General features: G+C 47.0%; 1 long non-coding RNA gene across 2 annotated transcripts; it reads left to right on the top strand.

Moving 5' to 3' along the window:
- The first annotated feature begins 137171 nt into the window (after window positions 1-137171).
- LOC140387171 (uncharacterized) lies at window positions 137172-279864 on the top strand. Of its 2 annotated transcripts, none has more exons than XR_011933760.1 (4): window positions 137172-137377; window positions 240263-240383; window positions 244071-244234; window positions 279764-279864. It is a non-coding gene; the product is annotated as an uncharacterized lncRNA (long non-coding RNA). The 2 variants fall into 2 exon arrangements; XR_011933761.1 differs by lacking the exon at window positions 137172-137377 and adding an exon at window positions 212029-212289 and having other exon boundaries at window positions 240267-240383.
- The last annotated feature ends 8494 nt before the right edge of the window (window positions 279865-288358 follow it).

The following is a 288358-nucleotide window of genomic DNA, read 5'->3' as shown; positions in this document are numbered from 1 at the left end:
TCCACTGTTTAGGTGTCACCCATTTGAGACAGAGATGAGGTGAAATTTTACCTCAGAAGGTTCTGAGTCTTTGGAACTCTCTTCCTCATAAGGCATTGGAAGCAAGAGTTTTTGAATATTTTTAAGGCAAAGGTGAATAGATTCTTGATTAACAAGGGGGTGGATGGTTGTCGGAGGTAGACAGGAATGTGGAGTGGAGTTAACAATCAGATCAACCATGATCTTATTGAATGGCAGAGCGGACTTGAGGGGCCGAGTGGCCTATTCCTGCTCTTGGTTCATATGTTCATATGTACATGCCTGACTTCCTTCACCCCCATTATGGGTGATAATCCTTTCCGCAGTCTCAGCTCTAATCTATGGAATTTCCTCCCACCTATCTATCTCTCTGTTATTTAAGATTGTTAAAACCTACCTCTTTGAACAACTTCTAATCGTGGGTGGGATTCTCCAATGTTCTCCCACCGGAGCTGAATTGCATCAGTTTTATGATCACCTTGCAGTCTTAAAGCGGGATGTAATTCAGTGTGCCACACCATGCAAAGTCATGCGTGACATGGAATATGAGGGATGGCCAGGAAATCCTGCTATTGGGCCACCACCTTGAGCAGGCAGACCGAGAGAGAGGTCTTATAGCCGCATTCCCCCCTCCCCTGCACTGCAAATTGGCCCCGAACCCCCACTGTAAATCAGACCTGACCCATCCCCCACCGCACAGCAGCCCCCCCCCCACCCGGATTGCCTGGGTGCCCCCCCAACCCCCAAGCATGTGGGTGACCCAACATGCCCTCCCCAAGAACCCTTATAATAGGGGAACCCCCCAGGACCCCCAATAATAGCAGGACCCTCCCAGGGACCCCTGTAATAGGGGATCCCTCCCTCCCCCAGATTGCATTCCAATCACTCAAGTGTGTGATTTTAGTACCTCTCTTTGATGTGGTCAATGTTTCCAAATGTTGGTGGCACAGTGGCTCAGTGGTTAGCACAGCTGCCGCACGGCGCTGAGGACCCGAGTTTGATCCTGGCCCTGGGTCACTGTCTATGTGGGGTTTGCATATTCTCCCTGTGTCTGCATGGGTCTCACCCTCACAACCTAAAAATGTGCAGGGTGGTGGATTGGCGTCGCTAAATTGCCCCTTAATTGGAAATTTTTAATAAACACTTCAAAAAAAACAAATGCTCACAAACATTGGGGTTTCACCACTTAGGCCACTGAAGCATGAAAGGATATGAATGGATCAAAGCTGCAGATGATTTTTACAAGCTGTCAATTACAGACCACTACTCGAAAGCTATGAATGGCTTACAGATAATGAACCTGTGGGAACTGGACACAGGCACAGCTGCTCTCCACTGAGGAATGGACATTTGGAGCTGCAAGGTAAGCATTACAGTTATAATGCTTCCCACTGCCCCTGTCTGGACTGCTCTCTAAGTTCCAGAGAGGGATCACGTTTCTGGGTGGGGGGTCTGTATTGGGGGGATCTGTGTGTGTGGGGAGGTCTGAGGAAGGGGGTTCCTTTAGACATTGGGCCCCTTGGGAGTCCCCCTATTATAGGGGTCCCTGTGGGGATCCCTTCCAATACAAGGGTCCCTGGGGGTCCCCCTATTACATGGGTCCCTTTGGGGGTCCCCCTATTCATAGACCCTGTGGGGTGGGGGGGGTGGGGGCATGGTGTGGGAGGCATGGACTGGCAGTGCATTTTTGTGGCCCTCGGACGGGCTCAATTGGCTTGGCTGGTCTCTACCAGCATGGCCCTGGCATGGTGGGCCAACCATGAGATCCACCACATCAGTTCACGATTGCTGAGACCACAAGTGATTTGTGTCCAAGTGATTCCCGACTGTGAAGGCCAGAGAATCATGGGAGGCCAGAGCATAGGGCACCGGGCCTGCTGAATAGATGCAAATGACTCATTTATTTACATCCCCCCGCTGGCGCGTTTCGTTGATCTCGTTTACGTTGCCAGCAGGAAGTCGGAGCATCGGGCACCGATCCCGATTTTCCCCCGATGCCGGATGCTCCGTCCCATCAAGGAACGCCTTCAGGGGCGTCCCGGAATGGAGAATCCCGCCCCACCTCTTCTCATTTCACCCCCTTTGGCTCTTTGCAAATTTTTAGTTTGAAAGCACTTCCATGAAACAGATTAGAATATTAAAGGCACGTTATGAATGCAAGTTGCTGTTTCTGAAAAGATCCAACATCAGCTGCCATCTGGAGTTACATCATTAGATTCTGTTTTTGTCCATAAATTATAAAGCACGATTCCAAACAAAGAATTTCGATCAATTTGTACAATTGTTCAAAAAAATTGTCTCATCTCTCTCCAGATACTGAATAACCTGCTTTTTACTTCCAGAATTTTCTATTTCTATTGCAAAAGTACGCTCTTCCCTTCCTGTCCACACTACAGCATGTTGCATGACTCTGTGGCTGATTAAACTTTTTTAGGCACTCTGTATTTTGTTAATTATACACTGGAGCAATGCTAACTGAAGCAAACCTCATATGAGAAAAGTGTTTATTTCTGAAAATATAAATGTTTGAGGTCAATCTCTATTGCAGTGCAACGACATCAGGGACCTAGAAAGCCCCTCTCATGCTAAACCACATAAGGAAATATTAAGACAGGTAACCAAAACCCTGGTCAAAGTGGCAGGTTTTAAGCAGCACCTTAAACAATATTTTGCATGTCGCAGTACAGTTCATGCATTCTGTTGAAAGCAAATGGTGGCCCCAGATATCCTCACGCACCAGTTTTGTTCTTGCACAAATTCAGATGCGTAGCCACATCCTGGTTTCTGTACAGTGAATAGAATTTTGATTATATGTACTATTACTGTAAATATGCACACCAATATCTTGACTATTTCTAATTTAAAGGGATAGTCACATGAAGCCCTTATGTTGTATATTTTCCAAATTCATATGATCTGTCACATCTGCCATTAGCACATTCTGCTGGACTGACAGACGTATTTTCCTGCAGCTGGATTGGGGAGATGTGCTTCTACCCTCTGAAGATTCAGTCACATTAGCTGGTGAGCTGAATGCATCGTTTGAACAATGGAAGCCTGTCAGCACAGACAGCAGGGCACAAATGTATGATCTCAACACTGACAGCGAGGGTCTCTCAGGGTAAACTGCTTTGCTGGAACTAATTAAACATATGAAATTATTACAAGAATATGCAGATGTTGTTTACATTTTACCATATGCTATTATGCCAGGTAATAACGTGTACACGGAAGACACCCCTATCAAGAAGAAATGGTCTGAAGCCTAGTCTCCAGGTGTCACCTTTGAGCCGCTTGGCTGACTGTGAATATGACAGAATCTGACTGTATAAAAACTTAGCAGCTTTCTGCCTTGCGTCGGTTATCTATTTTGACACGGCCTGTTGTTAGTCATCAGGAGTAGTGACTTTATATCACTATTCTTACCTTTTGCAGATTACTTGTTGTAATGAGGAGATATTTTGAACAAGGCAATTAGAAGTGTGCATACCTGCAAATTTTAACATTAAGTTTATGAATATTATAATTTTTCACCATTCCCTGATTCTGCTGACTGCATTTAATCAAATTTTAAAAAGACACTGCAGGGTGATTAAATATATTGAAATACAAGACACTGACTTTCCAAGGTATCACAATCTCAACAAACAAAGGGATTGTGAAACAATTACATGTATAGTTTAACATGGTGTTTTCAATTCAAAATGATTGTAAAGTATTTTACGTCAATAGATGTTTCTTTTATTTTGTCTCCCAAGTTGTTGCTTTCACTGAAATTAAATTTTATGCCAAGGGCAAAATAATGAGTACATTGCAAAACCAAAAACATCAAGGTAACAAAAATGCTTACATCAAGAGCTTGAATTAGGATTTCAGACTAAAGTATGCTTTCGTATTCAAATTAATTCTCCGTTTTACTGAAATTATGATTTTTTTTTCCAAGTGATGTTCGTCAGTAACTTCCATTAACTTTATTAACATATATACTTATATATTATGTTATTCATAGTCATCTTAATATATTAAAATAGATAGATAGATAGATAGACAGATAAATAATTATGATTGCACTGAAACCTTAACATCTCTTAGGATAACCTCTAATAGGAAAAAACATGAATTAATCATTTAGAATTCGTAGTCACTTTATCAGAACTATTGTAATGGAAAGTCTGTACCCAAAACGTTATTGAACCTTTTTATTTTTACATGTTCTAATGGAGATCTTCTGTATCTTCTCGCATCATCTGCTTTGTTGCAGTTTTCAACCTTTGCATTTCTATTCCTATTGACAAAACATTTCCAGAGTGAAAAACATACATAAAAACACACCTTTAAACCCAGAGATATAAAACAAATGGATTTATATTGAATCAGTAACTTGGAAAGCCATAACAGAAAAGCATTTTTTTATTTTATTGGTGAATTATTTCATCCATCTTTTATTTTGTTAAACATGTTTATTTTGTCATAGTGTTCTTTTTACTAACCTGTCAAATATGAAGTGCTTTTCAAGCATGCTTTAGGATATAACTGTCATCCATGTAATCTGCTGATTTTAATCAAAGCTCACCTTGTTTTAAGTTTTTGTTCACAATACATTAGCGACTTCACAAATTATGTGCATTAAAAACCATTTTCATGTCAATTTAATTTTATCTGGGTTTTGCTGAAACATATTTATTGGTGTATCAAACTCAATAGTATTTAAAAAGCTGCGATAGCAAATCGATGATGAGCAAACCGCTTTGAGTTTAAATTTTTAAATAAAGAAACTATGAAACAAATTTCTGGTGAGAAATATTGGCATACTCCAAACAGGACTCTCCAAATGAATAAGACTATAGAGATTGGTGCCTGTTATACATTTAGCATAATGCAATTCTAGTTGAAGAAATCTATTTGATTGATTATATGAACAAAAAACCATAACTTGGTGTTAAGTCAAGCACTGGCCAAAAATAGACATGACTAAGTAGAATGTACTTTTTATTTGTTTAGTCTTTCAAATAAAAGTAATTACAAGCTAAAAAGACAATGTTTTAAATAATCTTTCGGTTCACAAGTAAATTGGCCATTCACAACTTCTCAATTTGATATTACAGAATTTAAGTACTGCTGAAAAAAAATACATTTTTGTCAAAGCTTTTCAACTTGCACTCATCAGAACATTTGTAAGAATATAATCATTGCTGGTGTGCTAATAATCAATTATCAGTTACTCAGTATCTGTGTGAAAAATGCTTAAATGATGTTAACTATGATGTTATAATATAGTAATTTGATGTCATGATAATTCATATTCTGACCAACTCCTTAGCAATACTGGTTAGAATCATTCATAATTGGCTTCTACAGTATAACGTTCATGCAGATGAATGCACATTTAAGTTACTCTTTGTAGTATTAATATAATCAATCAAATAGGTTTCTTCAACTAGAATTGCATTATGGTAAGTTTATAACAGGCACCAATCTCTATAGTCTTATTAATTTGGAGAGTGCTTTTTGTAGTTTGCCAATGTTTATCACGAGGAATGTGTTTCAGAGTTTCTTTATTCAAACGTTGAAACTCAAAACCATTAGCACATCATCGATTTGCTATGGAGGCTTTTTAAATATTATTGAATTTGATACACCGAAAATATATTTCAGAAAATCTCTGATAAAATTAAATTGAACATGAAAATGTATTAAAATACACATTAAAATGCACATCATTTGTGAGGTCACTAATGTGCTGCAAACAAAAACTTTAAACAAGGTGAGCTTTGATTAAAATCAGTAGATTACATGATGACAGTTATTTCATAAAGGGTGCTTTTAAAGCACTTCACATTTTGAAATTAAAATGGATGCGTGTGCCTCGGCATTCTGAGCGATAATGCCAGCCTTAGTCTTAATTGGATTGTTCTTAATTTATCCAGTAATATGTGGAAATAATTTTCTTACTTGTTAAAGCTGAATTACTTAATAAGTTAGTTCATGTGTAATGCTTTTCATTTGCTTCCATTTTTGCAATACACAGAAAAGCAAATGTCATGTTCATCAGGTAGTGGAAGCAGGCTATCATGATCAAAATATAAAACTGGTGCAAAATGTATGTCGATTATTTTCACTGCATGTTAATTTGACAAGCTTATTCCACATTTACTGTATATTATACACATCCTGGAAACATGAGGAGCGCAAGAAAACATATTCACATAGCTTGAATTGAATCATTATTAGATGGTTACTCAAAAATACACACTTATGTTTAAAGTACATTATGTCGGCAAATCACCAAAATTATTGTTTGTAGAAAATAATGTTTACAAAATAAAAGCCGTCACCAAATCACAATATGAAAAAGCCATTAGCAGCTATAAATGTAATGTCGTTGTTAAGTGGTAAGTTTTAACATATCTGAAAATAAGAAAACACTAAAACAATAAACCCTTTACCATAATCTTTTCACCAACCCATTAAGCACTCCAGATTATTGTGCCTTTGATTTTAAAATTATGCAGAAAGTACCATCCAAGAGGTTACTGAACTGCTTGACTCCCATGCTGTTTGGGACCGGCTGTCTTTAATGAACCAGACAGCCTACTATTGAAAGTGATGCCCACCTCTAACCTTTTTAGTGCTACTGCTCCCCTCCTCTTGGGTTAGCATTCAGCTGAGGGGTACGACAATTTGGCTGAAGTTTTCAGACTAGTTGGCAGCCAGTACATCCCTGGGAGTTTTCAACTGACATCTCTCTCAACCAGTCTGAACAGAGGTCAGTGGCAACCCTGACTCCCAGGCCCCAATGCACCAAACTGTGTCACAAGTCATGACCAATATAAATTGAAATTTTAAAGCTTCACTGTGAAGGTTTTCCTTCCCTCAATACTTCCTGGGTGACAGCTTATATTTGACTCGGTTCCAATTTTAGGCTTATTATTGCGTTAAAAATTCAGTACACTTGCAATCAGCAAAGATTTTAAATTAGTGATTATCTAGGAGTGTTGAAACTATGTGCATTACAGCAAGAGCATTCGTTTGTAAGGGTTAGATACCAATGCAGTAGCTTTACATGTACAAAAAAAGCGACGTATTTAAGGATTTTAAAATAATACATTTTTCACAGAACTGAAATATTTTCAGCTTATACTGTTTGAACATTCTGGAACATAGTAGTATGGCATTGTATTGAACTTTTTATTTAACCAAACATTAGTTTAAAAAGTAATGTATTGTACGTGTTTTTTCCCATGTGCAAAGAAGTTCTCAAATGAACTAATAATATTAATAAAAACAATTAAGCTATTTATCTTAGCAGTGATGCCAACAATTTTAATTCAGGCAATTACATTTCTGAAAAGCATTTAACCAGAAAACAATATCATATTATTATTCTGACTGAACACAAGTTATGTGAGGAAAAGGGCTTCTTGTCACAGTGTTTTATCAAAGGAATTCTAGCAGGCCTGGAGTAGTGGATTTTCACAATGTACAGAGAATACATTCCTTGGGTTAATTTATAATGAGACCAACAAGGTCAAACTATACTGACAAAAGATGCAGTTACTAACAATTATGCAAAAATTGTTCATAGCTATGCAAATATATCCTGAAAAACCAAATCCCATTTTTAAAAATTTTTAAATGGAAGTGGTTAGCCTCATGCAATTTTCACTAAATATACTTGAACATTTGCAAATGTCAAGTGAGTCAGGGCTCGTTTACATTTTTGATTTAGAAGTACATTTTTTCCAATGTATATTAATATTAAGGAAGTTACAATAAATGGATTGAATGATATGCATTATGCATTGTATTCATATTTATTTGTGCCTCTGTTCCTGTAACACTGGAACTATTAACTCCCAGTTAGAACAGAATGTACTTCATGATACTTTAGCCAGTTACCTGTCCACCACTTTAAAAGAAACACTGATACCACTCCAGTATTGGCGGCAGCAAAGGTGTCAGCTCTTATATCACATAGGCTCATTACAAATGTTGATAATACTTGTTCATATTCAACAAATCATTGAATGCACTCTGTTTACTAAATGGAGTTCCTGTCACTTTTTCCATTTCGGGAATTTTTGCCTGATTACCTGCCGATTAATATGTTGTAATTTGAATAATAATGTAGTAGTGTCAAACACTGTAAATATGCTCATTGAAATAGTTGCAGTACTAGATTGTGAGGCAAACATTTATTTTCCAAATGGTTTGTCAGATTCGTTTTTTTAAAGTTGTTTTTTGAAAGAAACTAACATAATTTTAAGAAGTTATTATAATAAAATTGGGGGTATATGAGTTGCATGTTGGACATAATTTCAATAATATTAGATTATTTATTATTTATGGAGAGGAAAATTTCAAGCACTAAATTTCAATGCATCGTTATTGCAGATGAGTGCCAAATACCAATGCAATGTTTGTTCTGTTTTGAAAATATGTGAGCTAATTTGTTCTCAGGATTATTGCAAATGAATGGCATTGATGAGAAGCAAGTCTAGAATTTTGTAGGATGATAATTCGCTGCACATTTTCATGTTTCAAATTGATTTAAGCTTAGCTCAGTTTGACAAGGCTATGTGCTCCACAAGTCACTTAAACTTGATTTAATAGGCGACATGGGTTGGGAAATGTACAACTCTTTACATGTTGGACATCTGAAGTAAATGCAAGCGTCACTCTTGGATGTGATAAAGTAATCTTAAGCTAGCCCCAGCCTGCCACATCGAGCCTAAAGGGATTTGATGTGGTGTCAGAACCTTTGGCTCGAGGGTCACTTTCTGTTCTTGCTTCCTTTATGACAAAAGCAGGCTTTTGTCTTGTGTATTCATCACTGATGTTGCACACAGGCCTTTTTTTCTGCCTTCAGAAACATTTTCATTAAAGGTGAATCTCTGAAGTATCTAAGACAGGCTGTATAAGTTAAAATCCAGAGCCTCTTATGCAGCCTGATTGAAATCACTACAGCTCCATAGCTGTGTCAGGTCCGTCATATCTCAGAAAGACATAAAACACATGGAAACATCAATAAAAAACAAGCTACTGACAGCTCAGAGACATACCAGCTGATGATAGGAGAAAGGGGGAAGGTTATGGCTCAAGGGGGAATTTTAAAATGCCTAACAGCCAGTCGAAGTGTCTACAGACTTCAGGGAGGCTGACGAACACAAGATAAAGTCTATCAGGTTATCACCTGTTCGAGCAGGAACCCAGACAGCAAGGCCGCAGGGACCATGGATGACACATGAACGATTTTATTTGCAAAATATATCAGAGAAGAGGCCCCATACAGTAAGGTTGCCTTGACAGCTCTTATGCCAAGTCAGATAAAAGAAAATGTTAAAGAGGAAGATGAGCAGCATGTTATAGTGAAGGAATTCTGCTTCCAGCTATGGTTTACAGACATAAAAAAGATTAGCAAAGTGTCTTTAATTCTTTCAATATCATAAGTAGAACAATTCGTGTACTGAGATCAGAGATGTTTTCAATTAGTAATTTTTTTTTGATTGCCATAATAATGAAAGTAGTCTCTTAAAGATTCGACCTACTGACTTGCGGGAGACTGCATTGCTATTACTTTGTAATGAGTACAAACATGCTTGTTCTGCACTGGTACATTTTTAAAGCAAAAGTTGCTGGTCTATTTAGTTTATAAATTAAAGTTAATTGAAATATCAGCCTCCAGCACAGCAAAGATACATCTCTATAGTTATTATGAGCTATGGAAATACTTACTTGCAGAAAATTATTTACTGGAAACAAACTAATTTCATTTTTATTAATCTTGATGTGTCACATTGATCATATAATCCCCGATTACTGATACATCATATCATAACAGATTGTGTTAGCATATTAGCAATTGTGCTTTGTTTCATTCAATAAACTTAGCTTTAACTTTGGCACTCAATGCCATTATCTTTTTTTAGATTTAGTGATCAATGAAAATTGTTGTTACATTGGTTCCACGTAACAAAGGCAATTTACAACAAGGGAGTATATTTATCAAATAAGAACAAGAAATATTGATCTGAAATATTGCAGTGGAACAGACTTCAATATTGGGTTTTAGATCATTTGAGTGATGTGTCTTAATACTTAAACAGTGACCTTGGCCTCTTTTGAACTGGATAATTAAAACTTCATTTGTTAGATGTTGAGGAGATTCTTTTTCCCTTCAGACTGTCAAAAACTTTCAGCATTTCACAAAATGTTTGTACCCGATATATCTTTGCCCAGATCCTGACTAATTATCTTAACTACATCAAGTGATATTTGAGAGCCTATTATTTGTCAAAGTGATATATCCCTTTGATTTTTAATGACATGTATAATTTGACTAAAAATGCAAAACGATAGAATCGCATTTTTAAAAATCCAAGCAGAAGTCCTATCTTAAAAAGAGCAAACCTCTTCGTATTTAGAGGATGCAGCCTTTTTTTTCCCACACCCTAATCAACATCTATTGCCTTTTATTTTCCAAAATAAAACAAAGTAACATTACAATGAACTTAAAGCGGCTCTTTCATTGTGTTTATCCAGAACAGTGAAGCAATATTTCCAGGCATTCAAATGCTTTTAAATTGGAACAGCAAATCTCTGCAGGCCTTTGCAACATAACTTAAGTGAGAGAGTAAACTGGAAGGTACGATTTCATTGCTCAGTCTTGGTTCGGGTATATTGTACATTACAATTTCACTGTTTTACCTCTTGTGTTGGTAAGTTCACTGATATTGTCAGCTAAGATATATAATACTAGCACAGTGGAAGATATTATCGCAGGCCAAGGCAGCTGAAAAACTATAACACTTTCGTTGAATCCTATGAACCACAGCAGCTTGCTGTAACTGCCCTGATAACCCTTCCAATATCACCGTTCTCCAGATATTAAATATGTTAAGAAATAATGATAAAAATGAATGGGGCGGGGGGGGCGGGGTGGGGGGGGGGGGTGGTAGTTGTGTCTTTACCTGAATGGCAATCTTTTATATTGCTTCCTAGAGTGCAATTGGAGCAATGCTGGAAGACCTACAAAATATCTGTTTCTAATTACATATTATTTAAATTCTCTCTGTTGGGAGGAAAATATTTTGTCCTGATTTTGCTGTTGAAAATCATATTCTCAGCACTCGGTGGGGGGGGGGGAATTCAGTGCCTTTATTTAAAAGATAGCGAAGTCATGTGAAGATAAATTGTGTCGATTGTGGACACCATTAGATCTCATTGAGTAACCCTTCACAGTAAAAGGTCATGACTTCATGAAACCAATAGTTTTGCTAAATATCAGGAATATTATTTGACTTAGCTGTCCTTTATTTTTCATATGTAAATAAATTGTTTCACAGCAAAGTGAAGGGATTTGTAGGATAGATCACGCTTTGGGGAGTAAAGTGAGCGCTTATTTCTCTCTCTTCTCACCGATGTGGTCCTTTAGTAAAATAGACGTCTATCTCTTCAACAAAAGAATTCCGTGTTAGGGGAATGATGTTGACAATAGCACAGAGGACATGAAACAATTCCACTGAAATGTACTTATTACCTTACTCATTATCAGGAACTAACGGGTTGGATATGATTCCCTACCTATGATGTTGAGGTGAGCAATATTCATTTTTAGACCCTGTAATCTTGAGTAATCTGTGAAAGTTGGACAGAGGATACATATATATTACTGAACACTTTTTTGCCCAATAATCCTCTAGGTGTTGAGAATGAGTTATTCAAAAGTCATGCTTTTTTTTTACCCTCTAACTGAGGGTCAGATCTATGGTTGATACAGATTGATATGTCTCATTGTAGTTTTCAACTGCTTGGTGCAAGAAGTGATGTTCCACACTGGGGTTCTGTTCATTTTGACCACGTTAAATATGATCGGCACTCTGGACGAGATACTTTAGATTCTCAAAATTAAGCTTCAAATACCTAGGACAAACCAACACTCAATGAAATGTGATCTGACAAGCTATTCTTTCAGATCCAATGCATTTAGCTCATGGCCGGAACCTTACGCTGCCTGAGCGAGCGTGCACCCAACACGGACGCATGTGAAATCACGTGAGAAGGTGTCAGGCACGCGTCCCGATGTTATTGCGACCTCAAACAATATTTTGGTTGGCTGCCGCACATGAGTGTTGGAAGCGCTCCTGCCGACAAGCAAGCAGGTAATTCAGCCTGATAAAGGTTCAGTTGATCGCAATTTTACATGGGCCCATCTGTTTTTACAGTTGGTGGTTGAGCCAATTGGCCAGGCGACCTTTTACGTTTTAGCTTCAACCTTGATCCAGGGTAGGATGAAATGTCAGGGCTGAAATAAAATGTAAAAAGTTGACTTGGGACTGAGATTTCGGTTTGAACATGCTGCCCAGACAATCTTTGTATAGTTTTTTCCGTCACTATTTATTTTTTACAGGCCTGCAGCTCCATGGGCAGGATGGTAGCATAGTGGTTAGCACAGTTGCTTCACAGCTCCAGGGTCCCAGGTTCGATTCCCGGCGTGGGTCACTGTCTGTGAGGAGTCTGCACTTTCTCCCCGTGTCTGCGTGGGTTTCCTCCGGGTGCTCCGGTTTCCTCCCAGAGTCCAAAGATGTGCAAGTTAGGTGCATTGGCCATGCTAAATTGCCCTTAGAGTCCAAAAATATTAGGTGGGATTACTGGGTTATGGGGATAGGATGGAGGTCTAGGTTTGGTGGAGTGCTCTTTCCAGGGGCCGGTGCAGACTCGATTGGCCGAATGGCCTCCTTCTGCACTGTAGGTTCTATGATTGTCTGTGAGACAGCTATCCCATGGGTATCCTCCTGAGGGAACACATTAAAAGCGCCAGCCCGCACCCTCCCTTTTCTCAGTGCCTGCCATTTTCCAGGCTTCCTCAGCAGCACTCAATCTTTCACAGAGTGTGTTTCACACTGGGATGGTCGGTAAGGCATTTCATCGCTGGTCCCCTGCGCCCACTCAGTGCGCCTGCCCGATGGGTGAAAAACCTAGGCCCATATTTTACCATTGTCTAGTGCCTAATTCATTTGTGTAGCCGCACTTCACTTAACAGCTTAAAGCATTGTAAGTGTTTTATATATTATATTCACTTTTAAGTTTTGATGGATTGGCCATATATTTGGCAGTCCCTGTGCCTTTGAGCAAAAATTTCGCAAAAGCTCATTGTTTTTGGCAGGATGGTCCTTGGTAGATATACTTCGCCAAGCTCCGAATCACTTATTGTCAGCTTGTCCTTAACAAGTGGATATCACTGCATAATATCCATTCACACTTGAAGCAAGTGACCTTGTGGTAGATAAGCAAACAATCCTCAATTATCGGTAGATTTACTTAGTTGAAGCAGGTGTGAAATCTGAATAACGCCATATTCAATCCATCTAGAGAAGCCAATTGTAACTTAGTCAAAAACGTGTCCAGGATGTTTTCCTTGTCAGTTTGAATAACATTGTTTCGAAGCAAAAGAGACCATTTGTGGTCTAACTTGCCGACTGAGAGCCTTATCAATTGTCACATTCTTGCCATTCAACAAAGTGAAATCAAAACTTTAAGGTGCATAATCTCAGTAAGAGAGCATCCAATATCAAGTCAATCAGATGTCAAGATTCATCCACAAGCTCGAAATGACCTGAAAAGGGCTGCCCTTTGCACAGGGCACCACAGTAATTGGGTGAGTGAGTGATTTATGTAACTCAATATGTGGAATCAGAAGTTATTCCCCAAAGGAGTGATGGTGGGTTGTTGCCAATGTGGATTTTTGCAGCATTATCTGGAAGTTTTTTTTAAATGCCTAAGTTATTAACAGATAGTAATTAAAATTTCGTGAAAAGGTGCACTGTATTTTGTCTGCTGACACGTTTGACTAGATAATTCTAACAGGACTAGGCAGGGTAGATGCAAGAAAGATGTTCCCAATGATGGAAGGGTTCAGGCCAGGGGGTAGAGCATTTAGGATTGAGATGAGGAGAAATGTTATCACCCAGAGATTGGTTAGCCTGTGGAATTCGCTACCACAAAAAGCAGTTGAGGTTGAAACCATGTGGGCCTGATTCAGCGGACTCAAGTTAAAGTCCACCGAAAGGCATATTTAGCGGGGTGTTTCTTGGCACCTATAACGCCAAGAAAGACCCCGCAAGTCAACGGCACTTTGCCGTGTTTTTTTTAGTGACAGAGAGGAACTCTTCATCAAACCCACTCTTTAAGTCAGTTTAGTCAGGAAGACTACTTGTGGATTGGGACATATTTTCTAATGCAGCCCCATCTCTTGACCCGACTCGGCGCCTCCACCGTGGCCTAAGGATCCCCCCCATTTCACCCAAGTTACCTCTTCCAGGGTTCTCGAGCTCCCCCTAACCCCATCTCTCAGGGGTAAAGCCCCCCCCCCCCCCCCCGCCGGGCCAGACCACTGGCACCTGGGCACCTTGACACTGCCAGCCTGAAAGTGCCGTCTGCCATCTTGGCAGTGTCACCCAGTGCACCCTGTCAGTCCCACCCTGGTAGCAGTGCCAAGGTGCCAAGCTGGCAGTGCCAGGATGCCCAGGTGCCAGGGGCATACCATGGTACCACCCTGCCCTGTCCCCAACCACTCAGGGGCCTCAACACCGCAGAGAGACCCCCTGAGGTGCCATCACAACTGGTTCACATCCTTCTGAACCTGTACCAAACTGCACTCGCTTACAGCCTCGCTAGTGAGACCAGTGACTCCCAGCCCCTGATAAATTGGGTGAACACCCAGCGAGATCCAGATCGTGACGCATCACGAGATTCCATTAAATATCATGAGATGTTTCAAGTGTCATGAATCATGATGAAGGCCACTCGCAAGATTCAACAGCCTCATCCTGACCCCAAGTAGGGCATGATGAGGTACCTGAATCACGCCCTGTAAGTTTTCAAGAAGCAGTTAGATATGTCACTTGGGATGAAGAGGATCAAAGGATATGGGGGGAAAGCAGGATTAGGCTATTGAGTTGGATGATCAGCCATGATCATAATGAATGGTGCAGCAGGCCCGAAGCGCCGAATGGCCTCTTCCTAATCCTGCTTTCTATGTTTCTAGAACATAGTACACAAAAAACAATATTTAGCTCACTGTTATACTTAATAGGTTTGATACTTTGAGGGATTGCCTGATCTAATCTTTAACAGTGAGAATTAAGAGTAATTATACAAATTAAGGTGTCATACTGCTATAATACTTCATTGATCATCTTTACTCTTTGCAATTCCTTGAACAAGGCGCTTGCCCTCACTATGATGCTCACCATTGGTGAGCAAATGCTCTTTCCTTTGCTGATGACAAATCCCTTCACAAAGTGATGAGCGTCACACTATTTGAGGTGCAAGCAATCAGCAAATTACTGCAGGAAAATCTTGGTAAAGATGGACAGTGTGGTTATCCATTCATCTCGACTGGTAAAAACTATCTTTGGTTGCTAACATTCAGCTGTGTCGTTTGTGACTTACATTAAAGTTTAACTTCTCCGGTGTTGTCCGAGCTATACAAAGATAAGGGCACAATTGAACCAAATGGGAACTATGTCCCAAAACAAATACGTTTAGCCATGTGTTGCTCGGTGCTTGCAGCGCTGAGAAACACAATGATATCTAACATGACTCCTTTAGATACAGTGACTCAGTGGGAACATGCTACCGAGGCTGCACTTAGTCCCATTCCCTGCATTGAGGAGCCCCATTTGCTGAAAGTCCTCAGTGCGGGGAGAGATCAGAGTGGCATTTTTAAGTGGGGTGTCGATCTCTCGAACCTCCGAACACCCCAAAAGCCCTAACTCATGTATAAGAGGCCATTGCACCCCATGCAGCCCCCTACATCTGCTTGGGCACTCCATGGCCAATCCCGCAGTGCAAACAAAACCAGCTTGCCAACTTGGCACTGCCAACTTGGCACCCTTGCGGTGTCCCATCCACCATTACCTGGGCACCTTAGAGGTGCCAGGCTGGCACCCACTAGTAGGGTGCCAGGCTGGGGTGCCAGGCTGACACCAGCAGCCCCAGGGTGCCACCTTGCCCATAGAGCAAGCACCTGGAGGCCTCCAATCCTCTGGGAGACCCCCACGAGTGCCATTAGTGGGGACCAGTACTGAACGACACTCGCCCGAGGTCCCCAAGACGAAGGGGATAGATTCCAATGCCTTGGTTACCTCAGGGGACTGCATATTAGAGTGAGACTAGCTGTCTCGCTCTAAATGCAGGTTTGCCAAAATGTGAACCCGCCCACAATGGACGGGCTTGACATTGTGACATCTTACGAGATTGCGTTAGATCTTGCGAGGCGTGGCGAGCCGGGTAGATCCGGGAGCGGGATCTCCCGACATTTACCGGCCATGTTGCACCATGGCACACTGCTCTTTTGTGGAGCATGGCTGGTAGATCGCGCCCTAAGATCAATTTTTTCTGATCTGAATTGCACAGCCTGAAAAGGAGATGTAAACGTGTGAACGCATTCAATAGTAGATTTCAAAAAGGAATACTTGAAATGGGAAAAACTTACAGGACTGCGAGGCAACAGCAAAAGCATGGGACTAATTAAATAGGTCTTTCAAAAAGCCAACATAGGCACAATGAGCTCAGTGAGATGCATTACAGGAACTCACCAAGGCTCCTTAGATAGCACCTTCCAAGCCCACACCCTCTACCTTCTAGAAGGACAAGTGCAGCAGATACATGGGAACACTGCCATTTGGAAGTTCCCCTCCAGGCCACTCACCATACTGACGTGGAAATATATCACCGTTCCTCCACTGTCGCCGGGTCAAAATCCTGGAACTTCCTCCCTAACTGCACTGTGGGTGTACCTCACATGGATGGCTGCAGTTCAGGAAGGCCGCTCACCACCACCTTCTCAAGGGCAATTAGGGATGGGAAATGAATGCTGGCCAAGCCAGCGATGTCCACAAGCCATGAACAAATAAAAATAAAACTAGCCAGATTGTGCGCTATTTGTTTTTTATGAAGAGGTACAATTTAACAAGCTCTCCATGACCACAGGATTGTTGTGGCAGCACTTTGCTTTCCTTTCTCAGTGTATGGCATCTTCCCAGAGTACTCATGGTTAAACTTGATATTCAATTTCTTCCACTTGTAGAATTCTTGTTCCCTGGAGCATTGCCATTTGAGCGCGGAAGCTTAAATATGGAGTTATCCACAAGAAGGATTGCTTGGCAAATTGACAATATTCCATCCAGTTTGTCTTTTACTATCTTGAGCATTGTAGGCTAGAATCATAACCTAAATGTTGGCTAATCTGAGCAATCGATCACTATAAATTAGCATCCAATGGGCTCATTGGAAAACTGGAACCATTGGAATCAAAAGTAATCTTCCTCCCAGCGAAGTTACACTTATAGGTATTAACTTTCAAATTATTCAGATTTTACACAAAAATATTATTTCCTAAATTCTGTCTGTTTTGACTGGAATGAATCAAGATTCTCTGTTCCCTCTTTCTCTCTTGGGAGCCTGCTCCATAATGACCACTCGCTCATTGAAACATTGCTTTTGCAAACCATGCAGACTCAGCACTGACTGAGCATCTATGAGGACAGAAGTAACCTGTAGCCCATTGGTGATCCAATACAAATGTGCCCTGTTTCTCTCAGCAGCCAAGTAGAGACCTCCTTTGGGTGGGATTCTCCGACACCCCGCCGGGTCGGAGAAACGGCGTGGGGCGGCGTGAATCCCGCCCCCACCAAATTCACCGGCACCGGAGATTCAGCGGGTGCGGGAATCGCGCCGCACCGGTCGGCGGGCCCCCCCGGCGATTCTCCAGCCCGCGATGGGGACAACTGATGTCCCCGCTGCTTCTATGCCAGTCCCGCCGGCGTAAATTGAACCAAGTCCCTTACCAGCGGAACCTGGCAGTGCGGGCGGGCTCCATGGTCCTGGGGGGGGCGCGGGGCAATCTGGCTCCGGGGGGTGCCCCCACGGTGGCCTGGCCTGCAATCGGGGACAACTGATCCACGGGCGGGCCTGTGCCATGGGGGCACTGTTTTCCTACGCGCCGACCATCATCCTCCGCCATGGCCGACGCGTAGGTGACCCACCCCCCTGCGCATGTGCAGGGATGACATCAGCAGCCGCTGACGCTCCCGCGCATGCGCGGTCTCGCGCCGGCCGGCAGTGTCCCTTCGACCCCGGCTGGCGTGGTGCCAAAGGCCTTCCACGCCAGCCGATGGGGCGCCAACCACTCCAGGGCGGGCCTAGCCCCTAAAAGGTGCGGGCCTAGCCCCTAAAGGTGAGGAAACAGTGGCCCGACGCCGGAGCGGTTCACGCCACTCCGCCCCACTGGGTAGGGGAGAATCGTTACATTGTTGACAACCCATAACCTGTTGTAATTTTTTTCAACTCATTCAAGGGACATGGGCTTCACTGGCTTGGCCAAGCATCTCTGAATGCCCTTGAGACGGTGGTGGCGAGCTGCATTCTTAAACTACTGCAGCCCATGTGGTGTAGGTACACCCACAGTATTGTTAGGGAGGGAATTCCAGGACTTTGATCCAGCGACATTGAAAGAATGGTGAATACATTTCCAAGTCAGGATGGTGAGCGAATTGGAGAGCAACTTCCAACCTAATATGAAGAAAGACTATAAACCATATCAGTTTTGTACCCTGTGTATAAGTCTACCTATAGATGAATGAAGTATTTCATAAAATGCATCGCACACTGGACAATATTATATAGGGTAACATAATATATGTAGTATTGTATTTAATGGTCAAGGATTAAATACCTAAATACATATTCGGTCTTGGGGGGAGGTCAGGGATCGTTTCGGGGGTCTCGGAGATCGGGACACCATTTTTAAATGGCGTGCCGATCTCTTGCTACACTGTACAAAACGGGGCTGTGTGCGGCCTTTGCTGTGCATTCCCCATTCAGACCCCTTATTTAACGTGAGTCGCACTATTTCCTTTTGGGATAATTGCACCCAATTCTGCAAAGCCTTGCCGTCACTTTTCATTGGAAATAACTCCACTGTCTTTCCCTCCCAGTTGCTAAGCTTAAATTGATTCTTCACAGTCGGTCCAAAGAAAGTGATTTGGGAGCAATGATTCTGGTATTGTTTCACTTGCTCTGGTTTAATAGAGCTGATGCTGACTCTATAACAAGATTGAGGATTGCTTTGGCATTTCACACGAGGATTGGGTCTGGGGTTTTATCCTTAGGAACATCCTGAATGTTAGACCCAGAATGTTGCATCCATTTTGTCAATGTCACATTGCACTGAAATATTCGCTTATTCTCATCAGGAAACTTTAAATCAACCCAAACAATCAGGAAGCAAGAGAAACTGACCAAACATTCTTCCTTTATTAAGCACAAAGATTTAACGCTTCAACTAATTTCACCATCATTCATGCACATCAGACAGGCTTAAATTTGAAAAAGATCCGTTAGTTGGGGTGGAGATCGCAATGCACGATTACCCCATGCCGATGGAAGTGTGTATAAAATCTTCAAGGCTATAGCACTCAGCCCAGGAATAATATGCCGCTAAGTGACCAAAAGTTCAGTAGGGGCCCCAGGACTGTGTAAGGCCAGAATCAAACTAAAACTACCTTATACTTCCTAAAGCTGGCCTGCATCTCTGAAAGTGGAGGTGAATTCTTCAGCCAGCACTGGAAGTTAATGGGAGAGAATTTTTTAAAGAAGAATTGACCAGGACAATAGAGGACCGGGATGGAGAGACAGAGAGAGGAATCCTAGGCTCTCAGATGCCCGGTGGAGGAATGACTGCAGGAGGTGGAAAGGAGCAGAGATGCCATTTATCCACAGCAGTTCTAGGAGGCCCACCAGGCATAAACTGAGAAGAAAATGGGAGCAGAAAGCCACGGAGGGTAATGCAAGGAGTCTGGCCCAAAGACCTGGGGCGAAATTCTCCGTTATCGGCGGAAAGTCCGCCGATCGGCGCAAAAAACGGCGCAAATCCGACTTGCGTCACGTCGGAAAAATGGGTCGATAGTCTCCGGCCCGAAATGGGCTAGCAGCGACGTAACGGGATCCGCGCTTGCGCAGTGGTTCACGCCGTGCAGCGTCATACGCGCTGCACGGCGTGACGGCTCATAAGGCCGCGCTGCTCCCCCCCACCCGACCGGAACACCCGACCGCAACACCCGACTGGATGGCTGGCCGTCGCTCAGCCCCGAGGTTCGAGTCACGCGATGTGGAGGCGCTCCTGGACGCGGTGGAGCAGAGGAGGGACGCCCTGTATCCCGGGCATGGCCGCAGAGTTGCCCCACGCCACAGCCGGCGTCTGTGGAGGGAAGTGGCAGAGGCCGTCACCGCTGTGGCCCTGACACCACGGACAGGCACCCAGTGCCACAAGAAGGTGAACGACCTCGTCAGAGCAGGCAGGGTGAGCCTCCCCCATATCCCCCATATCCCCCCCTCCCCCATATCCCCCCCTCCCCCATATCCCCCATATCCCCCCCTCCCCCATATCCCCCCCTCCCCCATATCCCCCCTCCCCATATCCCCCATATCCCCCCTTCCCCATATCCCCCCTCCCCCATATCCCCCATATCCCCCATATCCCCCCGCCCCCATATCCCCCCTCCCCCATATCCCCCCCTCCCCCATATCCCCAAGTGAATCCAGCCCTAACCTTAACCTCTGCAATGCACGCGCAACCGATGGCGTGCATTCATATACCTACCTAACACTGTTGCCTTTAACCCCTGCACCCCCCCCCCCCACAGGAGAAGCGCGCACACAACAATAGGGAGTATGTGAGGACTGGAGGAGGGCCCGCTGATGAGAGGGCACTGACCGTACACGAGGAAAGGGCCCTGGAACTGGCTGGCGGACCTGAGGACCGGGAGGTTGCTGATGCAGAGGTCGGGGGCGTACTAGCGAGTGAGCCACCGACAGCCCGTCCCCATATCCCCCCTCCCCTATATCCCCCTCCCCCGTATCACCTGATCACTGCCTGATGTCTAACCATGCATGCTTCATTGTGTATCGCAGGACCAAACGTCCAGGCACCCATCACCGCAGATGCAGACCGCCCGCAGGATGCCCCTCGGAGACTATAGGAGACGGAGAGACCCGGACCCTCCAGCATGCGACGCCCGCAGGATGCCCCTCGGAGACCACGGGAGACGGAAAGACCCGGACCCTCCAGTATGCGACGCCCGCAGGATGCCCCTCGGAGACCACGGGAGACGGAGAGACCCGGACCCTCCAGCATGCGACGCCCGCAGGATGCCCCTCGGAGACCACGGGAGATGGAGAGACCCGGACCCTCCAGCATGCGACGCCCGCAGGATGCCCCTCGGAGACCACGGGAGACGGAGAGACCCGGACCCTCCAGCATGCGACGCCCGCAGGATGCCCCTCGCACACCACGGGAGACGGAGCGACCTGGAGCAACAGGGAGACAACACCCCCGTCACGTGCGGGAGCGACCACCCAGCGACGAGGGGGGCAGCCACAGGCCCCCGTCACATCCGAGCCAGGACACCACTACCCAGGACACCACTACCCAGGACACCACTACCCAGGACACCACTACCCAGGACACCGCTACCCGGGACACCACTACCCAGGACACCACTACCCAGGACACCCCTACCCGGGACAGCACTACCCAGGAAGACGAAATACCGGACAGTGACTCAGAGTGGATGGGTGGAGACGAACCCCCACCCCAAAGTGCCATGGACTCAGAGTGGGACGAAGAGCATGACACAATGCCACTGCTGTCACCAACACCCTCCACCATCGCAGAAACATTCACCACGTTTGGGCACTTTAGTGATGAGGCGTCTGGTACACTCACTGGTGCGCACAACACAGCCGTCCCGGTACAGCAGGTGGAGGTAGGAGCAGCAGAGGGACCGGGCGGTCGGAAGGCACCCCAGCCCAAGCGAACATCTGCCGCCCAGATGGATCCGGGTTCCTGCAGTTACCACACCCACACATAGATCCGATGCAACCACCGACCCGGAGACGAGCGAAGAGGGTGACGGGCGGCTTGCGGCGGCTGCGGTCGCAGGTGGAGGAGTCCACCAGCGTCCAGGAGCTGGGAGTGGTGCCGGTCATGCATGCCACCCAGGCTGACACCGCACGGGTGGCGTCCGGGGTGGAGGCAATGGGTGCGACGGTGTCAGACATGGGGAACGGTTTGCGAGGCCTGGGGCCTTCCGTGCAGGCGGCGTCTGTGGCCCAGGAAATGGCTGCCCTCTCACAGGAGGCCATGAGCCAGTGCCAGCGCCAGATGGCAGAGGCGCTCAACGCCATAGCCCAGTCTCTGCAGGCCATGGCCCAGTCTCAGCAGGCCATGGCCCAGTCTCTGCAGGCCATCGCTGAGGGCATCGGCGCCAGTGGCCATGTGCGAGCCGGTGTCGCACTGTCACAGACAGGGTTTGCCATCCCCCTGGGCTCCATGGCTGCAAACCTGCAGACCCCTGTCGATACCAGAACGGGCCTCCAGGACTGGCAGCGCCAGATGTCGGGGGGGCGTCGGATGGCCAGTCTGTTCGCATCCCCCACCCATGTAGAGGCCTGGGGGCCATCGGGCACCCCGAGGGAGGAGGAGGTGGTGTGGTCCGTCCCGGCTCCCTCTGTAGGGGAGGTCCCGGTACACCGCGACACCTCGGACTCCCCCCCTTCCGTCCCAGGTGCATCGGGTGGGCAACGGGCAGGACAGGCTGGCAGCTCGCCATCCCAGTCGCCCGGGCCGCAGCCTGGCCCATCTAGGCCAGGACGCCCCAGGAAACGGCCGCCAAATGGATCCAGTGTCAGAGGGCAGGAATCACAGGAGTCCACCTCCAGTTCTGCTGTACCGTCTGGGGAACCACGTAGACGTAGTCAAAGGGCCCGTAAGGCCAAACAATTAGACACTGAGTAAGTTGGCACGGGTGCAGGGCACAGATGAGTTTTAGGGGCTAGGGCACGTGCATGAACTCCTTTGGTTACTAAAGTCAATGTTACACCTACCGAAGCTGCCTTTGTGCTCTGTCCAAAGTGTGCGGGGGTGTCATGTACGTTGAGCGCAAGTGTGTGTGTGAGGGGTGGTCTTACCTCAGCCCCAGGTGAGTCTGCCCCCTTCCCCCTGGGCCGCCATCAACATCCCCCGGGCAGAGGACGGGACCGTGCGCTGCAGTGTCACAGCCGCATGCAGGGATGGTCCGGGTGGATGGTGGAACTGTGGCCATGGGTCAGACATAGTCCAACGATGTAGAGCCAGGAGCTCATCGCAGGGTGGGTTGTCATCATCCTCCATGGCCTGCGATAGACACGCGTCCACCCGCAACTGTGTGAGCCCGGCCCGTTGTGCTGCAGGTGGATCGGCAATGGGGGGGGGGGGGAGTGGTGTGCATGCGGGTGGGGTGGGTGGGGTTGGGGAGGGGGGTGAGGGTGCTTGGTGGGTGGATGGGTGGGGGGTGTGGGTGGTCGGCTGTTGCCATGGTGTGCGGTCTGTGGCCATACTACCCGATTCCCACGCCCATCTAGTCAGTGAAGCGGGCGTCTATCAGTCTGTCCCGTGCCCGCTGGGCCAGCCGGTAACGGTGGACAGCCACCCGCCTGTGTCTACCCCGTCTGCCCTGACCATTGCCCCCATCCCCCTCATCTGGGGAGGACTGTGCCTCTTCCTGCTGCTCCTCCACTCCGCCCTCCTCTGCCTGCGGCACATTGCCCCTCTGCTGGGCTATGTTGTGCAGGACGCATCACACCACAATGATGCGGCCGACCCTATCTGACCGATACTGGAGGGCGCCCCCAGAGAGGTCCAGGCACCTGAAACGCATCTTCAGCACGCCAAAGCACCTCTCGATCACTCCCCTTGTCGCTACATGGGCATCATTGTAGCGGTTCTCCGCCTCATTGCGTGGCCTCCGTATAGGCGTCATCAGCCACGATCGCAATGGGTAGCCCCTGTCGCCCAGCAACCAGCCCCTCAGCCGGGGATGGCGTCCCTCGTACATGCCGGGGATGGATGACCGCGACAACACGAATGAGTCGTGTACACTGCCTGGGTGACGGGCGCAGACGTGCAGGATCATCATGCGGTGGTCGCAGACCACCTGTACGTTCATCGAATAGGTCCCCTTCCTATTAGCGAACACGGCCCTGTTATCTGCAGGTGGCCGCACGGTGACGTGCATCCCATCGATCGCGCCCTGGACCATGGGGAACCCGGCAACGGCAGAGAAGCCCACGGCCCGGGCATCTTGGCTGGCCCGGTCCATGGGGAAGCGGATGTAGCGGTGCGCCATGGCATATAGGGCATCTGTCACTGCCCGGATGCACCGATGCACCGATGTCTGCGATATGCCGGACAGGTCCCCACTCGGTGCCTGGAATGACCCCCTTGCATAAAAGTTCAGGGCCACCGTAACCTTGACGGACACGGGGAGAGGGTGCCCTCCGCCAGTGCCACGCGGTGACAGGTGTGCCAGCAGGTGGCAGATGTGTGCCACGGTTTCCCGGCTCATCCCGAGTCTCCTCCTGCATTCCCGGTCCGTGAGGTCCTGGTATAACTGCCGGGGCCGGTACACACGGGGCGCCCTCGGGTGCCTCCGTTACCATGGGGCCGCGACGTCCTCCTCCCCCTCCTCGTCCTGTCGGTCAGGTGTCCCTCCAGCCTCGGCGGCTGCCACCTACCCCTCTGCGGCAGCCTGCGCCGCCTCTCTGGCACGCTCCTCCTCCTCCTCCTCCTCCTCCTCCTCATCCAGGGCAACATAGACATGAGCGGCTGCCACCACGGCGGCCAACATCGCTGGATGATCTGAAAACATGACGGCCTGGTGGGGGGGAGGGGAATGACGACATGTCATCATTGCCCATATCCCCTCCTCCCCCCAGCCAGGTGGCATGGACTGCATGGGTCCAACTGTTGGAGGCTGGCACCTGGCCAGGTGGACCAACTCACTTGCCCTCCCATCCCCCTCCTCGGCACGGACCCCCCCCCCCAACCTCCACCCCAGCACGGACCCCCCCCCCCAAGTCCCAACCTCCACCCCGGCACGGACCCCCCCCCCAACCTCCACCCCAGCACGGACCCCCCCCCCCAACCTCCACCCCAGCACGGACCCCCCCCAACCTCCACCCCAGCACGGACCCCCCCCCAACCTCCACCCCAGCACGGACCCCCCCCCAACCTCCACCCCAGCACGGACCCCCCCCAACCCCCAACCTCCACCCCGGCATGGCACGGACCCCTCCCCCAACCTCCACCCCAGTACGGACCCCCCCCCAACCTCCACCCAGCACGGACCCCCCCCCAACCCCCAACCTCCACCCCAGCATGGACCCCCCCCCAATCTCCACCCCAGCACGGACCCCCCCCCAACCTCCACCCCGGCACGGACCCCCCCCCAACCTCCACCCCGGCACGGACCCCCTCCCGGCACTCCCCCGGAGCCCAGCCTACTCTACCCGTGAACGGTCATCACGTTGACGGAACTTCGGCCCATCCGGAAGGGAGAATATCGGCAGGCCGAAAATTGGCTGCCTTGCGCAGACCCGTGACATTCTCCGCGGCAGCGGCGCCATTAACACCCAGCCGACTTTTCTCCCTTCGGAGACTTCGGCAACCGGCGGGGGCGGGATTCACGGCGGCCAACGGCCATTCTCCGACCCTCTGGGGGGTCGGAGAATGACGCCCCCCTGGATACAATACAAATTCAATGACCCGACGTGAGTGATCAAGGTTAATGGATGCCATCTCCTCCCAACCATACGACCAACTTTACATTCTACTCAGTGCACCACTCTCCCGTCACTCAGATATGAATAACCTTACACAATCACAGTGTATGCCGAACATTCAGATGCTCCAGCTCACCAGCACACATCTATCACTACTGCTAGCCTCAAGCCTGCACTTTTCAACTTTCATATACTTCCAGCTATTCGACATATCAGCTAAACAAATTACAACATACTCACTGATGCTGTTGTTCTCTCTTGTGAAAGACAATGTGACACATAACAGAAAACCATCAAATCACTAGAGACAGGCAAGGCATGGGGATTATTGACGTAGCCATCACTGAGGCTCTGGCCGACTGAAGCCATCTAGGATGATGGTTCTTTGCATATGTACCATTATAAATCCCACTCACTCTCCTCCCACTATCTGGTATGATGAACAAACTGCAGATTGTGTTACCATGCACATCTTGATTTCCACACACTCCCCTCTTCCCTTTAACCTCAGTATCTCCTTACAAATTAATAATTTCAAAGACTAAAGGCTTAATGCCTGCCTTGTCGGTGGTGTCTGAGACTGAAGGCCTGGAAGAAGAATGCGTCTCTAAGAAAGAAGCCCGAGGATGGATTTTGTCAGCCTGATGATGGTCTTGCTCACTGGTTGGAAAACTGGCGAGGACCCTCAGCTAGTTCCCTAGGAGAAACCTTGCAGTATTCAGTGACCTCGACAGGAGAAAGCCATCCAGTTCCCATTTAATCCGGGAACCGCTGTTGAATTGCTGGATAATGGCTGTCAGCTGGCTCAGTCATGAATCTAATTAACATCGCAACACCGTCAGTCGGCAATCTCATGTCAGTCTCTTCCATGCTCTGACTTAATCGCCAGAAGGTTTTGCCCACTGCTCGTTGCCTGCTGTGTGGCCTCTCCTGCCATTGGTTACTGCTGCAATGGGGGTTGTATTAAATCTAGCCCATCGTCTCTTGTTTTAACAGCAGTCACCAGCTCAGACACTCAAACTGCGAAGTTTAGAGGGCCGTACAGAGGGATGGTTTGCACATGGTAATTTACAGGGCACGAGTGAGCTGCTGTAAGGCCAGGAGGCAATGATAGTGCATTTGTCCCAGTTTCGAGGAGGGCAAGGTCACAGATGATTTCTGCAACTGAGGATTCTGGTGAAGGCTTCAGTGGGGAAGCGCAATGGAAAGGGCTGAGAGACATGGACACTGAAATGCTTGGTGTATTGGCAGACCTCAGAGAGCACGTTGTCACCATCAAGGAGAATAGGAGCGCCCGAAAGATCACAGGATTTTGCACATAACTTGGAGGTCATCTTGGCAGTGTAGAAGTGGTGGTCAGGTCCCTGAGGACACTTGCAGAGTCAGCTGTGATAGCTCAGTCACCAAAGGCAGGATCTACCCAATGTCTGAGTGCCGCAGTGGAAACTCAGGCTGATGTTATGTTTGCTTACTGCCCTGCCGTCTGCTGCCATCACGTCTGTCGACACCAGTGCTCAAAACGACTTGCACATTGTCAGAGCAGTACAGCAACCTGTATTCCAACAGATTCAGAGGATTGTTCAGACCTCAGGGGAGTGTGGTGCACAAACCAGCTGCCCACTCTCAGGTTGGTAGCATCCGTCCTCCTACCACCGCCACTTTATCAATGTCCTTGATGTTGTCCCTCAGCCAGCCAGCCCTGACTGATGCCCCCCCACTCCCCATGCCAAGGCGGTGCAGCCTGAAGCCTTGGGCCCTTGATGCCGAGGTTTGCTCGAGGGCATCCTGCAAGGTTATCTGCAATGTCACCCACTGGAAGCAAACAACCACCCGTCAGCATACTGCAGCCACTTGGGTAGCACTGCATCAGAACAGCAGGAAAGGCAAATTTACAGAGAAGGCAGACACTAAGAGAATTCACAAAGGTAAACAGTTGAGTATTGAATGAAGTATTGAAAGTGCTGCTGAATAAAGTTGTTAGAAATAGCCGTTTGGTTGTCCAGAACTTGAGTCTTGCTGAGAAAAGACATTTTGTCGAATCTTTTCATCTTGCACTCATCAGACAATTGCGAGAATGCCAATGTCAGGGAGAACAATGGGTGAGATTCTCCATTCCCTGATGCCGATTTCGTAGTTGCCCATTGGGCGGAGAATCCCTTTTAACGCCAAAATCGGGGGGGGCGCCGCCTGTTTGACGCAGGTTTCGTATGCTCGCCGCATACTCCGAAACTGTATCATCGTGGCGCATGCTGCACGCTATTGGGATATCCTCAGCGCATCATCTGAAGGCCCTCCCCTGATGCTCCCCCCCCGATGATGTCCAAAGTCCAAACATGTGCAGGTTAGGTGGATTGGACATGCTAAATTGCCCTTAGTGTCCAAAAACGTTAGGTGGGGTTACTGGGATATAGTTGAGGTGTGGGCTTAATTCGTGCTCTTTCCAAGGGCCGGTGCAGACTCGATGGGCCGAATGGCCTCCTTCTAGACTGTAAATTCTATGTCAATGTCTATGATCCCCAAGAAAGGGATGGGAAGCTGGTGAAATGCAGAGCAATAGTGACGTGGGGATTTATTTTCAGAGGAACCAGAGTCCGAAGAGTCACTCACGGGCAGCCAATCCAGGGTGACGGCATCTCAGATGCCTCCCCACTTTGTCCACTTCCTCCTCTTCCTCCTGCCCCTGAGATGGTTGTGCAGTCCACACGTGGTTGGATGGCAAACCAAAGTCATGAGCCACATGTGGAATAAATAGCTCTTGATGCCAAGCAGCCACCCTCACCTGAAGGTTCTGTGGTAATCCTTTGAAAGTGAGTTAGTGGGAGGGTTCCTTACACAACAGAGTGCACATTCAGCTTTGCGTGTTTAACAGAGGGTCTGTGAGGTTAAAAATGACAAAGATGTCAAGATCTGGCCAAATTGCATGCTTTCACCACACGCCTGGGGGCCTTCTCGATCACCCTCAAAAAATAGCAATTGGCACGGGCTGTGCCAGAAGCTTCCAGGAGCAGACCCCCCACTATATTTTATGTCTTCTGACTCTCATAACACCAGAACCAGTTGGGTAGCAGAGCCAAATTATACAACCAGTATGGGCAGCACGGCAGCACAGTGGTTAGCACAGTTGCTTCACAGCTCCAGGGTCCCAGGTTCGATTCCCGGCTTGGATCACTGTCTATGCGGAGTCTGCACGGTCTCACCGTGTCTGCGTGGGTTTCCTCCGGGTGCTCCGGTTTCCTCCCACAGTCCAAAGATGTGCAGGTTAGGTGGATTGGCCATGCTAAATTGCCTTAGTGTCCAAAAAGAAAAGGTTAAGTAGGGGTTACTGGGTTACGGGGATAGGCTAGATAGGTGGGTGGGCTTGTGTAGGGTGCTCTTTGTAGGGGCTGGTGCAGACTCAATGGGCCGAATGGCCTCCTTCGGCACTGTAAATTCTCTGATCAAAAACAATCAGGAATGTTTTTCTGCTTTTGTTTTGTGACTCAAACCATAAAAATCCATTCAAAGAAACAGAAAATGCAGAGCAAACCACAGTGATTATTTTTTTTAAAAGAACACTCAAAAGAATGCAGTTCAACACTAGAAAAGCGATTTAGTTTCCTAAACATCTGGTCACAATATTAGGGCAGCACGGTGGCACAGTAGTCAGCACTTGAGTGGCTGTCTGTGTGGAGTTTGCACGTTCTCCCCATGTCTGCATGGGTCTCCTCCGGGTGCTCCGGTTTCCTCCTGCAGGCCAAAGTTGTGCAGATTAGGAGGGGTTAGGGGGATAGGGTAGGGGGGTGGGTCTGCGTAAGGTGTTCTTTCAGAGAGTTGCTGCAGACTCAGTGGACAAAAGGGCCTCGTTCTGTACTGTAGGGATACTGTGGATTCTACGGGAATATTCAGAGACCCCAGATAAGCAAATAAAAGGATACCCACATTTGATCGTTAGTGGGTGCAAGGCCAAGATAGTGACCAAGATTTATTTAGGAGAGCCATTTCAAGGATGGACGTAGAAAAATGGACATGATTTGGGCTAATCACAGTTACATACTTAACTCACTTGCACTCCATGACGCTCCGATGTTTTTAAGCCACGTAATTTTGGTGCGCTCTGGTTTCTCCGTCAGCGCAAATGCAGAGGAAAATCCATGCTGTTTCAACTGAGCATTTGCTGCTAGTTTTTTTTAAAAACTCTCGCATGTATTGGATGTAGCTGAGATATTATTGGTCCAAAACATTAAACCATTAAAATGTCTCGATGCATAAATCAAATGTTTCACTGAATTACTTTATGTGTATCCTGTCTGGCATAATATTAAGCAATTAGGTAGATTCTGTAAAAGATCAAAAGAATACAAAAGGAATTTGCCACACTCACGGTTTATTATTCGTCCGTAGAAATACTTTGTACTATTTGAACTGGACCTTAGGCAGCCACATCTACCCTATTACAGAGCACACCTAGCATGGTTGTGAATTCCTCAGTCATTATCCTCTGTGAGTAGAGTCACACATGAGCAACACTGACCTTTGGGCTGCTGCTTAACTCCCTTCAAACCTGTCTCATAAAACTTATACAAGTCTCTTTTCAATCTTTACACTTACTGCATTACACTGTCTTGGTCTTCTCTCACAGTTGTTGGTTCATTTTTTAGCTTCTTTTCTACTTCTCTTTAGTTGATGTATAACATGGTCCGATATTAGAAGTTTTCTTTAACAGTTTTGAAGCAAGCCGTCCAGCTATAAGGAGCTAAACACAATAGTAAATACCTGAAAATGTATTAATTTAACTGATGTGTCCAAATTTGCTTTTCGCCTTATTAGAACTGGTTACTCAGCACACTGAATGGAAGCTTTCAACTTAGAAGGAGTTCCTTGAGTGCAAGGTTAAGGTGGCAAACAGTAAAAAGGTGGATTTTATTTTAACCGCAATGTTGAAAATCAGAGGTAAGACCATGACAGCTGAGCGGATTGGATTTTTCTGGCGGACAAGCAAAGAATAAGACAACCTGCAAATCAATGGAAAAGGGACTCAGGCGGTTTCTCTGATACGTGCCTGATTTGCGACACTAGTTGTACTCTCGAGTGTTAAGTTGGAACTAACCCCAACGATGCCTTGCATGTGCAACCTAATGAAATATCAAAGAATGAAATGCCTTTCACCATGTCACCTAATGTTTTTCCAGACTGTCAAATATTTTCGTTGTATAGTGATTGTTGTAATGTAGGAAGCGCAGCAACCAATTACTTGAGACCATGGTGCAGTGGTGATATCACTGGGCTAGGAATCCAGATACAAAAATAATTAATGCTGATTTTAAGAGCATAGAGACTCAAAATATTAGCTCCAGTCTCTCTCCACAGTTGCTGTCAGGCCTGCTGAGAATTTCCAGCATTTTCAGTTTTTGCTCCAGATTCCAGCATCCACAGTAATTTGCTTGTATCTCAGTAATCCTGAAACTCAGGGTAATGCTCTGGGGAACCAGGGTTCAAATCACACCATGGCAGGTGGTAGAATTTGAATTCAATAAAAATTCTCGTGATGTTGATTATCATAAAAACCCACCTGATTCATTGATGTCCCTGAGGAAGAAAATCTGCCTGGTCTGGCCTGTAATGATATATATATATATATGTGGACAAGTAAAGGGTTAATTATTAGATCTCATTGTAACACAACCACTAGAGGGCACTACTAGTTCCCACTATAAATATGAGAACTCAAAGGATCTTGGGTCTCTTCCAACTAAGAGTGACTAGACAGTAGAGTGCAAGAGAGATAGATCACAGCATAGTTTAGCACGTGTAGTTTAAATTAGTTATTACTTTAATATAGATTACTTGATTATTAGTTATAGTTCTGTGGAGTGTGCAAACTCAATATTAATCAATCGTATTCAATAAATCAGTTTTGTTTTAAGTTACAGATTGGTGGTTTCCTCAGAATCACACCATCAGACCATTCTGGATTATGAAGCAAAGAGTAACGATATATTACCAAGGAATAATATAACATGGCCTACATGTGACCCACAGCAATGTGGTTGGCTCTTAATTGTCCTCTGAAATGGCTTGGCAAGCCACTCAGGACTGCAGCCACTCAGGACAACATGGACTGCAGAATTTCCAAAATTGGTACACCATTATCTTCTCAAGGGCAATTGGGGATAGACAATAAATCCTGGCGTAGCCAGTGAAGCACATGCCTCCTGAATGAATAAGAAAGAAAACGGCATAACCAATTTTTGTCATATTGATTGAGGGGTAATATTGTCTTGCATACAACCGATATCCAACCTGCTTTTCTTCAAAACGATGCCATGGGATCTTCGACATCCCCCTGAGAGGCAGACAGGTTTGGCTTAATAATAAAAGCAGAAAATGCTGGAAAAACTCAGCAGGTCTGGTAGTATTTGTGGCGAAGGAAACAGAATTAACGTTTCAAGTCCAATATGACTCTTTGGAACTGGAGTGAGATAGAAATGTGGTGGGCTTTATTCCATTGGAAAAAGGAGGGTAGAGGGGCAGGTGGAGCAAAAACAGAAGGTCTGGGAAAGTTTGGAGGACAGAAGAGATTAAATGTCAAAGGTGTCGTGGAACTCATCTGAAAGATCAGGAGCTGGATTCATCATTTCTGAGACTAATTGTTGGCGCCAGCAGAGGAACTGTTGCATTTTACGACAAATAAATTTGGCCCAACCCTCACCGATCCTGCGGCCAGTGAGGTGCTAGCAGCCGAGCCGAGTAAAACTCCCAGCACCCACGATATAAACGCCTGGAGAATGGCCGGGTCCGTGGCCACGCATGAGCACGGCAACGACCTGCAGCGGTCGCGGCGTAAAACATGGCGTCGGCTGTGCATGGACCCGACCAGCCAGATTGTGCCATCCTGGCCATACACTGGCCATCCCCTGGCCACCCTCCACCAGTCCCCCCAGCCCTCGAGGAAGCACCCCCCGACTAGCAGCACGGCTCCCGCCTTACTGTGGTGGCACTAGACATAGTTCACAGCCAGTATGCCGTGTTCCCAACCACTGAGACCACACGTCAACCGTGTGGTCGGGCCCATTGGGGACGGAGCATCGGGGGAGGGCCTTCAGGTGACGCGCTAACGCCGTTCCAATGGCATGCGTCACGCGACGCAAAGACACCATTTCGGACGGGTCGGAGAATACAAAACCGGGGTCAAACAGGCGGCGCCCCCGATTTTGGCATACAAAGAGATTCACCGCCCGATCGCCGATTACGAAATCGGCGTTGGGGAACGGTGAATACCGCCCCGTATCTGAAAGACCTCCTTACAATGCAGTACTCCTTCATTGCTGCACTGGAGAATCAAACTCATTTTTGTTTTCACAAAGTAGTATTTCAACCCACAACATTCTGATTCAGAGGTAAGAGTGCGAACAACTGAACCACAGCAGACATGAATGTTGGACTGACCCCCATTTGTATTTCCTACATTTTCTTTTTTTTCCCCACTGGTAGGAGAATAGTTTTGGTAATTTTGACTCTTCCTTGTTGTTAGAAACCAGGGGAGTTTTAATCTGTCATCTAAAGTCAAGATTATTTCTCACTCTCGCTATGTGTCCCATGAAGTGAAGATTCAATTCCGAAACATAACTAAGGAAAAAGTAAATCAAATAATTACGAGATTGAATTTATCTATCCCCACTTGAAATTAAAACCAACACTTTTAGCGTCTCAGTTTTAAAATTACTGTGATTGACCAATGCGTGATGTGCTTGTGTGAGATTTTCAGTTCATAATTACAGTGCAGGTATTAAATTATTTACTTAATATCACCAATGGTGATTCATAGATTGAACTTTTGAAGATCTTCAAAACCTGCGGAAGTGTGCTAACAAGTAAATATGGATTGCTATGTATGCTATCTTTTATCATTTTAGATATAATTAGAAAGTTATAATTCCAGTTGTAAATGTCTGCTGAAAATTCCTCCGGCAATATTGAGAGGAAAAAAAAATATTTAATGTTTATAGATAGAATGATTTTTTTTCAGTCTTAGGAATGTTTCAACACAAAAATGGGTTACCATCTACGGTCGGAAAACTTAATCCTATTACTTTCAAGCTTTCTTTGTTTGAATGCTTTTTCCCCTCACTTTCTCCCATTGTTCTCTTCTTAGTACGCTTGTTTCAATGCACCCGCTTTTAAATGTGAGGGGGAGATAGTGTGGGCTGTGGAATCCTCCATGATTGCTTCAATGCTGCTTTGATCAGCTCGAAGCAGTTGGGATTTGAGCAGCTTGAGACAATGTCAAATTTCTTCCCTCCTCCTCCCAATTTAATACCTCCTTTCTGAAACTGCTTCCTTTTATATTTATGTAGGCCTACTCCACCTGAGACTAGCACATAAGTTGATATCCAACGCATATTCTAATGCCCGCTTCACATACTTTTTTGGTATTGACTGTAATCTCTTGATTGGTGTGAAATAAAATATAAGTTAATAATTTTGTGATTAAATTACTTGCCGCAGTTGGTAATTGTAGTTTACTGAATCTATCTTGAGATTTGGAGGTGCTGGAGGCGCCTTGACCCTTCTCGCAGTCCTACCTTTCCCTGTCTGTAAGAAGAGACATGTCTCACCTCAACTCTATTTAACAACTCTCCAGAGAGAATAACTTTCTTTCTCCTGCTCCCGACTGTCAGGACTGATTACCTTATTACACCACCTATTGGAGTAAGTGCCTCCCTCCTGAGTCCACCCGCCTGCACTGACCAGAAAGAGTACCCTAGCTAACTCCATGACACTACCTTAGTTGACTCTCTGGAGGAAATAAGCTTTCTTCCTCCTCATTAGCTTTGCTAAGTACTCTACCTAGTGGAAGTAATGTTTTCCCATCTTGTGCTGTGATTGACAGAAGCTGCTACTTTAGGTAACTCCCTTGAAGGAACAATTATTCTCCTCCATCATTAACCCTCTCCCACCTAGTGATTTTTTGCAATTGCTGTCCTGAATCTTAGAACAGACAGGGAGCTAAGAACTGTTCCAATTCACTGCCAGTATTGAGTAAATCAGTACTCCTAAAATGTCACATTTCATGCACCATAACAGATGCTTTTAAATGATCTAATGATGAAATTGTCACATAATTGATAATAAATATTACAAACAAAAAGCAACATGACTGCTACAAGATGTTCAGAGCTGCCCGGAAAAATTAAGTGATGGCCAATTGCACCCAGTCTAAGTGGGATGAGGTTAACTAGCTGACTACAATATCTGGAAGAAAATAATTAGCTTCCTTCAACTTTGTCACAAAGAAGTGGAATGACGTTTCTTGCTGTGATAGTGATGTTGTTCCGTAACCACATAACAAACCTCTGTAAGAATTTTAACTTTTGATGGATAATGTAGAGTTAGCTTTAATTAAAGTAGATAAACTAAGGGCTCGGAACGCTGAATTGAAGCTCTCTCACATGAATAAGAAGAGCTTAACCTTTTCATGGGAAAGACCTGCCAACATTTGAGTCATTTTGTTCAGCTCAAATCCCCGCCCCCCCTCCCCCCCCCCCCCCCCCCCCCCCCCACTCGCCCACCCCCCAGTTCCCCTCTCCAACTCGCCACAGGCCTTTGATTGTCAGAAGGGAACCAATTCAGGACACTGGTAAAGGGGGCAACTTGTGACTCAGTATCCTGTGAAGAAAAGGTTGGCATAATTATCCAGCTTGTTTTGGTAGTCTAAATCCCACTTAATTAAAGATTAAGTGCACAGTTTTGTTTCCCCGCCAATTTTCACCCCCCGCACCCCCTCGCCTCCCGGTTGGGGCACAATTTCAGCAGCCTTGCTTACTTTCCAATTCTTCATGAGTGTGCCCTGACATTGATTGGCAGGCTATTACGCTGAGGGGGCATCACGGCCGAGTCCAATTGTTTCCTCATTTTAATAGCTGCGTGCCACTAATTGGCTGAGGTTTATTTTGCGTAATGATGTGAAAGACAACAACACTGCCTCATTAAATTGTCTCCCAGCTGAAGTTCCATTTCCCCATTCCCTGCAAAGGTCGCCGGGTAGAAATCAGCTGCAGGACGCCTGGCCCATTGTACCCAGCAATTCATGTTATTGAGATTTAATTCAGTATCTGAGCCCTTAGTTTATCCACTTTAATTAAAGCTAAGTTTACATCAGTGCCCCATCTAAGGTCACTGAAGTCAAATGTAATCCACCTGCTGCTGCCCCATTTGAGATCAGCTAACTGCGACCACACCAGCCATTTACCCTAAGGCCTTTCTGATCTGTACAGCAAAGTGACTTACCAGATAAACCGTTTGCAAAGCCCACAGTTGCACACTTTGACACACGTAGCAAACTGATAGACCGTGCACAGATATTTTACCATAAATGTTGGCTTCTACAAATTCTTGCCAAATATGCAACATTTCTTGATAAATGCGTTTTATTTTCAGAAGGAACAGCCAAAGTAAATATTCAAATTAATATAGTGGTATTTATTGTCCCTTAAATTAGATGTCGGCATCACAAAATGATAGCCCTGAAATTATGCTGTGTCATTTTAACCTGTGAATTTGTAATGTGCCTGCATGAAATTCCTCCGTCTGCTGTTGTGCTTGAGAGATTAACGTATTTATTTTATTTTAAATGGGTTCACACTTACAGAAAGTAGCAGACAAAGAAATTCGATAAAAACGCATGAAGTGCTTTTCTACTAATATCACACAGGCTAATTTAAAGGCCTGGGTTTCTTTTATTCAAAACATATTGAAGTTCCAGCTGTTTTATGAGGAGACATTGCTTATGATCTTCACTTTCTCGTCTGGGCTTTCCTCCAATTCTAAAGAAAGTATATGAGAAAATGGATTTTATTTTTTAAGCAACTCTACAGTATGTAAACAATTCAAAACACGTTGTTCAAATTGCATGTCGCAAAATATTTTCAGAAAAAAAGCTTAACCATTCAATTGCCTAACTCGGGAACCCAAAGTACTCCAGATCTGTTACTGAAACAGATTATTAGAGTTTCTCAGGACAATCAATTAGACATTATTACAAGTGACAGGTATAATCATTGAAAATTTGTGTTACAAGCTGCATGGATGGCTGATGGGTGAGAGTTTATATTTTGGTGAACATTTTGGAAAAAGAAGACTAGTGGCTCTGCTTCAGGCCTTGACTGATTATGGGATGGATAAAATTCAATGTGCGTAGCTTGTAGTCAGTGACTGCTCCACCCTCGTGGCAGTGCGCAGCCAGCACTTTAGGTAAATAATCTGTGTATGTAGTTACTTCACAGTAAGCAGGAAAAGGAGGAAGCAGTTGAAAATACGTTTACAAATTCACCTTGGCAGTATTTCACACTATCAATAGGCTTGCTGTTGCAGTTTTAATTTGCTCTTTGTACTGAAGGGGCTTAGGTTAGTTAATTTCAATTTTTGATTTCAAAAGCTATCAAATATTGCTCATATGAGAAATCAATTTTCTCAGTTGCCCTGTTTTTGACAGCAGGGAGTTGCCATTGGTTAGGAGGTGGTCACATGGCACTGCTGAAGATTAGTTCAGTAGGTCTGTGTCACTGGCACCTCAATTACTGACTGCCTCTTGTAATTTAGCTTTATAACACCTAATTCAGAGACGAAACTCATATATAATTCATGAAAGCTTCCACAAGAGTAATTGTGAAATAAATTGCCGTAGAAAATATCCATTTGCGACTAAAATTTATATTTAGAATGTATGCAGCATTTGGCTGTTCTATTGTGGTGCATCCATGTATTGCAACAAACAAAAGAATTTGAACGAGGAATGTTTTTGTGAGCATCCTTAACCAATTCAAAATATACTTTCCCTAACACTCATTACGGATGACCATTTAATTTTTTTCTGAAGTTAAAAAAAACACTGTTTTTCTTCCCATTTGTCTGTTGATTCCATCCTCTGTGTTGTTATGGCAACAAGGTAGGTGAGGCCTACTGAACTGACAACCTCAGCTGTCATCCTCACCTAAAAGCTTTGTAATTGCTCTCATTTGCATATGACAATTAGCCAAGATAGCTCACAGCAAGAGATTGAACCCTTCTTGTTCAAAGTATATAAAACGCATGACTATTATTTTGAAAGATATGTTCCATGTGGTTATGCACTCAGACACAGCAATGGGCCTTTTCATCTTATTCTCATGATAAACAAAAGGAAAAGCCTCATTCTCAGTGTAAGGCATGTCTATCAGCTATGGAGTGAAAAACACAAAGTCTTCCCATTTTGTCCTCCCGATATAGACAAAAAATATATACCGGGTTCCACACACTGGATTTTGTTTTGCAGACAGAGGGGGCACTAATGAAAAGCTCTTGAACTAGTCAGATAGTGACAATCTTTTTTGGAGAAAAAAGTGTCACTGCCCCTCCAACTCTCATCTGAGAGCAGGAGAAATAGATCTGTCATTCATCCGCCCAAGACCCGTCTCCGTGTGCTGAAGCTTTTCATTTTGACGGCTCAGCTCAGAATCCTCATGAAAGCAGAATCTGTGCTACTGCACTTTCTCTTGCCCTCAGATTTTGGAAGTTTAATGAAACTCGGTAGCTTAATAAAGGCTGGGGCTCACACGAGTAATCCAGACAGTGTGTCTTCGGGAAAAAAAAATGTATTTTTCTGTGTATTATTCTAATTACTTAGGCGGAATGAAGGAGCTTTAGAGTAGTGGATAGACGCTGGAGAGATGAGGTATCCACACATTGACGCTACCTCAAGATTACACGGTGCCTCTCTCAATGAAAATGAATTGCTCATATTTCCTTGAGTAAATATCCATACACAATTTTCACCTATATATTGCATCTGCAATCTGTGAGTTTTGTCCATGAGGGAAATAAATATTTCTTGCAATGTAGGAAATGAGATTGCAAGCTGTCTGAATTCTATTAATGCTATTTGAAGAAGAAGTGTGATTATTTGATTTGCTGGGTGGGGAGCGGGGATTAACAACTACTGCAATAAAAATAATAAAGTGAAAGTTTACTGATTGTAAATGATACTTTGCAATCTAATATTTCCATACATTTTCTGTTTATTTGGCCGAATGCAGTAGGAACATGAGTGGGGCCTGCAGCGTGTTGTTTTTTTGAAGTTCTTCCTGTACTGTAAATGCCAATTTTTATTCACTACATAGAATTAAATTAAAGCAACTCAATGCAGGCAATATGCCTTCTAAGAATAATTTTCCACAAATTCGAAGTTTGATATCCATACAAATTTCAGTTTTGAACCCGTCAGGTTTTTGCAAAATTCGGCCTCAAATAAAGCCCGGGGATTCTTTAGAAATGGCTGAATTTGCAGTTGGTAGTTTGGAAAGAGAGCCAAGCCTGCTTTTCATTTGGCCATTGAAGAGCGATTCAGTTCTGGCTCTTGTGTTCAGTAGGTTTAACTGCTGATTCAACCAAGAAACACTTACATTGTTGAAGAAATATAAGTTCATTGTTTTTTTAAAATGTAACAATCCTTATCAGCAGCACCAGTAAACAAAAGCAAACAGTAAATAAATTGTATTTAAAACAACTTTTTTCCCCCCAAATAATACATGGCATTCATATGTTATGTTAACAGCATTTTAACTATTTCTTTCACTGAATCAACAATTGAGAATCGAGTTACTATTCTATTTATTCCAGGCTATTACCTGAATGTAACACAGATACTACGGCAGAGAAAAGAGACATATTTGGTTCTAAACATTATGTACCTACTGTTATTATACAACATTTACATTGAACCCGGTGTTATTATATGGAGTGAGGTTTCAATTGACCAAATGCTGAAAAAAGCAGCACATATTCCCATTTCAGTTATATCTATGAATAATTAAAAACTCTAATGTACTCGGGTCATTTGGGTTCATAATGGAATCTTAGCACAGTAGAAAACATCAGTCCTCATAGTGTATTTTATTTTTCCATGCAATTTAAAATTCAGTGCCAGGTTCTGGGAAGAGCTAGGACTTGGCACCAATTTTGCTGTAATTTGCAATCTGCAGCGTATGCTAGCTGAGACCCTTTCCTTCAGCTTGCCTGGTAGAGTCAATAGGGGGCATCCCTCATCTGTCATAGAGAAAAAATAGCTGAATTCTAATTAGCATTCTATTTGTCAGCGGTAAGGTTGCTGTCGTTAGATTCTGGATTTCATTGTTTCAGATAGATTGCCAGCTACTTTTTTCCCCCCTTCTCTTGGCACATGAGAACTGGTGCCTTATTTTGTTACCAAAAGACTTAGGCTCAGGGAATGCTGGTGGAATGTTAGTCCTGTGTTTAAAAATGCCAACCGTGCTTTTTAGAGGCTGCTTTCATCCTGGCACAGTTGCCAAGGGCTGGCAGAGCGTCTATGCTCCTTGTGACTCAATAGAGTGCAAGTGAAAAACTCATAGATGCTTCAAATACTTAAACCAGGCTTTGGATCCTGACCAGAAAGGATCATGCTATGTGTCAATGAGGAGACCACAAAAATATACCTAGTTGCTTGCTTTTGATGGGGTTTTTCCTCCTCATGTGTTAAGAAAAAAACTGAATATAATGGTCGGCTTGAAAATTACAAGTGTTTCACATACTCTCCTAGAGAGTTTGTGAATTGTACAGTGTACAACATGTTATTTTGAAAAGACTAGAAGTTATTGTACATTACATCAACATATAAAAGAAAGACAAAACTGAATATAATAGTCGTCTTGAAAATTACAAGTGTTTCACATACTCTCCTAGAGAGTTTGTGAATTGTACAGTGTACAACATGTTATTTTGAAAAGACTAGAAGTTATTGTACAGTACATCTACATATATACAGATGTACTGTACAATAAATTGACAAGATTAAGGGTGGCACGGTGGTGCAGTCGTTAGCACTGCTGCCTCACGGCGCCGAGGACCCGCTTCGATCCCAGCCCCGGCTCACTGCCGTGTAGAGTTTGCACATTCTCCCCGTGTCTGCGTGGGTCTCACCCCAACAACCCAAAGATGTGCAGGGTAGGTGGATTGGCCATGCTAAATTGCCCCTTAATTGGATTTTTTTTTTTAAATGACAAGATTAGCATTCATTAAGAATATTCAAAGGAACATTGCTGGCCTTAGACTGACAACAATACTTTTCCTATATGTCGTTAAAGCTCCATGCAAATTATGTTTCATATTTTATTAATAATTTTTAAGAATTCTCTGTTCTCTGCCAACATCTTAATTTATCAATGCTCAGGAATAAGATGCTGAGTTACTATATCACTTATAATGACTGGTATGCAGAAATAAAAACTGCAAATATGTCCATTATTAAAAATCAAACATACTTGGCATTACAACACTTGAATTATATATTTAAAAAGGCAAAGCTGAGTAGTACGGTGGCACAGTGGTTAGCACTGCTGCGTCTTGGCGCCAAGGTCCCAGGTTCGATCCCAGCTCTGAATCGCTGTCTGTGTGGAGTTTGCACATTCTCCCCGTGTTTGCATGGGTTTCACCCCCACAACCCAAAGATGTGCAAGGTTGGTGGATTGGCCACTCTAAATTGCCCCTTAATTGGAAAAGAAATAATTGGCTACTCTAACTTTATTTTTAAAACATGTTTTTTAAAAGGCAATGCTTAGGAATGCATAAGCTGCAATATGCGAGAAAATCTGATTCACATACCCTTTTAAGATAGTACAGTGTTAAATTAATATTTTTCTTTCAGAATCTGATTTCAAAATGTGTGCAATTTCTATGTTTAAAATTCCATAAAAGATGTTAATAAATGAGCAAATCCGTGACAAAATTGTTAAAAGTGGGACAAATCTCATGACTAGTTTGGGTAGGTTTGTTTAACTCTGAACATACGTGGTACACAGGAAGAGGACAAAAAGTATTGTGATTTATTAACTGCCCAAAACGACTATTGATGTGAAATTTATTGGTGATTGATCTTGTCTGAACAAGGTTTGCATTTCTGTTCCTATAATTATTGAAGAAATTCATAAATTAGTTTCTTGTCAGTGTCAACGTTTTACAGGCTAACATCAATTAAAATATTAAAATTTTACATTTTCTTGACCATCGAGAAAGGACAGCAGAATGGAAGAAATCTACAGTCCATTTCCTGATAATCTTTGAATTTACCATTTTATTAGAGGTTTCATTTCGCACAGAATTAAATCTATGTTCCTCAAAGAGTAAGAAAAAGCCCTTGTAAACTCAAACTCGATGTTATCCAAATGTGAGAATACCAAGAATGTTGAACGCATTTCTGAGACAAATATTTTCCATAACGAATGCATACTTTTCAAGATAGTTTAGTATTTTCATGCCATTGGAGAATTCTATTTCCTATTTGTGAAAACTGCCAGATGGCATTGAAATGGAATGATCTGTGTGATCACAACCGCCACCAGTGGAGGCCTCCACTAATCCACAGACTTTGTTTTGTTGAACTTTTCCCAGTTTCGCTGTCGCCTCCTCATTTTGTCCCTCGCTGGTGGCTCCCCAGAGCGGGCGAGCATCGCAGCAGCCCTCTCTTCACCTTCTGAAAAATTAAGTCAAAATGAAAAGCAGGCACGGTGAAAGAAAACAATTACCTTAAGAGAGTATCTGCCTTTATTAAACTGCTTTCCATGTTATTGATTTTATTTGGTGCCATGGAAGATAATTAGACCTTGATCTCGAAGAGAGTGCTGAATGCAATTTCACCTATTTTCCAAAAGTTATTATACAATGCTCTTTTTAATTACAGTTGCTGTTTTATCAATGATTAGTGTAATGCAGACAGATCAGCTTGTGGGAAATTTTTAATATTCCATATAATCTATGAACTGTTACATTGGTATTTGTTCTGGTCTCCGGCTATCGCATAAAAGTTGGCAGACATTTTTCATTCAGCACTCCAAGTTATAGTTTTATTTATTCAGTGCAAAGACAAGTTTCTGTATTCTGGGTGAATGTTCCATGCAAAATAATTAGCAGAACATTGAGAAGGTGATAAAAGTTTGGACTATTCTAATTTATCAGAGAATGATTTTTCTAAATAATTCAATTAATTATTAGTTGTTTGTATCACCATCCTTGTTAACTTTTTTAAAATATTTTGCTTTGAAAAGGTTTATCCCTTCATTAAACATGAAGACACAGGGCAGGATTTATCGACCACCCCGCTGTGTGTTTTTACTCGGTGGAGATGGCCCGCCAGCGGGATCTACGGGTCCCGTCATTGTCAATGGGATTTCCCGTTGACTGCACCCCTCATCGCCGGGCAACCCACGCGCTGGTGTGGGACCAGAATTTCCCACCAGCGTGAACAGCCGGTAAATCGCGTCCTGAATTTGTGATCAAATTCAGATTCTGTACAGATAATCATTTTTTTAAGGTGTACATTTTATTCAAAGGAATATCTGCTAAAAGTTCAGCAAGAAATAGTGTGAGAGTGATGTTTTTACCTTATCTTGTATATAACAATCGTGGCTTACCAAATGTGGAAATTAAAATTACCTTTCACATTGGTAATGTTGTCACCTGCATAACTGGCATTTCTTCTCCATGAGGCCAGCTCTGCACAATGCTTCATCAATAGTTTTTTTTCAATGTCTTTTTACCTGTTCACTACCACTGTCCAAGGTTGCTGCGACCGCCAATTCATTCCAAGTCGTGGTGAAAGTATTAGAAAATAAATATAAAGCACCCCATACTCGTGACTCAAATCCGCACATCACAATAAGAGCAGCCACAAATTGTTTTAATAATGTTTTGCATTTTTTGCATGTTTTAAAATCGTTTTGGGGCAGCGTGGTGTCGCAGTGGTTAGCACTGTGGCCTCACAGAGCTAAAGACTCAGGTTTGATCCAGGCCCCCAGTTACTGTCCATGTGGCGTTTGCGCATTCTCCGCATGTCTGCGTGGGTCACAGTGCCACAACTCAAAGTTGTGCAGGGTAGGTGGTTTGGCCACGCTAAATTGCCCCTTAATTGGAAACATTTTGAAATAAATAAATAAATAAAATCATTCTCCTTGCTCAACATAAACACCAGGTCCACACATGAACTATCATCAAGATCAAGTCTAGTTCTGAATAAATTACCCCTTCCTCTGGCAAATAATTCTGTTCCTTCCCACCCAAAACTAAAATTGGAATTGCATTATTTTTATAAAAAGTATTGCATGAGATCATGATCATAAACAGTTATGGATTTTTAATTTTTATTTCCTCCTGTGAGATTGACATTATCTCTGTCACATTTTTCTTATGAACTAACCAGACAACTACACCTCAGAACATAATTTCCCCACAAATACATTGCCAATAGACACCACTGGAAAATACGTCAACTGTTGTTTCCAAAAAGTTGTTCCACAAATTATTATTTTTTTAAATCCGCATTTATAAGCAGCTAACTTTGGGAAATGAATATGGTTGAATTTTGTTGTGTTTCAAGATACAAGCCTTCACTTTTAAATGGGAATAAAAGGATTTATTTTTAAATGACAATCTAGGCACTCTGTGTCTATTACCATTTTTTGACAAACAATGTTTGCCTCATATCATCAAATGTTTATCTTTTGTCCCTGCACGGGTTTAAAGCTGAGGGATTGACAATGGAGAAGCAACTAATTAGGATCTTTTCAAAGGTTTGTGGACCAATAACCTTCATCTCTGTGTCATTTTGTTAAAATGCAGGGAAAGGGAATTATTCAGGGATGAAAAAAACACAGGGTGTTAACCCCGCTCATGAAGTGGCCACCTGGTGAAGTATTTTTTTTATTTGTTTTTATTTGTTAAAGGCAAATTGCAGAGCCCATGCTCTTGCACAGTAATTCCAATTTCCCTAGTGCGAGGAGGAATGACACATATGGTGGCCCCATCATTGCTGCCTTATTTAAATATTAATGCACTGCCGACTTGCAGCTATTTCCAAATTGGTAAAATGGTTCTGAAAATAGCAAGTGTGTGAGGTGCAGGGAAGTGCAAATTATGCAAGTCCAGCGTCGCTTTTATGGTATTATTGGGGTGGTGGTAGTTGGGGAGGAAGGGAAAATGTCCAAAACTTTTTGATATTTGCAGGTATTTATGTTGAACAAGCTCATTTTGCCACAAACGTGTTTTGTCCCTATGTTGGCTCTGTGAATACTGTGAGAAACACTAAGGTTGAGAAGGAGATTCATTACCTCATTCCTCTTTGTCGTTTCCATTGGGGACCCAACACAGACGAACACTCCAAACTACCCTCCTTGTGTGTGGTGAGTTATGAGGGAGGCAGGACAAGGCACACACTCACACAAAGGTTTACCTGCCAGAATCACTGGCAGAGGCTCTCTAAATCGTTTGCTGGTAAACTTTTCAGGGTGATTTTATTTGTCATAGTAAGATAGTTACTAAAGCAGTATTGTCTTCAGAGCTATGGACAATATGCAGTGCTGCTTCCCCCCTTCTTCCTGTAGAAATGTGTATGAACAGTCACAGTAAAGCCACGTTCTGAGGGAGATGGCGTTGCAGAACATTTGTGATTGTGCTACACAGAACATGAGCGGTGTGTTTAAATTATGCCAGCCTTCAAAAGAATTTTATGAAAGCAAGTGCTCATTGCTGCAGCTTTCTGATTATGTGGACATCATTGCTTTAAATGGAGAAAAGCCAAATTTCAGACCAGTACTTAAGGAAAATATGATCAGGGTCAGAAACCTCCCGCATACTAAAAAAAAAAGCAACGAGCATGCTTATCCATGAGGGAAAAGTGGAAAAAGACCCCAACCTGCGTTTCAGGACAATAAACGTCAGATTAAACCACCTCCTAAATTAATGCCTCTCATGAAAATCCCGACGGGGGTCAACACTCTCTCCTGCGACATTGCCTACCTGTCTTGACTGCTTTTGCTGAGTCCAGAAATAATGCTGTCTTCATGCCAGAGCACCGTGACTCACAACAGATTATTCTGTGTGCAATAGAGATATGCTAAAAGCTGCTGATGGGGGTCTGAGGTTAATATTTGAATACGGCTGGGTATTGTGCTGTCCAGTCATTTCTTTTACTTTCAATTAAGCTGATAAACAGTTTTTTGGGGGACACCAATCTATTTAACTTCCAAAGCATCCCAAACTTTCTTTTTTTATTTTGCTTATTTGTTTCTTTGTAACACTTAATAACACACCTAAATGCTATGAATAAGACAGCTGATGTGCAAACCACACACTATCTATCCACAGAAAGAAACTAATTTTTCAATTATCCAGCAGCAGTATTTCTGTATCCTGCTGTGAGATAAGACAAGGTTAGCAATTTTCAGTTTAATGATGGGATACCATTATTAAAGCAATGTTCCTAGTGAAGTGTTGTTTATTTTTATGGCATTCATGATGATAATTATACCTATTATAATTTGCAAAGTTATTATGTGTGCAGGGCATTGCTATGCTGCAGCATTTCGTATTAATACTTAAAGCAGGTATGGTTAATTCAACAGAAAGAGACAAAAGAAAATCTGTATTTGAACTCTGAGAAAAGTAAAAATTGAAATTCTTTCTACCTGCAAACAATACTCGCTAGATTAGTGTGTACGTTATCTTGGACAAATATATATTTGCAACTTCTGTATACTTCATGAAGCAAATATTTTAGCATAAATGTATTACCTTCACATGTCTTTTATTATTGTTCAATATCTACAAACCGTCAGCTCCCCCTAAATTAGCTAGTTTTGTTCTTCTGTGTCTTGTATTAAAGACCTAATCAATGCAGCTGATTTGTCAATACATGTAACAGATCACTGGATCTTAAGCAATTAAACGATCATCAGAGAATAACAATTGTTTAAAATCTTGCACAAATTATACATGGTTTGATTTTCTTCTGATGCGTCGCGATAGTGATGGAGGGTTATGTGTCACCTTTACATTTTGAGAGGTCAGAGGTTGCTTTCATATTTGACATGGACATCACTGGCATTAGGTCAGAGGACAGTGCACTTGCGATTTAATTGGCGGCACTGCAGTATTATCTGGTTACTTAATTGTTGTGGTTTGTTGCTTCGGACAGTTAAAGAAAACAAAATAAAGCAATTGTCCTTAAGATATTGTCTGTCCCGTCAGATATAACAAACTTAACCTAATGCTTAGACAACTCAAAGTGAATTCCATGCATATCACTTATTTCTTTTGGAATTGGGAACTCACAGAGCCATTCTGTTGCTCAAATAATTTCGGGCTCGGCACACGCTGAACGCTTCTTCTGCCACCTTTGTTTCCGTCCTCACTTCTTCGGGCAGGAGCCCTCCAGCTGTTCAACAGATCCTTTTACCCACCTCCAGTATTCTCCCTCCACCTGGACCCCTCGCTCTGGCCACTTACCTGCTCTTCATCTTTTCATTCAGAAATATCGGCATGTCATCGACCGTCTCAATTTCTCTGCTCATCTCACCCACTCTAAGCTGTTGCCTTCGAACTTTCTGCACTCCGCTATCTCAGGTTCAACTCTGACTTTGTCATCAAACCCGCCGAAAAGGGTGGGCCTTTTGTTGTTTGGCATACTGACTTCTACTTCACAGAGGCTGAACGTCAACTCTCAGACACTTCCTCTTACAGCCCCCTAGACCATGACCACACCACCAGGCACCAAGTCATTGTTCCAGGACTGCCACTGACCTCATCTCCACAGCTTCCAACCTCATAATCTCACAAGTTCACTTCTTCCTCCTCCCCAAAATCCACAAACAGGACTGTCCTAGCCAGCCCATTGTGTCAGCCTGTTCCTACCCCATCGATCACTTCTCTTCCTACCTTGACTCTATACTCTCTCCTCGTGTCCAGTCCCTTCCAGCCTACATTCGTGACTCATCTGATGCCCTTCACCATATCAATAACTTCCAGTTCTCTGGCCCTAATCAGCTCCTCTTCAACATGGATGCCCAAACCTCTATACCTCCATTCCCCACCAGGATGGTCTGAGGGCTCTCCGCTTCGTCCTTGAACAGAGGCTTGAGCAATCCCCATCCACCACCACTCTCCTCCGTCTGGTTGAACCTGTCCTCCCACTGAACAATTTCTCCTTTAACGTGTCTCATTTCCTCCAAACCAAAGGTGTGGATATGGGTATCTGCTTGGGTCCCAGTTTTGCCTGTCTCTTTATGGAGGAAGTGGAATATTCCTTGTTCCAGGCCAATTAAGGCCCCATCCCAGAACTCTTTTACCGGTATAACGTCGACTGTTTTGGTGCCACTTCATGCTTCCGTCTAGATCTGTAAAAAATCATTAATTATGCTTCCAATTTCCACCCCTCTATCAGCTTCACATGGTACATCTCCGACACTTACCTTCAATAGAAACGGTAGCACAGTAGCACAGTGGTTAGCACAGTTGCTTCACACTCCAGAGCCCCAGGTTTGATTCCCGGCTTGGGTCACTGTCTGTGCTGAGTCTGCATGTTCTCCCCGTGTCTGCATGGGATTCCTCCGGAAGCTCCGGTTTCCTCCAACATCCAAAGATGTGCAGGATAGGTGGTTTGGCCATGCTAAAATTGCCCTCATTGTCCAAAACGATTGGATGGGGTTACTGGGTTACGGGGATAGGGTAGAGGTGTGGGCTTAGGTAGGGTGCTCTTTCTAAGAGCCGGTGCAGACTCAATGGGCCGAATGGCCTCTTTCTGCACTGTAAATTCTATGTAAATTCTATGATTCTATGAATTTCTGGAGATAGACTGTCCACTAATATCTATTACAAACCCATTGATTCTCACCGCTACCTTGACTACAGCTCTTCACACCCAACATCCTGTAAGGACTCCATTCCATTCTTTCAGTTCCTTCACCTCCTTTGCATCTGTTCCGATGTTGCCATTTTCCAAAACGTTGCTGCCAAGATGCCCACCCCTGTGGTCGACAGGGCTCTCAACCATGTCTGACCCATCTCCTGCAGCTCTGCTCTCACCCCTTCCCATCTGTCCCAGAAACAGGAAAGGATCCTCTTTGTCCTCACTTTTTGCCCCACCAGCCTCCGCATTCAAAGAATCACCCTCCGCCAGTTCTGCCAAATCCAGCATTAAGTCACCACCAAACACATTTTCCCCTCACTGTCCCTGTCAGCATTCTGCAGGGACCATTCCCGCCGAGATACCCTGGTCCACTCCTCCATCACTCCAATACCTCACCCACTTCCTACAGCACCTTCCCATGCAATCGTAGAAAGTGTAACACCTGCCGCTTTACCTCCTCCCTGCTCACCATCCCAGGGCCTAAACGCACTTTTCAAGTGAGGCAGTGCACCTCCTTCAATCTGGTCTATGGCATTTGCTGCTCCCAAAGGGGTCTACTCTACATTGGAGAGACTAAGCGCAAACTGGATGACCGCTTTGTAGAACAACGTCCATCCATCCGCAAGCAGGGCCCAGACTTTCCTGTCGCTTAGTATTTCAACTCCCCATCCTGCTCATAAATCCACATACCCAACTTTGGCCTGCAGTGTTCCAGTGAAGCCCAGTGCAATCTGGAGGAACAGCACCTCATCTTCCAATTAGGCACATTACTGCCTTCCAGAGTAACATTGAGTACAACAACTTCAGTCTGTGAACTCTCGCCACCACCTTCACCCCATTTTTATTTTTATCAATTTATCTTCACTTCTTCCATAGATCCTTTTTCCCTAACCATTGTGTCCCTCCCCCACCCCACTTTGACCATCTGTTCCCTGTTCCTAGTTGCCCTTTGACACACTGCTCACTTTTGTTCTGCCATTCACACATTCTAATCTTGTTATGTGCCACTATCAGCACCCTTCTTCGCTTAATCACTACCATTTACATTCCTTTTGTCTTTCTGTCCACAACGCCTTTGTCAATCTCCATCTATTGCTGGCCACCTATCCAGCCCCGCCGCTCCAGGCGCCTCCAAAACAGTATAAATCTGACCCTACTTCCAGTTCACTCCAGCTTTGACAAATAGGCATCCAGACTCAAAACATCAGCTCCCTTCTCGCCCTAAAGATGCTGTCAGACCTGCTGAGATTATCCAATATTTCCAGTTTTTGCTTCAGATTCCATCAGAACAAAGGTGAGCAGTCTATCTGAGGTCACCATTGCAGATGTCAGAGCTGCCTTCTCGAAGGTCAACCCACGTATTGCCACTGGCCTGGATGGGGTACCCAAAGGAGCACTCAGGTCTTGCGCGGATCAGCTGGCGGTGGCATTCGCAGACACCTTCAACCTCTCTTTACAACAATCTGAGGTCGCTGTCGGCTTCAAGAAGATGACTATCATCCCTGTACCAAAAGAAGCCAAGCAGCGTGCCTTAATGACTATCGTCCAGTGGCTCTGATATCCATCATTATGAAGTGCTTCGAAAGGTTAGTCTTGGCACGAATCACCTCCCGCCTCCCGGATTACCTTGATCCACGACAGTTCGCCTCCCGCTGCAACAGGTCCACAGCAGACGCCATCTCCCTGGCCCTGCACTCAAACTGGAACATCAAGATAACAAAGACACCTATGTCAGACTCCTATATATTGACTACAGCTCAGCCTTCAACACTATTATTCCTATGAAACTCATCTCCAAACTCCGTGGCCTGGGCCTCAGCTCCTCCCTCTGCGACTGGATCCTGAACTTCCGAACCCACATACCACAATCAGTAAGGATAGGCAACAGCACCTCCTCCACAATAATCCTCAACCCTGCTCTGCCCAAGACCGCAGGAAACTACAAAAGTCGTGAATGCAGCCCAGTCCATCACGCAAACCAGCCTCCCATCCATTGACTCTGTCTATATTTCCCGCTGCCTCGGAAAGGCAACCTTCATAATTAAGGACCCCACGCACCCCGGACATACTTTCCTCCACCTTCTTCCGTCAGGAAAAAGATACCAAAGTTTAAGGTCACGTACCAACCGACACAAGAACAGCTTCTTACCTGCTGCCATCAGACTTTTGAATTGACCTACCTCGTATCAAGTTGATCTTTCCTCTACACCCTCGCTATGACTGTAACATTACATTCTGTAGTCTCTCCTTCCTTCCCTATGTACGGTATGCATTGTCCGTATAGTATGCAAAAAACAATACCTTTCACTGTACAGGAGAACATGCCCCTGTCTACATCAATAATAATAATAAATCAAATCAAATCAAAACATCCGAAGTAATTTGATTTCATCAAATAATTGTACATAATCAAAGGGATGTTATAACTGCAGATATCAACAAACTCAAAATAATGAAAAACCTTGCAAGAATTTTTAAACTTCACAGTATAATGTCAGGTCATTTATTGTAAAGGGTGTGTATATCAATTTATCATAAAATCAATTTGCAAAAGTGTGCACAATAACAACCGCAGCATGCAATATCTAACAGAATGATGCCAGTAGTTTTATTGGTAAAAGTTGTTGAAATTGAGGCAGTAAAAGAATGGACTCCACAGTATATTACAAGGAAGTGACACTTCAAAAGGTCTTTATAACCAAGAGAATGGTTAATGAACGTCATTTCAACTTAAAGCTGTGCTACTGCTATGGAATGTACCCGAGGTCAGCTTTCATTAAATATATTTTGCTCTTTGCATTTTAAGTTTTCTTTAGTTTATAAATGTCAAATTTTGATTTTTCTGGCCACTGGGCTTGTCACATAAAACTGTGTTGACTGACAGGGACCTGCAATCAATTCATATGATTTGACAAACCATGGGTGGGATTCACCGTTGGCCGATTCCTAAATCGCGAAACACGGATGGGCGGAGAATAGCCTCCGACGTCAAAATTGCGGTAGGTGCCGGTTTGACGCCAAATCGAGATGCTCTGGCACCCCAAAAATGGCGTAAATGCGTCGCTCACTGCACGGCGTTTAAGTACCGTTGTCATTAGTGGGCCAGAATCTCGATACTCTGGGGCCTCCGCGATTCACTGCCACCAATGGGCCGAATTCCCAATGCTGCGGTTCACTTGTGGCCTTAGTGGTTGGGAACCCGGCATGGCGGCTGCGGACTGTGTCCAGCACCGCCACAGTCAGCCAGGAGCCATGCTACTGGCCAGGAGGGCTTTCGCAAGGGCTGGGGAGACCGGTGGGGGTGGCCAGGAGGGCAGTATTTGGCAGGTCGGGTCCGCACACGACCGTCGCTATGTTTTACGGCGCGACCGCTGCAGGTCGGAGCTGTGCACATGCGCGGCCACGGACACCACCATTCGCCAGTCGTTTTTGTTGTGGGAGCTGGGAATTTGACTCGGCGCGGCTACCAGCCCTTCACGAGTCGCAGGATGGGTGAGGGTATGCCGCTGATTTTCCCGTCATAAAATGCCACAGTTCCTCCGCTGGCGTCAACAGTTCGCCTCAGAAATGGTGAATCCAACCCCATGTTTCCAGGATATATTTATCTGAAATAAAATCACAGAATATTGTAGCTTGTTTTTAATTGGAACAGTAGAATGGATAAATTTCCAGGAACCAACAGTGGAATAATATTCAATAAATTGTTGCAATTGTTAACTTTCTGCTTTCAACACTACTGACTGAGCACATGGATCACAAGGACAATCACTCTTTATATTGAGAAACACTTGCCAAAACCCCAAAAAATACATATTGAGAACTGAACAGTACAACACTGTGAAAAACTCTTTTGCTTTAATTTTGTGTAATCCTATTCCTCACGTGTAAGATGATACATTGGCCCATCCAGGGAAGAATATTCCATTTTCAGTGCGTGTCTCGGTCGGTGCCTGCAAAATTAGTGAGACACCTATGCTACTCTTTGGAGGAAGACCGCCATATCTTCTGCCCATCAGGCAGTTAAAAGGACAGTGGTGGGCCTTCCCCCTGATGGTGGACCCTAAGGACATCATATCCAGCACCCGCTAGTGCTGTCGGTAAATCAGAGGCTGAATTGTCTTGCAGTGCCACGGAGAAAGACTTGACTGCTGACAGAGCAAAGACCACCCCTTGCCCCAGCTCCTTGGCCTCCGAAACCCCCTCCCCCAATGCCCAAATTAACTGATGAGGAGGGCCTAGAGCACCTCCTCATCCCACTTCATAAGGGCAGTGCACACCCAGGCCCGATCCCTGGCATGGGCAAACTGGCGCCGAGCACTTTGACACTGCCAACCTGGCACCATGGCAGTACCTCTGCCAGCCTGGAAGTGCCACCTGGGCAACTTGACAGTGCCTGGATGGCACTGTCAGTGTGACAATGTGGTAGTGCCAAGGTGTCTGGGTGGCATCGGTATCACCCTGCCCAGAGCCCGACCACTCGGGGTCCTCTGGTCACCTGGAGGATTCCCCCCCCGAAGTACTATCACACCTTGTCCAGGTTTTTGGAAATCAGTGCGAAACGGTGCCACGGTGGGATCTCCCAAGCATGGGCATTCGATCCTGCGCCTTGTGATACTCTAGCGCAGATATATTCAAGTGACCCGAACTGCTCACACACCCAGTGAGGGCGAGATCCAGATTGCGACGTCTCGCAAGATCTCATTACATCTCGCTGATTGTCCCAATCATCATAAATCTTGCGAGTGGCCTGGCGCGTCACTGAGTCAGGCAGGATGAGGCCTCACGGTCACGCCCATTGTCTGCACAGTTTAACCAGTCGTGCAGGTCACTGGTCGACGTACTTCCCTGGAGCTGAGAGAATTGCAGCAATGGCAGGAAGAGGCCCTTTAGTGGCTGTTAATTGATCACTTTAGGTTTTCAATGGAGGTGGGGTGGGAAGCTGGACCATGTGCCTTTCCGCACAGAGTTTACATCCGGTGCAGGTGGGAAGGCATCGGGTATAGGCCTGACGCTAACCCATCACATTCTCAGACCCACCTGCTTACTTCCTCACCTCATGCAAGAGCAGAAAATTCCGCCTCCAGTGTCAAAGCTCCAGTATACAGGAGGTTGAGAGTAGTGAGGTCATGAGTAATGTTTCAAAGTTGCAGGAGTGTACCGGAAGGCAGGAAGGTGGTTTAAACTGTGTCTACTTCAATGCCAGGAGCATCTGGAATAAGGTGGGTGAATTTGTGGCATGGGTTGGTACCTGGGACTTCGATGTTGTGGCCATTTCGGAGACATGGGGCGAAATTCTCCCCCAACGGTGCGATGTCCGCCGACTGGCGCCAAAAACGGCGCCAATCAGACGGGCATCGCGCCGGCCCAAAGGTGCGGAATGCTCCGCATCTTTGGGGGCCGAGCCCCAACATTGAGGGGCTAGGCCGGCGCCGGTGGGATTTCCGCCCCGCCAGCTGGCGGAAATGGCGTTTGGTGCTCCGCCAGCTGGCAGGGAAATGCGGCGCATGCGCGGGAGCGTCAGCGGCCGCCGACAGTTTCCCGCGCATGCGCAGTGGGGAGAGTCTCTTCCGCCTCCGCCATGGTGGAGGCCGTGGCGGAGGCGGAAGGGAAAGAGTGCCCCCACGGCACAGGCCCGCCCGCGGATCGGTGGGCCCCGATCGCGGGCCAGGCCACCGTGGGGGCAACCCCCGGGGTCAGATCGCCCCGCGCCCCCCCCCCCAGTACCCCGGAGCCCGCCCACGCCGCCTGGTCCCGCCGGTAAATACCAGCTTTGATTTACGCCGGCGGGACAGGCAATTTCTGGGCGGGACTTCGGCCCATCCGGGCCGGAGAATTGAGCGGGGGGTCCCGCCAACCGGCGCGGCCCGATTCCCCCCCCCACCCAATCTCCGGTACCGGAGACTTCGGCGGGGGCGGGATTCACGGCGGCCAACGGCCATTCTCCACCCGGCGGGGGGTCGGAGAATGACGCCCATGGATAGAGCAGGGACAGGAATGATTGTTGCAGGTGCCGGGGTTTAGATATTTCAGTGAGCTCAGGGAAGGTGGTAAAAGAGGGGGAGGGATGGCATTGTTAGTCAAGGTCAGTATTACGGTGGCAGAAAGGACGTTTGATGAGGACTCGTCTACTGAGGTAGTATGGGCTGAGGTTAGAAACCGGAAAGGTGTTAGGGGTTTTCTATAGGCCTCCGAAAAGTTCCAGAGATGTAGAGGGAAGGATTGCAAAGATGATGCTGGATAGGAGCGAAAGTAACAGGGTAGTTGTTATGGGGGACTTTAACTTTCCAAATATTGACTGGAAACGCTATAGTTCGAGTACTTTAGATGGGTCCGTTTTCGTCCAATGTGTGCAGGAGGGTTTCCTGACACAGTATGTAGATAGGCCAACGAGAGGCGAAGCCATATTGGATTTGGTACTGGGTAATGAACCAGGACAGGTGTTAGATTTGGAGGTAGGTGAGCACTTTGGTGATAGTGACCACAACTCGATTACGTTTACTTTAGCGATGGAAAGGGATAGGTATATACCACAGGGCAAGAGTTATATCTGGGGGAAAGGCAATTATGATGCGATGAGGCAAGACTTAGGATGCCTCATGGAGAGGAAAACTGCAGGGGATGGGCACAATGGAAATGTGGAGCTTGTTCAAGGAACAGCTACTCCGTGTCTTTGATAAGTATATGCCTGTCAGGCAGGGAGGAGGTGGTCGAGCGAGGGAGCCGTGGTTTACTAAAGCAATTGAAACACTTGTCAAAAGGAAGAAGGGAGCTTATGTAAAGATGAGACATGAAGGTTCAGTTAGGGCGCTCGAGAGTTACAAGTTAGCTAGGAAGGACCCAAAGAGAGAGCTAAGAAGAGCCAGGAGGGGACATGAGAAGTCTTTGGCAGGTAGGATCAAGGGTAACCCTAAAACTTTCTATAGATATGTCAGGAATAAAAGAATGACTCGGGTAAGAGTAGGGCTCGTCAAGGACAGTAGTGGGAACTTGTGCGTGGAGTCCGAGGGGATAGTAGAGGTGCTAAATGAATATTTTTTGTCAGTATTCACACAGGAAAAAGACAATGTTGTCGAGGAGAATACTGAGATAAAGGCTACTAGAGTAGAAGGGCTTTAGGTTCAGCACGGTAGCATTGTGGATAGCACAATTGCTTCACAGCTCCAGGGTCCCAGGTTCGATTCCGGCTTGGGTCACTGTCTGTGCAGAGTCTGCACATCCTCCCTGTGTGTGCGTGGGTTTCCTCTGGGTGCTCCGGTTTCCTCCCACAGTCCAAAGATGTGCAGGTTAGGTGGATTGGCCATGATAAATTGCCCTTAGTGTCCAAAATTGCCCTTAGTGCTGGGTGGGGTTACTGGGCTATGGGGATAGGGTGGAGGTGTTGACCTTGGGTAGGGTGCTCTTTCCAAGAGCCCGTGCAGACTCGATGGGCCGAATGGCCACCTTCTGTACTATAAATTCTATGATAATCTATGATAATCTATGATAAGGAGGAGGTGTTAGCAACTCTGGAAAGTGTGAAAATAGATAAGTCCCCTGGCCCGGATGGGATTTATCCTAGGAGTCTCTGGGAAGCTAGGGTAGAGATTGCTGAGCCTTTGGCTTTGATCTTTAAGTCATCTTTGTCAACAGGAATAGTGCCAGAAGACTGGAGGATAGCAAATGCTGTCCCCTTGTTCAAGAAGGGGAGTAGAGACAACCCCGGTAACTATAGACCAGTGAGCCTTACTTCTGTTGTGGGCAAAGTCTTGGTAAGGTTTATAAGAGATAGATGTATAATCATCTGGAAAGGAATAATTTGATTAGAGATAGTCAACACGGTTTTGTGAAGGGTAGGTCGTGCCTCACAAACCTTATTGAGTTCTTTGAGAAGGTGACCAAGCACGTGGATGAGGGTAAAGCAGTTGATGTGGTGTATATGGATTTCAGTAAAGCGTTTGATAGGGTTCCCCACGGTAGGCTATTGCAGAAAATACGGAGGCATGGGATTCAGGGTCATTTAGCAGTTTGGATCAGAAATTAGTTAGCTGGAAGAAGATAAAGAGTGGTGGTTGATGGGAAATGTTCAGCCTGGAGTCCAGTTACTAGTTGTGTACCACAATGATCTGTTTTGGGGCCACTGCTGTTTGTCATTTTTATAAATGACCTGGAGGAGGGCGTAGAAGGATGGGTGAGTAGATTTGCAGATGACACTAAAGTCGGTGGAGTTGTGGACAGTGCAGAAGGGTGTTACAAGTTACAGAGGGACATAGATAAGCTGCAGAGCTAGGCTGAGAGGTGGCAAATGGAGTTTAATGCAGAAAAGTGTGAGGTGATTCATTTTGGAAGGAATAACAGGAAGACAGAGTACTGGGCTAATGGTAAGATTCTTGGGAGTGTGGATGAGCAGAGAGATCTCGGTGTCCATGTACATAGATCCCTGAAATTTGCCACCCAGGTTGAGAAGGGTGTTAAGAAGGTGTACGGTGTGTTAGCTTTTATTGGTCGAGGTATTTTGTTTTGGAGCCATGAGGTCATGTTGCAGCTGTACAAACCTCTGGTGCAGCCGCATTTGGAGTATTGCGTGCAGTTCTGGTCACCGCATTATAGGAAGGATGTGGAAGCATTGGAAAGGGTCCAGAGGAGATTTACCAGAATGTTGCCTTGTATGGAGAGAAGATCTTATGAGGGAAGCCTGAGGGACTTGAGGCTGTTTTCGTTCGAGAGAAGAAGGTTAAGAGGTGACTTAATTGAGGCATACAAAATGATCAGAGGATTAGATAGGGTGGACAGTGAGAGCCTTTTTCCTCAGATGGTGATGTCTAGCATGAGGGGACATAGCTTTAAATTGAGGGGAGATAGATATAGGACAGATGTCAGAGGTAGGTTCTTTACTCAGAGAGTAGTAAGGGCATGGAATGCCCTGCCTGCAACAGTAGTGGACTCGCCAACACTAAGAGCATTCAAATGGTCATTGGATAGATATATAGACGATAAGGGAATAGTGTAGATGGGCTTTAGAGTGGTTTCACAGGTCGGCGCAACATCGAGGGCCGAAGGGCCTGTACTGCGCTGTAATGTTCTATGTTCTAAAGCCTGAGAGCTGCAAATATGCAGCATAATTAGGTGCCAGCCTTAGCTGAGTGGAGGAATTCTTGCTTCTAAGTCATAAGCCCAAGTTGTACTTGAGTGACTTCAGCACATGAAAGCTGCCACTTAAGTGTATAGCAGAGGGAACTCTATACCATTGGAGGTGCCATCTTTCAGATGAGATTTTAAACCAAGACCCCATCTGGCCTCTTAAGTCAATGAAAAAAAACTATATTTTGATTGATGAGGGAAGGGTGCTGGATGTTGTTCACATGGACTTCAGTAAAGCCTTTGACAAGGTGCTTCATGGCAGACTGGTACAACAGGTAAAGTCACATGGGATCAGAGGTGAGGTGGTATGATGGATACAGAACTTGCTTGGTCACAGAAGACAAAGAGTAGCAGTAGAAAGGTGTTTTTCTGAATGGAAGGTTGTGATTAGTGGTGTTCCACAGCGATTGGTGCTGGGGCCTCTGTTGTTTGTAGTATACATAAACAACTTGGAGGAAAATGTAGCCAGTCTAATTAGTAAGTTCGCGGATGACACCAAGGTTGGTGGAGTGGCAGATAGTGTTGAGGATTGTCAGAGGATACAGGAGGACATAGATAGGTTGGAGACTTGGGCAGAGAAATGGCAAATGGAGTTTAATCCAGACAAATGTGAGGTAATACATTTTGGTAGGTCTAACATAGAGGGCAAATATACTGCAAATGGCAAAATTCTTAGGAATATAGAAAGTCAGAGAGATCAGGGCATGCAGGTCCACAGATCTTTGAAAGTGACAACACAAACGGACAAGGTAGTCAAGAAAGCATATGGAATCCTTGCCTTCATTGGACGATGCATCGAGTATAGAAACTGGCAAGATAGGGCAGTACAGTGGCAGAGTGGTTAGCACTGCTGCCTCGTGGCGACGAGGTCCCAGGTTCAGTCCCGGGTCTGGGGTACCGTCCGTGTGGAGTTTGCACATTCTTCCCATGTTTGCGTGGGTTTCGCCACCACAACCCAAAGATGTACAGGCTAGTTGGATTGGCCACGTCAAATTGCCCTTAATTGGAAAAAATGAATTGGATATTCTAAATTTATAATAACTAAATAAATCTAAACTGGCAAGTCATGCTACGGTTGTATTGAATCTTGGTAAGGCCGCACTTGGAATACTGCGAACAATTCCGGTCGCCACACTAACAGAGGATGTGGAGGCTTTGGAGAGGGTACAGAGGAGGTCTACCAGGATGTTGCCTGGTCTGGAGGGTGTTAGTTATGTGGAGAGGCTGAATAGCCTTAGACTGTTTTCATTATAAAGACAGAGGTTGAGGGATGACCTGATAGAGGTCTGCAAGATAAGATGGGAATGGATAGAGTGGATGGGCAGGCACTCTTTCCCAGGGTGGAAGGGTCAGTCACCAGGTGGTATAGGTTTAAGGTCCGTGGGGCAAAGTTTAGAGAAGATGTGCAAGGCAGGTTTTTGAAGCAGAAGGTGGTGAATGCCTGGAATGTGTTGCCAGGAGAGGCTGTGGAAGCAGATACATTAACGATGTTCAAAAGGCATCTTGAGAGATACATGGGTAGGATGGGTATGGAGGGATGTGGCACAAGGGAGTGACAAAGGTTTTGGCCAAGGTTGGTATCATGACCGATACAGGCTTGCAGGGCCGAAGAGCCTGTTTCTGTGCTGTATTTTTCTTTGTTCTTTGTTATTTGTTCTATTGTGCTGTTTGAAGAAGAGCTGGCTGCTGTTTTTGAACTATTAATCCTTCAACCAAGATTGGAAAAGCATATTATTTCATACTTAATCTAATTGATGTTGTCGGGCTTTGCTGGGGTGAAATTTGTCTTCAGGTGGCCAAGTTATAACCCATCAATTTTCTTAGTCATTGAAGGGGATCTTTCCATGTTTCAAGATCATCAAAAATCTATTTCACTCCTGCCCTGTGTGCAAATTGGCTGAAGTGTTGAAAGAGAAACTAGGCTTCAAAAACAATTAATTGACAATGGAGCATTTTGGATTGTGCTGGTTTCATGGAATGCTATACCATCATCAAACTGCTTCTGAGTGTTTTAAGCAAGATTATTGGCCATTAGATCTGCGGTGGGATTCTCCAACCTCCCAACCATGTGTTTCTCTGCGGTGGAAGGTAACGCACCCTTTGCTGGTGGCGGGACTCTCTGTTCCTGCCACTGTCAATGGGAATTGCCAAATGGGGGGCGCTGCCGGCAGGTCTAGGGACTCCTGCTGCCAGCAAATGGCTGGAGAATTCCTGTCCTGGGGTTTTAGTTATTGTACAAATTATAATGCAGCTAACTTATTAACATGCTTTTTCCGAAGTATAAATGGGACATTTAATCAGTGATGCATTGGCAAACATGTAGCGTTCAGCATTAAAGGGAAATTTGATTATGTATTCTATTAAAGTTTGAAGGTTAAGTGATATGAATCTGGAAACTTGCTGTTAGTGTTAAGCTTAATGCCTCCTGCACTGAAGGGTTATTGATTTGCAATTTTATAAGTGCCATTTAGCATTGACTTGCACTTTCACAAATGCAGAGTTGGGAATGCTGCAGAATTGTTCTTGCTGCATGGCTGCAGTTACCGTTCATTGCCGTGTTTACTTCAGTTGAAATTTGACAGCACTCCTCCCTCAAAAGGCTGTAGGTTCAAGGCACATCTCAGAGACTTGGGCACAAGATCCTGGCTGACAGTTATTCCTCCTGCAGTCCTGTGAGGTGCAGGAGGTGGCACGTTGGTGCTGTGGTTAACACTGCTGCCTATGGCACTGAGGACCCGGGTTTGATCCCATCCCCGGGTTACCCTCTGTGTGGAGTTAGCACATTCTCCCCGTGTCTGCATTGGTCTCACCCCGACAACCCAAAAAGATGTGCAAGTTATGTGGATTGGTCACACTAAAGTACCCCTTAATTGGAGGAAAAATAATTGGGTACTCTAAAAAAAAAAATTGAAGTACAGTGAGGTGCCGTCTTTTGGATGAGGCACTAAACAGTAGTCTTGTCTGCCGTCACAGTCAAATGTTCAAGCCCCCATGGCACTATTTCATAGAAGAGCTGGGATTCTCTTGTTTCCCTCAATCGTCATAACTTTAAAAAAAATGATTATCTGGTCATTATCACATTGAGTTTGTAAGGTTTTTGCCATTTATTATTTAATTGCATGTGGGAGTCGCTGACAAGGCCCATCCCTAATTGCCCTTGCACTGAGTGGCTTGCTAGGCCATTTCAGGGGGCAGTTAAGAATCAACCACATTGCTGAGGGTCTGGATTCAGATGTAGGCCAGACCAGGTATGGATGGCAGATTTCCTTCCCTAAAAGACATTGGTGAACCAGATGAGGTTTGTTTTAACACAATCAACACTGATTTCATTATTGCCATTGCTGATTCTAGTTTTCAGATCCAGATTTATTAATTAATTGAATTCAAATGTTACTAGCTACCATGGTGGGATTTCAGCGCATGTCGCCAGCACATTACACTGGTCTTCTGGATTACTACCCAGTGACATCGGGCGAAATTCTCCGTTATCGGCGGAAACTCCGCCGATCGGCGCAAAAAACGGCGCAAATCCCACTTGCGTCACGTCATAAAAATGGGCCGATAGTCTGCGGCCCAAAATGGGCTAGCAGCGACGTAACGGGATCCGCGCTTGCGCAGTGGTTCACGCCGTGCAGCGTCATACGCGCTGCACGGCGTGACGGCTCATTAGGCCGCGCAGCTCCCCCCCACCCGACCGGAACACCCGACCGCAACACCCGACTTGATGGCTGGCCGTCGCTCAGCCCCGAGGTTCGAGTCACGCGATGTGGAGTCGCTCCTGGACGCGGTGGAGCAGAGGAGGGACGCCCTGTAACCCGGGCACGGCCGCAGAGTTGCCCCACGCCACAGCCGGCGTCTGTGGAGGGAGGTGGCAGAGGCCGTCACCGCTGTGGCCCTAACACCACGGACAGGCACCCAGTGCCACAAGAAGGTGAACGACCTCGTCAGAGCAGGCAGGGTGAGCCTCCCCCATATCCCCCATATCCCCCCTCCGCATATCCCCCATATCCCCCCTCCCCCATATCCCCCATATCCCCCCTCCCCCATATCCCCCATACCCCCCTCCCCATATCCCCCCTCCCCCATATCCCCCATATCCCCCCTCCCCCATATCCCCCATATCCCCCCTCCCCCATATCCCCCCTCCCCCATATCTCCCCCTCCCCCATATCCCCCCTCCCCATATCCCCCCTCCCCCATATCCCCCCTCCCCCATATCCCCCATATCCCCCCTCCCCCATATCCCCCCTCCCCCATATCCCCCATATCCCCCCTCCCCCATATCCCCCCTCCCCCATATCCCCCATATCCCCCTCCCCCATATCCCCCATATCCCCCCTCCCCCATATCCCCCCTCCCCCATATCCCCCATATCCCCCCTCCCCCATATCCCCCCTCCCCCATATCCCCCCTCCCCCATATCCCCCCTCCCCATATCCCCCCTCCCCCATATACCCCATATCCTCCCTCCCCCATATCCCCCCTCCCCCATATCCCCCCTCCCCCATATCCCCCCTCCCCCATATCCCCCCTCCCCCATATCCCCCCTCCCCCATATCCCCCCTCCCCATATCCCCCCCTCCCCATATCCCCCTCCCCCATATCCCCCATATCCCCCCTCCCCCATATCCCCCCTCCCCCATATCCCCCCCTCCCACATATCCCCCCTCCCCATATCCCCCCCTCCCCCATATCCCCCCTCCCCCAGATCCCCCATATCCCCAAGTGAATCCAGCCCTAACCTTATCTCTGCAATGCACGCGCAACCGATGGCGTGCATTCATATACCTGCCTAACACTGTTGCCTTTTACCCCTGCCACCAGCCCCCCCCCCCCACAGGAGAAGCGCGCACACAACAATAGGGAGCATGTGAGGACTGGAGGAGGGCCCGCTGATGAGAGGCCACTGACCGTACACGAGGAAAGGGCCCTGGAACTGGCTGGCGGACCTGAGGACCGGGAGGTTGCTGATGCAGAGGTCGGGGCCCCACGAGCAAGTGAGCCACCAACAGCCCGTCCCCATATCCCCCCTCCCCTATATCCCCCTCCCCCGTATCACCTGATCACTGCCTGATGTCTAACCATGCATGCTTCATTGTGTATCGCAGGACCAAACGTCCAGGCACCCATCCCCGCAGATGCAGACCGCCCGCAGGATGCCCCTCGGAGACCACAGGAGACGGAGAGACCCGCACCCTCCAGCATGCGACGCCCGCAGGATGCCCCTCGGAGACCACGGGAGACGGAGAGACCCGCACCCTCCAGCATGCGACGCCCGCAGGATGCCCCTCGCACACCACGGGAGACGGAGAGACCTGGAGCAACAGGGAGACGACACCCCCGTCACGTGCGGGAGCGACCACCCAGCGATGAGGGGGGCAGCCACAGGCCCCCGTCACATCCGAGCCAGGACACCACTACCCAGGACACCACTATCCAGGACACCCCTACCCGGGACACCACTACCCAGGACACCCCTACCCGGGACAGCACTACCCGGGACAGCACTACCCGGGACAGCACTACCCAGGACACCCCTACCCGGGAAGACGAAATACCGGACAGTGACTCAGAGTGGATGGGTGGAGACGAACCCCCACCCCAAAGTGCCATGGACTCAGAGTGGGACGAAGAGCACGACACAACGCCACTGCTGTCACCAACACCCTCCACCATCGCAGAAACACTCACCACGGTTGGGCACTTTAGTGATGAGGCGTCTGGTACACTCACTGGTGCGCACAACACAGCCGTCCCGGTACAGCAGGTGGAGGTAGGAGCAGCAGAGGGACCGGGCGGTCGGAGGGCAGCCCAGGCCAAGCGAACATCTGCCGCCCAGATGGATCCCGGGTTCCTGCAGTTACCACACCCACACATAGATCCGATGCAACCACCGACACGGAGACGAGCGAATAGGGTGACGGGTGGCTTGCGGCGGCTGCGGTCGCAGGTGGAGGAGTCCACCCGCGTCCAGGAGCTGGGAGTGGTCCCGGTCATGCGTGCCACCCAGGCTGACACCGCACGGGTGGCGTCCGCGGTGGAGGCAATGGGTGCGACGGTGTCAGACATGGGGAACGGTTTGCGAGGCCTGGGGCCTTCCGTGCAGGCGGCGTCTGTGGCCCAGGAAATGGCTGCCCTCTCACAGGAGGCCATGAGCCAGTGCCAGCGCCAGATGGTAGAGGCGCTCAACGCCATAGCCCAGTCTCAGCAGGCCATGGCCCAGTCTCAGCAGGCCATGGCCCAGTCTCAGCAGGCCATAGCCCAGTCTCTGCAGGCCATGGCCCAGTCTCTGCAGGCCATGGCCCAGTCTCTGCAGGCCATCGCTGAGGGCATCGGCGCCAGTGGCCATGTGCGAGCTGGCGTCGCACTGTCGCAGACAGGGTTCGACAACCCCCTGGGCTCCATGGCTGCAAACCTGCAGACCCCTGTCGATACCAGCACGGGCCTCCAGGACTGGCAGCGCCAGATGTCGGGGGCGCGTCGGATGGCCAGTCCGTTCGCATCCCCCACCCATGTAGAAGCCTGGGGGCCATCGGACACCCCGAGGGAGGAGGAGGTGGTGTGGTCCGTCCCGGCTCCCTCTGTAGGGGAGGTCCCGGTACACCGCGACACCTCGGACTCCCCCCCTTCCGTCCCAGGTGCATCGGGTGGGCAACGGGCAGGACAGGCTGGCAGCTCGCCATCCCAGTCGCCCCGGCCGCAGCCTGGCCCATCTAGGCCAGGACGCCTCAGGAAACGGCCGCCAAAGGGATCCGGTGTCAGAGGGCAGGAATCACAGGAGTCCACCTCCAGTTCTGCTGTACCGTCTGGGGAACCACGTAGACGTAGTCAAAGGGCCCGTAAGGCCAAACAATTAGACACTGAGTAAGTTGGCACGGGTGCAGGGCACAGATGAGTTTTAGGGGCTAGGGCACGTGCATGAACTCCTTTGGTTATTAAAGTCAATGTGACACCTACCGAAGCTGCCTTTGTGCTCTGTCCAAAGTGTGCGGGCGTGTCATGTACGTTGAGCGCAAGTGTGTGTGTGACGGGTGGTCTTACCTCAGCCCCAGGTGAGTCTGCCCCCTTCCCCCTGGGCCGCCATCAACATCCCCCGGGCAGAGGACTGGACCGTGCGCTGCAGTGTCACAGCCGCATGCAGGGATGGTCCGGGTGGATGGTGGTACTGTGGCCATGGGTCAGACATAGTCCAACGATGTAGAGCCAGGAGCTCATCGGAGGCGGGTTGTCATCATCCTCCATGGCCTGCGATAGACACGCGTCCACCCGCAACTGGGTGAGCCCGGCCCGTTGTGCCGCCGGTGGATCGGCAATTGGGGGTGGGGGGGTGGTGTGCATGCGGGTGGGGTGTGTGGGGTTGGGGAGGGGGGTGAGGGTGCTGGGTGGGTGGATGGGTGGGGGGTGTGGGTGGTCGGCTGTTGTCATGGTGTGCGGTCTGTGGCCATACTACCCGATTCCCACGCCCATCTAGTCAGTGAAGCGGGCGTCTATCAGTCTGTCCCGTGCCCGCTGGGCCAGCCGGTAACGGTGGACAGCCACCCGCCTGTGTCTACCCCGTCTGCCCTGACCATTGCCCCCATCCCCCTCATCTGGGGAGGACTGGGCCTCTTCCTGCTGCTCCTCCACTCCGCCCTCCTCTGCCTGCGGCACATCGCCCCTCTGCTGGGCTATGTTGTGCAGGACGCAGCACACCACAATGATGCGGCCGACCCTATCTGACCGATACTGGAGGGCGCCCCCAGAGAGGTCCAGGCACCTGAAACGCATCTTCAGCACGCCAAAGCACCTCTCGATCACTCCCCTTGTCGCTACATGGGCATCATTGTAGCGGTTCTCCGCCTCATTGCGTGGCCTCCGTATAGGCGTCATCAGCCACGATCGCAATGGGTAGCCCCTGTCGCCCAGCAACCAGCCCCTCAGCCGGGGATGGCGTCCCTCGTACATGCCGGGGATGGATGACCGCGACAACACGAATGAGTCGTGTACACTGCCTGGGTGACGGGCGCAGACGTGCAGGATCATCATGCGGTGGTCGCAGACCACCTGTACGTTCATTGACTAGGTCCCCTTCCTATTAGTGAACACGGCCCTGTTCTCTGCAGGTGGCCGCACGGCGACGTGCATCCCATCGATCGCGCCCTGGACCATGGGGAACCCGGCAACGGCAGAGAAGCCCACGGCCCGGGCATCTTGGCTGGCCCGGTCCACGGGGAAGCGGATGTAGCGGTGCGCCATGGCATAAAGGGCATCTGTCACTGCCCGGATGCACCGATGCACCGATGTCTGCGATATGCCGGACAGGTCCCCACTCGGTGCCTGGAATGACCCCATTGCATAAAAGTTCAGGGCCACCGTAACCTTGACGGACACGGGGAGAGGGTGTCCCCCGCCAGTGCCACGCGGTGACAGGTGTGCCAGCAGGTGGCAGATGTGTGCCACGGTTTCCCGGCTCATCCGGAGTCTCCTCCTGCATTCCCGGTCCGTGAGGTCCTGGTATGACTGCCGGGGCCGGTACACACGGGGCGCCCTCGGGTGCCTCCGTTGCCGTGGGGCCACGACGTCCTCCTCCCCCTCCTCGTCCTGTCGGTCAGGTGTCCCTCCAGCCTGGGCGGCTGCCGCCTGCCCCTCTGCGGCAGCCTGCGCCGCCTCTCTGGCACGCTCCTCCTCCTCCTCCTCCTCATCCAGGGCAACATAGACATGAGCGGCTGCCACCACGGCGGCCAACATCGCTGGATGGTCTGAAAACATGACGGCCTGGTGGGGGGGGAGGGGAACGACGACATGTCATCATTGCCCATATCCCCTCCTCCCCCCAGCCAGGTGGCATGGACCGCATGGGTCCAACTGTTGGAGGCTGGCACCTGGCCAGGTGGACCAACTCATTTGCCCTCCCATCACCCACCCCGGCACGGACCCCCTCCCCAACCCCCAACCTCCACCCCAGCACGGACCCCCCCCCCCCAACCTCCACCCCGGCACGGACCCCCTCCCCAACCTCCACCCCAGCACGGACCCCCCCCCAACCTCCACCCCGGCACGGACCCCCTCCCCAACCTCCACCCCGGCACGGACCCCCTCCCCAACCTCCACCCCAGCACGGACCCCCCCCCAACCTCCACCCCGGCACGGACCCCCTCCCCAACCTCCACCCCAGCACGGACCCCCCCCCAACCTCCACCCCGGCACGGACCCCCTCCCCAACCTCCACCCCGGCACGGACCCCCTCCCCAACCTCCACCCCAGCACGGACAACCTCCCCAACCTCCACCCCAGCACGGACCCCCCCCCAACCTCCACCCCGGCACGGACCCCCTCCCCAACCTCCACCCCGGCACGGACCCCCTCCCCAACCCCCAACCTCCACCCCAGCACGGACCCCCCCCCCCAACCTCCACCCCGGCACGGACCCCCTCCACAACCCCCAACCTCCACCACGGCACGGACCCCCTCCCGGCACTCCCCCGGAGCCCAGCCTACTCTAACCACCCCCCCCCCCCCCCGCCGCACACACACACAAGCCGAGACACACCTCTCCTCACGCAATCAGTCTGCGGCCACGCCATTTCCTGCCCAGAGCCAACCCCCCAGGCCGTCACTCACCTCCTCGCTGGTCGGCGTGAGCCTGGAGCACCGGGTCACGCCGATGAAAAGGAGGTTTGATTGACGTCGACATGAACGGTCATCACGTCGACGGGACTTCGGCCCATCCGGAAGGGAGAATATCGGCAGGCCGAAAATCGGCTGCCTTGCGCAGACCCGTGACATTCTCCGCGGCAGCGGCGCCATTAACGCCCCGCCGACTTTTCTCCCTTCGGAGACTTCGGCGGGGGCGGGATTCACGGTGGCCAACGGCCATTCTCCGACCCGGCGGGGGGTCGGAGAATGACGCCCATCGTCACTACACCACCATCTCCCTTCTTATTGTACACAAATTGGCTTTGTGCTTTCTCCATTACAACAGTGAAGACACATTGTAAGAATTCAAAGATGGGTAAAGATGGGTGATCACCAAGTTTAGCAACTAAAAAACTTTTTATTGCAAGGAATAAATTATGTACTGAGTATAAGAAATGTGCCACCAGCTGCTTCGATTACAGTCCCAGACTGGCTGGGAAACCCCATGCTCACCTCCAGGGTCTTCCAGCCCGAATGGCCCGGACACATGACCCCCCCAAAAAGGTCTTGCCCCCTTAAAGATACATCACACATCAAAGATACACCATTGTTTTTAAGAGATGTGCTGCAATTACTTGTCTTCCTCTATTTCTTTCGAATGCTGTCTATTGAATTTTGTGCTCTCCCATCATTACAACTGTCCACAGTAGACCAGCAAGGTCAAGAAAGAGTATCACCTGATGTTTGGCAACAAGCATGGTGTAACGTCAAATCGCATTGCTATGCAACACATTGAATTTACCTTATCAGACACAGCTACCAAGGAATTACAGAAGAGACGTAACCAATAAGGTGAAAATTTGTCAGCAGGAGACTACAGTAAATCTCTGCCATATACTTCAAAAACGTTTCTTCCAGCGAAGACAGAGGGTGCGATCTACCGGCGACACTGTGCCCGAAAAGCAGCGCACCGTGGCGCAGACGCGGCTCCCGAGATCTACCCGGCTCTATACACCTCACGAGATTTAACGCAATCTCGCCAGATGTCGCGATGTGAAGCCCGCTCATTGTGGGTGGGATCACTTTATGGCAATCTGAATGTTAGGGCGAGACAAGTAGTTTCACTCTAATATGCAGTTCCCTGAAGTAACCAAGGAGTTGGGATCAATCCACGTTGTCTTGGAGACCTCGGGCGAATGCCGTACAGTGCTGGTCTCCACAAACGGGGACGAGACAGAACGGCACTTGTGGGAATCTCCCAGGAGATTGGAGGCTCCCAAATGCTTGCCCTCAGAGCAAGGTGGCACCCTGTCACTGCTGGTGCCACCTGTGCATCTGACAATGTCAGCCTGGCACACTGGCAATGCCAACCTTGGTGCCAGCCTGGCACTGCCAAGGTACCCAGGTGACACAGCCAACTGGCAGGGGCACTGCCCGTGTGCTAGGCTGGCAGTGCCAAGTTGCCAAGCTGGCATTTTTCATGCATTGGTGATCAGTCCAGTGGTGCAATATGCGGGTGTGGGGGGTCCCTCTTATAGTGAGTTGGGGCTTGGGCAAGTGTTCAGGGGTTGCATCAGGAGCTCAAGAGATCGGGACACCATTTTGAAATAATGTCCAGAGCACGCCATTTTTAAATGGTGTCACGATCTTTCACTGCACTGAGGAGTTCCGGCGAGCGAAGCTCCTCAGTGCAGAAAACAGGCTGAGTCCGGCACGCGGTCTCTACTGAGGCCCCTAACCGGATGGGCTTTAGATAGCAGGGTGTTTCTCTGTGCTGCAAGTGCCGGGAAACCCGCAGCTAAACACGCTTGCTATGGGACTCTGTACCCATTTTGTTAGATTGGGCCCCCAATGTCTATATAGTGCCAGTAATGTCAAAGTCACCTTGCTCTGTTTTCAGTTGTCTAGCTCTTTCCACATTAGCACTGAGAAAATTTGCAGTCTCAGCAGTTTGCTGTCCACAGATGTATCAAGGAGGTCTGAGCTGCATTATTCAACAGGGTCAATGACTTCATCACTGACCAGCAGCAGCAATGTTATAGAAGAACATAATTGTACAGGTCTACTTGCTTTGTAAATGCCAGGGATCATTGAATGCACTGATGTTGCCATTCAGGTCCCTCTACATGAAGTGAAAGAGATTTATTCTCTCAGTATCTAATTGGTATGCGACCATCAACACAGAATAATGCATGTTCTTTGGAAACTCCGATGATATCTTCATTTAAAGGCAATTATATGTGTCACACTTACGAGCAGGAGGAGCGGAGACCAAAGCCATCATCTGCAGCTAAGGCTTGGGACAAAACTTCAGTAATCGCAAACAGAAGAAAAGCATTGGTATATTACAAAATTCTTGCAACAGCAAGAAACATGGTTAAAACTATTCATGAAATCCTGAAACAGTGCGCCAAATGTCTTGACCTTTTTGGGGGTGCCTCACAGTCCAATTCCCTCAGGCTTCACAAATAACTTTTGTCTGTTGCATGCTCCATAATTTTGGTCTGTAAAGGGGCTTAGCCGGGTTGCAAACGAGGCTGTCAAAGCAATGACAGGGCAAAATGCTGAAAATGATAATGAAGAATTAGCTGCCAACCCAGTCATGCATAACAGAAGATTGACATGCCAGGCACTGATTCAAGTTTCCTCCCCATGTGCGCTGGAGTTCCAATGTTTCTTCAAGGAGCAATTTAGATTTGCAAAGTGATAATCACAGTCCACCTTTTCCTACACAGTTCCTCAAGGACCATTTATTCTGATCCTTTCCTCCAGCATTATTCTGAACAATTACAACTAAATACCCAGTACAATATTCCAATCAATGTAGTTATTAAATTCATTATGATATGTGTGAATGTTGCCGGCATGATTTTCCACTTTTCTCCCCCTTTAGGCTTTGTTAATCGCAGGTGATACCCAGTCTACTATTTTGTCTCGGGATTCCCTTGCGGATGGTCACTGCGTGCTGGCTGGCTGCAGTGTATGCTGGGATTAGGTTGGCTCTAGTCCTCACTGTGAGAGCATTACTGCTGAGTCAGCCACACTCAGTGCAACTAGCTCGGATGTTCCCGGCCTACTTTCTGGAAAGTGTACTCTCACTTGCTCAGGGATATTAGTTTGACGAGATGTAGACCAGACTACAGGTGGCAGCTGTTTGATTCATAAGCAGCCCAAGCAGCCTGCAGCTGCTGGGCATTCCCTCAGTGTTCCTGCTGATGCAAGAGCAAGGTTATGGGATCTCTGAATCATTAGCTCAAGGTGGTGGTTCTGTGATCTCACAGCACGTTGAAGCTGGTCAAAAGAGCACTGCGTATCCCTCATGAACCCCAAACCTCTATGGTAACAGTCTGAGTCTTTGTGGCAGATGTTCCACTCTACCTATATCCGCTGCCACTATGGGCTGCTGTGCAGATGTAATAGAGGTTGCACGCACGCGGTCAGACCAAACTATGAGTTCGATTTTACAACTCCCCACCCGGCATCTTTTCAGCAGGTGAGCACAGACAATATGTGCTCACCAGACAATATGTCACGTGGAAAACCCACTTTCCATAATACACGGGTGTGGGTAAGACACCTACTGGTCCATCCTCCCTTAGGCCGATTGAGGCTGTTAAGTAGCCAGTCATTGTCTGCTTAAGGCCCTTGGTCTGCCTCAATTACCATAATAAGCCTGGTAGTGGAAGGCAGGAGAGAGTCGGTCTGGCTGCTCCTTCACCCTGGTTGGTGGAAAGAAAGGGGGATACATCCTGCGGGGATGGTGGGGTTGGGAGGGAGGAGCATGGGGGAAGCGAGTGGCCTTTTGCTTTTTGTAATATCCCACATGAAACCTGTGGGGTGGAAAATTGTCTTCCCTATGCTCCTTGCAGAGTACGAGCTCTCCCGCTAGGGGCGGGTATCTCAATTATCCAATGTATATAAGGTCAGTCAGTAAGGCACCGAGCAGAAAGGAACCTGATATGGATCTGCCCGGTAGTGTACATATCGTTCTACAAATAAAACTTTGTTCATACTAGTGTGAACTCCCCGTGTCCTTATCAAACTTTTGCTCATCAGAGGGTTCCCTCCTAAAAATGTAAGCTTTGTGTCTCCCTGCCTTGCGTCCAACACTGCCCCAGCCATACACTCCCATCCTTAGGGTGCCTGACCCCTCCATGTCCAAAGGTTCCACGATTCAGCTGAGTCCGGTGTCCACCTCTGATCTGCAGGGGCCTCCTTGCAGTCCCAGCAGTGCCCATGGCTAAGTTCTGGCACTGCTGGGATTGCAGGAGCATTTTCAGGCAGCCTTTGAAGATGGCACTTCCTTCTACAGAGGAGCGAAATCCCACTCTCTCCTTGTTGAGGCAGCTGGTGGTGTGTTATCACTGCAAGGGAGCCTTTTTTAACATTGGTTGGTTTCCAACCTCCTACTGCGGGCAGGGTGAATGGGATATGGGGGGCGGGTGTGGTTCTCGAGGTGTAGGGGGGTGCAATCAGAACATACTTCCTTCCCTCACGATGTAAAATCTAGCCCTTAGAGTATTGTGCACAGTGCATGTCTCTACATTGTAAAAAGTATAGAAGTGTGAGCAGCACGGTAGCACAAGTGGATAGCACTGTGGCATCACAGCGCCATGGTTCCAGGTTCAATTCCCCGCTGGGTCACTGTCTGTGCGGAGTCAGCACGTTCTCCCCGTGTCTGCGTGGGTTTCCTCCGGGTGCTCCGGTTTCCTCCCACAGTCCAAAGACGTGCAGGTTAGGTGGATTGGCCATGATAAATTGCCATTAGTGACCAAAATGGTTAGATGGGGTTATTGGGTTACAGGGATAGGGGGGAAATGAGGGCTTAAGTGGGTCGGTGCAGACTCGATGGGCTGAATGGCCTCCTTATGCACTGTATGTTCTATGTTCTAATTGAAATAGGTGCAAAAAAGATTTACACGGCTGTTTTACACAGATTTACACAGAAGATGCAATTAGCAGAACAGGCTGGGGCTCTTTCCTTTGGAAAAGAAGAAACCTGGCCTAATGAAGGCTTTTCAAATTATGAAGAGGTCTAATAGGGCAAATGCATAAGAGCTGTTCCTAAAATTAGGCTCATAAATGTAAAATAGGCACAGATGTATCTAATAAGGAAATCAGGAAAAATGCCTTTGCGCAGAGGGGTGAGATGGTGAAACTTGCTACCATATTGTCATGAGAATGTCGCTTTAAGAAATGGTTATCTGCTCATGTACTGCAGTGATGTCAGAGTGTGGGTGGAGCTGAGCTCTGATTCTGCTTTCTTGTTTCACTTTGAGAAAAGCTTGGGTGTGTCTCTGTCTTTTTGGTTTCGTTTTTCAGTGTGTTGCAGCTGAAGTCAGCCAAAGCAGCTGTATTGTTGAGCTCTCTGCCATGAAGGACTATCTCTTGATCATTTGGTGAATTCAGAAGAATTATAAATGTTTTCAGTAGTGAATGTAAACTCTGATGTGCTTCTGTTTAAAGGTTTGTTAAGTCTTCTGGGTGAAAAGGACAGCATACAGATTATTTAGTGTTGTATTCTTTGGGGTTGTATTTGATTTACTGGTTGCTAAGATGTTCACTGTTTGTTTTAGAAAGGTTAACTTGAGTTCATAGAATAATCATTGTTTTGCTTTAAAAAATACATTCCATTTCTGCTCTACCACAGCTGTAGAGTGGGCCGTGTGCTCCCCATACCACAATCTATTAAAAGTTGTGGGTCAGGTGAACTCCATGAAACACTTTGGGATTCTCTAAACTCTGACCCATAACAATAGGAAGTTGTTGAATAGAGTAGCAGAGAAGCATGTATGATAAAGCTGGATAAGTACATGAGGGATAAAGGAACAGAAGGATATGTTGATAGGGTGTATGAATTAGGATGAAGGAGAAAATGAAGCAAGATGATGGTCTCTTTCTCTGCTGTAAATTCTCTGATATTTATATACGGGCGCGATCGAACAGCCTTGTCGCGCCCAACTCGGTAATGCGGCGAGGCTGCCCTCTCGCGAGATTTGTGATGCTCGCAATGCCTGGCGAGATTTTTAAAAAATAATTTTAGAGTACCTAATTCTTTTTTTTTCCAATTAAGGGGCAACTTAGCGTGCCAATTCACCTACCCTGCACATCTTTTTGGGTTGTAGGGGTGAGACCCATGCAGACTCGGGGAGAATGTGCAAACTCCACATGGACAGTGACCCGGGACTGGGATCAAACCTGCGTGCTCGGCGTCATGAGGCAGCAGTACTAACCACTGCACCACCATGCTGCCCTTGCCTCGCGAGATCTAATGATATCCGTGAGATATCGCGATGTGGCTCTTGCCCCCAATGGGGTGATCCAGATTTGGATAGTTAAGTGAGCAGTTAGACTCACTTAAATATGTCGGCGCCAGACTCTCCCAAGGCCCAGGAATGAAAACCCGTGCCTGGGAGACCTTGCCATGGTGCCATTTAGTACTGGTCCACACAAGGATGGACCAAACATACCAACACCTGATGGGGTCTCCCAGGCCATCAGAGGACCCCGGGTGGTCGAGCTTTGGGCAGAGTGATACCCTGGCACTCCCACTGCCACCTGGGCACCTTGGCACTGACACCCAAGCGCCCTGGCAGTGCCACCCAGGTACCCTGGTAGAGCCTTTGGGGGGGAGGTGGAGAGAGCAGAAAATCACACCCTTTGTATCTCTGCTGGTGTCTGGCAAAGGTGATAATAGTGCCAGGGGGTTTAGTGAGATTCTCGATTTTCTGTGGACATATGCCTGTTCTTTCATTCCTCGCAAAAAAAATGATCACAATGCAGCGTCTCATAAGCACCTTTAAGTACTCCTCTCATTGCAGTACATTCCATGCGAAGGTACTCAGTTGATTGAGTGCTTCTATGACATTCACACAGTAGGACAATGCTATCCGCCTTAATCATTATGGTAATAACCATGAGCTCAAGGGAGGGCTCCAGCATCACTGGCCCTCACTCCCTTGATGCTCTCATTCTCAATTATTTTCAGGGAGGTCTGGCCAAAAACAGTCAAGAGTTTAAATTGCTCAGGACCACCTCCTGTTCTGGACTGTTCGCTCCGATTAAAAACCACCTTGTCTGCAAGCAGAAGTGAAAGTACAAGGAGCAGTGTCAATGTTATCCAGCTGCATAGAGACAGGGATTTATTACATGCGAGAGAGTAAGAATGTACAGGACTAATTCCTCCATCGAAGAACTGAATTTGCAGGGTTCACCAAACAGGAAATTGTAGAGCTGAACACCTTGATTTCCATCCATTCAAACTAAAGCCTGGAAAATTCCAGACAGTAGCCAGTTTCTCAATCAGCATTTCCTACCAGTTGAGCTCCTCACCAGGAGCACATAATCTGTGATCAAATCTTTATATCCCTTGTGGCAAACTCCTTCAGAAACTGCTGTTGTGCGCATAAGTTCCAACGTGCATTGAACTAAATGCCTCTCACTGAAACAAAGCATTGCTTGTCCTGATTCTACACGCCCAGAACTGAAGCCAGGTAAGCTACTGTGGCCTTTCAGTATGTTCCAGCATGAAGGGACTAAACTATTAACAGGTATCCCTGCATATGTACTTCAGGCAGGTGTTTGTCATGTAGAGCACTGCTGTTGGCTTACCTGAGCACAGGTCTTCAGGTTTGACATCTTACTCATCTCTTTACACCTCCTCCCATTGAAATAGGTATTTCTGTGAATAGTGGTCATACAGTTCCCACCCTTTCAAGAGGACACCCAATATTTGCCACTCTGTTATGCTCTGTTCCACACTATTTTGACCCGTTAACATCTGCCTTGTCTTTCCAGTACTACTTCAGCACTTGAATTGCAGTTCACAATTGATTGTGAGGACCATTACTTCTTCTGGCTCATTGACTGGTTTGCTGTATGACTGCTTAAAACATCTTAAATGCGCCAATTGAAACAGAAAAAGCACTTGTTGCTTCTATGGAACCCTTCATAACTCAAAGCAAATGCCTACATAATCCTTCAAAAGGATATCACTAGCAATTTCCGGACTATGCTATTTCTGGCCATTTACATTAAGTGTATGGATCTATATTTGCCAATGTTCCATTTGAATTGTCTTCCATGAGAAAATAACAAAGAACAAAGAAAAGTACAGCACAGGAACAGGCCCATCAGCCCTCCAAGCCTGTGCCGACCATGCTGCCAGTCTAAACTAAAATCTTCTACACTTCCTGGGTCTGTATCCCTCTATTCCCATCCTATTCATGTATTTGTCAAGATGCCCCTTAAATGTCACTATCGTCCCTGCTTCCACCACCTCCTCCGGCAGCGAGTTCCAGGTACCCACTACCCTCTGTGTAAAAAAAAAATCATGATGTTGACTCTCAAAACCATATTCTGGGGCTACTCCTCTTCATTCTCTATTTGGGTGATGCCTCTCAAGTTGTCCGTCACTGCGATGTTTGTCGGTGATATCATGCTATAAACTGTTGGAACGTCTTTCCCAGAATATTAGTATTGAAGTTCTTGGCCACTGAAATAAGAGATAGAAGAGCCAAAAAGTTCCAAAATGGACAAACCTTAAGATCTCACCTTCCAGGGACTGGCAATGCAACAGGGAACGTAATAAGCTAACATTGCTTTTCCCACTAAAATTACATGTGTTATCACCCAACCCAGCTTACTGAAAAGCTTGATTAACATCTGGCTAGCATGCACACATGTAAGAGTGACTGTCATTGACATCAAGGCAGCATTTGACAGAGCATGGCATCAAGGAGAACAAGCAAAACTGGAGTCGATGGGAATCAGGGGAAAACTCTCCGATGAATGGAGTCATACCTGGCACAAATGAAGATGGTTGTGGTTGTTGAAGGTCGATCAACTCAGCTCAAGGACATCACTGCAGGAGCTGCTCAGGGTAGGTTCCCAGGCCCAACCATCTTCAGCTGCTGCATCAACGACCTTCCTTGCATCATAAGGTCTGAAATGGGGCTGGGATTTGCTGATGATTGTACAATGTTCAGTACCATTCGTGACTCGTCAGATAATGAAGCAGTCGATGTTGAAATGCAGCAAGACCTGGACAATATCAAGGCTTGGGTTGACAAGTGGTGAGTAGCATTCGAGTCGCACAAGTACCAGGTAATGACCATCTCCAACAAGAGAGTATCTAACCATCGCCCCTTTACATTCAATGGCATCACCATCGCTGAATCCCCCACTATCAACAACCTGCGGATTACCATTGACCAGAAACTTAACTGGGCCAACCATATAAATATGATGGCTGCAAGAGCAGGTCAAAGGTTAGGAAAATTGCGGTGAGTATCTCACCTCCAGGCTCCCCAGTGCCCGTCCATCATCTACATGGCATATGTCAGGAGTGTGATGGAATAATCTCCACTTGCCTGGATGAGTGCATCTCCAACAACACTCAAGAAGCTCCACACCATCCAGGACAAAGCAGCTCTATTGATTGTTACTGCTTCCACAAATATTCAATCCTTCCACTACCGACAAACAATGGCAGCCGAGTTCACCGTCCACAAGATGCTCTGCAGGAATTCACCAAGTCTCCTTCGCCAGTACGTTCCAAAGCCACTAACATTTAGAAGGACCAGGGAACACCACCTGACTTGGAAATATATCACCGTTCCTTCACTGTCGTTGTGAAAAATCCTAGCACTCGCTCGATAACAGCACCGTCGGTGTACCTACACCGTAAACACTGCAGCGGTTCAAGAAGGTAGCTCACCACCACCTTCTCAAGAGCAACTAGGCATGGGCAATAAATATTGACCGTGCCAATGATGCCCACATCCCATAAATGAATGTTAAATAACACAAGAACTTCAGAAATAGGAGCAGTATAAGACCGAATGACCCATCGAGCCTGCCCTGCTATTTAGTGTGATCATGGCTAATCTTCAGCTGCAACTCAGTAATCAGTAAGGGAATCAAGGATAATGGGGGTAAGACGGGAAAGTGGGTTTGAGGATTATCACATCAGATCAGTCATGATCGAGGGTGGCACGATGGCGCAGTGGTTAGCACTGCTGCCTCGTGGTGCTGAGGGCCCAGGTTTGATTCCAACCCCAGGTTACTGTCCATGTGGAGTTTGAACATTCTCCCCATGTCTGCATGGATCTCACCCCCAGAACCCAAAGATATGCAGGGTAGGTGGATTGGCCATGCTAAATTGCCCCTGAATTGGAAAAATAAATAAATAGATTTTAAAAAAGGATCAGTTATATTCTCATTGAATGATGGAGCAGACGCGATGGGTCGAATGGCCTACTTCTGCTCCTGTGTCTTATGGTCGAACTATATTGTGATGAATGAAGGAATTTCAGATGTGTTGTAATAATAAATTTTTAAAAAAATAATAATCACTTATTGTCACAAGTAGGCTTCAATGAAGTTACTGTGAAAAAGCCCCTAGTCGCCACATTTCGGTTCGGGGAGGCTGGTATGGGAATTGAACCCACGCTGCTGGCATTGTTCTGCATTACTAGCCAGATGTTTAGCCCACTGTGCTAAACCAGCCCCTGGTTATTATAGGTATTTGCTGAATAAGGGTTAAAAACCTAGATAGTGTGTGTGTTTGAGTGCATGTGACTGCTGCTCATGTTGTTGAAAGAAATCCTAGTTTTATAGGCAAGTATATTTTGGGAACCAGGGTGCAATCAAACTATCATAAAGGGCTTGGCCTAAAGCAGTTTTGGTTGGATTAAGAGATTGGGATTAAAGTTTGGTTGAAATCACTGTGAAGTTAATTAGATTTCAGTTTGGTAAGATGCTGTCATTGCTGGGTGGGGCTAAGGCACCAGACATTTTGCAGGAAACAATTCAGTTGTGAGCTGAATGAAGACGTGACCAGAAGTCAATAAGTTTCCTCTCACTGCAGTTCAGTTAAAAGAAATTAACAGTCTTTAAAGCAGTGCAGATTTGTTTGAGAACAAGGGGAGCTGGAACAAGAGGAGAAGCATCTTCTGAAGACATACAGCCAGAGTTTCTGCATGGTTCTGACAGGACTCATGTCTTGTCTTTAAAGCAGTGTCAGAAGATATTTAGTTCTCAAAGAACATCTCTGTAAAGCAAGTTTTCCTGAGTGCCAATGGTTTAATAGTGGGTTGAGAGCTGAGATGGTTTTTTTTTCTTGTTGTTTGAGTGGGAATAAAGATAGCAGTTAAGGGTAGTGTAGTCACTGGATTGAGTAGCAATCTTTAAGGGATAATTATAAGCTATTTTCTGGTGTGATGTTGAAGGTTTTTTAATATCATTAGTATAGAGTAGGTTTTAATGGACCGTGGGCGGGATTCTCCATTGCTCGTTGCCAATATCGTAATCGCGCGAAGAATCAACTCCAAATTGCAACGCCATTGGCGCATCATTGGCCGGCCCTCCCGCGATGCTCTGCCCCTGATGGGCTGAGTTCCCAAATATGTGGGACATGTGTGGTCTCAGCTCTTGGGAACCCGGTGTGGCAGCTGCGGACTGTGTCCATCACTGCCACACTCGGCCAGGATCCGTGCCGCTGCCAGAGGGGGGGGGGGTGGGGCTGGCTTCCGCGAGGGCTGGGGGTACTGGTGGGAGGTGGCGGGGGGTGGCCTGTGGGGCGCGGTTGGTGGGTCAGGTCCGCGCATGGCCGGCGCCATATCGTATGGCACAACCGCTATTGGTCATCAGCCGTGCGCATGCGCGGACTGAGACCCAGCCATTCTCCGCCTGTTTTCGGCGCGGGAGCCAGGAGTTTCACATGGCGCCGTTGCTGGCCCCTTGCCGGTCCCGGAATCGGTGAAGGGTCGGTGCTGATTTTTTCATCGCAAACCTCCCGCGAATTCTCCGTTCGAGCTGACATTTAGCCACTGAAACGGAGAATCCAGCCCCATATCTCTATTTATTTATGTAATCACTACTAGAGTGAGGTATCCTTTTCTCACAGTCTTACAAAATTAAAATTAAATATTGAGGTTCTATCCAGTATCTTAACCACTGTTGGGGTCTCATCTGGAATTGTAATAATATTTTCCCATCTGCTCCTCATACATCCTTCATTCCCTGAATGACCAAAAATTTGTCTATCCAACCCTTAAAGTAAGCAATGATGGAGCATTCACAATTTTCCAAGGTAAAGAATTCCAAAGATTTAGAACCGTTTTGGTGAAGTAATCTCTCCTCACCTTAGTCCTAAATGATCAGCCTCTTATCCTGAGACTGTCCCTGACTAGCGGAAACAATTTCAGCGTGTAGCCTATCAAGCCCCTTCAGAATTTTATAGGTTTTATTGAGATCAACTCTCAATTATCAAAACTCCAGAGAATATAAACCAATTTATTCAGCCTCTCACCACAAGACAACTTCCTCCTCCCAGGGACCAATTTAGTGAATCTTCACTTTACCGCCTTCAATGCCATAATATTGTGCGGGATTCTCCGTTCTCCGACACCAAAATTGCGTTTGGCGATCAGCCAGAGAATCCCTGGCTGATGTCGAAATCGGGGGCGGTGCTGCTTTTGCGATGCGCTGCCCCCTCCAAAACGGTGTACTCAGTACACCGCAGGATGTCAACTGAGGTCCTCCCCTGATGCTCCGCCCCCAATGGGCCGAGTTCCCAACGGCGTGGGTCATTCATGCTATCTTTTTTCAGGAACCCGGCATGGCGGCTGCGGACTGAGTCCAGTACTGCCACAGTCGGGGGGGGGGGGGGGGGGGAGCAGATCCATGAGCAGGGGGGGCTTTGGCGGGGTTTGGGGAACTGGTAGGGGTGGTCCTGGAGTGTTGAGCCTGGCCATAGTGGGACACTATTTGGTGGTCTGGGTCCGGCGCCATGTTGCACAGCGTGGCCACGGACTTGTCAATTCTCTGGCTGTATCCGCAGCTAGAGCCAGTGGCTTTATGCTGCATGTCTGCTAACCCACTACCAGACGGAGGATCGGTGGAGGTTTGCGTCGTTTTTTCGAGCCTAAAACTCTCAAAATCGGAGACTCCAGCCCATTGTTACATATTATTGAGTTGTGGTGTCATCGAAACCATGCACAATTGTAATAAGACATTTTTATTCTTGTGCTCCAATCCCCTTTCAATGAAGGTCAACGTGCCATTTGTCCATCAGAAGTGCTTGTTGCACCCGTAATACTTTCCATGTTTCTTGTACGAGAACATCCAAGTCCCTTGGAACATCAACACTTCTTATAGCCAAAGAGAATAACTTCACGTTTCCCTACATTTTACTCCATCTGCCATCTTGTTGTCCACTCACTTAATCTACATCTCTTTGCAGCCTCTCCGTGTCCTCCCCACACCTTGGGCTGGATTCTCTGCCAGGCCGCGCCACATTTCTGCTTCACCCCGCTGGCGGGATGCTCCGTTATGCCAGCCTGTCGCTGGGGTTTACCATTGTGGGGCAGCCCCACGCCGTCAGGAAATGCCCAGACTGGCGGCAAAACGGAGCATCCCGCCAGCGGGAATCCAGCCCCTTATCTTCTTATCTAGCTCAGTATCATGAGTGAACTTTGATAGATTCCTTTCTCTCTGCCTCTTCATTGAAGTCATTAATGTAGCTTAAATAGTTGAGGCCCCAACACTGATCCTTGTGGCACTCCACTATTCACTGCCTTTCAACTTGAAAAGACCCCATTTATGCCCACTGTCTGCTTTCTATCTATTAACTAATCCTCTAGTCATGCCAAACTATGTGCCTTCCGTGAGCTTTTATGATGTCTATGACGAATGTGATATAAAATAGTTACTTTAGAGTTACTAGTTAATGTAATGTAGAAATAAGCCACTTTGATTTTTGCAGTTAGGGACAAAGGAATTTGAGACCGCATGGAAAAAGCAGGAAGAGGTGTGTCTATGAGGGTGATGCTTCATTGATAGGGGCCAGAGAAAGGGATTGGAAGTGAGCCAATCAGAATAGATCGAACAGGTCAGGAGGGACATAGGCTGACCTATGTCCGTCGAGTATGTGAAACTTGATACCATTTGAACTGATTTTGCAGAGATCCCTTTGTCTGTTAGTTCAGTCGTTTTCTGGAATGAAATAGGCTGGATGTCTCTTACATTTCTGTAAGATGATTAAGCTTGCAAGCTAAATAAATAACTTCTGTTTACGTGCGAATCCGTCTCAACTTTTATTGAGGCCAGACTGACAGAGAAAGAAATTTGGAGATCAACATTTGGTGCCGAAAACCGGGATTTCTCTGGGCGATCCTGTTCCAACTGCGAAATCAGAATTAGACTGATTATGAACAGGAGGACGGGAACAAAGGGCCCTCAATGTAGAAATGGAAAACGACCAGCATTGATTGTTCCCCTCTTCTTATCGTCTGATTAGTCTGGTCACTCGCGGTTGGCACAGAAAGACCGCCTCGACGAAATCACATGTCAGCCTGGGGATTAGCACTTTAATTGATGGGATTTCATATTGTTGTTTCGGCTTGGGTTAGGGTTTTGGGCTGATGGGACTTTAAATAATAAAGGTTCAGTCTATTATCGGGGTTCAGAGGCTGATGTGACTTTAAATAATAAAGGTTCAGTCTATTATCGGGGTTCAGAGGCTGATGTGACTTAAATAATAAAGGTTCAGTCTATTATTAGGGTTCAGAGGCTGATGGGACTTTAAATAATAAAGGTTCAGTCTATTATATGGGTTCAGGGGCTGATGGGACTTCAATAGATGGGGGTTCAGTCCAGTATAACTGTTTTTAAATCTGAAGATGGTTCAACTCTATGTGTGAGTGTTTTAAATATATAGTTGATTAAGCTAAAATTGTCTCCTTGGACTGTAAAGTTCCGAGGTCTAGTTGAGATTGTGAGGTTGAAGCAGAAGTCTCTCAAAGGGTTAACAGCAGCAGGCGGAGTTGAAAACAGACAGTGCTTCTCACTCAGGCCTTGAGATAACAGTCTGCAGTGTAATCGGATACCTTTCCTTTGAGTCAGTGAACACCAGCAAAGTTACGTTTTGAATTAATTAAAGGAAACCAGTGGGTTTCTCCACCTCTTTGATAAAAGTTATTATTTTCGAAAGCAATTGATTGAAATTGCCAGAATCTTAAATTTTACTTACTTGAAATAAGGTTTATCTCATTTTATCTGGAGATTAATAGAAACTTAAAGAAGATCATGGACACCATTTTAAAAAGTGTCAATCTGAAGATGATAATTGATTTTGCTAATACTTATGATAGTTGATTTTGCTAATACTTATGTGTATGTAACAGAAAAAAAAACTTGTTAAAAGAAAAAAATTGTTAAGATAAAGAAATAATTAAGTTGTAAATGTTATACAAGTTTGTGTTAAGCAAATTGTAAATTTAGTTCTGAGTTGAGATCAGAGCTAAGCTTGCAAGTTGCAGTAATTCAATTTGAATTTTCAAACATTTTTAAGTTTTAAAAAAAAAGAGAGCAAATAGAGAAAAGAAGGACACAGATCTTGAATGCGTTGAATAGCACATTTCAAAGGCCCATAAATCTTTCTGTTATCTTAGACCTAAAACCTAGGAAGATTGATGAGCCATAGGAATGTCTGGGGCGTTTTAATGAAATCTACCGGGGGCAGTCAGGCGATTTGCTGTATCAAAATGGTCAGAATTCCCCTCAATACTGTGCTATGTTAATGCATTGCCTACCACCTTCTGTGGTTACTGCTGTGAAATGTAATAACATGAATTGGACAGAGAACGACCCTTCCCAGATGGCAAGGGCAGTCAGATTTTACTGGAAGGAGGGTGTAGGCCAAGAAGGAGGCTCAGTTACAAAGGTTAAGACTGAGTATGTAATGAAAAAGGATGATCTGCGATCCCAACAAGCGGCAGAAATGGTAGTTTACCAGCAGGAGCTCCAATATAGTGACTTTGGGTGGGTGGATCAGCGAAGAGGAGGATGAGACAACAGTGCTATATTTCTATCACCCCCCAGTGGTGGACGTTAGACATTGAACAGCCACTATCACTGCATCACGTTACCCTGGCCTATGACAGAACTGGACGAAACAGGGAGTTGGAGGACAAATACTGGCCATTACTTGAGACCGAATGGCCAGTCAAGGTTACAGCCACAGTCACGGGAAAAGAAGGTACAGCCGATTTTGTTACAATATCACCACATTTATGGCCACAGTCAGCTTCGGTAAGCCCTCATATTACACGTCAGGTCCATGACCAGTACCATGCCAGGGATATGGGGCGAATGGTCAGCACCTTACCGCAGCTCGTCAGAATAGGTATGAGATATACCTTTTGAACAATCCACGTCTGACATTTAAATACTGTACCACTATCAATCCAGCCTGTTTTCTTAGTGGTCCCCCTGTCCATGAAGACGCACCTGGCCACGACTGTTTAGCCTTGATTCAGGAAACTACCACAATAAGGGGCGATTTGAGTGACATTTCGTCAGAACAACCTGACATGATTATGTGTGGTCAAATATCCCACCGGGGTTTAGTTAATGACCTACTGCAGGCCCTCCTTCTGCCAGCGCAGATTTCCGTTATTAAATGTGCTGCCCACACGAATGGTACAACCCCAGTTGACGTTGGTAATGAACGAGCAGATTGTGCAGCGCGCACAGCCGCACAAATTCAGCAAGTGATGGTGCCTAAAATGTTAAGTCAGACTAAACGATCTACTATGAATGTGTCTGCTTCTGACAAGCCAATGCCAACCATCCAAGACGTCATAAGGTTACAGGAGGACGCTCCTGAGAGTGATAAACAAATGTGGAAACGGTTAGGTTGTACATATGATTCTGTTTCCTCTTTATGGACCACGCCTGCACATCAGACTTGTATGTCTGATGTACTGGCTTTATGGGTCATCGAATGTGTACACTTTGCAACTCATTGTGGGGCTCGGGGGACTAGTGATTTGTTGCTGGACACTTGGTGGCACCCTAAAATGCAGGGGTTGGCCCAAAGTATCAGTAATCGGTGTTTGATTTGTCAGCAATATAACACCGGAAAAGGTATCCCTTGTGGGAAGGGGCAAACCCCGTTGCCCAGTGGTCCCTTTGAGACGCTCCAAATGGATTACATTGAGTTGGAAAGGTGTCAATGTTATAAATATGTTTTGGTCATTGTGGATGTGTTCAGCAGATGGGTTGAGGCGTATCTGACTATCTATAGTAAAGCTGCTACTGTGGTTAAAGTCTTGATGAGGGAAATCATTCCCCGGTACGGTATACCAGCTCAGTTAAGTTCTGATAATGGGCCTCATTTTATTGGACAAATTAACAAGGAGTTTTGCTCCCAGTTGGGCATACGCCAGCAGTTACACTGTGCTTACAGACCGCAGGCAGCCGGGGTGGTTGAAAGACACAATCAGACCCTCAAAACTAAATTGGCTAAATTAAGAGCAGACACGGGACTGACATGGCTTAAGTTGCTCCCCGTTGCCCTCTTCCAGCTGCGGGTTACACCTGCGGGACCGGCCCGGCTCTCTCCCGCCGAGATTCTCTATGGCAGGCCTCTTAGAACTCCCTGGAGCCTGCAGGTTCCCAGACGGGTTCAGTTTCATCAGATGACTGAGGAAATGACCACCTATGTTCTAGCCCTTACGCAAGTGCTCAAGGAACTCCATGGCCAAGTCCGCGCGGCTCACGAGCCATTGCCCAGTACCTAGCTCACTTTCAGTCCAGCCCGGTAGTTATGTAATGGTCAAAAATTGGACTAGGAAGGGGTCGGAGCCGCGATGGGACGGGCCCTTCCAAGTTCTCCTTACCACCCCCACAGCAGTTAAAGTGGAGGGGCGAAGTGCTTGGGTCCACCTACATCACTGTAAATTGAGCCCATCTCCACTACTGTAAAAGGTCGGATACTAACCTGCCTCCCTTCTCCAGTGCTATTTTACAGGTGTGGAGCATGATGGAGTGGCTACGCATCGTCTGTCTGATATTTGGCCTCACTTCGCTTGGCGTGTTATTGGCGATGGACATGGAAAAGGGGAATATTATGTATCTGTGTAGCCCCAACCAATCTACAAGGATACATCACCTATGCACAGGTGATGTTCTTCACTGCCCCCATATACGAGGACATGGTATCGACTCATGGAAGGTCATCAAAGTTAAGGAGAATGCGGGAGTCATGAAGCAGCTGCACCGGCCCCGGCGATGGGAAGGGAACATTATATGGACATTGCCTTGTTTTTGGAATACATGTAAATTTGATTTTGGATGTGTTAAAAGTGGTACAATAAAGGTAACATCAGGCTGTCAGAAGAGTGTAGGAAGAGACCATGAGAAAGAGAAAGGGACTAGAGAGAGGACGGGGCGTGTGAGAAGGGAAGTACAGCTAGAACGTAGGTTACCGGGAGATGCACTTAAGTTAATTAAAGGCCAAACTGAGGAAAACCCGGGTAGTATGAATCTCTTCTACCAGATTTACCACCGTCTGTATGGCCAGGGACGGGTTGTCTGCTACCCAAACCCCGCAGCGGTGTCTAGGTTATTTTCTGTTTCACCGCTTTGGGGCACTCCCCAAACGGTGGTTCATTGTCAGCATTCCGAGCCATTGCCCGAGCAAGTCACTCTTCCTTACGATCCGGATTCAGCACCACCGGCTATTTGCCTTCCCCTCCCTCGGGATAATTCCCATTCACAGTACGATAGGCTGCGACGGTGGAGGGCGTACATACCTAGCCACTTCACTCCCAATAGGGATTCCCGGTCGTACGAGAATTGCTTCAGCAGTGAAGGATATGGCTGTTTGCTGGTAGAGGTGGACACAAATATAACATGTCTGTTTCCCACCTGTACGGACAGGAGGTGCCATATCACCCAGGCGTCTGGCCAATGCGTTTGTTATAGCACCACTTGCGTTCCATTGAACGCTGGCCTCCAGCTCCTTTGTGGCTGGGCGAATGTCTCTCATATCACTGTTGGGAATAGGGCTTTCTGCATTGCTGGGCGGCCCGAATGGGCATTTCAAAATTGGATAAACTGGGCTACTGGGAGGTCCTTACGCAACCGGTATGCTCTTGACTATCTTCTGGCCCGTGAGGGTGGGGTATGCGCCATAGTACAGGGCAAGTGTATTATGGGGATTCAGGACTTGACTGCTAACATTACTAAATTTATGGATCGCATACGGGATCACTTGGACGGGATGCAGGATCCTGACTCTTGGGGTAACTGGGGATTTGGAGGATGGAAGGACTGGTTGATAAATATGGCCATGTATCTAGTGGTAGCTATCGGCTGCATCTTTGTGGGCCTGGCCATCCTTAAATGTGTGATGGGTAGAATGCTGGGTGCACTGGATCAGATCACCGCCCCAATCACCGAGAAAAAAATTTAACTGTTAAAATCCATGAGGGTGAAGCAGATGAAGGGGGGCTAAGACAGGAATTGGAAATGCAGCGACGAATCTTTTTAGATGAGGAACCGTAGCTATAGATTGGATAGTTCGGTTATCATGGAATGATAAAAGGAGGGAATGACGAATGTGATATAAAATAGTTACTTTAGAGTTACTAGTTAATGTAATGTAGAAATAAGCCACTTTGATTTTTGCAGTTAGGGACAAAGGAATTTGAGACCGCATGGAAAAAGCAGGAAGAGGTGTGTCTATGAGGGTGATGCTTCATTGATAGGGGCCAGAGAAAGGGATTGGAAGTGAGCCAATCAGAATAGATCGAACAGGTCAGGAGGGACATAGGCTGACCTATGTCCGTCGAGTATGTGAAACTTGATACCATTTGAACTGATTTTGCAGAGATCCCTTTGTCTGTTAGTTCAGTCGTTTTCTGGAATGAAAGAGGCTGGATGTCTCTTACATTTCTGTAAGATGATTAAGCTTGCAAGCTAAATAAATAACTTCTGTTTACGTGCGAATCCGTCTCAACTTTTATTGAGGCCAGACTGACAGAGAAAGAAATTTGGAGATCAACATCTACAGCACATTATTGAATGAATTTTGTTATTCAGATATACTGCAAGTACTGGCTTCCTTTTATCTACCCTATTAGTTACATTGTCAAAATCTCTAATAGTTTTGTCAAATAGGAATTCCCTTGCATAAAACCATGTTGACTTGTTCTATGCTTTATAAATACATTGTTAAGACTTACTTAATAATAGATTCCTGCATTTTCCTACAACTGGTTGTAGACCAACGAGCCTGTTGTTTATTGTTTCTCTCTCCCTCCTTACATTGAAACATTGATACATTGAAATCCTATATGAGCACAAGCAGCTCACTTACTATCTACCAATGTTGTTTGCAGTAAGTCGGAAAATTCACGTTTTATGTTGGTGCGATGGTCCCAAATCTGGGGCGCGATTTAACTAAATGGGATCACAGTCCCACAGAGAGTGCGTATAGCCGCGTGTTTCCTGTGCCTGCAGTGCTGAGAAGCACGAGGCTATAAAATGCTATTCACGTTTGATAAGGGGCCTCGACGGGGAACGCGCGGCCGAGGCTGCACAGAGCTCTGTTTTGTACACTGAAGAGCTCCACTTGCTGGAACTCCTCAGTGTAGTGCGAGATTGGGACACCATTTTTAAATGCCATCCCAAGCTCTGAGGCCCCTGAAATGTCCCTCGAGTCCCCCCAAACCCCCCTGCCAGCTGGCAGTGCAACCCAGGCTGTCAGTGCAGGGTGCCCAAGTGGCAATGCCAGCGTACCAACCTGTCAAAAGGGCAAGCACCTGGGGGCCTCTGATCCACAGGGAGACCCACACGAGTGCCGTTCTGTCTGGTCCCCATTGTAGTGACCAGTACTGAATGACGCTCACCCAAGTTCTCCACAGCAAAGGAGATTGATCCCAACGCTTTGGGTAACTCGGCAATCTGCACATTAAAGTGAGACTAGCTGTCTCACTTCAATATGCAGACTTGCTAAAAAGTTATCCCGCCCACAATGACTTGCAAGATCGCATTAGAGCTCGCGCAGCATTGCGAGCCGGGTAGATCCCAGGAGCCAGGTCTCCTGGTTTCTACCGGCCACGCTACGCTGCGACGATCTGTTTTTCTCGCGCAGCGTGGCCATTACACAGAGCCCAACATCTATCATTGTTTTAAGGATTCCCAAAGCTTATCCTGAAAATAATTAACATTGATGCAAGAATTACTTTGATTCAACAATTGGCACAGAGGTGTACAATATCTGCTTTGTGTTTTTCTATTTAAACCCAGTTTAGCATTACTGTGATATTATTGCAGGACAGTGTGCGCACACGGAATCCAAAGTACCCAACTGAAAACTGGTTAATTGCAGTAAAATGTGTATATGTGTATACAGAAATGGTCACAAGAAGGTGCCATTACCCTCCTCCCTCTTCAATGAAAAAGTTACACAAATATTCAAATTCCATACAACTTATACACCTTATTTTTTTTTTCATTTATTTACAATCCCAATTTAATTACTGATTTCCTATTCCTAAGAGGAAGCTTCCTTTCTTGGCCCAAACCTCCAAAACATGGGGAATGACTGTCATGATATTCAAACACACACATCATGATAGACACACCAACAGACAAATCAGAACACACAACACCACAACCAATGACAGAAAGATATAAAAGCACAGACACGACCCCTGGTGGTCAGTAAGAGCTGCAGAGGAGAACCAGGACACATCTATTGCCAAACACACTCAGGGAGACAGCACGTGCAGAGTATCCAGAATGAACTGTATTATAAGAGTTATAATAAAATAGAGTTGTACCACATACAACTGTGTTGGCTCATCTGTGCACCAGAACACCCAACACCACATGGTACAGGAGTGGATCGATACCTGCCGGCATACCTCAGTGTACAGAGACAACCAGCAGTGCCCAGGCATGATGTACGAGCTCCCGGTTCCGCAGGCGCTCCAGTGCGACGGCGACCTCCACGAAAACTGGCGGCGATTCCGGCAAATGTTCGAGTTGTTCCTGGCGGCAGCTGAACTCAAGGACCTGGATGATAAGGAAAAAATTGAATTTCTCCTCACCGTCGCCGGTGCAAGGGCAAGAGCAATGTTCAGAAGGTTCAGGTTCTTCAGGAGGCAGCAAAGGCACGATTACCAGGCAGTCATGGGCAAATTCGCCAAGTACTGTGAAGAATACGCAATCCAATGGGGACTTAAAGGTAAGAAAAGCTGCAGTACTCACCTCGTGGCTGGGATCCCGGAGCCCGAAATCCCGGGCCTGAGAAAAGGCTGGGTCGAGGTCGGCGGCCATCTTGCTAAAGGTATAACGCTAGCACAGTTGCGCGAGAAGTGCGCAGAACCGGAAGTTTCGTTTGCGCATGCGCGAGATGCTGCGCATGCGCAGTCAAGAAAACGGCCATCGGTAAAGGAACAGCGATCTGAGCATGCGCAGTCGCTTCCTACGTGCTACATACCGAGCGTCAGGATGTCAGAGGCCCCAGACTGCACCAATTTAAAAGGGAAATGTCCCAAATCCAATTTAAAAGGGAAACGTCCCAAATCAAAAAAACAAAAATCTGTTAAAGCTGTAAAACAACCTTCCTTCACCTGGAATGACAGCACAGTGCCGCAAATTGACCCAGGAGATGAATTTAACCTCCGAAGAACCCTCCGACAAGCAGTTACCTACGCACAAGCCGATGATTCCGACCTTGAATACTTCGATGACGATTTTTACAGTGTTTCCGGACCTCGCGAGCCCAATGATAGCTCCGTGGTCCTATATGACTATGACTCGGATGAACCTTTCGTGTTGCACATTGGCGGCCCCCACATTGAATCCGACGCAGATGCGGATTCATTTTTCGGATTTGAGGATCTTCAATCCAGCAGATATGACGTTCCAACTTATCAGTACCGGATGATGCTGCAGCCTGACATTAACAGACAGGGAGCGGTGCAAGCACACGGAGAGTGCCCTGCTGCCACACAGAGCGTGGTCCACGTCCCGCTCAACGTTCCCGACTCTATGAAAGAAGACATGCAAGACTCCAGAGTGCAGTCCTCGCATGAACCAGAAGTGACTCCAGTGTCACAAGCTTCCACAGAGAGCTCGTGGACAGCCTCCACGATAGAAGCAACGCAAGACTCCAGAGCGCAGTCCTTGCACGAACAAGAAGTGACTCCAGTGTCACAAGCCTCCACAGAGAGCTCGTGGACGGACTCCACGATGGAAGGAACGCAAGACTCCAGAGCGCAGTCCTTGCAGGAACAAGACCATGAGGGTCTAGCAACCTCTCCTGACCAACCAGCGGCAGACGATGCAAGTCTGCCATGCTCCCGTGAACAGCAAGAAGGCTATAACAGCCTACCATGCTCCACTACACAGCAGCATGACCATGACGGTCTCTCATGCTACAATAAAGGGCACAGCGCTGAAGACTGTTCAAGCCCAACTGAAGACAAGCCAAAGGAATCGCCTCGTCCAAGCCCGAAGAAAAAAGGTTTATGCGCTGACCTTCAGGATCATTGTAGCCGAACAGAGATTAATAATGCTGCACGGCCACAGAAGGATGCTGAGGATTTGCTAACGAAATTAATTGAATGTTTAACTTGCAAGGAGCAGACTGAGAATTGCCAGTGTTTTAGTACGGATCGAAAAAATGGACAAGACATTGATCCTCAGGTAATGGAAATAACACAACCTGAATCATATCTACAGCAGGGACAAATGTCTCCCTTCAACACAATGCCGCAAAATCCCAACTTCGGAGACCAGCAGTTAGTCAGTAATGACTCTTCAAACCTGGAGGGGAACATTAATTGCATTGAACCTATACACACTCCACTGATTATTGAGCAGAACATTGGAGCAAGAATCCTGAGGACACCGACATCGAGTAGCCAGATAACGAATTTAAAACCCACAGCAGTTTCAAGTGAACCAAGTGTGCTTTCCACTAATGGTGAAGATGCAGATAAGGTCGACCCGATTGTCCATTGTACCACACTAACCCCAGTGATTAAGCAGTTATGTATGGGGAGTATAATGTGGGCAATTGAGAACAGTAAAAGAGAGACTGTGACCATGCCAGTCCCAGCAAAATCAGACCCAGAGACCATGAAGGCATGTACATTAAACAAAGTTACATATGAGGTACCTGAGAAGAAAAGTGAAACGGAATGTTCTTTGGAAAATGGTACAATGTCGATAGAAACAGTGGATCCTATATTCGAGACCATACATATGGGAGAATTTGGGGGTAATAAACAAGGTTCTGCAATGTCTGGGGGAAGATTTAAAGTTCCAAAGAAGAAAAGCCCAAATGAAGGACAATGGCAAGACAATGACAGTCCACCGACATGGTGTGCACCACCAGATGAAAACTCTGACAATTTACCCAACCCTAGTGAACAGCAAGCTGCTAATGACGATCTATCCACGGGATGTGAGACGAGTGACGACAGCATCCCACTTCCCATGCAAAAGGTGCAAGGTGACAGACCTCGCCTAGTGCGTACCGAGGCACTCAACGATCACGGTGGGACCACTGACGACTGCGGTGGCGGCGCACCGCTTCCACCCTCGATGGCTCGAGCCTCTCCACTGGTTGGTGCATTCCTGCATGTTCCGACTCCAGAAGTGCAGCTTCAGGGAATCTCGGCTGCCTCCAGTGAACCTGTTGGGACTCCGGACGGGGGGCATCGACGGAAGGCAGACCGGACTCCAGATGGGGAGCAGCCAAGCGCCGACTCTGATTTGCGCACGCCAGACCTTGCTCCGGACGGGCGGTGTCGCGGCCTCGGTGATGGCACGCTCAGGGTGACGGCAGATGCCACGGCGACAGGGAATGGATCGCGTGGCAGTCCCACTGGGTCGGCAGTGGCAACCAGCACCGGCGGTCCAAGATGGACCCACCAACTCGCGCCATCGCCAGACGTTGATGCGAGCAACAATTCTCTCTCCAAGGCGACATGCTTCGACGTTTCTCTGCGGAGTCGCCCTTCCGGCACAGCAGGTGGCCGGAACCAGCGTACACGGTCTTGGCCAACTTCCACATCTGGCACAGTCATCGCCTTGCATGATATTAGTGATGGTGCTACTTCGATGGCAACGACCCATCGGCTACAAGATGCCGTCCACCACAAACATAAAAAGAAAACAGACTCCACCTTGTTCCTGGCATGCAGGGCGGATGGATTGGTGCGTAGGCGAAATCAGCGGGCTTTGTGCCGCCTTCCACGCTCGCAACTGCACCGTACGCACACGCCGGATCCTCCACTGGTTCCCAAGGATGACTTCGTGGAGATGCCACGGATCATGCCCCTTCCATCGCCACCAGAACCAAACCACAGCCAGGGCACCACTAACAAAGATGTTGAATGTTATATTTGCACGAATGAAAAAACCAAGCACTGCACGAAGTACAACAAATGGTAAAGTAGAGACTTCGGCAACAGCATCACCTCCAACAGTCCAAGGTGAACCAGTGTGACCCCAAATCTCCACAGCTGAACCGGCTTGAGGACCAGCCCATTCTTGAGGCGGTCATCCATTAGACTGGACTTATAACGCTGTTAATACGTTCAAAAAGTCAAACACTTCTGTATTATAACCTGTTGTTGTTTATTGTTCCAGATATCGTCTGACCGGACCAATGTTCAAGTTTTTTTTTTCTCTCGCATCCAAGTTTTGTTATGGTACAACCTTGTTAGTGTGACGCACCCGACATCGCCCCATGTAAATAGTTACGTCACAAACACACGCTGTACACAACACAAACGCACACTCTTAGATGCACTCACGACACAATTATATTTATAACCACGTAGGCACTTGTCTTTGTAAAAAGGGGGGATGTCATGATATTCAAACACACACATCATGATAGACACACCAACAGACAAATCAGAACACACAACACCACAACCAATGACAGAAAGATATAAAAGCACAGACACGACCCCTGGTGATCAGTAAGAGCTGCAGAGGAGAACCAGGACACATCTATTGCCAAACACACTCAGGGAGACAGCACGTGCAGAGTATCCAGAACGAACTGTATTATAAGAGTTATAATAAAATAGAGTTGTACCACATACAACTGTGTTGGCTCATCTGTGCACCAGAGCACCCAACACCACAATGACCTTGACTCGTTTTGGCCTGCGTCTGCGGAGAAGTCTTCTCGGACAAAGACTGATTCTGACCGTGACTTTGAACTGAATTTTCCACTTCATCAGACATGTCTGTCCAACTCTGATTTAGATCTGAACAGGTTTCAGACGCATCCATCTTGTGTTGGAGTAACTGTTGGTACTCTACTCATATCCAAATTATTCAAATAATCAGACTTATTTGATTCTTCACAATTCCCTTCTTTTTTATGAACCGCCGAAGATAAGCATGATCTATATGTACAAACCTAACCCTTTCCACTACCAAACGTCTTGAACAAATATGCACGAGGACCACATATTTTCATGACTTTTCCTGGTAACCACTTCATCCACTTATGATGATGTTCTTTCACCTTAACCTCCTGGTTCAACTTTAGCTTTCTTTCTCTCTCTCTACCCCTATAATGGCCCTCTTTCCTGCCTGGATTGTTTCTCTTCTACTGACTGTGCTAAATGTGGCAATGAAAACTTAATTCTGGGCTGTCTTCAAAGAAACAAATTAGCTCGCATTCTGCCAGTTGCGGTAGTATGAGATGTGTTGCAATAAAGAAACAAAACATTTACCAGTTTGTGATTCAATGACGTCTGATGGTTGTTCCAATTTGTATCTAGCATTTGTTTAACAAGTGCAGGCTTAGTAATTTGTATTGTGCGTTGCTCTGCTCAATTTTGAAGCAGGATGATACGCTGGAACTCTTATTTGTTTTAACCTGTTTATTCTCACGTAATTTGAAAACTCTTCTGAGCAAAACTGAGGTCCATTGCCAGAATCAATTTTCTCTGAGAATCCAAAAACAACAAGCAAACTACCCGAAACGTCTCGAGTTTTGCCAGTTATTGTTAGGTTCATTGGAGACCTCCAACCCACTTTGAATGACTACCTATCACAATGAATGGCTGTTGCTCTTCAAATTCTGCAAAATCTATGGGCAGCCTCTCCAATCTCTAGCTGGCCATTTCCATGGTTGCAAAGGCATCCATAGCAGCTTATTTTCTACAGCTTGACATGCTCTATACTATTTCATCATATCTTCTTTGTCCTGGTCTCACCCTGACCACCAAAGATAACTTCCCACTAGACTCTTTGACAGGCTCATCCCTAAATATTGATTGTGAAAATCACATAGCGCTTGAGGAATTATAGCTTTGTCTCCTCAAATAACACAACCTTATATCAACAGATAACTCAGTCTTACGCGTACAAAAAATGTACTGATTTCTAAATCCAGTATCTGTGTTAGCCACTCTGTTTGTGATACAGGTGTATACCCTCGCCAATGCAGGGTTCATGTTCTGACAATGGCATCTGCTGTGACTGGCAACTCATTTACAGATGAAAAGAAAAGCACATCCTCCCTGTTGGGCCCTACCTCCCAGGGGGATGGTAATCTAATCACTGCATCGGTGATACAATGATAATCCGATTGTCTGTACTTCACGTTGTACTGATTTGCAGACCAAGTCAAAGTCCATCTCAGCATTCGAGCTGCAGTTTAAATGGGAACTGAGGACTTTTCTTGTATTCGGCTATGCAATATAGCCATCAGTGTATTCTGATCGATTTTGGTCATGAAACAACAGCTATACAAATATTTGTGAAATCTTCTTACTCAAAATTCAAAGACAATGAGCGGGATTTTCTGGCTACTCACGCCGGTGGGATCTTCCGGTCTCTCCAACGGAACCCCCCCCCCCGTACCACGGGTTCCCCAGGGTGAGAACAACGGGAAACCCCTGTAACAGCAGTGGGACTGGAAAATCACGCTGTCGGCCAATGACCGGCTGTCTCCACCACCATAGAAGACACCGTGGGGTGTTTGTGGAATATCCTGCCCAGTGTTTCATGCTTTATATGAGCATAATCCCATTGCCTGCCAGATTTTTGAGCATCTCCTGTTTCAGTCAAAAATATTGTCCTTTTTCTTTCCCCCCCTACTGCCTGATTAACAGTTGAATTATCAGGAGCATCATAGAATTATTAGCTGTGGAATACATCTCTGGCCACTTGACCTGTGCACCAAAAGACTCTCAGTCACTCAATAATACATAGAACATACAGTGCAGAAGGAGGCCATTCGGCCCATCGAGTCTGCACCGACCCACTTAAGCCCTCACTTCCACCCTATCCCCGTAACCCAATTACTCCTCCTAACCTTTTTTTGGACACTAAGGGCAATTTAGGATGGCCAAACCACCTAACCTGCATGTCTTTGGACTGTGGGAGGAAACCGGAGCACCCGGAGGAAACGCACGCAGACACGGGGAGAACGTGCAGACTCCGCACAGACAATGACCCAGCGGGGAATCGAACATGGGACCCTGGAGCTGTGAATCCACAGTGCTATCCACTTGTGCTACCGTGCTGCCCATTGATGTAGCCAATCTTTCAAGGCCAGTCGACCCAAAATGTGCAAACAACCTAAGACTTAATTTTTAAAACTATGACCGGACTTTTCCAGCCATTCACGCTGGAAGGAATTTCTAGTCCCGCCAATGGAGGACCCCTGCTGTAAACAACGGGAAACTCCATTGACAATGGTGGGACAAGAAGGTCCGCCACTATCAGCCAAGCTCCGCAAAACACGTCATGGGTGGGGTGGGAAATCTGGCCCTATTCCTCAGCAAAAAATAAACTTCAGAATTCTTCTACTGGAAGCTTCTCTATCCCAAATTGTTTGGTTATGGAATCAGTCCCACCTTCCTGCCAGACTGTGATAGCTTTGCAGAAGTTCAGCTTGTGGAGTTCAAAGTCCCTGACTTAAAACTAGTTTATTCTGGTTTTACTATACATACTTGCATACACAAATGATCATAACAGCGTGCTGTTACAGTTACACCATACATGGTCCAGCATTGTGTCTTGGAAGTTCATCGACATAACTATGATGCACTTGGGGATGTGGTGAATAGTACATTATAAGTACATTATTTTGATTTTAAATTCCTCATACTGTTTTCAAATTCATCCATAGCCTTGCACCTCTTTATTCCTCCAATCTCCTCCAGCCCTATAACCCTCTGAGAGCTCCTCCAATTGTGGCTTCTTGAGCAGCCCCAATTTTCCTTGCTCCACTATTGGCAGCCATGCTTTCAACTGTAATTCACACTTTAAACCTGCCTATCACTCTTTTCATCTTCAAGACTCTTTGCAAAACCTGCCTCTTTGACCAAGATTTTGATAATCTATGATAATAGATTCTTATCCACCTCAGTAACATATTTAGTTTTATAATGGGCTGAAATTTAGAGGGTGCAATGGTCCCCTGCCAGCTAAAGCATTGGGGATGAGAGGAGTCCACCCAGCAGAAGAAAGGCCACTCCTCGGACATTTAATTGCCAATTGAGAATTAATAGGCTTGAGGTTGAAATTCCATTCCTCAGGGACAGGAAACACACCTCAAAGAGCTGCCAGCCAATCAGAGGCTGACAGTTCTCTTGTACCAGCAGCATCACTAGGAGTGATGACCACTAATGATAATGCACTCAGGGCTTGAGTCGACATTCAGTTCTGGGTCAGACCTTGGTACCTCTTTGGGTGTTCCCACCAGATCCCAGCGATGGGAGTGGGCAGGGGGCAATTTGAGGCTCCATGAAGGGAGGAAAATCTGGGGGTGATTACATATTGGAGAGAACACTTTGAAGAGCCCAGGGAATCTGTGGGAGGAAAGCGGAGCACCCAGAGGAAAATCATGCAGACATGGGAAGATTGTCCAAACTCCACACAGTCACTCAAGAGCAAAATCAAGCTCAGGCCTCTGGCACAGTGAGGCAACAGTGCTAACCATTGTGCCACTGTGCCGTCATGTCATTGTTCTACTGTTCTTCTCAGAGTTACCAGAAAACAATGAATCATATTTTATTAAACAAGCAGTCACGTTTTGTACTTATAGAATGGGAATTTACAGTGCAGAAGGAGGCCATTCAGCCCATCGAGTCTGCACCTGCTCTTGGAAAGAGCACCCTACTTAAGCCCACACCTCCACCCTACCTCTGTAACCCAGCAGCCCCATCTAACCTAAGGGCAATTTAGCATGGCCAATCCACCTAACCTGCACATCTTTGGACTGTGGGAGGAAACCAGAGCACCCGGAGGAAACCCACGCAGACACGGGGAGAATGTGCAGACATCGCCCAGACAGTGACCCAAGTGGGTATCGAACCTGGGATCCTGGCGCTATGAAGCCATAATGCGAACCACTATGCTACCGTGCTGCCGCACTTAACTTCTTTGATATTGGTTGTCTCTGTCAGAATCCAATTTTAACATTAATGTATTTGAATTTTGTATTTTTCATAAATTCTCATGAGTGATTTACAATTTGAAGAATGGCAGTTAAGTATTTATTAATGTTTAATGAAAAGTGGGACATGGCTTAGAGTCATACTGTACAGAAGAGGACCTTTGGCCCATCAAGTCTGCGCTGACAAAACTACACTAAAATTACACTCATCCCACTTTCCAACAGTTGGCCCATAGCCTTGAATGTTATGACATTTCAAATGCTCATCCAGGTTCTTTTAAAAGGTTGTGAGGTTTCCTGCCTCTACTACTCTCCCAAACAGTGCACTCCAGATTCCCACCACCCTCTGGGTGAAAAGAATCCTTAAATCCACTCTAAGCCTTCTGCCACTCACTTTATAGTTATACCCCTCCTAATCCTGTACACCTCAACCACGTCTCCCTTCAGTCATCTCTGCTCCAAAGAAAACAACCCGAGCCTATCCAGCCTCTCTTAATGTCAGATTTCAGATAAAGCTATGTGAACTGCTTTATCTTCAGTTTCCTTGGTCCTCAAATTATCTAAACCCATCAATAATTCCTGCCTTTTAAATATGCCCAGGCATACATTATTGTTAACTTGCTGTGATCTATTTGGCTTATTAGAATTCTGATAATGCACAAAATCAAGGTAGGTTATTAGCAAACAATAACCTACATTTACATAATGCCTTTTAAAATATGGTAAAATATGAGATGATATCAAAAATGGATACTGAGTCCAGGTAAAGATATTAGGAGGGGTGACCAGTAACTTAATCAAAGAGATCAATTTTAAGGAGGATCTTTAAGGAGAAGATGAGAAAATTGAATTTCCCAATTAGTACAGAGGGCCCCACATGAGCATTTAGCACATTTGGTGATTTTCCCCTGACTGCTATTAAACTACCTGGGTGTGACAATGTGTGGTTTCTTTTCCCACACCTACTGGTTCGCAAGACAGACTTTCATCTCTTTCCATGGCTAGTTCTGTCCTGGAACAGGTGGATTGCCTGTCACCAAAGTCTCTCCCGCTCCTACCGCCTGTCATTAGTGTGTGTTGGAAGGATTTTACAGGTTGATACTCAACCAATTTGCCCCATTATGAATGCATGCTCCTTGGCTATCAAGCCCTGATGTGGGAGTCGAACATGGTACGCTGACTCAGAGGCAGGAACACTATCCACCGCGCTCAAGACCTCCGATGAATGTGGCATTACCCGCAGTCAACTGATGAATACTGAATCAATTTCAGTATAAGGTACCAACTGAGTTGGTATTCTTCAGAGACATTTTCCACTCAACCACAGAACCATCAAACAGCAGGAGCCTTCAACGACAGTATAGAATTTACACAGACAAATTGAATGCGGAAATGTTAACAGAGTAATAACATAATAATCTTTATTGTCACAAGTAGGCTTACATTAACACTGCAATGAAGTTACTGTGAAAAGCCTCTAGTCGCCACATTCCGGCGCCTGTTCGGGTACACAAAGGAAGAATTCCGAATGTCCAAATTACCTAACAAGCACGTCTTTCGGGACTTGTGGGAGGGAACCAAAGCACCCGGAGGAAACGCACGCAGACACAGGGAGAATGTGCCGACTCCACACAGATAGTGAGCCAAGCAGGGAATCAAACGTGGACCCTGGAGCTGTGAAGCAACAGTGCTTACTAATGTAACCAACCTCAACTCAAAATCCTAACGAGTAATTAAACCAATAAATAAATTTCCCAAACAAAAAGTGCATATTCTGCCCAAGAATTTGAGTACTATGGAGATGGATCAATATTTCTATAAGAATAGCAGACATTGGACTAAAATCAAAATAAAATGAATACTGTCCAGCTAATGCCATCGACAATAAGTTCAAGCCTACAGTTATTTAGTTTTTATTACTCGATATAAATGTGTACAATGATGACTGGATAGATTTAATACATTTTAAACTCACTTTTTCACATAGAAATACTTACCCTATAAAAGGGTTTGTATCATGAAGATATGTTTGAAATCGTATACACTGAATTAAATACTCACAGTTGGATGATCTAAATTTTCATTTTTGCATCATTAGTCAAATTTACAATGATTCCTGTCACTTTACAAGGAATACATGGAGGATACTAAGTTGCATTGTCTGTGTGCATTGCATTTGTAGCCCTCTAATACACATAGTCTGGGCATAAAGAATGCCCCCCTGTCCACAAGAATGGCCATTTTGACATCTACAAACACAGCCTTCACACCAAATCAGCGGAATTCTTCATCGGCGGGGTCCCCCAGTCGGCTGGCAGCGCACTCACGCCCACGTGAAAGGTGTGATTAAACAACAATAAACAGAATCTTAAAGGAGGGGAAAAATCCAGTCTTCATGACTTAAGCAACTGAAAGGATGCCTCCAGATCATGGAACAATTAAAATTAAGCAAATATGAGAGGCAAGAATTGACGGAGTGCAGACATCTCACAGGGTTTTAGGACTACAGCAGGTTGCGGAGATGGATAGTAGAGGACATTGAAGCCATAAAGCATCTCTCAACCCTGTCTGTGAATATATACATATAAAATATATCGCTTTCAACATTTCTGTGCCCTAATGGTGCATAGGTCAGACCTTTGTCTGTTTCTGGAGCCAATTATTCCCAGAACAGGTCGCTAGTCTGTCGCCAGGGGCTTATAGCTTGAGGGGCATTGCACCACATCAAACATAGCCACACTCACACAGGCAAATTAAGGGGAAACTTAGCACAGCCAATCCACCTAAACTGCATGTCTTTGGACTGTGGAAGGAAACAGAGCACCCGGCGAAAACCCTCGCAGATATGAGGAGAATGTGCAAACACTGCACACCAGACCTCAGGCTAGAATCAAACCCAATCCCTGGTGCTGTGAGGCGACAGTGCACCACTGTGCCGCCCATATAAAATATGTGCATATCATGGAAGATGCCATAGGAAATGTGCTAGTGTTTATACTTTTCATGCCTCAGGGACCTTAATTATTATCTGGATATAGTTTTGCCTGTGGCTACCTGACCGCTGATGATTTAATATAAGTTGATCTCTAAATTTGAAGAATTTGATTAAGGTGCCACATCAAAGGTTATTGTGTAGAATTAAAGCTCATTGTGCAGGGGTAACATATTGATATGGATAGAAGATTGACTGGCTAACAGGAAACAGAGGGTAGCCATAAATGGATCTTTTTCTGGTAGATGGGATGTGACAAGGGATCAGTGCTAGGGCCTAGACTTTTTACAATTTCTATCAATGCCTTGGATGAAGGGACTGAAGATATGGTTACTAAATTTACTTCTGATACAAAGATAGGTAGGAAAGTAAATTGTGAAGAGGACATACAGAGGCTAGAAAGTGACATTGACAGGGATCTAGATAGTTAAGTGAGTGGAGAGAAATCTGCAGTGGGATTCTCCAGTGGCAGGATCCTCCGCCCCGTCGGAAGCGCACCCGCACCTGCGCTTTTCCAGATGGCGTGGGATGACCCACAATGGAAAACCCGATTGGCTGGCTATGGGAACAGAGAATCCCGTTGCCAGGAGGAGCGCGATGCGCCAGAAAACGGAGCTGGTGGAACGGAGAATCCCGCCCCTGATGAATGAGCGTAATGTGGGAAAGTGTGAAATTGGCCATTTTGGCATAGGAATAAAAAAGAAGATACTTTTCTAAAAAGTGAGAGGTTGCAGATCTTTGAGTACAGAGGGATCTGGGTGTCCTAGTGCATGGATCACAAAAGGCTTGTTTGCGGATACAGCAAGTAATTAAGAAAGCTAATAGAATTACTATAAAAGTAGGGAGGTTATGCTTAAGTTGTACAAGGCACTTGTGAGACCACTCCTTATTTTAGGAAGGGTGCAATTGCATTTGAAACAGTTCAGAGAAATTTTACTAAACTATTACCAGGAATCGGCAGGTTGTCTTATGAGGAAAGATAGGATAGGCCAGGTGTGTTCATGCTGGTGTTTAGAAGTATAAGAGGTGACTTGATTGAAACATATAAAATTATGAGTGGTCTTGACAGGGTGGATGTGGAAAGGATGTTTCCTCTTGTGGGAGAATCTGATATTAGGAGTTCACTGGTGTTCACTGTTGTCTATTTAAGACAGAGATGAGTAGAATTTCTTTCCTTCAGAGGATATGAGTCTTTGAAATTTCCTTCCTCAAAGGAAGCAGAGTCTTTGAATGATTTTGAGGCAGAGGTGGATAGATTCTTGATAGACAATGGTTATCAGAAGTGGGTGGGAGGTTACATCAGATCATCCACAAATTTATTGAATGGCAGAACAGGCTGGAGGGGCTGAGTGGCTTCCTCCTGATCCTAATTCACGAGATCATTTATTCATTAAATTCCCGCTAAAAAATACCGATCCTTTTAATTAATAAGCTGCACTCTGGTTTGGTCCTGCCACGACAGTGAGAGGGTTTAATTTGTGCTTCCATGAAACCTCTTGGGCGGGTTTCTCCATCCCGCCAGCCCCATTTTCTGGAGCAGGGCACCCCCGCCGGCAGAGGGATTCTCCATTTCTGCAGCAGGGTGTCCCATTGTGGCCCACGCCATGCCGTCGGGAAACCCACGGGCGTCGGTGTGCTGCCTGCTGAACGGAGGATCCCGCCAACGGAGAATCCTACAGCATATGTATGGAATCTCCAGCAACTTAATGCAATTGATTTTGAATATTTGTTTGCTGGCTGCTTGAGAGAAAGGAGTATACATCAATACAGCGTTGGTGTGTGTGTTATTTCCATCCCTTTATGGGCCGACGGTGTTATGAGTTTTGAATTCATGAAGACCTTGGTGGTGAAGGCGTTGGGGGTTGGGGGGGGGGTTGCAATTTTAACCCAAAGAACAAGCAGACAGCTAGTATAAGTCACTATACTTAGGTATGTCAGTTGGCCCGTTAATGACTAATCTGCATGGTTCCACTTTCAGGCTGGTCTTCAAATGACAGAGTGATATTTTCCAGATTCAGTGTCTTCTAAGGCCAGTGTAATATATAATAGAATAGCCATCATTAAAATATGGGGTCCAAAGTCATCGAGAACAAAAGCTACTCTTTGATTCCCAATTTTCCTATTCCCAATTTGATTGTTATTAAACTTGTTGGGTTGTGCGAACAGATAAATAATGCAGCTGCTATTTTCCAAAGGTTTGGTCTATTGTAATCCTGTTGAACTTGCTTGACCCTATCTACTTTGGCTTATTCCAATCCATGTATTAAATTCCTCTAAATATGTACGACTAACTTCCAGAACAGATTTATAGACCGACTTGACTGACGACCAAACTAATCAAAAAATACTATGCAAAACCTTCTGACTTTACCCACACAAGCAATATTCCACCAACAATTTCTGATCTTTCCTACGGTCAGACATTTCTGCTGCTGCTTTGAGTACTCGGACTTCATATAGATAGAAATATCCCCATTTTAATTGCACCAAAATAAGTTTGTGGATTAGGTTGTTTTTGTGGGTTTTCCAACAGTGTACATGCAATCCGCTTTGGTCTGATTCAAGCAAACCCGCCATGCAATCACCATAGTGTTGAAAACCTCAGTCATGCAAATGTTTATCCATGTTATCTTAACCTCTAAAAGATATACTGATATTCGTGCAACAATGCCGTGCATGGGAGTGACACAGCAAAGCTATTGTACAGTCTGTGGGTTACTTGGTATGTGCAGAGTTCACCTGTGAGGTCAGTGTAGCTGGTTCCAGTATCCCAGTATTGATTTTTGGTATACAATACCAGTCTCCAGTGATATCTATGTCTTGTCCAAAGACAGTGCAAGTGGAGTATGCAGCATTGGGAATTTCGACATAGTTCCTGTCAATGCTGTCCTTAAAAATAAGAGTAAGTGCTTCCAAAGTGACTTTGATATAAAATAATGTCACCATTGATTAGGTCTTTATAATATTATCGACGTGGCAATGTACTAATTCAAAGTACTAACAACTTGAAAAGCTTTCATGGATGCGCGTATTGACATACTGACTCCAACTCGCATTCTCTTTGATTTTTTTTCCTTCTCTGTTCCTCTATCCTTGATTTCAGCTTTGCGTCTAAAAGATAAATATTTCCATTCATTCTGATTCTGCTACTATTTTGACTTCTCCTGACACAATAATTCACTGCACAGAAAATGCCAGCTGACTTTCCGGGGGAGTGCTCACAGTGAGTGTGTCGAATGCATGGTGGTATGACTTAATGTACTATTAAATGACACTTGTACTTCTCCGGTGCCATTGCACACAGTCAAAGAATGTGCAGTTTTATAAGGACAGGGTCATTGTCCTGTATCATAGAATCATAAAACCATGCGGCACGGAACAATGCCATTTGGCCCATCAAACCTGGGTCGCCACTCTGAAAGGGCAACCAATTAGTCCCACTCCCAGCTATTTCCCCAGAGTACTGCAATTTCTTTCCCTTTTTAAGTCGAGCTCCAATTCCTTTTTCAGAGTTACTGTCGAATGCACTTTCACCACCCTCTCGGCGAGTGCAATCCAGATCGTCACATCATATGCTGTGTATCATTCTGCTGGAAAGGTGGATCTGTGTCCTTACAACTTGTCCCTTTGAGGTTGCAAGGTACGATTTATGTAATTGGCCCCTCCTAAATTCAGCAGCTTCTCTGCTTTCAAGTTTATTCCTGTTCGTAAATCACTGACACCCCCCCACCCCCATCACCAAACGTAAATATATTTGTTTTAAGCGTCAGTCGCCAAGTGACACATTTTGAACCTTGACATCATCTCAGCTGCAGCTGAGAAAGAACAGAAGATAGCTCAGATATAAGATTACTTCGCCCCAGTACTCACTAGAGCAGAAATGAGCAACACGTCCCCATTAAATTGTTAGAACCAGGTAGATAGAAGTCCCAGAAAGGTTTAAAAGACTGAAATTTTAAAAAGTCACCAGGTAGACTGCTGTTTATCCGAAAAGAGATATGGGAGATTTTATGAGGCGTTGGTGATCATTATGAGGGAATCGTCCAACACCGAAGGTGTCCAGCTTCATAGTAAATAGTTTGAGATGCTGCTCATTTTCAAAAGATGTGACAAAGTAACTGCAAACCATTACAAACCGTTTAAGCTCACATCAGCAGCAGTTAAAATAATGGAACTAATTATTCTGCCTGACCAATCTCATTGACATTTTTAGGAAGTAACATCCTGGGTGGAGTCTGCTTCTTGCAGGGCTTGGAATTTCTGGCACCATTGTCTGCGCATAAAGCTAGTTAAAAGAATGCAACTACATAAAGTTAAAAGACCATGGAGAGTTAAATGGTTCTGGCCCGAAAGAAGTAGGTGGAAGGATTAAACAACAGACTGAAGGCAGCTTGTTGCAGGCAACAGGGCTTTGGAACAGATTCAGAGATGATAGCATTCATTAAGAAAGCTACCATTGTCTAGTTAGCTAATGGTACCACAAAACCGAGAGATGGCCCAACTATGCATGCGACAAAGTAAGCCCTGCCAAGTTATTGCAGTCCATTTGAAAAATCCTCAGGTAGCCCTTTCGCCATGCATGTCTGTATACCAGCGGAGCACATATTCATGTCTGCCTGGGTTTCCTCCGGGTGCTCCGGTTTCTTCCCACAGTCCAAAAATGTACAGATGAAATGAAATGAAAATCGCTTATTGTCACAAGTAGGCTTCAAATGAAGTTACTGTGAAAAGCCCCTAGTCGCCACATTCCGGCGCCTGTTCGGGGAGGCTGTTACGGGAATTGAACCGTGCTGCTGGCCTGCCTTGGTCTGCTTTCAAAGCTAGCGATTTAGCCCTGTGCTAAACAGCCCCTTATTATTAGGTCGATTGACTATGCTTAATTGTCCCATAGTGTCCAAAGATGTGTAGGTTAGGTTAAGGGGTTGCAGGGGAGGGAGGGGGAGGGCGGGAGTGTGGGCTTGAGTGGAGTGCTCTTTCAGAGGGTCAGTGTAGACTCAATGGATCAAATGGCCTCCTTTTGCACTGTAGGGATGCTATATCCCTTATGCATCCAGAATTCCAAGACTATGAAGGAATATGAACCTTACTCACCTGCTGGAAAACTGATGACATCAGATTGGCTGCTCTAATGAGCTCTGTGGTTTGTGGAGTGGCAACTATGAGCAACATTGGTGTTTGTCAAGGGCCATGTATGCTGTGTCAGGAAATCGGTGCTCTGCTTGCTCCCTATTTGGCATTCGCTGCCTGGGAGCTAGGCAAGGGCCCACTACATTTGGGAGCCAGGTTGAGGTGGTGGCGGTGCCTTGATGTTGGAGTCTGGACCCAGACCGGGGCTCAATGTGTGTTGCTTGTAGGTGGGAATTTCCAGGATGTTGGCCCAGTCTCCGAAAGGGCCCAAAAATGGGTTCATGGGACCTCGGGTTGCAGCGGAAATGGGGCCCACATGACCAGGGCTGCTTGTAAAGAAAGATGGTGTGGCAGAGCTTAAAAAAGGGAAAAGCAAAATGATGATGGTAACAAGAAAATGCAAAGGTCTTGCAGTTATTTCTGTTACTTGGAGTAGTTTACAGACGATAATTGGCCATACAGTATGCAGGTTGATGCCAAGGGATCTGATAAGGATAATCTTGGTGAAACCATATTATCAAGACTGACATGGGAAGGGCTGAGGAGGTTATGCAGAAGTGCGCCATTTTGGTGAAGATCTTGAATTCGGATTGGATGGATGCTGCCGACAGCTGAGGATTTGATGCTAAATCCTTGAGGAAGAGGAGCTGGAGTTTCTATCTTAGGAGGTTAAGAGCTTTGAAGGACTTTGTCGCTGAAATTGGTGCCACATTTGCAAAGTTCAACAAATCTGTGCGATCTCTTTCTTTTATCTGCAATTTTGTGTGAAACTTACAAAGTATATATTAACCATGTTTTGTTTGTTAATTCATGTTTAATTTATGTTTACTTTGCTTTGATTGTTCAAGTGAATTTATAAAAATGAACTCCTGTTCATTTTTTGTTGATGATGTGATTGGGTAAATTTGGTTATTTTTGTTTTTTGGTCTCATCAGGGATCACAATTGCATTAAAGTAATAGAGCGAGGTGTAAGGCAGGTGACTGGTCCATTGCCAGGTGTTTACGACCAAATGGGTAAGGATAACATTACACACTGTATTTAGGTAATTTACAAAATATATCTGTTGGGGGGAAACAGAACTTAGGAACTTAGGGTTTAGGAATAGGAATGGATAATTTGGCCCTAAAATCCTGCTCCACCATTCAATATTGTTACAGTATGTCATTTTGAGTACAGAGTGTTGTTAGAAGCCTTTGTAATTGTTTTAGTGGTGTCAGCTGAGGGTTCTGAGCGTGTGCAAGCTTTTGGTGGGCTTTTTTGATCTGCAAGAGATGACCTGTAAGCAAGATCTGTTTTACTAGAGCTCCTGTTTTCATAATTATTACTGGAGTACTGTTCGGCTGAGTTACTGTTACTGTTGAACCTCATTATTTATTCATGTAAAGAAGTGCCTTCTTTTAAACAATGCATTCTACTACCTGTATTGTGGTCTCAAGTTACCACAGATATGGGGCGAAATTCGCCTTAATCGGCGCGATGTCCGCCGACCGGCGCCAAAAACGGCGCGAATCAGTCCAGCATCGCGCCGCCCCAAAGGTGCGGAATCCTCCGCATCTTGAGCGGCCGAGCCCTAACCTTGAGGGGCTAGGCCCGCGCCGGACTGATTTCCACCCCGCCAGCTGGCGGGAAAGGCCTTTGGTGCCCCTCCAGCTGGCACGGAAATGACATTGCCGGGCGGCGCATGCGCGGGAGCGTCAGCGGCCGCTCACAGCATCCCCACACATGTGCAGTGGAGGGAGTCTCTTCCGCCTCCGCCATGGTGGAGACCGTGGCGAAGGCGGAAGGAAAAGAGTGCCCCGACGGCACAGGCCCGCCCGCGGATCGGTGGGCCCCGATCGCGGGCCAGGCCACCGTGGGGGCACCCCCCGGGGCCAGATCGCCCCGCGCCCCCCTCAGGACCACGGAGCCCGCCCGCGCCGCCTTGTCCCGCCGGTAAGATTGGATTGAATTGGATTTGTTTATTGTCACGTGTACCGAGGTACAGTGAAAAGTATTTTTCTGCGAGCAGCTCAACAGATCATTAAGTACATGAGAAGAAAAGGGAATAAAAGAAAATACCTAATAGGGCAACACAACATATACAATGTAACTGCAAAAGCAGTGGTGGTTTAATCCACGCCGGCGGGACAGGCATTCTAGCAGCGGGACTTCGGCCCATCCGGGATGGAGAATCGCCGGGGGGGGGGCCCGCCAACCGGCGCAGCGCGATTCCCGCCCCCGCCGAATATCCGGTGCCGGAGAATTCGGCAACCGGCAGGGGCGGGATTCACGCCAGCCCCCGGCGATTCTCCGACCCGGCGGGGGGTCGGAGAATCTCGTATCATGGTCTTGAATCACCTGATTGCGGTCTCAGCTGAATGTCCCTGTCTGTTCCCCCCGTGATCCGTTATTCGCTTGTCTATCAAAAATTGATGTCATCCACACTCCACTACTTACTGGGGAATAAGATTCTACCAATTAATAACCCTCTGAGAAAGAAATTGTCTGATGCAGTAAAATAGCTTGAATCTTAGTTGCACACCAAATTCTTGATAAGCATTTTAAAAATGAAGGTGTTGTGACTTGAAGCTGCAATAGAAAATATCTGTAACAAATGTGCAGACCTCCTTAATACTTAAATGTAAAACCCGGCAATTGTTAATCGCCAGTTAGGGTACATCTCCAACTGGATGGGACTTCTGTCCCGAGATGCCTACCCCCATCGACCAAGGTATTTCCAACCTCTGGTCATTATTTCAAAAATTAATTTATAGGATGTGGATGTCCCTGGCTAGACCAGCACTTATTGCCCATCACTAATTGCCCTTCAAGAGGTGGTGAGCTGCCTTCCTGAACCGCTGCAGTCCATGTGGTGTAGGTACACCCACAGTGTAGCTAGGGAGGGAATTCCAAGATTTTGCCCCAGCGACAGTGAAGGAACACCGATATATTTCCAAGTCAGGATGGTGAGTGGCTTGGAAGGGAGCCTCCAGGTGGGGGTGTTCCTAGGTATCTACGACTCTTGCCATTTTAGGTGATAGTGGTTGTAGGTTTGGAAGGAGCTAAGAACCTAAGGAGCTTTGATGAGTTCCTGCAGTGCATTTTGCAGATGGTGGATGTCATGATATGCAGACATGCACCTTCAACAACACCGTTTGGCAGATACTGCTATAATCGCATGCCGTTTGGCATTGTCTCGGCATCGGAGATCTTCCATCGCATCATGGAGCAGATGATGGAGGGCATTGGAGGGGTTTGTGTGTACCTGGATGACATCATCATATGGTCCACGACCCCTGAAGAGCATGTTTCCCGTCACCAGCAAGTATTCCGCCGTGTCCATGCCAATGGCCTGAAGCTGAACAGGTCCAAATGTTGCTTTAGCATGTCGACACTCAAGTTCCTAGGTGACCAGATCTCTCAGCAGGGCGTGCGCCTGGACACAGACATGATCAAGGCCATCGAAGCCATGAAGGTCCCTGAAGACAAGAAGGCGGTGTTGCACTTCCTGGGCATGATCAATTTTCTGGGCAAGTTCTTCCCAAACCTGGCCTCACACACCACGGCCCTATGAAACCTGGTGAAAAAGTCCACTGCCTTTGAGTGGAAGGCAGCACATCAGGCAGAGTGGTTAGAGCTGAAAGCCAAGTTCACCACTGCACCCGTCTTGGCATTTTCCGACCCAGACAGGGAGACGAAGATCTCGACAGATGCGAGCCAGGATGGCATCGGAGCGGTGCTGCTTCAACGCGATGACACTTCATTCTGGGCACTGGTAGCCTACGCATTGAGGGCCATGACGCCCACCGAAACAAGGAATGCGCAAATAGAGAAGGAATGCCTGGGGCATTCTCAAGTTTCACGACTATGTCTACGGCCTGCCAACATTCACTGTTGAGACGGATCATTGGCCTCAACATTATCCACAAGGACCTGAACGACATGACGCCTCGGTTGCAGCGCATCCTCCTCAAACTCAGAAGGTACGACTTTGTCTTGGTGTACATGCCTGGCAAGGAGCTCATCATCGCTGTTACATTGTCCCGCTCCATCACATTGCCTCGTGAACCGCTGGAAATCATCCGGCAGATTGAATCACAGGCGCAGCTGTGTGCTAGCACCCTCCCGGCGACTGATGAGAAGGTGGTTCGTATCCGCTAGGAGTCAGCCAAAGACCCCCTCTTGCAGCGTGTCATGCACCACCTCGCCAATGGCTGGCAGAAAGGGCAGTGCCCTCAATTTTACAATGTAAAGGATGACCTGATGGTGATTGATGGTATCCTCCTCAAGCTGGACCGGATTGTCATTCCACTCAGTCTCCAGAGCTTGGTGCTCCGCCAAATCCATGAGGGACACCTGAGCGTCGAGAAGTGCAGACGCAGAGCCAGGCGGGCTGTCTACCTGCCCGGTATTAGCCAGGACACTCGAACATGGTCTTCAACTGTGCGACCTGTCAATGCTTCCAGCCAGCGCAGAGCAAGGAGACGCTCCAGCAGCATGAAATTGAGACCTCCCCGAAGTCCAAGATTGGCATCGACCTCTTTCATGCGAATGGTCATGACTACCTGTTGATTATTGACAATTTCTCCAATTACCCTGAGGTCGTGAAGCTCGCAGACCTCACATCTCGGACCATCTTCAAGGCCTGTAAGGAGACGTTCTCCAGGCATGGTATCCCACTCACTGTCATGAGTGACAATGGCCCGTGCTTCAACAGTCACGAGTGGTCTATGTTTGCCAAGTCATACCATTTCAAACATGTCACTTCCAGCCCACACTATCCGCAGTCCAATGGGAAGGTTGAAAAAGGATTGCACATTGTGAAACAGCTCATCTGCAAGGCCGCAGATTCTGCTTCTGACATCTACCTCGCGCTGCTTGCGTACAGGGTGACCCCACTGTCCACTGGCATGTCACCGGCTCAACTCCTGATGAACAAGGACCTGCGGACGACACTTCCAGCCATACACTTGCCCAACCTGGACCACCTCCCGGTGCTGCAAAAGGTGCAGCAGCTCCAAAACCAACAAAAGCAGGGCTATGATGCTCATGCCACTGATATGCCCATGTCATCGCCAGCAGACACTGTCAGGATCAAGATACCGGATGGTGGCTGGTTTGCTCCAGCTGTCGTTGTTCGACAGGCTGCGCCCCGCTCGTATCTTGTATGTATGGCTGATGGTTCTGTTGTGCGACGAAACAGACATGCACTGCGCAAAGTTGCCTGCCCGCAACCACTTTCTTCTCCGTTTCTGTCCGTTGTTTTGCCACCTCCTCATACCTCAAACTACGAGGTCACCAGTCAGGCTTCCATCCCGCCTGTCAAGGCGCCGTCATCCCCACCAACACCTCTCCGGCGGTCGACAAGGATCAGACGCAAGCCCCAGAGACTGGACTTATGAATATTTGTTTTGTTTGCTATGTTCTGTTTTCTTACATTAGACAGCTGTCTTCACATGTAAATACGTTCACATATGCCACCGCTTGTAAATATGTTAATATATGCCACCATATGTAAGTACGTTCCTATGTGCCAACAAAACATCAAAAAAAAGGGGAGATGTCATGACATGCAGATAATGATATATAGACAGGCACAGACAGGCAGCTAATAAACACAGAGAACAGGACATGACCAATGAGCAGGCAGGACACTCAGGGGTGGTGTCTCACTATAAAAGTCACGAGGTACTCACACTCCGCCTCTTTCCACTGATGAACATCTACAGAGTGAGTCAGGATGTATGTACAGTATTATACTTCCAGCTCGTGGCTAAGAGCTAGTCTGGTTCAGTCAGACAGAGCAATCTCACTTAGGTTAGCAGAGAGTCAAACTCATAGAGAACTGTGCTAACTGTGCTACTGGTTCAATAAATCAGATTGAACTAACTTCAAGATCTGGAGTATCTTTTTGTTAAAGCTGCATCCAGTTGCAGCCTGTGTTATCCCAGAGTACATAACACATCAGTGTACATACTTTGAGGAGTCAGGAGATGAGTTACTCACCGCAGGATTCATAGCCTCTGACATGCTCTTGTAGCCACAGTATTTATATGGCTAGTCCAGCTAATTCCTGGTCAATGGTAAACCCCAGGGTGTTAACAATTGGGGATTCAGTGATGGATATGCATTTGAATATCGAGGGACAATTTACAAGTGAGAGGCCTTCTCCCTGACATCTGCTGGGAATTTATGCCCACCTGGGGAAAAGATTTGCAGAAACAAGCCTCACGGGCCTGGCATAACCAAAAGAAAGTTGCAGCTGGCAGGATGCCTGGTGAAAAGAGGAGTTTGCCATGAAAATGTGCAGTCTTGGCATTGGGTCCTGTGCAGAAGACAACCCATCTCTGAATGATGAGCTCCAGGGCTTCATAGGGGCGTGAATGTAAATTGTCAGGGATAAAACTAATTTTTAATCAAAATCCACATTCATATCCATGGATGCTGTGACTGTGCTTTATCTAAGGAAACTCTAAAAGCTTCATTGTCAGAAATCAATTGACAAATTATTAAATTAATTCAATATTTCAACTAATATAGAAAAAAAGAATCAGTTTGAAAATTTCTGTTCCCTTTATTCTTTGATGGGTTGTGGGTGATGTTGGCAAGACCAGCATTTGTTGCCCATCTTTAATTGCCCTTGAACTGAGTAGCTTGCGCAGTCATCTCACAAGGCAGTTAAGAGTCAACCGCATTACTGTGCACCTGCAATCACATGTTGACAAGACCAGGTAAGGATGGCAGATTTCCCTGCTTTAAGGACATATCCAAAAAGGGGTCATTGGAGATTCCCACCTTGAGTCCCCTGTGACAAAATCATGAAGCAAGGTGCTACAAATTTGAGTTTGCCACAGATACGTTCTCAGGTTCAGCAATGAAATCCCCTTGTGACCTGACCCAGGTATCTCTGTTGATTTTTTTCTTTGTACTTCTACAATGTCTCTTAAAGTGATCCAAGGTTGAAGTCAGTATATGTCTGAATTATTAAGCTGCTTCATTGCATAGTAATGTACAAAGTAACAAATGTTTCCAGATTTCTTTACTTCAGGTCTAAAATACAAATCGATAGTGAACGGATTCTTTTGTTGGTCGGGCACTGGTCTGGAAGACAGTGCAATCAATGAGTGTGCGGAGATGCAGGTCAGCTCAGATTGCAAGGGCCCTTCCTGTTTATTCCTTTATTTCCCATTTCTTTTACTTTTTCGTCGTCATTTTGATCCATATTTAATGGACACGTACCTTTCAGTCGAGCAGGGGAAGTGAGGAACTCAAAAGTTGCAAAATGGTACACTGTGCTATTGGAGATTTATCTTTTGAACAGCAGAACGTAGGCTTTCTGGAACCCGAGAGATCGGAGGGATTCAGTTTGATTGGTTGGCTGTTGGCCAATGAATTGGCCAAAGGCCATATTCTGCCTGGCAACAGGTGGTGATTGGGTCCTACCCATATGGGATAGTTACCAGAGAACCCAGAAAGGGACAGTCAGGTCCTGGGTGCTGAGAGAAGAGCTCCCGCGCTCTCACTCTCTCTCTCCAGAAATGCTGCCTACTGCTGTTTTCTGAACCTGCAGACGCGTTTTGAGACCAGGATAAATCTACAGTGAAAACCATTACAGACTGAAAGAAAAAAAAAACCAACTGAAGGTCCAGACTGAAGAAAGGTGTACTGGAAGGCGTCTATCAGAAATAGAAACTTATTCTTTTTATTTTTCTTTACACCCTTCTTTCCCCTCGGTGTTTGTCTGTCTTGTGTGTGTGTAGATGGTGGGGCGAGTTAATGAGGGGGGGTGCGTTGGAATTAGATAATAGGCAACCGGTTGCATTTTCTGCCTATTTACTCATAATAATTGCTATTAACAAAAAATAATTTTGTTTAAATTTACAAACCTGGTGACTATAGTTATTGGACACCCAGTGACCAAAGATTTGGGGTATTTTCTAAGAATTTGTTAATTTCAGTTATGTTGCGACTCCAGATCAAGTGGAGCTGGAATTGACCGCACACTAGTCCAGGGTGTCGTAACAAAATGGATAACTGAAAGAGAAAGACAAAGGGGATTTGGAGGAAGCAGACAACCTTGGTTATTTGTGAGTGGATTACCTAGGGGTATCCAGCTTTCATTCCTCCTCCCTTCAAGTGCCTTAGTGCCCCAACCTGACTCCTAGAGGAAAAGGAGCCCCTGAAGAGATGTCGAGGTCCTCCGCTTTCCTCTTGCGTTGCCACTGGAGGAACCCCCCCTATGGCTACCTCAATGGAGTGCACGTTTGTGCTCATCCCCGTGCTCTGCTAGACCAGGGTCTCCATAGCTTCTGCCATCCTTCTCATGGGGGCCTCCATGAACACACATGTGCACTATATTTCATCAGAGAGTAGGCAGATACACTCCTCCAACTTGCCACTCTGTTGAGAGCTTTCAACAACCCTCAGTGTGATATTCCTGTACCTTCTGCTGACCCTCCACGATGAGTTGGCAGACCAAATACAGGAGCTCATCATCTTACTTGGATCTCACAAATACCCCTTTCCCAGCAGTCCTCCGAGTGCGAGGGATCTCGGCTGAACATGCTTCCTCCTACTGCAGACACCTGTCCATGCAGTGACCATCAGATTTCAAAGCCAAGCCTGCTCTACATCAAGATCTCACCAAGGTGTACATCTCTGCACTCGAGGAGGGTGAGATGAAGCACTGTGATGATACTGGCAGCACTTCAATGGAGCAGGTGACCTCTTGCCTGGGGGTGAGGACCTGGATTGAGCTATGGGATTGGCTGACTGAAGGCGTTGGTCCCTCGGCAGAGGTCCCTGCGAACCAAAGTAGAGATAATTAGCGCGTGGCAGCAGAGTCAAAAACAGAAGAGAGAACTCACAGTGCATTGAGACAGGGCTGGCCTGGTGCTGGGCCCTCACACGAGTGTTCACCACCAACTTCAATGCCGTCGCAGGCATGGTCAACATCCTCACCAGCCAGCGCAATGACACATTGCTCGAGGTGATCAAGGGGCCTAATGTTGGCCATTCCACTCCCGGTTTGCCAGCTCTACTCCTTGTGACACGGTTTCTCTTGCATGAAAACAGATAGAGAGTCTGTGAGCAGCACTCATGCCAGGTAGAGGATAAGGATGTGTGAAAAGGATGAGCGAAGCCATGGAAGGAATGAGGAAGCGAGCTCCAGATTTATGAGCTTGATGTAGATGGAGAGTGTTTGTGAGAGTTAATGATATTGTCCCTTGAAGGGTGAGGTCCCTGTGAATTGGTTTGGGAATGTGTGTTGAGAGTGATGAGATGGTTGACCTACCTGGTAGGATGGATGAGATCATTCATCGTCTTGCTGCACTTGATGGCTAACCTCCCCTGTCCTGCATTGGCACTGAGTGCCACTGCCATCCCCTCCCAGGCCAGATTGGTGGACCTTCTCCTGCCAGAATGGGGGTAGAGGACGTGTGGCGGGCCTCAATGGTGTCCAAAAGGCGTCAGGAAATTTGGGTTCTTCCATGTTCCTGGCTTTCAGAGTCATCTGTCACACGGAGAGGTCCTTTTCTGTGGATACAAAATAGAATGTGCTCTGGTGTGCTTTAAATATGGCGCCCGGAGTGAGGCAGTGTTGACGTAATGATGTGGCAAGAAAATCCAAGGCCGCCTGCCAGCAATCCAATGTGTTTTCCGTGCATACATACATTATTAATGAGGCAGGATGTGTTGGGAAGCAGATTATATGGTATAAAAATACGTCATTGCAGCTGATGGGGGAGACCTCGCCATTGCACTTCGTGAATTTCAGGAAAAGCTCCGCCTTATGCTTCTGGTACTTGGCCATTGCCATTTGGAGATCCACTGTGGGTTTGTCCCATTCCTTCCAAGGGATTGCCTGTTCTTAGAGTGAATGAGAATTTTATTTGCCTGTTGTGTGAGCCATGTTCTTGCTGGATATACACATTTCATCAAAGGAAACTTCATTTCCACCTGTTCACAATTGCAGCCAAACATCTGTTTGCTGTTTCCACCTCATTTTGCAAGTTTATGAAAATTTTCCTTTTGCTGAATGGTTTTCAGTACATCTGGTACATCCAATGCTGTTTCTTCTGCAAACACCGAGCCCTTCAGCATCAGATTTACAGTTTCCAATCTTATTTCTGTCCTCTCTTTCACTGTCTGTGAAAGTTCTACAGCTTTTCCTTTCAATGTCTCCTCTTTGCCATTGCTACGGGAATTCCCGGTTGAGGTTCCCCAAAAGCTGCTGATCTGGGCGGGACACCTTCATTCCAAATGTGTGAAGGCCTTTCAACAGGTTTTTCTTTCCATTAGGAAGCTCGCTTGCTTCATCTTGAGCTTTCCTGTAATTCAGAAGAGTCACCTCAAGTGTCTTTTGTTGTGCTTCCATTCTGCTGTTTAAGACGGTCTTCATTTCTTCTTGTTGCTGAATGGTCACACATTCCTTTTGCATCCAATCTTGAAGGGCAATTTTTGTGAGGGCCACGAAGAATCCAGCATGAGTTTTAAGGATACAAAGTAATAACATTTATTTACAATAACATATATATATAACAGCAGCAGCAACTTCCCTTGCTGCACACTCCTTCCTGCCGGTTCCTAAACTGACCAGCTTTATTTATACTAGGAGTTTACTAATGGTTTCTCCGCCCCCCTCATTGGGGAAGCTCATACTCCCACAGGATTGTGGGATTGTCATTAGTCACCAGCCAATGGTAAGTAGGCAGGTTATAACATCCCCCCCCCCGCAAAATACAAGGAATCCACCGAAGACCCTGGCGAAGGAGGGCGGCGGACACGTTTTGCCGCAGGCCGGACACCATTTGCGTGCGGCGCTGGATCAGGCGGCGTGTAACGAGACGGAGACCGGCGCTTCCGTGATGAACGGTGCAACGGTTGTACATCCACGGCCCGTGGACCCAAGGATTCCCCCTCTGATGCATCCTCTGTCTCCATCTCGGAGTCAGAGTCTGCTGCCTCCGTCATGTCAGCGTCTCTATCTCCATTCGGTTTTGTAACGACCTGCGCAGGCTTCGAATGAGGCACCAGTGGAAGATTGTGAGGACTACCTTCCCTTGTCTCTGGTCTCTGCGGCTGTAGAAATGAGCTCCGGGGGCGGGGAATCTTTGGAGGGGATGGTCTTCTGGACCGAACGTGGTCTACATGTTTGCGCTGGAGACGACCCTGGGCTTGCACCTGGTAAGATATAGGGCCCGTTTGGTGAAGGATTACACCAGGAACCCACTGGGCACCACCAGCAAAATTCCGAACGAACACTGGGTCACCGGGCGCAAACTGCCGAATTGGCCGATGCCGAGCAAATCCCTGTCCCTGCCGTTCTTGTGTGCGGCGTACTTTTGCGCCAATGTCCGGGAAAACCATACTAAGGCGGATGCGAAGTCTCCGGCCCATTAGGAGTTCTGCGGGAGCTACCCCAGTCACTGCATGGGGGGTGGTCCTATACGTAAACAAAAAGCGAGCCAGTCTCGTGTCCATTGATCCGGAAGACTGCTACTTTAGGCCTCTTTTGAATGTCTGCCAAACCATTTGAAGCCGGGTGGTAAGGGGCAGTGCGGATATGGCGTATGCCGTTCACCTTCATGAACCTCGCAAACTCCTCACTCGTGAATGGAGTGCCGTTATCCGTGACCAGCACCTCGGGGAGGCCATGCGTACTAAACGACAAACGCATCTTTTCAATTGTTGCACAGGACGTTGTCCCCTGCATCTTATGCACCTCTAGCCATTTAGACAGGGCGTCAATTAATAGAAGGAACATGGATCCTTGAATAGGGCCTGCGAAATCTGCATGCAAGTGTGCCCAAGGCCGCCCTGGCCATTCCCAGTGATGTAGGGGCACGGCCGGCGGAAGCTTCTGATACTCCTGGCAAATGCAGCAGTTTTGGGCCACCTTCTCAATGTCGGTGTCGAGGCCTGACCACCAGACATAACTCCGGGCCAACGTTTTCATTTTGGTCACACCTGGATGCCCATTGTGCAAGTCTGTTAGTATCAGCTCCTGGCCTTTTTCCGGGACAATCACACGCGTCCCCCACAAGAGGATGCCGTCTTCCATGCTGAATTCTGACAGCTTGGAGGAAAATGCCCGCAACTCGCCTGGGAGCTGTCTATGCTGCCCACCATACAGGACTATGTGCCGAACCTTTGACAGGACTGGCTCCGTCTGGGTCCACTCACGGATCTGTGATGCCGTGACAGGCAAGGTGTCCATAAAATTTAGGGTTGCAACCACCTCACTGGTCATGGGGGTCGACATGGGGCTGGTCGATAAAGGCAATCGGCTCAGTGCGTCGGCATTTGCTATCTGCGTACCTGGTTTGTGCTCCAGAGAATACTCGTATGCAGCAAGCAACAAAGCCCAGCGCTGGATCCGTGCGGAAGCAATGGGCGGTATTGGCTTATCCTCTCTGAAAAGTCCCAGCAGAGGCTTATGACCAGTCACGATAGTGGAATGGCGGGCATACACATACTGGTGGAAGGTTTTCACTGCAAAAACCACTGCCAGGCCCTCCTTCTCGATCTGCGCGTACTTTTTCTCCGCTGCAGTCAATGTGCAGGAGGCGAAAGCTGTCGGTCGCTCGGCCCTGTTCTCCATCTTGTGGGACAGGACGGCCCCAATACCATACGGGGATGCGTCACATGTGACGAGCAAAGGCTTTCCAGGATCATAGTGGGTTAGTAACCCAGACGACGACAATTGATGCTTTACCCGCCAGAAAGCGGTTTCTTGCAGCTGACCCCAAACCCAGGTGTGATTTTTCTTTAGCAGAAGGTGCAAAGGGGTCAGCGTAGTTGCCAGATTGGGGAGGAACTTCCCGTAATAGTTTACGAGACCGAGAAAAGAACGAAGATGCGAAGTGTCAGTCAGGGCGGGGGCATGTTGAATTGCATGCACCTTCTCTGCGACGGGGTGCAAACCTTTGCGGTCCACCCGATAACCTAGGTAGACTACTTCCTTTGCCTGAAATACGCACTTTGTGCGATGTAAACGGACTCCAGCCTCTGAAAGGCGTCGAAGGACAGCCTCCATATTTTCCAAATGTTCCTGCTCCGACGTCCCTGTAATCAAAACGTCATCTAAGTAGACAGCAACACGTGGTAAACCTCTCAAAATGCCCTCCATAACACGTTGAAAAATTGCGCAGGCAGAGGATACTCCAAAGGGCAACCGTGTATATTCATACAGGCCCCGGTGTGTATTAATCGTTATATATGGTCGGGAGGCAGGGTCCAGCTCCAACTGCAGGTAGGCGTGACTCATATCTAATTTTGTGAACGAGAGTCCACCTGCAAGCTTCGCGTAGAGATCCTTTATGCGAGGCATTGGATATCGGTCGAGTCGGGAAGCCGTATTCACTGTAGGTTTATAGTCGCTACATAAGCGAACTGTGGCATCTGGCTTCATTACAGGTACAATTGGTGCTGCTCAGTCAGCAAAGCGGACGGGCCTGATAATACCCAAACTCTCCAAACGAGTGAGCTCCCCTTCTACCTTCTCGAGCAAGGCGTAAGGCACCGGGCGCGCCTGGAAATAGCGCGGCGTGGCTCCTGGTTCGACTTTGATACGGGCTACGGCCCCTTTTATTTTCCCCAAACCAGGCTGGAATACATCTGGGTATCGTCCTAGCACCTCAGTCAACCCTTCAGAAACTGTTTGGAGGATGTGCTGCCATTGCAACCGCAAATGGCGCAACCAGTCCCGACCCAACAGGCTGGGCCCATGGCCCCACACCACGATAAGTGGGAAACGCCCCTCCTGGCGTCCATAAACAACAGGGGTCATTGTAGTTCCTGCAATGTCCAGTGGTTCCCCCGTGTAGGATGCCAACCTGGCCTGTGAGTCGGTTAATGTAAGGGTCTGCATACCCTGCTTGCTGCGGTCGAATGTCCTCTGGGCGATCACAGAGACCGCTGCGCCAGTGTCCAACTCCATCTCAAGCGGGTGGCCATTGACCCATACTGTCACCTTAATGGGGGCCACACGGGGAGCTGCCACACAATGCAACTGCAGGCAGTCGTCCTCCGTCTCCACGTCCTCAGGAGTAGTCGCCGCAGGTTCATCCACATGGAAGGTACGGCCCCTGGGCTGGTCCCAGTTACGGCCCCTGGGCTGGTACCAGTTTCGGTCGGAACGACGGTGCCTCTGGCGCCCCCAGGACCGCCGTCCGCGACGGGGTCGGCGCCTACAAGTCTGACACGGACATGGCTCCTCATCCATTGGTTCTGGAGAAGGCTCCCTTCGGGGAGGAATGTCCGATGGCCACTGACGTCGGTTCGGACGTTGCCTCGCCCAAGGTACCGCAGGAGTGCGGGGGGACGTTTTCGGATGGAAGGAGTTGCGCCCCAAGGCATGCACTTCCATTCCCTGTAGCTCCTGCACTCCTCGTTCTGCGCTCTCTCGGGACAATACTATTTGAATGGCCTGTTGAAAAGTCAATGTTGGCTCAGCTAACAACTTTCTCTGGGTGGCCGCATTGCTAATACCCCAAACCAAACGGTCGCGTAACATTTCTGACAAGGTCTCACCATAGTCACAGTACTCCACAATCCTGCGTAGCCTGGATAGAAAATCGGCAAGGGATTCTCCAGGGGTCCTCTCAGCGGTATTAAACCGGTAACGCTGGACTATTGTGGACGGGGTTGGGTTAAAATGTTGCCCCACTATATTCACAAGTTCATCAAACGTTTTGGTGTCCGGCGCAGCTGGGTATGTAAGGCTCCTAATCACCCCAAACGTATGCGGGCAGCAGGCGGTGAGCAATATGACCACCTGGCGTTCGTTTTCGGTGATATTGTTTGCCCGGAAATAGTAACGCATCCGTTGTGTGTACTGGTTCCAGCTTTCCAGCGCAGCATCAAAAACATCCAAACGTCCATACAGAGGCATGGTATAATAGAAAACAACTTCCAACCTGTATCCAACAAATATCCAGGGAGGTGGCTTCAGCAGTGTAGACAGTTATTCACTTTAACCTTCGTCGCCAGTTTTGTGAGGGCCACGAAGAATCCAGCATGAGTTTTAAGGATACTAAGTAATAACATTTATTTACAATAACATATATATATAACAGCAGCAGCAACTTCCCTTGCTGCACACTCCTTCCTGCCGGTTCCTAATCTGGCCAGCTTTATTTATACTAGGAATTTACTAATGGTTTCTCCGCCCCCCTCATTGGGGAAGCTCATACTCCCACAGGATTGTGGGATTGTCATTAGTCCCCAGCCAAAGGTAAGTGGGCAGGTTATAACAGCAATCATCTATTCTTTCGATTGTTTATTCTTTCACTGTAATCCCTCTGGGTGTTTTGCTCCACTCGCTCCAGTGTCTTTTATTGCCTACTCTCTTGGGTCCCTTTGTGGAGTTCCCCCATCACTGGGGTCTCTCGCAATCCTTGGCGCTTTACTGGTTGTGTACTAGTGTAAGAGTGACACTCTTGTGTCTGCTATATTCATTTCCTTCGCACAAATGCGGCAGGTCTTTTGGATTTATTCCCCATGGTCGTTTGTATTTTCATGTATTTACACCTTTAAATTTTGTTACTGCTTTAAGGATGAGAGCAGTGATCATTTCTTTTAAATTTCAGCTGTCAGCAGCTTATTAGTTTTCTTTGTTTGCAAGTTTCCTGTGCTTTTTGGAATCCTGGTAGTCGAGGGCTGCTTTTGTTTCTGGTCTGTTTTCTGAACTATTTAACTGGGTGTGGGGGGGTGGCGGGGGGGGGTGGGGTCTGTTTAAAAGAACAGTGCCTTTAAACTCTGCTGGTTTTCTTTTTTTGAACTTCAGGAGTGCTTTAGAAGTTTCCGTGAGCATATTTCCCTTCAAAGTTGCAAGCTGTCGGTTCTGGCTTTGCGATTTTCCTGTGCTATCCCCCGTGATAATGGGCTACCTTTTTAAAAACTTTTTTCTTGTTTTTAAAGAAAGCCACAGCACCGACGCAGCTATTTCTGCTGCTTTTACTCTGCAGGTACTTTTTTAATCCCTCTATGAACGACCCGCACTTTGTGATTTTTGGTGAGCTCATGGTCTGATCAAGGCTCTTTTATTTCAACTTCAAGCTGCAGCATTGCTTTCTGTGAGCTCTGCTTGCCTTGTTATACTCTGCAGGGTTTTACTTTACTCTTCAGCTTACCTGCCATTTCTTGCAGGTTTTTCTTACTGCAGCTGCCTTTCAGCTGCCCTCTGGATGCTGAGCCTTTGAGGCCACTACCTATTCTAAAATATAAGCACAAGTTTTTTTTCTGTATTTTTGCTCACCTGTATCTGAACAGGCTCTTTTGACTGCATTACCCAAGGTCTTGTCATTTTTCAATTTTGATCAACCATCTTGTGGTCTCTCACTTTGGGGTCTCGCAATTTTTGTAGTTTTGTTTGTCCGTCTTATGAACTTTGCTCTGCTTCCCTCAGGGAACTCGCAGTTTTTCCTCTGAGGTGTACATTCCACTAATTCGGCTTCAGTTTTTTAATACCTTGAGATGCTATTCTGGGTTCATGTAGTTAGCTGCCACTTTTCATATCATTGCAGATCACCATGTCACATAATGGTACTGTCTCTGAGGTGTTACGTTTTAGGAGCTCTCACTGTTGCCAACCATGTTATGATTTGGTGATAGTGCTGATCTTCAACCGCTGTCAACCGTGTTGTAATATGGTTCGCAATAATGTCTGAATGAGGAGATCTTGAGACTTATGTGCCTAACATGAACCCTTTATTGGTAGTCTATAACTGTTATGTCTCCATGCAGGTAAGCTGCTAACTTACAGAGATTCTCTCTCGACTGTTCTCCCCCTAGAGTCTCTTACCATGTGAATCTATACAGCATACCATGGGTGGTGCTATTTTCCAATCCCTCATTAACCTTGCTCTGCTGAATGTCTTAACATTACTTGGCATGCAGGCACATATCACAACTCGGGGAGTGATATCTTCTTTCTGGAGTATAACTTGGGTTGCGAGAGTGGAAATACAAATGTTACCTGTTCAGGAGAGGATAACTGGCCATGTGCAATTTAATGCTATTTAGCCCATTATGTAATCATACGCGAGGAACTTAGTGAATTTTGTGGTGGAGCCAAGCAGGAAGTCGCCATCCCCATCCTTACCACAAGGGGTCAATGGTATAGAGCCATATTTAAAGGGCAACTGGACCCACTGCAAACCAGGAGCTCCAGATTCAGAATCCATCAGAATGTCACAGGGCAGACAACGGTTGGCCTCATGGTTCAGCACTACCTCCTTGGGGATTCTCCTCCAGGCCTTCGAGAAAAGGCGGAAGGTCCTGATGTCCAGGAATGGCATCAGGAGGCCCTTGCGTCTGACTACGGTGGCCTAGGAGAGGTAGCGATGGATGTTATTGCCCATGGAGCCTGCCTAAGTATTGCCCAGCAGTGCAGGGAAAAGGTAAACATAGAACATACAGTGCAGAAGGAGGCCATTTGGCCCATCAAGTCTGCACCAACCCACTTAAGCCCTCACTTACACCTATCCTCCGAACCCAATAACCCCTCCGAAACGTTTTGGACACTAAGGGTAATTTAGCATGGCCAATCCACCTAACCTGCTCGTCTTTGGACTGTGGGAGGAAACCAGATCACCCGGAGGAAACCCATGCAGACACAGGGAGAACATGCAGACTTCACAAAGACAGTGACCCAGCGGGGAATCGAACCTGGGACCCTGCCGCTGTGAAGCCACAGCACTAGCCACTGTGCTACCGTGCTTCACCAATCTGATATAAACAATCTGATGTGGTCTGCCATTAGTGCTACCATTTTCTTGCTACAAAGTGACACTCATAAGAGCATCAGACAGTGTAGGTGTGTGAGTGCAGAGGAATGCATTATAACTCTCCTCAACAACAAATTTGTGCTGCCACCCAGGTTTCTGGGGTTATCCCTTGTCTCCAAGGTGCCAGCCTTGCAACTGCTGAGGTCCTACAAAAACCTGTGGCGCCTTGAAGTAATTCAGAATACAGGCACCATGAGAGCTCCCTGAGAAACATGCACAAACATGAAGAATTTGCCTTCTGTAATCATACATCAGCTGCATGATCAAAGAGTAGAAACATTTCCGATTGATGAATGTGACTGATACCAGGGAACTCTCAAGGCCACATGTGTCCAGTCTATACCCCTTGGACTTGTGCATAACCCAATGATCTGGCATCCTGGCTCCTGGGATCCAAACGGAATTGACAAATTGGTGTGCACTCCTAAAGGGAGCAGCTGTCACCTTTCAGATGAACTCGTACACCTCTGATTGGAAAAGCCAAGCAGGTCCGTGATGGACCACTGGAAGGAGCCATTGGCAAAGACATTTAGGGTGTTGGTGACCTTTAATGCCACCGACATGGGATTGCTTCTAAGTCCTTGCAGCTGCAGGTCTTCATGGAGAAGCTGGCAGATGTGAGCACCCACATTCTAGAACACCCACATTCCAAGGCATCTCCAGCATTGCCTTTTACTCATCTGTAGGTAGCTACACCACCTGCGATATACCCAAGTTTGAACTATTGCTTGCCATGGCACCGGTCCCTGTTTACTATGATCCTGACATTCTTGTGACTCTGCTGCCTCTTGCTGTTCTGGGCATTGTTTATCCTGTGCCCTGGGCTAACTTACACCAATCCCTCCTTATCTGGATGATAGCCAATAGAAAGGCAGGGCTGCCTGGGGCTTGCTCATCTGAACCTCAGTGGATCTGTGAAGGAAACACAGTAATCCATCTAACTAGCATATTCTTTGTGGATCAGCTTTCATCTTTGAGTTTCAAAGCCAATGTTAACCTTCGTGAATGGCTTCCACCTAGACATGGCATCCGCATCCCACCCCTCCAGGTGAAGGACATCCTGGAGGAACAGAGATAACTGTGCATGGCGACATTGCACATTGACCAAGATGATGACAGCCATGTGCACAAACCCTTCATCTGACAGTATTCAGCTTGCCTTCAGTACCCTCAAGACTCAATAGAGCAACCATTGCCTTGACATCGTAGAAGGATTTACCACATGATCCCTTTTCAGCTATGGCTATTTACCCAGGAGGATGCAGGTTTGAAGTGAGAGGTTTGCTGCCACCCATCACCCTTGCCCCTTGGAGGCATCCACCTTCCTCCCTTATTCCCTGCATCCCGGCTTCTGACACTAACCGATGCCAATCAGCAAAGAAGGAATGTCAGCTCCAGACCTTGATGGTTTCTCACACGAAGGCAATCCATTAGTCATGGAACAATGCTGGTTTATTGGGCATTGGAAACTCAAAAGCAGATCTCAGCTGAGCCTGGTTCTCCATGGAGTGGACTAGTAATTAATAGGGTTCCTTTTTGCTCGGCCCAAAAATAGCGAGGCATTAATTCCTCCCACCTCATGAAGATGTACTCCTGGAGGCTTCTTGAGTTGATCAAACACAGTTGATTGCAGTTGATAAGTTGTGTAAAAACCATCGATAGTAGCTCACCATCCCCCAAAACGATTTGAGGTCAGTTATATTTGTGAGGGAAGGTGTCTCCTTTGTTGCTTTGACCTTTTTTTCCATGGATGCAATCATTGGGCATTTGCACAAGATCCTCACCTCAGAGCCTTGAAAGATGCACTTCTCTTTCTTGAGGTGGACTCCAGCCTCCTGAAACCACTTTAACACTTCTTCTAAGTTTCCTCTTCCAAGCTCGCCCTCTGTCAACCCAGTTATAAGGACATCGTCAAGGTTTACTGCAACCCGTTGTAGCCTCTGTTGCAGATTCTCCATATTCCTTTGAAATATTGCGCATGCCGAAGACATGCCAAAAGGCAGGCGCTTATATTGCAATAAGCCTGTGTGTGTGTTCATCTAATTCGAGTTGCTGGTAAGCGTAACTTATATCCAGCTTTGTGTAAGATTGACCTCCTCCCAACTTTGCACACAGGCCTTCAATTTTCGAAATTGGATATTTATGTATCTTGGCAGCCTGATTAACTGTTAGCTTATAATCTCCGCAAATGTGAGTGGTCTTATCCAGTTTAAATACGGGAATGATGAGTGCTGCCCATTCCAAAAACTGTAACCGGCTGGCTGATGCCTAGTTTTTCCAACCTGTATAACTCAGCATCCCCCTTTTCTGGTAAGGCTTACATTATCCATCTTGCCCTAAAGAATTGGGGAGTTGCCTCTGGATCAATGTAAATCTTAGCTTGCAAGCCTTCGATTTTGCCTAATATATCACAGAAGACATTGTCGGATTTTCTTAACAATTCTGACAGTCCCCCTGCCCGCACTTGAAAGATCTCAGACCGATTCAACTCAATTTCTTTCAGCCAATCGTGGCCCAGAAGGTTTGGCCTTTCACCCCTCACTATTACTTCCGGGAGCTGAACAAACTGTTGCCCATAGCTCACCGGTACTATTGTGGTGCCTTTTACTTTTATTGCTTCTCCCATGTACATCTTCAACTTGGCAGAAGTGCTCTCCAAATTCAATGGTTGGACACCCTCTCAGGTACTGAAATGTGTGCACACCCATCACAGAAGCTGATGCACCTGTATTTACTTCCCTGGATTGGCTTCCCAATTTACATGGAGTGTTACAGTAATAGGGTCTGTCTTGAACTAATTTAAGATTTAAAAGAGAGTGAATAACAGAATCAGTGGTGTTAGGCGTGCTTACTTATGGACCTGTAACATCTTGGCTGATTGGCTGCTCTGCTACCTTGACTTAACTCTACAATGTTTTATGACAATAATGACATTCAGTCTCCTTAAACCTTCAAAATTCAGGAGCAGGTTACTCCCCCACATTCTTAACATTTCACCTTCGGAATCATTGTTTGATTGCCTCCGCTGTATCTTTTTGTTCCAGGGGTGACCGGAAATGTGTCCGACTTTGCAGCGGTTTTGTTGGTTTTGGCATCACTGCCAGCTACAGGTTCCTGCCCTAATTGGTAAGTGGCACCATTTGTGTGGTCTGCAGCTCCGGTGAAACTTTTTCAGCACTTTCATGGCCAGAGCCATCTCCAATGCCTATTTGAAATTTATGTTGACTTCTGCTAGCAATCGGTGCTGTACGGCATTGTTGCTCACGTCTCAAACTAACCGATCCTGCAGCATGTCACAATCACAATGCTCTGATAATTGCTTTAGTTTGGCAATGTAAGTTGCAATCAATTTTTGTGGGGCTTCCATACTCAATTTGAATCTGTGAACTATGACTGATGCTTTGGGTTGAAAATGACGCTCCACTAAATCTACAAGCTCATTGAATGATTTAGAGTTGGTTGCGCTTGGGGATGTAATACTGCAAATAAGATTGTAGGTCGCTGTCTTCCACAGATGCTCAGGAGAATTGCTTTGCACTTTGCCTCCTCCCCATCTACAAGTTTGCTGATGGCACGACCGTTGTGGGTTGGATCTTGAACAACGATGAGTCAGAGTACAGGAGGGAGATGGAGAACCTAGTGGTGTTGTGTAACAACAGCAATCACTCACTCAACGTCAGCAAAACTAAGGAACAGGTATTGACTTCAAGGTGTAAAGTATCGTATACACTCCTGTCTACATCAATGGTACCGAGGTGGAGATGGTTGACAGCTTCAAATTCTTAGGCGTGCACATCGCCAACAATCTGTCCTGGTCCACCCACTTCGATGCTATGACCAAGGAAGCTCAACAGCGCCTGTACCTCCTCAGGAAACAAAGGAAATTTGGCATGTCCACATTGACTCGAACCAATTTTTACAGATGTACCATGGAAAGCATCCTATCTGGCTGCATCCCAGCCTGGTATGGCAACTACTCGGCCAAAGACCGTAAGAAACTACAGAGAGTCCTAAACACAGCCCAGTCCATCACACAAAACCACCTCCCATCCATTGACTCCATCTACACCTCCTGCTGTCTTGGGAAAGCGGGCAGCATAATCAAAGACCCCTCCCACCCAGGTTATTCTCTCTTCCAACCTCTTCCATCGGGCGGGAGATACAAGTCTGAGAACGCGCAATAACAGGTTCAAAAACAGCTTCTGCCCCGCTGTTACCAGACTCCTGAATGATCCTCTTATGGACTGAACTGATCTCTTCTCGCATCTGATCTACTGAGTAGTACGACAATCCGTATATTTCACCCGATACTGGTGTCTATGTATTTACATTGTGCATTTATATATGTCCTGTGTTTTTTTCATGTATGGAACGATCTGTCTGGACTGTACGCTGAACAATACTTTTCACTGCACCTCGATACATGGGACAATAAATCAAATCAAGTCTATCAATCAATCATGTGGATACTGTGATGCTCAGCGACAGTGGCAAGTTTACCTGTGAGACTATTGGTGAAAGGAGAATTAAGATAGCGATGACTGGTATCACACATTAATTAGTTCTTTATGGACAGGTCAGACAGAAAGAGGCTGCATAGATTGCATCCTCCCATCATCATTCTTTTCCTCTTCTTCCTACTCATGCTCTCAAACCTCAGTCCTTTGCTGCACAGCTGGTGACAAAGTCTGTTCCCTCATGATGGTGAAGTAAGTTGTGCAGCATTGAGTAGATCACTGTAAATCTTGATGTCCACTCTATCGAGCACACAGTGTTCTTCCAGCATGGTCCAGTTAGTGTAGTGGTAGTTTCAGTAGGCCTCTGGTCTACTCTATTGCATATTCTCCAGCAGTTTTCATCTTGTGCATGCCTTTATATGTGGACAGGCTGCATACCAGAGCCATGAACATTTTGTCACTGAGTAGCCACCCTTTGACATGGTGGCTCTCAAATGCAGAGTGGACTGCAGCAGAATGAAGGAGTTATGGCTGCCCCTTCACCATTGGAAGTCTGCTCCCCCCCTTCCAACCCGTTCTTCCCGAAGTTTGTCCTTCTCTGTGTGCCCTCTGTTCATTCTCCAAGTCATGGCTGCATCCAAAGGGGGAATGAATACTAATGCACCCAAGTTCATGCACAACTGGTTTGTGTAGAAGTTATAAAGTTAGCAAAATGTTCTTCACCACCTGCCACACCACTCCCTGTAAACATTTGCAAATTGAAATAATTATAAAAGAATCAAACATGTACAAACATAACAATAGTCAGGAAAAATAAAACAGAAAGTAACCTGGATATAGTTGATGATCCCTTTAATTTGCTCTGGTCTAAGTATCCTTCCTGCTGCTTAACATGTGTTCAGCTATGCAAGGTTAAGAGAAGGTGTCAGCTAGAGTATTGAACTCCAAATTGACACTGCTGGCATCACATCAACATTGCACACAGATTGGTGCCATAATCTGTCCTACATACCTCTGCCAGATGTTAACTGTATGTGCACTAAGGCCTCATGAAAATGGCGTCTGGCATATCGGATACCATTTTAGTCCCAGCACAGCACCTGAGTACCGAAATAAGAGGTGCTACCCAGCCCAATTTTGCACCCTGCTCCTTCTTTCAGATCAGTAAGACTGTGCCAAAAGTAGACTTTTGCTGTGTGAAGACTTTGATCAAGAGGTTAAAATTTCTTATGGTAGGAAGTCAAGAAATATATTTTTTAATAAATTCAGAATACCCAATTATTATTTTTCCAATTAAGGGGCAATTTAGCGTGGCCAATTCACCTAACCTGCACATCTTTGGGTTGTGGGGGTGAAACCCACGCAAACATGGGGAGAATGTGCAAACTCCACACGGCTAGTGACCCAGGGCTGGGATTCGAACCCGGGTCCTCAGCGATGTAGGCAGCAGTGCTAACCACTGTGTCATGTGATCGGAAATCCGGAAATATAACCCAGTGATGGGGGGGGGGGGGAAGAACAATAAATTGAACGAATTGAATTAAGTAAGACAAATCATAACTACTATTTTGTACCTTCACTTTACAGTATAATAAAGCAGCTTTGTTACTCTCTTATGATCCATTCTCATCAAAGTGATTGCTCCTGGATTTAAAGTTGGAGAAGGACACAACTAAAAGACACAAATATCCAGATCACATCATAAAGTGGATACTGGCCGGAATTCTCTAGCTGTTGGGTTTCTCTTAATAATCACTTATTGCCACAAGTAGGCTTTAATGAAGTTACTGTGAAAAGCCCCTTGTCGCCACATTCCGGCGCCTGTTCAGGGAGGCCGGTACGGGAATTGAGCCTGTGCTGCTGGCATTGTTCTGCATTACAAGCCAGCTGTTTAGCCCACTGTGCTAAACCCAGTCCCCGCTGGCAGCGCACCCCCACCCGTGGTTTTCCCGTCAGAGTGGGGTGACTTCAATGACTTCATTGACAAGCAACAGGAAGAGAGAATCCCGCCGCTAGCGAATGGCGCACCGCTGAAAAACACACGACTAGAGGACCGGAGAATCCAGTCCTTTATTTTTACTACCTATCATATGGGTAGATACTCTGCAGGCCAAATTAACTTTGGAACATGAGAGTCATATGGCTTGCTTATAGATGGAACCACCAAACCCGTAAGCGTGTCTATAACAGAGGTTTAACTTATTACAGCTGAATTGATGCAAATAAACTGAATGTTCCAACTGGGTTGATCATTATGAATGTTTCACTGAAGTTAATTTACAGGCCAATCAAGCAATCTGTGAATGGAGAGAATCTTTGCTGACAGAAATGTATGAACCATTATACATTTGCATACTGTGTGAAAATTCTTCATTCCTTTCATTCAAAAAATCAACTTCTAATAAATCAATAGGTTAAAAGAGGAGTGTTGATTCAGTTCAGCAAGTCTTGGCTTCTGTTCAGAGAAGCTATTCTACTTTATCCTCTGCTATTGGATTCTGCTGTATTTTCTTACATTACAATGGTCCAACAATTTTGAAAGTTATGCAAAAGATGAAACCAAATGAAATTTGCTACATAGCAACAGAACATGATTGATCATTATTTAAAAAAGTAATGTTTTGCACCTGAAGAAGCCCTTGCACCTGGGATTTATTTTTCTCCACTGCAAGTTCAGTAATTTTTTGCCTTGACCAGTAAGACACTGAACTCCAAGAGTTAAATTACAAGGCGAAATTACACAGTCTCGTGTTGTATCCCCTCGAGCCTAGAAGGTCTAGTGTTGTTTGATCAAATTCTCTAAGATATTAAGGGGAACAAAGAGGGTAGATAGAGGGGAACTATTTTCACTGGTTGGGGAGACCAAGATATTGTCCAGAAATTAGTTCCAGATCTTTCAGGAAGATCTTCTCCATGAAGGGTAGAATTGAATGCCTTCCCCTGAGACGTGTTTGGAGGTGGGGGATCATTTTATCAGGCGGGAGGTTGCCAGTTTAGGACTCTGCTTTAATAAGGACACGGGGAATTCACACCGGGTTAGATAAAGAACTTTGATTTATTTACTTCCCGTTAGATCCCTACCGGGTCTCTTTCTGGTCGATACCTTAGTGGCCGACCTTTTACACAATGCTGAATCAAATTCCCCTGCCCCTCAGTGGGGCGGGGGGGTGGGGGGGGGGCTCGTATTCTGTGATAACCACGGGGAAGATAATCATTTCCGCCCGTATGTCCCGTGCAGGATATTACACATGCCACCTTCCCACACCAACCTCAATGAACAGGGAGTATCATGGGTGGCCTCCCTGCCACTGCTGGGGCTAGAAGCAGTCCCGTGGATGAAGTAAAGTTGTCTCCCAGAGTTCAGATAAGTTCGAGGATTTTGGGCCGGGTTTGGGGGGGGGGGGCGTCGGGATGTTAGGTTTATGGGGCTGGGGTGAGAACAATAGTGAAGCACCATCTTGGGGAGGTGTCCCTGATGTTCAAATGCACCCCCCCACACACAAAGGAAGTACCCTCCTTGGCTGCCCAACAGCAGCCTGTGCAGGGAAAGTTGCAGTTTGCTCACCAGGCCTCTGCCTTTCCCCACAGATCCAAAATATTGATTTTGATGGCTAAATGGGGCCCTGAAGTGGTAGTTCATTGTCCACTTAAGGGCCTCAATTGTCCTAACAATGGGGATGCTGCCTGATGCCTTACCTGCTACCGATTATATGGCGGACAGGTCTGGGGTGGGCAACAAGGCAGTGGGCTGAAAACATGCTTTATTTTATATGCCCCTCCGCCTGCAAGTATGCCGATGGGGGTGGTGTAAAATTCACCCCTTTGATCTTGAATCAGATTTATTATATAGTCAAAAACAGAAGAAGTTAGTTCAGCAGTTATTGTTGGAGATGAAAGTGGGCACAGATTTTGCACCTGTTTTCTTAGTCAGTATTTTAATACAGATATTAACCCACTTAACTTCATTATGAGTTAGCGTCTCCACTGCATTAGCAGAGAAGGGAACATCATACAAATGTGTTAAGCGCTCATTCCATATTATTAGCAACAGTAACTTCTTGGCTTGCGACAGTAAGTGACCTGCCAATTAACCTATGGATTGTATTAGGGTTGCATTTACCCCTTAAATCACAATTATTCATCCTCGTATGAGCTATTGCAATAACTTCTGTCACATATTCTTAGCAGTGTGCAACCAGAGGGAGGCAGAAGTTGCCTGCTAAATTAATCTGCACATCATCTTAATAATGCATCTTGTTGTATGTGACCATACTGAACAAGTCCCAAATATCCTCAGTGACATTGTCTGGTGTAGGAGTATGGCTAAGTCTGTAGAATGTCTCCATCCAGTCGTTATCATTAAACTGCAGCTATGATACAAAATGCTGTTAATGCGTATTTTAAGCCTGTTTTAAGTTTTGACAAAATTGGCTTGAAGTCTAATAACAGGCATATCTCTCCAATCTTCACAAAAGTTACATTCATCAGTGTAAACATCCCAAAAAAAGTGCACAAAAAATGACTGAAATCATATTTCTCTTTCATACTCAAAGACCCACTTTAATCATGTTAAAGCAAAGTGAAATTCCTCAAGTTGACAATTTTTGCTTTAAAAGTTGTCATGATTGTAACATGGGAAATTCTGTTTCATATACATATCAGCCATGATTGAATGGTGGAGCAGATTCAATAGGCTGAACGGCCTAATTCTGCTCCTCTATCTTATGGTCTTATAATGATGTAGCATTTTCATCAAGATTGTCAACAGGAGGAATTTGTTTTTCCTTCCTTGCTATTTTGCTGAGAAATATGGGCTAAAAGAAAGATATCCTCGTGAATTGGAATAGATCATTCATGATGCAATCATGAAACATATCCATTTAATATTGTTTCCTGGCTTTGAATAGTGTGATGCACGCAACAGTGGATCTGCAACATCTCTGCCCAGGACAACCAGAGTTTGTGTGCACAGTTCTGATCATCAAAGTCCAAATGCCTAATGTCAAGAGCATGATTTAAATGAAACTTTTGCTCAGCAGAGTGCTACTATCACATTAACTGTGATTCAGTGATAGCACTTGAATCATAAGATTGTGGGTTCAAGTCTCAATCCAGGGGTAATACTGGATACTCCAAGTCCAGTGGAGAAGGAGTGTGTCAATGCCAGATATAGCTGTCTCGGAGGTGGATGCGGAAAATCCTATGGTGTGATGTGAAGTAAAGCAGAGTTTTTTCCCAGTCACCTGGCCAATATTCATCCCTCAAACAACAGCACAAAAACAGACTATTTCCTTATTATCATATTGCTGTTTGTGAGACTAAAGATTAAGAAGGATGTTTGGAAAGTTCTCCTTGCGCTCAAATGAACTGTGTGACAATGCCTTAAACTTTACTTTGCCATTGAGTTGGAATAGAACTGAGAATAATGGTGGCATGAGAGCATACCTCACTATGTGCCAATGATGGCTTCTATTTTTATTCGTTCATGGGAAGCGGGCGTCGCTGGTTAGGCCAGCATTTATTTCCCATCCCTAGTTGCCTTTCAGAACATGGTGGTGAGTTTCCTTCTTGAACCGCTGCAATCCTTCAGGTGTAGGTACACCCACTGCGCTGTTTGGGAGAGAGTTCCAGGATTTTGCCCCAGCGACAGTGAAGGAATGGCGATATATTTCCAAGTCAGGGTGGTGAGTAACTTGGAGGGGAACCTGCAGGTGATGGGGTTCCCAGGTGTCTGCTGCTCTTGTCCTTCTAGGTGGTAGTGGTCGTGGGATTGGAAAGTGTTGTCTAAGGAACATCGATGAGTTACTACAGTGCATCTTGTCGATGGTACACATGGCTGTCACTGCTCGTCAGTGGTGGAGGATTTGGATGTTTGTGGAATGGGGAGCAATCAAGCGGGCTGCTTTGTCTTGGATGGTATCAAGCTTCTTAAGTGTTGTTGGAGCTGCACTCATCCAGGCAAGTGGAGAGTATTCCATTACACTCCTGACTTGTGCCTCGTAGATGGTGGATAGGCTTTGGGGGGTCAGGAGGTGAGTTACTCGCCTTAGGATTCCTAGTCTTTGCCCTGCCCTGGTAACCAGAGTATTAATGTGGCTAGTCCTGTTCAGTTTCTGATCAATGGTAACCCCCAGGATGTTGACTGTGGGGGATTCAGCGATGCTAATGCCATTGAATGTCAAAGGGTGATGGTTAGATCCTGTCTTAAAGGAGATGGTCATTGTCTGGCACTTGTGTGGTGCGAATGTAACTAGCCGCTTGTCAACCCAAACCTGGATATTGTCCAGGTCTTGTTGTATTTGGGCATGGACTGCTTCAGTATTTGAGGAACCACGAATGGTGCTGAACAATGTGCAATCATCAGCAAACATCCCCACTTCTGACCTTATGATGGAATAGAAGTAATTAATGAAGCAGCTGAAGATGGTTGGGCCTAGGACACTACCCTGAGGAACTCCTGCCATATTGCGCCGCACATGAAGCTGAGAACGCTTTGCAGACAAATGCATACTTGTTGCATAACTAGTCTTCCATTTTAAAATATTTATGATGCAAAGAACGATCACTGAGTGTAGCTAAATGTATACGGAAGTAAACAAAAGTGCGATATATTAATAAATTAACCAAAATACTTGAGGGAAACCAGAGCAATGATTGTTTAATGATTAATCAGTCATTGAATATTGGTTAAGAAGAATTGATTTAAAAACATAATGATCACTCTGAGCTTGATATAAACTCATGAAATCTCTGTTTATACTAAATACAATCAGTAACTCTTGGATCCAATACACTGGGGTCTCTTGTTCGTTAGAATAGCTGTGGAATGATTACCATTTCGCTGCTTGACCGAGAAAGGAGGAAACTCACTTCAACACTGCAACAAAGGAGCAATAAATTCTACCTCGCTCAAAATCATTAATTTTAAACCTTTTGATATTAGAGCTGACCTTCTTGTGTACACGTCTTGCTCCATGAGGACTGTGCCAAGTAAAAGCTAGACTTCCTGAAGTGGTGTAATTTTCACATAAACATCAAGCAGAATCGATGAGGGGGGGAAAATGGGGAACCATCAAAGGGCAGGAAGAGAAATTCTTGTCTTCCTCGAGTGCTGATTCATAAAATCAACAGACAGTTGTTTTAATAACTGAGGTTCTGACTTCACTTTTAGGAATGAAGGACAGTCTCCTACAGATCTATGTGCACTCTCTCACATTAATTTTATCCCGTTTCCTATAACCACCTCCCAACAAATTCAGTGCCGCGCCCATGCACTGAATTTATCAAAATTCTGATCTAGGAAAGGTCAGGTTCATTCGAGCAGTTATCAAGTGCAATTGACATTAAAAAAATAAATGGGAAACTCTCTATGTTGAGAAGGAAACCCAAACAATGTATTGGGGTTCTTTTTGCAAGCCTTATGATCTTATTCCCATTTTCGATCTCAGGAATTCTTAAACCATACACCTTTCCTGTTGAAATGGCTCGTGTGAGATATCCTCCCAGGTCTACTTCAATGGCTCTCTACAACTATGGTTGTGAGGGCTCTTACACAGCTGAAGATATCTACTTGCCTGATTTGTTTCTCCCACTTCTACCCTTCCGCCGATCAGGAGGGAAGAGTTAAAATTCAGCAACCAAGTGCAAACCCCTATCTCACAGCTCCTTATTTCTCTTCTAATTTTCCACACCAATTTTCTCTCTTTTGCTCTCTTTCTGAATGCATTGACTCTAACTGGAGTGGGCTCCACAGACACCATTTATCTTCCAATACATCTCTCAAGTGGCCACTATTCACAAGTGAGCCTTGAATGTAAGTGTTTGCAGGCTAAGTGACCAGAGAGCTCATCAGAGCTGATCCTGATCCTGTCCTCTGTGTGCTTCCAGCAGGAGCTACAGGATAGTTATCAACCCTTGCTAAACTTCTCCCTCTCTAATCCAGGGCAAATGGAAAGACCCAACTGACAGTCTGAAATCAGCTAGCTCAGCACGTAACCTTGGATTCTCCTAATCTGTATGGCTCAGTTACTGGCTGGATAAACTTACTGACCTACCAGGGCAGTTCCCACCACCTCACTCTATGACGCATTGCATTACAGCTTGAAAGAATGGAGGCATCCTGTTACCTAATTATAGGGTGTTCAATTACACCTTACTTCTATTAAGTGAAAAAGCTGGCAATTTTCTCAAAAAAATGATCTAGTGATGAGACAAAATGTTCATATGTTGCACAATGACTTCTAAAACCTCTGAATTAAATGTCACTCATTGAATGTTTTGGATTTTATTAAGTAATCGAGATTTCTTTGAACTTGTAAAAATTAAGTCATTTCACAACCACAAGAGACAGATGGACAGCTGCTGATGCAAATGCAGGGGTAGAAAGTGATCCACTGCCTTGTAAATCCCACAGCTAGAAAGTAAAACTGATTTAATGCAAAGTGAAAATTTGCTCGTTTTCCCCAGCTCTGTTGGCTGTTTCGTCTTGCTTATACATGCAAAACTCCTCATCATAATTGTTGGTTTATTCTGCTAACCTACATAATATATTTTCATCTTCAAACATTATTTTTTCTTTCTTAAAAATGGCTGGAACTCCTTAGCCAAAGAAAAACACAAAAGTGCAGTAAATATAAACACACAGCCCCGTCCCTGACCCTCTTCTGTGTGTGCTGAGGTAGTGTTGTTGGTTTATCTGGGAGAAAATAGACCATGCTTTCTTAAAGTGAAATGGGATTACAGCTATTGTATAGCTTACAATGCTGAGGAGAATTAGCAATAGTTGTAGGCACTTAGTGAAGCTCTCAGGCAGAAGCTTATCCCAGATTTTGCACAATAAACATTTGAATATCAACAGTGTTTTGCAACTCCAGCGCAAATGTATAAACTTCTTCCCTTTTGAACTGAAATCCCTTCAAATGGTAGCACACCTTCTGTACAAACATCTTGCCACTTTTTTTTCTTTTTCTTGCTGTTTTGCAAACTGCAAAACTTGAGATGTCCCATCCTATGACATATGCTACATGACCAAAAATATAAGCTACAAATAGTAGAAAAGAAAACCAAAGTTCTTATTAATTATTGGCACAATGCCATTCAATAGATACATTACTTCTATTCCCTGAGCTTTTCACTCTAGGTGGACTTAATTTATGTTTGCAGAGTTTCAGTTCTAGCCTGTTTCTTTTCCCATCAAAATAATGCAGTGCCATTCTCGGCCTTCAACGTTTCGAGCGGTTTCTACAAATTGAGACATAACTTTCATGTCCAGTGTTGTGGTTTGGCTATAGCGATGCCCATTGAATTTGATACAATGATCCCGTAGATGAAGTTATCTGTATTGCTGAATGGGATGGTGTCAGTGGGAGGGGAAAGAACGGGTCTGGAGAGAATGCTTTTTCTGAAATCCTGAAGGTCACAGTCCAGCTGCTCTGTGAGGAAAAAGGATACCATTGCACTGGACAGGCACAAGAAAGAAAGCACTGTAAATAGAGAGCATCTAGCAGGAGTTTTAGTGCTAAGCGACAGCTATTGCACATTAGACTTTTCTTTTAGAAGGCAGCACTAGGTTATGCTCAATGTGGAACGTTACGAATGAAAAAGTAAGAATTCCATCCAATTTTCTGAGAAAGGTTGAGAAATAAGACGCCACCAAGTGTCAAAGGTAGGAAAAAAAGAGACAAAGATCAACCTCTCTAATGGTTTATTTCAAAGCATTAGGCTTTCTTGTAATTTGCAACTGAAGAAATCAGTTTATTTTAAACTGAAGCTGAACATGATCATTCTTTTCTGCCAGTACCAGAGCCATTCTTTAATGTTGTAACAGCCTCCCAGGACTGAACAGCAGATAGTACAACATGGAGCACTCTGCCAGCAGTATCACTGATTTCCTTCAATTGATAACGGCACCTCTCCTGATTTGACAGGCATCAGGCACACTGAGGGTTTAATATATTTTTTCATGTCAGCGCCTGTTTACACAGAGCAGGTCAACAAAAGGACTGCTCCTATCTCACAGAATATGTGATTAATGTTTGAACTGAGCCTGACAATATATTCCTTGGATGTCAAGGAAATGCTTCTCAAATGTTTAATCTGTTTCAAAAACAGCTGAGTTTTAGGAAATTATTTTAAAGTAAGATTCGTATATAATGTCGATAGAAAAATCAATGTTCTTGTCATATATTCTTCCTTTCATCAAACTTTCGTAAAAGATGAACCAAGCAAACAAGTTAAATCCTCTTCCAGTCGTATTACTGTACCATCTGGAGTGCTTGGGCTTGGTAATAAATAGTTCCATGAAGTTTTTATATTTCAATAAACTTCTCAGTTGATAGGACCTTTGTGCACTCGTTTTCAAATTGGATTTAGATTCTGTTACATTATCTAAGTTGGATCAATAGATCACTGTAAATACAGGCACAGAAGCAAACTGCAGAATTTGCATTGCTTAATGAAACCTTTCATTTTGGCTCGTCTTTTTATACTAACAGAACAATGTGGCTGTTTTAAATGTATGAACCACAGCAATATTTATGCAATTAATTAGTAAAATCAAATAACTTAATTAGTCAGAACTGATCCATCGATAAAACAATGAACATCATTGGAAGGCTATAAATTATTCTTAATCAATGAGGTCAACATTTGAAATATAATATCAAGCATTGATACATCTCCTCTTTCCTTGACTTTCAAATCATAACTTGAATTAAGAACTAGGTTAATGTGTGAAAAACATAAGCTATTTGATCTCATTAGAGAAAATCCAAATATTATTTGTAAAATTATTAAATTAAATGTAAGTTAACTAGACTTTATAGCTAGAAATGTTCTGAAGGGTGCATCCTCATTCTATGGATGCTGTGCCACTCTTTAAACAACATGTCGTCAATGGTGTATTTTATATGTGTTCTTTCCATCAGTAAGAGAATCATAAAGATATTACAGAGAGCCCATAATAGAAGCATGCTCTCTCCATATGAAATGTTTCTATTAAGTTGTAACCGTGATCATTGTCATAACAAATCATTCAAATTATTCAAAGTACCGTTTCATTTTCAATGGGATTGGTCATAAAGCAATTTGTTTAATTCACGTCTCTCATTTACAACTGTGTTTGAAACATTTGATTTAAACACTATTTAGGCAACAAGCTTTGTGTTCAGACAGGCTGCTGTGCAAACTATTTTGCAAAACTTTAATAAATTTTATCTTTGATTTCTGTTATCCTCCCACAATTGCAAGACAAATATTTCTTGTGTCTTTTAAACACTGCAAGCTGATGTGGGCATTGCTGTATATTAAGAAAAACACTCTGAATATTTGATTTTTGACTTTTATGTGGCGATAAGCTCGAAATACATCCAATAAAATGGCATTCCTGCACACATTTTTATTGCCTTCTTTAGGCAGTTAATGTGAGATATGCTTTATTTGTGTTCCAGTGAAAACTTTAAGAAAGTGACCATTCAACTCTAAGCCATATATTTTTTGACTTGAGCCCATTAATTTAAATGTAATTTACATAAATTGCAGCATATTAGCATGGGCTGGCTGAGCCAACTTTCAACTTCTGCTGGGCACAGTCACTGGCGAAGATGACCTGCACAAAGAACTGAAAGAAATTGCTGCAAAAATAATCCGAATATTGCGTTAAGTGCGGGAAATGTTCCAGTGGGGACCAAAATGAGTAGATGCCCCTTTATGGATCATCTGAGAAGAAAATGTTTATGGCTTCTAATGATAACCACGTATAATATTTTCTTGTTTTAGGAAAAGTCCGAGCTACAGATGTTCAAAATTGATTCCAAATCACATTGTCAGCTGTTAATCAAAATTAATTTATTAGGTCACTTCCAATTTTTCTTTAGCGTTCTTCCTTTTCCTGTGTGAGTTTTGTTTTGTATTTGGAAGCATAGTCAAGTCCAAAAATCAACTTTATTTATCTTATTATCGGACAAATGGTTAACTGTTTGACAGTTGATTTAATCAGTTGCTGATTATTTGAATACTTAGTCCATTGTTTACGTGGAAATTTCTATACTGTAAGATTGGTTAATACATCATGAATTTTCAAATATATTGGAATCTTGTGTACATATTTTACTGTATAAAATGCCTGTCAATAAGGGCAATAGGGAAGTACCCATGTGATGTTTCCATGTTTCCTCTCTATTCATTATATCTTGTCATTGGGTGATCTGCAAAATTTAGCATTCTAGTTTTTGATTTTTGTCATTTTAATAACATAATAATTTAATATGGACTAACCTGCATTTGTAGGCCAGAGTAAAAACAAGAAAACAGTTAAATAAGTTGCAGTGAATGTCAATCGCATTGTAAAGTACTAACATTTTGTATGAATGAATTGAAAGAAAAAGCAAATTTATGAGATTATTTATGCATCATGTATTGCTTTGACGTACGTTCTGCACACGTTGATTCAATTGTGCAGATAAACAATATTGAAAATTAATACGTCAATTTTAATTTCTCATTTAATTAAGCAGCTACTGAACTAAAAGCATAATAAGACAAGTTTAAATACATGTAGCTTTCTTAAAAACATTGTTTAAATCTTGCAGAATATTGATATTTGATATAAATATATATTTTGCATTATTTTTTTAATACAAAACCTGTGCCTGACATTTTTTTTAAATGCAAGAACTAAAATAACATGAACAGCTTTTATTTTGTCCAGAAGGGATGCACACAAAAATATTTTTTACATATTTTAACCATCAGCGTGCCATGCCAAATTATAAGTGAATTAGTCAGAATACACAAATGATTTAGACTCTTCAAACTAATCTAATCGCAGTAGCCAGGACTTTATTCCATGTTACTCATGCAGTTAGATTACAAATTAGTTTCCTATTTCTCAAGCGTTAAGTGTCAGAAAGGATCAAGAACAACTTGGTGACTGTGAATTTGTATGGGGAGGATTTTTCTTCAATACATGCGTAAAACTGATGAAGAAACACCAGTAAGCCCTTGATGTGCATCACTGCAGCATTGTCCATTTCCAATTGGACATGAATGTGTAGTGTACACCTATGGAGCAAAATGTAACTCACATACAATTTCAAAGTAAACCAAATCTCACATGAACCGCACTTACATTAGCATTTTATTTAATTTTAAAACACAATATGCTTCATCTAGATGACCATTTAAGTAAAGTCTTCTATGACCACAGTTCTTTTCATGTTATATGATGGGGTAAAATCCTGGTATCATTGCTACAACATCGAGGTTACAATCAACATAATGTTTAGGCTGCTTGCAATGTACAAAAGACCAAATAAATAAACTACTGTAATTCCTCAAACTAAAACAACTGGAAAAAAATATTGAGGTGTGGTAGAATAGTTTACAAAGAGAACTTATTGATTAAATTATATATAAATTATTTCATGCAAAGATAATAATGTTGACTATTTAAGTTGAGCATAAAAAACATAAGTCTGTGTATTGGGATTTAAATAAAATAAATCACAAATGTATTAATGCATTGCGCCCTTTGGAACAGTAAATAATCTATGTATAATTGGTTTTTCAAAGATTTGGTAATAGAAAACCTACTTTAACAAATATGGTACACTTTATTGGAATATCAGTTAGATAATATTTTTCATCAGATTCTTGGACCTCCATTTAGTGCAAGGGATTTAACTCCCTGCTGCTCTGTACCTTACATAAAATATTACCAACAACATTGTTAACATGAAATCAATTTAATTGATTATGTAATTATATTACACTGAAATCACTATATTTAAAATAGAGATGCGAAGTCTCTCTGACGGTTTGGAGCCAATTGCGACCACTTTACTGAATTATATGATAACCATATTCAGCAGGACTCACTGGGAAAGAATTTAATAAGAGTTATTGTAAATAGCTTTGTCTTTGAACAATGTGTGAAGGGAAAGAATCCTTTCTTGTACCTTGGCCCTTAATTTACAATGAAGAAAAAAACTGCACCTGGGAGTGAATGAAATTTAAACCATTGAAAGAACCTCCCATTTGTCGATGGATTTCTTACATTTGTTAATACTATGTACATGAATTACAACGTGAAATTTAAGTAAATGGCGCAGTAATGTATATTTATTCCAGCAAAAATTCTATGCTCAACAGATCAAGTCGAATAAAACATATCGAACTGTATTGAATCATGGAAACCTACCAAATGAAGAGTTAATCATATAAACATGACATGAAATTTAAAATATTTCTATTAATAACAAAGAGATTTTAACACTAGAAATGTTTTATTGCAAGCAACAATAAGGTTTATTGCCAAATTATGTAACATCACTCTGCCTGTATTGTGCCTGCTTCAGGGGCAATTGCATTGAGCTGAGGACTGTGGTAAGCAGATAGAAGCTTAAGTCGAATATGATCTGATGAGCAAGTTAAGCTTGGTATCTCCCCTCCCTGACAAAATTAAAAGCCTTTGCCGCAATTTTTGTCCTAATCACATACGTGATGCCATAATTGGTGATTGCCTTTAAAAAAAAACCTACAGCTGCTGCTTCCAGTTCTGTGTCTGTCAGTGAGCAGCAGGCCATTTTATTTGATTTTTTGAAAGGAAGTTCATGTTGGACAGCTGCATTCTGTTCCCTTCAACCCCTGTCACAAATGTTCTGCATAAATGTAAGTGATATGATGACTGGACATGGTGTCTCTTATAATCATTGGTAATGATTATCTGGTTTTTGTGTAATGTGACACATGTGCAGTGAATGAGGCACAAGCAACATCTGGCATGGATTCAGCAATCTGAGGGGTTGGAGTCATTTGAATATGCATAGGGATTTGTTATTTTGCCTGCTTAGTGCCAGCTTGTCTGAGCCACAGCATAGCCCTGTTTGCTAAAAGCAAATATGAAATAGGTCCACAAAGCTCCTGCAAAGCTTCTTAAGCATTTTACCCATCGTTCCCTGCTTTAATGCCAAGCATATTGCTTATTTTCCTGTTTCCTTGTTCAAAGTGAAGTCTTTCAGTGACCAGTCAGCACTGACATTGCCAATCTGATGATGTGACCAGTACTTGAAGGCAGCACTGTCCATCCGTCCCGTCCCGTCCCCCCCACCCCCACCCCCACCCCACCCCCCATCCCCCCACCACCGACCTGGCCATCTCACTGCCTCTGGTATTAGCTACCTGCCTCTTCCTGGGCAGTAGGGACCTAACAGCTGCTTTTTGTAAAAATCCAGTCGCGCAGTGATGTGAAGGCTCCTTTAATCTTATTTGCTTTGTTATATCCACTGGATTTATGAAAAATCTGAGGGAACCTCTGACCCAAAGGTATTACAGCCATACAAACTGCAGGTCATATCCTGTGCCCTTCGCACTGATAGCAGCTAAGCCTTTCAACTAGGCCCAGGTGGTAGTTGCTGACAATTTGGCATGACCACAAATCGAAACCGATCTGAAAAAAAGCAATGCCTTACAAAATATAGCATATGCCCTCGTGATCTGCAAGTTTTTAAAATAAGTTTAGAGTACCCAATTCTTTTTTGTCCCAATTAAGAGGCAGTTTAGCGTGGCCAATCCACCTACCCTGCACATCTTTGGGTTCTGGGGGTGAGACCCATGCAGACACGGGGAGAATGGGAAAACTCCACATGGACAGTGACCCGGGGCTGGGATCTAACCGTGGTCCTCGGCGTTGTGAGGCAGCAGTGCTAACCACTGCACCACCATGCCGCCTGCAAGTTTTGCAAGAAATAAACGAGGTGCAAAAGAGGATGAATTTTTTAAAAGGACATGTAGGAAGGAGCAAGAGAGAGAGGGAGTGAGCAAATAAAACTAGATGGAAGGGCCATGTAGGAAGGAAGGAGCAAGTGAGAAAGAGAGAGAAGGAGAAAGCAAAGAAAAATAAGTGGAGGAGTAAAGTAGCCATAGTCCCAGATGACCAGAGGCTGGTTTCCCCTTTGAAAGAGGGAGCTGACTGATGGTTTAACCTGTGGATCACCTCACGTCAGGTGAGGAGTAAGTTTATGAAGGCAGGGCCTTCATGAATAACCTCAACCAGTATAGGAATTGAACCCACGTGGTTGGCCTCACTCTGCATCATGAACCAACTGTCCAGCCAACTGAGCTAAACCGGACCCCAAATGGAAGAGTCATTGAACTAAGGAATGGGAGCAATTGTGACAGACATTCAAGAGTGATGTAAAGCTTTTATGTTAGGATGGTGCAGTGCGCAAGGTCAGTCTGGGCCTGACCCAACTTCAACAGCCAGGATAGAAACTTTTAGAAAAGTAAGTTTCTTGTGGAAAGGAGATTGTTGTGAATGTGGTTTATTTTTTTACTTGTGGAAAACCCTTTCTCAGCTGGGAACAAATGGCTTGTGTGTCAGCTTTCCCAAATGATGTCATCAGCTCTGCATGGTAGTCATAAATGAATGTCACTTTTGAGATGTTTGCTGGCACCCGATGACTGACTGCAGTTCAAATTGAACCACTGTGAACTCTGATTGACCTCTTATTAGCTGTTCAAAGTTTTGTTGCAAAAAAAAACTGTGACGGTTAATTCCATGTAATTTCATAAGAAGATAAGGACTATTGTAGAGTTTGCAGGGTGAAATAGATAAATTTACCCATGTCCCCATTCCCCTACTCTCCCCACACTGCTCAAATTCACTACATGAGATGGTTAAATGGAAAATAAATAATTTCCAGGAACAACCAGGTAAAAATTAAAAACATTTCTGCAGTGAAAAATTGTATCGCTGCTTTTTTTAATAAAAAAATGATTACAAATATCTCACAGTTCCTCAGACGGCTATTCATCCTGTAGCTATTTGTAACATACAACAGCATATCCTCCAACACTTTAGAAGGACATCTCTTAGAATCTGCAATCAATCATTAGGTGCTTCAAATTTTTGCTCTTTTAGGTTTACTGGGGCAGAAAGAGAGGAATACTGGAATAATCGATACTTCACTGTGGTGGGTGATGCTGAGAAGGGGAATCATAGGTGCTTGAGTTCCAGGCAATGAAGTGTAGCCTCATCTGCAGCAAAGTTCTTCAGTGATCCAGAGTAGAACACAGTTATCTTTCATCTCTTCCCTTTGCTCGTTACTTCATGGACCAGCAATTTAAAACTTTGCAGAACCTGCAAGAAATAAACCTATATGTGTCTTACGTCTTAGGGAGAATAAGAGGATGGGACATTGCTTAGAGTTGAGCCCTAACAGAAAGGTTAAAGTCTCTTCTTTCATGCCAGTGTAAAGAGTCCTAAATAAAATTAGTTTGGGTTGTTTCAGCTCCATGCTAAGTGGACACTCATTCATAGCATAGCTGCGCATAATGTGACATTATAATTGGTTAATTTCACAAAAGATCATCTGTAAAAATGTGTGGTGTGGTGGAGCAAAATCAATGCTGTGCTGACGCAGTGAAGGGTACTTTTCTGAAGGTGGGGTTAAAGCACAGTGTAGTGGGAGGATTTTTTTTTTTTGCCTTGCATCTCAAGCAGGAGCCCTGGTCAGAAACTGACACTAAGTGCAAGAGATGGAAAATCCTCCATTTGCCAGCATTACAATCCTTCATTTTGATCTGATTAATTTGCCTGCTGGTATGAGAGCTGATTCTTTTTTTAAATGAGAAAGGCCTCACTCGGGCTCCAAGCTTTTCCAACCAAGCTGGTTTGGTGAAGATTTAGGTAGGATAACCGAAGATTAATTTTCAGCATGACATGGTAAACTTGCAGACCTGGTGATCTATACCCCAAGTAGATAATAAATAAGTTGCTGGCATAAGTAATTGTTTATCCACCTATTATAAATCATTAGCGTTTTCAGCAGCATCAAATTCGCAGGCCTAAAAGGTTAAGAGATTTTACTCAATTCTTTTTAGCTAAGATTTATGTAACAAAACAGAGGGACTGGCCATCAGTACACAACATATATATTAAATTTTAATAAGTGTGTGTCATTTCTAATGGCCTTTTCTTTTTAACTGCAAAATTTTAATCTGGCCATTTTTTGCAGCTCCTAACATTTACAAAAGCTTCTGTTCTGCAATATTAGCATATTAATTTCTTTGGAAAACTTAAAATAATGCACTCTGCAACAGCAAAAGGAATGTTGCGGTATTAATAACAGTATTCACTAGAAAGAACCAATGCTTTTAATTGTTGTATTTTTAATCCTTTTGGCTCTTCTGACAAGGCATTTCTAACAGTATTGAACAAGGGATATACTTGTTTCGTAGAACTTTGAGTCTATAGAAAACCCACACACCACTGACTGCTATTTGCACTTCCAATTGAATCGCCATCCCACAGTAAAGACTGAGGTCCTCTGCTCACTAGTAAAGTGCTTTCTTTCTAGGGAGGCAAACTTGTCAATGAAGCAGGCACCAAAAGCACATTCAGGAGACCTTACAGAGCTGGTCACTGGTATCCCACGTAATCTGAGGAACAGATTTATTCACCTTTAACAAAATAAAACTGCATTTCTAGTCTAGCAAAGCTCACTCTGGACACAGATGTGGGTGAAAGTGGACTTGGCCAGGGCTGCAAAACAGGAAGGATAGCTTTAGTTTCCCTTTTTAGCACACATCCGATATCAACTTCTACTGAAATAAGCAGAACTGAATAGGAGTGTATAACAAGTGATTGAAGCGATACCACCCATTTTGCTTACATACCTATGTCCAATTTTACCCCCACACTCTCTCCATCTGTAGAGTTCCGTTTCAATTGTTACAGCATCAAATAACACAAAATAAAGATTCACATTGGTTTAATTTAGAAGGCAAACTTGATTCTGCCTTGAAACAGATCTACTTTAGAAGAGCAATAAACCTGGAATTTTAACTTTCAGTAAGGCGTATTCTTGTTTGACCTAATCATACAGCAGCAGGATTGAAGTTCAAGTTCAGCTGATTTCCTGATTAATAGGTAAGCACAAAAACCAGTGGTAAATCCAGTTGCAGGCATGACTGCACTGGTAAAAACTGCAGCTCATTTCTCCTATCCAAATTTCATTTTTTGCCAAGCTTATACATTTCAGGTGGTACAGGCAACAAAAAGGTAAATGGTGGGCTCTATACATGACGGCATCGAATTTGAAATAAAGGGGATCACATTAAATGTGTACAAGACTTTGGTTAGATCATAGTGTGACTGCTGCTTGCAGATATGGACGCACCATCACAATAGGGGATCTTAGGGGGGGAAAAGGATCAGCATTTCCGTTGCACCTCTTGTGAATACCCAGGTCTTCTGGGGAAACCAATGGTCCTGGAGCAAAACCCTCTAGTCCAGCCATCATGCGGCATCCATCATTAGATCACAGTTTGTCTGAACAGCCTCTAGAAGACGATAACTTTCAAGATGTCGGCCCTGCTCTCAGAATTCTTCAGCTTAATGTGAAAGGGGCAGCAATTGTGAGGAATGAAATCATCGAGTCGCTTTGCAGAGCCCACATAATTGATATGATCTACCTATAGGAAACCCACATCCGCAACATTGCCCCAAGAATCGGACTTAAAATCACCAACTATGATCTGGTCGCTTTCCATGACCATGTTAGGCATGGTCCAGCAACGTGCGTACACGCTGGCATCACAGATGCATCAGGCGGGATTCTCTCACCCCGGGGCCGGGCCGGAGAATTGCCGCACCAGCGCGAATCGTGCCACGCCGTCCCGACACCGGTCCACTGATTCTCCGGAGAGCGGAGAATTGGCACCATTGGCGCCGGCGCGGTTGGCACAGCGCCAGTCGGAGGCTGCTCTACGGGGCCCCCTCCAGTGGTTCTCGGCCCGGGATGGGCCATGCGGCCACGCCAAAAAAAATGAGTCCCGCTGGCGCCATTTACACCTGCTCTTACCCGCCGGGACCTCAGCGTGGATGCATCCGAGGGCGGCCTGGTGGGGGGGAGGGGGGTCCGACCCCGAGGGTGGGCCTCCGGTGTGGCCTGGCCCGCGATAGGGACCTACTGATCAGTGGGCCGGCCTCTCGGGCTGGGGACCTCTTTTGTTCCGCGCCGGCGCCTGTAGCCCTACGCCATGATGCATCGGGGCCGGCGCAGAGAAGGGAGCCACTGCACATGCATGTATTGCCGCCGGTACCACTGCACATGCACAGACCCGTGTGCCCATCTGATGCCGGGGATCGGCAGCTTGAGCGGCATGGGTTGCTCCAGTGCCGTGCTGGCTCCCTGGAGGGGTCAGAAGTTATGCTCCTGAGGGCATGTTGACGCCGTTGAGAAACGCGACGGCATTTACGACGGCGTCAACACTTAGCCTCAGGATCGCAGAATCCCGTCCATCAATTATAAAAACATCTGTGACATCATCATGATAGGACACTACAGCATTGTCGTTGTGTATAAGCCTCCTTCTATCTCATGGCAAGAGGATGCCGTACCTGTCCTCCAACACCCATTTTATACATGGGTTACTTCAACAGCCATCGCACTATTTGGCAGATATATGACAGGGCAGATATAGGTGGCAAATGGCTAGCAATCTGGTCTTCTCAACTCAACCTGCAATTAGTCCTCAACCTCAAACACCAGGTCTCCTTCCGTTCGGCGAGTTGGAGCCGTGAGTACTGAAGCGAGGCCATGAGCATCCAAAACCAACTCCGCTGAGCTAGCCCTGTGCTTTGGATGTCAGACTCCCGACTGACGAAGCAAATCTTCTTTGCCCCGCTCAAGGAAGGCATCCGAACAAGAGGAGGATAAAGCAAGTGCTTCAAAGATACCCCGAAGGCTTACCCAAGAAATGCAACATAGATGTCAATGCCTGAGAAACCCTTGCTCAAAAGAGCCTTTTAGGAGGAACAGCCTTGATTAAAGGGACACAATTCTTCGAGGACACCCGACAGCAAGAGGTGGCCAAAAATTGTGCCTGGGAGAGGAATATCAGCGATCTAGAGTCCAAGGATCAGTCCCACCTCCCGAAAACACCCGGCAAATGTGTGGTCAAAGATGCAGCTCTAGGAACGGATTGCTAGAGGACCCACACAACCCATGACCTGTAACACAGAATTTCCTAGGTGGATAATCATACTCATTAGCGAGTAGTCACCAAAGAAGAGAAGAAGGATTCACTGGATCTCAGCTGAGTCACCTCCAGCAATGGATATCCCATTCAAACCACATAGCCAGTCCTTTTTGTTTTATAAATTTAGAGTACCCAATTAATGTTTTCCAATTAAGGGGCAATTTAGCATGTTCAATCCACCTATCTTGTACATCTTTGTGTTGTGGGGGCGAAACCCATGCAAGCACGGGGAGAATGTGCAAACTCCACACGGACAGCGACCCAGAGGCGGGATCGAACCTGGGACCTTGGCGCCGTGAGACTACCGTGCTACCACCACATATCCAGTCCTTAAAGATTTTCCAAAAAGGCAGCATTGGTCTATTGTCTTCCAGGTTGGGCTCTGAATACCTCTTATCTGGTCAAAGTCAAAGCCAAGGTGGAATTTCCGCAAAGCGTACTGGCAATAATTCACTCACTAGCTGGAGACGTTTGTTGCCTGCATCCCGATGAGACTGATCCCAATCCTGAGGCAGATACATCCTTCATCAAGGCCATCTTTAAAGCTGCCAACACAAGCATTCCACATGGGTTTCATCCAACGTATATTCCTTGCCTCGACTGTGAATGCCACAAACACCTCAGAGAATTTGAAGAATTTGGCAATGCAGATATTGCTCACTATCTCATTAAAACGCGAGACAACACACACCGCATTCACAGGAGAGGACTCACTAGCAGCCTGGATTACCCTCACTCCAACCGGAAAGGTTGGAAACTGATCCAGCAACTAACTGCTGGGCAGCAACCTGCAACTTTCAACTGGATCTGCGAGCCGCTGAATTCAGTAGCCAGCTACCATGTCAAAGCTGGCAGAGCTCTCACCAGAGCGAGCCATTGACACAATGTTGCTATGGAATAGAGATCCTTCAAAATGGTAAAGGACTCAAACAGCCAAAGCCATAAATGCAGACAAGGTCCAATCAGCAATTAGCAAGCTGAAACCTGGCAAAGCTGCAGTTTACAACCAAATCTACACTGAACTCCTTCTTATTCTATTTTTAATTTTTACAATTAAGGCGCAATTTGTGGGGCCCATCCACCTACCCTGCTCATCTTTGGGTTGAGGGGGTGAGACCCAAGTAGAAACACGGAGAATGGGTTTGCACGATGACCCGGGGCCGGGATCGAATCAGGGTCCTTGGCACCATGGGGCAGCAGTGCTAACCACTGCACCACCGTGTCGTCCCTACTCTGAATTCCTTAAACGCCTTGGCCCTGTAGCAAACAAATTGCTCTCTACATTCCGGACCAGAATTGTCCAGTGGAAGCAACTGCCAAAAATTTGGTGGAAAGTTAGGATTATTGCAATCGCCAAGCCCGGCAAGGTCCCGAAAGAAGCTTCCAGTTACAGACCAATTTCTTTCTATCCATGTGTTATAAGCTGCGAGAGAAGGTCATCTTGCATCGTACCCAACACTGTGGAGGATATACTATCCATAGACCAAACTGGATTCCGTAAGATTCGCAGAACAGAAGACCAGCTACGTGGTTTCACCATCCACGTAGAAAATGGCTTTCAGAAGCGCCTGAAAACTGGAGTCATCTACCTCGACTTAACTGCAGTCTACAACACACAGGCCTACTTATCAAGCTTTCTAGTGCCCCACCACAATGTGTTGTTGAGGCCATCACTTCTCTTCTTCAAACAGACTATTTCAAGTCCATAAGAGGCCTAAAGCTAACACAGGAAAGAGGCAGCAAAATGGCCTACCTCAAGGATCAGTACTGGCTCCCACCCTGTTCTACCTGTACATGCAGCCACACGTTCATCTACGCAGATGACATCTGCTGTGCTTACCAAACGGGAGATTTCAAGGACATTTACAGTGTTCTTCTTTGTTATGACACCCTGGGTTAGTGCATGGTCAATTCAAGCCCCACTTGACCCGGAGTTGCAACGCAGTTGAAATCAACTCTTAATTTTAAAAATACCAAAAGTCTTTGGTCTTTGGCTATCCAGATATTGCTCATTATCTCATTAAAACATGAGACAACACTAGTCTTTGGCCCAATAACCCAGTTTGTCAAGTTAAACACAATTGACTCTTATTGATAACAACAACTACGGGGCAGCACGGTGGCACAGTGGTTAGCACAGCTGCCTGACGGAGCCAAGAATCTGGGTTCGAGCCCGGCCCCGGGTCACTGTCCGTGTGGAATTTGCACATTCTCGCCGTGTCTGCGTGGGTCTCACCCCCACAACCCAAAGATGGTGGATTGGCCATGCTAAATTGCCCCGTAATTGAAAATAAATAATTGAGTACTCTAAATTTATTTTAAAAGACAATAACTATAATTAAATAGGCAACAATGACAACTGGTTAACTACTATCTAATTTCTAATCATCCCTTCCCCCTTAACCCATTCCACTTCCTACACACACATAATACAGCCAAACACAAAGGGGAAAGAGGTGTGTAAAAAAAATTTTTTTTAATAAATTTAGATTTTTAAGATAAATTTAGAGTACCCAATTCATTTTTTCCAACTGAGGGGCAATTTAGCATGGCCAATTCACCTATCCTGTACATTTTTGGGTTGTGGGGGTGAAACTCACGCAAACACGGGGGCAATGTGCAAACTCCTCACAGACAGTGACCCAGGGCCGGGATCGAACCTGGGACCTCGGCACCATGAGGCAGCAGTGCTACCACTGCGCCACCGTGCTGCCATAGAGGGGTGTAAAAATAGCGCTAGAAGTAAAAGATTAAGAGTCTCTGTTCAGATGGATCTTTCTTCAATCTAGTCTTCCATTTGGATGACTTCTTTATCTTCAGTCTGTAATGGTTTTCACTGTGGCAAAGTACAAACTATGGCGCATATAATCGACAAGTGCCCCAACCTGTGCTTCAGTGAAGATCTCTCTGTTCTCAACCAGGTTGATGAGGAGGCTGCCAACTGGCTGTTGAATTTCAAATTTGACATCTAGCTGCTCATCAGCGCACACCACAGGAGCAGTAGGAGATCTTAGGGCCATGAAAGAAACACAATAAAGGCTCACTTATAAAACTCAGGAACCTGAGGTGAAAATTGCCAGAAAACTTTGATAATATTTCTCCTTGGAGCAGAGAAGATTAAGGTGGATAAAACAGAGGTTTTCTAATTATGAAAGGTTTTGATAAGTTTAAATAGGGAAACATTGTTTTCGCTGACTGATGCATCAATCATAGATTGGAGATCATCACTACAAGAATGAAAGGAACTCAGAGTTACTGGACATGGAGGGCGGGAGGAAGGGAGAGAGGAAGGAATGAAGGAAGGAAGGGAGGGAGGAAGGCAGGAAGGAAGGAAGGGATGGAGGGAGGGAGGGCTAATGGCATGAGCATGAATTATCAAACAACCCAACTATGAGGGTGGCATGTGGTGCAGTGGTTAGCACTGGGACTGGGTCACTGTCCGTGTGGAGTTGCACATTCTCTCCAAACATGTGCTGGTTAGGTGGATTGGCCAAGCTAAATTGCCCCTTAATTGGAAAAGAAAAATAATTGGCTACTCTAAATTTTAAAAAAACAACAACTATGGCAGCTGCTCAACCTTCTATCCCATTGGACGTCAGTGCAAGTTTCGCTAATCTTTAGCTATAGAAACAATTTTGGTTATGCTCCTATTTCAGTAGTCACGCAGACTAAAATTCAACATCAATATAAATGCAATATTTTGTAGCTCCCTACTTAACTGTGCTTACTGAATATTATATGTACATATTAATTGACTAAATATAAAGTAACATATCAGGTAAAAATGATCAGATTATGTCAAGGGCCGAACTGGCCAAGCTTTGTGTGTTAGGGTGAGCAGAGTTGGGCCAGGTTTACAAACATCAAACTTCGGGGCTGGTTTAGCACAGTGGGCTAAATTGCTGGCTTGTAATGCAGAACACAACCAGCAGCGCCGGTTCAATTCCCGTACCAGCCTCCCCGAAAAGGCGCCGTAATGTGGCGACTCGGTGTTTTTCACAGTAGCTTCATTGAAGCCTACTTGTGACAATAAGTGATTATTATTAAAGTTGGATAATCTGCAGCTGGAAAACATTGCGCAACAGAAAAAGACTGCACTCTGCAGCAGCACAACATTACAGCCCAGCAATAGACTAAAAAGACAATTCTTAAAAGGACAAAGTTGGAAACTCACCCTGCTGTTTTCTTCATTCTTCTGTGGGCTATCGATGTCACTGGCAAGGTCAGCATTAGTTGCCCAACCCTGATTGCTCTTTCTGCAAATGTAAAAACAAATAATGACAACACAAAGGTAAAATCTACTGTCAAATCCACCAGGGAAGGAATCACAGAATGATAGAATGGAATAATAAGTCACACTGCAAATTTATTTTTTTGTGAAATCAGGAAATGAATTACAGTAATCAAAATAACTTGTTTTTATCACATTGCTCTTTGTGGGGGCTTGCTGTAGTCAAAATGGTTGTGGTGTTTCTACATAAAATAATGATGACACATCAAAAGTCACCCATTGATCATTAAGTGCTTTGCGATATCCTGAAGTCGTGAAAAACTCTGAAGAAATGCGAGTTTATATTTTTAGAAAGGCAACAAGGCTCCTAAATGTAAAATTAAAACTTTCTTAAATATCTGTAGATGACAAAACATTAAGGGACATTTAGGATTCAATAATAGTGAGCGTAATTATTTTACAAGCCCCCGATCAAAAGAAATCATGCAGTGCAATCCTACCGCAATTTCTCTGTTAATGCAGCAATTTTGAGTTTACATCATCATGAAAGTGATAACATAACTATAGAGTCACGTCCTGATCTAATAGGACAAAGCAGTGGGAGATCCCCTTGTTGAGATCATCTCACACCACTTTGGCCTGGCACTTATATGAAAACCCTAACCCCTATTCCGGGGTTAAAATAATGAGGAATCACTGTACAGACTAGGTTTGAACCCCATGAGTATAAAATATTTAAGATTGATCTGATTGGTGTGGTTAAGATGGTCATAAGATATGTAAGCAGAGATAGAGAGAGACTAACTCCTTTGGTGAAGGAATCCAGAGCAAGGGAGCCAAACCTTAAATTAGAACTAGGGGACAGAATTTTCCAATAAAAAGGCAGAGGGCGCGATTCCCTGGAAACTGTGATAGCAAGCAGGAACTGCCACGAGCTTGCCAGTACTCAGTCCAGTTCAATGTTAATTGCTCTGATGCGACCATCAATTCACGCGAAACCAAGAGTAGAAGTAAACTGTGGCTTTAATCAACTAGAACAGTGCCTGCCTGCGACTGGTCTGCTAGTGAGAGCCGCCTACAGGGCTGCTGCTCTTTATACCTCCCTTCAAGGGGTGGAGCCAGGGGCGGAGCCCACAAGGCACCAACATGATACATTACAGGTAATACCTTACAGTGGTCCAGAGGTGGAGCCCACATGGGCAACAGCATTATACAGTTATAAACATGGTGAATGGTTACTGCAAAACGTTCACCACATTCTCCACTTAACAAGGTCCCACGGGCTTCTCGACGAAAATGAAGGCTCACCAGCCGATTCACCGGCATCGCACTCGCCAGCCCCCGCTAACAAGGTCGAGCAGGATTTAAGCAGCACTTGCTCAGCTAACCCTGTGAGCTCACAACAATGGTGCCCAGGAGACCAGCCTCAAGATTCGGGTTGCAGATCTGGGGAGGCTCCGAGATGCAGTGGAGGCCAGGAGGGATGTCCTGTTCCCCCGGAGGGTCATGGCGGGTCAGCCATAGGGCAGCCAGTGTGGCCTGGGATGAGGTGGTGGCAGCTGTGAGTGCTGGGAGTGAGACCAGGAGGACAGGCCTTCAGTGTCAGAAAAAGGTCAATAAGTGAGTAGAAACCAATGCAGCCCCCTCCCCGAGACGTTTCCGCCCCCACTTGAGCATCCACCCCAACTCTCCTTGCAAACCCCACCCCTCCCTCCACCCCCCCTCTCCCTTCAACACCCTCCAACCCTTCCTTACCCCCCTCCCCACCAGGGTGAACCACGCGTGTGGCGAAGAAAGCCCTCGCTGTATCCCCTCAGAAAACACACTCCCTCAATTACCGGGAGAGGGCCCAGACTGGCGGTGGGGTGCCGGACATAAGAATCCTCACCTCCTTCGAGGAGCGTGCCCTGGAGGTGACTGGGGTGGCCGAGGACAGAGCGGTCACCAACGTGGAGACTGGCGGACACCGCAGAGATGTGGAACCACTTGGCCCTAGCCAAAGGACCTGTCAAACGTGTGTTCTTATTGCCTTACTGACGGGCCCATTCGTCTCACTGACCACATGTCCATTCTCCCGTAGGTCCTCCAGCCGATTGCGCCAGCCCATCCCGGGTTGCCCCCCTTTCTCGGAGGAAAGCTCCGAGGATGTCATCATAATAGTCTCGGCACAGCTGTCATCCCCACCCTCCACTAGCGCAGATGCACGCAGCTCGGTGGGAAATGTTAGCGGTCAGGCTTCAAGGGCACAATCTGGTGAGCACCACACAGCTGCTGATGTACATCAGGTGGAGGCAGGAACCCCCAGGGGAGACAGCAGTCAGAGGTCTGCTCAATCCCAGGACCTAGCTGGGTCCCAGTCTGATGCTGAGCCAGTGGAAGAGGTCATCCCGGAGCTGATGGAAACATTTGGGTGCAGCCATGACATTCAGAGGGAGATGTCAGTGCCATCCAGCAGATGCATAGCCACTTAGAGGAGAACCAGAGGCTACGGGCGCAGAGTGTCGCCGGCAATGCATGGCACCGAGGCCAACACTGCTAGGTCCTCAGCGAATACACTTTCTCCTCCAAGAGCCAGTCTCCCATCCTGGGGTGCTTCTCGAAGAGGCCGGGGATGACCAACTGCCCCAGGAGGTAGCTGTCGTGAACGCTCCCCGGGAAGTGTGCACAGACTTGCATCCTCTTTATCTAGTGGTCACACATGAGCTCGATGTTGAGGGATGGAACCCCTTTCTGTTAACATAGGGCACTCTCAGGTGGCCCCGTGAGCGCAGGGCAACATGCGTGGCATCTACTGCTCCCTGGACCTGGGACATCCCGGCGATGGCGGAGAAACCTGCTGCTTGGGCATTTGCTGGGCTTGGTCCATGTCAAAGATGATCACTTGTCGGTTGCACCTGTGGGCTGTGGCCTGTAAGATGCCACACAGCTCCCCACTCAAGCCCTGGAATGACCCTCAGGCATAAAGATTCAGGGCTGCAGTGACCTGTACGGCCACCAGGAGCAGGTGTCCTCCTCCTCCATGTGGAGCCAAGACCACTTGGATTATGTGAAGTGCTCACTTAACCAGAATTGCCAGTTCCCTCTTAGCAATAGCCTCAGGCACATGGCCAAAGGCCTCAGCAGTCGGTGGGGATTATGGGTGGTCAATGGGGCAGACGGGCAGGGACAAGAATTGCCTCCGGAATGGGTACACGCGATGCAGGGGTTGGCATGGAGGTGCCCTGACCAGTTTCCCCCATTTGCCCCCCACGCCTCCCCCCCCCACCCTCCTTTGGCGGCCCCCCCCTTGCGGAGGGTCCCCCACCCCCAGCCAAGGGTCCAAACCCACCGAGCACTGAGACATCAAGTCCAGCGCCCCTGATGCCTTTGCCTGTAAGCAAAGGTGGCTACACACATCATCGGCTCCCTACAGAAGCTCTTCTGCCAGTTTCACGTTTTTCAGAAGGCAACAGCGTGAGCAGTTGCTGGGGAAGCCGCTGAATGACAGGAGGCCGTTGGTGGCTCTCGTTAATTGTATGGAAATTGGGCTTAAGTGGTTATAATTGATTTCTCACCATGCGAAGGCGAGATCCTGATTTCGCCTCCCAGAGCGGGCCGGTTGCATCGCAAACTGTTTGGCGCTTGTTGCCGTTCTCATTTTCTGCCTTTCCAACTATTCAACGGCCTCATTTCACTCAAGCGAGAGCCCAACGAGGACGGAGAATCGGGCCCAGAATATCAGGATCTGACTGAAAGCTGGTGTTTTCAGACCAGATTTTCTGGCACTTTGTGCACAGAAAGTCTGGGAGCGTGATTCCACCACTCCGGCAGGGCGCGGCCTGATAGAGCTGGAAAGGCCAGCTCTACAGTTGTTGGGGTGCCATCTTTAAAGGGTGTCCCGCTGTACATTTAAAATAAGCACTCCCAATCCAGGTATGCGGCGGACCACCCCCACAAACCTCAGGGCAACCCCTTCCCCTGCCACAACAGAAATATTGGGGGCCACTATCACCCCCTCTACCCTCCCCACCACAGAGGTATCAGGGGCCACTTAGCTTACAGACATCTCACATTTCATTGCAAGATTTAATCCAGATGGATTTTGATATCTCCTCTCATCCCCCCTCCCCCCATTATGGAGGTATTGTGGGTCACTGGCTCCGCTGTCCTTCCACCTGTGCAGACATCGGGGCTCTTCCCTCTCCTCCCCCAACCTCCTCTCTCTTCCTCCAACCTCTCCTCTCCTCCCCAAACCACACATAAGGTGAACCCCTCTGCACAACGGAGGAAGGTTCCTCCCCGCCAGAACCATCTTGGCAGTGCCCACTTCAGTGCCAACCTGGAACCCTGGCAGTGCCAGGGCACCAGAGGGAAGTGCCAGGTCACTGCCCGGCCATGGCCTCACCACCCCGCCCCCAATATATCTGTGGTGGTGTGGGGGGATCACCCTGAAGCTTGTGGGGTAGTCCTCCATGTACATGGTGGAGGGAACATACATTAAACGTAGATCAAGGCGCCCTTTAAAGATGATACCACGATCGCTGGGGAGCTGGCCTTCCAGGCTCTATTAAGCCCGGCCTTCCAGAGTGACGGGACAAATCACGCCCCCACCATTTCTGTGCGCTAAGTTCTAGAAAATCTGTTCTGAAAACTCAGCTGTGTTTCTGGAGTGAAACACACCAGATTTCGGTCAGATCCTGACACTTTGCCACTTTTTTTGGAAAACTCTGCCCCCTGGCTCTAATGTAAAGTTTGACTCCCTTGTTCTGGACACCCCTCCTGTACTCACCTCCGCACCCCTGGCGTGATCATTACAATTGGTTCTCGTTTCTGAAAACCAGCAGTGATTTGCGCTGGCGTGTCGTAATACTGACGGGTGGGAGGATAAGGTGTGGATGGATGGACATTACGGCACCAAGCTCGGTAAGTATACATTAAAATATTATAATGTATGGGAATTAGGTTCACACCCTTTCTGGGTGCGAACCTGATCATGCCATTGGCTTGGGGGGTGGGGGGTCTCAAATTGAGATCTCACCGGCACAAATCCTATTAAGGCCCTCCTGCAGGATTTAGCGGCCATAACGGGATTTATGCCTGTGGCAAACGGGCCCGCTAAATCCCTATCCAAGCTGTTCAGGAGTGAAGTCAAACAAAGAGTAGTGGGAATCTGGAACTCGTTGACCAATAAGCTTTGAGGCTAGGGCAGTTGAAAGTTAAAGACTAAGCTTGATGAATTTTTGTTCAGCAAGGGTGTTAAAGGCTATGGATCCAAGTCAGACAAATGAAGTTAAGACTCAGATCAGCCGCGATCTATGGATTGAATGGCCTGTTCCTATGTAGTGTGAAGCCAGGTTTAAACAAGTACTTAGGTAGCCCTCTCAAAATATACTTGCAGAGGTCACTCAATGTTATGAAAGTGCGGACACATCTAGTCTTATTTTCAGAACATAGAAACAGGGGCAAATTAGCATGACCGTTCCACATACCATGCACATCTTTTTTGTACTGAGTTGTGGGGGGGAGAGCCACGCAGACGCAGGGAGAATGTGCAAATTCCACATGGTCAGTGACCCGAGGCTGGGATCGAACCCGGGTCCTTGGTGCTGAGAGGCAGCAGTGCTAACCACTGTGCCACCGTGCTGCCCCACATAAAAACATTTATAATGTAAACACTACATGGGCAGAGCTCAGCCCATAATATAAAAGCAGTCTTGCTTGCTGCATGTGAGACAGTACAGACTGGTAGCTTAATCGAACAGCAGAAATAAATAGCTGCTACAGATAATGTGACTTGCTTTATGTATTACGTATTTGTAGCATGCTATTGCCGGAGGATACAGAAAATTAATTTACTGGTTAATTTTCTCCTTACCACTGAGACATTTTGCCTTGCACATCAAAGGGATTGATTGCGGGTTATCCTGTTCTGAGCCTTTCTTCTTTGTGCAGTGCATTTCTTGACTGCCATTGTTATGCCGGTGCATGCATCAGTTGTTATCAACTATTTCTTGAGTTTGTTGCCTTGCCAAGGGACTGTTGTCTTCCAAAGTTGGAGTTACATCTGTTTCAAAATGCTAAATACGGAAGGCTAGATTTTTCTGTGACCAGCCATTTAGTACTGCCAAGAATCCAGATTCTAACCATATTTTCCAGTTCTGACTGAAAGCCCACTAATATTCCAGTTCCTGCCCAGTGGCTTTCTGCTACTCTGCATACCAGAAATACGAAAATTCCCAGAACAAAAGCCAGTGGGGAACTGAGGAGAATTTTTTTCCTGAGCGTCTTGTGGGGGTCTGGAATGTACTGCCTTAAAGAGTGCTGGAAGTAGATCCAATGGTAAGCTTTGAAAGGGAATTCGATTTCTACTTAAAATGGCTATGGGAAAGAGGAGAGAACAGGTCTAATTGGGCAGCGCCCTCAGAGAGCTGAGGTAGGTTCTGCTGTGCGATTCTATGAAAAATGGTGGAAGGGGGTTCTTATAGTCAACGAGGAGTCCCGAAAAGGAGAGTCAAAAATAGTTTATTTTCTACTCACGCTTGGAAATACAATAATAAAGTAACAGTCCAAGTCCCAGCCAGAAATGCCGGCTCCTTCCTGGGTCGGTTTTGATCTACAAACCCCATAGTTGGGCCTCCACCCCTCAGTGTGTGAGCTCACACTCAGCGAGACCCATAAGGCGATCAATATGGTCGTTTCCAGACATCTTGTGGGCATTATGACTGAGGTCTATGTGACTGGTTCAGTAAAATCAGTGGAGAAAAAAATACTTGCCTCAAACCTGCGAATGTGGGACAGGAGTCCAGGGATGATCAGGTGGAGAAAGTACAATTAACATTTCTGACAGCAATTTACCAAAATTCATGACTGGATTGTAACTCTACTGAGCAAATTATCAAAACAACAACTTGTATTTACGTAGCGTCTTTAACGTAGAAAAATGGATCAAGGCACTTTACAAAGGGTGGGCAAAAAAGATTTGATACTGATCTACACAAGGAGATGTTAGAACGGGTCAACAAAAGCTTGCTCAAAGAGTAGGTTTTAAGTTGAATAATGAGAATAAGAATTTTACAACTGAGGCATTGCTAATGGGTGGCACGGTGGTTAGATCTGCTGCCTCATAGTGCCATGGACCCGGGTTCGATTCCGACCTTGGGTGACTGTCTACGTGGAGTTTGTAATTGCTCCTGTGTCTGCGTGGGTTTCCTCCGGGTGCTCCGGTTTCCTCCCAGAGTCCAAAGATGTGCAGGTTAAGTAGATTGGCCTTGCTAAAATTGCCCCATATTATCCAAAGGTTCGGTGGGGTTACAGGGATAGGGCGGGGAGTGAACCTAGGTTGGGTGCTCTTTCGGAGGGTTGGAGCATACTCAATGGGCCGAATAGCCTCCTGCTGCACTGTGGGGATTCTTTGATTCTTACCAGGAGGTAGTATAAGCCAGCAGGCATGAGGATGATGGGTATGTGTGGCCTGGTGCGAGTTCAAACACAGGGGGCGAAATTCTCCCGAAACGGCGCGATGTCCGCCGACTGGTGCCCAAAACGGCGCCAATCAGACGGGCATTGCGCCGCCCCAAAGGTGCGGAATGCGCCGCATCTTTGGGGGCCGAGCCCCAACATTGAGGGGCTAAGCTGACGCCGGAGGAATTTCCGCTCCTCCAGCTGGCGGAAACGGCTTTTGTTGCCCTGCCAGCTGGGGCGGAAATGACATCGCCGGGCGGCGCATGCGCGGGAGCATCAGCGGCCGCTGACAGTTTCCCATGCATGCGCAGTGGAGGGAGTCTCTTCCACCTCTGCCATGGTGGAGACCGTGGCGGAGGCGGAAGGGAAAGAGTGCCCCATGGCACAGGCCCGCCCGCGGATCGGTGGGCCCCGATCGCGGGCCAGGCCACCGTGGGGGCACCCCCCGGGGCCAGATCGCCCTGCGCCCCCACCAGGACCCTGGAGCCCGCCCACGCCGCCTTGTCACGCCGTTCAAAAGGTGGTTTAATCCACGCCGGCGGGACAGGCAATTTATCGGCGGGACTTCGGCCCATCCGGGCCGGAGAATCGAGCGGGGGGGGGTGCCCGCCAACCGGCGCGGCCCGATTCCCGCCCCCGCCGAATATCCGGTGCCGGAGACTTCGGCAACCGGCGGGGGCGGGATTCACGGCAGCCCCCGGCGATTCTCCAACCAGGCGGGGGGTCGGAGAATGACGCCCAGGCAGTGGAGTTTTGGATGGCCTCACACTTACCTCAAGGACAGGGGAGGGTCAGGCAGAATTACATTGGAATAATCAACTCTAGAGGTAACAAAGACATAGGCAGGGGTTTCAGCAGGAGGCAACATCAGGGTGCATTAACCTCCCTTTAATTCCCATTTGGAACCCTGTAATTAATCTTAATGCTGCAAAGAGAACCACAAGTTACTCTAACTCAGTAGGTCATTTCAAGAAAAATAGGCAGGCAAGCTTACAACCCACTGAAAATAAATCCAGCCCAGGATTTGCAGTTGCATCAGGAGAGGATTCATAAGATTCTGAGGCATGCCAGCTTGCCCAGAACAATGTCATTCAGTTATGACTCTCAAAGCATGTTGAAGCTGAACTGGTATTTTCAGACAATTAAAGTTCATATTACAAACACCACTAATCACAGAAATACAGTAGCTTGTACAGCAAAGGTGGCCAAAGAGGTGTGAAATTTTGACGTACAGGTCCAGATGAGAGTAAATTATTCAGTGACTATGTTTTAACATTCTACAAAAATAAGCCCTGTTTCTATTACGATGTCAACAAAATTGCAGCATGTCAACAGTGATTAAATGCACTTAAAGTAATGCTTTTAACCCTTTCTCGACACCAAAGATACTTTTGTCACCAAAATAGCATTCGCTTCAATTAATGTTTTGTCCAGCAAGGGGAGGGGTTAATAGAAGTTGGAATGAATAAAAATTGACTGAAACAATAGGACCAATTTAATGGCAAATATATCACACTACGATCAATTTTTTAAAAAGAGAATACTTCACAGTGTGATATTGAGCTTGAAATTGGGCACCATTGAGGAATATTTCACTTGAGAATAACAGTGGGGCACTCACCTTTCATGTAGTTTCAGTTCATTGTTTCTTAATCTTCTCATCAGAAGATTAATCAAGAAATTAAGAGAGAACAATAAATTGCTATTAATGGTTAAAAGCTTATGGAGATAACTTTCACTTATCCGCATATATGTATTTAAATGGGGCATAGAAGCATTGAGCAACTGGGGCTGATTTACCTCTCTGCAGAAAGAATCAATTTATGAACTGGCTGATGGAGCTCAACAGATTAATACTAATTAGACCTGCTGGTGATCTGACTCTACTTTGGAGTACTCTTGGTGACCAGCATCAGAAGTAAATGAGACATCTTCAACAGCCCATCACCAGTTATATTGCTATTGAAAGGCCCTTACATCTGAAGTAACAGAGAAACATCAAAGTAAGATCAGGACTCCAGCTTACATAATTTATGGGACTGTAGTTTGATTTTTTTTATTTCTTTTACATTTGTTTAGTGATGTTTAGGGACTGATAGATTTAGTTCATTGAAAGATGTCATTTTGTTTTGATGTCCAGTTTTGCAGTACCTCGCTGTCTGTAGCAATCTAAGCCATCCCTTTGATGTTTAACTGTCTGACATTAGCATCAGTAAATTTGCAGCAGTACCCTGTAAGAGGAACCCTATTGATGGATGGTGCAGACCTTGAAGGCAGTACTAGAAATGTGTGAATACCTCTCTTTTTCTTCTATCTGCTTTCAAACAGCTTATGTCCAGTTATCATTTGCCTTCAAGACAAATTGGCCAATGTGTGATGCTCTTGGCCTCATTTTCCAAAATGGAGAGCTTTGTCCAATGTCTGGAAATGGGAATGAAAGCATCATATACATTACTATGAAGTATATATGCAATTATTGTGTAACATTCTGCAGTTACACACAGGCTTTAACTTCAGTGTATTCCACGGCCTCAAGACAATTCAAAATACTTTATAGCCAAGTAATTTTGGAGGATAGCCCTGTTGTAATATGGTTAAATACAGCAGCCAAGGGGGCAGCATGGTGGCACAGTGGTTAGCATTGCTGCCTCACGGCACCGAGGTCCCAGGTTTGATCCTGGCTCTGGGTCACTCTCCATGTGGAGTTTGTACATTCTCCCCGTGTTTGCGTGGATTTCGCCCCCACAACCCAAAGATGTGCAGGGTAGGTGGATTGGCCACGCTAAATTGCCCCTTAATTGGAAAAAATGAATTGGGTACACTAAATTTGTTTTCAAAAATACAGCAGCCAATATGCACACAGCCAAGTTCCATATCTGTCAATGAAATTTGACACTGCGGCTAATAATATTGATGATGCCAGATTGAACCCACCTATCTGCACTGCTCTGCACTTACTATATCATCAGTCTTCCTCATGGCTGCCACTTCCTGTGGGGCTGGATAGAAAGTTGTGGATGGAGACGCTCACTGCAGAAGTGTGATCAAATATATACAAGTAGTGGCTATCGAAATTACCTTTAACCATTCTCTAGTCATATGCTCCTGAACCATACAAAACCGGAAGGCTCAGCTTCCATAGCTGATGCATGATAAGCTAATCTTTGTCAAGAAAGCAGTGAAGTATATGGACATGCAGGCACGGACACAGTGGCCCCAATGGCAACCTTCTTTGCCTTGTATTTTCTGTGTTTAAGAACTATAGTTGACCTTAATGTCCCCAGGTAAGGGAAGAGAACATCGTCCAAAGCGCCTGGTGCCTGTACCCTGAATTCTCCTGCAAGTGCATTCTTGTGAATATTTTTAGAGGACAGCATCAAGCCGTTTGTGATGCCCCGCACCTCTGACACTCCCCACCACTTATGCCGGTATTCAAGCCTGGGTTGGAAGAATAGCTGTTTACAGAAGGTATCAAAGGGACTTCCAAAACCTGTGTAGCTATCACCTTCAGGAGCGGAAGGGATTTTGTGAAGAAGAATTAAGCCAGACAAAGAGTGTGGCCTTATTTGCCATTCTACCGCAAAGATATATCACACACAATTCTGGGAAGCAATGAAGCCAGAAGTCACGAGGATTGCTGGACTAGTCTAGAACGGCCCACTACATTCCAGAGCTCATAGTCTACAATATTGCATCGTTGTGGCAGGAAAGAAACTACCCATTTCAAATTTAAGACTGCAACAGTAACAAGAAGATCTCCAGCACTTGGGTCAGTGAGCTATGTCAGTCTGAGAAATAGAAATTCTGTTACAACAGCACACTGGCATTCTTATCAGTCCCAAATTTATATATAGAATGCCAGGAGCAAAGCCTGTACACCTATGAGTCTGTTTTACCTAGGATACGTGTTTGCTGATAATGCCGCTGTCTACAATACTGTTCCCTGAGTACAGAGGTTCAGAGACAGAATTAACCATCTCCTGCTGAAGCTGGGCTGTTGGAGCATGCATTAGGCCATGAGAAGTCTCAGGACGTGCACTTGTCACCCAGCATAAATTCTCGAGGCCTTTTTTCGCACTCTCAGCAACTACCCAAGTCAATTCCGTGAGAAATCTGTCCTCATTAGCGCTGCCCCTGGCTGCACCCTGTTGTCATGCCACCTAATATACAAAAACAAAAACTAACGGTGGTGGCAGCTTTGTGGAAGAGATATAGTGGCCCTGGGGATTGCAGCAGCATGGAAATTGTAATGCTGACCTTCTGAAGAACAACATGACATTTCAGCATATAAATAAAGAAGCAATCCAGACAAGCAATAAAGAGAAGCAAGGACGGCTTTGGTTAGAAAGGCAGTTAGAGTGGGGAGGACCAGGGGAAGTAAAGTTGTGAAAAATTTGTATTAGTTAAAGATGGCATTTCGTTTCATGATATTGTCACCTTGTAATGGGGCATATTTTGCATCTGACTTCACTCTGAAACCTTTATTTTGTTATAATCACCACATTGCCACTCACTACTAATATCGTTTAGCACAATTTCAACTCCACAGTATGATCCACATTGTGTAACTAATATTGGTAATGAATGGGTTAATGTGTTCTTCTAAAATGTATTTTCTCCATTATTCTAATAAACCCAGGAGTTCATTTAATTTAAATGCCTTCATTAAAATAGCAGGTGGAGGAAATAGCTTGCAAATATGTGATGGGTTTGTTAATGCAACATCTGTATTTATTGAACAATTTTGTCAAAGGGAATGTATAACTCACAGGTCTCTTTGATCAGCCAGGTAAATTAGAGCTAAAAATTCATCAGTATGGGATCCTGCCAGTGACATTCTGCCTGCTGGTGCCCCCTATCCCTGACCCGAACACTGTTTGCGGGTTCATTGGCAGGACACTTAATTGTCATGCGGCAGGCATGTATAACAGGTTCAAATCTCTCGCACCTGCCTGCCTCATGCAGTCAGAGGTTTTGTTGCCTGCTTGCCATTGTGGGGCCAGGGTGGGGGGTGGTAGGTGGGTGGCAAGGGGTTGCATAACCCCAGCTACATCTTCCTTGGCTACATCTAGAAGTGTTGCAATCTAATCAGCTGATAGATCAAGGGACTGGTTCACCTCTCTAAACTGGGCTTTGGCAATAGGACGCAACCTGGAGGATAGTATGTCCCCCCCTCACTTGACGCACCCGCACCGACTTCCAATAAAACAGGCCTTGACTGCGTCGCGAGGCAAGAATTCCCAGTGCAGGGAATTCTTCCAACTCCCAATGATGACGAACAGAGATCTCCCCCGAACAAGACTGGAATCGTAATGGTCTGGCACAACTAAACCTTTGACTTGGGGAGCCACCATTCTCCCAACCAAGTTACACGCAGTTGCACAGAGTTTACAACATTGAAACAGGCTATTCAACCCTATAATAATTGTTTTTGCTTTTATCCACTGATGACCAGAGGCCTAATCCAATTTCTTTTTAATCCCCCTTTCCTTCAATCACCTATTTAACATATTTAAATTGCACCATTGGCTCAGATTTCCACTGCAGTGAACCTTACCCTTAAAATGGTCACACACAGTTCTGATTTTCATTAAGAGGGCTGGGCTGGCTTAGAATTCTGGCCCTCGGAATGAGAGTGGAAGCTGTTGGGTGTGGTGACAGACTGGGCAGAAGACCTGAATCTGTGCTATGGCAATTTGAATTAAGTAAAAAATAGATTAAAACATACTATCCTCCAGCTCCCCAGCCCTCGCCCCTCTCACCCTCCATACACAACCCGTTCCATGGCCATGCCAACCTATGGCACCTCAAGTTTCCCCCACCCACCCCCCATGGCAACCCCAGATCTCCTACGCTAATCCATGCGTCACTATCCGCACCTCATACACCATGCCTACACATGCCCCTCTCTCCACTTTTCATGGCCTTTCATGCCGCTATGCTTCCCACATCTCTATGAACCTTTACAACCCCAATGTCAATTTAGTGCCAAGTTATGTCAACCCATAAACCCACCCACCACCTTTGGCCCTCACCTTATCCATGCTAACTCAGTTAGTATCATTTGAGAGCTTGTTGACAGTTCTTTGGCAGCTTGATAGCATTGAACGTTCTTTCACAACTTTGACAGTTCCAATGGAATTATGCACTTCTTACGCACAATCATTTTTAATTTTAACAATCCCAAAAGATACCTTACCTTTCCCAATCTGTGCCTTACTTCTATCAAAGTGTGTTTTACTTCTCCCAAATGTCCAGGGACCATATCCAAAGGGGTACATTACCTCTCCATAGAAGCACCCTGGCAATCCAAACGATCCACCACATTCAGACCAGCTCCGATTGACATAGAAACATAGAAAACAGAAGCAGGAAGAGGCCATACGACCCCTCATTCATTATGATCATGGCTGATCATCAAGTTCAATACCCTAATCCCGTCTTCCCTCCATATCCCTTGATCCCTTTAGCCCCAAGAGCTATATCTAATTCCTTCTTGAAATTACACAATGTTTTGGCCTCAGCTACATTCTGTGGTAGCAAATTCCACAGATTCACCACCCTCTGGATGAAGAAATCTCTCTTCACCTCAGTCCTAAAAGGTTTACCCCTTATCCGTAAGCTATGACCCCTAGTTCTGGACTCCCCCACCATCGGGAACATTCTTTCTGAATACACCCTGTCTAATCCTGTTAGAATTTTATAAGTCCCTATGAGATCCCCTTCTTACTCTTCTGAACTCCAATGAATATAATCCTAACTGATTTAGTTTTTCCTCATACGACAGCCCCGCTGTCCCAGGAATCAGCCTGGTAAACCTTCACTGCACTCCCTCCAGAACAAAAAGATCCTCCCTCAGATAAGGACACCAAAACTGCAGACAATACTGCAGATTTCAGACTCCTGGCCTACCAAAATCCCATTTCAGTGGAGGCAGCTGGCAATTTAAATGGCCAGCTGGCTCTATCAACCACATATGCACAAACACCGACCTGACTCCAATGCGTCCTCCCACCCACATCCCTAATCTCCCACTCCCTCAACTGCCCACCTCTCCCCCCAGCCTATTAAAATGGGAATTGTCATGTTCTAGGGTGGATGGGGCTCTCCATTAAGGAGAAAATCCGGGCCATTGTCTTTGCTTCGGTTGTTAACTCAGATTGTGTATTCCACAGCTTCACTAACTTCCGCTTAAGAATGTGTTTCTTGCTCTCTTTTCTGTATTCAATCTTTTTCTATGTCCCTCATTCTCAAATTCCAACCCACATAAAACAGTCTATTTTTATCTATCTTGTTGCATCCATTCAGAATTTTAAACACAGGTATCAAATCACCCCATATTCTGCCCTCTTTTTTTAGCAAAACAGCACAAGTTTTTAATATTTGTATTTCTTTATATTAGATAGCAACATAATAAGTCTACAATGTACCATCCCTCCCTATTGCCTCAATATCCTTCCAAAGTGTGAAATCCAGAACTACACGCAATATCAGCTGTTGTCTCATTAAAGCTTGATATAGATTCGCTATTACACCTAAACGTTTAGATACCAAGGCCCATGCCACAAAATCTGACATATTTCTGGCCTTAGGCATTTGAATGTTGCTTTTAATGTCTTGCAATCTCAAATTCCCTTTGTTCTTCCACATTACTGACCTTTGTCCGATTCAAAGAATGATTACTACTTTTATTTTTTTGAAATGTACCACATAAAACTTACTAACTTTGGAATGAAGCAAAATACTGCGGATGCTAGAAATCTGAGCCAAAAGCCAAAAATGCTGGAAAAACTCAGCAGCTCGATTCTCCGCCGCCTGCCGCTGGTAGCAGAGTCAGCGATGCAGTGGAAAGAATGGGATCGGCACCGTTTCCGATGCTCCCAGTCCACCGCTGGCACCAGCAGAAGAATGCAAATAGTTCATTAAGACCTATTTGCATCCTATTAACAGACCGGGCAGCATTTTCTCTGGGCCCTCATGATTCTCTGGCCCTCTGGGCCAGGAATTACCTGGGCGAGCTTTGGTGCAGGTCTTGACCATCATATACCTTATGCGATGGACCTCGTGGTGGGCCAAGGGGGTAACTCTTTGAGGGAGTTGCCCCTAAAGTCGAACAGAGGGTCACCCTCCCCCCAAAATGTAAGTAAGACCTGCCAACCACACCCGCCAGAGAATCCCTAATTAAAGAGACCACCCCCCAGAGATGCCCAAATTAAAGAGAACTCCAGAGACCCACTAATTAAAGAGACAAACCCAGATACCCCCTAATTAATAAGAACCCCCCTCAGTGACGCCCTAATTAAAGAGACCCTCCAGTGACCCTGTCTGGAAGCCCCAGAAGAGAGACCCTGTCTCGAAGCTGGAGAGTAGTCCAGATAAAGGCAGTGAAATCAATCACTGCTTTAAAACTCACCTGTGCAATACACCTGCTCATTCAGGCAGAGGATGCAGCACCTGTCAATTCCTAGAAAGAGAAAACCAGTCAGCTGTGTTTAAACCTCTTCAGATCTTGGATCTGCAAACCATTTATTCATTTCTCTTTGATATTGTTTCACTAGTCTGTGATTGACAGCGTCCACAAACACCCAGCTGTCAGCATTGTTCCATTCATCTCCCTTCACACTGAAAAAAAAAATTCAATTTAGAGTACTCAATTCATTTTTTCCAATTGAGGGGCAATTTAGCATGGCCAATCCACCTACCCTGCACAGCTTTGGGTTGTGGGGGTGAAACCCACGCAAACACGGGGAGAATGTGAAAACTCCACACGGACAGTGACCCAGAGCTGGGATCAAACCTGGGACCTCAGCGCCGTGAGGCAGCAATGCTAACCACTGCGCTACCGTGCTGCCCTTCTCCCTTCACACTTGAGTGACTTTGAAATAGTCAGCTGTGAAACTAACAGCAATGTTTATAAACACCAAGCTTTGACTGACAGCTCCTGGACAACATCAAAAAGAGTTAAGTGCTTTCTATAGTTTCAATGCTAACTACTTCAAAGTCACTCAAGCGTGAAGGGAGTTGAATGTAAAGCACTTAACTTAGCTAGGCTCCTTCGACTACACCTTCCAAATTTGCAAACCCCACCACTTAAATGGGCAGGGGCAGGAGATGGATTGGACATTATCACCTGCAAGTTGCACTCCAAGTCACACACCATCCTGCCTTGGAACCAAATCGCCCTTTTTTCAATGTCTCTGTGACAAAATCCTGAAACTTCTTTCCTAACAATATTGTGGGTGTCCCTATGCCACATGGATTGCATCAGTTCAAGAAGGCAGCTCCCCACAACCTCCTCAAGGGCAATGAGGGATGAGCATTGAATGCGGGCCTAGCCAGTGACACCCACATCCAAAGAACAATTTTTTTAGTTGAAAAATCTGGACTGTTAATATCACGTTGTATTCTTATTTGAAAAGCTGGGGCCTTGGCACACGAAAAAGTGTAGTTGGAAAATTAGTATTTGCGATATTAGCAGATAAAAAGTTGATTACGTCACACAACATCATAATGTTGCCATAATTTTCAGCTGAAGTAGTAACACATTTTAAGTTAGTGAATGCTCACCTGTAGTTACAATAACGAGAAATGTTACCTGAACAGGCTATTCTTTTATTCATTCATATTGGCAGCGGTCATTTTTCAACATATATCGAGGTGAACTACCTCCAAAATATATAATTACAGAAATCTTTGTTATCTGTTGTCTTTCCTCTCACGTAATTCAGTAATGAATTGTGTGGAGAATGAAGGAGTAATTTAAAGTAAATGTTTCACCTCATGCAGCACTGGAAGATATATTGCCCTGGAAAGTATATACATTTTAGAAAAGCTCCCACAAAACCAGGTTTAATCACTGATCCTTTCAAAATTTAAGATGAAATGTAGAATTAGGAGTCGCCTGATTCTAATCAGTCTTGTGGTAATAACCTATACAAATTTTATTAATTATAGGCGCCTATATGTTTTATAGTTCATTTAGTAATAAGGCAATTAAAAACAATGCTATTCCCCACTGTTGTCTCCTACCAGAAGTGATCAAAGAGCTGGAGAAGGAGAGAGGAATGTCTCTCATCATGGGATGGGTCTTTTGCCTTGGGCTACACTGCCTCATTAAAGACAGAAAGATGCTGTTGATCACCAATTAACCTGATTTGTTGGAACTCTGATAGAGACCTCAGATGAAGCCAATTTTCTCTCCTAAATGAATGACAACAGTTATTGACAAAAATGCAGCGCTCACTTAAAAGGAAGATAAAGGAATCAGTGAATTATATGTATGTTTAGGAGAATTCAGAACAAAAGTATAAACAGTCTTTGATAAAGGAATATGTGCACTGCAGGGTTTAATTAGTGTGGATGGCTGCTATGCAGTTCTGAAGCACCAGGGAAGGATAATATGATTTTTTAAAGGCAACGAGAATGAATGTTTTTGTTTATGTTTCATAATTGCCACTCTTAAAGTTTCAGTGCAAGTTTTCAAAGATCTTTTATAGAGTTGTCCACTGATCACTTTTCTATAACATTTGACTAGCCAATAACATTTTGCTTTTAGTCATTTTGTAGTGGGAAAACGATTATTGAAAAGTAGACACTGGAGATTTACTTTGTAATTGAGAAGCTACACCATAATTATCACGACATCCTGAAACATGTGGAGACTGAAGGATATTTAGCTGCAATTTCATTTTTACGGCTTTCTCCTGACTTTTTTTCTTTCTGTGTTATACTGAGAAAACAAAATAGTCCAATGATTAAACAGTTACAATCAAACAGGTTTAGCTGCTGAGTTGGAAAGCCAGTACGTATACCATGCTTTCATTTGCTGTGCATTCTTGTTCTTTGATTGCAATAGAATTCGCCAAATTATGTTTGGAAGTAAGACGTGTTACTAGCTTGGCATACTCTGACCAATGGTTCATACCTAGACGGCAGAATCTGGGCAGTGCAGTGTAATCATCTCACCTTGTGTCTGTGGATAACCATAAATAGAATGATCAGCTCTGTTATCTTTGTTATCTGTGGGGTAGCACGGTGGCCTAGTGGTTAGCACAGCTGCCTCACGGCGCTGAAGTCCCAGGTTTGATCCCGGCTCTGGGTCACTGTCCATGTGGAGTTTGCACATTCTCCCCGTGTTTGCGTGGGTTTCGACCCCACGACCCAAAGATGTGCAGGTAGGTGGATTGGCCACACCAAATTGCCCCTTAATTGGAAAAAATGAATTGGATACTCTAAATTTAAAAAAAAAAAATCTTTGTTATCTGGTGCTTTTTCCAGTCATGTACTCAATCTGAAAGTATCCAGAGAACAAAGGGGCAGTTCAAAGTATGAATTTCATGTTGTGCAACACCAAATGGTGCATTTCCCTGGGAAGTACTTACGTTTTAGAAATACTTCCCAAACAATAAAATCCTGAATTGAAGGAAAATGCAAACAACCAGGCCAAGATTAGAAGAGGTGGAATGTGCGTTTGGCAATCAAAGTTCATTTTTCAAAGCATTATCATGTGGCTACAGCTTCAAAGTAAATTGTCCCAAGAATAATTCTGTGGCAGTCACAGTGTGTGTGTGTGTGTGTGTGTGTGGAGAAGGCTGGAGATGGCGGATGGGAGAACACAAGTCAAATTGTTGGTTTCTATGACTTTCCTTCGGCAGTTAGAGTGGATGATAAATCTTTCCAGCTGAAGGATGAAATCAGCCAGACTGGACTCGGGAGCAATCATGGAAACAGGAGCAAAGAGTAAAAATCAGGCTAGAAGAGCAGGGTTACAGAAGGTTGCATCAATAATACAAGCCTGGAAACCTCAACAAGATTGGCCTGATGAAATGATAAGCAAGTAGGTGAAATGGGTACGAGAGAGGAAAAATTGGCGGATTCACAGCAATGTTATTTGAAAAAGAAGAACGTGCACGGTTACAGGGAGAAGTGCAGCCTTCAAACAGCCATCACAGACAGGATGGGCAGAATGGCTGCCTTGTGTGCGGTAACCATTCTATGATTTTTAGGTATGCCTGGCATTGTTCCTGGCATGCTGGCAGTGGCATGCCTCATTGGACCATGATTAATCCGCTGACTTGATGGTAATGGTTGAGTGTGGGCTATGCCTTGGGATTACAGGTTGTGGTTGATTGCAATTCTGCCATTGATGAACCACAATGTCTCATGGATACCCTGTGTTGAGCAGCTAGATCTGTTCTGATCCTATCCCATTTAGAATGTGCCAAATAAACATGATCCCAACTCCCAATGGTGAGTCTACCCTCATTCTATCAATATGTGAGACTGGTCAACCATACACTGTAGCAGTTACACACTTTACTGGTCTGGATATCAGGGGCGTCATTCTCCGACCCCCCGCCGGGTCGGAGAATGGCCGTTGGCCGCCGTGAATCCCGCCCCCGCCCCCGCCGAAGTGTCCGAAGGGAGAAAAGTCGGCGGGGCGTTAATGGCGCCGCTGCCGCGGAGAATGTCACGGGTCTGCGCAAGGCAGCCGATTTTCGGCCTGCCGATATTCTCCCTTCCGGATGGGCCGAAGTCCCGTCGACGTGATGACCGTTCACGTCGACGTGAATCAAACCTCCTTTTCAACGGCGTCACCCGGTGCTCCAGGCTCACGCCGACCAGCGAGGAGGTGAGTGACGGCCTGGGGGGTTGGCTCTGGGCAGGAAATGGCGTGGCCGCAGACTGATTGCCTGAGGAGAGGTGTGTCTCGGCTTGTGTGTGTGTGCGGCGGCGGGGGGGGGGGGGGGGGGGTGGTTAGAGTAGGCTGGGCTCCGGGGGAGTGCCGGGAGGGGGTCCGTGCCGGGGTGGAGGTTGGGGGTTGTGGAGGGGGTCCGTGCCGGGGTGGAGGTTGGGGGGGGGGGGTCCGTGCCGGGGTGGAGGTTGGGGAGGGGGTCCGTGCCGGGGTGGAGGTTGGGGGGGGTCCGTGCTGGGGTGGAGGTTGGGGGTTGGGGAGGGGGCCGTGCCGGGGTGGAGGTTGGGGGGTCCGTGCTGGGGTGGAGGTTGGGGAGGGGGTCCGTGCCGGGGTGGAGGTTGGGGGGGGGGTCCGTGCCGGGGTGGAGGTTGGGGGGGGTCCGTGCTGGGGTGGAGGTTGGGTGTTGGGGAGGGGGTCCGTGCCGGGGTGGAGGTTGGGGGGGGGGTCCGTGCCGGGGTGGAGGTTGGGGGGGTCCGTGCTGGGGTGGAGGTTGGGGGTTGGGGAGGGGGTCCGTGCCGGGGTGGAGGTTGGGGAGGGGGTCCGTGCCGGGGTGGAGGTTGGGGGGGGTCCGTGCTGGGGTGGAGGTTGGGTGTTGGGGAGGGGGTCCGTGCCGGGGTGGAGGTTGGGGGGGGGGGGTCCGTGCCGGGGTGGAGGTTGGGGGGGTCCGTGCTGGGGTGGAGGTTGGGGGTTGGGGAGGGGGTCCGTGCCGGGGTGGAGGTTGGGGAGGGGGTCCGTGCCGGGGTGGAGGTTTGGGGGGGTCCGTGCCGGGGTGGAGGTTGGGGAGGGGGTCCGTGTCGGGGTGGAGGTTGGGGGGGGGGGTCCGTGCTGGGGTGGAGGTTGGGGAGGGGGCCGTGCCGGGGTGGGTGATGGGAGGGCAAATGAGTTGGTCCACCTGGCCAGGTGCCAGCCTCCAACAGTTGGACCCATGCGGTCCATGCCACCTGGCTGGGGGGAGGAGGGGATATGGGCAATGATGACATGTCGTCGTTCCCCTCCCCCCCACCAGGCCGTCATGTTTTCAGACCATCCAGCGATGTTGGCCGCCGTGCTGGCAGCCGCTCATGTCTATGTTGCCCTGGATGAGGAGGAGGAGGAGGAGGAGGAGGAGGAGCGTGCCAGAGAGGCGGCGCAGGCTGCTGCAGAGGGGCAGGCGGCAGCCGCCCAGGCTGGAGGGACACCTGACCGACAGGACGAGGAGGGGGAGGAGGACGTCGCGGCCCCACGGCAACGGAGGCACCCGAGGGCGCCCCGTGTGTACCGGCCCCGGCAGTCATACCAGGACCTCACGGACCGGGAATGCAGGAGGAGACTCCGGATGAGCCGGGAAACCGTGGCACACATCTGCCACCTGCTGGCACACCTGTCACCGCGTGGCACTGGCGGGGGACACCCTCTCCCCGTGTCCGTCAAGGTTACGGTGGCCCTGAACTTTTATGCAACGGGGTCATTCCAGGCACCGAGTGGGGACCTGTCCGGCATATCGCAGACATCGGTGCATCGGTGCATCCGGGCAGTGACAGATGCCCTTTATGCCATGGCGCACCGCTACATCCGCTTCCCCGTGGACCGGGCCAGCCAAGATGCCTTGCGCAGTTGATTGCAATTCTGCCATTGATGAACCACAATGTCTCATGGATACCCTGTGTTGAGCAGCTAGATCTGTTCTGATCCTATCCCATTTAGAACGTGCCAAATAAACATGATCCCAACTCCCAATGGTGAGTCTACCCTCATTCTATCAATATGTGAGACTGGTCAACCATACACTGTAGCAGTTACACACTTTACTGGTCTGGATATCAGGGGCGTCATTCTCCGACCCCCCGCCGGGTCGGAGAATGGCCGTTGGCCGCCGTGAATCCCGCCCCCGCCCCCGCCGAAGTCTCCGAAGGGAGAAAAGTCGGCGGGGCGTTAATGGCGCCGCTGCCGCGGAGAATGTCACAGGTCTGCGCAAGGCAGCCGATTTTCGGCCTGCCGATATTCTCCCTTCCGGATGGGCCGAAGTCCCGTCGACGTGATGACCGTTCACGTCGACGTGAATCAAACCTCCTTTTCATCGGCGTGACCCGGTGCTCCAGGCTCACGCCGACCAGCGAGGAGGTGAGTGACGGCATGGGGGGTTGGCTCTGGGCAGGAAATGGCGTGGCCGCAGACTGATTGCCTGAGGAGAGGTGTGTCTCGGCTTGTGTGTGTGTGCGGCGGGGGGCGGGGGGGGGGGTGGTTAGAGTAGGCTGGGCTCCGTGGGAGTGCCGGGAGGGGGTCCGTGCCGGGGTGGAGGTTGGGGGTTGTGGAGGGGGTCCGTGCCGGGGTGGAGGTTGGGGGGGGGTCCGTGCCGGGGTGGAGGTTGGGGAGGGGGTCCGTGCCGGGGTGGAGGTTGGGGTGGGTCCATGCTGGGGTGGAGGTTGGGGGTTGGGGAGGGGGCCGTGCCGGGGTGGAGGTTGGGGGTGTCCGTGCTGGGTTGGAGGTTGGGGAGGGGGTCCGTGCCGGGGTGGAGGTTGGGGGGGGGGTCCGTGCCGGGGTGGAGGTTGGGGGGGGTCCGTGCTGGGGTGGAGGTTGGGTGTTGGGGAGGGGGTCCGTGCCGGGGTGGAGGTTGGGGGGGGGGGTCCGTGCCGGGGTGGAGGTTGGGGGGGTCCGTGCTGGGGTGGAGGTTGGGGGTTGGGGAGGGGGTCCGTGCCGGGGTGGAGGTTGGGGAGGGGGTCCGTGCCGGGGTGGAGGTTGGGGGGGGTCCGTGCTGGGGTGGAGGTTGGGTGTTGGGGAGGGGGTCCGTGCCGGGGTGGAGGTTGGGGGGGGGTCCGTGCCGGGGTGGAGGTTGGGGGGGTCCGTGCTGGGGTGGAGGTTGGGGGTTGGGGAGGGGGTCCGTGCCGGGGTGGAGGTTGGGGAGGGGGTCCGTGCCGGGGTGGAGGTTGGGGGGGGGGGTCCGTGCCGGGGTGGAGGTTGGGGAGGGGGTCCGTGTCGGGGTGGAGGTTGGGGGGGGGGGTCCGTGCTGGGGTGGAGGTTGGGGAGGGGGCCGTGCCAGGGTGGGTGATGGGAGGGCAAATGAGTTGGTCCACCTGGCCAGGTGCCAGCCTCCAACAGTTGGACCCATGCGGTCCATGCCACCTGGCTGGGGGGAGGAGGGGATATGGGCAATGATGACATGTCGTCGTTCCCCTCCCCCCCACCAGGCCGTCATGTTTTCAGACCATCCAGCGATGTTGGCCGCCGTGGTGGCAGCCGCTCATGTCTATGTTGCCCTGGATGAGGAGGAGGAGGAGGAGGAGGAGGAGGAGGAGCGTGCCAGAGAGGCGGCGCAGGCTGCCGCAGAGGGGCAGGCGGCAGCTGCCCAGGCTGGAGGGACACCTGACCGACAGGACGAGGAGGGGGAGGAGGACGTCGCGGCCCCACGGCAACGGAGGCACCCGAGGGCGCCCCGTGTGTACCGGCCCCGGCAGTCATACCAGGACCTCACGGACCGGGAATGCATGAGGAGACTCCGGATGAGCCGGGAAACCGTGGCACACATCTGCCACCTGCTGGCACACCTGTCACCGCGTGGCACTGGCGGGGGACACCCTCTCCCCGTGTCCGTCAAGGTTACGGTGGCCCTGAACTTTTATGCAACGGGGTCATTCCAGGCACCGAGTGGGGACCTGTCCGGCATATCGCAGACATCGGTGCATCGGTGCATCCGGGCAGTGACAGATGCCCTTTATGCCATGGCGCACCGCTACATCCGCTTCCCTCTGGACCGGGCCAGCCAAGATGCCCGGGCCGTGGGCTTCTCTGCCATTGCCGGGTTCCCCATGGTCCAGGGCGCGATCGATGGGATGCACGTCGCCGTGCGGCCACCTGCAGATAACAGGGCCGTGTTCACTAATAGGAAGGGGACCTATTCGATGAACGTACAGGTGGTCTGCGACCACCGCATGATGATCCTGCACGTCTGCGCCCGTCACCCAGGCAGTGTACACGACTCATTCGTGTTGTCGCGGTCATCCATCCCCGGCATGTACGAGGGACGCCATCCCCGGCTGAGGGGCTGGTTGCTGGGCGACAGGGGCTACCCATTGCGATCGTGGCTGATGACGCCTATACGGAGGCCCCGCAATGAGGCGGAGAACCGCTACAATGATGCCCATGTAGCGACAAGGGGAGTGATCGAAAGGTGCTTTGGCGTGCTGAAGATGCGTTTCAGGTGCCTGGACCTCTCTGGGGGCGCCCTCCAGTATCGGTCAGATAGGGTCGGCCGCATCATTGTGGTGTGCTGCGTCCTGCACAACATAGCCCAGCAGAGGGGCGATGTGCCGCAGGCAGAGGAGGGCGGAGTGGAGGAGCAGCAGGAAGAGGCCCAGTCCTCCCCAGATGAGGGGGATGGGGGCAATGGTCAGGGCAGACGGGGTAGACACAGACGGGTGGCTGTCCACCGTTACCGGCTGGCCCAGTGGGCACGGGACAGACTGATAGACGCCCGCTTCACTGACTAGATGGGCGTGGGAATCGGGTAGTATGGCCACAGACCGCACACCATGACAACAGCCGACCACCCACACCCCCCACCCATCCACCCACCCAGCACCCTCACCCCCCTCCCCAACCCCACACACCCCACCCGCATGCACACCACCCCCCCACCCCCAATTGCCGGTCCACCGGCGGCACAACGGGCCGGGCTCACCCAGTTGCGGGTGGACGCGTGTCTATCGCAGGCCATGGAGAATGATGACAACCCGCCTCCGATGAGCTCCTAGCTCTACATCGTTGGACTATGTCTGACCCATGGCCACAGTACCACCATCCACCCGGACCATCCCTGCATGCGGCTGTGACACTGCAGCGCACGGTCCCGTCCTCTGCCCGGGGTATGTTGATGGCGGCCCAGGGGGAAGGGGGCAGACTCACCTGGGGCTGAGGTAAGACCACCCCTCACACACACACTTGCGCTCAACGTACATGACACCCCCGCACACTTTGGACAGAGCACAAAGGCAGCTTCGGTAGGTGTAACATTGACTTTAATAACCAAAGGAGTTCATGCACGTGCCCTAGCGCCTAAAACTCATCTGTGCCCTGCACCCGTGCCAACTTACTCAGTGTCTAATTGTTTGGCCTTACGGGCCCTTTGACTACGTCTACGTGGTTCCCCAGACGGTACAGCAGAACTGGAGGTGGACTCCTGTGATTCCTGCCCTCTGACACTGGATCCCTTTGGCGGCCGTTTCCTGGGGCGTCCTGGCCTAGATGGGCCAGGCTGCGGCCCGGGCGACTGGGATGGCGAGCTGCCAGCCTGTCCTGCCCGTTGTCCACCCGATGCACCTGGGACGGAAGGGGGGGAGTCCGAGGTGTCGCGGTGTACCGGGACCTCCCCTACAGAGGGAGCCGGGACGGACCACATCACCTCCTCCTCCCTCGGGGTGCCCGATGGCCCCCAGGCCTCTACATGGGTGGGGGATGCGAACGGACTGGCCATCCGACGCGCCCCCGACATCTGGCGCTGCCAGTCCTGGAGGCCCGTGCTGGTATCGACAGGGGTCTGCAGGTTTGCAGCCATGGAGCCGAGGGGGTTGTCGAACCCTGTCTGCGACAGTGCGACGCCAGCTCGCACATGGCCACTGGCGCCGATGCCCTCAGCGATGGCCTGCTGAGACTGGGCCATGGCCTGCAGAGACTGGGCCATGGCCTGCAGAGACTGGGCTATGGCCTGCTGAGACTGGGCCATGGCCTGCTGAGACTGGGCCATGGCCTGCTGAGACTGGGCTATGGCGTTGAGCGCCTCTGCCATCTGGCGCTGGCACTGGCTCATGGCCTCCTGTGAGAGGGCAGCCATTTCCTGGGCCACAGACGCCGCCTGCACGGAAGGCCCCAGGCCTCGCAAACCGTTCCCCATGTCTGACACCGTCGCACCCATTGCCTCCACCGCGGACGCCACCCGTGCGGTGTCAGCCTGGGTGGCACGCATGACCGGGACCACTCCCAGCTCCTGGACGCGGGTGGACTCCTCCACCTGCGACCGCAGCCGCCGCAAGCCACCCGTCACCCTCTTCGCTCGTCTCCGTGTCGGTGGTTGCATCGGATCTATGTGTGGGTGTGGTAACTGCAGGAACCCGGGATCCATCTGGGCGGCAGATGTTCGCTTGGCCTGGGCTGCCCTCCGACCGCCCGGTCCCTCTGCTGCTCCTACCTCCACCTGCTGTACCGGGACGGCTGTGTTGTGCGCACCAGTGAGTGTACCAGACGCCTCATCACTAAAGTGCCCAACCGTGGTGAGTGTTTCTGCGATGGTGGAGGGTGTTGGTGACAGCAGTGGCGTTGTGTCGTGCTCTTCGTCCCACTCTGAGTCCATGGCACTTTGGGGTGGGGGTTCGTCTCCACCCATCCACTCTGAGTCACTGTCCGGTATTTCGTCTTCCCGGGTAGGGGTGTCCTGGGTAGTGCTGTCCCGGGTGGTGCTGTCCCGGGTAGTGCTGTCCCGGGTAGTGCTGTCCCGGGTAGTGGTGTCCCGGGTAGGGGTGTCCTGGGTAGTGGTGTCCCGGGTAGGGGTGTCCTGGATAGTGGTGTCCTGGGTAGTGGTGTCCTGGCTCGGATGTGACAGGGGCCTGTGGCTGCCCCCCTCATCGCTGGGTGGTCGCTCCCGCACGTGACGGGGGTGTCGTCTCCCTGTTGCTCCAGGTCTCTCCGTCTCCCGTGGTGTGCGAGAGGCATCCTGCGGGCGTCGCATGCTGGAGGGTCCGGGTCTCTCCGTCTCCCGTGGTGTGCGAGAGGCATCCTGCGGGCGTCGCATGCTGGAGGGTCCGGGTCTCTCTGTCTCCCGTGGTCTCCGAGGGGCATCCTGCGGGCGTCGCATGCTGGAGGGTCCGGGTCTCTCCGTCTCCCGTGGTGTGCGAGAGGCATCCTGCGGGCGTCGCATGCTGGAGGGTGCGGGTCTCTCCATCTCCCGTGGTCTCCGAGGGGCATCCTGCGGGCGTCGCATGCTGGAGGGTGCGGGTCTCTCCGTCTCCCGTGGTCTCCGAGGGGCATCCTGCGGGCGGTCTGCATCTGCGGGGATGGGTGCCTGGACGTTTGGTCCTGCGATACACAATGAAGCATGCATGGTTAGACATCAGGCAGTGATCAGGTGATACGGGAGAGGGGGATATAGGGGAGGGGGGATATGGGGACGGGCTGTTGGTGGCTCACTTGCTCGTGGGGCCCCGACCTCTGCATCAGCAACCTCCCGGTCCTCAGGTCCGCCAGCCAGTTCCAGGGCCCTTTCCTCGTGTACGGTCAGTGGCCTCTCATCAGCGGGCCCTCCTCCAGTCCTCACATGCTCCCTGGTGTTGTGTGCGCGCTTCTCCTGTGGGGGGGGGGTGGTGGCAGGGGTAAAAGGCAACAGTGTTAGGCAGGTATATGAATGCACGCCATCGGTTGCGCGTGCATTGCAGAGGTTAAGGTTAGGGCTGGATTCACTTGGGGATATGGGGGATATGGGGGAGGGGGGATATGGGGGAGGGGGGGATATGGGGGATATGGGGGAGGGGGGATATGGGGGATATGGGGGAGGGGGGAATATGGGGGATATGGTGGAGGGGGGATATGGGGGAGGGGGGATATGGGGGATATGGGGGAGGGGGGATATGGGGGAGGGGGGATATGGGGGATATGGGGGAGGGGGGATATGTGGGAGGGGGGATATGGGGAGGGGGGGATATGGGGAATATGGGGAAGGGGGGATATGGGGGAGGGGGGATATGGGGGAGGGGGGATATGGGGGAGGGGGAATATGGGGGATATGGGGGAGGGGGATATGGGGATATGGGGAGGGGGGATATGGGGGAGGGGGGAATATGGGGGATATGGGGGAGGGGGGATATGGGGGATATGGGGGAGGGGGGATATGGGGGATATAGGGGAGGGGGGATATGGGAATATGGGGGAGGGGGGATATGGGGGATATGGGGGAGGGGGGATATGGGGGAGGGGGATATGGGGAGGGGGAATATGGGGGATATGGGGGAGGGGGGATATGGGGAGGGGGGATATGGGGGAGGGGGGAATATGGGGGATATGGGGGAGGGGGGATATGGGGGATATGGGGGAGGGGGGATATGGGGGATATGGGGGAGGGGGGATATGGGGATATGGGGGAGGGGGGATATGGGGGAGGGGGGAATATGGGGGATATGGGGAGGGGGGATATGGGGGATATGGGGGTGGGGGGATATGGGGGAGGGGGAGTATGGGGGATATGGGGGAGGGGGGATATGGGGGATATGGGGGAGGGGGGATATGGGGGATATGGGGGAGGGGGGATATGGGGGAGGGGGGATATGGGGGATATGGGGGAGGGGGGGATATGGGGGAGGGGGGGATTTGGGGGAGAGGGGATATGGGGGATATGGGGGAGGCTCACCCTGCCTGCTCTGACGAGGTCGTTCACCTTCCTGTGGCACTGGGTGCCTGTCCGTGGTGTTAGGGCCACAGCGGTGACGGCCTCTGCCACCTCCCTCCACAGACGCCGGCTGTGGCGTGGGGCAACTCTGCGGCCGTGCCCGGGATACAGGGCGTCCCTCCTCTGCTCCACCGCATCCAGGAGCGCCTCCACATCGCATGACTCGAACCTCGGGGCTGAGCGACGGCCAGCCATCAAGTCGGGTGTTGCGGTCGGCTGTTCCGGTCGGGTGGGGGGGAGCTGCGCGGCCTTATGAGCCGTCACGCCGTGCAGCGCGTATGACGCTGCACGGCGTGAACCACTGCGCAAGCGCGGATCCCGTTACGTCGCTGCTAGCCCATTTCGGGCCGCAGACTATCGGCCCATTTTTATGACGTGACGCAAGTGGGATTTGCGCCGTTTTTTGCGCCGATCGGCGGACTTTCCGCCGATAACGGAGAATTTCGCCCCAGATTGTCAGAGAGGATCAATGGGTCTCTAACCCTCCGTCACCTGTGCTGTTAGCATGGAATTAACCCAACTCCAAATAGACCCCTGTTTCTCAACTTTTTGTTTTGCAACCCACAACCCATCACGCCGGACGAGGCGTGGACATTTGTCAAACAAGAAAAGCTGGACTCGAATTAAAGGACAGTTAAGCTTTGGTGGAATGCGGTGGTGGGGCTGGGTAATACGGTACCGTTTTAATATAAGATTGTATACAATGTTGGGTGTGTGTAAGGGCTGTGGTGGTGGCTGGTGGGTGCTGAGTTTTCCGCAAAGTTGAGATACGGAGGGGGGAGGGGGCCCTGTACTTAGTGCGATTTCTCGGGAAGTTGGAGCCCTGGTTCAGTATGTGTCTCCTCTCGGGGCAATGTTAGTGTCTTTTGTTTGTTTTTCTTTTCGTATTTCGATTTACTCACCGGGGCTGGAGAAGTAGCGAAATTGGTGTATTCATGTGGGGAGAGGGGTCCGGACAATGAGGCATCAGTCTGATCGGCGCCGGGGTGGGAGCTACCGGGGTCAGCATGGGTCAGCTGACTCTCGGGAGCGTAGTGGGGGGTGAGCAAGTGCTTAGCTGGTGCTTGACTGGAGGGTTTTGGGTTGTGGGGCTGTTGGGGGGGGCGGGGGGGAGGGGAGGGGGTGATGCTGCTTTGCTGACAGAGGAGGTATCAATTTCGGGGAACCAATTGAGGTTCGGGGGCGGTGGCTCCCAGTGGGGGCGCTCGAGGAAGCGAGGGGCGCAGGCTCGAGGTTGGCCAAAAAAGGGTGATGGCTAGTCGGCAGGGGGGCGGGGGGGGGGGTTGCGGTTAGCCCTCCGTCCAGGCTGATCACGTGGAATGTGAGGGGTTTGAATGGACCGGTCAAAAGCGTGCGCGTATTTGCGCATTTAAAGGGGCTAAAGGCAGACGTAGCAATGCTTCAGGAGACACATTTAAAGCTCGCAGATCACACGAGATTGAGAAAGGGATGGGTAGGCCAGGTCTTTCATTCCGGGCTGGATTCGAAAACCAGGGGGGTAGCAATTCTGATCAGTAAGGGTGTGGCATTTGAGGCTGGGAGTATTGTGGCAGTTAAGGGGGACAGATATATAATGGCGAGTGGAAAGCTGCAGGGGTCCGGGTGGTGTTTGTAAACGTCTACGCTCCGAATTGGGATGATGTGGAATTTATGAGACGCATGCTAGGCAAAATCCCAGATTTAGAGTCACACAACCTGATCATGGGGGGAGACTTTAACGCAGTCATTGACCCCGAACTGGACCAGTCGAAGTCCAGGACAGGGAAGCGACCGGCAGCAGCTAAGGAACTGAAGGGTTTTATGGAGCAGATGGGGGGGGTGGATCCATGGCCGACAGCGAAGGAGTTCTCCTTTTTCTCCCACGTTCATAAGGTTTACTCCCACATAGATTTCTTTGTTTTGAGCAGGGCGTTAATCCCAAAGGTGGCGGAGACAGAATACTCTGCAATCACAGTCTCGGACCATGCCCCGCATTGGGTGGACCTGCGGCTTAGTGATGAGAGAGGGCAGCGCCCGCTCTGGAGACTGGATGTGGGGTTGCTGGCGGACGAAGAGGTTCGAGGGCGGATTAACAGGAACATCCAGGATTACCTGGAAACAAACGATACGGGTGAGGTAGCAGCAGCAACGGTTTGGGAGGCTCTGAAGGCAGTTGTCAGAGGGGAGCTCATCTCAATTCGATCCCATAGGGAAAAGAGAGAAAGAGCGGGAGGGAGAGACTGTTGGAGGAGAAACCCCATGTGGACAGGAGATACGTGGAGGCCCCCGATACGGGGCTATTGAGGGAGCGGCGGAGTCTGCAGGCTGAGTTTGAACTGTTGACCACAGGGAAAGCGGTAGCACAGCTGAGGATGGCAAGGGGGGCAGTCTATGAGTACGGGGAGAAAGTGAGCAGAATGCTGGCACACCAACTGCAAAAGAGGGAGGATGCCAGGGAAATCGAGATGTAAAGAATAAGGAGGGTAACACGGTCTTGGATCCAGGGGGGTGAGTTCTATAGTAAACTATATGAGTCGGTGCCCCCGGCGGGAGCGGAAGGGATGAGTCAATATTTGGACGAGTTGAGGTTTCCAAAGGTGGAAGAGGACCTGGTGGAGGGGCTGGGGGCCCCAATTGAATTGGAGGAGATTGTCATGGGTTTAGAGGGCATGCACGCGGGTAAATCCCCGGGGCCGGACGGTTACCAGGTAGAATTTTATTCGAAATTTTCGGAAATACTGAGCCCACTCCTGATGAGGACCTTCAATGAGGCTAGAGAGAAAGGAACCCTCACCCTAACAATGTCACAGGCCTTGGTCTCACTCATTCTTAAACGAGAGACGGACCCGGAACAATGCGGGTCACACAGACCGATTTCGCTCTTAAATGTGGATGCCAAATTGCTAGCTAAGATTCTGGCTACAAGAATTGAGGATTGCGTCCCAGGGGAGATAGAGGAAGACCAGTCTGGGTTTGTTAAAGTAAGGCAACTTAATACCAATGTTCGGAGACTTTTGAATATTATTAAGATGCCCTCAGAAGGAGGGGAGGCGGAGGTGGTAACAGCGATGGATGCAGAGAAAGCCTTTGACCGGGTGGAGTGGGAGTAGCTGTGGGAAACGCTGGGGAGGTTCGGGTTTGGTGAGGGCTTTATTGGCTGGGTGAAATTGCTGTACCAGACACCTGTAGCAAGTGTATGTACAAACCGGCTGAGGTCGGGGTACTTCAAGCTTCATAGTACTCACCACTCATGCATAAAACTCTACTTTCTAGACTATTCTCTATCACGAAAAGGCCTATACTTAGCTTTGGAACTGGTCCACCAGGTCAGGGGAACAAATGGCCTTTCGTTCGATTCTGAGTCTGCAGGATTCAAAAGCTGGTATGGACTGGTAGCTCGGAGCGCCTATCTCGTAGCGTGCATTGACTGGAGACTTACTTGGTTGATGCGGCAGCTAGGCAGTTCACTGTCAAGGGTTGGTTCGCGCTGCTGAGTGACCCTGCCAAGAAGACCGATTTGAACTTGGGGGCTTTGCTTTATAGTCCCCAGGGTCTTCGCGCCGTTCTTACTTTATAGTCCCCAGGGTCTTCGCGGACCCCGTATCTGGTTCCAAGTGATTGGACTACGTTCCGATTACTTGGATCGATTTCTCCAATACTGGAGCCGTTCACTGATCGCTGGGCAGTCCCTGAGTATCCGTTGGCCTTCCTTTGTCTTGGCTCCTGCTGGCGCCGAGGAGTCTGGCTTGGCCTTATTCACCTTACATGCTTCAATTGTTCCCGGGGATCGCTCATTAGTAAGCAGATGGATGTGAGTTTCAGTGCTGTCTGGGCTTTTGCAAGTTCGAATACACAGGAGACTTCGCACCTACTAGTTTTTCCTGGCTTGGCTGAATTTCCCTGTAGTCTTTGCGGATCTCCATTTTAAGTCGGGAAGTGGCCAACCCAGGTGGCTACAGTGTCCCCTCTCTCCGTTACTATTTGGCCTAGCTATAGAACCGCTAGCTATGGCGCTGACAGCCTCGAGGAGCTGCTGCGGAGTGGTTCGGTGGGGGGGGGGGGGGGGGGGGGGGGAGGGTGGAACATCGGGTCTCGCTATACGCGGATGACTTGCTCCTGTACATTTCGGACCCTGTGGAGGGGATTGGGGAGGTTCTGCGGATTCTGAGGGATTTTGGTAGTTTTTCAGGGTACAAACAACATGGGAAAGAGTGAGTTGTTCGTGATCCAGGCCGAGGGGCAGGAGACGAGAATGAAAGAGCTGACGCTCAGGATGGTAGGGAAAAGTTTTCGTTACCTGGGTACACAGGTGGCCAGGAAATGGGATGCCCTGCACAGGCTCAATCTTGTTATCATATACACCAGTATATGCAGACACACACACTGATGGACACACAGCAAGACCAATCAACACACACAACACCGCAGCCAATCACCAGTTAGAGCACACTCACTATAAAGACAGAGGGCATCAGAGTTCCCGTTCATTCGGGATGCAGCCTCTCAGAAGGACAGAGCTTACAGCTTACAGCACAGATCCTCACCATGTGCTGAGTGCATAGACTGGTTAGGACAGGCATAGGTCTTTAGTTTAATCTAACATTGTGTTAACCTACAGTGAAAGTATGTTCAACAGTTTCTAGCTTAATAAAATTGTGTTGCACTATTTTAAGTGTTGGTGGCCTGTATGTGTTCCACGGATCCAGAGCACCCAACATATCATGGTGCCAGTAGTTGAGGGATGTTAGAACTTCTTAGACCTACCTGCAAGTGATCTACCTTCCACCAGCATACAACCATCCTGCAAAATGGGCAGCGTCCGCCCGCCGCCGCCGCTCCGCATCACCGGTAACCCAGGGGCCAACTGGAAGATAGTCAAACAACGCTTCCAGCTCTACCTTGAAGCCACAGACCGGGAAGCTGCCTCAGACACCAGGAAGATCGCTCTCTTCCTATCCACGGCCGGGGAACATGCCATCCACATTTTCAATTCTCTCACCTTTGCTGATGGTGAAGATAAATCAAAATTCAAGACGGTCCGCCTTAAGTTTGACAGTCACTGCGACATCGAAGTGAATGAAAGTTTCGAGCGCTATGTATTCCAACAGCATTTGCAGGGTAAGGATGAACCTTTCCAGTCATTTCTCACTCACCTCCGCATCCTTGCACAGTTCTCTAATTACGGGCCCACCTCCGACTCCATGATACGTGACCAGATCGTTTTCGGTGTTCAATCGGACCCCCTACGCCAGCAGCTCCTCAAGGTAAAGCAGCTCACCCTAGCGATTGCCATCGAGACCTGCGTGCTACATGAACATGCCACTAGTCGGTATTCTCACATCCAAACGGCTGAAACGGCGCGGCAAGGTCCCCACGAGGCAGAACGTGTCCAAGCAATTGAGCAACTCCAGGGCCTCAACCTGGATGAGGGCGGCCATTTTGCCCGCTTTTCGTGGACCCATGTGCTTGTGCGCACCGAACGAGGGGACAGCGACGAACGTCCTGTGCAGGCGCGCACCACGTACGACCGCACCACGCATGCGCGGTGGCGCAGCGAACGTACTGACGCTACAACGTGTGGCAACTGTGGCTCCGCCCACTTAAAGCGGCAATGTCCTGCCAAATCCCGACGATGCCTGCGATGTGGCAAACTTGGCCACTATGCTGCTTTATGCAGATCAGCTCAGCCTGCCAACTCTAGATCAGCTCCAGCCAGCCTCGCAGGAATGTCTGGGCCATTCAACCCACGGTTACCGAGCCCGATTCAGACCTGCTACCCGATATTGACACCGAGGACCCGAAGGCGCCTTTTCGAGTCGGTATCATTACAAAAAACAGGGTGTCCCCAAAGCAAAGAATCCAGCCTCTATCGGTATACAGCATCGATCCGGACGATGAGTGGTGTGCCACCCTTATGGGCAACCGATCCACAATACGATTCCGCCTGGACACTGGTGCCTCCGCCAATCTCATTGCGCGCTCTGACCTCCAAAGCCTTCGGGTCAAACCAGCCATCCTGCCATCAGCCTGCCAGCTATTAGATTATAATGGCAATGCCATTGCTGCCAGCGACTCATGCCAACTTGAAGTGACGCACAGGTCACGCAAAGCCATCCTTCCCTTTGAAATCGTGGGCTCCTCGAAAGCCTCCCTGCTTGGTGCGCAGGCATGCAAGCTGTTGAAACTAGTTCAGAGAGTTCACTCTCTCTCTCCTGCTGACGCATCTGCCTTTAGGACATTGAGTTCAGGGCGCAGCTCGACGCCATTATCAACCAGAACCATGACGTCTTCGAGGGCATGGGCACGCTCCCGTATACCTACAATATTTTATTAAAACCGAATGCCACGCCTGTGGTGCACGCACCTCGCAGGGTCCCAGCACCCCTTAAGGACCGCTTCAAGCAGCAGCTGTAGGACCTCCAGAACCAAGGAGTGATTTCCAAAGTCAGGGAACCGACCGACTGGGTCAGTTCCATGGTATGTGTAAAAAAGCCTTCCGGCGAATTGAAAATTTGCATTGATCCCAAGGATCTAAATCGCAATATTATGAGAGAGCACTATCCAATTCCCAAGCGCGAAGAGCTCACATGTGAAATAGCTTGCGCCAAGCTCTTTACCAAACTTGACGCCTCAAAAGGATTCTGGCAAATCCAGCTCGATAAATCCAACAGGAAACTCTGCACATTTAACACCCCCTTTGGAAGATTTTGTTACAACAGGATCCGTTTGGGATCATCTCGGCATCAGAAGTGTTCCATAGGATTATGGAACAAATGATGGAAGGTATTGAAGGTGATCGTGTCTATGTCGATGACATAATCATTTGATCCACCACCCCGCAGGAGCATGCTAATTGCCTCCAGCGCGTATTCAGACATATACATGAGCATGCCCTCCGCCTCAACAGGGCCAAATGCCCTTTTGGTCAGACAGAACTTAAGTTCCTCGGGGACCACATCTCCCAATGCGGTGTGCAGCCGAATGCGGACAAGGTAGCTGCCATCACAGCTATGAAAACACCAGAGGACAAGAAGGCGGTCCTCCGATTTCTGGGCATGGTCAATTTTATAGGGAAATTCATCCCTAACCTCGCCTCTCATACCACGGCTCTCAGGAACCTGGTCAGGAAGACGACAGACTTCCAATGGCTCCCTGCCCATGAGCATGAATGGAGAAAACTCAATGCAAAACTGACCACGGCCCCGGTCTTAGCTTTCTTTGATCCAGCAAAGGAGACCAAAATTTTGACCGATGCCAGTCAATCCGGCATTGGGGCAGTGCTTCTTCAACGTGATGAAGTCTCATCATGGGCCCCCGTTTCATAAGCGCCACGTGCGATGACCCCCACGGAGCAGCGCTACGCGCAGATAGAAAAGGAGTGCCTGGGCCTTCTGACCGGTGTTGTTAAGTTTCACGAATACGTCTACGGACTTCCTCAATTCACCGTCGAGACCGACCATCGTCCGCTGGTCAATATAATACAGAAAGACTTGAATGACATGACGCCTCGCCTCCAGCGTATTCTTCTCAAGCTCCGGCGATACGACTTCCAGCTGGTATACACCCCAGGCAAGGACCTCATCATTGCTGATGCTCTCGCCAGGGCAGTCAACACTCCATGTGACCCAGCGGGATTTGTCTGCCAGGTTGACGCCCATGTGGCATTCGCGGCCTCCAATCTACCTGCCTCGGATGAACGCCTCGTCCAAATTCTCCGCAAGACGGCGGCTGACCCCTTGCTACAGTGTGTCATGCGCCACCTAACGGACGGGTGGCTCAAGGGCCAATGCCCTCAATTCTATAATGTCAGAGATGATCTGGCGGTAGTAGACGGGGTTCTTCTAAAACTGGACCGCATTGTCATCCCGCATAGCATGCGCCAGCTTGTCCTGGAACAACTACACGAGGGCCACCTTGGCGTGGAAAAGTGCCACCGGCGGGCCCGAGAGGCAATGTACTGGCCCGGCATTAATGAGGACATAGCCAACACAGTGCTCAACTGCCCCACTTGTTAGCGCTTCCAGCCGGCCCAACCACGTGAGACCCTGTAGCCCCATGAGTTGGTCACGTCACCATGGATCAAGGTGGGCATCGACCTGTTCCACGCGCTGGGTAGAGGCTATGTCCTGATCGTGGACTACTTTTTGAATTACCTGGAGGTGATACGGTTGCAAGACCTCACCTCGCCTGCAGTCATTCGTGCATGTAAAAAAACTTTTGCTCGACACGGCATCCCGCTCACGGTGATGTCGGACAATGGCCCCTGCTTCGCAAGCCAAGAATGATCCAACTTTGCCAGGCGGTACAATTTTGCCCATGTGACGTCCAGTCCCCTGTACCCCCAATCCAACGGCAAAGCAGAGATGGGAGTCCACATAGTCAAACGGCTCCTATGCAAGGCTGCCGATGCTGGGTCTGATTTCTACCTTGCCTTGCTGGCCTATCGCTCCGTCCCACTATCCACTGGCCTGTCGCCAGTTACTCATGAGTCGCACGCTGAGGACGATGGTGCCGTCCATCCATGTCCCACACCTCGACCACGTTCCGAAGTCCTTCGCCGGATTCTGCTGTCTCGTGCAGAGCACAAGGCGGCTCATGACTCCCATGCAGCTGATCTCCCTGCTCTGGCTCCAGATGACGACGTCCGCGTCCATCTTCCGGATGGTGGCTGGTCTGCAACCGGTATTGTCCTTTGGCAGGTGGCCCCCCCGCTCGTTCCTGGTTCGTCTACCGGATGGCTCTATTCTGCGCCGCAATCGACGCGCCCTTCGTCTCGTTCCACACTCGCCCTCCTGCTGACCCTGCCATGGACTATGCAGAGCTCCCTGTCACTCTGCATCCCCCTAACTTTGACGCAGTCCAGCCTGCTCCTGAACCGGCGGCTCTCGACCCACCCTTGAGGCGGTCAACCAGAATTCGTCGCCCACCTCAGAGACTAAATTTATGAACTTTTCAAATTTATGGACTCTCTGAATTGTTTTGTTGCTTTGTTTGATCGTTTCCCTGGTTTGTATATAGTGTTGATCTTGTTACTCTTGTTGCATACTGCTTCTCTGCACCAGGCACCTTCCCATGTAAAGAGCTTAGTTCTCATGTACGTATTCCTGTAAATATGCCTTCGCACCCCACAAGTAGTTCGAAACATTCTCACCACACATTATTTATTGCCACACACATACATTTTTTATAAAAGGGGGGATGTCATAATATACACCCGTATATCATGGTGCAGACACACACACTGATGGACACACAGCAAGACCAATCAACACACACAACACCGCAGCCAATCACCGGTTAGAGAACACTCACTATATAGACAGAGGGCATCAGAGTTCCCGCTCATTCGGGATGCAGCCTCTCAGAAGGACAGAGCTTACAGTTTACAGCACAGATCTTCACCATGTGCTGAGTGCATAGACTGGTTAGGACAGGCATAGGCCTTTAGTTTAATCTAACATCGTGTTAACCCACAGTGAAAGTATGTTCAACAGTTTCTAACTTAATAAAATAGTGCTGTACTATTTTAAGTGTTGGTGGCCTGTATGTGTTCCACGGATCCAGAGCACCCAACACATCAAATCTGACCCGGTTGGTTGAGCAAATAGAAGGGGATTTTCAAAGGTGGGACATGCTCCCGCTGTCATTGGCAGGGAGGGTACAGACCGTGAAAATGACAGTCCTCCCCAGATTTTTGTTTGTCTTTCAGTGCCTCCCAATCTTCATCCCTAAGGCCTTTTTTAAGCGGGTGAGTAGGATCATTTCGAGCTTTGTGTGGGCGAATAAGACCCCGCGAGTAAGGAGAATGCTGTTGGAGCGCAGTCAGGGTACTACTGGGCAGCCAACATAGCCATGATTAGGAAGTGGGCGATGGGGGGGGGGGGGTCGGCGGGGAGCGGCTGGAGGCGGTGTCATGTAAAGGTACCAGTCTGGGAGCTTTGATAACGGCTCCTTTGCCGTTCTCGCCGAGCTGCTACTCCACAAGTCCGGTGGTCGTGGCGACACTGCGGATCTGGGGACAGTGGAGAAGGTACAAGAAGGTGGAGGGAGCGTCGGTCTGGGCCCTGATATGAAATAACCACAGGTTTGTCCCGGGTAAGATGGTGGGTTCCAGAGCTGGCCGAGGGCAGGCATCAGATGGATGGGGGATCTGTTCATAGACGGAAGCTTTCCCAGTTTGAAGGCACTAGAGGACAAATTTAATCTGCCGCCAGGAAACACCTTTAAATATCTTCAAGTACGAGCTTTCCTGAAAAAACAGGTAGTGGCCTTTCCGACGCTGCCGCCACTGAGGATACAGGACAGGGTGGTCTCCGGCACCTGGGTGGGGGAGGGGGACGTGTCGGATATCTACCAGGAACTACAGGAGGCGGAGGAAACCCCGGTGGAGGAGCTCAAGGGCAAATGGGAGGAGGAGCTAGGTGAGGAGTTGAAAGCGGGCCTGTGGGCAGAGGCCCTGGGCAGGGTTAATTCCTCCTCATCATGTGCCAGGCTCAGTCTAATTCAATTTGAGGTGGTCCACTGGGCACACATGACGGCAGCAAGAATGAGCAAGTTTTTTGGGGTAGAAGACATGTGTACGAGGTGCAAGGGCAGTCCAGCAAACCATGTCCACATGTTTTGGGCATGCCCGGAGCTTAGAGAGTTCTGGCAGGGGTTCGCGAGGGCAATGTCCAAGGTGCTTAACACACGGGTGGTGCCGAGTCCAGAGATAGCGATCCTTGGAGTGTCAGAAGAACCGAGAGTTCAGGGGGCGAAAGAGGCCGACGTCTTGGCCTTTGCCTCCCTAGTAGCCCAGAGACGGATTTTATTAATGTGGAGGGACTCGAAGCCCCCGAGTGTAGAGACTTGGGTTAACGACATGGCTGGGTTTCTCAGCCTTGAGAAAATAAAGTTTGCCTTAAGAGTGTCTACGCTAGGGTTCTGTCGGAGGTGGCAGCCATTCGTCGACTTTCTCGGGGGAAATTAAAATGTCAGCAGCAGCAGCAATCCGTGGGGGTTGGAGGGGGCGGGGGGGGGGGGGGGGGGTGAGTGCTTCATTGGGATGGTGTGGGAAGACTGAGTCGTGTGGGGTAATGTCTATTTAATTGTTATCGTATATTCTCTTTTTGCACAATGTTAATGTTCACTCTATTTTGTTATTATTGTTACTATTGTTTTATTATGAAAAATTCTGCAAAACCTTAATAAAAATATTTTTTTGAAAACCCATCATCAATCAAGAAGGATAGTCCACTTGATATCAAATTGATCAAAAGGACTGACAAAATGAAGCACTTAGATTGATTTTTTAAAATTATGAGTATCAAATACTTTTTTTCCAATTAAAGGGCATTTTAGTGTGGCCAATTAGCGGGAGAATCCAGCTAAGAAGGTCGTGCAGTGCTGGTCCGAGGAAACAGAAGAGCTCCTACGTGACTGCTTAGAGACAGTGGACTGGTCCATATTTAAGTACTCAGCGACCAACTTAAAAGAGTATGCCACCACCGTCACAGACTTCATCAGCAAATGTGTGGACGACTGCGTGCCAAAGAAAGCAGTACATACGTTCCCCAACCGGAAACCATGGCTCAATCGCGAGATTGACTCCCTACTGAAGGACAGGTCTGAGGCGTTCAAGTCAGGCGACCTTGGCCTGTACAAGACATCCAGGTACAACCTCCGCAAAGCCATCCAAAATGCCAAGAGAGAATATCAAACCAAGCTCGAGTCACAGACAGACTCCCGGCGGTTGTGGCAAGACCTAAACGACATAACGGGCTACAAAGCGAAGCCGAGCAGTATCTCTGGAAGCAGCGCAACCTCCCCGATGAACTCAATGTAATCTATGCTCAGTTCAAGCAGGAAACCAACAATCCGCTGTCGAGTGCCCCAGCAGCCCATAACTCACCCATACCCACCATCACAGCTCCGAAGTCAGATCGGCCTTCCTGAAAGTGAACCCTCGGAAGGCAACGGGCCAGGACAATCCCTAGTCGTGGACCAGCTTGCAGATGTGTTCGCGGATATCTTTAACCTGTCCCTACTCCACTCCGAGTCCCCACCTGCTTCAAGAAGCCCACCATCATATCGGTACCAAAGAAGAACCAGGCAACGTGCCTCAATGACTACCGTCCGGTGGCCCTGACTTCAGTCGTAATGAAGTACTTTGAGAGATTAGGCATGAAGCGCATCACCTCTATACTCCCAAAACGCCTTGATCCATTGCAATTCGCATACCGCCGCAACCGGTCCACAGCAGACACCATTTCCCTGGCCCTACGCTCATCCCTAGAGCATCTCGACAACAAGGACTCCTACATCAGACTCCTATTTATTGACTACAGCTCTGCCCTCAACACCATAATCCCAGCCAAGCTCATATCAAAGCACCAAAACCTCGGACTTGGCTCCTCACTTTGCAACTGGATCCTAACTTTCTGACCTACAGACCACAATCAGTAAGAATAAACAGCAACACCTCCCCCACAATAGTCTTCAATACCGGGGCCCCGCAAGGCTGCGTGCACACACGACTGCGTGGCAAAATTTGGTTCCAACCCCATCTACAAGTTTTCTGACGATACGACCATAGTAGGCCAGATCTCAAATAACGACGAGTCAAAATACAAGAGGGAGATAGAGAACCTAGTGGAGTGGTGCAGCGACAACAATCTCTCCCTCAATGCCAGCAAAACTAAAGAGCTGGTCATTGACCTTTGGAAGCAAAGTACTGTACATACCCCTGTCGGCATCAACGGGGTCGAGGTGGAGATAGTTAGCAGTTTCAAATTCCTAGGGCTACACATCTCCAAAAACCTGTCCTGGTTCACCCACGTCGACGGTACCACCAAGAAAGCACAACAGCGCCTCTACTTCCTCAGGAAATTAAGGAAATTCAGCATGTCCACATTACCTCTTAACAATTTTTACAGATGCACCATAGAAAGCATCCTAACTGGCTGCATCACATCCTGATATGGCAACTGTTCGGCCCAGGACCGCAAGAAACCTCAGAGTCGTGAACAAGCCCAGTCCATCACACAAACCTGCCTCCCATCCATTGACTCTGTCTACACCTCCCGCTGCCTGTGGAAAGCGGGCAGCATAATCAAAGACCCCTCCCACCTGGCTTACTCACTCTTCCAACTTCTTCCATTGGGCAGGAGATACAGAAGTCTGAGAACACGCACGAACAGACTCAAAAACAGCTTCTTCCCCGCTGTTACCAGACTCCTAAACGACCCTCTTATGGACTGACCTCATTAACACTACACCCCTGTATGCTTCACCCAATGCCGGTGCTTATGCAGTTACATTGCGTACCTTGTGTTGCCCTTTTATGTATTTTCTTTTATTTCCTTTTCTTTTCATGTGCTCAATGATCTGTTGAGCTGCTCGCAGAAAAATACTTTTCACTGTACCCCAGTACACGTGATAATAAACAAATCCAATCCAATTCACCTACTTGCACATCTTTTTGGCTTGTGGGGGTGAGACACACACACGTAGACATCGAAAGTGTGCAACCTCCACACGGACAGTGACTCGGAGCTGCGATCGAACCCAGGTCCTCAGCGCTGTGGGGCAGCATTGCTAACCATTGCACAACCATGACCACCCCTTAGCATTTAAATTGATACGAAAATTGTCTATATATCAGAAGGGACCACTTAACACATAATGTACAAAATAGTCTTCGAACAAAACACAGCATGGAGACTTTTTTCAAGTTTACAGACGTGAGCATATTCCTGTGTGTGTGGCTGGGTTATCAGTCTGTCTGCATCCTGGCAAACATTTATTCCTCAGCCAACATTGCTAAAACAGATTATCTGGTCATTGGCATGTTGGTGTTTGTGGGAGAGTTAGCGGTGCATAGATAGGCTGGCATGCTACCTATATTACAACAGTGAGTAGACTAGTGGGGAGGTACGGTGGCACAGTGGTTAGCATTGCTGCCTCATAGCGCCAAGGACCCGGGTCCAATTCCGGTCTTGGGTGACTGTGTAGCATTTGCACGTTCTCCCTGTGTTTGGGTGGGTTTCCCCTGGATGCTCCGGTTTCCTCTCACAGTCCAAAGATGTACAGGTTAGGTGGATTGGCCCTTAGTCTTCAAAAGGCTAGGTGGGTAACGGGATTAGAGTGGCCCTAGGTAGGATGCTCTTTCGGAGGCCAGTTGGCCTCCTTCTGCACTCTATGAATGTGTGAAGTAAAATGAGAGTAGGCGACTGATGAAGCAATGGGAAATACTGGTCCAGGTAAGTGCCATATGCCCATTCTGGGAACCTCCATATGTTGGTATCCACTCTTTGTACCTACCACCTCGCCCATACCGCCCCCCCCCCCACACACACACACCCCCCAAACTGACACCACACCCCTAAGATTATCGATCCTTCCCCCACAAAAATCCTACAACTCACCCTCCAGTCCAGTATCTGTGTTCGTTCTCCTCGGGACTGATTGTAGTCTCAGCAGTGGCCACAAGTGAGTTCATCATAAGATCAGGAGAAATAAGACCAGGATCTGGCCCTGCTAGAATTACTCAGCTGCTGGCCAATCTGATTGGCCAGCAGTTCTCAAGGTTGAGACTTTCTTCCACATACCCAGCTTGTTAGAGCAGCCCCCAGCATATCATCACAACAGGGCAACCTTTTTTAAGTTGGTGAGCAACACGCCTTCCTATGAATTTCACCCCTTGTTACTTCCTCATATGCTCTAATAAGTTAGTCAAACACAAATTCCCTTTCACCAAACCATTTTGACTCTGTCCTCTTGTATTATGATTTTCTAACTGTCCTGCTATTTCCTCCTTAATAATGGATTCCAGCGTTTTCCGTATGAGAGATATTAGGCTAACTGACCTATCGGGCGTGATCTACCGGCCTTGTCATAGCTGACTTGGTGACGCAAAGAGGCAGCTGAATCTCATGAGAGGCCTCTCGCGAGATTCACAACGCCTGAGACCTCTGGGCGGGATCCAGATATACATAGTAAAAAGAGGTCTGCACCGGGCAAAGTTTAGCCCTGGTCCACACAAACGTGGACCAGGCCTGATGGCACCTGGGGGTGTCCCCCAGGACATTGGAGACCCTTGGGTGGTCTGGGACAGGGCAGGGTGGCTCCCTGACTCTCCCTCTGGAATCCAGGCACCTTGACACTGCCAGGATAGCACCTTGGCACTGCCACCCTGGTGCTGCCAATGTGCTTAGATGGCACTGCCAGGCTCACAGGGACACTACAAGGGTGCCAGGGTAGCAGTGCCAAGCTTCCTGGTGCCAAGATGGGACCTGAAAGGGGTGGCCCGAAAGGGGGGCGAGGCCTGCCAAGTGGGGGTATCCTCACTTGGGAGGGGTGTGGGGTAAGGCCTCAGGGGGTGACATTGCCTGTGGGTGGAGGGTGCAGGGGATCTTCAAGCTCACTTAGAGATCAGGGCACCATTTCTAAATGGTGGCCCGATTTCTGAGGAGTTGGTCTCGCTGGAGGGCTCAGCACCCCGTGTTGAAAAATTTCACAGTGTAGGCTAGCCCAAGGCCCATAAGAGTGATGAAGTGGATAGCGGTGTGGATATTACCCGAAACGCCGGCAAGAAACACCCTGCCAAAGCTCCCCAAAATGACATTTAGGGCGCAATCTTCCAGCCTCGTTACACTCGTGCTCAAAACAAACAAGGTCAGAAAATAGCAGGAGAGGCCAAAAACGGGTACAGGCAACAAACAGTTTGCGATGCAACTGGCCTGTTCCCAGCGGCAAAACTGGAATCTCGCTGTAGCGTGGCGAGAAACCAATTATCACCACTTATGCCCCATTTTCATATAATTAAATGGAGCCACCCCTTATCCAACAGCCTCCCGTCATTCAGCGGCCTCCTCAGCAAGTGGTCACGCTGGCTCCGATTAGTACTCCTTTTGAAAAATGTGAAACTGACAGAAGGGCTTCTGTGGGGCGCCAAGGAGGTGAGTAGCCATCTTTGCTCACAGGCAAAGAGCCCGGCAGCATGGGGCTTGCTGCCTCAGTGCTCAGCGGGGGTTGGGGAACCTCGGCTGGGGGTGGGCTGCCATGGGAGGGTGGGGGGGAGGCGCTGGGGTGGCAACTGGGGGGGGGGGGAAATCGCTCTGGCATCACCATGCCAACACCTGGATCCCAACCCCATTCCGCGGGCGACCCTTGTCCCTGCCCGTCTGCCCCACTGATCACCCATAACCCCCACTGACTGCTGAGGACACTGACTGTGTGGCTGAAATTGACAATCGTGGGTAATTCAGCACTTGACACATGCCAAGTGGATTCCCGTGGGTGAGTGGGCCATGTAGCATGTGGGAGTCATTACCTAGCATCCCAATCACACCTTGATGACTGGACACTGTACCTGAACACTGCGGGAAGTAACACCACACAAGCAGCAGCCAACATCTGAACACCCAGGGGATGGGATACAGCTCCGGGGACACGTCCATGGCCAGTGACTGGGTGAGCACCATGGGGGGAGCGTGGGGGAGCGTGGGGGGGGGGGGGGGTGAACGGTGGGTTGCCTGAAGGGATGGACAAAGGGTCCGGGGGTCAGCCTGCATTGCGGACGAAAGTGACAGAGGCATCATAATGGTTGTGCAAAAAGTTGTTTAATGTGCTGTACAGTACCCCTCCAGCCACCAACCCCACCCCCACCCACCCTCTACCTACTGCCCCACACCCCACCCCGTACCCCTACCCCTGTGCCCTCAGTGATCGTCAACATGCTTGGCCCTCCTTGCTCTATCACTACGTCTTGGTGTTTCCCCAGGATGGACATGTGAGGTGGAGGCAGCCAGCTGCTTACCTTGTCCCATGGCACTCGATGCCCCTGGCGGGCGGCCTCTGGGGGCTCTGTGGCCCGGCTCACTTGTCGATGGCACACACACAGCTGTGCCGCCCTGTCATGTGTGCCGACTCCGAGATGCAACCTCATCAGAGGGGTGGAACTCGGGAGAACTGGTGGCCGCTCCATGGGACAGGTCCGGGCTGGCACTCAGTGCCCCCTCTTCCCGGCCGGGGTCCCTAGGTCCCTGGGGTTCAGTTTGTGACAGAGGGGCACTCGGATCAAGCCCTGGCTGGCCCTGCACCATTTGACTCTGCGAGCCCTGGTGGCTCCCCATGGTCCGCACCATCGTGTCGACCCCCTCGGCAATGCTCCTCAGTGATTGGGCCATGCTCGCTGCAGCGCCTCGGCAATGTCCCCCGGCGACTGGGACAAGCTCCGCAGCGCCTCGGCCATGCCCATGTGAGAGCAGGACATGTCCCGCAGAACCTCATCAAGGTTGGCCTGGTATTGGGTGACATTCCCCATCGAGGCAAACATTCTGCCGAGACCCTCAGCCATGGCCGTCACCGACTGCGCGACACCTTGGACATCTTCACTCATGGTGCCGACGTTGTGCACCAGGCTCTCCACTGCGGTCGCCATTCTGGCAGTGTTAGGCTCAGTGCCACTCATTCCAAGTACCATCTCCTATGCCCGCAGCCTTTGGGACTCCTCCAAGTAGCTATGGACCTGCTGGGGTGGCGCTGACATCTCCCTCTGAATGTCCCGGCCACTCCCTATTGTCTCCATCAGCTCCGGGTAACCCTGGGCTGGATTCTCCGCACCCCAACACCAAAATCGCGGCTGCGCCGGGGGGAGAATCCGGTTTGACGCTGAAATCGGGACCGGCGCCGGTTCGGCGATTCTCCAGGCACCAAAAAGCGGCGTCACCTGGGAGTACGCCGCGCCACCGGGGGCCATTGCCAGAGGCCGGCTGCGACATCTTCTGCCCCAGGCCGGCTGAGTTCCCGACGGTGTGGAACTAACCTGGTATTGCCGGTTGGGATACTCGCATGGCGGCTGCGGACGCAGTCCATGGCCGCCCTGGTCGGGGGCGGGCAGACTGGAGGCCAGTGGAGGGGCGGTCTTATGGGCGGCCAGGGACTGATTGTGCGGGGTTTGAGGGTCGGGCTCGCGGCAGATCAGGATCTCTTTTTCGGGTCCAGCTCCGAGGTCCGAGCACGCCATGGAGCACGGCGCAACCGCTGGACGCCGCCACCATGCGCATGCGCAGCCTCTGACCCAGACGTGCGGGGGCCCGTATCTCCAGCAAAAGCTGCAAGATTTACTCCGGGTCCCTGCTAGCCCCCTGCAGGGCTGGGAATTCGTGTCCCTTCAATCCAGGGTTTTCAGGAGTAAAACTCCACTGTTTTGAGGCCAGCGTGAGGACATGGTCCCAATAATGGAGAATCCAGCCCCCTGTTTCTGGGGCTCAGCATCAGACTGGGACCCAGCTGGATCCATGACTCCAGCAGACCTCCAACTGCTGTTTCACCTGGGGATTCCTGTCTCCACCAGATGTATATCATCAGCAGTGTGGTGCTCACCAGATTGTGTCCCAGAAGTCTGACCACTAACGTGTCCCACCGAAGAGCGTGTATCTGTGCCGGTGGAGGATGGGGATGACAACTGTGCTGCAAATATAACAGTTGCATCCTCGGAGCTCTCCTCCGAGGTGTTCTCCTCGGAGTCAGGAGAGTGTGCCACCTGGGATGGGCGGCTGCTGGACCTGTGGGAGAATGGACATATGGTCAGTGGGAGGGATGGGTCAGTCAGTAAGGCAACCGCTACTCATGTTTGACAGGTCCTCTGGGTGGAGTCTGGTGGTCCCTCACCTCTGTGGAGTCCGCCAGCCTCCGCATGGATCACCGCCCTGTCCTCGGCCACACCAGTCACCTCCAGGGCCCGCTCCTCGAAGGAGGTGAGGATTCTCAATTCTGGCACCCCACTGCCAGTCTGGGCCCTCTCCCACCGATCATGGGAGAGCTTTTCCTGAAGAGACACAGAGAGAGCATTGTTAGCCAAATGCGTGGTTCATAGTTGTGGGGGGGGGGGGGGGGGTGTAAAGGGAGCGTTGGGGTGGAGGGAGGGTTGAAGGGGCGGGTGGAATGAGGGCAAAAGGGGTAGGGGGGGAGGGGGGATGGAAGGTGGGTTGGGGGTCACCTGGGGAGATGATCCCTTGGGGGGTGGGGGGTGAGGGGGGGCGTTGGTTTCTACTCACTTGTGCTGCCCGGTGTAGGTCGTTGACTTTCTTCCAACATTGTAGGCCAGTACTCCTGGTCACACTGCCTGAGCTGACTGTTGCCGCTACCTCATCCCAGCAGCACTGGCTGTCTTGTGGCTCACCCTCCGGGACCCTCCGGACACCAGGGCACCCCTCCTGGCCTCCACCGCAAACAGGAGCCTCCCCAGGTCAGCATCCCCGAATCTTTGGGCCGGTCTCCTCGGCACCATTGTTGCGTGCTGGATGTGATTGGCTGAGCAAGTGCAGCAAGTGCTTGTTAACGGAGGGCTGCCAAGCGCATTCCCGGCAAATTAGCTGGCGAGCCGGCATTCGGGGCGAGACGCCCGTGAGGCCTCGGTAAGTGGACCAATTAACGTTGAATTGCATTGCCGGTTTCGCTGGGTTGAGCGCCAGGAAACTGACAGCAATTCCGCTCGCTGCAACACTTGGAAATTTTTCCAGAAGATCACATCCTTAGAAATGTTTTGGTTGAATGCCGTCCTAGTTTCCTATTTCTGTCTCCTTTCTTTCTTGAATAGCAGACTTCTTGAAAATACATTTGCAATTCATAGAATCATAGAAAAGTTACAGCACAAAAGGAGGCCATCTTGTTCATGTCAGCATAAGGACACCCAGGTGCCTTTTCTTATCTCACCTTCCTGCACCTGGTCTATAGCAGGTGGTTACAGCACTTAAGCTGCAGATCCAAGTACTTTTCAAAAGGGTCACTGCCTCCACCACCAACTCGAGCACCGAATCACAGACTCTCACTACCCCCTATGAAGAAAGTTCTTCCTCATGTCCCCTCTACACCTTCTGCCACTTAGCTTGAATCTAAATCTCTTGGTTCTAGAATTCTCCACCAAGGGAAACAATTTTATCCTGTTCACACTAGCTCTTCCCCTCATAATTTTGTACACCTCAATTAAGTCACCTCTTGGCCTTCTTGGTTCCAAGGAAAATAACCACAACCAATCCAATCTCTCCTCATAGCTACACTTTCTAGCCCTGGCGACATTCTTGTAAAACTCCTCTGCACTCTCTCCAGAGGAATTACGTCCTTCCTGTAATGTGGTGAACAGAACTGCACACAATACTCCAGTTGTGGCCTCACCAGTGTTTTATACAATTCCAATATTAGATCCTTACTTTTATATTCTATATCTCGGCCAATGAAGGAGAGCATTCCATATGCTTTCTTTTCAACCTTGTCTACTTGAACTGCTGCCTTTAGGGACCTGTGTACTTGTACACCAAGATCTCTTAATTCATGTACCCCTCTTAGTATATTCTCATTTATTATGTACTACCTATAATGATTTGAACTCCCTAAATGCATGACATCACACTTCTCTGTGTTAAATTCCATCTGCAACTTTACCGGCCACTCCACCAACACATCTTTATCATTTTGGAGATTATAGCTATCCTCTACACTATCCACCACTTGGCCAATCTTTGTGTTGTTTGCAAATGTCCCAATTGTGCTTCCCATGTGCATGTCCAAATTCTTAATATGTAATTCAAACAGTCAAGGTCCCAACACCGACCCCTGTGGAACCGGGGCAGCACGATAGCACAAGTGGATAGCACTGTGGCTTCACAGCGCCAGCGTCCCAGGTTCGATTCCCCACTGGGTCACTGTCTGTGTGGAGTCTGCACATTCTCCCCGTGTCTGCGTGGGTTTCCGCCGGGTGCTCCGGTTTCCTCCCACAGTCCAAAGACTTGCAGGTTAGGTGGATTGGCCATGCTAAATTGCCCTTTGTGACCAAAAAGGTTAGGAGGGGTTATTGGGTTACGGGGATAGGGGGGAAGGGAAGGCTTAAGTGGGTCGGTGCAGACACGATGGGCCAAATGGCCTCTTTCTGCACTGTATGTTCTATGTTCTAACACCACTTGAAACAACTTTCCAATTCTAAGGGCAGCCATCAACCATTACCCTTTGTTTCCCAACTTTTTATCCAGTTTGCCACATTGCACTGTATCCCATGGGCTTTCATTTTCTTGACCAACCGGCACATGGTACTTTGTAAAACACCTTGCTCAAATCTGTGTACACAACATCCACTGAACTACTTCAACCTTTCTTGTCACTTCTTTAAAGAATTCAATCAAATTTGTGAGGCAAGACCATCCTTTAATAAATCCATGCTGACTATCCCTGACTAGTCCATGCCTTCTATGTGACAGTTATCCTATCTCTCAGGATTGATTCTACAAATTTCCCACGACTGACGTAAGACTAATTGGCCAATAATTGTTTGGCACTTCCTTCAATCCCTTAAAAACAATGGAAGCACATTTGTATTTCTCCAGTCCTCCGGTATCTCCACTGTATCTAGTTTTGGGAGTACCACTCTTATTTTTGGAGGAGCCAGTCCACCTCAGCCAAGTCCCTTCTAATTTCTGCAATTTCTGCAAAATTTGCCTGAATTACATATTAAGAATTTAGACATGCACATGGGAAGCACAATTGGGACATTTGCAGACATTGGTGTACATTTAGGATCTCATTTTTTAGTGCTTCCCACTGGTTTTCCACTGATTTATCCTCTTGCAGTGCTGGCCAGTCCACCTCAGCCAAGTCCCTTCTAATTTCTGCAATTTCTGCAAAATTTGCCTTCCCCCGGTTCAAATTTTTTTACTCCTGCTTTATCTCTGTCCTTTTCCATGATAATACTGAATCTAAGTCAATTGTGATCATTATCCCCAATATGATCGCCAAATGGCACTTCACCCACTTGCCCTTTGTCATTCCCCAAAACTAGGTCTAGAATTGCATCTCCTCTTGTTGGGTTTGTCACTAATTGGTTGAAAAGTATCTCTGGACACACTACACAAACATTTCTCCCTCAGTTCCCCTATATTGTTTGAATCCCGGTTGATATTGGGATTGTTAAATTCTCCTATTATTATTGCCCCCTTTTTCTACAGGCAAAATTTTGCCTATATATTTGATCTCCTATCTCCCTTTTGCTATTTGGGGGTCTGTAGTATACTCCCAATTGTGTCACTGCCCCTTTTTTATTTAGAAGCTCAACCCATCAAGCCTTGTTTGTTGACCTGTTGTGTGCATCATCCCTTCTCACAACTGGAATTGATTCTTTCACCATTAGTACTACTCCCCCAACATTTTTATTGCCCACTCTATCCTGCCTGAAACCTTTGTATGCAGGGATATTGAGCTGCCAATTTTGTTGCCCCTTTAGCCAGGTTTCTGTTATAGCAACAATATCCTCCTGCTATGCATCTACTTGTGCCCTTAACTCATCTACCTTGTTTGTAATGCTCCTTGCATTGAAGTATAAACAGTTCAACCCCGCTATTTTCCCTTGCTGGACACTTTTTCACCCCTGCTTCTCCTCTCATTCCAACTACATCTTCTACATCTCTTGCTAAAGCTCTACCTCCATTTTCCTGATATGAATTTGACCTATCTGATCCTACTCCTGATATCCCATTTCCCTGCCACACTAGTTTAAATACTTCCCACAGAACTAGCTAAATACTCTGCAATTCTCCAGTCCTGTCCAGAATATAATTCACTGAAACTAGCCCAGGTCAGTAATGTGCAACTAACTGAAATCACAGAGAATGGTCACCTTTCTGATTTCACTCACATCCACTCACATGGGCCAAGCACCTAATTCCAGCTTCTCTCCCAACATAGGTTGCCAATCAGAGGGACTGTTCCAAGAAAATACTTTGAAACAGGTAGACCAGTGCGACAAAAGGAATGAGCGAGTGAAGACATTTCTTAGGAAGGAGAACTTTACTGCTAATCTTCCTGAGCCATTTCCTCGCAGCTCATTTCCTGCTCTGATCATTGAATTTCATGCAAGTTGTGCTCTGAAATATTTGCAATAAATACATTAATGCCTTTGCTAAAGTAGAAGAAGGGGTTTTCTTCAAAACACATTGCATGTCATTACACATTGTAGTTCCAGAGGTATGTGTAAATTGACAAACTGGGGGGAATTTTCTGGAGGTAATGGGGGTCTCAGCCATTTGTTGAAGAGCCAGTGAGAGATCTGTGTTGTGGCTTTTTGTGAAGACCCATTGAATTATGAGCCAATCAGTTCATGTACAGGCCATCGCTGGGCCTTCAACGGGATCAGGACCCTGGAGGTGGGAAGTCTTGCCCATTGAGAGCTGCCAGCCAATCGGCAGGAATTTTCAGTGTGTAACCTTAGGCTACTTGCCTGCTACTTACTTCATTTTCTGCCCCAGTTATTAGCAATGTTTCTCGTTGTTCACACCACCAACATTGCGCACCCCCTCCTGCACACTTGACACTGCTCAATTTCCCAATACTGCTCTTGATCTCCTGCACCCCCCAACACTCCTCACCCCTCCCAGACCCTCAACACTTCTCATCTCTCCCCAACATCGCTCACCCCCTCCTGGTCCGTCAACACCTCTCTACCCCCATAAACTCTGCTCACCCCCTCCTGGACCCTCAAAATCTCTCGTCCCCCCAAACTCTGCGCACCCACTCCTGAACGATCAACATTTCTCATCCCCAACACTGCGCACCCCAGTGAATGTTTGTGGAAGGGATAAAAATGCACAATGTTCAGTACCATTTACAGCTCTTCAGATACTGAAACAGTCCCTGTGCAAGCGTTGCTTTGACCTGGATGATGTAAATCTTCTGGAGTGTTATTGGAGCTGCACACATCGAGGCAAGGGGAGAGTATTCCATTACATTTCTGACTTGTGCCTTGTAGATGGTGGACAGAATTTGGGGAGTCAGAAGGTGAGTTACTCGGCAGCATGGTAGCACAGTGGTTTGCATTGTTGCTTCACAGCACCAGGGCCCCAAGTTTGATTCCCAGCTTGGGTCACTTTCTGTGTGGAGTCTGCACGTTCTCCCCGTGTCTGCGTGGATTTCCTCCGGGTGCTCCGGTTTTCTCCCATAAGTCCCGAAAGACGTGCTGTTAGGTAATTTGGACATTCTGAATTCTCCCTCCGTGTACCCGAACAGGCGCCGGAATGTGTCCTCTAGGGGCTTTTCACGGTAACTTCATTGCAGTGTTAATGTAAGCCTACTTGTGACAATAAAGAGTATTATCAGTATTACTCACTGCAGAATCCCTAACCTTTGATCTGCTCTGGTATTTATATGGCTAGTCCAGTTCAGATGTTGGACAATGGTAGCTCCCAGGATGGTGATAGTGGGAGATTCAGCAATGCTAATGCCATTGAACATCAAGGGACGATGGTTAAATCCTCTCTTGCTGGAGATGGCCTTGTACTTATGTGACGCAAATGTCACTTGTCACTTAACAGCCCAAGCCTCAATATCGTCCAGGTCTTGCACATGGACTGTTTCAATGTCCGAAGTGTTGTGAATGATACTAAACATTGTGCAATTGTCAGCAAACACCCGCACTTCTGACCTTAAGATGTAAGGAAGGTCACTGATGAAGTCGCTGAAGATGGTTGGGTGTAAGGCAGTGTCAGGGGTATGTGAACAATGTCAGTGTGGTGAGCAGTATCGAGGGTGTGAGCAATGTTGGTATGGTGAGCAGTATGGTGTCAGGGGGCGGGGGAGGTGAACAATGTCAGGTTGGTGAGCAGTGTCGGGGGGGCGGTGGGGGTGAACAATGTCGGGGGGGGGAGCAGTGTCGGGGGGTGAACAATGTCGGTGTGGTGAGCAGTATCGGGGTGTGGGGGGGTGGGGTGAACAATGTCAGGGTGGTGAGCAGTGTCGGGGGGTGAGCGGTTTTTGGATGAATAGTGATGGGGGGGTGAGTAATGTCATGGGGGGGTGAGCAGCCTCAGGGTGTGTGGGCAATGTCAGGAGATGAGCAGTGTCATTGCATGGGGGTTGATGGGGGTTAATCTAGAATTTAAAATATATGAGAGGTACATTTAACAATTTTGAAAGTTCACTGAACCCAAGCAGACCTCAAAGGGCGTGTCTTCAGATCTTGACTTAAAATGGGCCGTGGCATCGCTGGTTTGCATCTTACCACCAGGTCTCCTAACTTGCCTCATTGATTTATTTACACTGCAGCCAGAACAAGGCTGGGCTACTATCTTGCGAATGTGTGCCCCAATGCGCACAGCCCCCCAGCTCTCCTCAAATCAGACACGCCTTTCAGCTCGACAGCTGCCAACATTGTCATAGCTTCTCAGCTTTTTGCCATGTTTCCACCTTCCCCTATGTAATGACACCTTCAAGTGGTGACGAACCCTTTGCTTCTGATGCCTTTCCCACCCCCTGTTTTATGGGGGACAGGTCTGGGATTGGAGAGAAGGTGGCAGTCTAACCATCCACTTTATTTTACATTCTCTCTGCTTCAAATACAACAGCAGGGGTCCACAAAATCCACCGCTGTATATTACTGTGGTTTCATAAGATTTCAATCAATCAGAAATCTCCGGACTGATGAGAATTTGCACTCTTAAATTTTTAGTCTCACTGCAAAGATTCTTGAAAATGTTGCACTTTATTAACTGCAAGTTTAACCAGTTTTTCTTTTTTTTTAAATGTATTTTATTACAAATAAGTATCAAAACAGGTTACAGCAAATAAACACCCTGGGAAACAAAGTTCCCAGCAATCAACAATACAGTCTGTACAGATTTTTTCCCTTTTTCACCCCCCCACCCCTCACCCCACCCCTCCGCACTGCCCCACTCCATACTCATCAATTGATCTCCCCTCCCAACTCCGCTTTCCATTTCTCCTTGATCTGCATCGCCCGCTCGCCTTCCTGCTCCCCCAGCCACTTGTATATATCCCCAATTCTTCCCTCCCCTTCCACATCCGGAAGTAGCAGTCGCTCCAGCAGGGTGTATCCCGGCAACCTAGGGAACACCCTCCAGACTTTTTGCGCGATGTCCCTAACCTGCAGATACCTGAACTCACTCCCCCTCGGTAGCTCCACCCTCTCCCTTAGCTCCTCCAGACTGGCGAGCCCTTCCTCCAAATAAAGATCCCTCACCTTGACCAGCCCCACTTCCCTCCACTTCCTGTATACACTATGCACCGCCCCACGCCCCGCCCGGCTCAAACCCATGATTCTCACACAGCGGCGTTAACACCTACATCCCTTCCACCCTAAAATGCCTCCTCAACTGATTCCATATCTTCACCATGGACTGCACCACCGGGAACCATTGGCAATTCTGCCGTCACCATAGCCCTCAAACTAGACCCCTTACAAGATTTCTCCTCCGTCCTAACCCATCCTACCCCTTCTCCTTCCCACCACCGCCGCACCTTGTCCACATTCGCCGCCCAATAGTAATAAAGCAGGTTTGGCACAAACCCCCCTGCTGCCTCTGCCTCTGTGGCAGGGTCCTCCCCACCCTCGGCACCTTCCCCGCCCATGCACAGTCCGAAATGATCGTGTCCACTTTCCGAAAAAAGGCCTTTGGTATAAAGATCGGGAGAGACTGAAAAATAAACAAGAACCTCGGCAGAATATTCATTTTCACCACTTGGACTCTCCCCACCAATGTTAAGTGGAGTGTATCCCATCTCTTAAGATCCTCCCTGGCCTCCTCCACCAGCTTCGTTAAGTTCCACTTATGGAGCCATGTCCATTCCCTTGCTACCTGAACCCCAAATATCTAAACCTATCCCTTGCTACCGTAAATGCCCCCCCCTCCACCCCCCCTCCACCCCCACCCCACCCCCAAATTAGCCAGCTGTCCCACCTCACTTTTCCCTACATTCAGTTTCTACCCCGAGAACACTCCAAACCTCCCCAACAGGCCCATAATCTTCCCATACTCTCCAACGGATCCGAATCATACAGCAAGAGATCATCAGCATAGAGTGACATCCGATGCTCCCTCTGCCCTCTCATAATCCCCCGCCATTCCGCCAACGCCTTAAGAGCCATTGCTAACTGCTCTATGGCTAGCACAAACAGTAATGGCGGCAGTGGGCATGGTTAACTTGGTTTCCAATGATGGACCCACTTCATATTCTGTTAAACACACTCAATCACAATGAAAAGACAACTTTATATTGATGGATTTTTTATTTCTCAACTTTCTCCATTAGGATAAAGAATTATTTAAAAAATAATATATTTTCAAAGTTGTTTAACTTTATTTTAGCTTCTCCCAAAATCCAATTGTTATTATTTGTTTACTTATCCAAAATTGCAAATTAAGGCATTTAGCAGTTTTAACATCCTGGTTTGCTGACTGTGAGAATGCATCACTGTGATTAGTTGTTTATCATGCATGCTGACATCACTGTTGCTGGACACCTTGGAAATCCTCTTGATTTGGTGCTTGAATTAAATTGTCCTGTTGTTAAAGGGGGATTCCATGTCACAGAGATCATTACATCTTGGTGGGTAGCTTCCTTCAACGTCAGTGACGAGCGCCGTTACTTCACCACTGACTGCAAATTCCAGGCTGCTGTATTTCTTTTGCTATTTCTGAAACCAAAGAACAAAGTGTTCAGATTTATAGTATGACAATTTAATAATGATCTGTTTTCCCTTTCATCAGAAAGAATGTTGCGCCTGCTTTTATTGCTTTTGGACCCAATGTGAATACTGAATTGTTGGCTAACTGGAAGATGTGCACTCTTTCAGCTGGTAAAGGCATTCATATTCATTAGGTTTATACTCACGCAGAGCTTAGCATTATTTTTACAGCAGTGTTCAAGGTGGTTTATTGCACTATCATTTATTTAGAGTAAGTTACAGAGCAAATATATTCACAATTTCAGTGCTGGATGAATTGGAGTCATTTAAATTGATTGATCTCTGGCTGCACTTACTCATTCCATTCTGATGCATGTACCATCCTTTAGAATTTGTGCTACATCCTGTGGTACCCAGTGGTTTAGACCAATAGCACTTTGGAAAGTGGTTTTGTTTGTCACGTGTAACTCGGCAAGACAGCATGCTTACTTCATTCTGTATGGGTTTTACTTATGTTGTTTTTCGATGTTCCTTTCTGTGCACAGTTTGTTTGTGCATGCTGTTCATTGGTGTATGGTCACTTTCCTGATTTTTTTTTGTCCTTTTTCCCACTTGGATCTTAAATATATCCTGCTTGGAATGTTTAATCTACGACTGGCATGTATTCCAGGATTATGTCTGATTCCGTTTTAGGCCTTGAGCACTGCAGTTCAGGATATTGTGCTCATAGTTTCATACTCTTCCCTGAGAGAGTAGATGATGGAAGGAGTGGAGTGCCGGGCCAGTAGTAAATGCTCTTTCCAAGGAATGATCAGCTTTATTGACAAGCCAAAATGGTGTTTAATCCATATGGCAGGAGGGCATGATGGACTCCCACAACCCATTCAATAAGGGTGTGGGCAAACACATCCACTGGGTGTGACTCTCTTGCTGGACCTGAATCAAAAAGTGAGAGTCGGTGCTCCGATATCCATTCTGTGGAGTGGGATTTTTCTAGAATCAGAGGCAGAATAGCTACCTATTAATCCAAAGGTTTTCTCTCACTTAGGAAAATTTATACTATGATCCCTTTGTCCACCTCAGTGAATTCAGGTGTCCCTTTTGATTGTCAAAGCAGTGTAAAGTATAGGGAAGATTCTTCAGTTCATGTCTTCAGCACCTGGCATTACATGCTGTGATGGCACATCAGTAATTTGCCCAAGGAAGTGATCAGGAGTTCTGCAGGTTCCACATAGACAGAGAGCCTTGCGGACTCAACTGACCTCCATTGATCTTAATACCTGCTCCAATTATGTAAATCGCCAGTCAAGGTGTAAATTTGTAAAACCTATTCTCATGTGACTAACGAGTATAAATTCTGCCGGTAAGAAAGAGGCAGCGGAGGCAAAAAACGGTAAAGAAAAAAATAAGATTTTGCGAATTACTCAAAACTTGAAAGTATTGTGAACCGTAAGAAGCGTAGTGACAGACGTCAAGAGCTCGTGGGCTGGTAAAATGGGCAGACATGTAACAAATTACATTTATTGTAGTGAAGTGATACATTTTGGCAGGAAGAATGAGATTAGGCATTATAAAATAAAGGATACAATTCAAAAGAGGAGCAAAGGGATCTGGGGGTATATGTACAAATGTATGTGCAAATGTTGAAGGTGGCAGGGCAGATTGAGAAAGCGATTAATAAGGCCGATGAGATACTTAGCTTTAAAAATCAAGGCATAGTGTACAAAAACAGGGAAGTTATGATGAACTTATATAAAACACTAGTTCAGCCTCATATTAAATCTTGTGTCCAATACTGGGCACCATATTTTTGGAAGGATTGTAGGCATTGGAGAGGTTGCAGAACAATTTTCCAATTATGCCTCTCAGGATGAGGAACTGCAGTTACATAGATAAATTTGAAAAACTGGGGCTGTTCTCTTTTGAGAAATGGTAAAAGGACATTTCATAGAGATGTACAAAGTCTTGAGGGTTACAGATAGGGTGGATCGGGAGAAACTTTTAAAAAATAAATTTAGAGTGCATAATTACTTTTTCCAATTCAGGGGCAATTTAGAGTTTTTATCCTGCACATCTTTGGGTTGTGGGGGTGAGGCCCACGCAGACACGGGGTGACTTTATAAACTCCACACGGACAGTGACCCGGGGCCGGGATCTAACCTGGGTCCTCAGCGTCGTGAGGCAGCAGTGCTAACCACTGCACCACGGTGTCGCCCGCTGGATAGGGAGAAACTTTGCCCTTTGGCAGAAAGGTTGAGAATCAAAGGATATTGTTTTGAGCTGATTGACCAAAAAGAACAGCAATGATGACTTGAGGATTGTTTTTACACAGTGAATGATTGGGGATCTGGAATGCATTGCCTGAGAGTATGGTGGAGGTAGATTCAATTGTGGCTTTCAAAGGGAAATTGGATCATTACCTGAATAGAAAAACAATTGCAGGTACATGGGGAGGAGGCAGGAGAGTGGGAGTAAATGAATTGCTCTTCCAGAGAGTGGCAGAAACATGACGGACTGAATGCCTACTTGTTTTGCTGCTACAATTATTCGCTCATTCGATGATTTTATGGAAGTCGAGAAAGTATGAAAAATAATTCTGTGTAATACCTTTGAAATCTTTAGAATGTTCAACTACTGCTAATAATTACCATTTAATATTAGTGGTCAAATGCTTAGCGTGTTTGATTGACATGTCTTTGTCCGCTGTTTTAATGGAGGCCCTAATCCTTTCATTTTAAAGGTTCTTTTGTTTGCTTGCTTAATGCATTGTGGGCTGTGGACATGTGACAGCATGCCATTTCATTCAGGTTTCTAAAACCTTTGATAAGGCGCCTGACAAGCAATTCTTTGAATAATGTTGACTTTTTAATATCATAAGGACTGTGCCATTTTGAGCTACATGGTTGCCTATTTGTGAAGTTGATGGTGTTGTGAGCTGGTCCATAAAAGAGAGCCACACAACAGAAATGATCAGGTTTAAAAATGTATAGAAACTGGATATCGTCTGGCGAACAAATGTTCTTTGTAACGTTTTTCGTTTTGTCTTTACATATATCCCTTCTGCAGCCTTCCTCTATATGAAATGAAATCCAATGAAGGTTTCTGTGAAGTCCTGCAGTTTACCTACAAATTCCTTCCAAAAATGCTGTCTCTGTGTGGAAAGGACAATAATGTCTTAATGCCCCTGAGTCTGACTCCTTGAATCCAAGCTGGTGAAGTGAATGAAGGATTTGCTCCGGGTCAAATATCTCACCTACTGACCCAGGGGCTGAAGAGAATCATCGCACGTATATGGATATGCTATGGAACACCCAGCATACCGTGGATTTCAACCTGCAGATGTAAGATGTCAGCACACACCAATATATAATATATTCTATATTCGCACATTTTCCTAATGCCAGTGCCTCTGCAATTATACAAAAAAAAAGCTCCATTCAAAATGGTATATGAAGCAAAAAAGAAAAAATATATATATATGGCGGCTGGAACAGCTAAACAATATCAGAAAAAATCAGAAACACTGAGCAGGCGTTTGAAGATTTGACTAAGAAAAGCCAAATTAAGAATCTGTCTGCAAATTAAGAAATCATCGGAAGTGGGGTTCATGAAAAAGTGACTCCTGTGAATATAATGCAAATGTAAATCTATTCAATGCGAGAGTAACATGCACAATCAGACATAATGAAATCTTATTTCTCATAGCATAAACACCACATTGATGCAAAATGCAATCACATCCAGAGATAGTAATTTAATTTTACCATTTCACAGAAAAATTCATCCTGTGCACTACGTGTAACAGAATCATGAGCGCAGTTCTAATGTTTACAGTTCGTTATACAAAACTCACAGAGGAAATATTGCTCCAGCTAGTGGAATTGGATAGCTGGACCTCGAAAGCAGACGACTAACTTCCTTCTGAGCTTACAATTACTTTTAAATACATGTTGATTCAGATCAGTATTATTTCTTCGAGCTATTTCAATGAATGTTTATCACATTGGACATAGCAAAGCTTTTAAGTAGCGGACTGGCTGGGCAATTCCTTAAAGATGATTTACCTCCTCCACCATAACTTTACCATACATGCAATGAAATGTCCAAATATGGACCTAACCTGAAGTTTTACTCGCTTTCTGCTGAAGTTATAGTAGTGGAGCAGGAGCAGCTCAAACTGTATCGATACTTGGAAAGGTTATTCCGATTTAAGCAAGATAAATTTTGCCTTGATGCCCTGTAGTTTCCTGGCGAGGGTAGGGGTTGGTCACCATTACTCCAAAGGGACAGAATGACTGGCCAGATTTAAATATAATAGGTTTTGTAGCTTAGGGAAGGAAAATTAAACAGATTTTGAGCAAATGCAACACTGTATTTGTATGAAATCTCTGTGTTCTATTTCAACACATTTGGTAACTCATTTAAACAAAACATAGGGATGAATTTTCAGAAAAGGACTTTCAGAAAGATTTTGTAGAAGTATCACTTAAGTGGTTAATGTGCACAGTTAAAGCTTGCATGATTGGTAGTAATATGTTGGTATGGATTGAGAATTGGTTTGCACATAGGAAGCTAAGAGTAGGAATAAATGGGTCTTTATAGAAGTGGCAGGAAGTGACTGACGGGGTCCCAAAGGCAGAGTGCTTGGGACCCAGCTATTCACAATGTACATCAATAATTTGGATCAAGGTGCCAAAAGTAATGGGATTTTCCCACTGCGTTGCGCCTGGCGCCGATCTCGGTGCACCAGGAACATCGCCGGAGAGGCCCAAAATGAATTTTGTGACTTCCGCTTGTGACCATGGAGTGATTCGTCACATAAAGGGCTGTTCCTGTTCAAAGTCACAGAAAAGGCCTCTTTTTACCCAGATCCCGGTGGAATTTTGATGAAAAGGCACAGGTGAATATTCGAGAAGTAGTTTACCCCTGAAATGGTATGTCTTCTGATCAGTGGACCCGGCAGAAAACAGTGCGAGGTTTGGCTGGAAAGTTTAAACAGTCTTGTGCTTCACAAACAGTCTCTTCTGGCATGCAGGTGGGGGAGGGGCAAGCAGTGAGGCCCCAGATACAGGAATTGATGACTTTTATCAAGGAGGAATTCCATAAACAGAAGAAAGAAATGCATGAGGATCATGCAAAGGACATTGCAGAAGCTGTGGCACCCCTGGAGAGTACTTTGGAGTGGATGGAGAAGTGCTTGGAGGTTCAGAGATCACAGATTCGGGAGATTGAAGGAGTGATCTTGGACCACAGCGATCGTGTTTTGGCTCTGGAGGTGGAGGTGGGGCTCCTAAGAGACCTTTGTAAAACGCTGAGGGCAAAGATTGAGGAGCAGGAGAATACCTCGAGAAGACAGAATCTGTGAATAGTGGGCCTGCCTGAAGGAATGGAAGATGTGAGTGCCACGAGGTACGTCTCGAGGATGCTGGCGGGACTGGTGGCAGAAGGGGTGCCAGATAAGGCACTTGAAGTGTACCAAGCACATAGGTCTCTGACGCAAAGGCCTAGAGCTTGGGAGCCGCTATGGGCGGTGATCGTGAGACTCCATAAATTTGTGGAGAAAGAGAAAATTCTACGTTGGGCCAGGGAGAAGCGTAGCTGCGACTGGGAGGGAAATAACATCCGGATTTATCAGGACATCGGAGCCGAGTTGGCAAACGGCAGGCAGATTTCAACAAGGCCAAGGCGATGCTGTACTGGCGGCAGATCAGGTTTCGGGTGCTCTAACTGACGAATTTATGGGTGACGTTCGGAGGCCGGGAGTATTATTTCGAGACTCCAGAAGCGGCTGAAGACTTCATTAAGGAGCATAAACTGGGAGAGAACTGAATGGACAATGCTTGGGAACCGGGGTGCTGGCACTATGTAATGGTCGGGAGGATGTTTGAAGTGGGTGTAGAAATTGGGGGATTTTCGCCTTTTCTTTGGGGGGGTGCGGTTTCTGTTCACTGTTGAGATTGTGAGGAGTTGTAGGGGTGAAACGTTTATGTGGGGTTGGATGTTCCCATTCCCCCTCCTGTTTTATGGGACAGTTTGTGTTTAACATTTGCATTTGGAGAAGACAACCTGGAGTTCAGGAGAAGTTCTTGTTTGGGTGGGGGAGGATAAGGCCATCAGGAGGCCTTCTTTGAGCTGAGGAGTGGGGGGGGTGGGGGCAGAGGTAGGGGGAGGTCATTAGGATGTGCCTTTGGGCAGGGGCAGCTGCGCTAGCAGGTTATGCTGGTGAACGGAAGGGAGATGGTGGGGGAGAAGGCCAAGAGGGGTGGCCCGGGGGGGGGGGGGGGGGGGGGGTACGGAAATGGGCTAGGTACAGAGTGGAAATAAAGGGGCAGGTGTTAAGTGGGGAAGATAACAGACGATAGAGGGGATTGGAGGCGCAAGCCTCCGGTAAGGTTGGTAACGTGGGACGTCCGGGGACTGAATGGGCCGGTTAAAAGGTTGCGGGTGTTCGCGCACCTCAGGAGCTTGAAAGCGGGGGTTGTCTTTTTGCAGGAGACACACCTCCGTGTGAAGGACCAGGTTAGGTTAAGGAAGGGGTGGGACGGGCAGGTTTTTCACTCGGGGTTTGATTTGAAATCGAGGGGTGTGGCGATTTTAATGAGCAAAAAAATAGGATTCATGAGTGCAAAGGAGGTGAGGGATCCAGGTGGGAGATATGTGATTGTGAGTAGGGTATTGGAAGGGGCACCGGTAGTGTTGGTAAATGTGTATACCCCAGATTGGGATGATGTGGGTTTTATGAGGGGGTTGCTGGCAGCAATCCCGGATTTGGCCACGTACCAGTTGATCATGGGAGGAGATTTTAACTGTGTCCTGGAGCCGAGGGTGGATAGATAGAGCCCCAGGTCGATGGGTAGGGTACAAATGGCAAGGGAGCTGTGGGGTTTATGGAGAGGATGGGTATGGTGGATCCATGGCGCTTTCAGAACCCAGGGGGAAGGGCATATTCCTTCTTTACACACGTCTAAAAGGTGTATTCGAGGCTTGATTACTTTGTAGTGAGTCACGAGATTTTGGTTGGGGTGGAGGGGCAGAGTATGCAGGGATAGTTATCTCGGACCATGCACCCCACTGGCTGGATATTTGATTCAGTATGGGATGGGAGCTGAGGCCGGGGTGGAGGTTTGACTCGGGGTTGTTGGCGGATGGAGGTTTTTGTGATAAGGTGCAGTTGGTGATTAGGGATTATGTGGAGTTCAATCAGAATGGGGAGGTGTCGGCGGGCATTTTTTGGGAAGCACTGAAGGCAGTGCTCCGGGGAGAAATTATTTCATTTACAGTTCGTGCGAATAAGGAAAGGAGGGCAGAACATGACCGTCTAGTGAGCAAGATAGTGGAGGTGGACAGGGAATATTCGAGGGTGCCCACCGTGGAGGGATTGGCGAGGAGGAAAAAGTTGCAGGGGCAATTTGACAGGCTGACAACGGGGAGGGCGGTAGGGCAACTGCGTAGGGCAAGAGGGGTGCAATCCGAGTATGGGGAGAAGGCGAGCCGCATGCAGGCGCACCAGCTGCGGAGGCAGTGTTGCTCTTTATGATATGATGTTATATCCCAACAGCGTCGCCAATACTATGGGTATTTCTATTTATCTTGGTGAACCACAAGCCTTCTCTTATATCGATCAAATGACCACACAACCAGTTAGTTAGTTCAAAAGATGGTTTATTTACATACACAAGGGTTACTTCGACATGCAAACACAATATCTATTACGAGTTAAACTACACCTTCTCAGCTACAATAACCTATACTTAACTTCAGGGCAACCGGCACTGTGCAAATGGATAAGGCCTTCATCTTGATTTCACTTGTCTGGTTCGAAGAAGGTGGTTCTGTCTCTGCAGGGCTCAGCCGTCAGGTAGCGATCGTTGGTCTTGAACTTGGCTGGCTGTTCTTGCTACAGTTGGCTGGCACAGTCCCGATTCAAAGGAGGCTGGCATAGGCCGGATCCAAAAGAGACAGAACACATGGCTGTGTCCTCTTTTATCCCTCTGGGATTTTGGGCTCTTTGGGGCGGTCCTTAACCTTGGACCCAATAGTTCGACAGGGCTCTGATCACTGTCGTCGATTGTGGCCAATAAAGAGGCGGGTGCCTTAGTAGCTGGGCGGGTCCTTAGCGGTCATTGACCTTGGCAGTTGGGCACTCTGAGTAAAGGGAGTGGCGCCGATCAGTCTGTGGCTGTATCGGTTTCTTGATTGGAATCCTATTGTCTTGGGAAACGGGCCATAAAGAATGCAAACGAGTGGGGTTTTTGATCAGGTCTAGCTACACATAAGGTTTCAGATACACATAAGGTCTCTATCTGTCTGAGTCCTGTGTTGTCCATAATTCCCATGGTCCTTTGCAGGTGGCCATCTTAGATGGCTACATCCCATCCTCTTGATCCTGAACGCGAAGCATGGTGGATCACCCTATTCACCCCTGTTCATCCTTGGTGGACCGGTCACCCTTGGTCAAGGCAAGGTTCTACTCTACTCTATCCTATGGTTTGGGACATTTACCTAATATTTTGTTAATACATTCATAAATTAATTCATCTCTAACGGTCACTGGAAAACATTTAATTTATCCGCACAGTTTATTTTTAGAAATATTTTTATTCAAATTTTTACATATTTTCAAAAAACCCCCCCTTACAGAAAAAAGAAAAACAAAGAACACATAAATAAACATCTTACAACTACATCACGAATTCCCCCATTACACAAACCCCCCATTAAGCAATAATAAACACAGTAGAAAACACAAAGTACATCCCCCTCCCCCCCACTCTGGGTTGCTGCTGCTGCTGACCACCTCCTAACGCTTCACTAGAAAGTCTAGGAACGGTTGCCACCGCCTGATGAACCCTTGCACAGACCCTCTCAAGGCAAATTGTACCCTCTCCAATTTAATGAATCCTGCCATGTCGCTGATCCAGACTTCCACGCTTGGGGGCCTCGCATCTTTCCACTGTAGCAGAATCCTCTGCCGGGCCACCAGGGACGCAAAGGCCAGAATACCGGCCTCTTTCACCTCCTGCACTCCCGGCTCGTCCGATACCCCAAATAGTGCTAACCTCCAGCTCGGCTTAACCCGGGTGTTCACCACCTTAGACACCGTCCTCGCAATACCCCTCCAGAATCCATCCAGCACCGGGCACGCCGAGAACATGTGGGTGTGATTTGCTGGGCTCCCCGAGCACCTCCCACACCTGTCTTCCACCCCAAATAACCTGCTCAGCCTCGCCCCTGTCATATGCGCTCTGTGAAGAACCTTAAATTGTATCAGGCTAAGCCTGGTGCAAGAGGAGGAAGAATTATCCCTACCCAGGGCGTCCACCCACGCACCCTCGTCTATCTCCTCCCCAAGCTCCTCCTCCCATTTACCCTTTAGCTCATCCACCGAGGCCTCCTCCTCCTCCTGCATCTCCTGGTAGATCGCCGAGACCCTGCCTTCTCCAACCCACACCCCTGAGAGCACCCTATCCTGGATCCTACGTGCTGGAAGCAGCGGGAACTCCCTCACCTGCCGTCTTACAAACGCCCTTACCTGCATGTACCTGAAGGCATTTCCGGGGGGAAGCCCAAATTTTTCCTCCAGCGCCCCAAGGCTCGCAAACGTCCCATCTAAAAACAGGTCCCCCATCCTTCTAATTCCTGCCCTGTGCCAGCTCATGAACCATCCATCCATTCTCCCCGGGACGAACCGATGATTCTCCCGGATCGGGGACCAAACCGAAGCCTCTACCTCACCCCTGTGACGTCTCCACTGCCCCCAAATTTTCAAAGTCGCTGCCACCACTGGACTCGTGGTGTACCTAGTCGGTGGGTGCGGCAGCGGTGCTGTCAGTTGCGCTCCCAGACTCTTGCCCACACAGGACGCCATCTCCAGCCTCTTCCACGCCGCCCCCTCCCCCTCCAATACCCACTTGTGTATCATCGCCACATTGGCAGTCCAGTAGTACCCACACAGATTAGGTAACGCTAACCCTCCTCTGTCCCTACTCCGCTCCAGAAACACCCTTCTCACTCTCGGGGTCTTTTTCGCCCACACGAATCCCATGATGCTCCTGCTGACCCACTTTAAAAAGGCCTTAGGGATCAGGATAGGGAGGCACTGGAATACAAAAACAAACCTCGGGAGCACCGTCATTTTCACCGACTGCATCCTACCCGCCAGGGAGAGTGGCAGCATATCCCACCTTTTAAACTCCTCCTCCATCTGCTCCACCAGTCGCGTCAAATAATGAACCCCTCCCCGAACCCAAACCTCCTCAAATTTCCCAAAGGTACCCCCACTCCACCCTATCGAAGGCCTACTCCGCGTCCATCGCCGCCACTATCTCTGCTTCCCCCTCCACTGCAGGCATCATGATTACATTAAGGAGCCTCCACACATTGGTATTCAGATGCTTTCCCTTAACAAAACCCGTCTGGTCCTCGTGAATCACCCCCGGGACACAGTCCTCAATTCTGGTAGCCAACACCTTCGCTAACAGCTTCGCGTCCACGTTGAGGAGAGAGATTGGCCTATACGACGCACACTGTAATGGGTCCTTGTCCCGCTTCAAGATCAGCGAGAACAGCGCCCTGGACATCATCGGGGGGGAAGGGCCCCCCCTTCCCTCGTCTCATTGAAAGTCCTCACTAGAACAAAGAACAAAGAAAAGTACAGCACAGGAACAGGCCCTTCGGCCCTCCAAGCCTGTGCCGACCATGCTGCCCGACTAAACTACAATCTTCTACACTTCATGGGTCCATATCACTCTATTCCCATCCTACTCATGTATTTGTCAAGATGCCCCGTAAATGTCACTAATCGAGGGCCCAGCCTCCCATGTAGCTCCGGTAAAATTCCACCGGGAACCCATCTGGCCCCGGTGCCTTCCCCGCCTGCATAATCCCCAGCCCCTTAGTCAGCTCCTTCAGCCCTACCGGTGCCCGAAGCCCAGCCACCTGCTCCTCCTCCACCCTCGGGAACCTCAGCCGATCCATAAAACGACGCATCCCCCCTCCTCCATCGGGGGCTCAGACCTATACAGCCCCTCATAAAAGTCTCTAAATACCTCATTTATTCCCACCGCACTCCGCACCGTGTTCCCCCCTTTATCCCTAACTCCCCCAATCTCCCTCGCTGCCTCCCGCTTCCGAAGCTGGTGTGCCAACATCTGGCTAGCCTTCTCCCCATACTCATACACCGCCCCTTGCGCTTTCCACCACTGCACCTCTGCCTTCTTGGTGGTCAACAGGTCAAACTCGGCCTGAAGGCCTCGTCGCTCCTTGAGTAGTCCCTCCTCGTGGACCACTGCATACCTCCTATCCACCCTTAAAATCTCCCCCACCAATCTCTCCCTCTCTCTCCTCTCCTTCTTCTCCTTGTGGACCCTAGTGGAGATTAGCTCTCCCCTAATCACCGCCTTCAGCGCCTCCCAGACCACCCCCACCTGCACCTCCCCATTATCGTTCGCCTCTAGATAGTTTTCAATGCACCCCCGGATCCGCTCGCTCACCTTCTCATCCGCCAGCAAGCCCACATCCAGGCACCACAGCGGGCGCTGGTCCCTCTCCTCCCCTAGCTCCAGCTCCACCCAATGCGGGGCATGGTCTGAGATGGCTATGGCCGAATACTCCATGTCCTCCACCCTCGGGATTAGTGCCCTGTTCATAACGAAGAAGTCAATCCCACGGCTTTATGGACGTGGGAAATAAAAGAAAATTCCCTGGCCCCCGGCCTGACAATCCCCCATGGGTCCACTCCTCCCATCTGGCCCATAAACCCCCTCAGCACCTTGGCCGCCACCGTCCTCTTACCCGTCCTGGACCTGGAGCGGTCCAATGCTGGATCCAGTACCGTGTTGAAGTCCCCTCCCATTATCAAGCTCCTGCCTCCAGGTCCGGAATCTGGCCCAACATGCGCCGCATAAATCTGGCATCGTCCCAATTCGGGGCATTTACATTCACTAATATCACCCGCACCCCCTGCAGCTTACCACTCACCATCACATACCTACCTCCATTGTCTGCCATGATATTCAGCGCCTCAAACGACACTCGCTTCCCCACCAAAATCGCCACCCCTTGATTCTTTGCGTCCAACCCCGAGTGGAAAACCTGCCCTACCCACCCCTTTCTCAGCCTAACCTGATCTGCCACCCTCAAATGCGTCTCCTGGCGCATAACCACATCTGCCTTCAGTCCCTTCAGATGCGCGAACACACGGGCCCTTGCCGCCGATTAGCCATCCCCTTTTCTAGGCCAGCCGCGTGCCCGCGCCTCCCACACTCTCCATTCCCCCCAGTGGCAGACCCCCGCCCTGACTCGGGGAGGCTGGTACGATGCGGGGAGTGGGCGGACAATGTCTCCGGCCAGTCTTTTCTTTACTTGCAACCAGTGGTGGTTGAGGCTCACCTTAACCAGAATTTTAGGGCGGCCAGTTTTATAAAGTTTCTACATCCCAGGGTCCAGAGTTAGTTCCCGTATGTGGCAACCAAGTGGTCAAACGTGTAAATAGCAGGTGGGGAACGACCAGAGGGTCGAGGAAGATAAAGGGTTGAGTGTACAGACTGTGGCAAAGGGCATTCTTTAAACCACAATAAAAGAGCAGAGAAGGGAAAACTAAGACCTGCCAAAGACAGTGAAAAGTGTAAGAACCATTCCAGAGTACTCGAAGTGACGGGAACATGAGGTGCTTGTGGGCCGTGGCAGGGCAAGTATGAGTGGAATCCCCGGGTAGGGCGGGGATTAGTGCCGTTATTCCCTACTTGGGTGACCTAAACGAGCGGAAAGAATTTTTAACACATGTGAGATCCAACAATTGTTCCTTTCATGGCCATTGGTCAGTAAATGGCGTCGGAAGAGTAACTATGACTGTATCAAGAAATTGGGTGTCAGGCCGACATTAATTAAAACCAAGAAGAAAGAAAGAAGGAAAATAAAAAGGCGGGCAGGTTCCATCAGAAAGTAGGACACCGTAATTCTTATGCGGCGTCTTTTTCTCATCATCTAGATACCTCAGGGTTCTGTATCAAAAAGTTGTAAAAGGATTACCATAACCAGAGTCAGAATCTGAATCATCACCATCTCCCGGTTGCCAGACTTGTGTCTGCCGTTTTTGTGCCGTGGCCGCTTGGGCCATTGTGGAATCCGAATCGTCATGTCTAACCAGTCTACAAGAGTTGTCGCGGTGCCAAAAACGAGTTTGTTTGTCATGGGGCGTAGGGGCGGTGGCAGTGAAGGGCAAGTTACTGTTGTCGGGTGGTGGCGGTGGCTCTGGCTGTGGCTGTGGAAGGGGGTATAGGAGGTCAAACATGTCTTGGTCGTGGTACCGGGGGCAGGAGTGACTGGGGCCGAGGAGGTTGTACCAGTGGTCAGTGATCGTGGTCAATTCGGGGAGGCTGGCACTGTCTTCGGAGTCAAGCTCAAGGTGGAAGGTCGTACCTATGAGCAGAGGCAAGATCGGGTCTGTGGGCGTGGACGTGCTATCAGGGCTGGGGGAGGGTTGGACTAGGTTGTCGATGGGCGGGCGGAATCGTCTGCTATTGGTAGGGAGATGTGGTGGGAATCGCTACATTGGGTTCCATAGACTTTGAGCTGGTTGATGTGGAACCAACCAGTTTTACCATTGGGATACATTATCTTGTACACAGAGGGGCTTACTTTGTCCGAAATGGAGTAGGGTCCTGCAAATTTGGAGCAGAGGAAAGAACTGGGATTGTAAAAGGAAACCATTACTTGCTGACCGACTGTGTACTCTACGGGATGGACGGTTTTGTCAAAGCAGGCTTTACTCTGCTTCCTTCTAGCGCCTAGTCGGACAGCTGCAGCGAGCTGTGCTGCTTTAATATTGACTGTGACTTGTTGGACCGCTTTTTCATGAGTGAGGGTGGTGACTGTGCGGCTTGCCAAATCGAAACCTAATAAATATTCAATTCCTTTCATGGGCTGTCCGGTCATGAGAGTGTGGGGGGTGAAACCTGTGGAACTGGAAACGGTGTTCAGAATAAACATACGGGCAAATGGGAGAACTGTGTCCCATGTGGTATTATTCTGTTGCACCATCTTTATAATGGTCGCTTTTAAAGTGCGATTCATTCTCTCAACAATGCTGCTGGATTGGGGGTGATACGCGATGTGAAATTTTTGTTTGATTCCAAAAATTGTTTGGACATTTTGCATGACTCTGCCTGTGAAATGGGAACCTTGGTCTGACTCAATGCTGCGGGGGAGTCCCCAGCGTGTAAATATCTGTTGGGTCAAAATCTTAGCTGTGGCCTTTGCCGTGTTTGCCCATGAGGGAAATGCTTCTACCCATTTTGTAAAGGTGTCGATGACCACTAATACATATTTGAAACCATTTCTGCAAGGGAGGAGGGGGCCAATATGGTCGAGTTGCAAATTTGTCCAAGGGCCATTAACAGGTCGGGTGTGTCTCAATTGTCCCTTCTTGGAGGACCTTTCAGGATTGTTCTGTGCACAGATGAAACAATTGTCAACATAATGTGTTACATCGGATTTTAAATCGGGCCACCAGCACAGAGGTCTTAAATGGGCAATGGTATTGTCTATCCTCTGATGTCCGTGTCCGTCATGAAACTGGTAAATTATCTGGTTTCTGTCCTGGGTGGGGACCACATAAATTTCATTTTTCAAAACTATACCGTGAGTCCTTGCATTTGTCATAGGGGGCTGGGAAGTTACCGTCTAAAACTTGTTTGAGAGTGTTGTCTGCCTTTTGGGCCTGGGATGGATCCTCGATATTGGTCTGAGAAACCTGGACTGCGTGTATCGGTTCACTTTCGGGTGGTTGCCAAAAGTGACCGTGGCGCGATCCTGACTTAGCTAAGGCCTTTGCATTAACGGGTGGGGAGGAACGATGATGGCTTCTCACTTTAATAATACAGTACGTGCGGTCTTTAGCTGTCCTAAGAATGTGTTTCAACAATGGAGCTGAGGGTAGGGGTTTACCATCAGCGGATACGAATCCTCGAGATTACCACAGGGGCAGGAATTCTGTCAAGCTATTGCACACATATAAACTGTCCGAATATATGTCTGCGGGGTTTGGAAAGGAATCGGATGCTGCACTACATATGCTATGGCTACTAGTTTTGCTGCTTGCGATCCTAGGTGACCGGGCAATTTTAAAAATATTTCTTCTAATGCACGTCCCTGTGGGTCTTCTACATAAATTCCACAACCAGTTATTCTCTTTCCATTTTCTATCGTGGAGGAACCGTCTACATAAATCTTTAAGGCCTTGTCTATGGTGTGTGGATTCTGCATTTTACTGCCTGCTCGTGTGTCCAGTGACTTCGGAATAAAGGGTCCTGTGTGGTATTGGGATGCTATGATCTGGCACTCATGTGGTGTCCCTCCATACTGAAGGTTATCTGCTAGAAATGTGTGGGTCTTTGTATGTTTGACTGTAATGTCCCTTCCTTGTTATAACAGTGTCCAGCGAGCTGCTCTGATCTGGCTGACTGAACCGTCCTTTAACCTACCATCTAACAGTAGCTGCGTTGGGGTGTGCTCGGTTAAAATGATTACTGGGTTAAGGCCTGTGATGTATGCAAAATACTGTACTGCCCAAAAGACTGCAAGCAAGTGCTGTTCACAGGCTATAAATCCTTGCTCTACGGGATCCAAACTTCGTGAGGCATAGGCTACGGGTCCTAAGCGGTCATGTCTTTCCTGTAGGAGTACTGCTGATAGGGTTCGGTCGGTGATTGCTACTTCTATGGCATAGGGAGAGTGTGGGTCTGGAACTTGCAAAGCGGGGGCTGTGCCTAGGACGCGTTTTAAATCATCAATGGCATCTGTGTGCTGAGGAAGCCATTCCCATGGGGCATTCTTTTTAAGGAGCTCTGAGAATGGGGCTGCTTTTGTGGCAAAACCATCCATATGGTTCCTACAATATCCAACTAATCCTAAGAATGACCGGAGTGCAGTGATATTGTGGGGCAGGGGCAATTTAACTATTGACTCAATTCGCTTCTGTTTGATCTCACTCTTCCCGTGGGTGATAATGGTGCCTGAATAAAGGACCTTTTCTTTTAAGATCTGGGCTTTTTTTGGGTTGACCTTGCATCCAAATGGATTGCAAAAGACATAGTAATTCCAAAAGAAGCTTTACACACTCTTCCTTTGTGTCTGTCTGTAGGCGTAAGTCGACCACATACTGTAGGCATTCGGGGCGGGAAAATTTGGAAAGTCCATTGGCCAATTGTTGGTGGGAAATGGAGGGGGAGTTGTGGAATCCTTGCGGGAGGCATGTCCACATATACTGCTGCCCTTGAAATGTGAACGCGAACTTATATTGACAGGTCTTGTCCAGCGGGATGGACCAAAAGCCATTGCTGATGTCCAGAACTGTGAAGTACTTTGCTTGTACTCCCTGCTTGAGCATGGTCTCGGGACTCATGGCAACGGTTGGGGCTGCTAAAGAGGTGACCTTGTTAAGTTCTCGGTAGTCGATTATCAGTCGCCAAGAACCATTGGTTTTTTTCACGGGCCAATTATTTGGGGCATTATTTATTGAGGCTATCGGCCGAATTACTCCTTGATCTAATAAGCTATTGATGACTTTTGAAATCTTACCCTCGGCTTGCTGTGGGAAACCGTATTGCTTCTGTGGCTTAGGATCGGGACCTGAAATTGTGACCATTCCTGGGATCTTCCCACAATCGTGTTTGTGTTGGGCGAAGGAAGCTTTATGTTTTCTGAGGACCTCTCTAATTGTCTGGTCTGTACTAATTGTTTGCGGATCAAACCAATAGTCTCCTACTGAGCAAATCCTATGTTCATAGTCCCCTACTGTGAGCGTAGCGGGGGCTCTCGCTGTTTTGGCCAATTTCCATACACATCTATTCACGGGATCAAAAAAAATGTTGTGGGAGCTCATAAAATCGATTCCTAGAATGTGCTCAGCTATTTGGGGCAAGTCGAAGAAAACAACAGGGTGCCTGGTGCTTATGGTTCCTATCTGAATATCTACGGGGACTGTGATGTATCCCGGTAAATCCACTAAGGGTTATGGTGTCTGTGGTGGGTCATTTGTCACGCTGGAACATTGTGGAGGAGTTTAAAGTGGTGCGGGACCCTCCTGTGTCCCAAAGAAATTCTACTGGATATCCCCGGACTGTGCCTGTGACTACTGGTCTGCCTGATTTGTTCCAGTGTGTGTCACAGACCCACGTTGGGGAGTCCGAACACCGTGGGCGCCATTCTCCACTCCCACGCCGGTTGGGAGAATCGCCTGGGCTGCCAAAATTTCCGGGGACGCCGGTCCGACGCCCTCCCGCGATTCTCCCAAGTGGCGGGAACGGTCCGGTCGAGTTTCGTGGGCCGCAGGCCGGAGAATTGCCGGAGACACCCAAAATGGCGATTCTCCGGCACCCCCGCTATTCTGAGGCCCGGATGGGCCGAGCGGCCAGGCCAAAACAGCGGGTTCCCCCTGGCGCCGTCCACACCTGGTTGCTGCAGTCGTGGGCGGTGCGTGAACGCTGGGGGGGGCGGCCTGTGGGGGGGGGCGAGGGGGGATCCTGCACCGGGCTTCACCTGGAATGTGGGGTGGCCCGCGATCGGTGCCCACCGATCGTCGGGCCGTCCTCCCTGAAGGAGGACCTCCTTCCTTCCGCGGCCCCGCAAGATCTGTCCCCCATCTTCTTGTGGGGCGGACTTAGAGAGGACGGCAACCGCGCATGCGCGGATGATGCCCGTTATGCTGCGCCGGCCGCGTCATCTATGCGGCGCCGCTTTTACGCGGGCGACAAGGCCTGGCGCATGTAGATGACGCGGCCCCGATACTGGCCCATTGTCAGGGCCTGAATCGGTCGGGACCGGGGCCGTTCCGCGCCGTCGTGAACCTCAACGGCGTTCACGACGGTGCGGCCACTTCGGCGTGGGAGTGGAGAATCCCACCCAGTCAATCTGTGGTGCTGATTGTTGAATTATCTGAACGGGCGCTAACACTATGTATGGGCCTAAAATTGTTCCCAGGTGGGGGGCCTGGTTGTTGGTGGCGTTGCTGGTTCGGGGGGTTTTGTTAACAGTTGTGCACGTAATGTCCCATGTGTCCACAATTATAGCAACCTCATGGTGCCTGTGCTCTGGATTGCTGTCCTTCATGTCTACCCTCATTTATCCATGCTGGGTCCTGGTTAGTCCTGACTGGGTGCATATTTGCTTCTATCTATTCCTGATCTGCCTTCCTTTGTAGGGATTGTTCCCAAGCTTTGGAGAGTCTCTTTAATACCCACACTTCATTGTGTGTGTGGTCTGCGGGGTCGTAATTCACATAAGCCTTTTGACCTGCTTCTGTTGCGTGGGAGACTAAAGTGCGGGACCATTTAGTGGTGTTGTCCTCATTTAAGTGTGCGTGGTTCAAATCCCCAAATACTGCCTTAAAATGGATCCAAAGGCGACCTGCAAATGTGGTCCGATGCTCTCCCTTCTTTTGCCTACAGTGGTTTAAACTTCTACTGGGTCTCCCTTGATGTAACCGATCGCATCTAAAATGGCTGTTTTCATCTCCTGTCGGGTTCCTTCTCCTACATTCTGGGGTTCTGGCAAAGCTGAGCTGACGGACTGGTCAAGGCTCATTACTATAAGTTTAACTTCCTCCCTTTCGTCTAGACCGTACATAACCTTTTGCTGACGTACTCTCTCAAAGAAATTATATGGGTCTGCGGTGGGTTTGAATGGGGGTGTGTGCTGCCTGTGCAGTCGGTGGTGCGGGTGCTTTCCTTTTCGGGGCATGGGGGAGTCTATTGTGATTTTCTGTGTCCTCCACATATCTCTGGGCAGTTTCATTTAGTTCTTGCCAATTGGGGGCACCTTCCTCATCTAAATTTTGTCCAAAGGTATACCTAAATCCATTTTGCACTCAAAGCAGTGACTGCAACTTCTCTATTTGTTGTCTATATTTTGCGTGGTCTACTGTGCTCTGTCTTTGTTCTGTAGTGGAGCTATGGAGTGCTCGTAATGCTGCCTTTATATCCGCGCATTGTCTTGTTAACTGTGCTATCTGCTGTTCTGTCTCTCCTCGTACCAAGACTGCGTGCTGTGTATCTTGGTAGGCTTTATCATACTGGGTCTGAAAGCTGCTAAGGTGCACTAAACAAGATTGGTGTGCCCGTTTGACATCAGCCATCTCTTTATCTTTAGCTGCCAACTGATCCAGGAGTTGCTCAATAATCTTTTCGCTTTCACTATTGTTTCCCTCATTCTTCTCTTCTTTCTCAACTAGCTGCCTGCGGAGCGTCCTCACGACCTCCTCTGTGCCTCGCAACTGTGCCAAACTGTGCCATCGCCTTTCACACTTTTGCTGCATTTTTCTTATGCACCTCGGTTAGGTTGTCCCACCAAGTTTGTCCGATGCTTCCTGGACCTGACTCTTCATTTGAACAAAAATCGGACCAAAGGGGCCATCCTTTCCCCTTTAAATACTTCCTCAACTCTTCTTCCCATATGGGGCACTGCTCTGCTCTGTTGATCGCTGCGACCTCGGGTTTCTGTGGGTTCATTAAACGTTCCATCACTTTTGTGGCCATTGCCTCTAATATTTCTTTTCCTACTGTTAATCTCTGTTTCCTATCGTTAATTTGGGACAGGGGGAAAAGGCAGCAATTTGAACTGCGGGTATGGCCTAAGCTATTTCCCGGTTCACAATTCCCTTGATAATTTTGACACAATCTAACGGGTTTACCTTATATCCCTGTTACTATGCATGCAGGTTAGTACACACTTCCGAAATTTGGTGATTTGATCGATATGTGCTTGCACTTGTGGTTCTTTCTCTTTCACGCAGTTGGATTTCAAAGTTTGTGGGTTCTCTCGGAGTGACAAAGTCACTTCTAATTCGAGTCCCGTCAGATGTCGCCAATAATATTGCCAATCCCACCAGAGTCACCAATAATGTTGCTCTTTATGATATGATGTTATATCCCAACAGTGTCGCCAATACTGTGGGTATTTCTATTTATCTTGGTGAACCACAAGCCTTCCCTTATCATAGATTATCATAGAATTTACAGTGCAGAAGGGTCGATCAAATGACCAAATCGATCAAATGACCACACAACCAGTTAGTTAGTTCAAAAGATGGTTTATTTACATACACAAGGGTTACTTCGACATGCAAACACATTATCTACTACGAGTAGATAACTTTGGACCCAATAGTTCGACAGGGCTCTGATCACTGTCTTCGATTTCGGCCAATAAAGGGGCGGGTGACTTGGTAGCTGGGTGGGTCCTTAGCGGTCATTGACCTTGGCAGTTGGGCTCGCTGAGTAAAGGGAGTGGCGCCGATCAGTCTGTGGCTGTATCGGTTTCTTGATTTGGAGTCCTATTGCCCTGGGAAACAGGCCATTAAGAATGCAAATGAGCAGGGGTTTCAATCAGGTCTAACTACCTGTTTTTCAGATACACATGAGCTCTGTATCTGTCTGAGTCCTGGGTTGGCCATAATTCCCATGGTACTTTGCAGGTGGCCATCTTAGATGGCTACAGCAGGCTGCATCCAGGGAGATATTGAAGATCCGGACTGGGGCTGGGGATGTGGTATCAGAGCCTGGGAAGATAAATGAGGCATTTAGAGAGTATTACCAGGGACTTTACGAGGCAGACTCAGGAGGAGAAGAGGGGGACATGGGGCGGTTTCTGGACGAGCTGGAATTTCCCCAGGTGGAGGAAGCAAAGAGGCAGGCATTGGAGGAGCCACTGGGGCAGAGGGACGTGCTGGATAGTATCAGGGGTATGAAGTTGGGGAAGGCCCCTGGGCCGGATGGGTACCCGGCAGAATTTTATAAGGAATCTGCGGCGGACCTGGCACCACATCTGTTGGGGGCGTTTAATGAAGCACTGGAGAAGGGGGAGTTGCCGGAGACGATGAAGCCGGCAGTAATCACACTAATCCCTAAAAAAGGGAAGGATCCAGTGGAATGTAGGTCGTATAGACCCACATCACTATTGAACATGGATGTGAAAGCATTGGCTAAGTTGTTGGTGGGGAGGATGGAGGATTGTGTCCCGGGGTGGTTGCAGAAGATCAAACAGGCTTCGTGAAGGGCAGGCAGCTCGCGAGTAAAATAAGACGGCTGTTGAATGTGGTGATGAATCCGTCGAGAGCTCTGGTACCGGAGGTGGTGGTGCCCATGGACGCGGGGAAAGCATTTGATTGGGTGGAGTGGCGGTACTTGTTCGAAGTTTTGGGAAGGTTTGGGCCGAGATTTGTGGCATGGGTGCGGTTGCTGTATGTGGCTCCAAGAGCAAGGGTGAGGACGAATGATATGAGCTCATGAAGCTTTGACTTACACAGGGGTATGAGGCAGGGGTTCCTGCTGTCGCCGCTGCTGTTTGTGCTGCAATAGAGCCACTGGCGATGGCTCTCAGGGGGTCGGCAGAGTGGCAGGAGATAATGAGGGAACAGAGGGAGCATCGGGTGTTGCTCTATGCCGAAGACCTCTTGCTGTATGTTTCGGATCCATTGAAGAGTATGGGAAGGATTATGGGCCTGTAGGGGAGGTTTGGAGGGTTCTTGTGATACAAGCTGAATGTAGGGAAAAGCAAGGTATTCCCGGTGAATGAGCTGGCACAGCGGGCTAATTGAGGGGGATGCCACTTACGGTAGCGAGGGATAGGTTTAGGTACTTGAGGATTCAGGTAGCGAGGGAATGGACGGGGCCCCATAAGTGGAACTTAACGAAGCTGGTGGAGGAGGCCAGGGAGGATCTTAAGAGGTGGGATATACTGCACTTAACATTGGCGGGGAGGGTCCAAGTGGTGAAAATGAATATTCTGCCGGGGTTCTTGTTTATCTTACAGGCTCTCCCGATTTTTATACCGAAGGCCTTTTTTCGGAAAGTGGACACAATCATCTCTTACTTTGTATGGAGGGGGGGGAAGGTGCCAAGGGTTGGGAGGACACTGCTACAGAGGCAGAGGCAGCAGGGGGGTTGGCATTGCCAAACTTGCTTTATTATTATTGGGCGGCGAATGTGGACAAGGTGCGGTGGTGGTGGGTAGCAGAAGGGGTACAATGGGTTGGGATGGAGGAGGAATCTTTTAAGGGGTCTAGTTTGAGGACTCTTGTGACAGCAGCATTCAGGGAGCCCAGTGGTGCAGTCCACGGTGAAGATATGGAATCAGCTGAGGAGGCATTTTAGGGTGGAAGGGATATCGGTGCTAACGCCGCTGTGTGAGAATCATGGGTTTGAGCCAGGGGGGATGGATAGTGTAGACAGGAGGTGGAGGGAAGTGGGGCTGGTCAAGGTGAGGGATTTGTATTTGGAGGAAGGGTTCACCAGTCTGGAGGAGCTAAGGGAGAGGGTAGAGCTGCCGAGGGGTAGTGAGTTCAGGTATATACAGGTTAGGGACTTTGCACAAAAGGTCTGGAAGGGGTTCCCTAGATTGCCGGGATACACCCTGCTGGAGTGATTGCTGCTTCCGGATGTGGAAGGGCCAGCAGCACGGTTCAATTCCCGTACCAGCCTCCCCGAACAAGCGCCGGAATGTAGCGACTAGGGGCTTTTCACAGTAACTTCATTTGAAGCCTACTTGTGACAATAAGCGACTTTCATTTTCAAGGAGAGGGAAGAATTGGGGATATAGATAATTGGCTGGGGGAGCAGGGAGGTGGGCGGGTGGTGAAGATCAAGGAGAAATGGGAAGCGGAGTTGGGAATGGAGATCAATTGGGGAGTATGGAGTGAGGCACTGCGAAGGGTAAACGGGACCTCCTCTTGTTCAAGGATGAGCCTGATACAGTTTAAGGTGGTGCAGAGGGTGCATATGACTCGGGCGAGAATGAGTGGGTTCTTTCAGGGGATTGCAGATGAGTGTGAGAGGTGTGGGTGGGGGCCAGCGAATCATGCGTACATGTTTTGGGGTTGTGAAAAATTGGGAAGATTCTGGGCGGGTGTGTTCGCGGTCTTAGCCAGGATAGTGGAGGAGGGAGTGGACCCGGACTCTTTGGTGGCAATATTTGGGGTTTCAGAGAAGCCGGAGCTCATGGAGAGGAGGAAGGCCGATGTCTTGGCCTTCGCCTCTCTGACTGCACGGTGACAAATTTGTGGCGGCCGGCATCGCCACCGGGGGTAGCGGCATGGTTGGGTGACCTGTATGAGTTCCTGCGGTTAGAGAAGATAAAGTATGAGTTAAGGGGCTCAGCAGGGGAGTTTGAGAAAAGGTGGGGGATGTCTGTGACCGTGTTTGACGAGCTGTTCATCGCAGGGGGGGGGGGGGGGGGAGAGAGGGGGGGATGGGGAGGAGGGTGTGAAAAAGGAGAAAAATCTGTACGAACTGTATAGTTAATTGTTGGGAAGAATGTTTCCCGGGTGTTTATTTGCTGTAACCTACTTTGATACAAGTTCCAATAAAATGCGTTTAAAAAAAAAAAAGAATTTCGGGCCGGGTGCAAAACCATGTGCCGTCACTGGGCCGTGGCACCTGGCATGACCTGGATCATGGCTTCACTGGGTGTGATCCAAATAATCATATTTAAACTATCCATTCGGCTCATTTAAATGTGGATTGCCTATTTGAGGCCGCAGTCTCCCGGGGCGTCATTCTCCGACCCCCCGCCGGGTCGGTGAATGGCCGTTGGCCGCCGTGAATCCCGCCCCCGCCCCCGCCGAAGTCTCCGGTACCGGAGATTGGGCGAGGGCGGGAATCGGGCCGCGCCGGTTGGCGGGACCCTCCGCTCAATTCTCCGGCCCGGATGGGCCGAAGTCCCGCCCAGAAATTGCCTGTCCCGCCGGCGTAAATCAAAGCTGGTATTTACCGGCGGGACCAGGCGGCATAGGCGCGCTCCGGGGTCCTGTGGGGGGCGCGGGGCGATCTGACCCCGGGGGGTGCCCCCACGGTGGCCTGGCCCACGATCAGGGCCCACCGATCCGCGGGCGGGCCTGTGCCGTGGGGGCACTCTTTCCCTTCCGCCTCCACCACGGTCTCCACCATGGCGGAGGAGGTTGTGACTCTCCCCACTGCGCATGCACGGGAAACTGTCGGCAGCCGCTGACGCTCCCGCGCATGCGCCGCATTTCTGCGCCAGCTGGCAGGGCAACAAAGGCCATTTCCGCCAGCTGGCGGGGCAACAAACGCTATTTCCGCCAGCTGGCGGGGCGGAAATCCCTCCGGCGTCGGCCTAGCCCCTCAATGTTGGGGCTCGGCCCCCAAAGATGCGGAGCATTCCGCACTTTTGGGCCGGCGCGATGCCCGTCCGATTGGCGCCGTTTGCGGACATCGCGCCGTTGGGGGAGAATTTCGGCCCAAGTTCCTGGTGTCATCGGCTGCAATAGCGAAGCTTCAACCAGGCGACGATTAGTACTGGTGTCCGCAAATGGCGATCAAGTGTGACGGCCACTCCGGTAGTCTCCGAGGACATTGGAGCCCCAGTGTCACGGACAGGGCAAGACAGTACCCTGGCACTCCCTCAGCACCTGCCACTGCTAGGGTTCTGGGGCATTGCCCATGTGCCAGGCTGGCAGAACCAGGATACCAGGTTGGCATTGCCAAGGGTCTGGGCCTGAGGGGGGGCATGCACATAAAAGGAGGGGGTGAAGGTGGATTATGAAATGTGGGTGGGTGAAGGGAGGTATGAAGGGGCTTCATAAAGATTGGAAGGGTGAAGGAGGGGGTTCTGAAATGGGGGAGGCCTGAAATGGGGAGGGCTGAAAGGGGGGGAACTGGGAGGGGTATCCTCAGCAACTCCATAGCGGGGTATACTCACATGGGGTGAAGAGGGCAATGCCCATGTCTGTCGGGGTGGCATTGTCTGTGGGTGGGATTGTAGGGACCCTCAAGCTCACCTTGGGATTGGGGCACTAGTTCAAAATGGCGCCCTGATCTCTGAGGAGCTGGTTTTGCTGGTGAGTTCAGCTCCCCACTGCTGATAAAATTTCTAAATGTGGGCAAAACCACAGAGAAACTCCCTAAAGCCCCAAAAAATTATTACTAAGTGTGGGTGAATACCAGTCTGGATCTCACCAAAAAAACCACGCGAAGCATCCTGCCGAATTTGCCCAAAAGGGTGGGGTGGTGAAGTGAGATATGAAGGAGCCTCAGGGGGCAGCATGATGGCGCACTGGTTAGCACTGTTGCCTCACGGCACCGAGGTCCCAGGTTCGATCCAGGTTCTGGGTCACTGACCGTGTGGAGTTTGCACATTCTCCCCATGTTTGCGTGGGTTTCGCCCCCACAACCCAGAGATGTGCAGGGTAGGTAGATTGGCCACGCTAAATTGCCTCTTAATTGGAAAAAAATGAATTGGGTATTCTAAATTTATATTTTAAAAAATGAAGGAGCCTCATAAATGTTGGGGGGTTGGGGGGTCCTGAAAGGGACTCATTCGTTGGGTGAATCACGCCCAATATTTCCAACTGTGCTGATGACGCAAAATGTGGTGGGAATATGAATGGTGGATGTTAAGTGGCTTTGTGGTGATTTAGACATGTTGAGTGACTGAGAAAGTACATGGCAGATGAGGTATAATGTGGATAAATATGAAGTTATCTGCATTGGAAGGAGAATCAGAGTGAAAGTATTATTTAAATGATATTGTCGCTGAACTAGTTATCCAGAGACCCAGAGTCATGCTCTGGGGACCCGGGCTTGAATCCCGCTATGGCAGATGTCCAAAGGTGACCATGAAACCATTGTCAATTTTCATAAAAACCCATCTGGTTCACTAATGTCCTTTAGGGAAGGAAATCTGCCATCCTTACCTGGTCTGGCCTATATGTGACTCCATATCCACAGCAATGAGGTTGACTCTTAACTACCCTCAGGGATGGGCAATAAATGCTGGCCTAGCCAGCGGCGGACACGTCCCATGAATTAAAAAAAAAAATCTCACTTACTTTTCACTCTTGCCACGTTGAGGAAGCACATAGAAGACTACGGCACATCTGAGATTCTGCGTTCTTAGCTGTAGCTCTGTTGCTCTGGCTTTACTTGCAATTCCAGTTCCATGCCATTCCTGTGCATATATCGCTGACTGATTTAAAACAAGCCTGAATGCTCAGCCACATCAATGTCACTCGTGGTTAATGCTGGTAATGTTCTTGGATGTAAGATATCCATTAGCTACTAAACTGGCAGATTGATTGTCATAAAATCATTCAAAGAGAAGCTGAAAGTTCAAAGTAATTTCAGAAGTGTGAGAGAAGGTTTTGTATTTTTTTTTCTTTACGCACAGACTGCAGCCTTGGTTTCTTTGGGGAGGCAGTGGCATAGTGGTGTTGCTGCTGGACTAGTAATCCAGAGATTCAGAGTCAGGCTCTGGTGACCCAGATTTGAAACCCGCCATGGCAGATGGTGAATTTGAATTCAATAAAAATCTGGAGTTAAAAGTCTCAAGGTGACCATGACCATTATCGTAAAAACCCGTCTGGCTCACTAATGTCCTTGAGAGAAGAAAATCTGTTCTCCTTACCTTGTCCGGTCTACACGTGACTCCAGACCCACAGCAATGGGGTTGACTCTTAACTGCCCTCAAACTGTGAACAAAATTTTTTAATACACAAAATCTGAGCTTGTGGTTTTCTGTCTGGACCTGACATCTGTTGTTAGTTGGCCTAAAGTGCGTGTCGGGGCCTTTCAGCCTTAAACTGCAGGTTGCCTAAAAACTGATCATTTCCAAGGGTATACTGGTATCCTTTTCCAGGATCCCCGCTGGCCGTTAGGCCTCATGAGACCTAACCAGATGTCATGAGATGTCGCAATCTGGGTCCCGGCCATTGTTTAAAAAACCACTTAGCCATGCTGATGCCGGGTCAAACAGCCACACATCTTATGCTGATCCCAGTCGGGCAACGATTATCACTGACCCCCACCACAAATGGGGATGAGGCAGAATGGCACTTTGGGGGTCTCCCCGGCAACTGGAGGCCCCCGAGTCGTCGGCCTCCAGGTAGGGTAGCACCCCAGCACTGCTGTTGCCACAGGGGCACCTTGGTACTCTGGCATCCTGGCAATGCCACCCAGGTGCCAGCCTGGCACTGTCAAGGTATCCAGATGGCACTGCCAGGCTGGCAGAAGTGCCAAGGTGCCTGGCTGGTATTTTGTCCATGCCAGGGATAAGGCCTGGGGGTACACTGCTCGTGTGAGGTGAGGTGCGGGGGGGCCCGAGGTCCCCCTTATATGTGAGTTGGGATGTTGGGGATGTCCATTTATAAACGGCGCCCTGATCTCTTTCTGCACTGAGGAGCTCCATTCGCCAGAACGCTTCAGTGCAGGAAATGATGCTAAGTGCAGCCTCGAGAGGAGGGCCAAGGCCCGAAACAGCAACAGAGTGCCGTCAGATAGTGGGGTGATTCCCGACGGACCCCTTGGGTGGGATTCTCCATCTCGCGAGCCGGCCAATGTGGTTTCCTATTGTGAGCAAACCCGCGTAGTCGGGAAACCCCTGGGCTGCCAGCACAACGGAGAATCCCGACAGCAGAGAATCCAACCCCTTTTGTTTGATTAGGTCGCGCCCCTTGCTTTCGTTAAAAATGTAAGCATTTATTTCAGCATTAGTGTTTTGATGACCTTAACTTTGATTATGTCGTTATTGTTTGAATAATATTAATAATATACTCTGAATATGTAAAACTATAATATTAGGGATTATTGCAGCATCACATTATGCTGAAAACGGCTTTAAAATGTCAGGACCTAGGAAATCAGAATTCACTCTGCCTGTCAGCACACAAAGGGTTAAATAACAAAAGCTTGCAGTCATTTCCTCTGCTTCTGTTTTTGTCTCTCTCATAACCATTCAACGTAAGGCCTTATAGTTTTGTTTCTTTACAACTGATACAAATGCCGGCCAAAGATTGTATTTTTGTACTAATCGGTGCCTCAGTTCAATTGTTTTAAACCTTTGGTGAATCACTGCTTTCACCGTTTATAGGATTTTTAATCCCTCAAGTAATACAAATATTAGTTGCAATTTTCAAAACTTGTACCAACGGCAACACATGGAGTCTTCTGTATGCACGGAAATTGGGCCTGCGTTTGAACGCAGATGGTGTTAAAAGTCAATGCAGCATTCAACTGTTTCCATATCTCCTTCACATGTCTAAAGGGGAAAGCAAAGTCAACAGACAAACAAAATAGGGACAGTAGGTTAACGCTACCATTGTATTTCGATAAGGGCAAGTTTCACCTTTGACCCTCCAATCAGCTGTAATGGAGACTTTGTTTACTCACGTGTTCCTCTTAACAGCCGGTAAGCACCTAGACTATTTTGTTGATGTGCTTTCAATGTATTTTAAAGATTGTTTCAGAAGCGAACTTAGTCCCCCCAGACATAGCCAACAGAAGCCAGATTATTGAATTGTACCTACACTTGTGGAGGATGTATCTACAGTGCATTAAAGTTTCTCAATGTTCAGGACACTGAGAGCTATCGTACCCATCAGGCAATGAAATAAGCAGGTTAACGCCTCAGCTAAGATGACAAAGTAAATTCATACAAATTTGTTAGACACTTGCATGCGATACAGAATAATTTCAGTAATAGATTGTGTCAAACAAAAGTGAAAATAGCTACCCTTGTTTGGTTTACTCAGGGATCAGTGGAACTTATTCTTTGTCTCATTTTGAGTTTGTTTGATCAGCATTAGTCAAGAGTTCAGCATACAACACCACACCGACTCCTACAAACCTGCTTCATCATTCAGTAACTAATGTATTTGGCCTGCAAAAGTTTGAAACAACAACCACAACTTATATTTATGTTTACATTTGTAGTTATGTAACATATTTAATGTAATGAAATGTCCCAACCCACTTCCCATGGGGTATTATAAAACAAAGTTTGACACCAAGCCACAAAAAGACGTATTAAGTCAGATGACCGTAAGGTGTTAAGAATGTCTTGAAGGAGGAAAACAAGTAGAGAGGTAGAGGAGTTTAGGGAGGGAATTCCAGATGTTGAGACCGAGGCAACTGAAGGCTCGGCCACCAGTCGTGGAGCAATTATGACTGGGAGTTTTTTTACATTTTATTTATTTACGGGATGTTGGTTAGGCCAGCATTTATTGCCCATCCCTAGTTGTCCTTCAGAAGGTTGCACAAAACACCAGAACTAGAAGAGCTCAGGTATCTCAAAGGGTTATAGGGTTGGAGGCGATTACAGAGAAAGGAAATGGCAAGGTCATGGCGGACTTTGAAATCAAGGATGAAAATTTTAACATTAAGGCGTTGCTTGACCAGGAGCCATTTTAAATCAGCAAACTGTCACAGATGGAATTTACATGTTTCCCTTTGCTGCCTGTGATCAGTATGTTTGTATGTAAGAGATGTGTGTTTTCTTGCCCTTAGTGTGAGTATCCTAATTAAAGAATTCCAGCAGAAAGCTGTTTGTGAGTTTAAAAGTAAAAGGTTATTTATTCTCACACACTAATTGTGAATTTGATGCAAGTTTCACTCACTCGTCTCACACAGAGGTTCGCACTCAAAGATTAGATTAAGATAAAATCCTGTTACAGTTTATCGTATCTCAGTCTCTTTTGTGGCAGGTCTACAGTTTATTGGATGAATTTGATGCTTAAGTTGAAGTGAAGGTCTTATAAAGTGAAGGAATCTCAGCAGGATGTATGTTTTCCTGTTGTTGCATTTTTGGGAGATTGGATCTCAGGTGAACTCAAAGTTAGGACAGGTTGGAGAGTCCGTCTCTCTGTCAGAGTCACCCACTTTCAAGGTATTGCTATTTATTACCTTGACCGCTTTGATTAATTGCAGCTAGTTCAATTTTTTTTGGTGGAACTCTCTGTCTGCAAGCAGCTTCTTGCTGATTTAAAGACAGGCTGCACAAATGGTTCCCTCATCATATGACTTCCATATGTTCAAAATCCTTTTTCTTTTTCAAAACAAAAGGCTCATGTGCATGTTGATTCCAATCATCCTGTGTTGCTGTTTGATACATTAAGATTCACCCAGGCTAGTTTGAGGAAAACTATCATTATACAATGGTTTTCCATTACATCTGTCTTACACGCATTGGACAGAATTTTAAGGCCCCTCTTACCAGTGGGATTTTCAAGTCCCATGGAAGTCATTGGGCTTTTGAACAGCTCACCCCATTTTTCGATTCCACCCCTGCCTCTACAGGGTCATAAAATCCTGCTCATTGAGCTATTTTCACTTTTGTCCAGGATGAAATAGAGCATCAGGTGGGCTGGAATTCTGTAAACATTTTGTGTTGCCCCCATCCTTAAGCAGACGGATGTGTGAATTCCCTGGATGGCTATAAATGTTCACATTTAAATAGGTAATCGCTTGAGACTTAGCTCAAAATGCCAACGGTCACAAGATTTGCGGGGTGTATTATAATCATCATTGTATGTCCCGATTTTAAAAGTATTGACTGGTAGTTCAAAATGGACAGGGACATGAACAAGGACAGGGATGATAGGGGAACCGGACCAATTAAGACACAGACAGCAGAGTTTTGGATCACCTCAAGTGTAGAATGTGGGCGACCTGCCAGGAATAGCCAAATATAAAGGTAACAGAAGCATGGAAGATGGTTTTAACAGCAGATGAGCTGAGACAAGGGCAATGTTATGGAGGCGAAAATACACAGTCTGAGTGATGCTATGATTATGAAGTTGAGAGCTCATCCCGGAGCTAAATACGACACCTAGATGGCATTAAGATTGATTTAGTCTCAGATGTAGACAGAGAAAGGGATGGAGTTCATTCATTATTTATTTAACAAATGTACATCGCCAAAGCCAAGTGATAGTCTCCTAATTTGCTGAGTTTTTGGTGAATAGTCCACCACTTAGTCTGTAGAGGAGCCACTCTCTGGTAATGTGTGGCATTGTTTGTGTCTTTCCACAAGTGCATAAGGGGTTTGTATTGAGGCCGCAGTGGTTAAGGATGGTGGCACAGGTACCCTGGCCCATCCTGAGGTTAGGTGGATTGGCCATGCTAAATTGCCCTTTGTGTCCAAAATTGCCCTTACTGTTGGGTGGGGTTACTGGGTTATGGGGATAGGGTGGAGGTGTTGACCTTGGGTGGGGTGCTCTTTCCAAGAGCCGGTACAGACTCGATGGTCCGATTGGCCTCCTTCTGCACTGTAAATTCTATGATCTATGATCTATGACTCTACTCAACAAGGACCACTCTTGCCGTGGTAGCTCAAAAGCTACCATTTGAGAAATTGGGGCTTGTCATTAGGAACTTGTTGGTGACTCCTCATATTTCCCATTCCTTGATATCCACTGAGATTAGATATTGGGTGGGATGTGTAAACAGGTGGAAAATGTAATTCCACACAAGTTGGATTTGAACTCATTGTTTTCCACTGGCTAAGTGTTTCTTTTTTCTTTGCAACAAGACAGGAAGATCCTCAAGATCATCTGAGTTCCTCAGAATTACAACCTGAACCACAGCATACTCCGCCATCCATTTAACGGAACCAATTTACAGGCCAGCAATAAATACATTGGAGGATAATAGTAAGTTTAAAAAAATATATATGTTTATTCAGAATTTTTCAACAAACATTTTCAACCATTCAAACCCCCGCCCCCTAACAAAAAAGAAAAGAAAAGTAACAGAACAAGACATAAACATATCAATCCAACATAATACAGAACTTGTACAATGGGTTCCTCCTGCACAAATTGACTTTCCCATATGTTTATGTTTTTCCTTTCTCAAGTGCCCCTAGGAAAAACCCCTTTCCCCGCCCACTCTTATACTCCCCCCGAAAGAGAAGCCCCCCCCTACCCTCCCCCCCCCCTCCCCCCCCCCCCCACTCCCCCCCCCCCCCCCTGCCTGGGTTGCTGCTGCTGCTGACCGACCTCCATCTAACGAGATAGTCTAGGAACGGTTGCCACCGCCTGAAGAACCCCTGCACAGACCCTCTCAAGGCAAACTTTATCCTCTCCAGCTTGATGAACCCTGCCATGTCATTTATCCAGGCTTCCACACTGGGGGGCTTTGCGTCTTTCCACAATAGCAAGATCCTCCGCCGGGCTACCAGGGACGCAAAGGCCAGGATACCGGCCTCTTTCGCCTCCTGCACTCCCGGCTCGTCCGTCACTCCAAATAGTGCTAGCCCCCAACTTGGCTTGACCTGGATAATAGTAAGTTTAAGGAGGGTAAGTTACTGATCATGAGGAAGAGGAAAAAAGGATGTGATAAAGGACTAACTTCTGTTGAATGATTTAGAATCATTTAGTGTCCGCCCAGCATTGCTTCATAAATCTAACTACATGGAGCTACCTTGAACCGCAGGTTTCTTTGTGAATAAGTGTAGCTGAACCATTCCCTTGCCTCAAAGCAAGCCGGTATGACCATCCACCACACAGTTTGTCACTTTGGTGCCGCCTGCTGTACAGATTGACATTGATCAATTAGATGTCACCAATGGTTTAAGACATGGTGAATGAGAAGGCAGCATTACTCTTGCTGGTGTTGACAAGACACCAAGGTAAGCATTGTATGACGTGATCACTGTCAACCTCGGCACAGACCAGAACAGGCGTGTGGATGTAAAATCACAGCCAGTCACTAACAAATGGCAGGAGAAACTGAAGCAATCCAGCAGCCCCCTCCCTCTGTGGTTGAAATGAGTTAGACTATTCCTATTAGACAATCCACGTTCTCATTACGCTGAGGTAGGTAGGCAGTTAAATCACAAGCAAGTCTTGGGGTGGTGGTGTTGGTCAGGAATCCATCATCTCGCTCATTTCCACTTGATGCGTAGGTGGCAAAACACAAAAAGCACACAGGCAAGGCCAGTGGTGCATCACTTACCGTACTTGTACTATTGCTGAACAGAATCAAAATTACGAATGTTGTAACATTATGCTATTTACTTACACTGATAAATTGCATCTTACTGTGTTACTTAACTCCAGAGCAGCATGCAAAACAGTGATTGAAAGTATGAATAATTGAATGATTTACGTGCCTGTATTTGCAGACAGGAACTGTTGTCTATACAGTCCCCCTCATCAGAAAAATTGAACCAAATCCAAGCTCAGAGGGTGAATGCCACCCAAACCCTTCCTCACACCCTCACATTCACCTCTTCTCATGGCTTGCCTGGCCGTTGTTCTTCTCTTGCAAGTATATTGCTGTGTGCATTGTTTTATATACTATTATTTTGGTTCAAATCTGAGCCTTAAGATACTCGCAGAACTGTGAAAACATCCAAAGCATTCAAAAAATACATGGGACAGGAGTTTCCAGTCCTGCCACTGAGGGGATGCAGCAAGCCAGCTAAAACTCCATCGACCTTTGGCAAGACCGAACAATCCTGGCAGAGTGCAGGGTCAAAAACTCTTGCCCATGGAATCATAGTCTTCTGCCCAGGTAGCTGCATGAGTACAATTAACATTGTCACATCTTAAGAAAATGTGCCTATTTCTGCAACCATTGCTGCATGATGCGCCTGACCAGCCACCATGCAAAGTGGCATGTTAACATCGGACATCTGTTGCCTCTTTTTGCTGTGGTAGGCAATTCTATTGATGTCCCATGGAGCTTGGAAGAGCTCGATAAAATCATGTGGAATGGGCGCGAGCTAACGGCCTTGTTGAATCCGACTCAAAAGGCGACGAGTACGTTAAACATCGCAAGAGGCTTCTCGCAAGATTTATGATGCTCGTTATGCTTCACGAGATCTCGTTAGATCTCACAAGGCATCGCAATCTGGATTCCAGATTGGGCGGGACCCAGATTTGCATATTTAGGTGTACAGTTAAACTCACTTAAATATGTTCGCGCCGGAGTTACCCAAGCAGCCTTTCCTCAGAGACTCCAAGCGGTGCTGTTTAGCACTGGTTTCCACAACATGGACCGGATGTAACAGCCATTATGGCGGTCTCCCAGATCATTGGGGGCCCCCGGGTAGTCAGGCTCTGGGCAGGGTGGTGCCCTGACACTCTCAATATCACCTGGGAGCCTTGGTACTGCCAGTCTGGCACACTGACACCGGGCACCATGGCAGTGTCACCCTGGCAGTGCCAGGGTGCCCAGGTAACACTAACAGGCTGGCAGAGGCACTTCCAGGGTCCCAGACTGGCAGCACCAAGGTGCCCTGGTTGTATCCTGCCCATGCCAGGGAGAAGGCCCTTTGAAGTGGGGTGTGGGGGGCTCAAGGACCCCCTAACTGGTAAGTTGGGGCATTGGGGGGCCCGGAGGCCGCGGTGGGAAGGTCCATTTAAAAATGGCATCCGGAGCTCAGCTCACCAGCACAGAAAATTAGTCTAAGTGCAGTCTCAGCTGGACATTCCTGGTTGACGCCAAAAATGAATCAGTGTTTGTTTAATTGTGAGATCGTTCTCGTCACTGCAAACGACAGGAAACACCCGGCGAAGTGCGCCAAAAACGGGACTCCGCTTCATTCCTATTAAATCGCCCCCAATGTTTTGATAACTTCCGCTTACTTACTTGTGCCATTTGTATAATACTCGTTGGCCACAGATTTGCTTGCCAGAAAGTACCATGGACCAAAGGATGATTTTTGTTGAAACACAATTTCCTTAAACCTTGAACAAGAACAGAGAATGCTGGAAGAACTCAGCAGGTCTGGCAGCATCTGTAGGGAGAGAAAACAGAGTTAACATTGTGAATCCATTTGGCTCTTCAGCAGAGCTAAAGAGAGGGAGAATGTATTAAATATTAAATTGTAGTTGGGAGAGATTGCAACAAGATGTAGAAACCATAAGAACAAAAGACAGATGTCTTGGTGTACGAGGGGAAGGAGGAACGGGTGGATTTTTGTACGGAGGCAATAAATGTATAGGATACATTTTTAGAAAGGTGGGGTTAAGATAGGGAGAAAAGGTCAGCGTTTAAAGTTGTTTAACTCAATGTTGTTTCACTCCTGAGGACTGTAACGTGCCAGCGCTGTAGCACAGTGGTTAGCACTGTTGCTTCACAGCACCAGGGTCCCGGGTTCTACACCCAGCTTGGGTCACTGTCTGTGCTGAGTCTGCATGTTCTCCCTGTGACTGCGTCAAGTCCCGAAAGACGTGCTTGTTAGGTGAATTGGACATTCTGAATTCTCCCTCAGTGTACCCGAACTGGCGCCGGAGTGTGGCAACTAGGGGATTTTCACAGTAACTTCATTGCACTGTTAATGTGAGCCTACTTGTGACACTAATAAAGATTTTTCTTTTAATCGGTAGATGAGATTCTGCTCCTCCAGCTTGCATTGGTCTTCACTGGAGCATTGCAGTAGGTCAAATTTTCACGAGAGTGAGGCCAAAGTGGCCGCGATGTGTGTAGTACTTGGTACCAGCTGAAGTGCAAATCCTGATGGTCTGTCTTTAGGCCTCCCTGACTATGGTCTGTAAGTATTTTCCATCATTATGCCCTGCTACACCTGTGTTTTTTTTGTTTTTTTAAAATTAATCAGAGTTACAAAGACAGAGCTCAGAGTGTGGACAGGGGCAAAACCCTAATCCAGCTCCTTGCCTGCTCCAAAAACCATTTCAAATTGAATCCAATTCATAGTCCCCACAAGAGAGACATACCAGATCCAAGCATTACACCTGACCTCACGCTCATCTTAGCCAAAAGGCCGAGAAACGATTGCTACACGTATGTTACCAAAAAGAGGAGGTGCTGGCAGAGTGGTATTGTCACTGGGCTGGTAATCCAGAGACCCAGGGAAATGCCCAAGGGATTGTGGTTCGGAACCCACCATAGCAGATCGTGAAATTTGAATTCATATTTTAAAAATCTAGAAGTAAAAGTCTAACGATGACCAGAAGCCATTGTTGATTGTTGTCAAAACACATCTGGTTTACGATTGTCCTTCACAGAAGGAAATCTGCCAACCTTACTTAGTCTGGCCTACATGTAGCTCCAGACCCACAGACATGTGGCCTAGCAAACCACCCAGCTCAAGTGCAATTAGAGATGGGCAACAAATGCTGGCCCAGCCGGCAACGCCCACATCCCATGAATGAATTTAAAAAAACAAAAGCCTCAAGTTTCAATGGGTTTTTATGGAAAAGTTTGACATATCGCAATACTTTTCCATAAACTCCCAGATGCACTCCTTCATATCACGGGTTTAGTCAATTTGTAACCACTGACTCACAGAGTAAATAAAACCCTTTGTTGTGGTGTCTTGAAGCATGTTGATCAGATGCGATTCATCCCCAGAAAAGCCAATCATGAGATTCATTTTAAAGTCTGTTGAATTACGACTTTTTCAAAAGTTACACATACAGAGAGAAACACATCTAAAGTCTGGGTATACATAGAAATGAATTGTTGTAATACATTTGTCCTCTTTACAATGAATGTTTACACAATAGTCAGATTGAGTTGAACATTTGAACATGCACTGAATTTAAGCATATACATGTCAGGGTAAGATTGGTCAGCAGTTCGATATTCAACATGACATTTGCTAAAAACACAATACGTCCTTAATGCAATGCAATGGTTACGTCACACCAGATTGAACTTATGCTCTTTGTAATGCCCCAAGTAGGTAATAATATTTAGAAATGGTACATTTTTTCAGATCTAGAAGCACAGGAACATTTCATTAAAATGTCACTCTTAATCTGGAGTAATAAAGAATGTTCTGATAAGGGTCCCCTATCCTGCTAGTGCATCTAACCTCCTGTCTGTTTTTCTATTTAGTTATTTTAAGGAGCTACCTCAAACAGATGCTTGGAAATGGACACAGTTATCTTGTGTGTCTTTCATCTGCAGTCCCACTACCAAAAGTGGGCACTGGGGATTAGGACCACCACCATTACCAAAGTCTGAAAAGCGATTATGGTAGCATACTCCTTCCTCTTATCATAAATCTAATGAACAAGTACAGCAATTATGTAAAACCCTTATGCACTTTATGTTAAAAGTGTCAATACTCTTAATAATGCATTAATGAAATGACACCAGCAAGGCACCCTGAGTTGTATGCACAAAATATTAAAATGTCCTGTTGTGGTTGTGAGCGATAAGTCCCTGGCAGACCTTAACTAGTAAATCATAGAATCATAGAATCCCTATAGTGCAGAAGGAGGTCAGTCGATCTATTGAGTATGTATTGACCCTGTGAAAGAGTACTGCACCCAAGTCCACTCCCTCGCCATGTCCCGATAACCCCTTAACCTAAACTACACAACTTTGTACTCTAAGGGACAATTTAGCATGGCCAATCCACCTAACCTGCACATCTTTGGACTGTGGGAGGAAGCCAGAGCACCCGGAAAAAACCCATGCAGACACGGGAAGAATATGCAAACTCCACACTGACAGTCACCCAAGACCGGAATTGAACCTGGGTCCGTGACGCTGTGAGGGAGCAGTGCTAAATACTGTGCCACCATGCTGCTCCATCTCGAATCTCGAATCCCCGAATCTCAACAGATTTTTTTTCAGTATCTACTGCCGATCTCAACTTCAGAGTGCTGTAAAGGTTCACAGCAAGAAATATTGTTCCTATTATGAGTGCATCAATGTGTCAATCATCATGTTTATATGAACTAGACACCCTGGTGCATTTTTCAATTCTCCGTACCTTTATTGCACTAATATTCCATAAAAACAAACACTCAACACTACTGGTAAGATTTTACTGCTCCTAGCTGACACACTGTAAAATATTGGAGTGATATCTGTAGCATGTGTAAGTTACTTTAATACACCACTAACAATGTGTCTTGTGCATGCTGGTGTGGACACTCTTGCACACATGCTCACTTGCACATATGCACAAACAAACACACCCAGTTATTTCAAGAAAGCTACTTCCTTTATTGAAGCCCCATGATTCTTATGTGGCCACATACCTTTGGGCGAACATGCATTTATTTTCTTTATAAAGAAGCCAAGTTACAGGCTGAATAAAAATACAATAAATTACATCAGGTTTGTTCTGAAGCTACAAACATGTTGCTTGGATCCTTGAAGAAATGGTGATATGTTCAAAAATATACAACATGCTTACTTAACCATGTACTTATAATTATAGTTATAATTAGTCTACACAATTATACCTGTAATTTTTAGTGTCTTACTTTTGAATAATTAAGCAGTGTTTGCATTTTTCATGATATAAGCCAAATCTGCTTCACACATTTAATATCAACCTGGTTGATTATTGAACTATTAATCAATCACTGTTTTATTAATGCTGCACTGTGATAGTGGGAAGACATTTGAAATGAAAAATAAAGATTTGCAGATACAAGAAAGTGGCCATGACAAAATTAGTGCTTTGTGAGTGGCACAGTCTGATAAACCTGGCAAGGAACTCCTGCATAAATTATGTGAAAGGATTTATCAGGGAAAAAAAATGAAAGACTGCCAGAGATGAGAGGGTGAAGGGTCCATTGAAAATCAGAGAGATTACCAGCTCATCACATTATTTGCGGGTTATCAGGAGACAGTGGTAATGAAAGTGAAAGCTATCTTCTGATCAATAAGAGTTTGACTGTGTTTGGAGTTCATTTTCCCCCCGCCGAGAAAGGCAGCAAGGAACTATTGATCATTTTGTTAATCCATAACTGGTCTCAAGCCTTCTCCCATGGACAAGGAGGGAAAAAAATAACATAATAACCAGTAGCACTTGATCTTTTATTTTTGCTGTGAGAATGTGGCCTGATGAGACTCGGTGGCAAGGTGGAGTCCTGAATTTAAAGGCGGAGAGGTGACTGTTTGGCCTTCTCTGAAGTGCTTTTGTAGTAAGGGTTAGAATCTCTTCATCAGGATGTCTATAGTGGTGTTAGTGGATAACACCATTATTAATTGTGCCTGCTTGTACAATGTCAGCTGGCAGCAGAGATTGAGACAGATGAGGTCTTGGGAGTCAGTGACTCAGGCTGGCGAGTGCAGGCTTCTAACCTCCCATCACTTAACAGTGCAGGTGCACTATTTCACATCCATCAGCATTTAATGTTTTAAGATTTAATCAGTGGTGCTTGAAGGAAAACACGGCATTAGAATAGCCCTCAACTGTAAATCAAAATTGAGGGTTTTCATAAATTCTTCCGACTAGAATGGAACATTTAAAGAACACTGCTTTTACATAACCCATGTATATTTATTACAGAATAATAAAACTGTCAGTTGAAAAGCTGAAGCAGATAGTAAAAATATATTTTTCTCTAGTAGCAATCCATCTCTTCATGATTATGTATTTATTCATCACTCTGTTCCTTCATCTGATTCATAAATTTCAATCATTTATTTTCTGTCCTTTCTTTATTACTTTACTCCTTTATTCTTATCCTGCTCTTCCAATTAATTTAACTTTTCAACTCCTGGACACCGAATAAAACACCTAAGTACAGCCACATTAAAAAAGCAAAGGCATAGGAAAAGAAAACTTCTAGTAAAGCAGTGCAATATTGCTACCGATCAATGGAAAATTCGTAGACATTAATAAATGGATTTGGAAGTTTGTTCAGTACTCCATGATTCTGCACTACAATCAGGGTGCATGTTTTTAGAAAGAGCAGCACATCTGTTGTCTATTGGCCATTGTTGAAAATGTACTTAAAGGCCGAACAACAGAACTGCCCTCTACCACTGTTGCGACTTATTCTTGGCCTACAACCCTTGGTGATTATGATCAGCAATGGCATCATCTCAAAGAATTGTAAAATCTCCCTGTATAATATTTTATTGTCCTTGTCCAAGTTTGAAGAAAAGAACACAGCATATACTAACTGCTGTGGAAGAATGTCACCTTTATTTGGCTGTAAAACACACTAGGGTCGAACTTGACTTTGTGCTATCTTGTAAATAGGGCGATAGTGAGTTGGCTTTATGTCCTTGCTGCCTTTAATTTCCATTCATCTCAATGGAAATAAAAATTAGGCCAAATGTAAACCAGGTTGCTAATTGCTTGTCACCAAGTTTTGACATTCAAACAAAGTAAAGATCTACTCCATTGCAACTAAACCTTGAACATGTAGAATATTTCCCACATAAAAACACCCGATGGTACTTTACAGAAGAAGGAAAGGGCATATTGGGGGAATTCGGGTGAAGTTCGGGGATGGGATTGAAGATACAATCCAGGAGGTATATTTTCAAGCGATGCTTGAAAATAGCAAAGGTAAATAGGTTTGGGAAGATAGTTTCAGGGTTCCCGACAGTGGTGATTGAAAGCTGTAGAAGCTGAGGAGGTGTACATCAGCATCTGCTAGAACATTAGGCTAGATAGATTGCACTGTTTTAATAGATCAAGTGTATGGAGGGATTCATAGAAAAGTATGAGGATTTTGAAATCAATGCACTGATGAACAGTGAGTCACTGAAGGTCAAAAAGGACAGGAATGATGTGTGTGCAGCACATTGTGAGGGATAGGATACAAACCACAGAGTTCTGCCTGAGTTGGAGTTGAATAAGAGCAAGTCATCAATCAAATTAATGTGTTAGGATACTTTCCCTCTTGCCTGGGTATTTCTTGATCTTCCATTAACCTATAGGAAACCCAAGATATTTGGGAATATTGATTAGTTCAACAAGTAGCACGAAGGATCTTCCTCAACTGATCTGATCAATTAATGTGCTTGATATTTTCAGAAGATCAATTGATTTGAGGTTTTACTTGAAATTGAATCAATTCTTTTATCAAATCCAACAGTGGATTTGCTCCATCCAATTCCAGTATTTAGTTTACAATACATTACACAAAGCTAAAGACTTAAAAAATAATTTTAGAAACGAAAGCGGGAAAATCCGGCTAAGAAGGTTGTGCGATGCTGGTCCGAGGCAATAGAAGAGCTCCCAAGCGACTGCTTGGAGTCAGTGGACTGGTCCATATTCAAGAACCCAACGGCCAACCTAAATAAGTATGCCACCATCGTCAGAGGCTTCATCAGTAAGTGTGCAGAAGATTATGTGCCAAAGAAGGTAGTAACTGCGCTCCCCAACCGGAAGCCATGGTTTAACTGGAAGATTCACTCCCTACTGAAGGCCAGGTCTGAGGCTTTCTAGACAGGTGACCCTGACCTATACAAGAAATCTAGCTCGCAAAGCCATCAGGAATGTCAAGAGACAATGCCAGACTCTGGTAGGCTATATTAGGGGTATCGCGGTACGTAGATGGGATGTATCTTATACTGTAGTATGAGTGGTAGAACCTGCCTGCTGGTTCCGCCCAGCAGGCGGAGCATAAGAGTCTGTGTTTCACCCACAGCAGTCATTCTGTACCGGAGCTGCTGGGGTAACTACTTGTTCATTAAAGCCTTCAATTGGACTACAATCTTGCTTCAGTAGCGATTGATCGTGCATCAATTTAATGAACAAGAATTGAAGAATGGCTGCTCTCCGCATCAAGCCAGAGTGTCTACAAATCAACCCCCACGCGGCAAATGCAGCAGCAACTTTTAAACATTGGCTGGCATGTTTCAACGGGTACATCAGGACGACCCCGACTACCCCCATGGAGGAACAGAAAATGCAAGTCCTCCACTCAAGGGTGAGCCCAGAAATCTACACGCTTATCAAAGACGCGGACGGTTTCGAGGACGCAATGACTTTGTTAAAAGAGCACTATGTCCGCACTGTGAATCAGGTATACGCTCGGCATCTTTTAGCTACCAGACGGCAGATCCCAGGGGAATCACTGGACGATTTTTACCGCGCATTGTTAGTGTTAGGTGGAAACTGTAACTGTCCACAAGTCTTAGCCAATGACCACACCGAACTCTTAATACGGGATGCTTTTGTTGCGGGCATGCTGTCCTCTAAAATACACCAGCGACTGCTGGAAACGACACGCTAGGGCTTAAAGAGGCACAGAAACATGCGCACTCCCTAGATGTAGCCTCCCGCAACGCCCAGGCCTACGTTCCCGACCGCGCGGTACCCGCATGGACAGGGTGGACCCCATCCGCGGCCGATTCCAAAGCACCCCTAAATTCCCCACAAGCTTGTGCAGTGTGGCAGCCAGGAAACCCCAGGCGGGTGGGGGGGGAGGCCCGATGCTATATTTGCGGGCAAAACAAACACCCCCGGCAACGCTGCCCGGCCCGATCCGCAATCTGCAAGGGCTGCTGGAAGAAGGGGCACAGGCGAACCGGGCCCACTGCCATTCCTCTCCTCATAGGCCATGTGCGATTCATGGGGGCAGCCATCTTGGATGACGTCTCAGGACCCCGACTCGGCTGGCCATGTATCACCTGATGAGATCTACCAGCCGACCATGTGCGATTCATGGGGGCAGCCATCTTGGATTACGTCTCAGGACCCTGACTTGGGTGGCCGTGTATCGCCCGACGAGATCTCTCAGCTTCTGCCACAACTTGCCTCAGTGACACTGGACCAGTCTCGGCCCCGAATGCTTTCAACCGCTACGACGTCGGTACTCATCAACGGGCACAAGACATCCTGCTTGATCGACTCTGGGAGCACGGAAAGCTTCATCCATCCCAATATGGGAAGACACTGCTTCCTCGCTGTACACCCGATTAAACAAAAGATCTCCCTGGCCTCTGGGTCCCACTCTGTGGAGATCCGGGGTTACTGCATAGCCAACCTCACGGTCCAGGGTGTGGAGTTCAATAGCTTCTGACTCTACGTCCTCCCCCATCTCTGCACTGCCACACTCCTGGGACTGGACTTCCAGTGTAACCTGCAAAGTTTAATGTTCAAATTCGGCGGCCCCCCTCACTGTCTGCGGCCTCGCGACCCTCAAGGTCGACCCACCTTCCCTGTTTGCAAACCTTATCCCCGATTGCAAACCCGTCGCCACCAGGAGCAGATGGTACAGTGCCCAGGCCGGACCTTCATTAGGTCGGAAGTCCAACGGTTACTAAAGGAAGGCATTATCGAGGCAGCAACAGGCCCTGGAGAGCTCAAGTGGTGGTTGTAAAGACCGGGGAGAAACATAGGATGGTCATAGACTACAGTCAGACCATCAACAGGTATACGCAGCTCGACGCATACCCTCGTCCCCGCATATCTGAAATGGTCAACCAGATAGCGCAATACAAGGTTTTCTCCACAGTAGACCTTAAATCAGCCTACCACCAGCTCCCCATTCGCCCGGATGACCGCAGGTACACGGCATTCGAAGCAGATGGGTGGCTCTACCACTTTCTAAGGGTTCCCTTTGGTGTCACAAATGGGGTCTCGGTCTTCCAACGGGAGATCGACCGAATGGTTGACCGGTACGGCCTGCAGGCCATGTTCCCGTACCTCGACACTGTCACGATCTGCGGCCACGACCAGCAGGACCACGACACCAACCTCCACAAATTCCTCCAAACCACAAAAATCCTTAACTTAACCTATAACAAGGACAAATGCGTGTTTAGCACCCATCGCCTAGCCATCCTCGGCTATGTAGTGCATGATGGAGTCATAGGCCCAGATCCCGAACGCATGTGCCCCTCATGGAGTTTCCACTCCCCCACTGCCCCAAGGCCCTGAAACGTTGCCTGGGCTTCTTTTCTTCTTACGCCCAGTAGATCCCCAATTATGCGGACAAGGCCCGCCCACTAATCCAGTCCACGGTTTTTCCCCTATCGGCAGAGGCCCGCCAGGCTTTCAGTCACATCAAAGCAGACATCGCCAGAGCGATGATGCACGCAATCGATGAGTCCCTCCCCTTCCAGGTCGAGAGCAACGCATCAGACGTAGCTCTGGCTGCCACCCTCAGTCAGGCGGATAGACCCGTGGCCTTCTTTTCATGCACCCTCCACGCCTCAGAAATCCGCCATTCCTCCGTCGAGAAGGAGGCCCAGGCTAGAGTCACAGACTAACGACACAGGCTCTCATCGGTTGTGGCAAGGCTTGAACAACATAACGGGCTACAATGCAAAGCCAAGAAGAATCTTCGGCAACAGCGCACCCCTCCCGGATGAACTCTATGCATTATATGCTTGTTTCGAGCAGGAGACTAACAAACCATTGTCAACTGCCTCAGCAGCCTCAGACACACACATACCTACCATCACAGACTCCGAAGTCAGATTCGCCTTCTTGAAAGTGAACCCTCGGACAGCAACAGATCCTAACAAAGTCCTTGGTTGTTTACTCAGATCCTGTGCGGGTGTGTTCGCAGACATTTTCAACCTCTCCCTACTCCGTTCCACGGTTCCTATCTGCTTCAAGAAGACCACCATCATACTGGTGCCAAAGAAGTACCAGGCAACATACCACAATGACTACTGTCCAGTGCACTTGACATCCATCACTATGAAGTGGGTTGAAAGGTTAGTCATGAGACACATCAACTCCATACTCCCAGAATGCCATGATCCATTGCAATTTGCATACCGCCACAACCGGTCCACAGCAGACGCACTCTCCCTGGCCCTGCACTCATCCCTGGAGCATCTCAACACAAGGACTCCTACTTCAGACTCCTATTCATTGACTCCAGCTCCGCATTTAACACCATCATCCCAGCCGAGATCATATCAAAATCCCAAAACTTAGAACTTGGCTCCTTCCTCTGCAACTGGATCCTTGACTTCCTGACCCATAGACTGCAATCAGTAAGGATAAACAACGACACTTCCTCCATGATAGTCCTCAAAACTGGGGCCCTGGAAGGCTGCTTACATAGCCACGTGCTATACTCCCTATACTGTGTGGCAAAATTTGGCTCCAACTTCATAGCGTTTTCGGATGACACGACCGTAGTGTGTCTGATCTTGAACAACGATGAATCAGAGTACAGGCGGGAGGTAGAGAACATAGTGGAGTGGTGTAACAACAATAATCTCTCTCTCAGTGTCAGAAAAACTAATGGGCTGGCCATTGACTTTAGGAAGTGAAGTATCATATGCACCCTGTCTGCGTCAATGGTACCAAGGTGGAGATAGTTGACAGCTTCAAATTCCTGGGTGTGCGCATCACCAACAATCTGTCCTGGTCTACCCACATTGATGCTACGACCAAGAAAGCACAATAGCGCCAATACTTCCTCAGGAAACTAAGGAAATTCGGCATGTCCACATTGATTGACTCTTACCAATTTTTACATATGCACCAATGAAAGCATCTGGCTGCAAAACAGCCTGGTATGGCAACTGCTCGGCCCAGGACTGTAAGAAACTACAGCGAGTAGTGAATACAGCCCAGTCCATCATGAAAACCGCCTCCTCTCCATTGACTCTGTCTACACCTCCCGCTGCCTTGCAAAAGCGGACCGCATAATCAACCTGGGTTATTCTTTCTTCCAACCTCTTCCTTCGGAGAGGAGGTACAAAAGTCTGAGAACACGCACTAACAGATTCAAAAACAGCTTCTTCCCCGCTGTTATCAGACTCCTGAATGGCCCTCTTATGGACTGAACTGATCTCTTCACACATCTTCTCTACTGAATAGCACTGCACTCCGTATACTTCACCCGATGTCTGTGTCTATGTATTTACAGTACGAAGTCTTACAACACCAGGTTAAAGTCCAACAGGTTTGTTTCGATGTCACTAGCTTTCGGAGCGCTGCTCCTTCCTCAGGTGAATGAAGAGGTCTGTTCCAGAAACACATATATAGACAAATTCAAAGATGCCAAACAATGCTTGGAATGCGAGCATTAGCAGGTGATTAAATCTTTACAGATCCAGAGATGGGGTAACCCCAGGTTAAAGAGGTGTGAATTGTACCAAGCCAGGACAGTTGGTAGGATTTCGCAGGCCAGATGGTGGGGGATGAATGTAATGCGACATGAATCCCAGGCCCCGGTTGAGGCTGCACTCATGTGTGCGGAACTTGGCTATAAGTTTCTGCTCGGCGATTCTGCGTTGTCGCGGGTCCTGAAGGCCGCCTTGGAGAACGCTTACCCGGAGATCAGAGGCTGAATGCCCTTGACTGCTTAAGTGTTCCCCGACTGGAAGGGAACATTCCTGCCTGGTGATTGTTGCGCGATGTCCGTTCATTCGTTGTCGCAGCGTCTGCATGGTCTCGCCAATGTACCACGCTTCGGGACATCCTTTCATGCAGCGTATGAGGTAGACAACGTTGGCCGAGTCGCACGAGTATGTACCGCGTACCTGGTGGGTGGTGTTCTCACGTGTAATAGTGGTATCCATGTCGATGATCTGGCATGTCTTGCAGAGATTGCCATGACAGGGTTGTGTGGTGTCGTGGTCACTGTTCTGAAGACTGGGTAGTTTGCTGCAAACAATGGTTCATTTGAGGTTGCGCGGTTGTTTGAAGGCAAGTAGTGGGGGTGTGGGGATGACCTTGGCAAGATGTTCATCGTCATCAATGACGTGTTGAAGGCTGTGAAGAAGATGACGTAGTTTCTCCGCTCCGGGGAAGTACTGGACGACGAAGGGTATTCTGTCGGTTGTGTCCCATGTTTGTCTTCTGAGGAGGTCGGTCCGGTTTTTCGCTGTGGCGCGTTGGAACTGTCGATCGATGAGTCGAGTGCCATATCCCGTTCGTACGAGGGCATCTTTCAACGTCTGTAGATGTCTGTTATGCTCCTCCTCGTCTGAGCAGATCCTGTGTATACGGAGCGCTTGTCCATAGGGGATGGCTTCTTTAATGTGTTTAGGGTGGAAGCTGGAGAAGTGGAGCATCATGAGGTTATCCGTAGGTTTGCGGTAAAGCGAAGTGCTGAGGTGACCGTCCTTGATGGAGATGAGTGTGTCCAAGAATCCAACTGATTTTGGAGAATAGTCCATGGTGAGTCTGATGGTTGGATGGAACTTATTAATGTCATCGTGTAGTCGTTTCAGTGATTCTTCGCCGTGGGTCCAAAGGAAAAAAATGTCATTGATGTATCTGGTGTATAACATCGGTTGAAGGTCCTGTGCGGTGAGTAGGTCCTGTTCAAACTTGTGCATGAAGATATTGGCGTATTGGGGTGCGAATTTGGTCCCCATGGCTGTTCCGTGCGTCTGGATGAAGAACTTGTTGTCGAAGGTGAAGACGTTGTGATCCAGAATGAAGCGGATGAGTTGCAGAATTGCGCCTGGAGATTGGCAGTTGTCGGTGTTGAGTACTGAGGCTGTTGCAGCAATGCCGTCGTCATGGGGGATGCTGGTGTAGAGTGCCGAGACGTCCATTGTGACGAGGAATGTTCCTGGTTCAACTGGTCCATGGGTGCTGAGTTTCTGTAGGAAGTCCGTCGTGTCGCGACAGAAGCTGGGTGTACCTTGTACGATGGGCTGCAAGATGCCCTCGATGTAGCCAGAGAGGTTCTCACACAGGGTCCCATTGCCTGAAACGATAGGGCGGCCTGGTGTGTTGGCCTTATGTATTTTCGGGAGGCAGTAGAGATCTCCAATGCGGGGAGTACGTGGGATGAGAGCACGTAGGGTGCTCTGAAGATCTGGATCCAAGGTCTTGATCAGTCTGTTAAGTTGGCGGATGTGTTCCTTGGTCGGATCTGCAGGTAACTGTCTGTAGTGTTCTTGGTTGTTCAGTTGTCGGTATACTTATTTGCAGTAGTCCGTTCTGTTCAGTACGACAGTGGCCCCCCCTTTGTCTGCTGGTTTGATGGCGATGCTGTGGTTGGTCTTGAGAGCGCGGATGGCATTGCGTTGTGCTTGGGTGACGTTCGGGGCTGTCTTGTGAATGCGACTGATGAATCTGGCATTGACGCGACTCCTGACCGCTTGAGCAGACATGTCGAGTCTAAGGCAGCGGCCTTCCGGAGGGGTCCAATTCGACTCTTTCCTCTTCGGTTGCCGCACCGCAGATCTCTCGGTCTGCTGTTCCGGTTCATTGGTAGTCTGCTTGGGTTCGCTGTTGGCCTCTTGGGGTCTGTGGAAGATTTCCCGGAGCCTCATTCGCCTGATGAATTCCTCCGTGTCTGCCGCGAGACTGATGGGGTCCATTTTGGTGGTGGTGCAGAAATTGAGCCCTCTGCTGAGGACTTCGATTTCATCTGGTTGAAGGGTGTAGCCTGACAAGTTGACAATAGATTTCCCAGTATTGTTTTCTACTGTGACTCCGGGGGTGGCTTGGTTGCTGCCGGTGGTGATGCCAAGTTTCTCAAGCTTTCTGTTCTTGGTATGCATATAGGTGGCATAGTATTGTTGTCTCATCTGTTTGGCAGTGTTCCGCAGCTGGTCTGCTGCATCCTGAGCGCAAGTTGAGAAGATGACGTAGTTTCTCCGCTCCGGGGAAGTACTGGACGACGAAGGGTATTCTGTCGGTTGTGTCCCATGTTTGTCTTCTGAGGAGGTCGGTCCGGTTTTTCGCTGTGGCGCGTTGGAACTGTCGATCGATGAGTCGAGTGCCATATCCCGTTCGTACGAGGGCATCTTTCAACGTCTGTAGATGTCTGTTACGCTCCTCCTCGTCTGAGCAGATCCTGTGTATACGGAGCGCTTGTCCATAGGGGATGGCTTCTTTAATGTGTTTAGGGTGGAAGCTGGAGAAGTGGAGCATCATGAGGTTATCCGTAGGTTTGCGGTAAAGCGAAGTGCTGAGGTGACCGTCCTTGATGGAGACGAGTGTGTCCAAGAATCCAACTGATTTTGGAGAGTAGTCCATGGTGAGTCTGATGGTTGGATGGAACTTATTAATGTCATCGTGTAGTCGTTTCAGTGATTCTTCGCCGTGGGTCCAAAGGAAAAAAATGTCATTGATGTATCTGGTGTATAACATCGGTTGAAGGTCCTGTGCGGTAAGTAGGTCCTGTTCAAACTTGTGCATGAAGATATTGGCGTATTGGGGTGCGAATTTGGTCCCCATGGCTGTTCCGTGCGTCTGGATGAAAAACTTGTTGTCGAAGGTGAAGACGTTGTGATCCAGAATGAAGCGGATGAGTTGCAGAATTGCGCCTGGAGATTGGCAGTTGTCGGTGTTGAGTACTGAGGCTGTTGCAGCAATGCCGTCGTCATGGGGGATGCTGGTGAAGAGTGCTGAGACGTCCATTGTGACGAGGAATGTTCCTGGTTCAACTGGTCCATGGGTGCTGAGTTTCTGTAGGAAGTCCGTCATGTCGCGACAGAAGCTGGGTGTACCTTGTACGATGGGCTGAAAGATGCCCTCGATGTAGCCAGAGAGGTTCTCACACAGGGTCCCATTGCCTGAAACGATAGGGCGGCCTGGTGTGTTGGCCTTATGTATTTTCGGGAGGCAGTAGAGATCTCCAATGCGGGGAGTATGTGGGATGAGAGCACGTAGGGTGCTCTGAAGATCTGGATCCAAAGTCTTGATCAGTCTGTTAAGTTGGCGGATGTGTTCCTTGGTCGGATCTGCGGGTAACTGTCTGTAGTGTTCTTGGTTGTTCAGTTGTCGGTATACTTATTTGCAATAGTCCGTTCTGTTCAGTACGACAGTGGCCCCCCCTTTGTCTGCTGGTTTGATGGCAATGCTGTGGTTGGTCTTGAGAGCGCGGATGGCATTGCGTTGTGCTTGGGTGACGTTCGGGGCTGTCTTGTGAATGCGACTGATGAATCTGGCATTGACGCGACTCCTGACGGCTTGAGCATACATGTCGAGTCTAAGGCAGTGGCCTTCCGGAGGGGTCCAATTCGACTCTTTCCTCTTCGGTTGCCGCACCGCAGATCTCTCGGTCTGCTGTTCCGGTTCATTGGTAGTCTGCTTGGGTTCGCTGTTGGCCTCTTGGGGTCTGTGGAAGAATTCCCGGAGCCTCATTCGCCTGATGAATTCCTCCGTGTCTGCCGCGAGACTGATGGGGTCCATTTTGGTGATGGTGCAGAAATTGAGCCCTCTGCTGAGGACTTCGATTTCATCTGGTTGAAGGGTGTAGCCTGACAAGTTGACAATAGATTTCCCTGTATTGTTTTCTACTGTGACACCGGGGGTGGCTTGGTTGCTGCCGGTGGCGATGCCAAGTTTCTCAAGCTTTCTGTTCTTGGTATGCATATAGGTGGCATAGTATTGTTGTCTCATCTGTTTGGCAGTGTTCCGCAGCTGGTCTGCTGCATCCTGAGCGCAAGTTGAGAAGATGACGTAGTTTCTCCGCTCCGGGGAAGTACTGGACGACGAAGGGTATTCTGTCGGTTGTGTCCCATGTTTGTCTTCTGAGGAGGTCGGTCCGGTTTTTCACTGTGGCGCGTTGGAACTGTCGATCGATGAGTCGAGTGCCATATCCCGTTCGTACGAGGGCATCTTTCAACGTCTGTAGATGTCTGTTATGCTCCTCCTCGTCTGAGCAGATCCTGTGTATACGGAGCGCTTGTCCATAGGGGATGGCTTCTTTAATGTGTTTAGGGTGGAAGCTGGAGAAGTGGAGCATCATGAGGTTATCCGTAGGTTTGCGGTAAAGCGAAGTGCTGAGGTGACCGTCCTTGATGGAGACGAGTGTGTCCAAGAATCCAACTGATTTTGGAGAGTAGTCCATGGTAAGTCTGATGGTTGGATGGAACTTATTAATGTCATCGTGTAGTCGTTTCAGTGATTCTTCGCCGTGGGTCCAAAGGAAATAAATGTCATCGATGTATCTGGTGTATAACATCGGTTGAAGGTCCTGTGCGGTGAGTAGGTCCTGTTCAAACTTGTGCATGAAGATGTTGGCGTATTGGGGTGCGAATTTGGTCCTCTCTCACACTCCTCAACCACCTCGTACACCAGCTCTACATCAGACGACGCAACCTGGAAATCAAGATAGAGGCCATATTCTCAACTTGACGACGGCATTGCTGCAACAGCCTCAGTACTCAACACCGACAACTGCCAATCTCCAGACGCAATTCTGCAACTCATCTGCTTCATTCTGGATCACAACGTCTTCACCTTCGACAACAAGTTCTTCATCCAGACGCACGGAACAGCCATGGGGACCAAATTCGCACCCCAATACGCCAACATCTTCATGCACAAGTTTGAACAGGACCTACTCACCGCACAGGACCTTCAACCGATGTTATACACCAGATACATCAATGACATTTTTTTCCTTTGGACCCACGGCGAAGAATCACTGAAACGACTACACGATGACATTAATAAGTTGCATCCAACCATCAGACTCACCATGGACTACTCTCCAAAATCAGTTGCATTCTTGGACACATTCGTCTCCATCAAGGACGGTCACCTCAGCACTTAGCTTTACCGCAAACCTACGGATAACCTCATGATGCTCCACTTCTCCAGCTTCCACCCTAAACACATTAAAGAAGCCATCCCCTATGGACAAGCGCGCCATATACGCAGGATCTGCTCAGACGAGGAGGAGCGTAACAGACATCTACAGACGTTGAAAGATGCCCTCGTACGAACGGGATATGGCACTCGACTCATCGATCGACAGTTCCAACACGCCACAGCGAAAAAGCGGACCGACCTCCTCAGAAGACAAACATGGGACACAACCGACAGAATACCCTTCGTCGTCCAGTACTTCCCCGGAGCGGAGAAACTACGTCATCTTCTTCACAGCCTTCAACACGTCATTGATGACGATGAACATCTTGCTAAGGCCATCCCCACACCCCCACCACTTGCCTTCAAACAACCGCGCAACCTCAAACGAACCAATGTTTGCAGCAAACTACCCAGTCTTCAGAACAGTGACCACGACACCACACAACCCTGTCATGGCAATCTCTGCAAGACGTGCCAGATCATCGACATGGATACCACTATTACACGTGAGAACATCACCCACCAGGTACGCGGTACATACTCGTGCGACTCGGCCAACGTTGTCTACCTCATACGCTGCAGGAAAGGATGTCCCGAAGCATGGTACATTGGCGAGACCATGCAGACGCTGCGACAACGAATGAACGGACATCGCGCAACAACCACCAGGCAGGAATGTTCCCTTCCAGTCGGGAAACACTTCAGCAGTCAAGGGCATTCAGCCTCTGATCTCCGGGTAAGCGTTCCCCAAGGCGGCCTTCAGGACCCGCGACAATGCAGAATCGCCGAGCAGAAACCTATAGCCAAGTTCCGCACACATGAGTGCGGCCTCAACCGGGACCTGGGATTCATGTTGCATTACATTCATCCCCCACCATCTGGCCTGCGAAATCCTACCAACTGTCCTGGCTTGGTACAATTCACACCTCTTTAACCTGGGGTTACCCCATCTCTGGATCTGTAAAGATTTAATCACCTGCTAATGCTCGCATTCCAAGCATTGTTTGGCATCTTTGAATTTGTCTATATCTGTGTTTCTGGAACAGACCTCTTCATTCACCTGAGGAAGGAGCAGCACTCCGAAAGCTGGTGACATCGAAACAAACCTGTTGGACTTTAACCTGGTGTTGTAAGACTTCGTACTGTGCTCACCCCAGTCCAACGCCGGCATCTCCACATCTATGTATTTACATTGTGTATCTATCACATGTCCTCTGTTTTTCGTGTCTGGAATGATCTGTGTGGACTGTACGCAGTACAATACTTTTCACTGGACCTCGGTACACGTGACAATAAGCCCAAATCCAATCCAGATTTAGTGGATCCATTCTAACATAGTCTTATGATAAAGATTATGACTGAGGAGAGGAGGCAAAATTTCTTCACTCAGGGAATTGTGAAACTTTGGAGTTATCTCCACAAAAGTGTTGTTGATCCTCCACCATTGAGTACAATTAGGGCTGAGACATGCAGATTTTTGGTCCCTCAGGGAACCAGGAGAATATCGGGAATAGGCAGCATGGTGGCACTGCTGCCTCACAGCTCCAGGGACCCGGGTTCAATTCCAGCTTCGGGTGACTGTGTGGAGTTTGCACTTTCTCCCCGTGTCAGTGTAGACTTCCTCCAGGTGCTCTTGTTTCCTCCCACAGTCCAAAGATTTGCAGGTTAGGTGGATTAGCCATGCTAAATTGCCCCTTAGTGTCCAAAATATTAGGCGGGGTTACTGGGTTACGGGGATATTGTGTAGGCTCGGGCCTAAGTAGGGTGCCATTTCCAAGGGCCGATGCAGACTTGATGGGTCAAATGCCCTCCTTCTATAGGGATTCTATGGATTTTATGAAAGTGTTAAAGCCATGTGTTACAACCATGATCAGATAAAATGGAGCAAACACAATGGATAAAATGGTCGACTCTACTTCTATTACTTATTTATTTATTTTACTTTTTTTAAATATATATTTAGAGTGCCCAATTCATTTTTTACAATTAAGGGGCAATTTAGCGTGGCCAATCCACCTACCCTGCACAGCGTTTGGGTTGTGGGGGCGAAACCCACGCAAACACGGTGAGAATGTGCAAACTCCACATGGAGTCTCCAGTGTATGTCTTTTTTTTAAGGACATTATGGTGAGTCTTTCATTAGATTGGTGCATGAGAAAGGACCGTTAATGTTGCAATCATGTTGCAACGAAGTGGACACTCTAGTTGTAAGTGACAGCAGCTGTTAGTAATTGGGGCATTATTCTTAAGTGTACATAAGAACTAGTTTTCACCTGTGTTGGGGAGGAAAGGGAGTCTGTGTTCTCTGGCTTCTGTGAATAAACCTGTGTTAAGGAAAGACTGGCTCCAGATTCCTCCTTTGCTCAGTGAATTATCACAAGAACATGCACAAGACATAATCAGAAAGATTAGCTGTTAATGTTCAGGAGACCATTGTCCCTCATTTTCATTACATATAGGTGTGGAGAGTGTAAACCTATAAATACAGGTAAACCAATGTAAGAGGGTGTACTAAAAAAGAGTATCAACTACCTAAGAAAAGACAAAAAATGGAATCAGTTATCTATACCTAAACACTTGAAGCATTCAGTAAAGAGTTAAATGCAGCAACAGACAATTATTACATCATACAGGAATATAATTCACCCAGGATAAGAATGAATTAAGTTGCAAAGATCCAGGATTTCCATAAAAATAGAAAGTCAAGTTTTACATATTCTGGGAGGTTTAGGAATTAAGAAACATAGATACATAGATAAGATAGGAGCAGGAGGAGGCCTTTTGGCCCTTCGAGCCTGCTCTGCCATTTATCACGATCATGGCTGATCATCCAACTCAATAGCCTAATCCTGCTTTCTCCCCATAGCCTTTGATCCCATTCTCCTCAAGTGCTATGTCCAGCCGCCTCTTGAATATATTCAAAGTTTTAGCATCAACTACTTCCAGTGGTAATGAATTCCACAGGCTCACCACTCTTTGTGTGAAGAAATGTCTCCTTATCTCTGTCCAAAATGGTTTACCCTGAATCCTTAGACTGAGACCCCTGGTTCTGGACACACCCAACATTGGTAACATCTTCCCTGCATCTACCCTGTCTAGTCCTGTTAGAATTTTATAAGTCTCTATGAGATCCCCCCTCATTCTTATGAACTCCAGTGAGAACAATTCCAACCTAGTCAATCTCTCCTTATGTGACAGAGTCGCCATCCCTGGAATCAGTCTGGTAAACCTAAGTAATAGTCTTGGAAAAGTCACAAAATCTGGCTTCCGTTAATAAGCAGGTAGAGAAGGGGCAGCAAGGTTGTGCAGTGGTTAGCACTGCTGCCTCATGTCTCCGAGGATCTGGGTTTGAGCCTGGCCCCGGGTCACTGTCTGTATGGAGTTTCACATTCTCCCTGTGTCTGTGTGGGTCTCACCCCCACAACCCAAAAAGATGTGCAGGGTAGGTGAATTGGCCATGCTAAATTGCCCCTTAATTGGAAATAAAAAGAATTGGGTACTCTGAATTTTTTTTTTTAAGACAGGTGGAGAACAAGATCTCAACTTGTAAAAGGAAGGAACTTGTATTTGCACAGCTTCTTTCACAATCTCAAATCATTGCAAAACATGTTACAGCCAATTAAGTATTTTAGAAGTGTTTAATGTAGGAAATGTGGCAACCAATTTGTCCACAACCCAATTCCACAAATTGCAATGACATAATGACTAGACAATCTGTTTTTGATTATGTTAGTTGAGAGATAAATATTGACCAGGACACCATGGAAACCATCCAAATACCCGTTCTCTTCTTCAAATAGTGCTGTGGGGCAGGGGGCAAACATGTTAAAATCTTAGTTGAAAAGGGACAACTCCAACATGACAGCACTCCCTTACTGAAATATCAAATTGGACTTATGGTCAAGTCTTTGGAGTGGGACCTGAACCTACAACTGTTGAACACAGGAGGAGAGAGTGATACCAGCAGAACCCCAGCGAGAAAGAAAATGATCGTATATAATGACAAAACCCACCTAAGTCCACACATATGGCCAAGCCGAAAGGGAACATGGGGCAGAGATAGTGTAACAGGGTTCAAATCGTCAACTTATGCTCTCTTCAAAGTACGGAGATGGTGAACTTTACGACGAGGTAAGAATAATACGTAACAACTCAAATGTGTGAACTTAATCAGCTCGATATAAACTGGGACTATGCCTCACCGGAAGTGAAATAACAGATCGGAACTAGTGAATTAAATAGCAGGGGCATGATTTAATGGGACAGAAACAGAGTCCCATTTTGGGGAGGATTACTGGAGTGCTTCTCGTCACCTGCAATACTGAGAACGACACCGCTATTTAACGGTTCTTTGCTGTTTCCTTTGGCCTCAGCAAGGAGCACCCTGCTGAGGCTGCACTTATGACCATTTTGTGCACTGATGAGCTCAGCTCACCGGTACAAGAAGAGTATTCGTGGATTGGGGCGCCAGTTTTAAATGCCGCCCGATGTTTCGATCCTCCACAGCAACCCCACCGCAGCCTCTGGACCCCCCACCCCACTGCAGGGCCTCTTCCATACCTCTTACAGGGCCCTCAAGGAGCCCCCCTCACCCTACCTCTTAAGAGCAAGACACCACAGGGCGGATCTCTGGTACGGGAAATCTGGCACCAGGACACCTTGGCACTGCCAGCCTGGCACTCTGACAATGCCCCTTCCAGCCTGGCAGTGCCAGGGTGCCAGGCTGATAGTGCCAAGGTGCCCGGGTGTTAGCAGGACTGCGAGGGTACCACCCTGCCCAGAGCCCCAAGGGTCTCCAATAGCCCCCCAGGGTCTTTTCCGCCTGGCCCATGTTTGTGTGGACTCGTACTAAATGCCATGGTGAGGTCTCACAGGCGGGGTCATTAGTTCCCGGGCCCCCGAAGAAAAATGCCCAGACATATTTAAATGAGCTTAATGAGGGCTTGATGTAAACATAATGAGGCTGAATTAATTCCAATGGAAATCCAGAAATATTTTGTGATGAGGTCATGAGCAGGATACACCAACTCCGAATGTAATCTGGGAATTCCTGTTCAGTCTTGTTAGGGGCAGAGCCTCTGTCCACCCTTTGAAATGAACTAGTGTTGGGGGGAAAATGACAGGAATATGATCTTCCTATCCTGGGAGCTCCCACTTATTTTCCCATATGGGACCTTGCGTACGTCTGGAGGTTGGTAAGGCCTGAGAGCTGAGGCATACTGCCCTTTATCAACTCTGGATTAATTAAAAGAGTTCTCATGTCCAAAGGACCAGCCTCACGTATGATTTTATAAATCAAGATAGACGTCTTATTGAAATTCATTTCCATGTAATGTTGAATTGAACAGATGTGAGATGACATCTCAACTGAGGATCTCACATTGATGTTCTCAGGAATGTGATCAGACTGTACCTCTGAATTATACTGCAACTTTAACATTGATGCAAAATTGAAAGCACATTGTAGCAAGGCCAAAGGTGCAATACAACTATACTGTGAGGCTTTGCAATGAATTGATCAGTGAATATTTAAAGTACAATGTTCAGTTATGAATACAGTTGCACATAAAATATATTCAGTGTATGCACTGGACGACATATTCAATGTGTAACTGAGACATATTCAATGTGTACCAGAGATCCGGCCCTGTGGTGTCTTGCTCTTAAGAGGTAGGGTGAGGGGGGCTCCTTGAGGGCCCTGTAAGAGGTATGGAAGAGGCCCTGCAGTGGGGTGGGGGGTCCAGAGGCTGCGGTGGGGTTGCTGTGGAGGATCGAAACATCGGGCGGCATTTAAAACTGGCGCCCCAATCCACGAATACTCTTCTTGTACCGGTGAGCTGAGCTCATCAGTGCACAAAATGGTCGTAACTGATGTGTAACTGTAAATGAGAAAAAGTAAAGAAGCACATGTTGATTGTGAAAGCATTGGAACAGGAGCCTTTAATTATATCTGATACTCAATTGAATGGATTAAATCCAGAACAATCCAGTAAACGAGAAAATAGGAGTGGTGGACAGAAATTTTAATTAGTAAAAATTAAATTTTAAAAATAAATTTTAAAAATCATATTTTCTGAAAGAATAACGCTCTGAATAATGTACGAGTAGAGTAATATGTGAAAGGTTTTTGAATGGCTCAATTATAAGTAAGGTATAAGAGGGAAAGGTAACAATAAACATCTTGCGGGTTATCATTGACCAGACATTGAACTTGACCAGCCATATAATACTGCAGCTGCAAGAGCATGTAAGAGATTGGGAATTCTGTCGCTCATGACTCATCTACTGACTTCCCAAAACCTGTCCACCGTCTACAATGCACAGGTCAAGAGCGTGATGGAATACTCTCCACTTGCCTGGATAAGTGCAACACTCAAGTAGCTTGACACCATTCAGGATAAAACAGCCTGCTTGTGTGGCACCCTATCCACCAACTTAAACATTCACTCCCTCCACAACCGACACGCAATCGCAGCCATGAGTACCATCTAAAAGATGCATTGCAGCAACTCACTGTGGTTCCTTCGACAGTAACCTCCAAATCCAGGACCTCTACCACCTATAAGGAGAAGGGCAGCAGGTCCTTGGAAGCACCACCACAAGCAAGATCCCCTCCAAGCCACACACCATACTGACTTGGAAATATATTGCTGTTCCTTCACTGTTGCTGGGTCAAAATCCTGGAATTCCCTCTCAAGCAGCATTGTGGGTGAACCTATGCCACATGGGCTGCAGCAGTTCAAGAAGGCAGCTCACCGCTATCTTCTCGAGGGGAATCTGGTATGGTAAATAACTGCTGGCTTATTCGGGGCCACGTAACCTGTGAAAAGATAAAGAAAAGCTTCAGTCAAGTATAAGGCTATTCTTAATTGATCAGTTTATGAATGGTCATTTGTGCTGTATCTCAATAGCATGATGAAAAGGGAGATGGTGATATAGTGGTAATGTTACTGGACCATTTTTTAAGTGGGGTACATGAATTAACGGTGGATAATTGGGGTGAAGGTGAAAATCGGCCAAGCTTGAGGATTGAACATGCTACTCCCATTCTTACGTTTCTAAGTAGTAGAAATCTATATTTATTTTTGATGCAACTCAATTCTGGGTGATTTCTCTTTCCCCTTTAGAGGATTAACTCACACTTCATCTTTCTAAGTTTTGATCTTATTTTATTGATTTTTAAGGGATGTGAGCATCTCTGACTAGGTCAGCATTTATTGCCTTTCCTGAACAGTCCTCCATTTCAGAGGGCATTTGAGATCTGGAGTCGCATGTGAGCCAGACCAGGTAAGGATAGCAGACTTCCTTCCCTGAAGGGCAGTAGTGTACCAGATGGATTTTTATGATAATTGACAATTATTAAACGTTTAATTCCAGATTTTTATTGAATTCAAAATTCACCATCTTCTGTGGTAGGATTTGAACCTGGGTCCCCAGATCTTGCTCTGGGTTGCTGCATTACTAATCCCAGTAGCAATACCACTGTGCCACTGCCTCCCTGAACTTTGGTCCAGAACAGAATAATGTGTGGACCTTGATTTTGTGCAAACAGTTTCCTTTTCTATGTGATCTTCAAGCTCTGCCATTTTATAATCATTGTTAGGTGCTTGCCCCATATTTAACTCAACTATCTGAGCTAAAATATATTTTTCAGAACTCAAATTTCATGCAAACATATGATTTGAAGACCGAATCCTGCAAAATCAGAGTATTCTGTCTAGACAAAGTTCCAATCATCTTCAACTTTCTTTGGGGGAGGGGGAAATTAAGGATCGTGAGTTTGTCTTGTGATACCCTGGTGACTGCCCAGTTGGAGGAAAGCCTGGTAACATGTTTCACTGGGCGATCTCTGTGATGGGCTGCCCAGAAAATGTTCTCCCAGGTAAATTCATCAAAAAGCCAAGCATTCTTCCACCCATCTGATTAACAGATGTGCCATGGGCCCACATCTTTCACTGCTCCACACCCATCTCTGCAAGGTTCTTCCAACACAAGAAGCTGTAAATATCACAGGAAAATGTGAAAAGAGTCATGAACTAGCAAAACAGATCCTGGAATCCTTTTTCCTCACCTTAGAGACTGGTAAATTGTTGCCCTTGGAGGAAAGGATTGTGCACAGTAAGCTACCATAAATGGCAAAGTGATAATGATACTACAATTGATAGCCACCTTTTGTTTATATGAGTGTAACCAATTCACTATCAAGCTCAACATTTTCCCGTGAACACTGCATTAAGCAATCTTTTGACAACATTAAATAGTTAAAGGGGTAAAAAAAATAGCAGGGATTTGGGGAAAGGAAGGGGGCGTAAAATGGAACTAACCAGATGGCTCTTTGAAAGAGCCAGGCAGACTTGATGAGCCAAATGACCTCCTTCTGTACTATTCTATTCTATAATCTAGGGATGATGAAATGGAAGAGAATGCATCATTTGAAAACAAGAACAAAAGCTGTGAATCAGGAATTAACAATAAAAAAGCAATTAAAAACAAATCAAGTAACAACGAAAACAAAAAACAATTAAATAATTTCAATGTATTTTTTAACTATTTTAATTTCTCCATTTTTAAGTGATCTGATTAAAAACAGTACTGAAAGTAAGGTATAAAACTTAACAAAATAGGTAAGGTGCCTATGGAAATGTGATATTTACCGGCAGCTCACCCAAATAATAATAAGGCTTGGGGTGCGATTTTGGGGTGTGAGCTCCTTGCACAAGACAAAGTTTGGTCTGGAAACTAGGCCCATTGGAATTTCCACCAATCAACTGCAGAATTCCCCAGTGTCATTCTGTGCAGGTTAGGCTGGAAGAGTTGGAACAGCATTTCAGAAATACCTAAATGCAGCGATGGTCTGATTGTGGTTTCTAAGGTGATGAAGAGAATAGATTGAGCTCCGGCTGACAGTTTGTTCCTAATTACATAGGTCAGGGAGAACCAGGGGGGTCACAATTTTAAGTTGTATAGGGCCAGATCTCTGCATGATGTAAGAAGATGGCTCCTTCCCCAAATAATACTTGACCTCCGGAACAGGCTGCCATCTCATGTGGCAGATGCTGATTCGCAATTCCTTCAAGAAAAAGCTGAACCTGCTTCTTGTTAGGGCAGATGTCACCTCTTACAAAGGATACATACTGCAGGGAATTCAGGGACAAAGGGATCTCCTGGACTAGTTTTGATCTCCTAGATAGGTAGGAGAGGAATTCCCCAAATAGTTTCCCCATTTGTCCAGTGCTTTTATCTAGTTTTGTTTTGCCTCTCCCAGGGGACGACATGGTTGTGGGTGGGGTGGAGATTGTGTATCTTATGACACACAAAGTATCACAATTTTGTGGGTTGGGCTGGATGGACCAGAAGTTCTTTAGCTGCCATCGCTGTGTGTATGTTCATAATACTCTATAGTCAGAATTCCAAGATTGCATTAAAGTCTACCTTGCTTCTATGTCTATTGTACTGAACAGCACAATATCTTGGGGTTGGAAATGCATTACTCATGCAGTTTGTTTTATATGATTGGCAACAAGATTAGCTGTTCACAGAGCACGCCAACACTCGTTACTTGTAAACTCTGTCTCTCTTCTGTCACACCTCCTGCACTCCAGTACAGGAAATACTTGAGAACTTGCCAAAAACCAGAGAAGCCATTATTAGTACTACTGAATCTCCTTGGAAGGTAGATATGATTTATTTTCTGCCAAAACGTCAAAAACAAAGTAAAACATGTACATTTCAATTCTATTGGGGATAACTTTGATGATTGCCTAAATCTAATGTTTGGGTGGCGACAGCAACAGTGCATTACCTGAACTGAGTTGCTTTGTCAAATAAGGTGCTGGACGAGGTAAATGCTGACAGGGTATCTTCCCACATGAGAGGCATAGTTTAAGAGTAAGTGGCCACGTATTTAAGATAGAGGCGGGAAGGAAACTTTTCCTCTTCAAGAACGGTACATCTTTTGAATTGTCTACCCCAGAGAGCAACGGAAGCTCAGTCATCGAATATATTCCAGGCTGAGAAGCTTGAACTAAAGGATATTGTCAAAAGTGTTATGGGCCAGGGTTTAGAAAATCCCAAAGTGTATCGTGGAGTTCACCTGATCCACAACGCTTAATAGATTGTGGTATGGGGAGCACACGGTCAACTCTACAGCAGAAACCGAAAAGTAATTTTTAAAGCAAAACAATGTTTATTCTGTGAACTCAAGTTAACCTTTTTAAAATATACAGTGAACATCTTAGCAACCATCAATTCAAATACAACCCCCAAAGAATACAACACTAAGTAATACTTAATAACTTCCCAAACAACATCCAGAAGACAAAAGAAACACCTTTTAACAGAAGCACATCAGGTTTACATTCACTACTGTAAACACTTATAATTCCGAATTCACCAAATAATCAAGAGATAGTCTTTTCATGGCAGAGAGATCAACAGTACACCTGCTTTGTCTGGCTTCAGCTCCAACACTGAAAATGAAACTAAAGCACACCCTGCAGCAAACAGCCTAAAACGAAAGTAAAAAGCTGACAGACAACGCAGCTCCACCCACACTCTGACATCACTGCAGTAATTTGAGCAGCAAAATATTTTGTGCAGCGACATTCTCATGACACCTCCCCCCCAAGAAAAGAAAATAAACCATCAACTGCAAGATGGTTTCATTTTTTACCCTTTCACTATCCTTTAAGAAATGCACACAGTAAGATATACTTTTTTGTTTCAAAAAACAACACACATAACAGGTATAATAATATAGTCCATTTTTTTCCTTCTTCCTCCAACTGGAATTCTTCTCGATTGACAGTCTCTTTGAACAAGAAGCTCTCTGCACGGTCCATCCATTTCTCTATACCTCGGCATTTCCCTTTAAAGTCAGATACTTTAGTTCAATCTGATCGCAGAGTCCCTTGTAATTCTCCAACACATGAGCATTGGTTATCACAGCTTTCAGGCCGTTAAATGCCTGTTGAAAGTCCGCTGTCCACTGACATTTTTGACGTTTTTTCAGCAAGTCCATCAGTGGAGCAATCACGCTACAAAACTATTGCACAAATATTCGATCAAATCCACTCATGCCAAGAAATAACATTATTTCACTTTATCATGAGGGTATAGGAAACTCCTCAATAACTGTTGTCTTCACATCCTGTGTGACCATTCGACCCTGTCCGTTTGTACGGCCAAGGAAAGTGACTTGGGCCTTTCCAAATTCACTTTTGGCTAGGTTTATCACCAAACCCTCCTCTGAAGTCGATCAAATAACTCCATCAGATGTTTCAAATGTTCTGTCCATGTCTGGCTGAAAATTACCAGATTGTCGATGTATACCGCACAATTGGGTAATCCTGAAATTACTTTGTTAGTTAACCGTTGAAATGTGGCTGGTGCGTTTTTCATGCCAAATGGCATAACTTTGAATTGGTATATACCATCTGGAGTCACAAAAGCTAAATTCTCCTTTGCCTTTTCAGATAAAGGCATCTGCCAGTAACCTTTAAGTACATCCAGTTTGGAAATAAAAGCTGACTGTCCCATTTTCTCAATGTAATCCTCCAAACGTGGGATAGGATAAGAGTCCGTTCTTGTAACTGCATTAACGTTTCTATAGTCCACACACAACCATTTGGTACCGTCTGGTTTAGGTACCATCACTATGGGTGAGCTCCATTGACTGCAACCCACTTCAATTATGCCATTTTTAAGCATACCCTCAATCTCTTTGTTAATCTGTGACAATTTTAAACAGTTAAGTCTGTATGGATATTGTTTGATTTGAACAGCATTTGCCATAACTACATCATGTATAGCCATTTTAGTACTTCCTAATTTATCTCTACAAACTTGCCCATGTGATATCAATAACTCTTTCAGGTTAGTTCGTTTTTCCTCTGGAAGGTAACCCAATAATTTAGTCCAATTTTTAAGAACATCCTTGTTTTCCAATTTAATTTGAGGTATGTCAAATTCAATCATCTGGATTTGGTTTGTCACTTTGAGTTAGAATCATTAAAACCTCCTCCTTTTCCGCTCCTTCCCTTTCAAAGTACCTTTTAAGCATATTCACTTGGTGAGTCTTCCTTCTATCTGGTGTTTTTATCACATAATTCACTTCACTTAATTTCCTTTCAATCTGATAAGGTCCACAAAACCTTGCTTTTAAAGGTTCACCTACCACTGGTAACGATACTAAATCTTTATCTCCACTGGCAAAACTACGAACTTTGGATTTCTTGTCCGCGACCCGTTTCATCACATTTTGTGCAACTTTAAATGTTGTCTAGCCAATTCACCTGCTCTATTTAATCATTCCCTAAAATTTGACACATCATCCAATAATGTAATTTCCGATTTCTCACTCACCAATTTTTCCTTAATCAATTTAAGTGGTCCTCTTACCTCATGACCAAAAATTAGTTCAAAAGGTCTAAATTAGGTTGACTCATTAGGTGAATCCCTAATTGCAAACAGTACGAATGGAATTCCTTTATCCCAATCCTCTGGATAATCTTGACAATCCGCCCTCAACATTGTCTTTAATGTCTGATGCCACCTTTCTAACACTCCCTGCGATTCTGGATAGTACACATTTGATTTAAATTGTTTTATTCCTCAGCTATCCATAATTTCTTTGAATAACCTTGAGGTAAAATTTGATCCTTGATCCACTTGTATTTCTGTGGGTAGTCCATATCTAGTAAAGCATTGAAGTTACTCCTCCGCAATCGTTTTAGCTGTAATATTACGTACTGGAATGGCTTCTGGAAACCTAGTAGACACATACATGAAAGTCAAAGATATTGATTCCCACTTTTCGTTTTAGGAAGTGGTCTTACGCAATTAATTAGGACCCGTGTAAAAGGCTCCTCAAATGCTGGAATGGGTATTCAGGATGCTGGTTTTATCACTGCTTGAGGTTTCCCTATCACTTGACATGTGTGACATGATTGACAAAATTTAACTACATCTTTCTGTAGTCCAGGCCAATAAAAATGTTTTTGGATTTTTGCTTGAGTTTTCCTTATACCCAAATGACCTCCCACTGGTACCTCATGTGCAACTCGCAACACCTCCTTTTTATACCCTACCGGTAATACTACTTGATGAACTTCTGCCCACTTTGCATCTGCCTGTATATGTAAAGGTCTCCATTTTCTCATCGAGACATCACTTTTACGGTAATAACACTCTGGTATATACTCAAATTCCTCTTCCGTGTATGCTTTCTGATACATCTGTTTTATTTCTACATCTTTTTGTTGTAACTCTGCCAATTTTCCTGAACTCAAAATATCCGCCTCATCCTCCACCTGTTCTTGTTCTTTTTCAACCATCTGATCAAAAATCGTTTCTGATAATTGCACTTCAACTTCATCTTCACTCTTTGATTTCTCCTCTTGTCTTAGCCTGTGACTTTGCAACCTTGTTACCACACAATCCTGAAAAATCCCAGGATATTCGTCCTTCAACACTTCAGTTGTCTGATTTTCCACTGGCTTATCAACCACCGAACGCATCACTCCCACCTGTGATCCAGCCATATCATTATCCAAGATAAACTGTATTCCTGGGCAAGATAGTTTCTCTATTACTCCTACTACCACTTCACCACTCTTCACTGGACTTTCCAACCTTACCTTATATAATGGAACACAACTCCTCTCACCCTGTATTCCACATATTACCTCCTTTTCTGGCAACATTCTTCCCAAATTACATAACTCCTCATCTCTTCCCATTAAAGATTGACTAGCTCCCATATTTCTTAAAATTGTGACTTCTTTACCTGCTCCTCCTGATACACATGAGTAAACTTTACCCACACAAGTAAATTATTTAAAGAGATCTGGCACCTTCTTATCAATCACCTCTTGACCAGGCTGTCTAATCTTTTGCACCTCCTTCGCTTCACTTGGGCTCTCCTTTACCACTTTCACAAACCCCACTGTCTTATCCTGTTTTACCACATCAGCCTTCCCAGTGCTTTTCTTCAACCGCCGACACTGTGACTTTACATGGCCTAGTTTATTGCAGAGAAAACATTTGAATTTTTTCATTTCTTTTCCACCCTACTGAATTTCTTTTTTAATCTGAGGTACACTCTCCTTATTATCTCCCATCAGATCACCTTTGCCTTTACCACTTGAGTATATCTCATGTCCCCAGTTTCTATCTCTCACAGGCTGAAACTGATGTCGGAAACCAAGCTTTGGTTTATGAACTAATTCATAATCATCTGCCATTTCTGCTGCTAATCTCGCAGTTTTAACCCTCTGTTCTTCCACATGAATTCTCACTACATCAGGAATTGAAGTTTTAAACTCCTCCAAAAGTATAATTTCTCTGAGAGCTTCATACGTTTGGTCTATTTTCAAAGCCCTTATCCACCTATCAAAATTACTCTGTTTGATCCTTTCAAACTCCATGTATGTTTGACCAGGTTCTTTCCTTAAATTTCTAAACCTTTGTCTGTCGGCTTCTGGCACTAGTTCATATGCACCTAAGATGGACTTTTTCACCTCCTCATGCGTCTCAGATACCTACTCTGGTAGTGATGCAAACACTTCACTAGCCCTACCTACCAGCTTTGTTTGAATCAGTAATGCTCACATGTCCTGTGGCCATTTCATTTGTTTAGCTGCCTTCTCAAATGAAATGAAAAATGCTTCTACCTCCTTCTCGTCAAACCTTGGCAATGCTTGGACATATTTAAATAGATTCCCACCAAGTCTTTGACTTTGACGCTCTTTCCCACTATCCTCATCACTATCATCCAACTGTACGTTTCTCTTTATGCCTGCCAATTTTAACTGACTGTCATGTTTCATGACCATTTTCTGAAGTTCTAACTCTCTCTCTTTCTCTTTTTCCCTGATCTGTATCTCCCTTTCTCTTTCTTTTTGTTCTGCTAGGGCTATTCTTTCTTTTCTCCTTTCTTATCTCTCCTTTTCTTTTTCCTCTCTCTCTCTTTCTCTTTCTCTTTCCGCTCTATCTCTTTCTCTTTCTTTTTCCGCTCTCTCTCTCTCTTTCTTTTTCCTCTCTTTTGTATTCAAGCTGCTTTAATTCTTTCTCATGTTCCATTTGTTCAAGTTGTAATTGAATTTTTGCCATTTCCAATGAGTCAAATTGTATCTCAGGCAACTTCAAAAGCTTATCCACCGCCATAATGACCTCATCTTTTCGCATTTTGTCAGCTAATGTTAACTGCAATGTTTTTGCCAAATCTAACAGCCTGCTTTTGGCCTCTGTCCGTAAGGTACTGCGTGTGACTGTCGCCACGCCCAAAAACTTTGGGGGCTAAATCGCTGGCTTTGAAAGCAGACCAAGGCAGGCCAGCAGCACAGTTCAATTCCCGTACCAGCCTCCCCGAACAGGTGCCGGAATGTGGCGACTAGGGGCTTTTCACAGTAACTTCATTTGAAGCCAACTTGTGACAATAAGCGATTTTCATTTCATTTCATTTCAACTTCAGAGCCTCTGAAAGAGCCATTGTCTATAACACACTCCCTACTTAAACTAAAATACCGCACCTGATAAGCAACCACAATATGCTCACCCCTCACTGTCTTTAAGTTCACAATGCCAATCCAATAGATAGACTTTTATCCCCCTCGAGCCCCCAATTTGTTATGGACCAGAGTTTAGAGAACCCCAAAGTGTATCATGGAGTTCACCTGACCCACAATGTTTAATAGATTGTGGTATGGGGAGCACACGGCCCACTCTACAGTTGTGGTACAGCAGAAACCGAAAAGTAATTTTTAAAGCAAAACAATGTTTATTCTGTGAACTCAAGTTAACCTTTTTCAAAGATACAGTGAACGTCTTAGCAACCATCAATTCAAATACAACCCCCAAAGAATACAACACTAAGTAATTCTTAATAACTTCCCAAACAACATCCAGAAGACAAAAGAAACACCTTTTAACAGAAGCACATCAGGTTTACATTCACTACTGAAAACATTTGTAATTCCGAATTCATCAAATGATCAAGAGATAGTCTTTTCATGGCAGAGTGATCAACAGTGCACCTGCTTTTTCTGGCTTCAGCTCCAACACTGAAAACGAAACTAAAACACACCCTGCAACAAACAGCCTAAAATGAAAGTAAAAAGCTGACAGGCAGCCCAGCTCCAACCACACTCTGACATCACTGCAGTAATATGAGCAGCCAAACATTTCGTAAAGCGACATTCTCATGACAAGCGTTCTGGGAACAGGTGGAGCAGCAGAGTTCAGGCGATATTCAGATCAGCCATGATCTCATTGAATGGTGGAACAGGCTCATGAAGGTATATGACCTACATTTGTTCCTATTTCTTATATTCATGTGTTCTTATACATCTAGTATATCTGGGGAACAAGTTTCTCAAATTGCAGTTTGTGAGTAATATGCCATTCATGTAGGTATTTATTTTTAACCACGGTTAATAAATTTAAAAAGATATAAGATTGGGACTATGCCTCCCATGTGGGAAGTGTTAATGACAATATACTCAATATTTCGTTTAGTTACCAAATAGTTATTTTCTTCAAGCAAAATGTTCAATACCTACAAAATCAATTTCTATTTATACTCAATGTTTAAAGTAAATAGTACATTTAAAGTAATGAAATGTCCCAAGGATGCTTCACTGGAGCAATAGAAATAAAATATGTCACTAAGCCATATGAGGAGATATTGGGAGGAATTCTCCATCATTTCCGGCAGTGGAATTTTCTGAGCGGCAAATTCTCCGCCCTCGTGAGCAGTGGTACAACCTGGATTCGCAATGGAGAATCCCAGCCATTAAGTCAAATTAGCAAAAGCTTGGACAAAGGTATAGCTTTTAAAGGACAGATGTTGGAAGCTTTAGGGAGGGAATTCCAGAGCTTACTGCCTAGGTTACTGAAGACATGGCCACCAATGGCTGAGCGATTAGCATCAGGGCTGTTCAAACAGTCAGAACTAGGTAAATGCAGATATTATGAAGGAATATGGAGTTGCGCGAGATTATGGAGATTGGGGGGAGCGGGGGGGGGGGGGGGGGGGGGGCGGCTGCAAGGGGTGGGCTATGGAGAGTATTGAAGAACAGGATGAGAATTGTAAAATCAAAAATGTTTCAACACTGGGAGCCAATATCGGTCAATGAACAGAGGTGTGATAAGTGAACAGTAATTGCTATGTGATGAGGCATGGGCAGCAGAACTTTGGATGGCATTAAGGTTACAGAGGGTGGACTGTGGGAGACCTGCCAGGAATGCATTGGGGTAGTCAAGTCTAGAGGTAACAAATGCATGAATGAGAGTTCCAGCAGCAGATGGGCTGAAGCAGAGATGAAGCCAAGCAATGCTAGGTAGGTCGATATAAGTGGTCTCATTGGTGCTTGCTGAATATGTGGCCAGAAGTTAATATCAGGGTCACATTACCCCACAGTTGTGAACAGTCTACTTTAGTCTCAAACAGTTGGCAGGTGCGAACAGAGAATGGAGAGGTTGGGGTTGTTTTCCTTGAAACAGGGAAGGCCGAGGGGCTTGAGGTGTTCAGAATTATAAGGGGTAGCAGGGAGGCGAGCGGGTGGTGAAGATCAAGGAGAAATGGGAAGCTGAGTTGGGAGGGGAGATCAATTGGGGAGCATGGAGTGAGGCACTGCGTAGGGTAAACGGGACCTCCTCATGATTAAGGGTGAGCCTGATACAGTTTAAGGTGGTGCACAGGGTGCATATGACTCAGGCGAGAATGAGTAGGTTCTTTCAGGGAATAGCAGATGAGTGTGAGAGGTGTGGGCAGGGACCAGCAAATCAAGCGCACATGTTTTGGGATTGTGAAAAATTGGGAAGATTCTGGGCGGGAGTGCTCGCAGTCTTAGAAAGGATAGTGGAGGAGGAGGTGGAACCGGACCCTTTGATGGTGATATTTGGTGTCTCAGAGAAGCCGGAGCTCATGGAGAGGAGGAAGGCCGCTGGCTTGGCCTTTGCCTCTCTGATTGCAAGGCGGTGAACTTTGTTGGAGTGGTGGTCAGCATCACCACCGATGGTAGCGGCTTGGTTGGGTGACCTGTACGACTTCCTGCGATTAGAGAAGATAAAGTATGAGTTAAGGGGCTCTTCAGGGGGGTTTGAGGAAAGGTGGGGGATGTTTGTGACCGTGTTTGAGGGGCTATTCATCGCGAGGGGGGGGGGGCGGTGAAAAAGGGGAAACATTTGTGCAGACTGTATAGTTGATTGTTGGGAAGCATGTTTCCCGGGGTGTTTGTTTGCTGTAACCTGTTTTGATACATGTTTGTAATAAAATACATTAAAAATAAAGAATTATGAGGGGTTGAGATGGAGTAGACAGGAGGAACCTGTTTCCCATGCAGAGAGTTAAAAACCAGGGGACATAGATTCAAACTAAGTGGCAGAAGGATTAGAGGGGTTATGAGGAAAAATCTTTCTATGCAGAGGGTGGTGGCTGTCTGTAATTTGCGACCTGAAGTGGTGGTGCAGGCAGAGACCCTAAATTATTTGAAAAAGTACCTGAATCTACCTTAAGTGTTGTAAGCTACAGGGCTATGGGCTGTGTGCAGGAAGATGGGATTAGAAAGGACACCTGGGTGTCTTTGCATTGGCATGAACAAGATGGACCATATGGCTGCCTTCTGTGCTCTATCATTTCTATGGTTCTATGGTTCTAGGTAGAGGGATAGATTTGGTTGCTATGGATTGGAATTCGGAGTGGTGACTGAAAGCAATAGCTTTAGTTTTCCTGAGATTTAATTGGAGGTCATTTCTGCTCATCCAGTACAGGAATTCAAATAAACAATCCGATAATTTAGCTAAAAGCAAATTACCGCAGATGTTGGACTCTGAGACAGAAACAGAAAATGCTGGAGGGAGCTCTGATGAAAAGTCATCCAGACTCGAAACATTAGCTCTGTTCTCTCTCCACAGTTGCTGTCTGACCTGCTGAGTTTTTCCAGCATTTTCTGATAATTTAACAACAGTGGAAGAATCGAGCAAAATGATGGTGAAGTGTGTTGGGGCTTGTCAGCATATATATAAGAACTAACACCGTGCTTTCAGATGATATCACAGAGGAACCGCATGCAGATGAGAAGTACGAAAGGGCCAAGGGTAGATCCTTCGGGGACATGAGAGACAATGGTGCAGGAGAAGGAAGAGAAGCCATTGCAAGAAATGATTTGGCTATTATTAGACATATAAGAATGGAACCAGATAGGAGCAGTCCCATGCAGTTGAATAGCACTAGTTGCTCTTAAGAATGACATTAGCACAGAACCTTTTGAGGGTGACTTTGAAAGTGGTCTTCCACTGTCAAAACCAAAGGTTTGTCACATTTATCACAGACTCATACTCAGTTTCTGTCTCCATCGCTTTGCTTTTGCTATCCTTCTCTATATTTCCTGATGTTTGTTTGGTGGTTTTGTTTCTTGACAATTCTAACTAGGCGATACATTCTTCCAGTGATAGAGCTTCCTAAATCTTCAGCGAATGTTGCTTTTGATGGAGGTTTCAGTGAATTCCATCGGCAATCAGTAGATAACCAATTCAATGTTTGGGGTACTTAAACTAAACTGTAAGGGCAGTTGCTTTTCTCATGGTGGGGAAGGGAGTCTTTCAATACATAGTCCAATTTTGAGTGCTGTCCATCAGTTTCTATCAGAAAATTATGTCCTCCATATCCGATGCTTGTGGAACAGATGTAACCATTGCACGGGTGAACAAATGATGAGGGCACTTTATTGCCTTAATCTCAAATTTCCTTTAAACATCATATACCAAATACATACCTTTTGCCTTTTGAACTTTCTCTTGTCATAAATAATATTCTGTCAATGACACCTGTCTGGCCAATGATTGCCAACATTACTGTGCTATTGTTCACAGGTATCATCAGCAGTAACTCGAGACACAACATGGAAGTTAAACCACCCGACTACATCTTTGGTTCAACTGGTCTATTCATAAGATGAGTGGTTTAGTTATATGTGCGTATGTACATATGAATTATTTTTATAAACTCAGCTACATTAAACTACAGCTGAACTTGTGTTATTAAACCCTGCAGAATGTTTTTATTACCTAAAGAAGATTTGGGGTTTTTTTTAGCTCATTTTCGTCATGTTTCTTTGCCGCTTTAACTAAGAGATAATTATGCCCTTGCCCCCACATACCCCCGCTGACCTTGTTTGCTTTTAGCAGCTTGTGTTATCTAGCAAATGCAGTACTCTGATTCATAATGTACAAATGCAAACACAAAGGCGGCCAACAAATCCGGCCATTAAACCAGTTCCTACCTTTGGTGGATAAAGTGCTGATTAGCCATGTGGTTACTTCCCTTTTATCCCCTAATTATTATCAAAATATGAATAGCTAACGTTATCATTGTATCTATCAACACTTTTTGACCTATTTGACTGTGTGACATCTATACATGCCCCTTTGTTCACCTTGGTACGACTTTGTACCCTGTCTACACTGAGTCATGCGTCAATATTATATATGCCATGACGCCCTCTCTGAGCGCTGTGTACTTAAGCTGATAGATACGTTTTCCCCGTTGAACTGATGGACCTCCTGGAGCCTTTCAAACATTTTTGTCATTAAAAACATCGAAAGGCAAACATCAGACCTGTGTGTGAATTGCTGTACCTAGATGGCTGTTACACGGCGTTATCAGCCAAAGGACGTGTCACAGTGAGTACTGAGAATGCAAGAGGTGCAATTGGCTTCTGATAACAGCTGACCTATCGGATAAGTTGGCGAGGCAAAATAAATCGACCTGCAATTGCAAAACTTATTGATAATGATCGTCTAGAGGGTGCATTGACAATTACTCACTGTTTCAGAAGTTTCCAGTGGATTCCTGTTTTGCTGGGATTTGGGGGTGGGGGGTGGGGAGGGGTGAGGGAAAGGAATGGGGGGGGGGGGGCGGTGGCAGAGGACCAGCACCTTGGTCCAGTGATTCGTATATTGAACATCAATGCAAGCTGTTGATCTTATTTCGCTTTCAGTAAGTCTCTGAAAGTAAGATGGGGTTGCAGAGTACTGCCAACATACCTTAGTCCTGTGGTTTATCAGCCCTGTAGCAATGAATGTGAGTCATAGAAAATGTACTGAATCCGTAATTACTCGATTGAGGCAGATCCGTACGTCTGAATACAGTCATGACAATGTAGCTCACTTGGGAGGAACATTTAAGTGACAGGAGAATAAATTTGTTATCCTCTGCCGTTCTGCCCCTTGACCTGTCTTAGCCAGGGTTGGATATAGAATCACTTCCATACGGATCCAAGAGCAAGTTGCCTGCAATGGGCCACAACGTGCATTGCAGTCATAGGGAGTGGTAAATAGTGCGCCAATTGTTTACAACACAGTCCACCGTGTGGCATTTCATTCTGTCTTCTACGATTAAAATTCGAACAGACTTCGGGGCCACCATAATTATTGCCAGGACAGAGTTTTAAAACAATCACATCCAAAGTAGTTATAGTTTAGATTACCCGGAAATCTGCATAGAATATAATTTAACTGTATTTAAGCCCTGTCATTAATATAAAACCATAAAACGGTGTGTGATGCTTAGCCCTGTCTTTATTCAATGAAGTCATGACATCAGTTTGATTTATGCTCCCATTCCAGATGTAAATCTGCAATGGCACCAGTTATATTGTTTTAACCTTAGGAGATAGTCTTATTTCTTTATTAATATTTAATTCATCGTCTATGCGTCTTACTGTTCCAGTTAAATATATGAATGGAATATTCTGCTACGAAATCAATAGATATATATTAAAGTTCTATCCGTGTGATGAATATATTAATTACAGAGGAGTATAAGAGATTTGGCACGGATCAGTGCACATTACTTATCTGGGCTCACAATGATTATCCGGTGTCCCTAATGCATTCACATTTTAAAAATATGTTTGGCGTTGAAAACAAAAGTCATGGTGCTAAAATAAAGGAAGAAGTCTAGAACTGTACAGGAAGGTGTGGAATAATCGCTTTATCCCACCATTGCAACTTTTTCAACAGACCTCCACCAGCCTTAATGGAGCATTAGGTGGGAATGGCTGTTTCCATATCTGGTTCGTTTTATACTCAACGCTTGTGAGGCAACCTGTGCATGTTTTTTTCTCTTCTTCTCTGACTGCTCTGCTATGACGGAATCAGGGATGGCGATCGTGTGTTTCAGGTAGAGGTAAACCCAATCAACAGTCCTGCATTATTCCCTCGAGCCTTCGTATGGGACGCTTGGTTGTTGATGGGCTATTGTGCACATTTACATTTGAAATGTAGTTAATAATAGTTCAATCAGCGAGTCCATGAAACAGACAATCATATCTGTATCCGTCTTTAAACTCGTGATTATGCGGAAATGCTCTATTTTGTTAGCCCACATTTATCCTCGATAAGATGTGGCGCCCTGTAAAATATAATTGTGGCAGCCTCAATGCATTATGCAAACTAACTGCAAAAAGCAATTCAAGTGTGCACTGTTAAGAAGGATTTCCATTTGGGTCCGTCTGCCCTCTCAGTAAAACACAATCTATCCGTTTGGTTTAACGAACATTTGTGAAGCTTTCAATTTCCCCAACACTGCAAACAAATGTCCGCGTGCATCTATCACGAAAACTTTGGAGAGAAAAGGGGCGCTGGCGAGATAAATTGAAACATTTGAAATTGAAATAGATGAAATGTGACTCTGAATAAAGCAGATTGTAACCACGTTTACCATCATGGTCGGAGCGCAGAGAAATACATTTGTGCTCTTCCATTTATTGGCACCAAATTCTCGAACGCTGCTGGGTTAATTCTGAATTGATAAATTGACAGGTGGTTAGTTTAGAAAAATGTACCTAACGATTGTTCTCTTTCAGGTTATTGCTGGGTGCTATATTGTTAGGGACTACTGGAACGGCAGGAAACTCCTGGTCATATGATCTGGGATTACCTTTCAAAAAAAAAACCTTTGCTGCCATGAATTATGGGACAATCTGTCAGGTTGAGACAATCGATGTGCATTCCTGGGGGTGGCTGTAATGTGCCTGACTTCGGGGAGCCACTGCACCGACCACAATCACCCGGCAGATCACATATGTATGATAGCAGAGTGAAGGGAAACAGATTTGGCTCCATGGTCTGCGTTGAGGAGTGTTGTCATGGGCGAGACCCTCAAGGACTCCCTCTCCTTCCCACCCACCCCCCCCCCCCCCCTCCTCCAGGGCTCTGCTGAACATATGTAATAGTGGGGCCATGGGTGAGTCTTTGTCAAAAACAAGGACATTAGACTTGGCTGACTCGTGGACTTTATTCCCTGAACTGAAGTACTTGGAATGGTGTGTTGAAGTGGGATAGACAAGAGCAGGACCATCCTGCCCCAGGGCCGCCACATGTTCAGCGTGTGTTACTGTCAGCTGCTTCACGTGCTGCTGCTGCTATCAGAAACCGAGTCATTTCAAATCCCATTAATATTTACAACACCGACTGAATTTCCCATTAAAACATATGCAGTGGTTGTTTAAATATCCATATTATTATACACGTTATGAAAATTGGCTGCTATTTGGAAATGTCGCACAATTTCAGTTGCAATTTCAAGGTAATTTCACTGCTGCGTTAAGATGGCCTTATGAAACAGAGTGGGACAATTCCGATTTAGTCTCCATAGCTTTTGCAGTATTGGAAACATAATGGTCCCCTTCTTACCCCGCGATAACTTCTACAGTACAATTTTCACTTGCTATTTATCCAACTCTATTACTTCATTTAACTTTCGCATTCAGCACCGAACAAATCAGTTTCCTTGCGGCATTTCCAACGCTGAATGTGATCCCGGTGAATCAAATTCGTTTGTTCCAAACTGGAAGCACACGAAGCTCAAATTCGTTTTGCAAAGCAATGCGGACACATTATTTAAAACCCATCTGAAGGGTGTGTGTGGGTGGGGGATGGTGGAAGTGAAGTGGGGACTTGCTGGAAACGTTGAAATATTTCACATCACAGGTCTCAACATTCGACCATTACAAAAGAATCTGCAGAAATAAACTTGTCAGCCCTTCTGAAGTCGATTGATGTAGAATAGAAGTAAAATCACACATTGCGCATTTTAAAATTAATAACATTCTCTTTAATCACACAAAAAAAAAGAATGTCAGAATGATTACTGTCACCATGGCATAAAGTGGTGTCGCAGACCCCGCTGGCTACAGAAAAAACTCATGCTTTCAATTCTTCGCCCAATCATTGTCGGATTTTATTTTGAAAGTTTATTTTTATTACTGGTCCAAGTCGATTTTTCGGCAATATGAAGGTTGTGTCTCCAGTTAGTAGCAGGTTTAATCTATAATTTTACTCTAGTTTGTTCGGCGTGAGAAAACAAAATTTGTTGCAGGAGCGGGGGGGTGGAGGGGGGCATATTTATTTTCTTCGGACGCGCCTATATTGGGAAAGGTGGTGGAGGCTATATTGGGGAAAATGGTGTTTGAGGATATTCACTAGATTAGGCTGCGTTTTTAAAAAAAGATCTCAACGAACATGTCTATTGAACGTGACTTTAAGTAAGTCTTTAAGCAGTTTCATTATTTATTTTGACTCTCGACATACTGTTGGAAATTGATTAAAATACTGAAACAGCACGCTGACCATCCATCACAAACCACTCCCCAAGACTAATGATCACATATATTTTTATTTTTATTTCTTTCAAAGTGAAATATTTAAAAGAGACCGAGCACCCAGTTGTTTTAAATGTCGCTGTGTATGTGGGAGTCTTTCCTCTAATTCTACACATACATGCCAAAATAAATTTAAATACACAGAGTTATAGTGTATGACATTTACGGGGTAAATGTATCTAATGGGTAGAGAACTGATATCCTGGATTATACAAAGTTCTGTTTCACGCTTTGTCTATGTGTATAATTTGTAAGTACATTTAGTTCTTTTTTTTCACGGTATAAAATCATCCACGACCTTTTTAAAGAGGTATTAACCAGACAACTAACTGATCTGTGCAGTCACTGACCACGAGATTTCCTCCTTCATAAAATAGATCAGCTGCTAATGCATTGTTCCTTGACAGAATTAAATGCGCAGTGATGTATGTTATATGAATTTATATTCCAATGATATCCGTTAATTTATGATCATTATTTACTCAATCTCGGACTACCATGGGACAATTCTTACATAAATGACAGGTTTGAACTTCATTTGCTTGCAGTTTCAAATATAATATTGCTCAGTCTCTGAATTGTTTATAACCTCCTTAAACTGTACATTCCCACTTTCTTTGTATTACTGAGGTAACTTTTACCCCCCCCCCCCCACGTCTAGATAATTTTTGGAGGACATTGGAATGAAATGAAGCAACCATTCCTCCCATTCTTTCCCCTTTGCTTCAATGTACTTTGCTGGTAGATTACTTAGTTGCATTAATGCGTCTTAATAGTCCTTTTAGAGAATGTAAAGAGAAACACTTTAGTATTTTTGGACCAATCTTCTGTGAGGCTGAAGGGGTAGGGAAAAAAATGACAACTCCGGAGGTGGGATTGATTGCATTCTGGATGGTGAGCGCTCTCTCTCGCTCTCTCTCTCTCCCTTCTCGCAGCTGAATGTGTCATGCTTTGTCACATCGTGTGTGTTTTTACTGAGCATTTGAATAAAAGCCTCTGCCAGGTATTCCTGACATGGAGGGTGGAATTTGCTACCATCCACAAAGAGTTTGCAGTTCTATTTGCATAAGGTCGGACGAGAGCTTCTGATGGAAGTTCAGCGGCATCCCTGTCTCTTAGCAACAATATGCACTTTTGGTCCTTGCATTAAATTGACGGGTCCCTTTTTATTTCTTTCACATGGTTCTACACAATGAAATGTCACCCTCAAACCTGTGTCTGTCACGAGTAGGTCAACTTTTTTCTTCCTTTAAGTCCAATTAGAAGATGCGGCTATTCACCGGACGCAAAATGGTTCGTTTTATTTGTTAATTAATATTAATAACATTTCCAGTATTAATGGACGGAGCTGCATAAACATTTTAGAGATAAGGGCCAAATTGCCGGCACCTGCACAACAATGCGGGTTTTTTCTCTCTTGTGGAGACGGTAATAGGCTTCCCAGATTGGAGAGCAGCTTTTGGGTCATATTCTCCACCCATTTATTTGAGATAGGATTGAGCGCTGCATCGAGGACTGAGTGTGCCGGGAAAATTAGTGACAACCTCTGTCTGTCGATGGGAATTTCTGACATAATACAGCTGCTGAGAACTGGTGTTAATGGAGGGTCAAAGTAGAACAATAGTATCCATCACTTGCCTCATAGCTCTCCTGTCACCTCGGCCATTTCTGACTGCTCTATCACCCAAGAGTTTGGTTTATTCAATTACTCAGGACTTTCCCCTCAGCTGAGCGCCTATTCGCTAATTGTGTCCTTTCGCATCAATAATAGTTAAACTGTTTATTTTTAATTGCTATTAACATTGCAGGGGGTGTGTGGGGGTGGGGTGGGGGTGATTTAGCCCGGGTATTTTGGAATCAGTAAGAATAACTAAGCACAGGTAATCCGCAGAATGATACACCTGTCCAACAAGTCTCTAATGTATGTCCGCAGACAGCAGAACTAAGACTAAACTGTCCACCTAGCAGTGCATCCAAAAGTCATATTGCGATATTCGCAAAACTGATTTGACTGTAGGCAGTTCGGTTGCACCTGTGCAGATATTTGGATGAAGCAAGCGAGGGGATTCACTTTAACGATGCCAATTGAGCGATAGTATTGTATTTCCCTATTTCGGAGTGAAAACCTACCTCGAAACTGATAGTTTCGGTCTGTGCACCCGATGGCAGCGCAAAATGTAAGGGCGAAGAACACTTTAATATTCCACCCAGCAATTGCCGTTCTTGAACCCAAAAGCAAAACATCACATTCTGGTGACTGGCATGAAGAACAGCATTTTCTATTGTTGTTTCAGATGGCGAGAGTGTGACATATGCCAGTTATTTTGTGTTTATTAATTGCGGCTGGATGCCATCATTCGCGAAGAATGCCACACTGATCATATTAAACCTAGCATTGACCATGATACCATGATAAAACAGAATAGCATTTCCTCCTATCAGCATAGCCGCATGTCATTAGTAAAGAGATTATTCCATGATTCTGTGTAATATTCAGAGTTGAAACCTTATTACATGTTGACACCTGTTAGATAGTACACCCATAGCACAGTCCAGAGGGTTTTCCATATCGAGTTTAGTCGCCTGTTGCACCGGCTTGACTCAGCCAGACCCCGCTTGCTGTCTGGCGTCCCTCGCATCCATTTGCAGCCTTTTTATCCATCATTCTATCTAATTTATTGACTTTTTTTCTGTGACAAATGACCCGTTTCTCATGCGAGACCTTCGCTCGAGCCCTGACTCTTCATTCTGCCTCTGAATGTTTCGGCCCAATAGCCCGCAGCCTTTTTAATGTGCATCAAGATAAATATACCGGAAATTTCGCTTCCTGAAAACAGCAGGTTAAAAGTCAAATGGGCTCTGTTTAATAATTCACATGTCATATTTCTTCTATTTTGTCAAGTTTGCTGAAGAAGATGAAACGATCTGATGGAGGTGCAGTGCAGTTGGTCAGATGGCCACCACCTTACACCTGTTTGTGCTCCATAATGGATTTCACAGACACAACATGCTAATGTGCTATTTGAAATAAATTCCTATTTCTTTGATCTATGTTTGGACCGAAAGATGGGTATTTTCACTCATTGCCTGTGCTTTGGCATTTGAGTTGCGAGAGGGGTTCCTATTCAAGATGGAGGTGTCCAGTTATATTTTTCATTTATGTCACATAAATTAAAAGATATAAGACGTACTTTGGAATAGTGTAAAAATATTGCCAAATACTTGGATAGAGATGCCCTAATAACGACGGTTGGATTTATTTTTGTGACAGTTTTGAAGATGCAATTCTTAGTGCCCTTTTTGTTGACTTTAATAACGCATTGAGTATAGAATATGGATCACAATAGATCTTGGACTGCAAATGCTCCCATTATCCCTTAGCATTGTGTCAGAAATGTCCATTTATTACGTGCGACTTTTATTATTAGTCATTACAAGAACTGGCGTAATCTAACCGTTCCAGTGCTACATTGGAGTGTATTTTGAAATGACCTTCCAATGGTGTAAAAAATGACCAGACTCTGTGCAGAATTGGGTGAAAGGCACGGATCTTAAATTCAACTTTTGTCCCCTAGAACTTCCTCAGAGGCTTCCTGTTGGATGTTACCTTTCGTCTCTCTGCTAACACGCCGCTGCAATAAATCTCGGCCAGAATAAACATTGTCATCAATCACCTTGAACTACTTCTGTTTGTTCGCGAAAAGGTCGTCTCCTAAACCGTGAATTAACAGAGAGAGAGAGAGAGAGAAACTCTTGCGATTCTGTAATAAACCATGTCTGATCAACCTTAAATTAGGGGAAA

The sequence above is a fragment of the Scyliorhinus torazame genome, chromosome 12 (assembly GCF_047496885.1).
Source record: "Scyliorhinus torazame isolate Kashiwa2021f chromosome 12, sScyTor2.1, whole genome shotgun sequence".
Classification (NCBI taxonomy): Eukaryota; Metazoa; Chordata; class Chondrichthyes; order Carcharhiniformes; family Scyliorhinidae; genus Scyliorhinus; species Scyliorhinus torazame.
This window is presented reverse-complemented; position numbering and strand designations above follow the sequence as displayed.